We start from the raw sequence: 288,358 nt of genomic DNA, 5'->3' as shown, positions 1-288,358 counted from the left end.
TACAGGTAAACGGTTTCTTTAATTATCTAGAAAGTTGTTATATAAAGAGAAATGCCACTTTTGTTATTTCTACTGACATTTTAAAGTACTTAGTGATCCCCAAGTTTGGACCAAATCAATCCTATTTGGAGAAGATTACTATTTATACTGTCATTCTTTGCAAAGCCTTTACAGAAAGAGAATAGACTACAGAATATTATTTATAAAAACAAAATTGCTCCACAAGATGGTTGGCAGTTAAAGTCTTCTGGTTCACCTTGTTACTCTTAATCAAGAAGCATGTTATTAATCCAGAGCTGTCTATAGCTGTGTTGTCTGGGTAGCAAATAGCAGATGACAACTGAAGATACTATTCAGCTAATCCTAGTTCTTCTAAGGTTTTTTTCAAACTGCCTTGAAAAAAAACGTAGGTAAGTAGGGAATCTTAAAATCTAACAATGGTTGACAGACTGCTTCAAATTCGGTTAAATTCTGCTAAATTTTGAATGCACAGCAAACCTAAGAATTTATAGGGATTTTTCACTTATGTAGATAACAGGTAAGTTGACAAATATGGTATCTCCTATTCAATTGCTTAAAGAATTGTTATCCTTATAATTTCCATTTAAATTTTTCTTTAAATAAACATGTAAATCCATGGACATTAATGGACAGCCTGCTGGCTCAGGTTGGCCTGACACTGGGCTCAAGTGATCTTCCTATCTCTGCCTCCCAAGTAGCTGGGACTGTAGGTGTGTATCACCACAGCTCACTTTGTTTTTATCCTTGAAAATTGCAATGACACTCTATTTTGTTATATAACTTATTCCATTGGAGTACTATTAGATCCAAAACAATTCAAAGGGCAGACAGTGAAGGAACAGTTCTCAGGCCAAAACATGAAGTGATCTGAAACTGAAAGATCAGTTTATGGGATAAATAAATAAAGGAACATAAGTAACAACAACAACAACAAAAATCCCCAGCTAAGACTTAAGACTGTAGGGCTAAACTGGTAATTGTCAGAGATAATTGTGGGCAGGTCAGAACTGTAGAACTGTACCTGGCACCAAGAACTACGGATTAGTAACTAGGTAACTGGAGTCCAAAGGTAGGAAATGCAGTTACGCTGGTTACAAACACACCCATAGAAAACCTTTAAATTCCTCAAGGACATATCTTCATCTTATGCATTCATTCAATACTGAATATATCTGTATATGCCAGACAATACATTAAACATGAGAATCTACAATGAGCAATACAGACAAAGGTTACTAACTCCAGGTGGTTTATATTTTAGTTGGGGTAGGGAATAGACAAAAAACACATAACTAAAATATATAATGCATCAGTAGAAATAAGTCTACAGAGAAAATGTGAGTGAAAAATACTGGAGTGAAGGTAGAGGCACAATTTTAAAGGAAAATAATATAGAAACAGACAAGTGTGTGGTTTAGCAGTACTTACCTAGCATGTCAGTTCTGGGTTCCATCCTAATATAGAAAAACCAAGCAAAACAAAACTCAGAGGAAACAAGAACAAGGAAGCCATGAGGTATCTAGGATAGACCATTTAGGACACAATTGGAATAATCTATGAAGAAAGATCCATAGCTCACATAGGCTGGGGTGGGAGAGGAGTCAGAAGTATCTGGAACTTGGACACATTTTGAAAGTAAAGCCATCAAGATGTATCTTGAATTGTGAGGAAGAGAGCAAAGACAGCACCAGCATTTTTGGGCTGAACAACTAGTAAAATGGAGAAACTGCTTACGGACCTGGGGAAGATTGTGGAAGGGGTGATAATTTTCTTTGTATACTTGTAGCCTGGGACAAAGCCAGACACATTGCAATGTTCCATGAGTGATGATAATCTAATCTGAATCTAGTTTCTGTGTATTTGGGCCAAGAGTTGTTCTAGATACAAGAACGACTTGTTAGAGTTTCTATACTAAAAGTTTGTTTCAGACTCTAGGGAAGTTAAAACCAGTGGTATGCTGGGGCTAGCTTGCACAAGAGACAGTTGCTAAAATTTCAGGATATTGCAAGGTATTAAACACAAAATTAAATTATATTACCTTACAGTTAGTAAATTATACTAAAAATAAAAGCAAAATTACTGAAAACTCATTTCTTCCTATTTCCTTACATTTTCTATCATCTAGGCTCTAAGGTTACTTACATGCATTGTATCTACATAGTAGAAACACTACATAATGGTGCTCTATTGAACTTCCCTTCCCAACTGTGTTCAGCTATGTTACATCAGTAGCTTTAACTGACTGTGGTGTAAGTACTTACAATACAGAAATAGGTAGATGCTAAGAATGATGGCTTTCTATTCCACGTCCCAGGGCTAGTTACATGTATGTGAGGATTTAGTGTGGTAGGAAATTGGCAAACTGTATATGTGCATACACGCACATGTCTCTATATATGTACAAGCCCTGCATTCAGAATATTATTGTGTGTGTGTGTGTGTGTGTGTGTGTGTGTGTGTGTGTGTGTGTGTGTGTAGGAGGGCTTCTTGGTTGAGGTTAGCAAGGGTAGGGGACTAAAGAAAATAGTAGGAGTGGGATGTGCAAGGAATCCACGTAGATGACTAAATTAGGTATTGCCAAGAGAAATAAGCATCCACTTTCAGAATTTAACGGGACCAAATTATACTGTTAACAGGGCAGATGAGCAACTTTGGGCTGTTTCTTTCCACATTTGAGATTGCAGAGGGTGAGGAGAAAACAGGAACTGATCAATGCCAGGGAGACTTTCCTGTTTGATGTAGAAAACAAAAAAAAAAAAAAGGAACATCAAAGATTCTAAAGACATGACTATACCTGTAAGACAACTAGAAAAAAATAGTACAGTTTATTGTTTTTATTTTAGAAAGAAGGAAGCTGGAGCCCAAAGTAATATCAATTGTTGAGGAGAACAGAATGAATGAGTCATTCTGTTTGACTAGGAAAAAGTAGGAAGTTTAACATCCTGGCTACCTTAAGATAGACAATAGTGAAAAAAATACAAAAAACACACTCAGTGATCCAGGTTTGCAAAATTAAAAGTATGTGTATTCTGGGCACTGGTGGCTCATGCTTATAATCCTAGCTACTTAGGCAGCTTAGATACAAGTATCCTGGTTGGAAGCCAGCCCAGGCAGGAAAGTCTGAGACTCTTATCTCCAATTAAACACACACACACACACACACACACACACACACACACACACACAGTGGCTGGAATGGTAGAGTGTTAGTTCAAGTCCCAGGACTAACAGCAAAAAAAGTATGTGTATTTCTGAGCATGGTGATGCACCTCTGTAATCCCAGCACTTGCGAGGTTGAGGGAGGAGGATGAGTGTGAGGCCAACCTGGGTTATATAGGAACATGTAGGCCCTACCTCAGAAATGAATAAACAAACACAAAATAATATGTCAACTATAAACATGGCAATTAAAGCAAGGAAAAGTAAAAAAGGACTGTGAGAAAAAAAATTCATCCTTAATCCTGAATTTCCCCTACCAAGACTATATTTTTTCCCTTTTACTTGGATATAATCATTCTCCATATTCCATTCCATTCTCCCTTTCTGGCTTTCTATTTCAAAGTTACCATTTTTTTTTTAACCTATGATATTATCCACAGCTCAGAAAACTTCTTCATATTGAATAGAAAGAATCATTTAGTTTGAGCATTAGTGTTATTTCCTCCGAGATAGTTATACATATGAGAATATAGAACTATTGAGTCAGAGGGTAAAGATTTATCAAGACTAGCGATGTAACACAGGACCTGCTTGTAAAACCTTTGTTTTGTTTTGTTTGGTCATGCAGGGATCCAACCAAGGGCCTCTTACAAGCCAGGCACGATCTCTACCACTGACCTCCACCCTCAGGTTCCTTCCTTATTTTATATGATGATTTCAAATATTTCCTAATATACTCCTAAGTGAAAACGGATATTTTATTGTCTTAGTCTACATTGATTTAATTACTAACAAAACAGTTTTCCCTACATGTTTGTTCACTAGGTTATGTCACGTGCCTCTCTCTGCCATGTGCCTCTTTGAGGCTTACTGCAACATTATCAAAAACAAAGGGCTGGGAATGTGTCTTAGTGGTAGAACTACTCACCTTGCATGCATGAAGCCCTAGGTTTGACTCCTCAGCACCACATACACAGAAAAAGCCAGAAGTGGTGCTGTGACTCAAATGGTAGAGTGCTAGCCTTGAGCAAAAAAATGAAGCCAGGGACAGTGCTCAGGTCCTGAGTCCAAGCCCCAGGATTTGCAAAAACAAAAACAAAGACAAAAAAAAACAAAACCAAAAGAACCTTCTGTAAGCTCTTTACATAAAAAAGATATTCTCACTGTATAGTTTCTCCAGAGATTTGATTTTTCCATTCTGTTCTTAGATATTTATTTTGATTTCTTTATAAAAAAAAAAAAAAAGCTTTATTTCCTCTTGTAAGTTTTGTGGGTTTTTTTTTTTTTTTTTTTTTTTTTGGCCAGTCCTGGGCCTTGGACTCAGGGCCTGAGCACTGTCCCTGGCTTCTTCCCGCTCAAGGCTAGCACTCTGCCACTTGAGCCACAGCGCCGCTTCTGGCCGTTTTCTGTATATGTGGTGCTGGGGAATCGAACCTAGGGCCTCGTGTATCCGAGGCAGGCACTCTTGCCACTAGGCTATATCCCCAGCCCCTCCTCTTGTAAGTTTTAAAAGTAATCATCTTCCTGAGTTTATTGCATGTTCCGTTACATATTCTAGTACATGGTTTATTTTCTTTTGATTTTTCCCTTGATATTTAGTTCATCTGGAATTTATTTTGGATATATAGCAAGAAGTAATAACTTAAAGTATTTTCCAAGATTGTAGGTATTTTGTTTTGTTTTGTTTTGTTTTTAATTTTTGCCAGTCCTGAAGCTTGAACTCAGGGCCTGGGCACTGCCCCTGAGCCTCTTTTGTTCAAGGCTAGCACTCTACCACTTGAGCCACAGTGACACTTCTAGTTTTTCTGTGTGTGTGGTACTGAGGAACCAAACCCAGGGCTTCATGCATGCTAGGCAAGCACTCTACCACTAAGCCACATTCCTAGCCCTTGTTTTATTTTTTTAGATAGAGTCTTGGTATATAATCTAGGCTGGCCTAGAACTCACAGTCCTCCTGCTTCAGTTTCCTAAAGTTTAAGCATATAGGCAGGTGTCACCATGCCTCGACTAAGTAGACATTTTGGAATGGTCATTCCTTTCCTTTCTGTATGAAATATATTAAATTCACACAGTTGTATACAATTTGTACACTACTTTTGCTTGTATTTTTCTATATAATGAAATATTTTTATATTCAATTGGTTTAGTCCTTTTTTGTAATTAGTTTTCTTCCTCCCTTCCATTATTTGAATTCTGATTCTCCCAGATTGTTTTAAAATCATAATACACAATACAAAGATTTAATAGCAATTATAATCCTTTGTTTCTCAATAAAACCATAAAACCATAATTATTTCTCCAATATTAACACTTCTCTTAACAATTATTAGTTAGGTTCACAATAAGGAAAGAAGTACTTGAAGTTGATTGTGCTATAGAATTCTGTGGTATTGTGTCTCAGAGGCTGAGAGAAAAGGATTTTTTTTTAAGATTTAAAAGCAAGAAAACAGCGATACAAAGTTCTCCCTGGGAAGCTGTTTTATTATTTGGAAGAAGAAAGATTCCTCTTTGAAACAAATAAATACAAAGAATGTGAAACCTAAAGTGATTGGAAATATAAATTTAACATGCCCTTGAGTATATTGTATATTTTTCAGTAAATCTTTCATAATGTTCCTAAAGCTTTAGCTAAAGCATTGTAAACAGTTTAACAGCAAAACTGATAATACTACTTATTCTATTTAATTTTTTTTTTTTTTTTTTTTGGTCAGCCCAGGGCCTTGGACTCAGGGCCTGACCACTGGCACTGTCCCTGGCTTCCTTTTGCTCAAGGCTAGCATTCTGCCACTTGAGCCACAGCACCACTTCCGGCCATTTTCTATATATGTGGTGCTGGGGAATTGAACCCAGGGCTTCATGTATATGAGGCAAGCACTCTTGCCACTAGGCCATATTCCCCAGCCCTGTTCCTGAGCTTTTTCACTCAAGGCTAGTGCTTTACCACTTTGAGCCACAGCTCCACTTCTGGTTTTCAGATGGTTAATTAGAGATAAAAGTCTCTTGTCTGGGCTGGCTTTGAGCCATGATCCTCAGATCTCAGCCTTCTGAGTAGCTAGGATTACAGGCATGGGCCACTAGCTCCCGACTTAAGTTATTTTTCACATACATTAGTTTACCTAGCAATCACTGAGAACCTCTTAGAAGGGAAGAAAGAGATTTTCTTTCTCAAATTTTTTTCCTCAAAAATGATAAAAATTCTGTGTGTGTGCCAGTAGTGTGGTTTGAACTCAGAACCCACACAATGTCCCTTAGCTTTTTTGCTTAAGGCTAGCTGCTAGTACCACTTGAGCCCTGCTTCCAACTTCATGGTGATTAATTGGAGATAAGAGTCTCAGGGATTGTCCTGCCTGGGCTGGCTTCCTACCAGTCTTCAGATCCTAGCTACCCAGCTTCCTAAGTAGCCAGGATTCCAAAAAAAATGACAAGATTCTTAAAAACTATATAGAAATAGATTTTGTATAGTACATGATAAATATTTCTTTTTTTAATTTAATTTATTTATTAATTGAACACAAATTTTTTGACAAGGTGTTGTGCAAAAAGGGTACAGTTACAAAAATAGGGAACGATTCACAAATTTGCATGTGTCATCCTTGCGCAGGGGCCATACTAATCTTCTCTGTATTATTCCAATTTTAGTATATGTGCTGCCGAAGCGAACATGATAAATATTTCTTGATACATAAAATGAAAATTAAAGTTCATCATTAAACATGGATTGTTAAGCTTTTGTGATGTTAGATGTAGGTCTCTACTGTCATCTCTCTAGAAGTCAAAAAATGGCAGAAGTGATCAATTTAAAGCATTTTCTTATGATCCAGTGGCAAATTGGATTAAGTCTCATCCACAATTTTACTAACAATGACTAACTCACTTTATTAAGGAACAAAGGTTAATGCTCTATAATCAAGGAACTGGACTTGCCCAGTATCAGCAGAGCTCTTCGTGAATGGAAAGCATAAAGGATACTGGGAACTTGAAAAGAACAACTTTGTGGTCCCCACATCACATTTTCAAAATGATTCTATCAGAGTGTTGGTTTCCATTATAATTGGCTTTCATTTTCTATAAAAAGTCTATCATATTGGAAACGAATATAAAGATCATTCAATAGTAACTATTTACATGTTCCTATTTGTAATCTAATGTAATCTAACAAGTTTTGTGTGTGTGTGTGTGTGTGTGTTCTGTTTTGTGGGAATGATCCATTACCAGGGCTTGCATATTGCTTGGCTTTTTTGCTCAGGGTTGGTGCTCTACCACTGGAGCCTCGGCTCCACTTCCAGCTCTTTGATGGTTAATTGGAGAGAAGAGTCTCACAGACTTTCCTGCAGGGGCTGGCTTCAAACTACAATCCTTCTCAGCCTCCTGAGTAGTTAGAATTATAGATGGGAGCCACCAGCACCTGACTATAATTTATTAAGTGTTTTGAGATACAAACTCATCTTCTCATCTTGTTTTAATAATCTCCCTACCCCACTGATAAAACATTTTCTGTTTCTGATTTGTCAAATTACTTTAAATTGAATACTTACGCATTTCTAGATCCTCAATTTCCTGTTTCAGAGTCTTACTTTGTTACCTTAGCAAAGCATAAATGTCTTTGGTGCAACTGTGTTTGCTCAAGTAACTGACAGGCCACACCCTGGTAATTAGAGACTTAGTTGCCATTCAGCAAATGGTTTAGTCATCACCAAAATATGAGCTGCAGGCACTTATGCAAACATTGTTTTCAATCCATCTGGAAACAAAGAAATTTATCAAACATTTTGTGTTTCCATCATTTCTATGAAATTAACATGCTTAAACTTTCCTAAGAAAGATCTATCTCATAGTTACAAAGATAATATTTTCTATTTTCAAAGGCTTATAAAAGTTTGCTTTCTCTTCACTCACCCCAACTAACAATCTCCAAATGTTCAATGTTAAACATGGAAAATTTAGAAGAAAAATCTCAGGGAGGATGCTAAGAAGTCAGTCAATGTTAAGATTGACTTTCGTTTCAGAAAAACAACAGAAGTAGCTAAGTAAACTATGCTTAATGTAAAGAATGGAATACTAGTCTTTAAAACACAATAATGTAGGGCTGGGGATATGGCCTAGTGGTAGAGTGCTTGTCTTGCATACATGAAACCCTGGTTCAATTCCTCAGCAACACACACACACACACACACACACACACACACACACACACACACACACACACACACACACACACACACACACAGAGGCAGAAGTGGTGCGGTGGCTCAAGTGGTAGAGTGCTAACCTTGATCTGAAGAGCTTAGGGACAGTGCCCAGGCCCAGAGTTCAAGCCCCTCAACTGATCAAACAACAACAAAACTAATGGTTCATTAGGTTTCAGTTTGATGGACAAATATTTGACCCCGTTTGGGGATAAAATGCAACTGGGACAAAGGCCTACATGGCAAAAGAAAAAAAAAAAAAGAAAAGGCATAATTCACCTTTCTGGTTCCCAACCAGGGCGGCAGGTTCCAAGTCAGGCACATGCCTTGGCCAGACTCAAAAGCAAAAGGCAAGGATGAAAGGGGTCCAACCAGAGAGACACTTATATCCATTCTGAAAGGCCTTCTTCAGGGAGCAACCACTGCTTGCTTAACAAATCAACCCAAAGGAGACTAAAGATCAAATATGTAGCAAGAACAGGAATTTCCTTGTGGAATGACAAGGGAGATCACTTCCCACTTGGGAAGTCTGCTAATTCCTTTCTTTCTTTCTTTCTTTCTTTCTTTCTTTCTTTCTTTCTTTCTTTCTTTCTTTCTTTCTTTCTTTCTTTCTTTTTCTTTTCTTTTCTTTCCTTCCTTCCTTCCTTCCTTCCTTCCTTCTTTCTTTCTTTCTTTCCTTTCCTTCCTTCCTTCCTTCCTTCCTTCTTTCTTTCTTTCTTTCTTTTTCTCTCTCTCTCTCCCTCTCTCCCTCCCTCCCTTCCTTCCTTCCTTCCGCTCTTCAGCTCAAGGCTAGTGCTCTACCACTTGAGCCACAACACCATTTCCTCTTCCTTTCTTCCTTCTTTCCTTTCTCCTTTCCTTTCCTTTTCTTTCCTTCCTTTCTTGTCAGTAGTGGGGCTTGAACTCAGGGTCTGGGCACTGTCCCTGAGCTTTTTTTGCTCATGGCTAGCACTGTATCACTTTGAGCCACAGCTGCACTTCCAGTTTTTAGGTGGTTAATTGGAGCTAAGAGTTTCACAAACTTTCCTGTTTGGGCTAGCTTCTAATGGTCATCCTCCTCAGATTTCAGCCTCTTGAGTAGCCAGGATTACAGGCATGAGCCACCAGAGCCTGGCCATTCTTATTCTTTAAAGGGCAGAGGAAAGGACCTGTAAATCCCTTAGACTGTATCAAGTTCATGATTAGTTGGCCCTGTTGTTTTAGGCATGAGATACAACATATAGTAATAGTATGTGGAAAAGCGGGAAAGTGAAAAAAAAATGAAGGGGCTAGAATCTAACTAGTCCCTTTGAGGGCCACACCGCTTAATAAGTAGAAGACCTCCCACCAAGTCTCACATCTTAAAGGTTCTGTCATCTCCCAATACTGCCACAGGCTGGAGAGCCAAGCCTGTACCATGAGAACCTTTGCCATAGCAAGATAACAAGATATTTATGACTCACAAATTGATGGAAGAAGACTAAAACCTCATGACCTCAGGTGTTTAAGATAAGAAAAAAAGAATTTTTGTTTGTATATATGGGAGGACATAGACCAAAAAGATAGTGCCTGGGTGGTAAGCTCCACATAAATATACATTTTTTTGCAAGTTGGGCACATTAGCTAATACCTGTAATCCTAGCTATTTGAGAGGCCAACATCAGGACAATCATGGTTCAAGGCCAATCCTGGGCAAAATGTTCTCAAGACCCCCATCTCAATCAATAAGGCATGGTGACTCACATCTGTCATTTTTAGCTACATAGGAAATATAAACAGAATTTTAGTCCATACTGGCTCAGGCATAAAATCAAGACGCTACTGGAAAAATAGCTAAACCAAAAAGAGCTGGGATGGTTGCTCAAGTGGTAGACTGCCTGCCTAGTAAGTATCAGCCTGGAGATCAAATCTCAGTATCACATACAAAATAAGCCCTATAATTTTCTTCATGCTTTTCATTTTCTGATTTTTGCATTTTCTGATTATTTTTGTATTTGACGTTTATGTTTTTTAAAAAGAATAAATACGAGTTGTGGTATTTAAAGACAAAATTCCCTCCTATCCCCTCCTTATCCTTCCATTTTTCTTGCCTCTGATTGACTTGCTCAGGTTCTAGCTTTATGGTGAGAAAGATACCTGCTCCTTTCTCTAGATTCTAATTAAAGCATACCCACCTTTTACTCCAGCACATACAGTCTTCCTTAGTAGTTCTAGCAGGAAAGTCATAGGGTAATCTGTCTTGACTTGTATTAGAAAACAATGTGATACAAACAAGTGGGAGATGATAGGTGGGAAATGAAATTTTCTGACGGGTCATGGTCACAAACTATCCCCTGTGGTCAAGAAAGAGAGAATCCAAACTGAGTTGGTTGCTGCAATAGTTTGGGTCTTGAATAGTCCCAAAGGCCCATGGATTAAAGCCTTGGTCCCTGGTGTGGTGCATTTAAGAGGTGGTAGAGCCTGTAATAGGTGGGGCTTTGCGGGGAGGTCCTCAGGTATTAGGGTGTGCCCTTGAAGACATAGGACCTTGGTGTCTTTTTTCTTTTTTTCTTTTTCTTTTTTTCTTTTCTTTTTTTGCCAGTCCTGAGGCTTGAACTCAGGACCTGGGAACTTTTCCTGGGCTTTGTTTGTGGTGGTTTGGTTTTGTTGGGGGGGGGGCAGTCATGGGGCTTGAACTCAGGGCCTAAGCACTGTCCCTGGCTTCTTTTTGATGAAGGCTAGAACCCTCCAACTTGAGCCCCACTTCTGGCTTTTTCTGTTTATGTGGTGCTTCATGCATGCAAGGCAAATACTTTACAACTAAGACATATTCCCAGCCTCCTGGTATCTTTCAATCCCTTTCTCTCTTTCTTTTGTCTCCTGACTGTCTCATGAGCAAGTTTGCTTTGCTACAGGCTTTTTACCAGGATATACTCAGAACTGATCACTGGAATACCAAAACTGTGATCACAAATAAACCTTTTTTTCACCGTAAGTTGAATATTTATGATATTTTACTATAGAAACAGAATGCGGATCAACATGTTATCTAAAGTCAGCAAGAGGAGATATATCACCTGAAGAAGGAAGAAGTGATGCTAGAAAGACTAAAATAACAAATATAGCTGATTCAATGTTCATTCCAGACTCTCACAATAGTGAGTTCTTTTTTTTTTTTAATAGTGAGTTCTAAAAGGCATTCACACAAGGTTTTTCCAGTATTTGGGAACTAGAAGTCACTATTGAATATCTATTAATTCAACACATATCCCCCAAGTATCTACTTTGTGCCAGTAGCCTCTTTTCTACTGGGAGGAGCAATGAAGAAACAAAAATATCCCTATATTCATGGATCCTACTTGATTAGAGATTAACAATCATTCTAAAAAAAGTGAGTCTAGAATTGTCCTCTGGCTGTAAATTAAAGCAAAGGGAAATGTGATTTAGCTTTCATAGAATTCTTTTTCATTTGTCTGTGAGCACCATAGTAAAACCTTACTTTCATCGAAAGAAACCAAGCTGAAATGAGTTATGAGATTTCCAGACAAGTGAAAAGAGTACAGGATTCTGTGCCTTGATATTCATGGGAAATTGCATTATCTAGATATACCTGAAGATGTTCTGCAGCTTCTTCAAGTTTTAAACTATATTATCTAACTTGCCCTTATGCTGACATTGGGCAAAACAATTCTTGCAGTGTATATTTAATTTCAAGCAAAAAATAAAAATAAACATTCCCATCCCCCCAGTGGAACCAGGGTTTATTTCCATTTAGAAATAAAATCAATCTGTTGATCAAATACTTCAGGTCACATCCACTTGTGAATGTCTTTTTTTTTTGGTCTTTTTTTCCCTTTATTGTCAAAGTGAATTACAGAGGGGTTACAGTTTCATATGTAAGGCAGTGAGTACATTTCTTTTTTTTTATTAAACTTTTTTCTTTATTGTCAAAGTGTGGTACAGAGGAGTTACAGATTTATGTAAGGCAGTGAGTACATTTCTTGTTCAACTTGATACCTCCTCCCTCCTCCCCTTTTCTCTCTCCCCCCAAGAGTTGTGCAGTTGATTTACACCAAATGGTTTTGTAAGTATTGCTTTTGGCATGGTTTGTCTTTTTGTCCTTTGTCTCTCAATTTTGACATTCCCTTTCCCTTCCCCAGTTCTAATACACGTATAAACAGTATCTAGGGTATTCGAATGAGATATAGTGGTAGTGGGGTTACAACCATAGGAAGGGAATGCAAGAGAAACAAAACTAAACAAAACAATCCAACAAAGAAAGAAGAAAAAAAATTAAAATAAAATAAAAAGGTACGGTTTTACATGGCATGTTGATAATAATTACAACAGTGGCATAACTCTTGTTTCTGTAACATGGAGTTCATTTCACTTGGCATCATCTTATGTGATCATATGGGTGTAGCTATTGGGCCATTTTGATCTTCTACCATGACTAGCCTAATCATGTACTAGCTATTCCCTATGAGGGACACCATAGGGTTTATATTTCTTTGGGTCTGGGTCACTTCACTTAATATGATTTTTTTCAAGTCCTTCCATTTTCTTACGAATGGAGCAGTGTCATTCCCTCTGATGGAGGCATAGAATTCCATTGTGTATATGTACCACATTTTCCTGATCCACTCATCTACTGAGGGGCATCTAGGTTGGTTCCATGCTTTAGCAATGACAAGTTGGGCTGCGATGAACATAGTTGTGCTGGTGGCTTTAGTATGGTCTTGCTTGTAGTCTTTTGGGTAGATGCCCAAAAGTGGCACTGCTGGGTCATAGGGGAGCTCTATGTTTAGCCTTCTTAGGAACCTCCACACTGCTTTCCAGAGGGGCTGAACAAGTTTGCATTCTCACCAACAATGTAGTAGGGTTCCCTTTGGGCCACATCCTCCCCAGCATTTGTTATTATCAGACTTCCTGATAATGGACATTCTTACTGGGGTGAGGTGGAATCTCAATGTTGTTTTGATTTGCATTTCTTTTATGGCCAGTGATGTTGAGCACTTTTTCATGTGACTCTTGGCCAATCTCATTTCCTCTTCAGAGAAGTTTCTTTTTAGGTCTTTAGCCCATTTGTTGAGAGGGATGTTGGTTCTTTGATTATTTGTTTTGGACAAATTTAATTTTTTTAGTTCTGTGTATATTTTAGATATCAGGCCTTTGTCCATTATATGGCTGGCAAATATCTTTTCCCAATCTGTGGGCTTTCTGTTTATCTTGGAAGCTATGTCCTTTGCCCTGCAGAAGCTCTGCAGTTTGATACAGTCCCACTTGTCCAACCTTTCCTTGATTTGTTATGTTTCTGGGCCTTTGTTGAGGAAGATTCTTCCAGTGCCAAGGAGTCCTAGAGTTTCTCCTATTCCTTCTTGTAGTGTTTTCAGGGTATTTGGTTTTATTTCTAGGTCTTTGATCCATTTGGAATTGATTTTGGTGCAGGGTGATAAATAGGGATCTAATTTTAGTTTGTTACAGATGTTGACCAGTTTTGCCAGTACCACTTGTTGAAGAGGCTGTCTTTGTTCCAACCTATATTTTTAGCTCCTTTGCCAAAGATTAGGTAGCCATAGGTCTGTGGGTTAATTTTTGGGTCTTCAGTTCTGTTCCATTAATCCTCGGGTCTGTTCTTGTGCCAGTACCAAGCTGTTTTTATTACTATAGCTTTGTAATGCAACTTAAAGTTTTGATATTCCTCCTGCACTGTTCTTTCTACTTAGGATTGTTTAGCTATTCAGGTTTTATTTTTTTAATTTTTATTGTCAAACTGATGTACAGAGAGGTTACAGTTTCATACGTTAGGCATGGGATACATTTCTTGTACTGTTTGATACCTCCTCCCTATTTGAGTTTTTTATTTTATTATTCCATATGAATTTCTGAATTGCTTCCTCTATTTCATTGAAGAATGATGTCAGGATATTGATAGATATTGCATTGAATTTATAGATAGCTTTTGGTAAGATTGCCATTTTCACAATGTTAATCTTCCCAATCCAGGAGCATGGGATGTTTTTCCATTTTTTCAGTTCTTCCTTAATTCCCTTTTTCAGGTTTTTAAAGTTCTCTTCATAGAGTTTTTTCACTTCTTTGGTTAAGGTTATTCCTAGGTATTTTATGTTTTTTGAGTCTACTGCAAAAGGTGCTGCTTTTCTGATTTCAGCCTCGCTCTTCTAGTTGTTGGCATATATAAAAGCCATTGGTTTTTGAGGATTTATTTTATATCCTGCTACTTTGCCAAAGTTTTGGATCAGCTCTATTAGCTTGGGAGTAGAGTCTATGGGGTTCTTTAGGTCTAGGATCATGTCATCTGCAAAGAGAGAAAGTTTAACTTCATCTTTTCCTATTTGGATCCCCTTTATGTTTTCTTCTTGCCTAATTGCTCTGGCTAGGAATTCTAGTACTATGTTGAAGAGGAGAGGAGAGAGCGGACATCTTTGTCTTGCTCCTGATTTTAAAGGGAATGGCTTTAGCTTTTCACCATTTAGTATTATGCTCACTGTTGGTTTGTCATGGACAGCCTTTATTATATTCAGGAATGTTCCCTGGAATCCCAGTTTTTCCAGGGCTTTTATCATAAATGGGTGCTGGATTTGTCAAAAGCCTTTTCTGCATCTAGGGATATAACCATGTGATTCTTTGCCTTGCTCCTGTTGATGTGGTGGATTACTTAACTGACTTGTGAATATTGAACCAAGTTTGCATCTCTGGAATAAATCCAGTTTGATTATAGTGTATGATTTTTTTGATGACTTGTTGAAGTCGGTTGGCCAGAATTTTGTTGAGAAGCTTTGGATCGATGTTCATCAAGGAAATGGGTCTATAGTTCTCTTTCCTTGATGAGTCCCTGTCTGGTTTTGGAATTAGCATTATACTAGCATCGTAGAATGTGTTTGGTAGTGAGCGTTTACTCTCTATTTCATTGAAGAGTTTGAGGAGTGTTGGTGTGGGATCTGTTTTGAAGGCCCAGTAGAATTCCGCTGTGAATCCATTTGGACCTGGGCTTTTCTTGGAGGGGAGATCTCTTATTGCAGTTTCAATTTCATTGATGGTCTGTTCAGTAGATTTAAATCTTCTTGATTGAATTTGGGCATATCAATTTTTGTTAGGAATTTGTCCATTTCTTCTGGGTTCTCAAATTTGTTGGCATATAGGTTTGCAAAATAGTCCCTTATTATGTTCTGGATCTTTGTTGTTTCTGTGGTGATGTTACCTGTTTTGTCTCTGATCTTGTTTATCTGGGTGTGCTGTCTTCATTTTTTGGTCAGGTTTGCTAGAGGTCTGTCTATCTTGTTAATTTTTTCAAAGAACCAAATATTCGTTTTGTTGATTCTTTCTATGGTTTTTTAAAATTCTAAGTCATTTAATTCTGATTTGATTTTAATTATTTGCTTCTGCCTATTGGCTTGGGGTTTGGCTTGTTGTTCTCCTTCAAGGAGCTTTGGGTGCTTTGTTAAATTGTTGAATTGAGATTTCTCCAATTTGTTGATATAGGTGCTCAGAGCTATAAATTTTCCTCTGAGTACTGCCTTTGCTTTGTCCCAGAGGAGCTGATAATTTGTGTGTTCGTCTTGGTTTAATTCCATAAACATTTGAAATTCTGTTCTGATTTCCATGATGATCTATTGGTGGTTCAGCAATGTATTGTTGAATCTTCATGAGTTGTGGGGTTTTCTTTGGTGGCCTTTGGCGTTGAGCTCTAGTTTTGTCCTGTTGTAGTCTGATAGAATGCAAGGAATGATTTCAACGTTTCTGAATTTGTGCAGGTTTGCTTTGTGCCCTAGCATGTGATCTATTTTGGAGAATGTCCCATGTGCTGCTGAGAAGAATGTATATTCTGGTGTTGCTGGATGGAATATTTTGTAGATGTAGGTTAAATCTAGATGGTCTATGCAGTTGTTTAGTTCTGAGGTTTCTTTGCTCCATTTTTGGTGTGTTGATCTGTCCAGAGGTGAGAGTGGTGTGTTAAAGTCTCCGACAATCAATGTGTTTGAATCTATGAGAGTTTTTAGAGTCAGTAGTGTTTGTTTGATGAAGTTGGGAGCTCCTGTATTTGGTGTATAGATGTTTAGGATGGTTATGTCCTCCTGTAGGAGACATTCCTTTATTAGTATGTAGTAACCTTCTTTGTCTCTTTTTATTGTTTTTAGATTGAAGTCAGTTTTATTTGATACTAAGATCGCAACACCGGCCTGTTTGCGGGGGCTGTTAGCTTGATAGATTTTATTCCAGCCTTTCACTTTTAGAATATGTTTGCTTTTTCTGGCAAGGTGTGTCTTTTGGAGGCAGCAAAAAGATGGATCTTGTTTTTTTATCCAACTTGTCAATCTATGTCATTTAATTGGAGAGTTAAGTCCATTAATATTGCGAGTTAGGATTGAGAGGTGATTGCGTGTTCCTTTTATTCTATCTGTCTTTGTAGGAGCCGTGTCTTCCCTTTTTGCTCTTCTAATCTGGAGTTTTACTTATGAATGCTTTCCCTATCTGGATCATGATCTTGGTGGTTTTCAATGTGGAGGATATCTTTGAGGATATTCTGTAGTGCTGGTTTGGTGGAGATACATTGGTTCAATTTTTCCTTGCCATGGAAGACTTTTATTTGATCTTCAGCCATGAATAAGAGTTTAGCTGGATACAAATTCTTGGTTGATAGTTACTTTTCTTTAGGATGTGGCATACATCATTTCAAGCTCACCTTGCTTTCATGGTGTCCACTGAGAAATCTGGGGTAATTCTGATTGGTTTTCCTTTATTTGTGATTGTTCTCTTTCCCTAGTGGCTTTAAGAATTCTTTCTTTTTGGGGCTGGGGATATGGCCTAGTGGCAAGAGTGCTTGCCTCATATACATGAGGCCCTGGGTTCAATTCCCCAGCACCACATATACAGAAAATGGCCAGAAGTGGCGCTGTGGCTCAAGTGGTAGAGTGCTAGCCTTGAGCAAAAAGAAGCCAGGGACAGTGCTCAGGCCCTGAGTCCAAGCCCCAGGACTGGCCAAAAAAAAAAAAGAATTCTTTCTTTGGCCTCTACTGATCCTGTTTTGATTTCAGTGTGTCATTGTGAAGTCCTTATCTGATCTGGTCTGTTTGGGGTCCTAAATGCTTCTTGTATCTGGATGGGCCTATTCTTCTGGATGTTTGGGAAGTTCTCAGCTAATATTCTGAAAATAAACATTTTTTTACGGGTTGGGAATGTGGTTTAGTGGTAGAGTGCTTGCTTAGCATACATGAAACCCTGGGTTTGATTCCTTGGTACCACATAAACAGAAAAAGCCGGAATTGGTGCTGTGGCTCAAGAAGTAGAGTGTTAGCCTTGAGCAAAAGAAGCTCAGGGGCAGGACCTAAGCCCTGAGTCCAAGCCCCAGAAATGGAAAAAAAAGATATGGAAATGAAATTCTCACTTTCAGCCAAATATTATAGTATTAGTAAGGCAGCACATATAAATTCATCATGCTGAGATTTTTTCAGATGAAGTTAAATTTGTAACAAAAATCAATTAAATAGCTATAAACAATAACAAATAATCTTCCTGCATTTGTTTTATAAAAAAATTGTGTTGAAGTTTGAGTTATGTTTGGCAAGTATCAACATTCCTGACCTAGTGTACTTTCAATGAGTCCTAGAGTAAGCTATCCATCTGTCATCAAGTAATTTTCAGCCTTTTATATAGTGAATGAAAAATATAAATGCCTAGAATTCATTAGTTCCCACACTCAGAGACAGTGCCAACTTTAGGAGTTATTCTAACTTAATACTCTTTAGATGTCTTTGGAGTATTTTGTGAAGTTCTGTTTCCTTGGATATACCATTTCTCTCCCAGACATCACAGTTTGACAACATAGCTTGAAATTTGCTCCTGTCCAATTCTCAAATTCGATTACTTTGTAGGTAAAGGGACAACCCAACATCATTTAATGGCAAGTAGATACTTACCTCTGAACTGCACATTTCATTCCCTCCATATTAAATTTCAAGTTGCAGCTTAACAGCTGTTTAAAACCCATTCAGGGGGTTGGAGGTGCAACTCAGAGCCTGGAGCTCAATCCTCTGCAAAAACTAGTAACAATAACAACAACAATAAGCACAACAAAAAACTGCTTCAAGGACTGGGAATGTAGCTCAGTAGTATAGCCCATCCTTAGCATGTGTGAAGTCTTGGGTTCAATCCCCAGCACTAGGCAAACAAAATCTACTTCAAGGGCCATTTCTAAGAGTAAAGTTGTTAGTTGTTCCTCCGGGGGATTTGGATATCATTTACTATAGAAATAGTGATGTATATAAACTAATAACAAAAAAATGTTCATCTCATCCAGAAGCACCACACTCATTTCTGATGCAGTAATGTAACTACCTAAAACCAAAGGGCAAAAGAAACATATGAAATACATGGAGTAATGTCAACATCAGGAAGAAAACAGCAGGAGGGTCTAAAGAGAGAACAATTTTCTTGCCAAGAGCAGATCAAATGTTAATAGGTTTTTTGAGAGCAAGCCTTGTCATAGAATAACAATTGTTTGTTAACCAGGGGTTTTACATTGCTACTCTCATATAATTGTATAAAGTAGGAATTGGTCACAAGAAGAAAAATATGATCAAAGGGGAAACAAGGGAACCAATATGAAGAAAATAAAGTAATTCAGGTCTAGCAGGTCTAGGGTTTCAATCTTTGTATCACTTGAAAATTCATATGTTGAAAATATTTGAAGTAAGTCAACATCAAGAAGAAAACAGCAGGAGGGGCTAAAGAGAGAACAATCTTTCTGCCAAGAGTAGATTAAATGTAAATACCATTGTGCTGGTATTTAAGGTAATTAAGATTAGGTAAACTCCAGAGAACTCTCAACAGGGTTCTCAATACGCTCTTATAAAGAATTCTAAAGCTGGGGCTGGGAATATGGCCTAGTGGAAAGAGTGCTTGCCTCATATACATGAAGCCCTGAGTTTAATTCCTCAGTACCACATATATAGAAAAGGCCAGAAATGGCACTGTGGCTCAAGTGGCAGAGTACTAGCCTTGAGCAAAAAGAAGCCAGGGACAGTGCTTAAGCCCTGAGTTCAAAAGCCCCAGGACTGGCAAAAAAAAAAAAAAAATTCTAAAGCTGAATGCTGGTAGCTCACATCTATATTCCTAGGTACTCTGGAGGCTGAGATCTGAGAATCACAATTCAAAGCCAGCACAGACAGATAAATCCCAGAGACTCTTATCTTCAGTTAACTAACAAGAAGCCAGGAGGGGAGTTCTGGCTCAAGTATTAGCGTTCCAGTTTTGAGTTAAAAAGCCAAGTAAAAGCACAAGGCCCTAACATTAAGCTCCATTACTGGTATATTCATACATACATGCATGCATACATACATGTGAATGTGTATGTACACATACACACATATGTGTATGCGTGCATATATATGTATATGTATGTATACACACATATACACACATATGTATATATGGAGAGAGAAAAAGAAATGGATATATGGGTTCTCTGGTAACACTCCATGTTTCAAGCAGATGAAAAGAGTGGACTTTAGTAGAAGTCAATATACATCTAATGTAGGTTTCCACTTAAGTTCTGAATATTAAAACCTTTTTCAATTTAAAATTTCACCACTCAGAACTTTGGGTAGAACATATTCCCATGCTACTTAATTTCCATGCATATATTAGAAGGTTCAAAAAAATCCCTGAATCAAGAAAAAGGGAAAGAATTTTTTTGGTAATAACTTTCAGGATATATATATATATATATATATATATATATATATATACTTACTTTGGTAACTTCTAAAGGTATATATACAAGGACATTTCTAGAAAATACTGTATGAATAATTTTTGACTAATAGTTAATGGCTACATTTTCTGTGGTAGCTGAGATATCAAGATACTTAGAGCTTACCTAAACAATGATACTGCTACTGTGTTCCCCAGTGGTGTAGTTGAGTCTTGGTGTGTTGATGCAAAGATATTAGTTTAACAGAGCCCATGCAGCTGCAAGGATCTACACAGAGCTTTAGAGCCACCAGGAGAGCTTGTTAAAGCAGATCTCCTCATTCTAGAGATGCTGACTCAGGAGGTGGAGGGTAAATGAAGTCAGTTGAGCTCCCTCACCATAACTTCTCCAGGGCACTGAGGCTTCACTTTCCAAGGACTATGATTCAGCTGGCCCAGCATATTCATATAACCTTGAGTCATGTACGCATTTGATAACTTAGGTAGCCTTGAGGCCATACTTGGCCAGATGAAGCTTTTTCCTTGTGGGAATAAAAACACACACCACTGGAAGACAAGGGCCTATGTACTGAGTGCTGCTGATAATACATCTGTGACCAGGAAAGACTGTGAATAAAGCATAACTGCCATTCCATACTGTGCCTGGCATTGTCTTTTGTCTCCTCAAAGCAGAGAGCCATTATTATAGCAGGTGTGTGATGGTATGGGGAAATGAGCATTTCAGATTAGTGTGTGTGTGTGTGTGTGTGTGTGTGTGTGTGTACTAGGGTTTGAACTCAAGGACTGGATGCTGTGCTAAGCTTTTCTGTTCAAGGCTAGCACTCTACTTCTTGACCTATAACTCCATTTCTGGCTTTTGGGTGGCTAATTGGACATGAGTCTCACCAACTTTCCTGCCCCCACTGGCTTCATACCTCAGTCATTATATCTCAGCCTCTTGAATAGCTAGGATTACAGGCATGAGACATTGGCACATATCTCCAATTAACCACCAGAAAACTGGAAGTGGCACTGTGGCTCAAAGTGACAGAGTACTAGCCTTGAGCAAGAGGTCAAAGACAGTGCCTAAGCCCCAAGTTCAAGCCCCATCATACACACACACACACACAAAGCTAAAAGTTCACAAATTCTGAACTGCCTGTGAGTGCAAGTGTGTGGGGGGTGGGGGAAGGGGTAAGTCCTGTTGCTTGAACTCAGGTCCTGGATACTGTCCTTAAGCTTTTTTGCCACAGCTCCACTTCTGGCTTTTTTAGTAGTTAATGGGAGGTAAGAATCTCTTAAACTTTTTTCTGCCTGGGCTGGCTTCCAATCACAATCTTCAGATGTCAACCTCCTGAGTAGCTAGGATTACAGGGATGAGCCACTGTCGCCAGGCTCAAATTCTGAGCTTTTTTTCCCCATCCATTTCTGTGTGCATCTTATGGCTACAAAAAGTAGACTCTGGGAAAATAGAAACTGGCTGCAATCTTGGAGGGTGCGACGTGTGCTAATTCATGCTAATGTCTAAAATCACTAGTGGCTCTCAGATTTAGTATACATCAGAAACATAACCACCTGGGAGCATTTGTTTGAAAGACAAATTCACATTCCTTTTCTTAACTTTTAAATACTCTTGAAAATTCCACTGTAGACAGTGTTTTAAGACACTGCCTGCATGAGAGGTTTTGACTTAAGGTTCTGTATTTTTAATAAGCTTCCATGTATTGCTAATGTTGCTGATGCATTTATTATTCTGTCGGTAGCAAGACCAGAACCATTAGGAATACAAAAAGTTGATGCCATGTTCATGTCAAGAATCTACTTCCATTTATGATCATGAGCTTTAGGAGACTATTAATAGACTCTGTAGTAGACAGTGATTTTTCCTTAAGATCTTTGCCACTATGTGGGTAAATGTAGATACTGATTTTTCTTGTCTCCAATTTAACTCCAGAAAGCCAGAAGTGGAGCTATGCCTCAAGTGGTAGAGTGCTAGCCTTGAGTAATAATAGTGCCCAGTCCTTGAGTTTAAGCCCTAGTATCAGCACCAAAAATAAATGAATAAACAAAATATCCCTTCAGAGGTGAAAAAGTTCAAAAATGTGGTCCATAAATGTGAGAATTTTTGAGCCAGCCACTGGTGGCTCAAACCTGTAATCCTAGCTTCTCAGAAGGCTGAGATCTGAGGATCACGGTTCAAAAGCAGCCTGGCTAATCTTTTACAATATTATCCTTCATTCCTGCCCTCTGTTTTGCCTAATATTCTTTTTTTTTTTTTTTTTTTTTTTTGGCCAGTCCTGGGCCTTGAACTCAGGGCCTGAGCACCATCCCTGGCTTCTTCCCGCTCAAGGCTAGCACTCTGCCACCTGAGCCACAGCGCCCCTTCTGGCCGTTTTCCATATATGTGGTGCTGGGGAATCCAACCGAGAGCTTCATGTGTAGGAGGCAAGCACTCTTGCCACTAGGTCATATTCCCAGCCTCCTAATATTCTTGAGTTTAAAGCATAAGAAGAGAAGATTCTTCCAAAAAGATAGGTCTGGGAGTCTAGAACTCTTTGTCAGCCTATTTGTCAATTTGCAACTCACCCTTCACCTTCAGATATGCCAGTGTCTCCTCTAAAGCTTTGTAGTTCTGCAGTGTACTCAGCTTGTCTCTTTTGGCAAGACAGATGTCAGTTTCTCTTTCTCTGATTTCTGCCAAGTTGCCTACTTTTCCATCTTTTTGGCATCATCTTGGACTTTTTCCTTTCCATTTCTATTCATCTCTGTTATCAGAACCTTTTGATTCTACGCCCTAAATGTCCACAAAACTCACCATCCATCCTTTGGCTCTTATGGTCATTGTCTCTTTGCTGTTATAGCTAATCTGCTGGCTCTAATTGATGTTTAGTTCTACTGCTTTATCTATTTCCATCTCCCCAAATTTTCTTTTAAAAACTTAGTTCTGATTTTTCCCATTTTCTTATTTAAAAAAAAATTAAGGGCTTCCAGTAACTTACTAGAACAAATGGAAAATTCTTCATACATGACTACCCATACAGCCTGGACTCTGAATACCTTTAATAGTCACATTTCTTGCCACCATCCTCAGTGTTGTCCTTTAGTTATATAACCAATTACTTGTCATTCTGACATATCTTAAGGATGTTTTAGAACTTCTTTCCTCTTTTTTTTTCCAGTCCTGGGGCTTGAACTCAGGGCCTGGGTATTGTCCCTAAGCTGTTTGCTCAAGGCTAGTGCTCTACCACTTGAGCCACAGTTGCATTTCTGGCCTTTTGGTGGTTAATTGTAGAGAGTCTCATGGACTTTCCTGCCCTGTCTGGCTTCAAACCATGATCCATAGATCTCAGCCTCCTGAGTTGCTAGGACTACAGGCATGAGCCACCAGCACCCAACACACTCTTTTCCTCTTCTTAAATATCCTTTCTTTTTCTTCTTTCTCACAATGTATTACCTACTCATCCAAGCTCAGGTCAAGCATCACCTACAATACTCCTTTCCAATCTCTAAAGCAAATAATCATTCCTTCTTCTACATTTTCAGAGCTCTTCTCAAAAACATCTATGAGAGTTTTTTAAAATTATATTATGGTTGTGAGTGTCTATTTCTTATCTATATAACCTCTTTCCTCACTCCCCACTCAGGGTACAGTACTATAACTAGAACACAGCAAAAGAGAGCTCTTCGATATTGAATAAATATTTGTTGAAGAAATAAAGGCAACACATGAGAAACCCTAGGGTACATCTAATAGAGTTCCTGCCCCCAGGATTTCCTTAAGTCCTAATTATAAGAGTTTACACTAACACATATTTTCAGGCACGTGTGTCCACATCCTTAATTGTGACTAATGACAAGGAAGGCATGCAATCTGAGTGAAGCCAGGCAAGATTATAATCTCTCTGCAGTCCTGACTACAAAGCATCTTAAAACAAGCTAAAATGTAGTCCGCAGAAAGCAGGAATTTTTATTATTTATTGTGGCGTCCTTAGGGTTTCGTACATAGTAAGTAGTTATATTAGTATGGGTACCCACAGGAAACAGATGGCACACCCAAAACAGCATCTTTTGAAGAGAGACCATTTATGAAGGTATTGGGGAACCACAAATAACAGTGAAGTAATACAGGGCTTACAACAGTGAAAATGTGTTACCAGTGCCCTGGGCATAAAGGAAGCAGTTTCATAGAACAGGCTGTCCTGCCTTGAGATTAATGACCTCCATCACAGCCACCTGACTCCTGGAAGGACCACCCTAAGAGGGTAACCTCAGTCCAAATGACAGTATCCAAATATGTAGAAAAACTCAGACTTACATTAATGTGCAATCTAATTTAGAATGAAGATCAAGCAGCAAGAGTCTCTAAGCCAAAGCTGTCAATGGTGTGACATGCTTGCCACCATTCTTCCTTCTGCATTCCCTAACCTAGCCTCCAAGACAGATTTTTGTTTTTTAATATAATCCTCTTACCTTTTCACCCATAAAATTCTCTACCATGCTTCTCAACACAGTATGCCAAAGAATAACAACAGTAAATCATTGCTGTGGTTTCTTTGTCTGTTTTTGTATTTATCCTGGGTCTCATTATGTAATCCAGGCTGGCCTCAAACTCATCATCCTCCTGCCTCAGCCTCTCACATAGTTGGAATATGGTCAAGTGTGACCAAGCCTGACTTGGTTTTTCTAGTTTGAAGTAATCCTCTTGTCATCACCACCATAATGTTGGGTTTGATCCCAGAGAGAAGAGACTACCAAATGCTATACTATACTTTTTTGTTCCAGACAGTCAGGCTAGGATTCAAGTTAGGATTCTGATCCCAGAGGAAGAAATTAAAAAAAAATGTGACTCAGTAAAGTAAAAATTCTGGTCCCCTATTCAAATAGTGGAATTGATGGAAAGATAAAGCAAAGTTTCTCTCTCTCTCTCTCTCGCTCGCTTTCTTTTTCTCACCCCCCAAACACACGCACACACATGCATGCACACAGACATGCACACACATATACTTGGTTTTGTTTTGAGACAGGGCCTCACTAGGTAGCCGAGGAAAAAAGCCTCAAATTCGAGATCCTCTTGCCTTTGCTTCCTGAGAATACTTGGATTACAGGTGTGTACAACCATATTTATATAGAATATATTTAACAGAGCAAGATTGATTTCAAATCTGTTCTGGTGGAAATGATGTTTTAATATATTATTAGGCATAGTGTGGATTGACTCTGATATTTAGCTTGGGAAACACAGCAAATACCAGGTGACTGAGTGGAATTGAAGCCATGTCAAATCTGTGACATATTTGAAGCAGAAATTAAATAAAATACACAAGGTTTGGGGATGTATCTTAGTGTGAGAGTGTTTTCATAACATGTATGAGGCCCTAGGTTCAATCCCTGGCATTTTTCATTCTACAGTTTTAAAGCACACACATCCTACCACCACCATAACAACAATAGCAACAACACCAACAACAGGTAAAAACTATTTCTGACTTAATGATGGCGCGGCTTTTAAAAAAATGTATGATGGCACAAAAGCATATCTGTACAACCAGTCTGTTTTTCACTTTCAGTACGGTACATGAGCTTTTCGATACTTTACTGAAAAGTAGGCTCTGTTTTAGATGTTTTTTTTTCCCCATCTCTGGGCTAATGTTAATTGTTTAGAGTACATTTAGGGTAGGCTAAGATGTTCAATGCTAGGTATATTAAATACTTTTTGGATTTTGGACATTTTCAAGTCAAGTTAAGGAGCAACAAATAATTTAGGGTCCTAAAAAGAAATAAATGGCAAATGGAAATTAGAATAAGTTGAAGAGAGACTGATTACAAGTGTATGAATAGGGTGTAGGAGAATCATGGTGATATGGAGAAACTCTGCCTGGGCAGCAAGAGACCTGTTACCATAAGTAGACTTGAAGGAATGAGATAGAAAGGGAGCTTGGGAAGGAGAAGTTGTACAGAGTGAACCATTCTTGGAAGGAGAGATGGCTTTTAGGTGAGGGATTTAGCTGCCTGAAGTGATCAGCTAGGGAGAGGGCCAAGGAAAAGAAATACTCTGACTTCATTCTGTTGGTATGATCCATCCAGGCCAGGCTTCCAGAAAAAAAGCATTGGAAAGAGGGGGATCTGATGTGCATATTGAAGATATTTGGGGCATAGAAACATTAAAAATCAATGAAACAATGAGTAAAAGGAGAACAGAGTAGCCTCGTAGAGAGAAAAGGTGCTATGTAAGAGAAAGAGAACATGCTAGTTAAAAGAGACTGAAATGGTAGCTCCTTCCTAGACTAGCCTCAGATCCTGTGCCAGTTTTTGTCTCAGTGGAACTTTATGATAGACACTCTTTCTTTAAAACAGTCTAAGTAATTCATTTCTTGTAACCCTGAAAGCTTAAGAAAATGCTTTGTACAAATGAGAATAGTTTATTCCTTTTGGAAATCCTGCAAACAAAGATATTTGAGATAGGTAGGCCACTTACTGAAATGAATTATAACACTCTCCTCTGCTTTTTGTGAAGTACCCAAATTTAAAAATAAAGGTGCCAGGGTCCTGAAAGCCACCTACTGACAAAATTGAGAAATTATAAAACTGCCCTAATTAAATGGGCTCTCTTGGATTATGGAAAACAGGTTATTCTTTAAAAAAAAAAAAGTCCCAGGCCATTCTGTAGAAAATTGAAATGATAACACACTTTTTTTCCTTAAATGAATTCTCCCTCCACTTGCGTGTGTGTGTGTGTATGCAGGCGTGCATGCACACACTCATGTGAGTGTGAGTACTGGGGCTTGAACTCAGAGCCTGGATGCTGTCCCTTAGCTTTTTTGCTCAAGGCTAGCACTCCACCACTTGAGCCACAGCTCCACTCTGGCTTTTTGAGGGTACTTCATTGGAGATAGAGTACGATGGAGTTTTCGGCCTTGACTGGCTTCCAACCTAGATCCTCATATCTCAGCCTCTTGAGTTGCTAGGATTAGAAGCATGAGCCACCAATGGCCCCGTCCCAGAGCTCCCTCAGCTCCCTCAGTTTGTTTTCATTGTGATAGAGATTGAACCCAAGGCCTTATACATGCTAGTAAGCGCTCAACCACTGAGCCATATCCCCAGCATCCCCAGCTCTTTTTATATTTGAAGTGTGCAAGTTGATCAGTTTTGACATAAGTAATCATGTCCACCAATTGAAATAACATTTCCATCTGTTCCAAGTTTGTTTGTACTACTTTACAATTCCTAGCTCTACTTAGACACCTGGGCAACCAGAGATTTACTTTTAGTCCACTATAGATTAGTTTACATTTCCTAGAGTTTTATATAAGTGGACCAAACAATATGTATTTTTTCTTTGTTTTTTCACTCAGTATAATTATTCTGTGATTAATCTATATTGTAATACATTTTAATAGATGAGCAGTAATCCTTGAAAGGCACACCTCAATTTGTTCATGCACATATAAATGGACATTTTGTTTATTTCCAGTTATGGCTAATATAATACTTAACTGTCAATTCTAAGATGGAAACAGGAATGACATTGTTCTGGATGACTTGGAGATGTTAGAAGCACTTGCTTCAGTATATGGAAATTAAAGCATTACATCTAGACTCAAAAAATCTGGGTCAGTCATTTCATTTTACTGCTATAGAACTTGGGGCCAATAGTTTAATTGTTTTGCCAGTCCTGGGGCTTGAACTCAGGGTCTAGGCACTGTCTCTGAGCTTTTGCTCAAGGCTAGCATGCTACCATTTGAGCCATTTCTGGCTTTTCCACTTATGTGGTGCTGAGGAATCAAACCCAAGGCTTCATGCGTGCTAGGCAAGCACTCTACCACTAAGCTACATTCCTAGCCAAGGCCAATAATTTTAAATTTGCTGAGACTTGATTCCCTTATCTGTAAAAGAATGTTAATGGCTGCTTCTCTTTATTGTAGCACTATTCACAATAATCAAGATATTGAATCCAGGAAGGTGTTCATCGACTCATGAGTAAAGAAGGTAAATGAATACTATTCAGCTATAAAAAAGAATGAAGTCCTGCCAGGCCAATGGCTCACACCTAAAATCCTAGCTACCCAAGAGGCTGAGAATTGCCATTGGAAGCCAGCCTGGACAAGTCCATGAGACACTTATCTCCAATTAACCACCAAAAAGCTGGAAGTAGAACAGTGGCTTAAGTGGTAGAGAGCTAACCTTGAGCACAAAAGCTTGGGGATAGTGCCCTGAGTTCAAGTCCAGGACCGAGAATGAAGTCCTATTTTTTGCACGTGTGCCAATAACCGAGACTTAAACCCAGGGCCTAGGAGCTGTTCAAGGCTAGAGCTCTACCACTTGAGCCACATATCTACTTCTGGATTTTTACTGATTAATTGGAGATCAGAATGTCGTGGACTTTTCTTCCCTAGGCTGGGTTGGAATTGCCATCCTCAGATCTCAGCCTCCTGAGAAGATAGGATTACTGGCATCAGTCACTGGAGCCTGGTTGAAATCCTATTATTTTTAACCAAATAGATGGAACTAGAGGACATAATCTCACATGAAAGAAGCCAGACACAGAAAGATACTGTATATCATCACTCATTTGTGGGAGCTAAAAAAAAACCAACTCATCAAAGAATGGATGAATAGAGGTCACTAGAGACTAGGAAGTATAGGGACAAGAGGGGATGTGAGAGGATAGATAAGGTTAGATCACAGGGATCAGTTCTGGTGTTGTATAGCACAGTAACATAATTAAAGCCCACTATTCATGATATGTTTCAAAATAACTAGAAGAGCCCAGAAGTTCTGATAAATATTTAAGATGGCAATGCTAATTATCTTGATTTGATCATTACACAAACTATACATACACCAAATTATCATACTGTATCCCATAATATGTTCATATAGTTATGTGCCAATTTAAAAAATACTTCCTAGGATTTCTGTGAGCATTAAATAAGAAAATTCATGAATGGAGAAGAGCTTACTGAGAAATTAGTCAGCTTGGACTGCCATCAAGAACACCATTGCTGGGTGGCTTCATCAATAGAAATCTCTTTTCACAGTTTTACAGGCTTGAAAGTTCAAGAACAGAATGTCAGCCTTATCGGGGTCTCAAGAGGGCTTACAGATACTGCTTCCTGTGTCTGCCTATGGCAGAGAAAAGGTAAGCATGCTTGCTCACTGTTGCCTCTTTTTTATAAGGGCACTAATCCCATTATCAGGACCCCAGCTTCAAGACTTTCTCTAAACCTAACCACCTCTGAAAGGCCCAACTGTTTTTTTTAGTAGTTGTACAAAGGGGTTTTTAGTTCAGTTCAACAAGTCAGATTGACTATAATGCATCTTGATCAATGTCACCCCTTCCATCATTCTCCCCTATCTTTCCCAATCCCACCTATATACTCAAATTATGTAATTTCATTTTTACATATGTAAAATGAACATAATGAATGCCTGTATTTGTTCTCCTTTCCTCTCTCTATTCATCTGTGCCTGCCTTGACAAAATGTTTCAGCTTCCTGGTATTTATTTGTAATTGGGTATTATGACTTCAACATATGAATTTGATGGTGGTGAGAGCACAATTCAGTCCATGCTGGAACACTCTATTTTTTCTAGGCCTACTTACAGACCTCTATAATGAGGCCTAAATAATACTTTCAAATATCATGGCTCTAAGAAAATGTATAAAATACAAATTGGCTAGGGGTGTGTAGCTCAGTGGTAGAGTACTTACTTAGCCTATATAAGGCTCTAGGTTCAATCCCCAGCACAAAAAGGAAGAGAAGAAGGAAGGGAAAGAGGGAGGGATACAGGGAGGAAGGGGGGAAAAAGTTGGCATATGTCTCTTTCTTAAGGGCAAGTGCTCCTTCTTTTCCTCTGTTTTCATATACCCAAGTAAGCTATTATTATGTAAATTTTTCATGAATACTTATTAAGATAACAGTAAGTACTTGTGTGGTGTTCTATAGGTTATAATAGATTTTCAATACATTTTCTCATACCAGCTCAGAGCATTTTCTACTTTGGCTTACTGCCTGCCACTATTCTTGACAGGATTTAGGTGGGTGCATTGGCCTCCAGTTAATACTACATATAGCATCTTTGCAGGATAAAAGACCAAAGTTTATTTTTAGGAAACCAAAACAGTTGGTGGCATTTTGATATTTACACTGTAATATATGCTTTTTCAGAGAACTTCAGGCTATTTGAAAGTTACAGGATATAGCATGAGTGTTTCCTTTCCAAAACTTTGACTATTACTTTCCAAAACTTTAACCATTACTTTCCTTTCTCCTATGTACACTTCTGAGCAAAATAAGAATTTGAATTTGTTATACTTCCTATCAAGTACAAGTAATTTCTTTCTCACATATTGTTTCTGATTTAATCAGTATACTAAATAGTGCCTGAAAATTATTCCCTACTTTCCATTTTCTCCTTTTCTGACCGTACACAAGACAGTTTGAAATCTGTTGCAAATGTATAATCGCTAACAGCTGATTGTATATCTATTTTGAATTTTTGTCTAAATAGAAAACTCAAGTTCATTTTCTTTTACACTAATTTTTTCCTTTCCTAACCACCCCAGGAGAGGATATTTTTCTGTAGATAAACAGAACAAAAAATGGTCGGAGATCCTTCTTAGGTAATCAATCCTGTTACTTACTGCTTAATCTTAAATTAGATGTTACCTCACAGGATCTAAATTGGGTCCTTTTTCTGGTTAGCACTTGACAAAGGCATGCACACTGACATGGGACAACCTGGACTATGTACACTTTACAATTAAAACTCCAGATCTAACTATGTTAAGTTTTTCAATATAAAAACAATTACCTGCTGGGAATGTGGCTCAGTGGTAGAGTGCTTGCCTAGCATGCATGAAGTCCTCAGTATCACATAAACAGAAAAATCCAGAAGTGGTTCTGTGGCTCAAGTGGTAGAGTGCTAGCCTTGAGCAAAAGAAGTCAGAGACAGTGCCTAGGGCCTGAGTTCAAGTCCCAGAACAGGCAAAAAAGAACTACTAATTTATAAAGAAGGACTTAAAGTGTCTGGCTCCTTCTCTAAGAAAAATTAATGTAAGGACCCCACGGCTCACACCTGTAATCAATCCTAGCTCCTCAGGATGCTGAGATCTGAGGATCTTGGTTCAAAGCTAGCCAGGGAAGAAAAGTTTGTGAGATTCTTATCTCTTATTAACCATCACAAAGCCAGAAGAGGAGCTGTGCCTCAAGTGTAGAATGCCACCCCTGAGCAAAAAAGCTAAGGGACAATGCCCAGGCCCTGGGTTTAAGCCCCAATACCAGCACCAAACCAAACCAAACCAAAGAAAAATCCATTAGGATTTTTTGTTTCTCTATTCACCTTTCTATTTGTTAGATTCCGTATTTTATGGAGAGTTTGAGTTTGTAACAAAATTTATAGTACATTAGATTTTTCTCAAAATCTAAAAATTTTTGGTTAGTTGAATATGAAGAGTCCAGTTAAATACTAATAGTATAAAACTCCATATGAATAGCTAGTAGAATTTTATCTGTTCATAATTAAGTAAAATTTTGTGCAATGCTAGAGATAAAGTCCAGGGCCTTACCCATGTTAGGCAATCACTCTGCCACTCAGCCACACACCCTCAGCCCACTGAAAGCATTTTATGTGAACTAGGTAATATACATGCCTTATTACAGAGATTGGTAACAATCCTACAATACTTTAGCCGATGACATTTTAAACGTGTAAACTAAAGCAGATACAGTAGGGAAAAATACAACAAAGACTGGAGGAAAAAGAGATAAGAAAAAGCGAAATGTAATTTAAACCAAACATGGTGACACACACCTGGAATCCCAACTACTTGGGAGGCAGAGCTATCTCTAATTACAGTCAATAAGTGTTGAAGGTTCACAGATGAAAAAATGAAGATACCTTTATTTTATACCTCCTAGTTTAAATTTTGTACTCATGTGCATATATTACTTTTATAATTAAAAAATAAATATTCATCATAGGACTGAAAACTCAGCCTCATCTGTTCCTTTAATACAACTTAATTAGAGCAAGTATTTTAGCTCTAATTGTCTACCTCAAAACTGATTCGGGAAGGCAGCTTCCCAAGAGATATGGCTCTACTTGAATTCCTATTGAAAATAAAGCCTTGTATAGATTGTGGAGTTATATTCATAATTCTTCACTAAAAAGCTAAAAGAAGTGAACTAGCCAGGAATGGTGGCACATACCTATATTCTTAAAACTTGGAAGGCTGAGGCACGAGGCTCACAAGTTCAATTCTCACCTAGCAAGAGATGGTCTTAAAATAAAGAAATACATAAAATTTAAAAATAAAGTAGATGCTTCCTAGCTTATGATGGTAAAAGCAAAGCCCTTATCAAGTAGTGCTAGTGTTAGCCCAATAGCCTCCTCTCTCATAGTTCACTATGCTCTTTCTGTAAGCAACACGAGGCCCATCTAGTAAATAACTAGCCTCTACCTCCCTTTACCTTTAGGAGCAGCTATAACCATATACAGCAGGAAGATACCCTAAAACCTCTCAGGTCATATAGGTCACCTGAGATAGCACTCCTTTGGGACAGTTAAAACCATATAAGGCAGCAAAGATCTCCCAAGCCTCATAGGTTATAAAGGTCACCTAATAGAATAGCTGGTACTTCTCATTTCTCTCTTGTGAGAAGGGGTCTTGCTGGTCCCTTTGCTGGCAATAAGCCTTTCCTTTGTTCTTGTATCCGGATGTCTGCGGTGGTCTTCTGGCAAAGTCTAATTTACCCTAACAGCTAGTCCTTTGGAAAATGAATATTTAATGCTTGTGTAGAGAAATAGAATATGCAAGGGATGGAGTCTCTAAATGTATATAGTTAGTTTTGCTGACTGAAGACTTTTGCTTAGAAACTAAGTTTTGAAGAAGCTGTAACCCTAGAACAGTGTTTTGCACATAATGAGCATTTAGTAATTTTCTATTGAATTCAGAGAGGAATTCAGAATAATAGATAATGACTCTAATAATGGGCCCATCCCAATGAATTCCAAGTCATTAAAATTGAGGGGGAAAAAAGAGTGGAGGAGAAGCTATAAAACCTGTTCAATTGAATGTGAAACTCTCTAACATATAAATGCTTAAAGTGCTTACTTAATGTTCTTTGTTTTTTGTGGGTTTTTTTTGTGGGGGAGGGTAGTACTGGAATTTGAACTCAGGGCTCATGCTTGTTAGACAAGCACTCTACCAATTTGAATTATGTCCCTAGCCCTTTCTTCTTTAGTTTGTTTTTACATAGGGCCAGCCTATCATGCTTTTCTCCTCTAGGCTGACCTCTACTGCCATCCTTCTACTTCTTGCTTCCCAAGTAGCTTGAGATCACGGGTGTGAACCACCATACCTGGCTCTTGTTTTCTTTTATTTCTATAACACTTCCTTTCGACACAGTCTGGCTAGGATCCTGATTATCCTGTAAACATATTTCCCAAACATGAGGATGGGAACTCAAGCCCAATGAAGTATGGCACATCTATAAGGTATAACACCATGCCTACCTTGGATACAAGAGTCATAACTTTATGTTGGTATGGGTTCTTATATAGGTGACCCAAGGAAACCTTTATAAAGATTTATAGATTACAGATATTATGAACAAGAGATTTGAGTTGAAGCAAAGTTGCCCTAGAATTTAATTGCATTCATTTGGATTGCCTGACTAGCAACCTTGAGACAAAGCTGAAGTGCAAGTAGTAAAGCTGGGAGAGAAAGGAAATGGAGGAGTAAGGTAGTTAAAGGGTATCAAGGCAGCTACTAACAAAAGACAAGACTGAACTACTCATCAGCTTTCAGAAGGGCTTTTGATTTTAATTTTATTTTTTTTAATGTATTATTTCTTGTGCACCCAAGTTTGCTGAGTACAATTCACATCCACTCAGTTTCACCAACTACATTTGATACTTGTTACTATTCTAGATCTTTATGATCCTGGATCACATTTCAGAGTTTCCAATCAAATTTATGGGAAAATATTTAAATTTATGTGCTATTTATGTGCTTCATTTTCACTTTGGGTATTCCTTATTATTTTTACATTATAAAATATATCAATCACAGAAAATTACATGACTGACACTTGTAAATTCATCAAGCAGATATTTACCAAATTTGCTTCCATTAAGCAAATAAAAAATTTTGGTTATGGAAAAATTCTACCTTTCATCTATTTTTCTTTTTCTCTCATAATTTATCATAACTTTTCTTCAAGGTATATATGATCTTTCCATTTTTTTTCTATTTCTATCTTTTCATGTTTTTTTTCTATTTCTATCTTTTCTTCTACTCATTGATAACATAGTACTTTTGTTTCTAAACGTTACATAACTGATATATTGTAAAATAAAAATTAAGTTTATAATACAGTAAATTTTAAAATTGTTTTCATAGATTTACTTTTATTATTATTATAAGGTTCTCAAGGAAGGAAACCCACCACATAGTTCAAGCAGAGAAGAGTTTATTGGGGGAAGAACAAACTGCCAACCCACACAAGATGGAGACACAGAGAGACAGAGGGGAAAGAAGATGAGAAAAAGAGAGAAAAGGAAAGAGCAGGAGAGAGTAAGAGAAAAAGGAAAGAGAAAGAGAGAAAAGGGATGAGAGTGAGGACTTGTGTTGAGCCAAATTATATACGGAAAGGTGGGAGGTATGGCCAGGTGGATTAGATGTGATCTCAGAGAAGGGAGATAACTGCCTCCGGATGTGCCAGTATATCTAGGTAATGCAGGTACTGGGCGAAGACTTAAACAAGTGGGGAACATCTGCATGGAGCCCTCCCGGGTGGATCTCATAGTTTTATTTAATGCTTTTCTGCTTGTAGAGATCAGTGGATTTTAATATTCAGTATTTTTTAAATGTTACAATTCAGGGTCAGGATCAGTGATTTGGGCCTATAATCCTAGGTAGTCAGGAGGTAGAGATAGTAGGATCATGGTTTGAGGCCAGCTTGGACAAAAAAGATTAGACCCTTATCTCAACAAATAAGCAGTGGTGGTTCACCTATGAACAGACATAAATAGGAAGATTGCCTTAGCCCAGCCCTGGACTAAAAAAAAAGAAAAAAAAAAGGGTAAGACCCAACCAAAAAATAACTAAAACAAAGTAGGGCTAGAAGAATGGATCAAGTGGTAGACTGCCTACTTAGCAAGCTCAGGGCCCTGAGTTCAAGAATCAGTACTGCTAGTAAATAAATGCTGCAGAAAGTTTTCCATCTTCATTTACTTTAAAACATTTCATATATATACATATATGTATACATATATACATATAAATATATATGAGATAAAGACTTCAAAAATGTAATCTTGATGCTATAATCAAACCTAATTAACACTAATTTCTATATGTTATTTAATCCCTCATCCATCTTGAAATTTTGTCTTTTTACAATTGATTGTTTTCAGATCAGAACTCCGACAAGGTCAATATTATATATTTGGTTGATACATGTCTTAAATCTATTACAACTCCTCTGTTCCCACCTCTTGATGTCATTTCTTTAAGACTGAATTGTTCATAAAAATCCAACATTTTGGGTTTCAGTGAGTGGATCCTTGTTGTATTTATGTAAATACAGTATCTATTCAATGTTATTCCTATAAACTAGCAATTTTATCTAAATGCTTGATTAGATTCAAATTCAAATGCTTGGTAGATTCGAGTTCACTCCTTTTTCTATGAATACTTCTTAGGCAGTTGTATTTACTTCCTACTGAATTACTTCAAGTGAAACATAATACCTAGTAACTTTATTACTACATTTTATTTTTAGAAGAGTTTTAGATTTCCAGAAAAACTGAGAAGATGACACAAACTTTCTGAATTATTGTATGTCTTGCTGTTCTTTTGACTGACATCTTGCATTAATATGGTATAGTGTTACAACTATTGAGTCACTACTTATACATTATTGTAAGTTAACATCCATAGTTCATATAGTTTTCCTTCATTTTTCCTAATGTCTTTGTTCTAAGATCTTAGCCAGGAGACCAAAACTGTCTTAGTTTTACTGGTATTAATTTTGACCAGTGGTTTCAGTATTTTCAGGCAGATGGTTCAATACTAATTTCTTCTTTAAAAAGTTCTCTTAAATAGTTTCAGCACCAATCAGTAATCCCTGCCTTGGCTCATTATTTCACTAGGAGTTGCAGAGTCATGATTTTTAAAATCAATTATTTCTTTGGCAATTATTTGCTATAATTGTCCTGCAATGATTTTTGCTTTTTCAGCTATTTGCTTTCTTTGAAATAATACACAATTTATCTTGCAGATTTTAATAGTTCTAAATGTTAATGATTCTAATATACTTGTAGGGTATGTATAGAAATTCCAATTGCTTTTAGCTTTTAAAATTATTTTCACAATAGTACAGAGAAATGTTTTTATTGCTAATCAAAAGGTATGGCTTTCTTTTTTGACACTGTAAGTACGTTTGGCTTTTTGCTCTATCTTCTGATTTATAGCAAAGCAAACAAAACAAAACACCCAGGGCTGGGACATGCATGAAGCCCTGGGTTCGATTCCTCAGCACCACATAAACAGAAAAATCCGGAGGTGGTGCTGTGGCTAAAGTGGCAGAGTGCTAGCCTTGAGCAAAATGAAGCCAGGGACAGTGTTCAGGGCCTGAGTTTAAGCTCCAGGACTGCCCCCCCCAAAAAAAAACAAAACAGATTGGAAATTACCAAAGTAATGACAAAATATTTTGTATGCTTTGTATGCTGACAAGACAGTTGGCAGCCCTAGATAGCTTAGATACACAGTGATTATAGGAAAGAACAAATTCAGACTATAGAGTTGGGATTTTTATGCTTACCCCATCCTCAATATGCAGGGAGAAAAGAGACATTGAAAGTTAAATTCATTACTAACCTGGACACTGGTGGCTCATATTTACAACCATACCTACTCAGGAGGCTGAGATCTGATTAAGAGTCAAAGCCAGCTTGGGCAGAGAGTCAAAGCCAGCTTGGGCAGGAAAGTCTGTGAGACTCTTATCTCCAATTAACCACCAGAAAGTCAAAAGTGGAGCTGTGGCTCAACTGGTAGAAAGCCAGCCTACAGTAGAATAAAAGATAAGTTCAAGATCCCCCCCATCCTGCCCCATTGATCACTGATGGCTAGTGATTTAACCAGTCATATCTGTGTAATGAGACTCTCCAAACAACTGGCTGTGGGCAGCTTTTGCATAGCAGAACATATAGAAGTTCCTGGAGAATGGCACCAAGCTCCCTGCCATTGACCCATAGCCTTACCATGTGCATCAACCCATCTGTGTATCCTTTGTAATATCCTTTGCAGTAAGTCAGGAGATGTGTTTTCTTAGTCCTTTGAGCCACTGGGAGCAAATTAAAAGCTCAGGGTGGTTTAGGAATTCCAATTTTAGCTGCTTAGCCCAAAGCTCCCAGTAAGACATCTGGGGCTTGTGACAGGCATCTGAAATAGGGGACAGGCTTGTGGGACTGAAGCCTTAACCTGTGGAATCAAATGCTATCCCTAGGATCCCATTATCCCAGATAATGTCACTATTGACTTAGAGAACACTCAGTGTTTGCCTGCTGAACTATGTGGGAGAATTGCTTTAGGGAATTGCATAGGGATTTAGAGATTGCACCGGGAAAAATCCATACAAATCTGGGGTCACAGAAGTGTCCTGTGTTGATTGTGCTGTTTTGAGAGCAATGACAGATAAGGTATGTTTGTTTGGTTTTCCATCTCTCATTAAGTAATACCTGTCAATTATGCAGACTGCCCCAAAGCATGGTGTTGAAAAGCAAATTATTTTTTGAAAGGCTAATGATTAAGTTCCTAAAAAGAAAGCTATTATTCTATATTTATGTGAGCCAAAAATTTTCAAAAGCAATTAACTGACATTAATAACTAACTCTCATAGATTAAAGAATTGTTCGCAGCCAGGTGTTGGTGGTTCATGCCTATGATCCTAGCTACTCAGGAGGCTGAGATCTGAGGACTGCAGTTCAAAGCTAGCCCAGAAGAGAAAGTCTGTGAGAGACCCTTATCTCAAATTAACAATTAGAAAAACCAGAAAACCAGAACTGGTACTGTTGCTCATAGTGGTAGAGGGCTAGCTTTGGGCAGAAGTGCTCAGGGACAACACTCAGGCCCTGAGTTCAAGCCCCATGACTGGCAAGAATAAATAAATAAATGAAAATTCATTATAATAAAAATACAGTAAAAAAATAAATAAAAATTAAAAATTCATTGTAATAAATAGTATTTGTGATCAGTTTGTGTGATTTATTTATTTATTTATTTTTGTTAAATTTTTATTGTCAAACAGGTACAGAGATGTCACACTTTCATACGTTAGGCATTGGATACATTTCTTGTACTGTTTGTTACCTCCTCCCTCATTCCCCCTCCCCCTCCCTCTTTCCCTTCCCCCCGAGTTGTTCAGTTCATTTATACCAAACAGTTTTGCAAGTATTGCTTTTGTAGTCGTGTTTTTTTTTTTTAACCCTGTGTCTCTTGATTTTGGTATTCCCTTTCTATTTCCTAGTTCTAATACCAGTATACATGGTTTCCAATGTACTCAGATAAGATACACAGGTAGTACAGGTACAACCATAGGAAGGGGATACAAGAGGATCATCAATAATAGAAGCTACGGTTTCACAACAAATGTTGAAAGTAATTACAACAGTGATATGGCATTCGTTTCCATAACATGGAGTTCATTTCACTTAGCATCATCTTATGTGTTCATAAGGGCTACTGGGCTGTTGTGATCCTCTGCTGTGACTAGCCTAAACCTGTGCTAATTATTCCCTATGAGGGAGACCATAGAGTCCATGTTTCTTTGGGTCTGGCTCACTTCACTTAGTATAATTTTTTCCAAGTCCTTCCATTTCCTTACGAATGGGGCAATGTCATTCTTTCTGATAGAGGCATAAAATTCCATTGTGTATATGTACCACATTTTCCTGATCCATTCATCTACTGAGGGGCATCTGGGTTGGTTCCAAATTCTAGCTATGACAAATTATGCTGCGATGAACATTGTTGTGCTGGTGACTTTAGTGTGTTCTTGTTTGTGGTCTTTTGGGTAGATGCCCAAAAATGGGGCTTCTGGGTCATAGGCTAGCTCTATGTTTAGCCTTCTGAGGGATCTCCATACCACTTTCCAGAGTGGCTGAACCAGTTTACATTCCCACCAACAATGAAGTAGGGCTCCCTTTTGGCCACATCCCCTCCAACATTTGTTATTGTTAGTTTTCTTGATATAGGACATTCTTACTGGGGTGAGATGGAATCTCAATGTTGTTTTGATTTGCATTTCTTTTATGGCCAGTGATGTAGAGCACTTTTTCATATGTCTCTTGGCCATTCTCTTTTCTTCATCAGAAAAGTCTCTTTTTAAGTCTTTAGCCCACTTGTTGAGAGGGCTATTGGTTCTTTGCGGTTTTGTATTGGAGGAATGTAATTTTTTTAGTTCTGCATATATTTTAGATATGAGGCCTTTGTCCGTTGTATGGCCGGTAAAGATCTTTTCCCAATCTGTGGGCTTTCTGTCCTTTGCCTTGCAGAAGCTCTGCAGTTCATGTGATTTAATAACAAGAACTAAAGTAGTTTGTGCTGAGGAATGGAGACCCAGATAGTTAAAGAAAGTCATCTGAAGAAAATAACTTTACTACACAGGTCTAGTAAAGAGAATTTATCATCTTTTTTACAAAAATAAAACCTTTCGGTTGTTTCTCTCCTCCCCACCATTCACAAGTGTAGAACATTTTAATTTTTAGTTTAAAAATTCATCTCAAAACCTACCTAGCTTTACATTATCCTGCCCCTCCTATCTATAGCCATTGTAGGTTTGATGTAATCAACTTATGCTTTTCTTCCCCAAATTTTAATCATAAAAACACACATTTCCAATGACTAACTCTCTGGCTGGGGACTGTGGCAACTTGTTCAATAAACTCTCTTATTTTAGAGATCTCTTGGTCTCAAGAGTTTGCATTTCAGGGGCTGGTAATGTGGCTTAGTGGTAGAATGCTTGCCCAGCATGCAGGAAGCCCTGGGTTTGATTCCTCAGCACCACAAAAACAGAAAAAGCCAGAAGTGGTGCTGTGGCTCAAGAGGTAGAGTGCTAAGCTTGAGCAAAAAGAAGCCAGGGACAGTACTCAGGCCCTGAGTCCAAGTCCCAGGTCTGGCAAAAAAAATGTAAAGTTTGCATTTCATATTAGAAAATTTAGTAATCTATCAAAAATTGCTTCTGGGGCTGGGGATATGGCCTAGTGGCAAGAGTGCCTGCCTCAGATACACGAGGCCCTAGGTTTGATTCCCCAGCACCACATATACAGAAAACGGCCAGAAGCGGCGCTGTAGCTCAAGCGGCAGAGTGCTAGCCTTGAGCGGGAAGAAGCCAGGGACAGTGCTCAGGCCCTGAGTCCAAGGCCCAGGACTGGCAAAAAAAAAAAAAAAAAAAAAAATGCTTCTGATACAGTGGTCTCTTGGGATCTACTTAACAAACTATTCTTCAATTTACTACTTTCTTAATTTTGTTTAAATATCACTACTGAAATTGTTTAGAAGAAGGCAGACTTTTTTCCCCCTGCTACCAATACTGAAAAATTGTAACATGGATCAGGTCTTCGTCTTCATGGTCTTAAAGAATGAATCTACAGACACAGGAGAAGTAAAATAGTAAAGACTTATTGAAGGAAACAATAAGTTCTCCCACCAGACAGGAGGGGTTCTCAGGGAGGGCACCGCCTGGTACACACTATGTAGAGGTCAATAAGGTGTCTCCAGGAGAGAGCTATGGGGCTCTTAAGATCAATGGACATCCTATGGACCATATCAGTGCCCAAACCCAATCTGAGGGTCCACACAGCCTGCATTAGCTCTTCATGCATCAGTTAGCCCCACTTCCCATTCTAGTATATCCTTTTGGGGTCCAATCAGTCTGTTTTTCATGTGCAAGTCTTCCCTAGCCAATGGGCCCTGGAGTCTGAATGTACAACTGCTCAAGGCTATGGTAAGGATTGCAGAACCTCTATGGGATATGACCTTTGCCCTGGTTGCCTAGCCAGGCTCTTTTTCTGCTCTGACTTCCATGACATATGTAGAATATGGACCAATGCAAAACCAGAGGTTTCTCCAGGATATGGATTTGGCAAGTCAGATACTGATGATAGACTTGGAATTTACAATTGACTCATTTCTTCACCAATGGTTTGTTATGATCAGAATCATTTTATCAAGTGTATATTTAGACTTCAATCTGTATATTTTTAATTTCTTGTTATAGCTAGAATGGCAGGCTCATTCCACCACAATAGTGACTTTTGAGATGGAGTCTCTTGAGCTTTTCTGCCTGGGGCTTCCTTGGAACAATTCTGGAATTGCAATCCTTTTGATCTCAGCCTCTCATGAAGCTAAGATGATAGGCATGTGACATCCTGCCCAACTATGGATTAAGAAGGGATCTTGCTAAACTCTCCTGTCTAGAGTGGTCTCAAGCTTCAATCTTCCCATTCTCAGCCTCCCATATGCATGAGACATTAGTGGCCAGACACTTTTGTTGTTGTTGTTGTTTTTGAGATAGTGTCTCACTATGTTGCCTAGGTTGGCTTGGAACTTGCAATCCTTCTGCTACAGCCTTCCAACTAGCTGGGACTATAATCATGTGCCACATGTTGGATTTCTTTAATGTCTTCAGATGAACCTAATTCAAGGTACAGAATTTACTAGATGAGAAATTTCATGGGTATTAGTATAAAAAACCAGACATGGAATTTCTTTGATATTTAGGGTCATTTTTATGACTATGGTTTTCAATTTTTATAGTAATTAATTGTGAATGTAACAGCAGAGTAGAAAGAAGGTCAACATTGGAGTCTTTTTTTAAACAGGAATACTTTTTTTTTTAACTTCTCTGTCACATAGCAAAATCATGAACTACTTCAAATGCCTATCTGTTTTCAGGAAGGATATCATAAACTATATGTCTCAATCCTTCAGCCTCAGCCTCCAGAGCTGGGATTACAGGTGTGTTTCACCATGCCTGGCTCAATTTGCTTATTGTGTGTGTTGGTTTGGGGGCTCGAACTTGGGGCTTTGTACTCTTTCTCAGCTTTTTCAACCAAGGATGGTACTCTATCACTTGAGCCATACTTCTACTTCTAGCTTTTTTCTGGTTAATTGGAGATTAGTCTCTCAAATTTGCCTGCTCAGGCTGGCTTTGAACCCTGATCCTCAGATCACACCTAACCTCAACTGCAATGTTTTTCCAAACCTGGCTTATTTCACTTAATATGATGATCTTCAGTTCCATCAGTTTGTTTTCCTGCAAACAATATGAGTTGATTCTACTTTTTGGCTGAATAATACTTTATTGATGTTGTTATTGGTAGTGGTGGTACTGGTGGTGCTGGTGGTGGTAGTGTATGTGTTTATCTAACATTTTCCCTTGATGAAACCTTGTCTGATTTCATATCTTGGCTACTGTGAATACTGCTGTGATGAACATAGGTGTGAAGGTATCTCTAATGTAGGTACAACTTTGGTTCCTTTGGAGATATATATGTGTATGTGTATATATACACATATATATATATAAACGTACATAGATCATGTAATATAACCACATCATCATGTAGTTCTACTTGTAGTTTTCCCTCATTTCTTTATTGTTAGCATGATGTTACAGTTTCATATGTAAGGCAGTGAGTACATTTCTTATCCAACTTGTTACCTCCTCCCTTACTAGTAGTTTTTTGAGGAGCTTCCATATTGATTGCCATAGTAGTTGTGCTAATTTATATATTCACTAACAGTGTATAAAGGTTCCTCTGTGTGTGTGTGTGTGTGTGTGTGTGTGTGTGTGTGTGTCACAGGGCTTGAACTCAGGACCCGGGCATTGTCTCTGACCTCTAGTGCTCAAGACTAGTATCTAGTGCTTGAGTCACAGCTTAACTTCCTGCTTTTTAGTAGTCAAATAGAGATAATAGTTTCACAGACTTTCCTGCCCAAACTGGCTTTGAACTGCTATCCTCAGACATCAGTCTCCTGAGTAGCTAGGATTTACAGGCATGAGCCATCGTGCCTAGTAAGAATTCTTTGACCTAACATCCTCATTAACACTTGCTATTTTCAGTCTCTTCTATCTGCACACCCTTCACTGGGGCTTGAACTCAGGGCCTCACACTCTCGCTTAGCTTTTTCTCCTCAACGATGGCATTCTACTACATGAGCCACATCTCCATTTCAGGCTTTTTTTTTTTTGGCCAGTCCTGGGCCTTGGACTCAGGGCCTGAGCACTGTCCCTGGCTTCTTCCCGCTCAAGGCTAGCACTATGCCACTTGAGCCACAGCGCCTCTTCTGGCCGTTTTCTGTATATGTGGTGCTGGGGAATCAACCTAGGGCCTCGTGTATCCGAGGCAGGCACTCTTGCCACTCTTGCCACTAGGCTATATCCCCAGCCCCATTTCAGGCTTTTTGATAGTTCATTGAAGGTAAGATTCTCATGGATTTTTCTACCCTGGCTGGCTTCCAACTTTAATCCTCAGATCTTAGCTTCCTGGGTAGCTAGGATTACAGATGCAAGCCATCAGCCTCCTCCTCTTTATGCTATAGTCATTTTTTTCCTTCAGATAGGTGATTTTGGCAGATTAATCCACTGATTGACTTCACCTATGGCCTGAGGCACAAGCACAACTACTGCTTAGCTTAGTTCAGATTAGGTTTCACTAACTTGTCTTGGCTGGCTACAAACTGTCATCCTCCCAACATCTTTTACACTACTTAAACTTCTCAACAAAGCTGTCTCCAACTATCCCCATCTCCCATTCATGTAACCCCAGGGTCCCTGACCTGTGACTGTTCCTTGTTTAGAGGTCCCCAGAGTAGCACATTCTCAAATAATGGACCTCCCTCTCAAGACGGCACCTGGTTATAATGCTCTTACATAGGGGAGTGATGCAACAGACTTCTTCCCTGGTGTTAGTCTATACATACACAAGTACCTGCAACCCAGTCAAGGTTTCTCCTAATCTAGGACCAGCACTGCCTAAACTCTCCAGGCTTATATGGGTTTTTACAACTTCAGGCTCACCTCCCTCGGAAGCTAGGGTTGGAGATGTGGACTGTATCTTACTTTTTGTTTTAGGTTATCTTTCTCTTTTTCTGTGTTTTTGATCTGTCCTGTCATCTTTTCCTTCATTCCTTCAGAATATAGTCTTTCTTTTACTTCCCTGAAGCTTCCATAGAGTCCCATAGTGGAGGCTTCTAACCTTCAAACATACCGTAGAACATGAGTGATTTTTAATGAGATACTACATTTGAAGAGATTCTAGAAAGAACAGAGAAAACAGTCATGAGAAAAATCATAAATCACGATTTTTTTTAGAACCAAAAGACAAGTGCCTGCATAAAGACTTGTGGAGTAGCCAGCAAATTAAACAAGAATAAAGTTCACATATCATGTGCTTGAGAGAAAAAAAAGAAACCTTTAAGAACTTTCAGAGGGGGGAAAAAAAGCTTAAAAAAGTCAAGAACCAAAATATGTAATATTTCATGAGGTCACTGAAAGATAAGAAACAGCAGTGCACTGTCTTAAAAATCTTGAAGAAAAAGTATTTCTAGTCTAGATTTCTATACCAAATCATAACATTGACTTAACTGAAGACAATTTTAGACATAGGAGATCTCAGAAACTTCCTATTATTTCTTAAAAGGCTACCACTAGAAAATAAAGAATAAGAAAAAAAGAAATGCTCATTTGATAACAAGGAAAGAAGCAAGAACAGGAAGACAAGGAATCCAGATACTAAGGAGATACATGAGAGAGGGGTGAAAGGAATTCCCAAATTGACAGTGAAGGCAAGTTTATAGATAACAGCTATACAGAACGACAAAATAAACAATCTGATAAACAAAAATCATGCAGACTGAAATAAAAGATGGGGGCTCCAAGAGGGACAAAAAAATTGAAAACAAAAACCCTTCTGATGAGTTTGGACATTTTAAGAGAAAGTGTATTTCTTCACAATAAATATTTTGGATACCTTTTTTGAAACATTAATATACAGCTACTTGGGGCTGTGAATGTGGCTTAGTGGTAGAGTGCTTGCCTTGCATACATGAAGCTCTGGGCTCCATTCCTCAGCACCACATAAACAGAAAAGGCCAGAAGTGGCTCTGTGACTCAAGTGGTAGAGTGCTAGGCTTGAGGGGAAAAAAAAGAAACCAGGGACAGTGCTCAGGCCCTGAGTCCAAGCCCCAGGACTGGCAAATAGATAGATAGATAGATAGACAGACAGATAGATAGACAGATAGATAGATAGATAGATATCTACTTTCACAGAACCTTCATTCTAGCAGAAGATAATAAATAAACAAGTTGTATAACGTATTAGTGGCCAATGAAAGCTATTTTTAAAAAGAAGAAAATTAACTTAGGGATGTTAGAATAAATTTTGTGTATGTGTGCTAGTCCTGGGGCTTGAACTCAAGGCCTAGGCACTGTCCCTTAGCTTCTGTGATCAAGGCTAGTGCTCTAACACTTGAGCAACAGCTCCACTTTCAGCTTCTTTTTTTTTTTTTTTTTTTGGCCAGTCCTGGGCCTTGGACTCAGGGCCTGAGCACTGTCCCTGGCTTCTTCCCGCTCAAGGCTAGCACTCCGCCACTTGAGCCACAGCGCCGCTTCTGGCCGTTTTCTGTATATGTGGTGCTGGGGAATCGAACCTAGGGCCTCGTGTATCCGAGGCAGGCACTCTTGCCACTAGGCTATATCCCCAGCCCACACTTTCAGCTTCTTGATGGTTAGTTGGAGATAAAAGTCTCATCAACTTTCCTGACCACACAGGCTTTGAAACAAGGTCCTCAGACTCAGCCTCCTGAGTAGCTAGGATTGCTGGTGCCCAGTAGGAATACTTTTTTTTTTTTTTTGGTAAGTAAGGAAAAAGGGTAAAGTTTACAATTTTAAATAAAATGGTTGGTATAGTCCTTATTGTCAGATTTTACTAAGACGAGATAAATCAGAATCAGTCTTGTGGTTATGTTGGCTGAATATTGAAGGACAAGGGAGAAGGGTGAGAGGTAAGGGACGGAAGCAGCAGGAGATGAGGTTAGAAAGAACAGGATGGGAGGATATGTGAGATCCTATAGGATCCTATAGATAGTATAATAACTACTTTTATGCTGAGGAAAAGTGAGAGTTTCTATAGCAGTGAAGTAATTGGCTTACATTTTAAAAGGACCACTTGTTGCCATCTGAGAATAGACTACAGGCAGATAATGGTGAAAGAGGAAAAAAAGAAGGCAAATGTTTTGCCTAATAAGGAAGCAATTATTCCAGTAACTCAGACCAGAGATGTGGTAGTCTTGGACAACAGTGACATAGCTGTTGAGAAGCTGAAGGAATCATTCATGATAGATACAGAGAAGTCTAGGCAAAATAAGTAAACCGAGAACCAATTACTAGTGGAAAGAAAACAGAAAATAATATAAGAAAAGGTAACCATGGCAATGTCTAGGACTCGATATGAATAACATTTACACAGTAATAAGCATGTAAACACAAAAGCTAACAATAAAATATTATCAAGTGGCTATACTGTTAGAGTGTATGGTGAAAGCGTGGCCAATTTATTTATCACAAAGAATTCCTATACGTCATTAAAAAAATTTCGATCCACTAAGAAAATGTGCAGAGGTTATAAGCAGACAGTTTAGGGAAAAAGAAAACCAATGGGTCTTACACCTATTACAAGGAGTTGCGTTTTCCTCAAAACTAAAAACAAACTGAAAGGAAAACTCAAACTACATTGAGATGTGATATTTTATCTGATTAGGTATTTATTCTATAGACCTATATAGAGGAAAACTGATACATGTTCAAGGTTATTCTGCAGATTATTTATAAGCGCAAAGACTAAAAACAACATAAACATTTAATTACATAAATCAGGTGACTGAGTAGTTAAAGGCATATATAAGCACATACATAAATATGCATACAACAGGATATTATGTTACTACATAGCAATATATAAAACTAAGGGAACAAGCTGTGCTTATAGGGGCTCATATCTATAATCCTAGCTATTCAGGGAGCAGAGATGGGGTGGACTGCAATTTGAGGCGACCTAAGCAAAAATTTGCCAGACCTCATCTCAACCAATAAAAAGCTTGGTGTGGTGGTACGTGCTTGTCATGTCACTTACATGGCAAGTATAAATAGACGGATCAAGGATAAATAGAAGGATCACGCATAAGGTGAAACCTATTTGAAAAATAGCAAAAGCAAAATGGGCTAGGAGGCATAACTCAAGTGGTAAAAGCACCTCCTAACAAGTAGGAGTCCCAGAGTTCAAACCCCAGCAATGCCTAAACAAACAAAAATACAATTACATTAAAAAATAGTCCCCAAAATGTCCAGGTGCTGTTGGCTCACACCTGTAATTCTAGTCACTCAGAGGCTGAGATCCAGAGGATTGTAGTTTTAAGCCAGTCTGGGTAGAAACATCTGAGATTCTATTTTCAAAATAACTGGCAAAGAAGCCAGGCAGGCTAGAGATGTGGCTCAAGTGTTAGCATGCCAGTCAAGCAAGCAAACTGAGCAATGATGACATTTTAACTTTAAACCCTAGAACAGGTAAAAAAAAAAAAGACAAAACAACAAAAAACTAAGGAAGTCATTTATATGAAAAGATCTTCAATACCAGGCATAATGGTAACATGCCTGTAATTCCAGCACTCAGGAGGATGAGGCAGGAGGATAGTGAGTTACAGATCAATATGGTCTACACAGTGGTCAGCTTGAGCTACAGAGGAAGACCTTGTCTCAAATATCAGATAAAACCTCTACAAACTTCCAAGAGTGTATGTATGCACTCATGTGCATATATGTTTATATGAATGAAAGATGAAGAAAAACAAATGCCACTGGTTGCTCATGAGTAGATTTGGGTGTCTCAAAGACAAAGATGGAAAATTTTTGTACATCTTGTATTTTCTGAGTTTAAACCATTATATAACAAATAACAAACCGTGTTATATAACAAATATGTCATATACTGATTAAACATTTTTTTACTAGTTGAATTATTTGACTTTTAAACAAATACATACAAAAATATATACAAAAGTACATATGCAGAACTTTAATAAAATAAAAACAAGGACATAATTGTTAAATAAGAAACAAAAAACAATATTGTATAGAATTAAATCCTTTTTTGTGTGTGTACCAGTCCTGAGGCTTGAACTCAGAGCTGGAGCACTGTCCTTAAGCTTCTTTTGCTCAAGGCTAGCACTCTACCACTTGAGTCACAGTGCCACTTCTAGCCTTTTCTGTTTATGTGGTATTGAGGAATCGAACCCAGAGCTTTATGCATACTAGGCACACACTTTACCACTGAGCCACATTCCCAGCCACTCTTCTCCACTGGAGAACAATACATTGATTTCATGTATTAAGACAATATTTATTATATTTTTTAAACTTTTTTTTTTTTTTTTTTTTTTGGCCAGTCCTGGGCCTTGGACTCAGGGCCTGAGCACTGTTCCTGGCTTCCTTTTTGCTCAAGGCTAGCACTCTGCCACTTGAGCCACAGCGCCACTTCTGGCCATTTTCTGTATATGTGGTGCTGGGGAATAGAACCCAGGGCTTCATGTATACAAGGCAAGCTCTTTTGCCACTAGGCCATATCCCCAGCCCCAAACTTTTTCTTTTTTTAACCTTCAAGTTATCTGGAAATTAACTCAATTAGTTAATCTCATAAAACATCTAGAATCACTGGGTATCAGTGGGCTCACACCAGTAATCCTCGCTACTCAGGATTGCAGTTTGAAGCCATCTGGGACAGAAAAGTCCACAAGACCTTTAATGAACCAGCAAAAAGCCAGAAGCAGAGTTGTGATTCAAGTGATAGATCACCACTCCTGGAGCTTGAACTCAGGGCCTGGGCACTGTCCCTGAGCTATTAGCAGTAGAGTACTTGCCTAGCATGCATGAAGCCCTGGGTTCAATTCCTCAGTACCACATAAACAGAAAAAGTTAGAAGTGGCACTGTGGCTCAAGTAGTAGAGTGCTAGCCTTGAGCAAAAGAAGCTTAGGGAAGTGCCCCAGCTCTGAGTTCAAGCCCCAGGATGGGGGAAGAGAGAGAGAGAGAGAGAGAGAGAGAGAGAGAGAGAGAGAGAGAGAGAGAGAGAGAGAGAGAGAGAGAGAATATTTAAGGTATGGGAAATGCAAGGTGCTAGTGGCTCGTTCCTGTAATCCTAGCTAATCAGGAGGCTGAGATCTAAGGATCAAGGTTTGAAGCCAGCCCTGACAAATCCAGGAGACTATCTCCCATTAATCAGCAAAATACCCAAGTGGAGATGTGGCTCAAAGGGTAGAGAGTCAGCCTTGAATGAAAACAAAACACAACTAAACAATAACATGAGGCTCTGAGCTCAAGCCCCAATATAAGAAAAAAAATAAAAGAATATGGAGTGATATTAATATATTATGTGCAAGTAAGATGTCATTCAATTTAAGAGATTTAAGTATCCACAGATTTTTGTGCATGAGAGTGGTCCTAACAAAGTATTCTCTCACAGATACTAAGTAAGGGAAGATACCCAACGGCAGAAACAAAGTTTATATATTCATATACTGCAGGCATTCAAAATATGTGTGTGAAAACGATTTTTACTTAAAATGCTATTGGCCACCAGAGGACCAATATTATTAATTTGTTCAGGAGGTATAAAACCTGGTTAGTCATCAAATACATTTCAAAAATGGAGAACCACCTTGCCCAGCAGCCTGAAAAACAACACTGAATTAGTGGATTAATTTCTAATGTAGCTGCATTGGGTTATAACTGAATTCTAACTCTATGCTCTTACACAAAGAAGGATGTTCACTCTTATGAGATTGGCCTACTCTGTAAATTATCTCTATAGTGTTCACTTTTCCACTAAATATTTTATTTGATAAAATGATTAAACAGAAATTATAATAGCAGTGAACATCTACAGAATTTAAAACTATAGTATGAACTATAAGCTTTACTAGAAACTATAACTATAAACTTGTATGACTATTTTCTTTATAAAATACTCTTATTTGCCTTTACCTCGAGTGCAGTTTGTTTGCAGCTACTTCATGTGTAAGAGTGTAACATTTAATACAGAAAAGAAAATCAGGTTTTTTCTATTGTCAGACATTAAAGAGATTTGTAAAAGTGTAAAATCATTCTACTCTCTTTTTAAAAAGCAAACTTCGTAAAAATGTTAAGTCAACATAAAACAGATTATTTTAGTAAATATTAGTGTTAAGTAAATAGTAACAATTATTTTTTTTTTAAAAGTCTAGGCTGGGGGCTGGGGATATAGCCTAGTGGCAAGAGTGCCTGCCTCGGATACACGAGGCCCTAGGTTCGATTCCCCAGCACCACATATACAGAAAACGGCCAGAAGCGGCGCTGTGGCTCAAGTGGCAGAGTGCTAGCCTTGAGCGGGAAGAAGCCAGGGACAGTGCTCAGGCCCTGAGTCCAAGCCCCAGGACTGGCCAAAAAAAAAAAAAGTCTAGGCTGGGAATATAGCCTAGTGGCAAGAGTGCTCGCCTTGTATACATGAAGCCCTGGGTTCCATTCCCCAGCACCACATAGGTCAGAAGTAGAGCTGTGCCTCAAGTAGCAGAGGGCTAGCCTTGAGCAAAAAGAAGCCAGGGACAGTGCTCAGGCCCTGAGTCCACGGCCCGGACTGGCAAAAAAAAAAAAAATGTCTAGCCAAGTGCTGGTGGCTCACACCTGTAATCCTAACTACTCAGGAGGCTGAGATCTGAGGACTGAAGTTCAAAGCCAGCTTGGACAAAAAAGTCCATGAGATTTTTATCTCTAATTAATCACTAAGAAAGCCAGAAGTAGAACTGTGGCTCAAGTGGCAGAGCACTAGCCTTGAGTGAAAAATCTCAAGAATAGTGCCAACGCCCTGATTTCAAACTCCAGGACCAGTGTGTGCATGTACACAGACAAATACACACATTTTAATATCTAATATGGCAAATATTGGTAGATATCACACATAAACAAGTGTTTTTGGAGCCCTTAGCAAAAATTTAAGCACATGATTTATGTTTAAACACGTTATTTAATAAATACTTCAGCTGGTTTAGCGTGTATGTAAGTGTCTGTGTGTGTGTGTGTGTGTGTGTATGTGTGTGTGTCCCTGTGCTGGGACACAAACTCAGTCAGAGACTGGGTGTTACCCTGTAGGTGGGTTTTTTGTTTTATTTTGTTTTTGTCCCTTAGTTTTTTGCTCAAGACTGACCTTTTCCATCTGAGCCACACCTCTACTTCTGGCTTTTTTTTTTCCTGGTCAATTGGGATAAGAATCTAATGGAGTTTTCCTTTCTAGACTAGCTTTGAACAGGTATCCTCAGATCTCTGCCTCCTAAGTAGCTAAGATTACAAGTGTGTGTCAAAAGTGACAAGCGGGTATGGTTTTATATGGGCAATACAAAGACTACAATAGGATTTCACAAATTCTTTTTTTTTTTTTTTTTTGGCCAGTCCTGGGGCTTGGACTCAGGGCCTGAGCACTGTCCCTGGCTTCTTTTTGCTCAAGGCTAGCACTCTGCCACTTGAGCCACAGCACCACCTCTGGCCTTTTCTATATATGTGGTGCTGAGGAAGCGAACCCAGGGCTTCATGTATTGGAGGCAAGCACTCTTGCCACTAGGCCATATTCCCAACCCCTCACCAATTCTTTTTTTTTTGGCCAGTCCTGGGCCTTGGACTCAGGGCCGGAGCACCGTCCCTGGCTTCTTCCCGCTCAAGGCTAGCACTCTGCCACTTGAGCCACAGCGCCGCTTCTGGCCGTTTTCTGTATATGTGGTGCTGGGGAATCGAACCTAGGGCCTCGTGTATCTGAGGCAGGCACTCCTGCCACTAGGCTATATCCCCAGCCCTCACCAATTCTTAAAAATGGATTTTTGTGTAAATTTTTTTTGTGTGTGTGTGTGTTTGAACTCAGGGTCTCTTAATCTTACTTGACTTTTATCTGAAGCCACAGTTCCACTTCCACCTTTTTGCTGGTTAATTGGAGATAAGAGTTACATGGACTTTCTTGCCCAGGCTGGCTTTGAACCATGATCCTCAGATCTCAGATCCCCTACTATCTAGGATTATAGGTGAGACCCCAAGTGCTCAGCAATTTTCATCTAGATTTGTATATTGACAGTTATCCTGATGACCTTCAGATCAGTTGCACCACTTACTGTATCACCAAGGGGACTCAAATTGTGCACCCCACTCCTGCAGATAAAAGAAACGGTCTCCATCCCATAAGCTAGCTAGAAACACTGGGTTTCATGTAAAGTGACAGTACACCAAACACAATAATTTGTTATCTGAGGTTACTGGGGAAGAACCAGAGAAGATAGTTGATCTCCTTCACCCCTTTCCTCTTCTTCTCTCCCCTCTTTCTCTTTCCTCCTCGCTCCTCTTTTCTCCTGTTTTTTTCCCTTCCCTTCCCTTCCTCCTCCACTCCTTATCCTCTCCCTCTCTCCCTCCCTCCCTCCCTCCCTTCCTCCCTCCCGCTCTCCCTCCCTCTCTCTCCCTCCCTCTATCCTCTCTTCCTCTCCCCCTTCTCCTTTTCTCCCTCTTCTGGTGATCCTCCTGCCTGGGCCTTGTAACTAGCTGGGGTTAGAAGTGTGCACCACTGCATCCAGTTTGCTTTTATTTTAGTTCTCTAGTATGCTCTCTGTCTTTTCATTTCACTTTCATAGCATAAGAGGATTCTTCCTCGTCTAACTTGATTAGAAACCCTTTCATGAGGCACTGGGTGGCCCATGCTTGTAATCCTAGCTACTCAGGAGGCTGAGATCTGAGGGCAGGAGAAAGTCTATGAGACTCTTATCTCTAATTAGAAGTGATGCTGTGACTCAAGTGGTAAGGTGCTAGCCTTGAGCAAAAAGAATTTCAGGGGCAACACCCAAGCCCTGAGTTCAAACCCCAGGACCGGCAAGAAAAGAAAGAAAGAAAGAAACCCTTCCATGAGGAAAGCAGGTTATTAGTCGTTTAGGGACTCAACTCTGCTTTATAAGGTTAGTGTGCAAATAAAACACTTGAAAACCCCATAGAGTAAAGGTAGTGGAGAGGTTTCCAAACCCATATAAGACTCAAGTTTATGAAGTAGAGAAATGAAGCTTGTACCTAAAGGCAGTTGAAAAGAAACCTTTCTTGCCTCACTGTGGTCCAGTTTTCTTTTCACGGACTGACTCCTTTTTACTTGGCCAGCACGAAACACGTTCCAAGTGGCAGACACGACGCATTCCTTAAGAAATGCTCACACCTCCTGTGGAAGAGGCAGACAGGAGCCTGACTAAGGGCTTCAGGCAGCGCGCCGGCCTTCCCACCTAAAGGCAAGGGGGCGTGTTGGGGCGTGGTCACGGGCGGAGCCAATCTGCTTCTCCGCCCATCCCCACTCCTTTTCCTCAGCTTCCACGCCCTAGTCTTTTCACCGCGATCCCGGCAGGCCTAGCGGGGAGGGAGGAGTCACGTGATGATGGGCGGAGCACGTAGAGGCTGGTCCGGACTGACTCTGTGGTTGTGGTTGTCTGAGGCGAGTGGCGTTGACGGAGTTGCTGTCTAAGCTGGAGCCGGCGGGTGAGTGTAGATTGAGCTTTGTGAAGGGAAATCCATTGAGGGGAACCGAAGAGGGACAGCTCGGGCACCTGCCCTTGAGGCCGGCCACTCGGGTGGCCGCGTGAGGTAGTTGTCTCTCGCGGATTCCCTCAGCTTGGGGTGCTGCCCGCGTCCCGCCCTCCTCCCCCCTTCTGGATCCCGGGTCGCTCAATCAAGTCCCAAGAAAACTTCTCCACCCGCGTCCGGGACACTGATAGTCCAGATCGCGTCTCCAGGATCCCGACGGCGTGGGCTGAAGTGGCTGGGGGATTTTACAATGACACCTAAGATAAACAGGTAGACTCATGATCCCGTCGGAAAAGAAATGGAAAATCACCCGGCACCTCAAGGAGCAAAACCAAGGGGGGGACGGGCAGGCAGGCCACTTGGGCGGTTCAGCTTTGATCCTTGCCCAGGGCCTTTGCGTTCTCATTCTCTTTCCATCTGCCCGTCTTCTGGCCAGCCCCCCCCCCCCCCCTTGCCCAGTCTGAAGTTTTTCTTCCTATCTTGGTTTTGAGAATGTTGGGAAAAGAGTTTGAAGAGAGACTGTTTTTAAAGTTGTCATCTCTTAAGATCCTGGGGTTTATAGGTTTTTAATATAATTTATCGTTATTATTAAGGTGTTATAGAGAGGGGTTACCATTTCATAAGTCAGATAATGAGTACATCTCTTTTCTTTATTGCACAACGTCACGCCTTCACTTTTCCCCAGTTTCCCCTTCCTATCCTGCCCACAAGTTGCATACTTCATTTTTCACTGTCCACATAGTGTATACTGAATAGCGTGATTGCATTTATTCACCTTTCCTCACTGCCTTTCTGTGCCCCTTCTTTCCCTTTAAAGAAAAAACACCTCAAAGCAAAAACAAACCGACAAGCAACAACAACAAAACAAACACATTGGGTTTCTAATTTCTTCGTCTTTTTACATACCTGAAAAATATTGTAAGCAAATACACTTATAGTAGAATACTTGTTCTCCTTGGAAAGAGAGAACATAAATGAACATTCTGTTCATATATAAATAGATATTTTGGCACACTTTTTTTTTTTTTGCCAGTCCTGGGGCTTGGATTCAGGGCCTGAGCACTGTCCCTGGCTTCTTTTTGCTCAAGGCTAGCACTCTGCCACTTGAGCCACAGCGCTGCTTCTGGCCGTTTTCTGTATATGTGGTGCTGGGGAATTGAACCCAGGGCCTCATGTATACGAAGCAAGCACTCTTGCCACTAGGCCATATCCCCAGCCCTTGGCACACTTTTTGGTCTCTTTGAAATGGCTTTGTGTTACAGCATCCTTTCAGGTCTGGTGAGAAAGTGGTGCCTGAACTATATGACAAATTGATAAAATTTGAGACAAAAGTGTTAGCTAGGATGGTCAACTTGCTGTTTTGCTGGTATGGACAAGGTTAATGAGTTTGTTGAATATTGCCTTTCCCTAAGAATTTTGGAACCTACTGCCACTTATCTGTGAGAAGATGACTCTGACCTTCACCTACTCTGTTTAGTTTTATTTTGTGACAAGGTCTCATGTGTAGCCCAGGCTAATGAACCTCCTGCTTCAGCCACCCTAGTGCCAAGATTACAGGCATGAGCCACCTGGTCAGCTCACCACTCTTGTCACCACTTTTAATAATGTTTGGTTATCTCTTCCACTGAATGACATCACTCTGGGGCTGGGAATGTGGCCTAGTGGTAGAGTGCTTGCCTAGCATGCATGAAACCCTGGGTTTGATTCCTCAGCACCACATATACAGAAAAAGCCAGAAGTGGTGCTATGGCTCAAGTGGTAGAGTGCTATCCTTGAGCAAAAAGAAGCCAAGGACAGTGCTCAGGCTCTGAGTTCAAGCCCCATGACTGGCAAAAAATAAGTAAATAAATAAATAAATGACATCACTCTGACCACTTATTTATGTCAAAAAAGTGTCAGTGATACCTAAATGTACTTACTGAGAGTCATAAAATACAAAATAGTAACAGAAAATGAAAAGTTAAGAATGTTTGCAGTGTGGGCCTAGTGGCAAGAGTGCTTGCCTCGTATACATGAAGCCCTGGGTTCGATTCCCCAGCACCACATATATAGAAAATGGCCAGAGGTGGCGCTGTGGCTCAAGTGGCAGAGTGCTAGCCTTGAGCAAAAAGAAGCCAGAGACAGTGCTTAGGCCCTGAGTCCAAGGCCCACTACTGGCCAAAAAAGAAAAAAAGAAAGAATGTTTGCAATGTGGCTTACTCCTGAGTCCTAGCAACCCAGGAGGTTGAGATCTGAGGATCAAGGTTCAAAGCCAGGCCAGTCTGTGAGACTCTTATCTCCAATTAACCACCAAAAATCCAGAAATAGCGCTGTGGCTCAAGTGGTAGAGGGCTAGCCTTGATCTGAAGAGCTCAGGGGCAGTACCCAGGTCCAGAGTTCAAGCCCCGTGCCTGAAAAAAAAATAAAAAGAAAAAGAATGTTTGCCTGGAGAGAGAAAAGGGAAAAGTGATAGCAATGAATGAAAGCTAATCAAAGCAAGAGAATAAAAACACTTGTTGCCTTCTTATGTTCTCTTTAATATATATACTACATTCAATAGATTTTTCTCTATTTTTTGAGACAGGTGTCCAGGGTGGCCTCGAATTCCTGAGCTCCACCAGTCCTCCTGTCTCAGCTTCCTGAGTAGTGGGGACTGTAAATAGGTGGATTCCACTGTTCCCAGCTTTATTTAGTACCCTATATAGTCTCAAAGGATGCATATTGAAATGGACTAACATATATTTAAGACAAAATATCTAATGGTATATAATTTCAATGTTATATAAATATAGCTGAAATATCTAACTGACAAAACTCTGTAAGATCTTATATTGTTTAGTGTTGCAGAATTAATGTAATTGATATAGTGGTGAAGCCTTTTTTAAACATAACTTTTCTACTTTAGTTTTACATTTTGAGCAATTTTATTTTACAATGACTGCACATTTGTTAAATATTAACCATTTTTCATATAGAGTTGTTTACTGTATACCATTTATATATGAGAACCATTTTTCTTCTTTTTAGTGGTTTAGTACTAGGGTTTAGACTCAGGGCCTCACACTTGGTAGCACTTGAGCCACACCTCCAGCACCAAGAACAAATTATTATTATTATTATTATTATTATTATTATTATTTTGCCAGTCCTGGGTCTTGAACTCTGGGCTTGGGCACTGTCCCTGAGCTTCTTTTGCTCAAGGCTGCCACTCTACCACTTGAGCCGCAGCACTACTTCTGGCTTTTTCTGTTTATATGGTATTAAGGAATCAAACCCAGGGCTTCATGCATGCTAGGCAAGCACTCTACAAATAAGCCATATTCCCTGCCCCAAGAACCAATTATTTTAAAAAAGGTTTACTGGTCTGAAAATATGGCCTAGTGAGAGAGTGCTTGTCTCTCATACATGAAGCCCTGGGTTTGATTCCTCAGTACCACGTATATAGAAAAAGCCAGAAGTGGTGCTGTGGCTCAAGTGGTAGAGTGCTAACATTGAGCAAAAAGAAGCCAGGGACAGTGCTCAGGCCCTGAGTCCAAGCCCCAGGACTGGCAAAAAAAAAAACCAAAAAACCCCAAAAGGGTTTACTACTCAGAACTCTTCTGCCCTCATCCCCTGACTAAATAAAAATAACTTTATTTTGTGTCAATGAAAAAAGGTGATATTTATTTATTTATATACCTACCTATTGTGGTCCTGGAGTTTGAACTCCTGCTTGCTACCACTAGAACCATATTTTCATTTCTAGTTTGTGACTTAGCTTTTAAAAACATCATTTGTTAACTTATGAAACCTCAAATTAAATTCTTTGATTGCATATGTGTTTTGTAAATATTTTTTTGGTGCTGGTACTGGGGCTTAACCATAGGGGCCTGGCATTCTTGCTTAATTTTTTTGCTCAAGTTTAGTACTCTTATCACTTGAGCCACACTTCCACTTTTGCTTACATGTATTTATATGATTATTACATGTATAGTGCCTTTGCTCTAGAGTATTCAGGTTTTACAATGTAAGATGTGTTGTATATTTGGCTAGTTGGTCCACATTGATTATAGTTTTTGTTAATTTTTTTGTTTCTGTTTTTGTTTGGGGCTGAGAACTTAACCCCAAATGCTAACTAGACATAGTTCTATAGCTTTGGATCCAATGACTATTAGTATTTTTACTGTGGATGAACTTGGCTAAGTAACTGCAGCTTATACACAGTAAATAAAATGTTTTAAATATTTAAAAATGTCATTAAGAAGATTAAATGCTTGATTCTTCTCATTATTCTATGTTTAAAGTCTCATTATAGAAACTACTTCATTTTGAACATTATGTGAAAAATAAATTACTGTAACTATCACTACTTGCCATCACTGGATATTAACTTTAAAACTAATTACCATTAACATCTGGTTTTATATCCTTATGCATTATTCTGATAATTCATGATATTAGAAGAAGAAATATAATTAAAACAACAATTTACTTCTCTGTCATGGTTTTGATCGAAAGAAATGTCAGCAGCTCAAGTAAATGGGCATTTGAACTTTAATTGCTAACATTGGTAACACAGGCTTCAGTTTAGGTAGTTCCAAGTTCTAAATTCCACCCCTATCACTTGTTAAACTCAGAAAGGTATGTAATAGATGTGAACTTGAGTTTGTTCCTTTTGCAAAATGGAAATGGTAATGCATCACAAAAGTTCTTATGAAAAGTAAGTTAACTAGTATATGCCTAGTATCTGGAATGTAGAAGGTTCTCACTGAATGTAATTGTCAGCAATAACAACTACAGAACTGAGCTTGCTGGCTCATATTTATAATATTGGCTCTTTGGGAAAACAGAAGAATTGAAGTTCAAGGCCAGCCTGGCAAAAAAACAAGACCTCTATGTCAATTAGCAAACCAGGTGTGTTGGCATATGCCCCAAATCACAGCTACATGAATGGTTGGAAGATTGAAGTCTGAGGCCGGCAGGACAATAATGTAAGACCCTATCCAAAAGATAAGTAAAGCACAAGGGCTGAGAATTTGGCTCAAATAGTAGATAGAGCACCTGCCTAGCAAATGTTGACACACTGAGTTCACATCCTGCTAACCACAAAATCATAACAGTATATATAGAATTGTGTCTTATATGATTTTATTTCCCCAATTTCAGAATGTTTAATTCCAACAAACTTAAAAGATATGTTTTTTAAATATATAGGTGTCTGAGAAATTAAGTAGATTGTTTTTCAGCTTATCTTGATTTTAGCAGATTTTATACTTCTATGTTGTATATCTGTTCATAAACTAAAGGATTTTGTTGAACTATATAATTTTAGTTGAGTACCCAAGTAGTGGAAGAATGCCTTGTCTTATTATTATCACTTTAGGCCTGGAAATTATACTGAGGGAATCCTAAACTCAGTAAGGTTTAGTTCTAAATGGAAGGTAACATGGTTTCTTCACTATAAACTGGTTGAGCATTTGGAATGTTCAAGTCCATATTCATGGTGATTTTTGGTAATAAAAGTGATAAAAATGAACTGAGGACCTTGAACCTGACTAAGTGGCCAATCTGTCATCGGGTCCATACCCTGTTTTCTTATCCTTAAAGATAAATTCAGGATCTTCTCCTATAAAGAAGTAGTAAAGCTTTGAGACTAGTGGTAGAGCATCAGCTGTGAACAAAAAAGCATGAGGCCTGGAAATCAACCCCCAATACCAACACATTAAGACAAAACAAAAGTTTCATGACATAAAATTTACCAATACCCATTAGAATGACATTTTGAAAACACTCTTCTATATTCTCAAGAAGCTAGAAAAAAGATTGAACATATTAAATGGACAAAATTAAAAAGACATTAAACCCACGGAATTGGAAACAATGTCTTAGGTGGATTGATTAATAGCAGGTTAGACATCAGAGAAGAAAAACTGACAGTACTTATGGCTCACTCCTGCAATTCTAGTTACTAAGAAAGCTGAAATTGGGAGGATCATGATTTGAAGGCGAGTCTCAGCAAAAAATTCTAAAGACCTGAGTTCAAATTCTAGTACCGACCACCAAGGGGGGGAAAAAGCAGAACTAAAGCAAGGCTCGTGAAGTATACAAAATAATCTGCAGAAATCTTACCAAAAATACTTATTAGACTCTGATCAAACCTTTTCATGTAAGTTCTTTGTGAAAAAAAGTGAAAGCAACAGAGAAGTAACTTAAACTATCCCCTTAGGAAGTACTCAGACCCAAAATGTATGAAATGCTGCAATATAATTACTGTCTCCAGAAACTCCTTTTGTGGTATGTGAAGGGGACACTCAGCTCTGGGCACTTCTTCCGCCGGCAGGAGGAGCAGGAAGCATATCCCAGGGGGGTAGAGCCACAAAACCGCCTGCCCCGAGCCCCCCTTACGTTTAAGGCAGGACACAGGAGATTCATCTTGGTCTTTTTCTTTATTCCTGGAGAGAACAAAGATCGTACCTCAAGAGAGAGAGCTCTTGGGTTCTGGTGAACAATATCTTAGGTCTTTAGCAGGTATCTAAATTGGGCTTGGTTCCCCAATCGGGAAAACACATCCAAAGCCCTTTCCCACGCTAATAAGCGGGTCAGGACCTTGCCATGACCCAGTAAGGGGGTCCTTCCATTGGACTTGCACCTTTAAATAAGGTGTCTGATCTGACCAATGCCTCTGAAAGGCTGTCAGAGGTTGGTCTTTGGAGAAATTTAAAATATTTAATGTAATCATGGCTGTCCTTAATTGGTCATGAGGGCTGCCCCCCCTTTCTGTTTTAATAATTGGTCCTTTAGGGTCTTGTTATGCCTCTCAATTATGGCCTGACCTCTCGGGTTATATGGTATTCCAGTAGTATGTTTAATATTCCACATTTGAAAAAATTTCTGTAATGGTTTGCTTATAAAGCAAGGTCCATTATCGGTCTTTACCTGTAAGAGCAGCCTCCTTTCTTAGTATAGTCCGGTCTGCTCCAGTGTCAATTAAACATCGGAACCTTTTCCCTGCTATAACGATTTCTATTCTTGGCCTAATTCCTGGGACTATTGGGACTGTCCAGTGGGCCCTAGGCTGGTCACTAGGCTGGCCGCTAGACTGGTTGCCTCCTTTGGGTGACGGGGCTGGAGGGCGCCCCACTACCAGTTTAAAGGCTTCCCCCCAGCATCAAATCTGGATTTGCAATGCCTTCACCAATGAAATTCCTTCTTGCACCGGGGGCAAGGTGTTTTAGGCAGCACCTTAGCCTGGCCTGAGGGTTGTCCTCGTGAGGCACCAGATTTCACGGGGCCTGAAGGACACTCCCTCTTAAAGTGGCCCTGGCCGCCACACCCATGACAGAGCCCCCTGTTTGCCTCGCTACGCCCATGACAGAGCCCCCTGTTTGTCTCACTATGCCCACAACAGGGCCCCTTGTCTGCCTTGCTGGTGAGGGCAGGGACGGATACCTCAGTAAGTGAAGCATCAACAGCTGTGTCCGGTGGACCTGAGTGCTGACATCCCGGCAAGCAAATACCCAGCTTTCCATAGATCTCCCCTTTATTCCCGCACAAGCTAATCTGCAGTGTGGGGTCGTTCCGTTCCACACCAGGGCCCTGACAAGCTGGTTTAGCTGGGACCCAGGAGCCTTCTCCAGGAGACCTCTCTCCACCTGGTTGATAAAGGCAGCAAGGCCCTCTGTAGCCTTTTGAGTAATTCCTATTATCGGGACTTCCAGGGCCCCCTCCCTAAGCTTTTCCATGCCGGGAATCCCACGGCCCATACCTGCTCCCAGTAGAGGGCAGGAAAAGCAGCCTGTTGGAGGTCTGTAGCATGCGGATCAGTAGATCCAAATAACATGTCAAAAGTTATGGGAATTGGGGGGTCGGCAGCTTGATTTCTTTCAGCCTGAGCATAGCAGCCATGTCTAAAAGAGGAACACCAGTCTATGTACATTGTGCTAGAAAACAGGGTCTGGGCTAAGCTCCTCCACTTCTGGGTGGTGGAAAATCGATGAGCCAGGCCACGGAGGAGGGTATCCGCCCAGGGGGTATTCGGGCCCCTCCCCTTGAGGACTGCCTTTCTAAGTTCTCTCAAGTCCTTGGCTTCCCAGGATTGCCACTGGGTTGGGATGCATCCTGGGTCAATATCTGCTGGGGAGCCCATGCTCAGTGAATGAGCGCCGCAGCGGATGCAGAGATTTTTTTTTTAATTATTATTATCAAACTGAATTACAGAGAGGTTACAGTTTCATACATTAGGCATTGGATACATTTCTTGTACTGTTTGTTACCTCGTCCCTCATTCCCCCCTCTCCCCTCCCCCTTTCCCTCCCCCCTCCCCCCATGAGTTGTTCAGTTGTTCGTTCATTTTCACCAAACAATTCGTAAGTATTGCTTTTGTAGTTTTTTTTTTTACCCTGTGTCTCTTGATTTTGGTATTCCCTTCCAATATCCTGGTTCTAATACCAGTATACCCAGTTTCCAATATACTCAGATAAGATACAGAGATAGTGTGACTATACCATTTTTATATTCCTATCAAGCATGTCCTTGCCAGCACTTACTTTCAGCGTTTTTTCTGTTTATTTGTTTTAAATAATAGTGTTCTAGTGGATATGAGTGTATTTTATATTTTATTTATGTGTGTATATATAAATACACATATATACATATACACACATATATAAATATATATTCTTTTAAAAATAGTATTTCATTAGTATTCTAAGCTGTCCTCAAACTTGTCAATCTTCCTGCCTCTGCCTTCTCAGTGCTGGCATTACAGGCATGTGCCATCACACTCAGCCAGTATAATTTAGCATACAAGAAAATGAATGTTGTGAGAAGGTGAGGGACGGTTGCATATACAGTAACTTGTAGATTAAGAGAGAGAAAACAATAGGTAATACATAATATTTGAATGGAATTAGATTTGAAAAATCAGCTAACAATTTTTTTGGAGGGGTTGAATATTCCTGGCTTTAGAAGCTATTAGGAAATTTGTATCTTCCCTTCAAGTAAGTTTGATAATGATCATATGTAGGAAAACATTATCAAGCCCTTTAAGGGTATTCTGATGTCTGTAAGGTTTGGTTTTTGTTTGTTTGTTTGTTTGTTTGCCAGTCCTGGGGCTTGAACTCAGGGCCTGAGCACTGTTCTTGGCTTCTTTTTGCTCAAGGCTAGCACTCTCTCTGCTGAGCCACAGTGCTACTTCCGGCTTTTTCTGTTTATGTGATGCTGAGGAATTGAATCCAGGGCTTCATGCATGTTAGGCAAGTACTCTACCACTAAGCCACATTCCCAGCCCTGTAAGTTTTTTAATATGTGTCCAGCATGATAAAAACAATTTAATAGAGAAATGTGGTGAAAGTTCATTTTTCAATCTAGATAATGTACATATGGTATTTATAGTAGTTTTCTTTGAAATTTCTGTTTAGCAGTTTTAAAATAAGCCATAAAGTTTTGATCTAATCTCTCCTGAAAAGAGGCCATTTAAAAAATTGGTGCTTTTTAAGCAGTACAGAGGTTCCACAAAAGACTAAACATAGAGATCCCCTATGACCCAGCAGTGCCCTGGATGTTTACCCAAAAGACCACAAACAAGGCCACACTAAAGCTACCAGCACAACAGTGTTCATTGCAGCATTATTTACCGTAGCTAAGATATGGAATCAACCCAGATGCCCCTCAGTAAATGAATGTATCAAGAAAATCTGATGTATATACACAATGGAATTCTGTGCTTCCATCAGAAAGAATGACATTGCCCCATTTGTAGGGACATGGGAAGACATGAAAAAAAATTATATTAAGCCAAGCAAGCCAGACCCAAAGAAACACAGGCTGCATAGGTTCCCTCATTTGTAATAACTAGAATATTTATAGGATATTTTTAGCAGAGGATTATAAGAGCTCAATAGCTATGTGCATATGTTTATATAAAATGATGCTAATTGAAGAAATGGAAATGAAGGTTTCTCCCCCTTTTTGTGTACTATTTGCAGTTATTTCTTTTTTGTTCCTTTGGTTTATTTCCTGTTGTTACTGTTTTTTATTTCTGTATGCTTTATCTTGTATGTAAGTTTATCTGATTTAGGAAAGGAAAGAGGAATCATAGAAATGGTAAGACAAAGGGTGAACCTGGTGAGTAATACTCACCAGGTACTATGTTGGAAGTGAACTTTACAAGTTGGGGGAAAGGGGAGTGGGGGGAGGGGGGAACAGGTGAAAATGAAGGAGGGGATAACACTGTTCAAAAAGCAATGTGCAAAAAAAAACAAAAGGAATATGCTCATGACCTTACCTATGTATCTGTAACCCCTCTGTACATCGCTTTTACAATAAAATTAGAAAAGAAAAAAATTCTACTTTTTCAATACTGTGCAAATAAAAATGAGTTTTAGTACCATATATACAAATGTGGCAAATTAATTCAACTTTTCATGAGTACAATGAGTTTAAGTGCTCAGTTTGCTTTTGTTTTTATTTACTTTAATCCTTAACATAGTTTATTTCTTCTTTAAATAATTAATCTTTATTAGTTTTCTGTATCTGAAATTAGTCTATGATTTAAAAAGAATTTGTTTTGGGGGTTGGTTGTTTTTTTTTTGTGTGTGTGTGTTTTTTTTTTTTTTTTTTTTTTGTCATCTTGACCAGAGGACTAGGCATGCTTTGTGCTCATCCAGCATTTGAAGAAACAATTAACTATCCAAGCTGTGGCAAGGCTCTCTTACCATTTTGCTAGCTTGAAGGTTTTCAATTCATGCTCTATTAAAAAAAATTGCTCCTATCATTAACAATTTCTTTCTTTCTTGACTCTATATTTTCTTGAGGCTAAGATTGAAGTCTCTGGTTTATTCCCAAGTACTGTGTATTCCACACTAAGATTAATGAAGTGTTATTTATTTGTGTAGAAAATCTGGGACTTCACTGTATGAAAATAAACATTCTTTTAAAATTGTGGGTTACAGTTACGTAAATCAGGTAAAGAGTACATTTTTTCCAAAGGCTCAATAGCTATGTGTATATGACCAAATAAAATGATCTTTATTGGGGACTGAGAATATTTCTTAGTGGTAGAGTGTTTGCCTTGCATGCATGAAGCCCTGGGTTTGATTCCTTGGCACCACATAAACAGAAAAATTCAGAAGTGGTACTGTGGCTCAAGTGGCAGAGTGCTAGCCTTGAGCAAAAAGAAGCCAGGGACAGTGCTCAGGCCTTAAGTCCAAGCCCCAGGACTGGCAAAAAATTTTAAAAAATAAATAAAATGATGTTTATTGAAATTAACTCCAAAAAATAATGACTTTTAAAAAAGACTATATTTCTTTTTTGTCAATATCACCCCTTCAGGGCTGGGGATATAGCCTAGTGGCAAGAGTGCCTGCCTCGGATACACGAGGCCCTAGGTTCGATTCCCCAGCACCACATATACAGAAAAAACGGCCAGAAGCGGCGCTGTGGCTCACGTGGCAGAGTGCTAGCCTTGAGCGGGAAGAAGCCAGGGACAGTGCTCAGGCCCTGAGTCCAAGGCCCGGGACTGGCCAAAAAAAAAACAACAAAAAAAACAAATATCACCCCTTCATAAAACATTCTAACCTCATAAATCTAGGCAGTTTGTTATTTGTTGAAGCTTATTTGCTAGTTGCTTTCCTCAATATTAGACACACTCATATTGATTTCTGGAGCATAGGGTGATGGCAGTCAAGGAGTTACTAGATCTGGTTTTTTCTCACTTTGTTAGTAACTAGCTTTGGTACTCTTGAGGGAGTCATCTAAGGTATCATCCTCCTTAGCCTGTTTCCTTTCCAATATTATAATATATGATTATTTTTCCTTATATATTTAATCAATGTTTGAGTATATTGGAGCATACTAAATCCCTTGTCAAAACTATCTCTTAATGGTTTTGTTAATTATGCCCACATCCTTATAAACAGCCCATTTATTAAATTCTCTTTAATTATACTATATATGTTTAATTATACTATATATGTTAGTAATTTATGTCCTTTTATAATTTTAAATTTCAGATCAATGATAAATCAATTACTGTATTCCCGACAATAAGCTTTGGAGACCAGATTGGCAGGGTTTTTTTCTCCTTTGTTACATTGTAGCAAAATCTACATAATACTAAATTGATATTTTGACCACTTTAAGTATACAGTTCAATGGCATTAGCACTTTTACCATTTTGTGTGCCTATTGCCACTGCCCATTTTCAGAACCTTTTCATCATCCCAAACATAAACTTTGTACCCATTAAACAATAACTTCCCTTTTCTCCTCCTCATCATCTTCGGTAACAACTACTTCACTTTCTGTCTCTTAGGAATTTGACTATTTTAGGCACTTCTTGTGAATGGAATTAACGTATTTTTTTCATTTTATTTTATTTTTTGCCTGTCCTGTGACTGAATTCTAGGCCTGGATGCTGTCCTTAAGCTTTTGTGCTCAAGGCTAGCACTCTACCACAGCTCCACTTCCATCCTTTTTTTTTTTTTTTGTAGTTTAGTGGAGAGAAGAGTCTCACAGACTTTCATATCCTGGCTGGCTTCAAACCATAATCCTCAGATTTCGGCCTCCTGAGTAGCTAAGATTATAGGTGTAAGCCACCAATGCCCAGCAAATTACTATTTTGTCTTTTAACTATAGTGTCCTCAAGTTTATCTATGTTGTAGCATATGCCACAATTTCTTTTTTTTTTCGTAGCTGAATAATATTCATTTTATACACACTCTACATTTTGTTTATCCTTTTGTTGATGAATATTGGATTGTTTCCATTTTTTGGCTATTTTGAATAACACTGCCATGAACATTACTGTTCAAGTATCTGCCTAAGTAGTGCTTGCTTTTTATTCTTTGATGTGTATGCCTAGGAGTGGAATTGCAGGGTCACATGATAATCCTGCCTTAACCTGAGGTTTGCACTACCATGCCCAGCAAGCTGCATCCTCTTAATGTTACCTTCTCCCTCCAAAAGTATTTATTTACAATTTGCTTCATATTTGACAGTGTGCTTAGCTTTTTACAAATATTATCATACCTAATACTCATCATGGCCATTTGCCATAACTCTTATTATCCTTGTTTTTTGCAAGCACAAAATTGCTAAGTCAGGAACCAAACAGTTCTAACTTAGTACAAAATTAATGACCTGAAGTGGGCAAGTTAATTACAAGTTAGTATCTAGAACAAATTAATTACTTAAATAAGATACTTAACTTTGTGGGACTCATTAAAAGAAAATAGAACAAAATATATGAAAGCACATACTTTTCTATATATTCAGTCTATTCTAAGTTTGCTTTAATTAAGTCCCATAGTTTTAAACAACATCATCTAGTAAGCAAGAGAAATTGTTTCTAAAAGTGCCTGATCAGATGCTGTGTGCTAGTGGCTCATGCCTGTAATCCTTGCTACTCAGAAGCCTGAGATCTGATATCCCAGGCAGAAAAGTCTGTGAGACTCTTATCTCCAATTAATCACATTTTTAAAAAGCTGGATGTGGAGATGTGGCTCAAGTAGTAGAGCACTAGCTTTGAGCATGCATACTCAGGGATAGCACCCAGACCCTGAGTTCAAGCCCAGGAATGGCACACACACACACACACACACACACACACACACACACACACACACACAGTGCCTGATCAGAATGAAGTGTGCTTGTAGTTCCAGCTTCTCAGGAGACAAGGGTGGTAGGACCATTTAAGTTCAAAGAATAGGAGTAGGTAGTTCAAGAGCAACACCTTTTCTCAACAAACAAAAACAAAAGGTAAGAAAAAAAAAGATAGGCATATGTCCTGGGAAATATCCAAGATTGCTATCAGTCAGACAAGTTTGTTTCTAAAGAGAACATATAGACAAATTATTCTAAGAATATATATTTAAAAAATTCACTGAAGCTGGATGCTAGTGGCTCACACCTATAATCCTAGCTACTCAAGAGGCTGAGTTCTGAGATTCACAGTTTGAAGTCAGCCTAGGGAAAAAAGTCCATGAAGACTGTTATCTCCACTTAACTACCACAAAACCAGAAGTGGCATTTTGTTTCAAAGTGGTAGAGCACTTGCCTTGAGTGAAAATGCTTAGGGACAGAGCACAGGCCCTGAGTTCAAGCCCTACAGCCCACAATACAAAAGAAGATTCACTGAAATTGTTATTTTTATAGTAAGAGATTTCTTTTTACTCTCTCTCTCTCTCTCTCTCTCTCTCTCTCTCTCTCTCTCTCTCTTTCTCTTCTTATAGATTAGCCTGCACTAGCATGGTGAGTTATATGCCATTAGCTCAACAATTGAGTTGTAACATGGAGTTGTCATGTCTTACTTGTACCTCATCCTTCCTGTCTGAAAATGGAACAGTAAGGAAGTATTCCTAAGAGTACTTACAAGTATAGTGTTCTCAGCAAGTGCATGGTGCCATTCTTATTCAGTATGGATCCCTCATTATGTCTTTACTTAGTGTTTTTAATGCCATAGTAAGCTTTAGAGCTTTTAATTTAATGGAAAAGCTCTTAGTTTCCCAACTCTGCTCAATGGTGCATGTAATGTATTACGGTTGATCAATATTTCGTGTTTTGTTTATTTCCTAAGACTCTACCTTTTGTACATCAGACTCAGCTCTTTGAAGAGTTTGACTTTAGTCAACCAACCAATGGAACTATTTCCAGGTTTTTGAGATATCAGCAATCTATTCCCCCCCCCCCACCTTTTTTTGTGTGCCAGTCCTGGGCCTTGGACTCAGGGCCTGAGCACTGTCCCTGGCTTCTCTTTGCTCAAGGCAGCACTCTGCCACTTGAGCCACAGTGCCACTTCTGGCCATTTTCTATATATGTGGTGCTGAGGAATCGAACCCAGGAGTTCATGTATATGAGGCAAGCACTCTTGCCACTAGGCCATATTCCCAGCCCCTATTCCCTTTTACTATATGAATATGTCATGGTCTGTGTATCCATTAACCTCCTGGCAAACCTTTATATTGTTTCCATTTTTCTTATATTTTAAAAAAGTATTATTGAGGATTGAATGTACAGTCTAGCACTTAGAAGACAGATGCCATGTGTCCAGTTTATGTTTTACACGTTCTCTTGGGCCTTAGGCCCAAGTTGGCATCCTCTTATTTGTGTTCCCCAGATGACAAACATGCACCACTACACCCAGCCATTGTGCTTTCCTTATAGTTGGGATGACAGGTAACCAGCCTGGGATGTCACTACTCTAGCCACTGGTTGAGATAGATGCTCCAGAATTTCTTTTTTCCCCCCAGACTGTCCTTGAACCTCAATCCACAGATTTCTGCCTCCCAAGTTAGGATTACAGGTGTTAGCCACTGCATCTGACCATATTTCTTATCTTATAGATGCTATGCACACTCGTGTATGTTTTTGTACATTATATATGTAAATTTCTCAAAATGTTCAACAAATTGAGATGCTGTCAAAGTACTTTCTAAGTGGTTATATATTTTACTTTTCATCAGCAGTGTATGACAGGGCTCATTGCTCCAAATCCTTGTCAAGACTTGATATGTTCCTACTTTCAATTTTTGCCTTTCAAGTGGTTGTGTATTGATATCTTATTTTTTCAATCATTGGTAGGTGGTTATTTTTAAACTTAGTTTATTTTGGAATACTCATCACACAATAAATGCACAGTCCCTATTTGGTGAGTTTCAATGTATTCTGTATTACCAGTTCTTTTGTCGTTCTCTATAATGTATCCTATACAAATTAAGTTGTTTAGATTATTTTTTCTTCTTTCTAATAATTACAGGATAGCATTTTCAAACCACATGTACTTTAAAGTCTCTTCCTTTGGAGCCTTTTCTCTCATCTACCCAAACACTTTTCAAAAGTATTTTCAGACTTATTGTGAACTTAGTTTTCCCTATGGTAATTTTATTTATTTATTTATTTTGTTTTTGTTTGTTGTGTTTGTTTGTTTTTTGCCAGTCCTGGGGCTTGGACTCAGGACCTGAGCACTGTCCCTGGCTTCTTTTTGCTCAAGGCTAACACTCGACCACTTGAGCCACAGTGCCACTTCTGGCCGTTTTCCTATATATGTGGTACTGAGGAATCGAACCTAGGGCTTCATGTATAAAAGGCAAGCACTCTTGCCACTAGGCCATATTCCCAGCCCCCCTATGGTAATTTTAAATCAATCTTAGACCCTATTGGCACTTTTCTTCTTTGTGACTTTTCATAGTCTGTCTTTTCTTACAACATAGCCTATAGTAGAGGTGGGTCATGAGAAATCATGCATTGAAGTTTTTTTCTTTTTAATTTTCTTCAAGTTATATTTTAGGTGTGATTTTTTATACACTATTATTTTTCTCTTGTTTTCTATATTATTATTATTGGTAGGTGATTATTTTTAAACTTAGTTTATTTTGGAGTACTTGTCACACAATAAATGTATAATTGCTGTTTGGTGAGTTTCAATATATTCTGTATTACCCGTTCTTTTGTCATTATCTATAATATATACTATACAAATTAATATCTATGTATCTATCTATAATATATCCTATACAAACTAATATGTCCTATTCAAATTATCCTCAGCTAATCCTGATATTTTAAAATCATATATAATATACAGATATGCACATATATACATATGTCATAGCAAACCTCAGCCTAATAAACTTCATGTTTTGACTTGATAATAAATATTAAGGTTAAGGGGGGCTGTGGATATGGCCTAGTAGCAAGAATGCTTGCCTCATATATTTCAATTCCCCAGCACCACATATACAGAAAACAGCCAGAAGTGGTACTGTGGCTCAAGTGGCAGAGTGCTAGCCTTGAGCAAAAAGAAGCCAGGGACAGTGCTCAGGCCCTAAGTTTAAGGCCCAGGACTAGCAAAATAAATAAATAAATAAATAAACAAATAAATAAATAAATAAATAAGGTTAAGCTGGGTGCAGGTGTGTGCTACTGTAATCCTATCTACTGAGGAGGCTGAGCTCTAAGGATCACAATTCAAAGCCAGCTCAGGAAGGAAAGTCTGTGAGACTAATTAATCTCCAATTAACTACCAAAAGCCAGAAATAGACATGTGGCTCTAGTGGAAGAGCACTCGCCTGAACACAAAAGCTCAGAGATAGTGTCCAGGCTCTGAGTTCTAGCCTCAGGACCAATATAACAATAACACCACCACTAAATAGTTAATATTCTGAAAGAGGTTTAGGATTTTCCAGGTTGATATTTATTAGACTGAAAAAAGTACTTCAACAAATACCTTAAATGAAATTTTGCTTTGTGTTAAAATTTTGTTAATGCTAGTTTTGCTGAAAATAATAATAATGTGATCACAAAATGTTTGAGGCCTGATAAAGACTTGAAATTGAAATGTATCTTAGTTTTAGATTTAAAAAAAATGAACATAAGTCAAAGATGTTGAGGAAAATGAAGAGCAAAAAAAAAAATGAGTTTTTATCAGTGCTTCTGGAGTATTTCTCTTCCTTCATTTTTATTCACCCTAACTTTAGGGCTTATGTAAACAACACTTTCTTGGCACTAATTTGCTTTGCAGTAATGTCTAAACTTTCCTTACTTGATAGCTATATTTTTTTATCTCCCTCCCCCCCCGTGGCACTGAGAGTATTTATCAACTATAAAACTGAGATCTGAGGATTGAAGTTCATAGCCAGCCTAGGCTTTTTGACACTTTTATCTCCAGTTAACCATTAGAAAATCAGAAGCACTAGCCTTGAGCAAAAGATCCGGGACAATGTCCAGGCCTTGAGTTCAAGACTCATCACGGACAAAAAACAAAACAAAACAGAGGGGCTGGGAATATGGCCTAGTGGCAAGAGTGCTTGCCTCCTACACATGAAGCTCTCAGTTCAATTCCCCAGCACCACATATATGGAAAACGGCCAGAAGGGGCGCTGTGGCTCAGGTAGCAGAGTGCTAGCCTTGAGCGGGAAGAAGCCAGGGAAGGTGCTCAGGCCCTGAGTCCAAGGCCCAGGACTGGCCAAAAAAAAACCAAAAAAACAGAAAAAGCTCTGTGACAAACTGTTTTGCAAGGTGAGTTGAAAATTGCCTTAAAACTGACTTTTATGGAAATTTTAAATACTAAATGTATACTAAGACAGGTGTGGTAACACACACAGGAAACTTAAGGCAGGAAAAAGGAAAAGCATATGTCAAAGTCAGACTGAACTGAAACCCTGTATCTAAAACAAATCAGTAAATAAATATCATGATCTGGACACATTAGTACATCCTGGAGGTTTCAGAAAGTTATTTTGTTCATCATTGTTTCTTGGATGATTTATTTACATTTTAAATTGACTTATTTCTTTGGTTGATTTATATTCTCTCCTCCTTATCACATTTCAGAATGGGAAATTATTACTCTTTACATCTTCCTTCAAGAAATATAAGTTTAGTGGTTGGGAGTTAGCTCAGTGGCAAAATGCTTGCCTTGCAAGTGCAACATCCTGGGTTTGATCCCCAGTACCAAAAAAAGAGACCCCCCCCCAAAAAAAAAGTTTCAAATTTTATTACCTCAAAAAATAACTCTGTGTGTGTGTGAGAACATGTGCACATGCATACACATGTGTGTAGGAAAGTATAGAAAAGTGACCCATGAATGTGCTGACCTGGTTTCCAGTAGAATCCTTTAGCAAGAATATGTACAGATGTTCTATGTAAAAACCTAACAATTCCATGAGATGACTCATGTTCCTATAATTATCTGTTTTCTCTATTATAGAGACCTATATGTATTAAATTAACTTTACATTTTCATCCAGATCATCTGAAATCGTTTTCTCTGCTATTTAGGAAAATACTTAGAGCAGGCTTAGCTGAAGTGTGAGCTTTCCTCATTTATTGTCAGTAATGTTGCTTTGAGCTAGGAAAACACATCTTTTCTGTATGTGAACATTAATCTTTACTATTTTTTGGCAGTTATGCTGGTATCTTCAGTGCAGAACTTCCAGTCTGATTTATTTTATCCAAAAGAAGTATATAAAAATATTTTAAATAGGATTTGTCATCATTTAAGTCAACATAGTGCTACATTTTGAGCAGTGTCATAGTAATGCAGTAAAATTTTTATTTATGGGTAGGGCGGTGGCTCAAGCGATGGACCATTTATCTAGCACACATAAGGTCAAGTTCAAACTCTGGTACTGGAAAATAATTTTTATTACGGAAATATTGCAGTGAAATCCTTGTGTACAGCTAATGAAAAAGATAAAGGATTTTATTTATGGTATCTTTCCATTCTTCAGATAATTCTCTATGTGTCTTATCATCTAGTGATAAAACGACCTAAACAGCACTTTCTGTCAAACTCTTTTGTAAAGAAGGCTTAGTTTTTTCCTACTTTAAGTAGTTAAATTTTCTTTATTGAAGCATTTCCTGAGCACTTTGAACTTTCCAACCTAGTGCAATTGAATTCCAACCTATACATTTTCTAACCTATACATTTTTTTCCTGACTTGCACAATGGTAGTTTTTTTTTATCTCCACTACCAAATTATAAGGTATTTGTAGGTAGAGATCATGTCTTACTCATCTCCATGCCAGTTGTAGTGTCCTTATAATATCTTACTCGGTATATAGCTAATGACTCGAATGACGTAATGGAGATTAGACATTTAAGATAATGTGAAATTTACTTAAGTTGATGAAGCTAATGTAGAGTGTTATCTCATCTGTAACCATTTAGGATGGTCTTGTTTCTCCCAACATACAAAACACTTACATTTTGTTTTTCTGAAATGAACTCTTAAAACCAGACAAAGCTTAGAAATAGTCACCCTATGATTTCTAGAATACAGTGTCTGAAGAAAGCTTCCACTCATCACATTGCTGGCCAATAGTAGCTAGGAGTAGTTACTATCTAGTATAATTGTAGTAAGACTTGTTATTACTGTTGGTAATAACTGCATATGCATTGACTATGAGACACTTTAAGCTTAGGTTCATAATCCCCTTGGGCTATATATAAAATGACTTTTAAAATATATCATAGTAAGGGTACACTGTTAATTCTACAGGAATTCAGAAGAAGAAATCAAAATAGAATTTTTTGAGACAAAGTAGCCCAAGATAGTCCTAAATTTCTTATTGTTCAGTTTTATTAGTTCTCGTTTTTTTTTTTTTTTTTGGCCAGTCCTGGGCCTTGGACTCAGGGCCTGAGCACTGTCCCTGGCTTCTTCCCGCTCAAGGCTAGCACTCTGCCACTTGAGCCACAGCGCTGCTTCTGGCCGTTTTTCTGTATATGTGGTGCTGGGGAATCGAACCTAGGGCCTCGTGTATCCGAGGCAGGCACTCTTGCCACTAGGCTATATTGTTTCTTAAGGCAGCATCTTGCTCTATAGCCCAGGCTGACTTCAAGCTCTTCATCCTCCTGTTTCAGCCTCTCTAGTGCTGAGATTACAGGCATGTTCTAGTTTAACAGTGGTAATTATGTTGTTATATGAGATAAGACTTAAAAAGGGCTGATCCAAGAAACAGTATAGAAAAGTAATAATGTTCCTTAGATTCCATATCTTAGGCTTATATTTAGAAACAGTGGTAAAAACCAAGCCAGAAATTTGACTGTAATAATTTTCAGACTAATAGTTTGGGTTTTGTTGTTGCTTCTTTTTTGTAATAATTTGAACCCAGAGCCTTGTACTCTGGCTGATGCTCTACCACTTGAGCCACACCTCCAGCCCAGTCTTTTGCTGGTTATTTTTGGAGATGAATAGTTCTTAATATCTTGCCGTTTTAAACTATGATACAAATAGATATATCAATAAATTATCAGAAGGGGTGTTTGGGGGCCAACTTTTGCAGTTTATGCAAGTAATTTTGATGGATGCTACCAAATTTCCCTTTAGAGATTGTATCAATTAACATTTCATTCATACTGACATTCTGTAACATTGCCGAGTGTGTTTTCAAATCAGCGAAATTGTACTGGTTTGAAAACAATGTCTTAGTGTAGGTTTATTGGTTTTGACTTTGCAGTGTTGGAGATACGGCCTGTGCATGCTAGGCAGGTGCTCTACCACTGAGCTCTACCTCCAGCCCCTCTCAGCATAGTGTTAATTTGGATTCTCCCATTATGAGTGAGAATAACTATCCTTTCCTAGTTTTCAGACACATTTTACTTTCTCCAACTGACTTTCTATGTCTCAGCTTTCTATTGGTTTATGATGTTTTTTAAAATTTGCTTATTAATTAACCAAAAATTTTTTGACAAGGTGTTATGCAAAAAGGGTACAGTGACATAGTAGGGCAGTGTGTACATTTCTTGTGATATCTTACACCCTGTTTCTCTTTCCCTTCCCTAGGTCAGGTAGACATATATACAATACCCAATGTACCAAGAACATATACAGTAGCCACGTGGCCTACGCCCAAGAAAATTCACCTAGGGCTTTAAATGTAATGTCGACATTAGACAATATGTCGACCGTAGTCTTATATGAACGTACATACATAGCTTTTGAGCTGTTGTATTCCACTGAGAGGTCAATTTTTGACCTTTATATGTTGAGCAGTTGTGTGGTTTTAGTTACATAATGTTGGGTCGCTGACCCAATCCTGTGGGAAATACCATTTGACAAGCAGTTTTTGGTTTCACAGACCTGGTCTCTACTGTCTCTCTGTCACCCCATCTTAACAGTCATATATCAGGGAGATCATGCACCTTTGTTTTCTGTGTTCTAGGCTTGTCTCGCTCAACATTATTTGTTCAAGTTCTGACCATTTCCCTGCGAATAACAATATTTCACCATTCCTAATCGCTATGTAGTATTCCATTGTGTATAGGTACCATATTTTTTGGATCCATTCATCTGTGGAGGGGCATCTGGGTTGATTCCATATTTTGGCTATTGTGAATTGTGCAGTGATAAACGTGGAAGTGCAAATGTCTTTTTGATATCTTGGGCCTGCTGTTCCGGATAGATGCCTAGGAGTGGTATGGCTGGGTTATAGGGTAGGTCTATATTGAGCTTTTTGAGAAACCTCCATACTGATCTCCAAAGTGGTTGTACTAATTTGTACTCCCACCAACAATGAAGAAGGGTTCCTCTTTCCCCGCACCCCCTCCAGCATTTGGTGTTGCCTAAGTTCAGAGTATAGGCCATTCTAACTGGAGTGAGGTGGTATCTCAGGTTGTTTTTATTTGCATTTCCTTTACTGCCAGGGATGTTGAACATTTCCTCATATGTTTCTTTGCCATTTTTATCTCTTCTCTTGTGAAGTCTCTCTTTAGCTCCTTTGCCCATTTCCTAATTGGTTTATTGGGCTTGGAGGGGCTTAGTTTTTTGAGTTCTCTGTAGATGACAGATATTAGGCCTTTGTCTGTTTCTGTGCTGGTAAAGATCCTTTCCCATATAGTTGGCTGTCTTTCTATTTTGGTGGCTATCTCCTTAGCTGTGCAGAAACTTTTGATTTTGTAGTAGTCCCATTTGTCGAGTCTCTCCCCTATTTGTTGTGCCCCTGGGGCTATATTCAGGAAGTTCCTTCCTGTGCCTATAAGTTCTAGTGTCTTTCCTACTCTGTCCTTCAGTAGTTTCAAGGATTCAGGTCTGATATTGAGGTCTTTGATCCATTTTGAGTAGATCTTGGTGCATGGTGATAGGCTTGGGTCTACTTTGAGTTTTCTGCATATGGCTGCCCAGTTCTCCCAGCACCAGTAATTGAAGAGGCTGTGTTTATTCCATTGTATGTCTTTAGCTCCTTTGTCGAATATCAGCTGACTGTGAGAGTGTGGTTTTATTTCTGGATCTTCAATTCTGATCCATTGGTCGTCCAGTCTGTTTTTATACCAGTACTAGGCTGTTTTTGTTATGATGGCCCTATAGTAGAGCTTGAAGTCTGGTATTGTGATACCTCCTGCACTGCTTTTTTTCCCCTAGAATTGCTTTGGCTATTCTAGGTCTTTTGCTGTTCCATATGAATTTATGGATTGCTTTCTCTATTTCAGTGAAGAATGTAACTGGGATTTTGATAGGGATTGTATTGAATTTGTTTAACAATTTGGGCAATATAGCCATTTTCACTATGTTGATTCTGCCTACCCATGAGTATGGGAGGTCTTTCCATCTCCTTGTGTCTTCTTTGATTTCCCTTATTAGATTTTTATAGTTCTCATTAAATAGGTCCGTCACATCCTTGGTTAGGTTGATCCCTAGGTACTTTATTCTTTTTTTGGCTACTGTAAATGGAATTGTTTCCATAATTTCCTTTTCTGCTTGTGCATTGCTGGTGTACAGAAAAGCTGCTGACTTTTGTGGATTGATTTTGTATCATGCTACTTTGCCAGAATGGTTTATTAGATGTAGGAGTTTGGGGACTGAGTTTTTTGGGTCCTTCAGATATAAGATCATGTCGTCTGCGAATAGGGATAGTTTGATTTCTTCCTTGCCGATGCGGATCCCTTTGATGTCCTCCTCTTGCCTTATTGCTATGGCTAGGGATTCCAGCACTATGTTGAAAAGAAGTGGGGAGAGTGGGCATCCTTGTCTTGTTCCTGAGTTTAGGGGGAATGATTTAAGTTTCTCTCCATTTAATATGATGTTAGCAGTTGGTCTGTTGTAAATGGCTTTTATTGTTTTGAGGAATGTTACATCTATTCCTGTTCTCTTCAGAGCTTTTAATAAGTATGGATGTTGTATTTTGTCAAATGCTTTTTGGGCATCGACTGAGATAACAATGTGATTCTTGATTTTAGTTCTGTTTATGTGGTGAATTATGTTGATTGATTTACGGATGTTGAACCATCCTTGTGACTGTGGGATGAAGCCTACTTGGTCATGATGTATAATTTTCTTGATCAGTTTCTGGATCCTGTTAGCTAATATTTTATCGAGGAGCTTTGTGTCTGTGTTCATTAGTGATATTGGTCTGTAGTTCTCTTTTTTTTGTTGGGTCTTTGCCTGGTTTGGGAATGAGTATGATATTAGCTTCATAGAATGAGTTTGGGATTTTTCCCTCTGTTTATATTTCGCAGAAGAGTTTGAGGAGTATTGGTATTAGTTCCTCACTAAAGGTTTTATAGAATTCGTTGGTGAATCCATCTGGGCCTGGGCTTTTCTTTGTTGGGAGGTTCTTGATTACCCCCTGTATCTCGCTGTAAGTTATTGGTTTGTTTAGTTGATTTATTTCTTCTTGGTTCAGTTTGGGCAGTTTATACTTCTCTAAGAATTGATCCATTTTTGTAAAATTATTGTTTTTTAGTGAGTAGAGGTTCTAGAAATAGTTCCTTATGATTGTTTGAATATCGTGTTTACTTGTGTAATTTTTCCGGTGGAGTCCCTGATTTTACGTATATGAGTCTCTTCTCTTCTTTTTTTTGTAAGTCTTGCGAGGGGTCTGTCAATTTTATTTATTTTCTCAAAGAACCAGCTTTTAGTCTTATTTATTTGTTGAATGGTCTTTCTATTTTCAATCAGATTTATCTCTTCTTTAATCTTTGTGATCTCTCTCCTCCTAATCATTTTAGGTTCTATCATTTCTTGTTTCTCCAGTTGTTTTAGTTTCATCATGAGGTTATTCACCTGCTCTGCTTCCATTCTTTTAATGTGAGTGCTGAGGGCCATGATCTTGCCCCTCAGTACTGCCTTAGCTGTGTCCCATAGTTTTCTTAATGATGTATTTTCATTGTCATTGTGGCTTATGAATTTGTTGATTTCATCTTTAATTTGGTCTGTGGCCCAAATGTTGTATAACAGTGTGGGGTTTAGCCTCCAACGATGTGTATAGCCTCTGTGGTAACCCTTGTTATTGAGGGTTACCTTTAATCCACTGTGGTTAGATATAATGCATGGGATGACGTCAATACTTTTGTATTTGCTGAGGTTCTTTGTGTGGGCTATGACATGGTCTATTTTGGAGTATGATCCATGGGCTGCTGAGAAGAAGGTGTATTGGGTCTTTGTAGGATGGAAGATTCTGTATAGGTCTGTCAGATCCATTTAGGATATGGTGTTACTTAGGTCCTCAGCTCCCTTGCTAATCCTCTGGGTGTTGGATCTGTCTCTTGGAGAGAGTGGGGTATTAAAGTCACCCACTATGATTGTGTTTGGGTCTATCTTGTGCTGTAGTTCTGTGAGAATTTGCTTGACATATGTATGGCCTCTTTTTTCGATGAGTATACATTTATCACTGTAATGTCTTGATTCTGGATTTTTCCTTGTATTAAAATTTAGTGATCTTCTTTGTCTTTTTGAGTTGATTTTAATGAGAAGTCCAGCTTGTCTGAGATCAGGATGGCTACTCCTGCCATTTTGGTAGGTGCGTTTGCTTGGAAGATCTTGCTCCATCCTTTCATTTGGAGCCTGTTTTTATCCCTTCCTGTAAGGTGGGTCTCTTGTAGACAACAGATGGCAACTTTTTGTTTGCGGATCCATTCTGCCAGTCTGCTCCTCTTTATTGGAGAGTTTATACCGTTTATATTCAAAGAGATCAAGGATATGAGTGTTTTTTCTCCTTCCATTGTCTTGTTGGGCTGTTTTTCCTCTTTTTTTTTTTTTCTTGTCTTTAGTGAGCTGCTCTTTCTGTTGGGCTCTGGCTATTGTAGTTTCTTTCTGTTTCTGTCTGTGTGTCCTGTACAATTTCTGTTGGGTGGAATTCCCCTCTTAGAATTCGCTGTAGGGCTGTTTTTTTATTCACATACTCCCTTAGATCCTCTTTGCTATGGAAAGATCTGGTTTTCCCCTCAAATATGAATTCCAGATTCGCTGGATATTTTATTCTAGGTTGGCACTTGTTGGCCTGTAGAACTTGGATGGTGTTCTTCCATTCTCTTCATGCATGGTAGGTTTGTGTGGAGAGGGCTGCTGTTATTCGGATCCTCTTCCCTTTGTAATAGATTTCTTTCTTCGCTTTGGCTGAATTCAAAATTTGCTCTTTATTCCTTAAATCTGAAGTCTTGAATATTATGTGCCTTGGCGTGGCTTTTCTGGGGTCTGGTCTGCCAGGTGTCCTATAGGCTTCGGTTACCTGGATGGGGTCCCTTGTGAGATTGGGGAAGTTTTATGCAATAACTTTATTGAAAATATGTTGAATCCCTCTGCTCTGGTATTCAGCTCCTTCTTCTATTCCAATTATGTGCAGATTATATCTTTTGTCTTTGTCCACTAGCTCCTGGATTAATCTGCCCTGGAGCTTTACCATTTCTTGGAGTGTGGTAATTTTCTGGTTCTTATCAGCTGCATCATTGTCCAAGAGAGAGATTCTGGATTCAATATGGTCAATTCTTTGTGCTGTGGATTCAGTTGCGGAGTTTATGGATGTCAGAGAGCTATTTATGGTTACCAGATCAGCTCTGATCGTGGAAATTTCTTCCTTTAAAGAGTTGTATTTTAAATCTATTTTTTCATGCATTTCACTTCTCAGGATTTTAAGGTCTTCTTTAATGGAGATTTTCACTGTATCCATTTTTGCTTCCATTTCTTTCTTGGCTTCCTGGATGTCCTTCGAGACTTCCACTCTAAACTCCTGGAATTGTTTTCTGATTTCGTTTCTGAGACTTTCCATCATTTCTGCTAACATAGCCTCAGCTGATTTTATATTCTCCATCTTCTCTTCAGTCGTGCTGCTTTTTGGAGCTGGCGAATTGGCTTGCCCTTTGATGAACTGTGTTATATTTCTTTGTGATTTGCGCATCTGGAGATCTGTGGGTAGCTTCCCTGGTTTGGCTTTGTGCTGGTTCCCACTGGTCTGTCAGTGGGAGACTTGTGTCCTGGCTCTGGGTTTGAGTTTGGCTGTTGAACCTTGCTGCCCAATGGGTGAGCGTGACCTACTTGGTTGTTGCCAGGGTGGTCACCCTCCCTGAACTTGGGGGTGGGTAGGTTCTGTGTCTTTCTCTGCTGATAGTGTCCTGCCGCTGTGTTGTGCTGACCCTAGCATGCCCCTGGTGGGGGTTTGCTGGTCGCTGATTCAGCGTGGCGTGGAGGCTTTTCTCCTATTTGGTTCTTTTTTCCCCCCACTCTGTATCTTGGTCAGAGGAGCTCACCTCTCAGGTGGTTTGTCCTCCTGTGTGGATTACTCCGGGGCCGGTGTTGTTGAGGGGCGGCCCACCCACTTATGCAAAATGCTCCAAACTGAGTGGGTGCTGCCGCTTGGGGGGCTCTGCCCTCTTGTGCAGGTGCACCTATCAGAGCAGGCACTGCCGCCGGGGGGGGGGTGCCCTGCCCACCTGTGCGGGGTATGCCTACCAGAGCGGGCCCGGGTTGTTCGGGTGTGCTTGTGCCCTCCCGCGAGTTTGCTGTGGGGGGTAGTATGTATGGGCCCCAGTGGAATCAAGTGTCCGGGCGCGGGTTAGCGTCCACAGACTGCGCCTCCGCTGCCAGGGGTGTGTCTGATCGGACCCAGGTGTCCTTGCTGGGCTGGTATTGCCCACCAACGCGCCTGTGGCTTTTGTTGAAAAAGTCCGCAAGGCCCAGGTGCCTCAGGTGGGGCTTCCAATGCCTGCTGGTCCCTGTCCCCTGTTGGGAAGGGGGGTGGGGCCGGTGAGGCAGGTTCAGGCTCCTCTGCTGCCTTGGCGCTGCTCCGCCCCTCCCCTGCTAGCTCCTGTGTCCTCCTGGAGTCTGAAGGGAGCTTTTACGGCCTGATTTGGGGGTTCTTTGTTCCCTCGGGGTGGAGAGGGGGAGGGAGGGAGTTCTAGCTTTTTGTAGGGTTTGGGTCTCTGATAGCTGGTTTCCCGTTGTGGGAGGGGGTAATGGGGAACTTACTGGTCCTGGATTGTGTGTGTGTGTCTCGCGCTGCTGTTGGCCCTTCAGGGGTGGGGTGCTGGGTGGTCATTTGGTGGTGGCGGCCCGGGCTCCTGCTCGGCTCCCCCACCGCTCACGTCCGATCCCCGCCATGCGGTCCCGAACTTCCCCTCGCCGCTGCCGTCTGTCTCAATCGGTCCGCATTTCCCTGGGTTCCGTGGAGTCCTGCTGTCTGGACTCCGCGCTCCTGGCATGACTTTTCGGCAGTCAGTTTGCCGGCCCCGGTCCCCTTTCCCAGCCTGGCCCTGTTCGGGCCAGGGTCGGCGGGTGGGGGAAGGGTACCCCGGAGATTTTCCGGCTCTGTGCAGGTTATAGACTCTTCTTTTTTTGTTCTTTTTCATTTCCTGCGTTTCTCTATTGCTTCTGGCTGCTGGTTTTGCTGGGTTCTTGATGGGGTGTTGGGTGCTGGAGTTCCCAGCACGCTATTCAATTGGAGCGAGTTGGGGTGCCTCCCTACTGTGGCGGCGCAATCTTCCTCCTCGGTTTATGATGTTTTACTAACACTGTTTTGATTAAAATTTTTTTTAATACTTGTATTACCTTATGTTACATTATTATTGACCTTTCTACAGTTGAACATTTTATGTCTTTGTGTTTTATTTTTTGTAGTGGTGGGGATTGAACCTAGAGACCCTTTTGCATGCTAGCCAAGCACTCTACTACTGATCTTTACCCTTTGATTTCCTTTTAGAATGTGTGGTTGTTTATGTGTGGTGGTTTAACAGATGTTAAAACATTTTTTCTATTTAGATTATTTATTTGGGAGTCAGAAATGCTAAGATCCACGTAAGATTTTTGTACTAAGTTACTGAGTAAATCACTTAATTCCTTCGTCTTTAAAATAAATATGTTAAGTGATTTCTTACTTCTGTGACTCTGAGATTTACCAAAAGCAATAAGCTTAATAGCCTTTTTTTTTTTTTTTTGGCCAGTCCTGGGCCTTGGACTCAGGGCCTGAGCACTGTCCCTGGCTTCTTCCCGCTCAAGGCTAGCACTCTGCTACCTGAGCCACAGCGCCCCTTCTGGCCGTTTTCCACATATGTGGTGCTGGGGAATCGAACCGAGAGCTTCATGTGTAGGAGGCAAGCACTCTTGCCACTAGGCCATATTCCCAGCCCTTAATAGCCTTAATATAGCTTTTGAAGTACAGCAGTGATATACTGTTACACGGTTCTAACAATCTTGTTCTAGAAGTTTCTTTTTTGATAGATGATGCTTTTCTTCCATAACAAAATTATCTTTCAGTTGCCTCCCTTGATATTTCTTAGAGTACTTTTTAATCTTTTTGCACAAACATGGAAGATATTTTTTAAGAGTCATGCCTTATGGTAGGGGTGAGGGACATCAAGCATGGCAGTATATTAGGAAAAACAAATGCATTGCCTTTTACTTAATTTAACACATGCCATTAAATATGCATATTACTCTTCATTACTGCATAACTGCTGCAGATTGGCCTATTCAGTTTTTTCCGGACTGTTGGAAAGCTGATCTCCTTAAATCTGTTTCTCATCAAAACTCAACCAGTTACACTTTTTTTCACCACAGAGCTAGGATTAAATTATAATGGAGTCTTTCTTAGTGGATTTTTATTTACTTGGCATTTATGAAAATTCTACTAGCTAATATATTTACACATATCTTTTGATGTATTCTTTAGGGAATGAGATTAAAGGCAGTATTGAAATGAGGAAAAGACACATTTCAGTTTCAGCATCAAAATTTAAATGGAATGATACTAAAACGCAGAACTTCTAAGGTTTAATATTCCCTAGTGCCATAACACAGAGAAATGGTTTTTTAAAACTAACCAATCTTGAATACAAGATTTGATCTTAGTCTTTCTCCCCATGAAACAGATTACATTTTGTTATTGTATTTTCTACCAGCAAAAACAAAACATGAGAGCAGTAAAGAGATAAAAGAAACATTGAACTCATTTGAACAGATTTTTTTTTTTTACATGACATTGGGGTCAAATTCAGGTCCTTGTACTTATGAGGCACTGCTCTACCTCTGAGCTGTATATTTCCAGCACTAGCTAGACAGTGCTTTCATTTGAGGGGAAGATAAATTTCCTTTATGCACACAGCTGCCCAGGAGTAAAGTTGATACTGGATCTTAGGTTACTGTATTCATACTTGGTCCTTTTAAGTTTCAACCATACTGCTTAGTGTTATCATTATTATTTTAATCTCTTTCCCCCTTTTATTTTCCACATCTCCTGTTCTTTACATATTGATATATATTAGGTACTGGAGTCTGATTGTTTTCCTGGGAATTTTCTTGTTTGGCTCTATTTTGGGTTTCTACACTTACCTAAACTAATCTAAGCATTCATCAGCATCCAATACCAAAGATTTATGATCTTTAAAAAAATTGTTATTGTAGAGTTGATATAAAGAGGGGATACAGTTATATGAATCAGGTAGTCATGAGTACAATCCTTTTTGAATCTTCCATTGTTCTCTACCAGATTTTCCCTTTCATCCCCATCCAAGATACACAGTTCTTAGGTTTATGGCCTTCTGGTTGTACTCATCATGTCTTGGTTACCTCTTTTCCTATGCTTCTTTGCAGTTTATTCACTACACTGCTAATGAGTTGCTATTATTTGTTTGTTTGGGTTTTTTTTTTTTTTTGCCAGTCCTGGGGCTTGAACTCAAGGCCTGAGCACTATCCCTGGCTTCCTTTTGCTCAAGGCTACTAGCACTCTGCCACTAGAGCCCCAGCACCACTTCTGGCCTTTTCTATATATGTGGTGCTGAGGAATCGAACCCAGTGCTTTATGCATATGAGGCAAGCACTTTTGCCACTAGGCCATATTCCCAGCCCTGAATTGCTATTTTTTAAGCAATATTTGTGTCCTTCTGAGTAGCTAGGATTACAAGTGTGAGCCACTGGCTCCAGGCTTCACTCTGATCTTTTGTCCCAGTCACCCCTAATTTGGCAGTTAGTGTTTATTGCTTTTTGATTGTACTCCAGGTGTATATTAAGTATTCTGTGTGTATTGTCTCAATCCTCAACCATCCTAATGTGTGTGTGTGTGTGTGTGTGTGTGTGTGTGTGTGTGTGTGTGTGTAACTGGAGAAGAAAAAAAACAATATTTTTGCCATGTTCTTGGAGCCTAGGGCTCTTGCTCAGCCTTTTCACTCACAGCTATCACTCTACCATTTGAACCATACCTTCCACTCTGGCTTTTTTTCTGACCAATTGGAGAGAAGAATCTAAATGAATTGGTCTGCCTGGACTAGCTTCGAATGGAGACCCTCAGATCCAGCTTTCTAAGTAGCTAGGATTATAGGTATGAGACTTTTTTTTTTTTTTTTTTTTTTTTTTTTTTTTTTGCCAGTCCTGGGCCTTGGACTCAGGGCCTGAGCACTGTCCCTGGCTTCTTCTTGCTCAAGGCTAGCACTCTGCCACTTGAGCCACAGTGCCACTTCTGGCCATTTTCTGTATATATGTGGTGCTGGGGAATCGAACCCAGGGCCTCATGTATACGAGGCAAGCACTCTTGCCACTAGGCCATGTCCCCAGCCCGGTATGAGACTTTTTTGGTGCCAGTACCAGGGAACTCAGAGCCTGGGTTCTGTCTCTGAGTTTTGTTTTGTAGGTTGTGGGGCTTGAACTCAGGGTATCTCTGGGCTTTTACAGAAGAAATTCTTTCTTGGTGTCTGTGTCAGTCCTGGAAGTAGTGGCTGTTTCCCACATCTGCTATTTCTTTACTTCCTGAGTGGTTGTTATTCCCTGTTCAAGTTATCATGTGGTTTATGTCATTTTACTTTGACATATTGGGTTTTGTAAGAAGCCTTGCTAATAAATTGTTCTGAAGATTAAGTAGGATACTGTGTGCAGTGATGATTCACAAACACAATGTCTGCCACAGACCAAGCACTTAAGCAATGTCTGTTGATACCACCATACTACTACCACCACTCACCCAGTAAGAGTGACATTTCTACTGTTTTTCCACAGGATGTTTCGTCTTAACTCCTTCTCTGCATTGGCAGAACTGGCTGTGGGATCTCGGTGGTACCATGGGGCATCACAGCCCACCCAGACTAAGCGAAGATTAATGATGGTGGCTTTCCTGGGAGCTTCTGCAGTAACTGCAAGTACTGGCCTCTTGTGGAAGAGGTGAGTGTTTTCTGACCATCCTGTTCCAGTGTGTGCTTTCAGGGTTTTTTTGATATTAGAAAATGGATTTCAGGTGGCTGGGGATATGGCCTAGTGGCAAGAGTGCTCGCCTCGTATGCATGAAGCCCTGGGTTCGATTCCCTAGCACCACATATACAGAAAACGGCCAGAAGCGGCACTGTGGCTCAAGTGGCAGAGTGCTAGCCTTGAGCAAAAAGAAGCCAGGGACAGTGCTCAGGCTGAGTCCAAGGCCCAGGACTGGCAAAAAAAACAAAAAAAAAGAAAGAAAAAAGAAAATGGATTTCAGGTTTATTCTATTAGTTGCCCAAATCATTTGGCATTAATAATATTGTCCTTTATTTTCCTGTCTGTAAAATCAGGATAATAATTGTCTCTATGTTATAACAGTGTTATGAATAGTAAATGAGTTATTACTTCTTAATTGCTTAGAACAGTACCTAACGTATAGCTTTATAAAATATGTAACTTATTTGGTACTTATTGTTTGACATATAGTAAGCTGTCGATGCATATTATATATTGGGTGTATAAGAAGGGCAGGTGATGTATGGAAATGAGAGAGTATGAGTATGTTGGTAGAAAAGACTAGCTTTAAAAAAAAAATGGGGGCTGGGGATATAGCCTAGCAGCAAGAGTGCCTGCCTCGGATACACGAGGCCCTAGGTTCGATTCCCCAGCACCACATATACAGAAAACGGCCAGAAGCGGTACTGTGGCTCAAGTGGCAGAGTGCTAGCCTTGAGCGGGAAGAAGCCAGGGACAGTGCTCAGGCCCTGAGTCCAAGGCCCAGGACTGGCAAAAAAAAAAAAAAAAAAAATGGGGCCATGACACAAAAGACCTTCTATACTGCTAAACTCTGATTTCAATCCTCAGTGCCACTAGGGAGCAAAAAACCTCAGTAGTTTAGTTACATATAATTTATATATATATATATATATATAGTATATAAACTATAGATATGTAGATTGTTTCTGTTAAGCTTAGAAAAATAATTTAGAGGTAGATGTGTATATTTTGTCTTAAATAGGATCTCTCTATGCTCTCCAGAATGCCTTCTAGCTTGTCATCCTTCTGCCTTAGCTTTCCATGTGCTGGGATTAAAGGCATAATCAGCTGGTGTGCCACCACAACCAACAAGAGAAATAATTTATATAATTGGGGGGGGGATCGTGGGGCTTGAACTCGGGGTTTGAGTGCCATCCCTGCGCCTCTTTGTGCTCAAGGTTAGTGCTCTACCATTTTGAACCACAGTGCCACTTCCAGTTTTTGAGTGGTTAATTGGAGATTAGGGTCTCATGGGGACTTTTGTGCTTTAGCTGGCTTTGACCCTCTATCCTCAGATTTCAGCCTTCTGAGTAGCTAGGATTATAGGCGTGAGCTTAAATTTATGAAGATTTGTTTTATATGCCCAAATGTTTTATATCTTGATGCATCTTATATGTACATTTTAAACATGTATATAGCCTGCTATTATTTGATGGAGTGTTTTAAAAATTAATTAGGTTAAATTGGCTAACCGTGGTTCATGTCTTCTTTATCCTTACTGATTATTTACTTGTTCTATCAACTACTGTAATTGTAGCTCTTGATTTGTCTGTTTATCCTTTCAGTACTACAAGTTTCATTATGGTTTTATTTTGTAAATTTAATTTTATTGTTAAGGTGATATACAGAGGGGTTACAGTTATATGCATAATGTAGTAAGAACATTTCTTGTCAAACTTGTTGCCCACTCCTTCATTTTTCTCCCACTTTCATTCCCCCCAAATCCTCCCTAAGTTGTACAATTAATTTCCAACATATTGTCTTGTGAGAATCACTGTTGTATTGACTCACCCTTTGTCCTTTGTCTCATCATTTTGTTTATTTATTTATTTATTGCCTGTACTGGGCCTTGAACTCAGGGCCTGAGCACTGTCCCTGGCTTCTTTTTTGCTCAAGGCTAGCACTCTGCCACTTGAGCCACAGTGCCACTTCTGGCCATTTTTTATATGTGTGGTGCTGAGGAATTGAACTCACAGATTTTGATTTTCCTCTTCCCTTCCCTAATTTAGATAAATGTATATGCAGTACCTGGGGTACCAAAATCAAATACAATGATAACGGGATAAACCATAGGAAAGAAAATCAAAAGGAAAAATTTCACATAGTACATTAAAAATAACAACAATGAAAAACTACTTGTTTCCATATCTTGGAATTTATTTCATTTAACATCATTTTATATGATCATATGTACATAACTGTTTGATCATCTGCTAGTACTATCCTAGACATATACTACTTATTACCAATGAGGGAAACCATGGAATCTGCTTTGGGTCTGGCTCACTTCATGTAATATGATTTTTTTCCACGTCTTTCCATTTCCTTATGAATGGGGCAATGTCATTCTTTCTGGTGGAAGCATAGAAGTCCATTGGGTATATATACATCATATTTTCATGATTCATTCATCTACTGAGGGGCATCTGGGTTGATTCATATCTTAGCTATGGTAAATAATGCTGCAATGAACATGGTTGTGCTGGTAGCTTTAGTATGACCTTGCTTGTGATCCTTTGGGTAAATGGCCAGAAGTAGGTCATAGGAGAGCTCTATGTTTAGTCTTTTGAGGAACCTCCATACCTCTTTCCAGAGTGTTTGAACAAGTTTACACTCCTACCAACAGTGTAGCAGCGTTCCTTTTTGGCCACATCCCCACCAACATCTGTTACTAGTTTTTTATTCCCCAAGCAAATGAACACATTTATTTCTCTTAAGTGAGTACCATATCAAGAACAGTAAGGAATAAGTAATTAAAATAAATGAAGAACAGAAAAATGGTTACAGCTCCTGAGTAAGAAGACCATAAATTTATTTTATATTTCACATGATTCAGTCCAGTATTGTATGTTTATTTGAAACATGAGCTGAATTAATTCAGCTAGGACTTAATTAATTAAACTGGGACTTTTTTCTGTTTCCCAAGCTGATGTTGGAACCATATCTACATTCTGCCTTCCTCTCTAGCCTCAGTTTTTGAGTCAAATCTTCTTGCCAGGATAGTAGTTTATGTCATAACTTAGCCTCCTGAGTTGCTAGGACTACATGCATGAGCCACCACAACCTGCTTATGCTTTCTTTATTGTATTAAGAGACATATATTATATAACATATAACATATTATACAACATATAATTAAAAAGACATTATCCTTTTGAATCTTGGGAAATTCTTACTAAATGAAAATACTAGCTTTTTTATGAGTTCTGGATTTAAATACATGTTGAGACAAACCTGCAAACATGTAAATCAAAATCTCATAAGCAAATAGCTTTCAAATTTGTTTTTAAAAAATAGCTATTTTAATCATTTTTAAGTATATACTTCAGTCATGTCAGATATATTTACATTATTGTGAAACAGATCTCCAAAACTTCCTCATCTTACAAAAATGAAATGCTATACTAAATGACATACTAAAAACTACTATGGTTTCTCTCTCATCCATTTCCAGAACTTTCTTCACCTCCCTAAACTGGATCTCTTTAACCTATTAAATAATAACTCCCCAATCCCATCTCCACACCCCTGGCAGCCAGTATTCTACTTTCTGTTTCTATTAATTTAATTACTCCAGGTAACTCATGAAAGTGGAATCATGTAGTGTCTGCCTCTTTTTTTTTGGCCAGTCCTGGGGCTTGGACTCAGGGCCTGAGCACTGTCCCTGGCTTCTTTTTGCTCAAGGCTAGCATTCTACCACTTGAGCCACAGCGCCACTTCTGGCCATTTTCTGTATATGTGGTGCTGGGGAATTGAACCCAGGGCCTCATGTATACGAGGCAAGCACTCTTGCCACTAGGCCATATCCTCAGCCTGTCTGCCTCTTTTTGTGACTGGCTTATTTCACTTAACATCCTCATTCAAATCCTTACTGTTTATCCATTATAGCCTGTAAAAAGGTTTCTTTTCTCTTTTTTTTTTTTTTTTGTCAGTAGTGGGGCTTGAACTTAGGGCATGGGTGCTCAAGGCTCCCACTTTATCACTTTGAGCCACAGTGCCACTTCTGGTTTTCTAGTTGTTAATTGGAGTTGGTGATAAGAGTCTCACAGACTTTTCTGCCTGAGCTGGGTTTGAAGCATGATTGTTAGATCTCTGCCTTCTGAGTAACTAGGTTTACAGGGATGAGTTACCACCATCAGGCAAGATTTCCTTTCTTTTTAAGCCAGAATAATATTCCATTTTGAGTATATATCATAGTGTTTATACATTCATCCACTAATGAATACTTAGGTTGCTTCCATGTTTTAGCTATCATGAATGAACCTGTGTATACGAATATCTTGTCAAGACCCTGCTTTCAGTTCTTTTGGATATATGGCCAGAAATAGTGTTAAGTAGTATATTTCTCTCTCTCTCTCTCTCTCTCTCTCTCTCTCTCTCTCTGTGTGTGTGTGTGTGTGTGTGTGTGTGTGTGTGTGTGTGTGTGTGTGTGTGTGTTGTAGAGCTTGAACTCGGGGCCTGGGCTCTGTCCCTGAGCTTTTTCACTCAAGGCTAGTACTTTACCACTATGATCCATAGTTCTACTTCTAGTTTTCTGGTATGGTTAATTGGAGATAAGTCTCATGTACTTTCTGCCCAGCCTGTCTTCAAACCATGATCCTCAGATCTCAGCCTCCTGAGTAGCTGGGATTAACATGTGAGCCACCAGCTCTGGGCCCATATTTTTTAGGAACTTCTTCATGAAGAATTTTTACCTTTTTGGGAAAATAGTAGGGTTTGAATTTAGGGCCTTGTACTTAGTTGGCTGCCATGACACCGCTGAACCATGCCTCTAGCATTTCATGTAGAATTTTTTGACAGATTTTTATTGTAATTGGTCCTACTGAGTTGTTTCTGTGAGTGCTTATTTGGTTAATATGATGGATGTTTAATCTAAATTTCTCTTTTGCATATTCAGGGCTCATGCAGAGTCTCCATCATATGTAAACAATCTAAAGACTGACATGGGTGATAAAGGGAAGAATAAAGATGAAGGGGAAGTTTGTAACCAAGAAAAAAAGGCTTCAGACAATGGTGTTGAGCCATATTCAGAAGAGAAAAAGAAGAAACGTTCTGGATTCAGAGACAGAAAAGTATGAAACAAAATCTTACATGCTAATAAAAACTATATCCTAATGTAGAATGCAGTTGATTCTCCTTTAGTATGTATTTCAAATGTTTGGTTCATATATACTCACCTCATTTTCCAACATGTTCTAGAATTCAGCAAAGTTTACAAGATTCCCTTCTCAGCCCATAGCTGGGGATGGTGGTACACGCCTGTCATCCTGAATTACATGGGAGACAGATTTGGAGGATCATAGTTTTAGGCCAGTACACAGAAAAGTTCTCATGACTCCCTCTCAATGGAAAGAACGTTGGTGTGGTACCATGTGCATCTGTCATCTTAGTTGTGACAGGAAATGAGAAATAGATTACTCATTCAGGAACAGGCCTGAGCTTGGAAGTAAGATCTTATCTCAAAAATAACCAGCTCAAAAAAGTCTGTAGGTGTGGCTCAGTGGTAGAGCCCCTGCTGAACCTCAAACCCCAATACTGCCAAGAAGAAAGAAAGAAAGAGAGAGACAGATAGACAGACAGACAGAAATAGAAAGAGGGAAGGAAGGAGTGAAAGAACACTTAATATCTACTTACTTTTTTGTATGATGAATGTTCAGAATTCATTGTGATTGAAATGAATTCTGTGATATTAGAATATCTCCAAATCTTTTAAAATTTATTAATCATATTTAAGAAAGGGAATGTGAAAATGACGTGTGTAATTTGTGTGCAAGGATGGGAGGGGAAAACTGAGGGAAAGGAAAAGATAGGGAGACTTTCAAAAAAGAAATGTACTGGGGCTGGGGATATAGTCTAGTGGCAAGAGTGCCTGCCTCGGATACATGAGGCCCTAGATTCGATTCCCCAGCACCACATATACAGAAAACGGCCAGAAGCGGCGCTGTGGCTCAAGTGGCAGAGTGCTAGCCTTGAGCGGGAAGAAGCCAGGGACAGTGCTCAGGCCCTGAGTCCAAGGCCCAGGACTGGCCAAAAAAAAAAAAAAAAAAAAGAAATGTACTTATTACCTGATTTATGAAATGGTAGCATCTCTGCATAACACCTTAATAATAACAATAAAATTATAAAAAAGAGATACTATCATTGAATTATTTGGTTATAACTACTATTGGGCTCTTATTGGTGCAACTCACATAAGAAACAATGCCTGAATTTGATCTTATTAGGTCCAGTTACTTTATTGAAGATAATTTCTTTTTTTTTTTTTTTTTTTTTTTTTTTGGCCAGTCCTGGGGTTTGGACTCAGGGCCTGAGCACTATCCCTGGCTTCTTTTTGCTCAAGGCTAGAACTCTACCACTTGAGCCACAGCGCCACTTCTGGCCATTTTCTGTATATGTGGTGCTAGGGAATCGAACCCAGGACCTCATGTATATGAGGCAGGCACTCTCGCCACTAGGCCATATCCCCAGCCCTGAAGATAATTTCTTAACATCAAGTGGTGGGGGGCATAAGAGAGCAGTATAGGGAAAGAATATGATGAAAGTGCAGAAATATCCCAACAAAGGCCATTTGTATAATTAATATATGCTAATTTTAAAAGCAAAAACACAAAAACATTACATAATTCCCAAGACAGTTCAATAAAGTAATTGAAGAACTATTACAATTCCTTTAATAAATCTGTTAAATTCCAAAGTTCTTCAACAACCTATCCCCACTTTTATTCCTTGTTGTCAGAGATGCTATCTCCTGAACTCTGTATAATAGAATTGTGTTTATTTAACTTAGTTGTTATCAGAAGGCAGTTCTATCCCAGTTGATACAGAATGCTCACTGAGATTTATACTATGAATAGTTATATCCTAAATTCTACCAATATAGGGGTACATCAAATCTGCTTTTCTTGACTTACTGTTTCAAAATGAAACTTTAAAAGTCACATAAAACCACTGGCTTATATTAACAGTTTAGAAGACTATGTGTATAGTAGCCCAAGTTATGGTTAAATTAATAACATTCAGCAACATCATCCAATGACTTAAGATAATCAAATAATCTGATTTTTAATATTAAAATCCTTCACTTTTGTGCTTGCTCCATTATGCATGATTAACTTAACTTTTCAGTTCACAAAGCCCTTCCTTGACAGTAGTTACAACTTAGATGTATGCCTTAAGTAGTCCAAACTCTCTTTTTTGTTGTTCAGTGGCAGAACAGGAATACAAATGACCTAAAGAAAGGTATTTCTTGGGTAGCCAATATTACCCAGCAGACAGTTAGTTGTAGTCTAATTAGAATTAGTATTTGATAGATTGATAGCCAAGTCTCAAGGCTTTAAGGAGGTGGAAAAAGTTCCTTACTGTGCTGCATTCTCAATCTTTTGATAGTCTCCTCTGAAATCTGCTCAAAATTCTATAAAGATTAACAATGAATTCTTATCTTATAGAGTTAAAAATTAGCAATCCCTTCCCAGTTGTTAAAAGAGGAATGAAGAGGGGAAGAGGGAGGGAAATGTGGACAAGAATCCAATGTATATCCTACAAAATTAAGAAGAATGAGGGAAGGAATGTGTAGGGGAAGGATGAGTGAGGATGTTGAAGGGATGACATCAATCAAGATATATTGTATTCATAAACTGCTTTGTTATATAACTTCTTACATACCTTTTTATAAAGCACATCTGCAAGTAGAATTAAGACCCATTATTGAATAGCTGATGTCAATGACCTCAAAGTAACATCTAACCAGAATTGTTAAAAAAAAAAAATAGCTGTGTTATTGTGGCGAATTTGAAACATCAAAAAATTTTCACATTTTCCACATATATATGTATATATGTATGTATGTATATACACATGTATATCACTATTTATTATTGACTGTCTCAACATGTTAAATTCAGATATGAGAGAAATTCATTGCAACAAAATATTATGTGACTGGCACAGTTTTTTGTGTGCCAGAAGATCGAATGTGCTCTCATTAACATAGTACACATTTAGTTTAAAATGTATGACATACTTGATTTTGTGCCTCTTTGAACATTTGCTCGTGTGTTCCCAACTGTTTCTAAATATGCTGTATGTAAAGGATCACTAACAATTTGCTTAATTCTATAATTTAAAGTCTATTGCCTTGGACCTGTTAGTAATTGAATTTCCATGACATATAATTCTGTTTTTTTATGTCATCATTAACTACTGAGACCTATGGAATCTGATCTGTTTTCTTTTAGGATCCAGGAAATTTTTTTTTTTTTTTTTTTGGCCAGTCCTGGGCCTTGGACTCAGGGCCTGAGCACTGTCCCTGGCTTCTTCCCGCTTAAGGCTAGCACTCTGCCACCTGAGCCACAGCGCCCCTTCTGGCCGTTTTCCATATATGTGGTGCTGGGGAATTGAACTGAGAGCTTCAGGTGTAGGAGGCAAGCACTCTTGCCACTAGGCCATATTCCCAGCCCAAGGGTCCAGGAAATTTCATAGAAGTAAGAACTATAAAGTTAGGCCCACCCGTTTTTAATTTTTTTTTGAGGGGGAAGGTTGAATTTTTGTCATTGTTTGGTTTTAGTCTCTGTTTTTTGTTGTTTTTTTTTGAGACTGAGACCTGATACGTATCCCAAACTGGCCTGGAAATCATTATATAGCCCAGACTAGTGACAATACTTAAGGTCCTCTTGCCCATGCCTCCTAAGTGCTAAGACTACAGGCATACACCACTATATATGGCCAGTTAATTTCTTTAAAAAGAAATGGGTATTTAAACAGTTAGAATGGCATTGTGTATGACATTGTACTGTTACTTTTAAATTCGCTTAATGACATCTTTCAATTTTACTAATTTTCAGCTCTTTAAAAAAGTGACAAAACTCTTTAAAAAAGAATGTAAATAAAAGGTACATGAACATTACTTCATCTGGAGTATGAGTGGTATATCACAAGGGCAAAATTTAAAAAAATTAAATTTTTATTTGTAATATAAAATCCAATTATGAGAAATATATAAGATTTTCTCAAACAGGATGAGGAATTTAGCATGTGAGACTTGGCAAACACTGATGAATAGATTATATGAGTATTATGTATTATATTATTATGTAACACTCTAAATTTCTAATTTTAGGTAATGGAATATGAGAATAGGATTCGAGCCTATTCAACACCAGACAAAATCTTCCGATACTTTGCTACCTTGAAAGTAATCAATGAGCCTGGTGAAACAGAAGTGTTTATGACTCCACAAGACTTTGTGAGATCCATAACACCCAATGAAAAACAACCAGAACGTAGGTGCTAAAGTGAAAAATAAGATTGAAATTTATTTTGTTATAGACTGCCTTCTTTCTTTCCTTTCTTCCCTTCCTGCCTTCCTGCCTTCCTGCCTTCCTCCCTTCCTGCCTCCCTGCCTTCTTTCTTTCTCAGTACTGGGGTTTGCACATGGCTTCACCTTTGCTAGGTTGACACATGACTGCTTGAGTCATGCCTTCAGCCCCTTTTGCTCCAATTGTATTTGAGATAGAGTCTTGCTTTTTGCTCAGACCTGCCTAGGCCATAGTCCTCTTACTTATGCTTCCCATTATAGGTGGGGTGACAAGAGCATGCTACCACACCCAGCTAAGATGGGGTCTTGAGAACTTTTTGCCCAGGCAGCCTTGAACTTCAGTCCTCCCAATCTGACCCAGGCTTTGAACTTGCTGTGCAGAAGTACTATACTGCTGAGCTGCTTCTCCAACTCCATTTTTTAAAAATTATTGGACATTTCATTACATAAACAGAAGAGATATTAAATGTCTAATATGGCATGTATAGTTCTGATTTTTATTAAAAAAACAATAATCATGAGGGGAAATTCTGTTATATTAAAATAAGATTTAATGGGAAATTGGCTTCATTTTCATTTGCTCATTAATAGGAATTCACACAACTGTTGATGCAGCAAAAGTTAAGCATATAATATTTCTGTAGGAGTTGAAATATAAAAGTGAGGCTGGACATATTTTTATAGTTTGAATTTTATCACCAGTTGGCTAGTCTGAAGCCAGTAGTTCATATTTCAGCTTTGTTTTTATCATGACTTCACACATATTGTATCCCAGGATACCCAGCAGATCTAAATTTGTAAGTTTTAGTTTTAGAACTGTTCAAAAATAATCATGAAGTACAGACTGCATAAAGCCCTAAAATAAAGTTTTAAAATGATTTTCAGAGTGAAAAGTTAAGAATACTTCTGTACTGAATACGAAATATATATATGTATGTATGTATATACATACATATGTACACATATATCTTCCTCATAGTTAAGTAGGAATTCAGTCAAAAGGGGAAAATATTTTGTGTGGCTTGTGTCTGCCTCATCTCTTTTTTTGTGAGAGAGAGAGAGAGAGAGTGTGTGTGTGTGTGTGTGTGTGTGTGTGTGTGTGTGTGTGTGAGAGAGAGAGAGAGAGAGAGAGAGATTTCCATCCCTGGGTTTAGTGAGTCAGTCAGATGCTTCAGCTCTGGGTTTTGAGTGTCTCTTGCAATTGTCACAACCAGTTCTGCACAGCCAGGCAATGATTTAGGTAGCCAGTTAGTTGCATGGGGAGTTTTCAAAGTTCCAAATAGAAAAACATAAGCTTTGGTTAGAACAAAGCGTACCCTATTATAAAGAGGATCTCTATTTCCTTTCCATGGTATCTAACTGGCTGAGCCTTTCATGTTGATGTGATTTCATCTATATGGGAAAAAGAGGAAAGTGTGAAAAGAGGAAAGAGAGATCTTGCTGTGATTTACAATGACCCTTCATACCTTCAAAGATTATCTTACCTGGAGTGCTAGTACTTTTACTTTGTGACCCGAGTTTTACACTTGGTTATATAGTACAATAAATGTATTTTTTAAACATTTTGCAGGAGTATATTCTCCATTTACCTTCTATGTTATACTTGTACTTTAATCCCCTATAGTGCTATTTTTTTAATCAAGTAAGAAATGTCCAACTGTAGCTAACTGCTCATTTCTGTACAACCCATGGGCTGAGAATGATTTATATATTTTTAAATGAATAGAGGGAAATCACAAGCCTGTGAAAATGATGTGAGCTCCAAATTTCAGTGTTTATAAAAACTTTTGTGGACACAGCCACACTCATTCACTTATGTGTGACAGCTTTTAAGCTCTGAGAAGATAGTAGAGTAGTTGTAACAGTGACCATGATTACTCCATAAATCTGAAATTTTTACTACCTTCTCTCCTGGGAGAAGTTTACTGATCCTTAATTTTGTGGGACTTAAACTTGATTTGTATTTACATGGATTTGTGAGTCATGACAGTCTTTTTTTTTTTTCCAAAAATGAAGGTACCATGTATTATTTTGGGCTTTTATACATGGGTTCTGAAATATAAGCACCTTCAAAACTACTTTTTTACTCATCAACTGAACTGCCCTTAAATAGAAGCAGCAAACTATTTATGTTTTTAAGGACAGATGGTGATGGTACATACCTATAATTCCATCTACTTGAGAAACAGAGATTGAGAAAAATCAGTTTCAGGCCAACGCATAGAAAAAGTTAGTGAGACCTCCATTTCAGCAAACAAGACAGATGTGGTGGTACATACAATAATGCTAGCTGTGCAGGAAACATAGGTAGTTTCTGTCTTCCATATGCTGATTTCAGTCCACTTACTGTGTCACTTATTGAGAGGAGTATTTTTTTTACTTTAAGTGTAGATTTGCCTAATCCTCCTTTTAGTTCTATCTGACTTGATTGATATGTTTTGGAACTTCCTTAACAGTGGCACGTAGTTCAAGATTACTGTCATTTCTTGCATCTTTGATGTATTGACCTTTTCTATTTACATAATTAACCTTTTTATCCCTGCTGACATTCTTATGTTCTAAAGTCTTTATAGCCTCATATTTTGTAGCTACTTTTTTAATTTTAATTTTTTAAATTTTTCCTGGGGCTTTGACTCAGAGTCCAAGCACTGTCCCTGGCTTCTTTTTGCTGAAGGCTAGCACTCTACCTCTTGAGCCACAGTGTCACTTCCAGCTTTTTCTGTTTATGTGGTGCTGAGGAATCAAACCCAGGGCTTCATGCATGCTAGGCAAGCATTCTACCACTAAGCCACATTCACAGCCCCAAGCCACTCTTTTTTTTTTTTTTTTTAATAGGTTTTCATTATGTAGCCCAGGCTGGTCACACATTCTCTATCCACTTGCCACAGCTTGCCAAGTGCTGGGAATACAACTATGTATCACCATGTCTGGCTTTTCTCTGTCTTGAGTAGCTTTTTCATGACATATCGTTTTCTATTCTGTTACTTTTAGCCTATTTATAAAATTATATTTTAAATAGGTTTTTATGGACAGGATGTAGTGAGATCTTGTTTTTTCCCTCCTTTTTTTTTTTTTTTTTTTTTTTTTTTTGCCAGTCCTGGGCTTGGACTCAGGGCCTGAGCACTGTCCCTGGATTCTTTTTGCTCAAGGCTAGCACTCTACCACTTGAGCCACAGCACCACTTCTGGCTGTTTTCTATATATGTGGTGCTGGGGAATCGAACCCAGGGCTACATATATATGAGGCAAGCACTCTTGACACTAGGCCATATTCCCAGCCCCCCTTGTTTTTTAATCTAAATGGTAGTATCTACTTTGTAGTTAATGCTTTTATTTATATTTTATATAATCGTTGATATCTTTTGATTTAGAGCTACCATTTTCTTCTTTTCCCCCCTTTTAATGTTCTTCCTTCCTCTTCCTGCCTTCTTTTTGCAATATTTGAATATCTTAAGTATATTTCATTTTATTTTTTTTAATTTTTAAAGTTTTCTTTTTGCATATCCTGGGACATAGACTCTGGGCTTGGGTACTGTTCCTGAGCTTCTTTTGCTCAAGGCTAGCACTTGACCACTTGAGCCACAGTGCCACTTCCAGCTTTTTCAGAGTAGTTTATTGGAAATAAGAATCTCACAGACTTTCCTGCCAAGGTTAGCTCTGAACTGTGATCCTCATATTCCCATCCTCCTGGGTAGCTAGGATAACAGGTATGAGTCACCAGCACCTGGCATTTGCTTCATTTTAATTTAATATTTTTAGACATCTGATTGTAGTCTAGTATTTATTCTATCTTAAAGGCCTAAGAATTTTTTTTTGTTTTCTAGGAAGCTTGAATATTTTTTGTCTTTATTCTGAAATTTCACAAGCTTTCACTGGATATAGTAAGTCTACGTTCGTCTTGCTTGAAAAGACCTTCCTTTTTTTTTTTGCCCATCCAGGGGCTTGAACTCAACACCTGGGCCCTGTCCCTGAGCTTCTTTTGCTCAAGTCTAGCACTCTTCCACTTGAGCCACAGCACCACTTCCTGCTTTTTCTGTGTATGTGGTACTGAGCAATTGAACCCAGGGCCTCATGCATGCTAGGCAAGCGTGCTACCACTAAGCAACCTTCCCAATCCCAAGACCTTCCACTTGTGTCTCTCTTCAATTCTAAAATAAAAAGGTTTACTTATTTTTAAAATTTATTTCCTACTTGTGAATGGGAAAAGATCCTGTAGGGGCTGGGAATATGGCCTAGTGGCAAGAGTGCTTGCCTCATATACATGAAGCCCTAGGTTTGATTCCTCAGCACCACATATGTAGAAAATGGCCAGAAGTGGTACTGTGGCTCAAGTGGCAGAGTGCTAGCCTTAAGCAAAAGAAGGCTGGGACAGTGCTCAGGCCCTGAATCCAAGGCCCAGGACTAACCAAAAAAAAAAACAAAAAAAGATCCTGTAATATATTAAACTTCTAGGATTAATCACTGCTTTTCTTTATTTTTTTCTACTTTTTTCATTTCCATCCTGCTGTCTCTTTTATAGGAAGTAGTATGAGAAGCTGCCTTATCCTCTTCTTTTACTCTTCATTAAAGAAGCCAGCTAGTTCTAAGTGTTAATGGCTTTCCTGTTTTCTGTTTTTTCTCTGTTCTTTTTATCATAGAAACTTTTTCTTTTTCTTTTTTTTTTTAACTGCTGCCTTGTTAAATGTTATGAGGCTTCAAATTGGAATCGTTTTCTTTTTAAAAAATTTTCTTGTCTTTTTCAGCTTACCTGTTTTCTTCTGTAGTCATTAGTTTGGTTTGCTCAGGTCAGGCCTTTAGATAAAGTGTATTTAAGATCAGGACAAAGTGTAATCAAATGTACAAGAAAAAATGCAAATCTTCTCTCCTGGGAGCAATACTAACCAGATTATAATACTGTGGTCACTGTATTCATGCTTGAGCTAGCACATATGTAGTGAGAATGGGGGGAAAAAAGAGCATAAAGTGGAAAAAAAAAGCAGAATTAGGAACTCATTTCTGCTTTCTCCCTTCTCCAAACACTTCTTTTTTTTTTTTCTCAAATTTTTATTATCAAACTGACGTACAGAGAGGTTACAGTATCATACGTTGGGCATTGGATACATTTCTTGTACTGTTTGTTGCCTTGTCCCTCATGCCCCCCTCCCTCCCCCCTTTCCCTCCTCCCCCCTGTTGTTCAGTTCACTTACACCAAATAGTTTTGCAAGTATTGCTTTTGTAGTTATTTCTCTTTTTTTACCCTGTGTCTCTCGAATTTGGTATTCCCTTTGAATTTCCTACTTCCAATACCAGTAAACACGGTTTCCAATATACTCAGATAAGATTACAGAGATAGTGTAGGTACAAACATAGGAAGGTGATACAAAACAACACTTCTTACTGAACTAGTTATGTATTTCCTTGTAAGAGCAATTATTCTATCTATGTCTTTATAACAAACTGTATTATTAGGGGAGAGGGACAACTGAGAATAGAACCCAGGGTCTTACACTGGATAGGCAAGCACTCTTGTTACTTAGCTACATCCCCAGCCTTCTTTTTTTTTTTTTTTTTGCCAGTCCTGGGCCTTGGACTCAGGGCCTGAGCACTGTCCCTGGCTTCTTTTTGCTCAAGGCTAGCACTCTGCCACTTGAGCCACAGCGCCACTTCTGGCCGTTTTCTATATATGTGGTGCTGGGGAATTGAACCCAGGGCCTCATGTATACGAGGCAAGCACTCTTGCCACTAGGCCATATCCCCAGCTCCATCCCCAGCCTTCTTGACAAAATTGTGGTTCTTCAAAATGGAGATTTTCTGTTTATTTTTTTTTTTGTGAACATTTATTGATCAAGCACTGTTCTAAGTGCTAGAGATAAAGCAGTATACAAAGAAAAAAAGTCCCTGTCCTCAAAGGCACTTAATTAGTAAATATATTTAGGTCATTCACAGTGGTCAGAATTCGAAGCCTGATATTCCCAAATAAATATTTATTACTTAACCCAACTTTTAAAGGCACTGGTAAGTTCATGCCTGTAACCCTAGCTACTAATGAGGTTGAGAGCTGAGGATCATGGTTCAAAGCTAACCAGGTTAGGAAAGTCCATGAGACTCTTATTTCCAATTAACAAGCAAAAGCCCAGAAGTAGAAATATGACTCAAGTAGTAGAGCATCAACCTTTAAGTGAGAAAGCCAAGTGAAAGCAAGATACCCTTAATTCAAACTCTAGTAGAAAAAATTTTAAAGCAATCTTTATATAGTATTAAGATGGCCTGTTTGTGTCTATTTAGATGTGCTGTTATAAAAGTTCTTTTGGTATTTGCTACTTTCTTTCAACCTGGTACAAAAAAATTATTGCATTCAGACTGAAGTACTGTTCACCTTACCTCAAGTAGAGGTAATGTCATGGTGTTAGAACTTAGACTCTGAGTCTGAGAGTGGGGCAAAATGTTTATTCCTGTGTCCTTTGCATAAGTTGTGGCTACATTATCTAGTACATTTAATTAAATGATTAGAAACAATGCTGGGAGCTAGCATTTTATATGTTTCACTGGATTTATAATGTGACTAATTTTTTTTTCTTTTTCAGACTTGGGATTAGATCAATATATAGTAAAACGCTTTGATGGAAAGGTGAGCAAACTATGAAAAATACATATTCTGTTGTTTACTAAGATTTTCAAATTCCTCTAGAGCTATATGTGAGAGATATCAGGATATCTGGTTAGCTTATTTAAAAAAAACAAACATGCTTAGGGTAGAAGATCTGTTCCTTCTTCAAATGCCCCCATGGAAAGACGTTAGCAGAAGTCCTTTTATATATCACTATGTGGTAACTTCCATGGGTTCAGCCCTATATGTTAAGGTTTAATTCAGTGCTTGTTGACTTTTAAATATTAATTCAATAGTCACCATAATATGCTGTTATTATTGATATATATATAGTATTTATAAAAAGTTTAACTGTGCTTCCAACTTTGTAAATAAAAGTACCTCAGTTTATTATGTTAAGATGGCATTATACAAGAGTTAGAGTTAGAAGCCATATTAGGGCTGGGGATATGGCCTAGTGGCAAGAGTGATTGCCTTGTATACATGACACCCTAGGTTCAATTCCCCAGCACCACATATACAGAAAATGGCCAAAAGTGACGCTGTGGTTCAAGTGGCAGAGTACTAGCCTTGAGCGAGAAAAGAAGCCAGGGACAGTGCTCAGGCCCTGAGTCCAAGCCCCAGGACTGGAAAAAAAAAAAAAAAGAAGAAGCTCAGGGACAGTGCCCAGGCCTGGAATTCAAGCCCCAGGACTGGAAAAAAAAGAAAAAGTCATATTAGTGTAGAAACATTAAATTTTTGCCATTTATACATGGATAACTGTATTAAATATATAAGATCTTATCTACATGGATTTTATTACAAACACTAGTATTCTTTAAATAATAAAATGGTAAAATACCTACCTGATTTTACCTTCCTCAATTTTGTTTTGTTTTTTTTTGTCTGTTGTGGGGCTTGAACTCTGGGCCTGGGCGCTGTTCCTGAGCTCTTCAGCTCAAAGCTAGTGCTCTGCCACTTGAGCCACAGCGCCACTTTCAATTTCTTGGTGGTTAATTGAAGATAAGAATGTCACAGACTGCCGTGCCCAGGATGGCTTTGTACCGTGGTCCTCAGATCTCAGCCTCCTGAGTAGCTAGAATTACAGGCGTGAGCTACCAGCGCCGACCTTCCTCAAATTTGTTGAATGTATTTGGCAATAATCTTATCTTATTAATAATTTTAATCTTAATGTCTTTGTCTTGGTCTTAATATGTAATTTTATGATGATCCTTATAAGTACTTTTGTAATAATCCTGAATAATAGTCCAAATTTTCAATTCCAATAACTATGAGGAATATTTTAAGCTTTTTTTTTATATTTTAAGCTTTCACTTCTCTATTTTGTACCTGAGTAAATAATATTAGTCATTCTTAGGTATAAAAAAATGAAACTTTCAGTTATCTCAAAAAGCTGTCAGTTAAACGTATTTTTCCCTTTCAGGGTAAATCCTCCAAAAAAATTTTTTTACATGGGGTCAGAAAGAAAAGGAGAGGGAAAGGGAAGGAAAGGGTCAAAGTGGAAGAAAGCACATCATAAACAAGAAGGAGCTCCAAGTGGCTCTCTGCAAGACATAAAGAGAAAGCAATCAGAAGGAAAGTCTTGGAGTGGCTGGGAAAGGCAGTAACTTGGGATGATTAGGCTGGGTGGAGTCAACGGTAATAGGAACTGATTTGCAGGAATGTGCCAGTTACCACAGCTACACAAAACTGTATTCCCTGGTAATGGGAAGCAGTACATTTTAATTTTGCACAATGAAAAGAATGAATGACTGTCTTCAAATTTGAGCAATCTCAGCCAAGTCTACCTACCTAAAAAGTACCTTATCCATAAGGAGGCACAGTGCCTAAACTGCTTCTGTCAATAGATATGCTCTTTTTAGTGTCCCATATGTTAAAAGAAAGGGCATTGAACTACAAGTTAGGAGATCAGGATTTAGAGACCTAGCTCTGTTGTGGGACAGCCATATTTTCTCTCTGATCTTGGTTTGTGCTTTATGCATCTGGGAGATGTTACTGCGGGCCCTGATGTAAGGGTCAGGTTTCAGAGTATCTGGCATCTCAGAGCTTACCTGTCTTTGTGTCCCTCAGAGTCCCTCATAGCTTAAAACACAGGAGGTAGCCAATAAATATTTGATAACTTGTCATTTAAAAAGTCTACCTGTCTATACTGTGTTCCTTGGTAACATGATCCATAAGTCAATAATATATTAAGGTCAGTTTAACAAATAACTTTTTTAGACATTTAAGGAATATAGAACAGCAAGAGAATTTAGACCTCGTTTGTTATACATATGTATCTCTAAAAACATGCAAAGAAGTTGAATACATGCAGGCTGAGCAGCAGATTTGCTACATTGTGAGAGGAATTTCCCTGAAGCTTTCCCAAATATGAACCCCCTGTGATAACTCATGTGTCAAATACATTGGGTTTTTTTTTCCTGATGATGTGACTCAGTAACTATTTCCATTTAATGCTAAAAATTTGTAGAGCTTCATCTTTTTTTTTTCTCATTTGTAGTAAGTTGATGAGCTCCATGTTTCTTACCACTAACATTTTTATTTTATATTGCCACTGATTTCTATGAATTAACAAAAGTAAAGTACAATAAAACATCCAAGTATTTAAGTACCACCTTGCTGTAAAAAAATGGCAGTGCTTCTGTGTTTGGGAAGTAGGCATTGCATCTTTTTTTTTTTTCACAGAAGCTTAAAATTTGGAAATTACAAAAGGAAGAGAAAGTTTGGAGATTAGAGTAAGGAAGGCAAGATTTAGAAATATCAGCGTGTAATATGTGAAATATGACTTTGTGGTTCCAGAGAAACAGGTTGTGGTAAAGAAGAATAGTAGTCTCATATTAGAAAGTATAGGATTGAGCCAGTCACCTAGAGCCAGCTAGCTCAGTCCCAAGCATTGGGGGGCGGTCCAGTGCCCCATTCATTTACCTTATGATGGGCATCTTGAATCATTTAGCCAGGATCTTTATTAAGATTCTATATTGATTTCCATTGAATACATTTTTGAGGTGTTGTTTTAGAGTTAAGCTTCTTTAATAAGATTTTTTATGTCATACTTACCTCTGATATATATCTTTGTAAACTTTTATCTGATATGAAATTTAAGAAAATACTTTCTGTTGAGAATATGGCCTAGTGGTAGAGTGCCTCGTATACATGAAGTCCTGGGTTCAATTCCTCAGCACCACATATATAGAAAAAGCCAGAAGTGGCCCTGTGGCTCAAATGGTAGAGTGCTAGCCTTGAGCAAAAAGAAGCCAGGGATAGTGCTCAAGCCCTAAGTTCAATCCCCCAGGACTGGCCAAAAAAAAAAAAAAAAAGAAAAGAAAATACTTTCTATCTGCCTCTAAAATGTTGTAGAATCAAGAGTGCAAAATGTAGTGTCTTGTTTAAAAGTCTTTCTAGAATTTCCCTTTGTCTCTTCCTTACTTCCTGTGTGCCCAGTTCCAAAAACTAGGAACCCATAATAAGTGGCAAACCACATAACATTTTATTTTAGAGAAAGAAAATGTGAAGTATACAGATAATAATAACTGAACTTAGAAATAAGGATGTTAAATTCTCTACTTGTTCCATATAACATGAGCATCAATTGGCATTTTGGAAAGTGCTATGTATTTCTTTTTTATTGAAGCCATCACTCTTAAAGTGAGCATTGTCATGTGTATTTGAAAAAATTGGATTTCTATTGATTATAATCAGACTAGTATATTCTTGCTTTTAAAAACAAAATGATGTATTTTCTCTCTCAAGTAGGGATTCTCTGCAAATGTAGCATTTGAATGGATTTGCTCATTATAATCAATCTTAGATGAACAAAAGCTTAGAATGTAATTAAATTACCATAGTGAACTGAAATGCTAATTTAGCATTACAGGAAAACCTTTGTGCTGAGTATGTCACTCTGGTAGAATAAGTGCTTAGCATGGGGGAGACCCTGGGTTCAATCCCCAGTACCCTCTCAAAAAATGTCAATTCTTTGAGCCTTGCTATAATAATTTTCCTTTTTTTTCCTTAGTCACAGGATTTTCCCATCTGTTTTTCAACTCTTACGTCATTTAAATTGCTTTCAAATTGCTTTTCTTAATTTTCTCTCTATACCAACTTTAGTTCCTTATTCACATCATGTCCCCTTTTTAAAAAATACAGCTTTGGTGTCTGGTATGTTTTTCAAAGCACTCTTAACATCTCAATATTTGACAGCTCTGTATATAGTAGATGTTGTAAAGCATGCTGAATTGGATATAGGAAATACAACCTTGTGGGTACATGTAGCATAATAGAAGATTAGAAGAGTGTGGACTTTAAGGTAATCGTGTTTTCATTCAAATGTGGGCTCTGCTGCATGTCTTATGGTAATCTTGGGCAAGAGAATAGTTAACCTCAAGTGTCAATTACCTTTTCAGTAAAATTTGAGATAGTAGGTAAAGCATCCACAAATTGTAGCTATTTTGCATGGCCATGAGCCATTACTCAGCTTATGAAAGGTATTATCTGCTATTACATGTATTGTCTTCTTTCTTGGTTCATATATTACAGAACAGCATATGCTGTACATAATCATTGTCTTTCATGGTCTTTCCTTTCCAGTTCAATCAGTTTGTTCTGATTGAAAAATCTCCTTGTGCTCGCTCTGCAATGAGCAATTTGCCTGAGTTAAATAGCTAGTTCATTAACCAAAGAGAGACCTCTGGTTGGATTTCTCCTATCTGAACTGACCTGCATTCACAGCAATTCATCTCACGCCTGTACAGGGAAATCCTTTCAGCCTCTGTCACATCAATCTCAACTGAAGACTTTTAGCCTCTAATAGCACCTATTTTTCAGTCAAGAACTTTTGTAAATTATGGTAAGATTAGGTCATTATTTTTCACAGCCACCAAAATTTATTTATTGAAAAAAATCTTTAAAATTGTTTGCTATTTGGTAAGGTATTTTGGAGTGATACCCTGCTAAAATAACTAACCTAAACTACTTCCTCAAATGCCAGCCTGCGTGAAGACTGGTCATCAATGCCCGTGTTGACAGCACTTTACTTAATTTTGGAGGATTTCTGTTTTCAAGTAGTCACTCTGAACTCTTTAAGTAGTTGTTAATCCTCTGAACTCATCCAAATTTGGTTTCTTATAGATTAATGTGAGTAGCAAAGCAACCAATTTGCCATAAAGCTGAAAAACATTATACCATAAAATCATGAGACAGTGACAGGAAACATTAAAGAAATGCTTTGACTACCCATTTAAAAAATGAAATGTTATCTTTTCATTATGAAATGTAATTGTTCGTGCATTTTCTTTTTATAGAGATACAAAGCTTTTTAAATACATGTTTTCATGTTGGAGAAATTAGGAATCGTGTTGTTGGAATATTTTCTCTTATTGTGACTAATAGGTAATGTCTGAAACATTTGTATGTGTTCCTTGTTTTTTATTTACAGGTGTTCTGTGATATTACAGATTTTAATTATTCCTTCATATGCAATGTTTGTGATATATATATATTTGATTTGGAAGTTTTTAGTCATATAATCAAACTGTCCATTTTTTTTCTTGTTCTCATCTTCTGATCAGGATTTCTGGCAGGTACTGACTCGGCAGCATGTGCTTTAAGTTCATTAGTGCTCTGGAATCATAGTGGTGCTTCAGAGGCAAAAGTTCAGTGCATGCTCGTGTCCTTCCCTGCTCTCTTCAGAGTGATCCAGTTCTTGTCATTTTAAATTAACTTAGGTTATCTCTAATATGACAGTTCAAGCACTACACAAGTCCTTGAGAATATAGAACTCTGCATAATTGAGAAGAAACTTTTTAAACATTAGGTGTTAGACAAGAATCAAGAAACTTAGTTTTTTTTCACTGTATTATATCAGAAATTAATAAATTGGGTGATTTGAATAACCTTATCTATTTAGGATTTCATATTTACTTACATAATAATAGGACAACAATTACTTAAAGTTAACATATCTGGCTGAGCACCAGTTTTCAGGCCTGTAATCTAAGATACTCAGGAGACTCAGATCTGAGGATTACAGTTTGAATCCATCCTTGTTAGGAAAGTCCATGAGACTCTTCTCTCCAATTAACCACCAAAAAGACCAGAAATGGAGCTGTGATTCAAGTGCTAGAGCACCAGTCTTGAACAAAAATGTTACAAGCCAGTGCCCTGTGTTCAATACCTAATACTGGCAGACACACAAAAAATATTAACAGATCTTTTCTGTTTTGAAATTCCTTCCATAACACAGACAGACAGGCAGTTACTTAGTTGAACATCTCTGAGTAAAATGGCTTAGGAGGAAATAGATGGAATATTAAAAAGACTTCATCTTTTTTCCCTTTTAAGCTAATCAAAGACTTTAGCTTGGAAAAGCAAAAACAAACACACAGAGAAAGCCATGGATAGAATATGTAATTACAGACTGGCCTGGGAAATTTTGAAGGGCATTCCTAACAAGTACTTGTAAAATCAATCTTTAGAGGCTTGGACTCTTTCATTATAGTTTATAAATTATTTAAACTTATTCATTTAAAAATTACCCTTGCATTTTTATAGTTGGCAGTCAATAAAAATATAAATTAAACTGAATTAGAAACATCTTTCAGCTTGAAATAATTAATGAAGACTAGAGGGTGATAATTTTTACAGTACATTTTTCTAAGTTCTTTTGTTTAGAGGGCTTTGGGGGGCAATATTGGGATATTGATTCAGTGCTTCACACTTACTAAGTAGGTACTCCACCATCTGAGCCACTCAGCCAGCCCTTTTTTTCATTGATTATTTTCTCAAGATAGGGTCTTGCTTTTATTTGAGCTGGTCTGGACCAAGATTATTTTATATGTTCCCCCATGTAAATATGATGACATGCACAGGCCACCACTTCTAGCCATTGGTTGAGATGGAGTTTCACATTTTTCCTAGGCTGGCTTTGAACTATGATACTGAGATCTTTGCTTCCCAAGCAGGTAGGATTATAGTATAGGCTTGAGCCACTATCCCCAGCTTAAGCCCTAAGCACTTTTATTTTTTAAATGGGCTGTATTTTTTAGTTCCTATACCAAGCCCCAAACTAGTTACCATATTATTGGTGGAATAAATTATCTTTTAAACACCTTTATCATTGACTGTGTTTTGAAACCATCTAACTTACTTTTACAATTAAGTCAAAATAATTTATTGGTTATGCTACTACCAATATCTCAAATCCAAGAGATTCTATTTCAGAATAGCTATGGCACAAAGGATATAGCAGTACTAATAAGAGTAAATCATGACTGGGGATATAGCTTTATAGTAGAGCACTCTTACATAAGCCAAGCCTTGGGGTCTATCCCTTGCACCACAAACAAGGAAGGAGAGAGAGGAAGGGAGGGGAGGGGATAAAAGAGGAAAGGAGGGGAGAATAAAGAGGAAGCAGGGAGGAAGGGAAGGAGAGAGGGAAGGAAAGAAGGGAGGGAGGGAGGGAGGGAAGGAAGGAAGGAAGGAAGGAAGGAAGGAAGGAAGGAAGGAAGGAAGGAAGGAAAGGAAGGAAGGAAAGGAAGGAAGGACAATGCTTAAAGACAGCCACTTTCAATTCTCTGTTTTAGGACTACAGGAAGCACATAAAAACTCTTACTGTTCTTTAATGACTTAAGACCGGAAGAGTTTAAAATGACTTGCCTTCTATAGGAATCCTCACTAGAGAATAGAGGGAATTGTTAAGTGCTAGCTAGGAAGTCTGAAATTTTCAGCATTGAGTAACCAACCACTATAGCTAATAAAGTACCAACATTTTTTAAGGTTTCACTATTGAAAGTAATATTTTTGTTTGCTCAGAGATTCAAAATCAAGTTTCGTGTTGCTTTCTTTGACAGCATATCTACCAAACTTTGAATGATACAGATTAGTACCAAAGCCCCTGTGCAAGGAGACACATAAATTTGTGAAGTATTCAATATTGTTATAGCATCAGTCTTCTGCACTTGTTACGGTTTTTGGAATCAATAAAAACTAATTAAATATAGTACATAGAATTAAGTAATAGAGTTAGATATTAAAGATTTTTGAAATCTGATTTTACTGTATTATTAATGATAGCTTGTGAATAATTTTTATAGTAAAATAATTTTTTTCTTAGAATAGGTAGTAAGGGGATTGTTTATATATCTGTCAGGTTTTATAAATACTACTCACTTGGGTGATACTGGTGTCACTCCCTTAAGCACCCAAAGGCCAACAAGCAGTTACTCCGTAGAAGAGGCCTTTCATGCTTGCTTCTGTGGAAGACTTCTTTGCATGCTAAGTTTCTGTTGCCTGTGGAAAGGCCAGAATCAAAGGCCTGGTAGCATACAGTGCTGTTCTTCAGATGCAGCTCATGACTGATTCTAGATATCCATTCTGTTGCTGTGAGGAGTACCCACAATGTCTCTTTCCAGTCTCTCGAGTTCCACCACTACTAAAGTCTGCTCATTAACTTATATATGTTTTATTATTCAAGTTGACAAAAGAACTGACAATGAAAAAACTAAATGCTTCAAAGGAGAGTGTCATTTACTTGGTTACCCCAAATATACAGATCCCTATTAAGATATTTTGAAATACATTTTATTTTAAATCACATTGTATTTAAATTTGAGATCAACTAACCCCATTTAAGTGATCATTGTTGATTTAAAAGCATAAACATGATTGACCATTTCATTTCTGACATTTCATGTTTAGCTTTTTCATCATAAAGCAGTTTGAAATTTACTTTGGCCTAAGAGGACTTTATTCCAGACTAACTTCCTCTTTCTTATACTTAACACACTTTAGCATGTTTTACGGTCATATAAATAAATAAGGTTCTATAAGAACTATCCCAGTAAAGAAATCTTCATACCCTGAACATCTGTTGATGGGGAAACTAAACTTATTTGAATAAAAAGCTCTTCTAATTACATAGTAATTCATATTAGGAAAGTAGAATATTAAAGAACCTATTTTTGAAGTGATGTGCATTTTGAAAATGATTGAAATATGGCTTTGAATTTACAAAAGCATGAAACAATTTCTACTTAAATTAGCTGATAAAGGATAATATTGTACAATAGTTAATACATTTTGTTTCAAAAAATACTTCATTCTTACAGACATTTCAGAAATTATAAACAATATAGATACCCTGTTTCCCTGTACAGTTCATAGAATGTAACATGGGTCCTGCAGTCAATTTTAGATTGTCGTGCCACTTAAGAACTTTGTCTGGAAGTGCAACTGTTGCTCAAGTGGTAAAGCACTAGCCTTGAGCAAAAATGCTCAGGGATGGCAACCAAGCCCTGAGTTCAAGCCCCAGGACCAACACCAAAAACAACCCACCAAAAAAACCTTTGTCATCTTGGGCTTCATAATTTACTTATCTTAACCAGAGTTTCTTACCTGTAAAATGCAGGTAATAGTGCCCCTTACTTTATAGAGTTGCAGTAAGGACTTAACAAGATAATGAAAAAACAAAGTAGTATGGTACTTGGCATAGAATATCCAAAGTATAATTTTTGTACTCTTGATGTGTCTTTAATGGTTAGTGGTATTCAATGGATACCTATAAATGTTTGGTTTCAGAACTGATTTTTAAACTCTTTATCTCATGAATTTTCTTGGCAGATGATAGTTACTAAGTATAGTATAAATCAAGGGTGTGATCCTCATTCAAGGTGAACCATTTTTTTACTCTATTTTTTTCCAAGTGGGAAAAGTGAAATTATTATACTGATTTATAAACTTGTACTTGAAATTATTTTAATTAAAGGATAGGGAAGCCTACATGTTTAAAACCAAGATTGCTAACTAGGCAGTGGTAGCTCATGCCTATAATCCTAGCTACTCAGCTGCTAAAGAGGCTGAGATCTAAGGATTGAAGTTCAGAGCCAGATAGGACAGACAAATCCAAGAGACTGTTATCTCCAGTTAACCAGTAGAAATCCAGAAGTGGAGGTATGGCTCAAGTGACAAAGCATCAGCCTTGAGCAGAAAAAGCCAAGAGGGGAAAGAAAAAATAATAATAAACTCTACTGCTGAGTCAGGACTATTTTTCTTTAGCATTGATTTATTTGAGGGGGCAAAATTCAGAATGAAATCTTAGATTTAGTTAAGAAATAATCAGTAATGATGACCCAGAAATGATTTGAAACAAATGTACAGGTATACTGTAGTAGAACATAGCAGGTGTGATTTTATCTTTCTAGAAATTTTGTAATACTTTATCAGATACAAGAGATTTAAGATAAATCATTTCAATAAAGTTATATCATTTCTCTGAAATTAATTTCATTTCAGTGGATATTTTTGAATTTTTATTACTGCCTTAGTCACATCATCTATTTTTTAAACATCTTCATTTGTTTCATTTTCTCTGAAGCTACTAGTTAATGAAATAAGAAAACATTTGTATTCTAGGTATTTAGAATTGTCTCAGCACTAAGGTGGTTAGAATTGGGACTGAAAAGAGAATTGCTTACTGGCAGAGTGAGATTTACACTATCTTAAGCATTCACCTTCCTCAGTTTGTTGCACATCAATTTATGTGAAAAGCTTGGAAGAAAACATGAACCAAAAGGAGAAATAATAAACTTCTGAATTGAAAATATCTCAATTTAATTTTTATCTGACATACGCCCAAATTCTATCTTTTCTGCAAGGTTTGGGATGGGGAACAAGAGTAACATTTTAACTGTGCAACATATTCTGTTTGATTCGGAATAATGTGATTGTTTAAGATTGATATTGTACCAAAGCTTTGGCATCTATGCACCAACTAGATAATGAAGTATGAGCATTAACTGCATGGGAAAATTGATGGTTTTTTTCTAACTTTTTCCTCCCCTCCTTGCCTTAACCCTATTTGTCATTTGGAAATGATATACTAAATTTCATTTTCCAGAAGCATATTACTATTGTAATATGAGATTATATATTTAAATACAATCTCAAATGCTATGTAGGGGGTTCAAATATATTTCGGCATAGAGAGATAGTAAAATTTTTGCAGTACTGGAGACTGGACCAAAAGTCTTATACATGATAAGGCAAGCACTCTAACACTTATCCATATCATCATCACTTTTTGTATTTTATTTTGAGGCAATCCCAGTCAATTATTCAGGCTAGCCTCAGACTCTCTGTCCTCCTATCTCAAACTGCCAAGTAGCTAGGACTACAAGCCTGTTCCACCCCACCTGGAAGGAGACATTAATATTAAAATAATTACAAATGCTCAGATTAAAATAATCTGAAGTCCTCAGCTTTGTAAAGGGCATCTTACTTTGAATAATAATGCTGTGTTCTTTATCAGATTTTCTGAAGATCAGATATTTTGAGTTTCTAGAGATATACACATTTATTTTGCAGTCTGGTGACTTGTGTTAGAAAGTTTATTTCAAGACTTTAGAAAAGAAAATCTTTTTTTAATTTTTTTCTATTTTGTGGTTCTATTTTAATTAATTTTTTACATGTTTGTTTTATCTTTGTTTTGTTTTTTTGCCAGTCCTGGGGCCTGGACTCAGAGCCTGAGCACTGTCCCTGGCTTCTTTTTGCTCAAGGCTAGCACTCTACCTCTTGAGCCACAGCACCACTTCTGGCCTTTTTGTATATACGTGGTGCTGAGGAATTGAACCCAGGGCTTCATGTATACGAGGCAAGCACTCTTGCCACTAAGCCATATTCCCAGCACCAGAAAAGTAAATCGTAAATGGAAGAAATAATGAGATTAAGTTCTTATCCTTCACCTCACTATATATAAAATTCACTTAAGATGGATCACAGACCTAAATGTAAAATATGTAAATATAGGCTTCTAAAAGAAAGTAGAAGAGAATATTTTTATGGATTAGAAATTGATAATAATTTATTAGGCAGCATACTGAAAGAATTACTCATTAAAGAAAAGTTGATTAATTGGGCTTCACGAAAATAAAAGAAAAAAATTAGGATTGCCAACATAAATTGTAAGTCACAGACTCACAGAAAATATTTTAATACATATTTCTGTATTTGTTTTCTATTGTTGAATAAGTTCAACAGTTTCTTAAAATAGTAATAATCATTTTATATTTCTCTGCCTTCTGTCAATCAAAAAGTTGGGAACAATCTGAGGCTTTCATGACATTACAGTTAGGTGTTGGCTAGAACCTTTGTCACCCAGCTTAACTGAGTATGGTTCACCACAAGGAACTTTCACCCACTAAATGGCTCACTAAAATGTCTGGTAAGGGTTGGGAATATGGCCTAGTGGTAAAGTGCTCACCTCATAAAATGTCTGGTAAGATAGTACCACCTGGTGATAGAAGGCCTCATGATCCTCCCTCCATAGTTTCTTCAGCAGGCTTGCTTGATTGAGTATTTTGTTCAAATGGCTGCTGACTTAATCCCAGCAAAGCAAAGTGCCTTTAATAACCAGGCCTCGAATGTCACACATCATGTAGCTCTATTGGTCAAACAGACAAACCTGGATTCGGTGTGGGAGGAGTCAGGATTTATAAGGATATGACTACCAACTGACAAAATTCATTTGAATCATCTTGAACTCAGACTACCATACTAACTAAGGTTCATATTAAGACTATAGGAGCTACTGTAGATTTAAACAAAATAACAGACCAATTAAAAGTAGGCAAAAGTCCTAAACAGGTACTTCCTAAAGAAATATGTACAACACTGCTAGACACTGGTGGCTCACACCTGTAATCCTAGCTAAGTCCTGCGAATCACAGTTTGGAACTAGCCCAAGCAGATAAACCTGAGAGACTCTTATCTCCAGTTACCAGCAAAAAGTCAGAAGTGGAGGTGTGGCTCAAGTGGTAGAGTACCAGCTGTGAATGAAAAAAAAAGAAAAAGAAAGCTTAATGCTCTGAGTTCAAGCCCCAGTACTAGCAGGAAAGACAAAAAAAAACCAACAAACAATATATGATATGTACATATACCTACACACACACACACACACACACACACACACAATTTAACTTAGTATTTGGGAAATGAAAACTACAATGAGATACTAAAAATGCCTACTTAAGTGGGTAAGAAGAAAAAGACTTAAATCACAAAAGTTGGCAGTGATGTGAAACGCCCAGAATCCACCAATCCACATGTAAAAAATGATACAATAACCTTGAGGAAAGTGATTATAGTAAGAAACTGCAAAGTATGAGAGTTTATCAGTAGGGAAAAATAAATTGTGGTAGTCTTTCTGTATATTATATACAGTATTTTATACAAAATAGAAATAGCAATACTTAGTGCATTAATGTTTTCATTTTACTATTGAGCAGTATAATAAAGTACTACTTAGCAATAAAAAGTAGTCAATTGATTATTAGAGACTGAATTATGTCAAAGTATAAAATGGTCATTAAATTTACGTGCACTTCTGAACTATTATTCCACATTTTTGTTTTTTTTTAAAGGATGGTGGTCATAAAGGAACCATTAGAGTGATGAATATAGATCACTCCATTATATATGTTTCAGAATTTACTGAATTGCACATTGACTTGGGCATCATGCTACATGTAAATTTTACTTAAAATGGTAACAGATGTTTAGCTCCAGATATGTTTGTTTTCTGCAGAGATGATTATGAGATCCCTCTTTTATATATTCTAAGCTTGAACACATTAGCAAATATTTTGAAGACAATGGGAACCAACTAACCTATTGCTGGAGAAAGAAGTAACAATGGATAAAGAATATGACTAAATTTTAACCTAGAATGGAATTAGAGGTATCAATATAAATAGATATATGTGGATCTAGTCTAGGAAACATGAGACTAATTCAAAATAAGGGATAGTCTAAATATAATGTACCAGCACATTTTAAAGTTGTCAAGACCGAAAAATGCATTAAATATGTTAGAGTAGGAAGCTTTGAAACTCCATTTTTCCTAGACTAATGATTATGCTGACACAAACTGTCAATCAACTTTTTGCATTCTCTACAATCTAATGAAAGACTTAAAATAACTCCAGTTTATGTGTATATGTATGTATATATGTATATATGTGTATATATACACATATATACATATATATGGTAGCAACACATCTGATTTCCATTTACCATGTCATAATATACAAAATGCCTATTTTTGAAGAAGAATTGTACCTGTATAGAAATAATAAAGTATGGCCCAGTCACAGGAAAAAAATTAAAGTATTCTTGAAGGAGTACAGACATTTTATGTACCACCCAAATACTTTAAATCAACCCTTTATAGCCAAACAGCTAAATGAAACAAGGAGAATCACATATGAGCTAACAGAAAAATCAATAAAGAAGACAATGTGGTATTGAAATAAAGAGAGGTATATAAATAGTAAGATACAGTTGAGAACCCAGAAATAAACCACACATTTATAATAAATAGATTTTCAACAAGTGGACCAAGCCTAATCAGTGTGAAAACATTGTCTCTTCATCAAATGCTGTGGGGTTCCTAGAACATCTATATACAGTAGAATATTTTTGAGCCTTCTACCTCACATAAAAATTAACTCACAATGGGTCAATAACTTAGAAGCTAGTATTGTATAACTTATAGAGTAAAAGATAGCTATGACTTTGGATTTAGTGGTTGGAACATTAGATACAACATGAAAATCATAAGCAATAAAAGAAAAGTAGATAACTTGGACTGCACCAATACTGAAAGCTTTTGTGAAGCATGAAACATTATCAAGAAAGTAGAAAGCCAACAGAGAGACAAGAAGAAAATATTTGGAAGTCATATAGATAGTAAAAAAAATCTAGTATCCAGAATATGTCAAAGAGTTACAACTCAACAAAATGACAGCCAATGCAAAACTGGGCAAAAGACTTAAATAGACACTTTAGATAGCCACCAAGCACCTGTTAGACAGGAGGGAAATGTAAATCAAAACCATAATGAGATACAATTTCATAACCATAGTAGCTATATTGTAAAAGAAAAAAATCAGGTACTTGTAAGAATGTGGCTTAGTTGGTGCCCTTTTCCTTTGCTAGTGGGAATGTAAATGATGAAACCACCATCAAAAAAGTTTGAATATTATTCCAAAACTTAAATGTGGAGCTGCCATATAATGGAGCAATTTCTACTCTTCCATTCTGAAAATAATTGAAAACAGGTATTCAAAGTTATTTGTACATGAATGTGTATACTAGCACTATACACAGTAGCCAAAAAAGCAGAAATCATTTAAATGTCCTTCAACATATAAAAGACTAAACAAATATAATACAATGTTATTTGGAAATAGAAATTAGGTACTGACTTATGATATAACATAAGCCTAGAAAACATTAAGTAATAGAAGCCAGACACAAAGTACTCATATTGTATGGTTCAGTAGGCAAAATGGTGAATTGTCAATTTTACCAACAAATTATTACCAACAAAATGTTACCAGTAGTCTAATCCTAGCTACTCAGGAAACTGAGATCTGAGGATTGTGGTTCGAAGCCAGCTGGGGCAGGAAACTCTGAGACTCTTATCTCCAATAAACTACTCAAAAAAGCCAGAAGTGGTCCTGTGCCTCAAGTGGTAGAGCACTTACCTTGAGCAAAAGAAGCTCAGGGACAGCACCCAGGCCGAGTTCAAGCCCCAGGACCAGAAAAAAAAAGTTAGCAGTCAAAAGGAAAAAAATAAAGAGCAAGGAAAAGCTGTCCCAGATTAATGGAATCTAAAAAGACATGACAACTAGCCACACTTTTAAAAATACATTCTGAATTTGGGTGGGGTAGCTATAAAAGAAATTATTGGAGCAATTGACTGTAAATAGACTAGATAATGGCTATGAATTTTCCTAGTTTTAGTAGATTTATACTATGACATTTAAGACAATGTCTTTGTTCACAGGAAGCATAGGCTGAAGTATTTAGGTGTAAAAAGCATGACATCTCCAGGTTACTCTCAAAGTGGTGTAAAGAAAAAAATGTATCTGGACAAAATGATAAAGCAAATAAGGTGGTTTATTAGTGAATCTGGATGAAACATATATGCTAGTTCCTTAAACTACCCTTTCATCTACATGTTTGGAATTATATCAGAATTTAAAATTAGCAACAAAATTAGATTTTTTTGTTATATTCTGGGCAGCTCTGTGTTCTAAATGTTGTTAGAAAAAGTAGTGTTAGGTTAGTTATCCTTTACCTCATTTCACTCTGTCTGATGGCTTTTTTCCCTTCTGGCTCTCAATATACTATTTATTTTAATTATGTATAGCAGTCTCTCCTTGAGATTATTATATTACTGATTACTTGGCTTCTATATACATTTATAGCTTTAGTAATGGTAAGTCTTTGGTGACCTATTCTCACTTCATGTATTTTTTTCCCTGTTTAATTTTGCAGCATCTTGGATAATATAAAAACATGTAACTGTTTCTTTTATTTTGAGGAATTTGGATATTAACTTTCTAGTGAGTAATTTACTTCCTAGTTCTTTTGGTCTGAAATTTTATGCTTAATCACTTGGTAGGAAAGTGTGGTGTATATTTTAACCTTAATTAGAGTATTTTTGGGCTGTGTGCTCGCTCTTTATTTTCAGATCAAAAGAACAATCTCTGTTACACAGGACCATATTTTCAGTCAGCCACCATCAAAGTCAGAGAAGCCCTTTCTTAAATCACATCAGCCCATCAAAACCTAATTTAGTTTTGTTGGCATTCACTTGTGGATTTCTACCAGTTTGTGGTTACTTATGAACAAGCCAGTACCCTACAGAAGTTATTTTGAATGAGTTTATTAAGATCATACAAACTGACTTCATGAAGATTTGTATGGTGCTTGTGTTTTCAATTAGTTAACTAGTGTTCTTTCCTTTGTGGTGTATGATGGGATCTCCACTAGACAGAGGTAACCTATTGGATAGTTGTGTGCCTGGATGCTGGTGTAGTGGTGTTTGTGGATTTCATTTTCATGATACTCCTCCCCAAGTTATGCCTGCAGTGCTGCCTCTTATTTTGTGCTTGCATGAGATTATTACTTTGATTGCGCTTTGTTGGTTTGATTCTTAAAGTTCTTTTTTTTCCACATTTTGGTATTCAGAATTTAAAAAAATGCCTTTGGTTGGTTCAGAACTTAAAGAAATTTTTCCCAAGTGCACTTTTGGTGGATCCTTTTCAGCTTTTGAACATCTGCTGCATTATCACTAAGCTTCTGCTTTGGTTAGGAATTCAGAAAAAGGATAGGTTTGGTTAAACAAAACAGGGAGAAACCACTTATTAGACAAGCTATTACTGACGCTAATAGCTCATTTCATGATTTAGAGGTTAAAGAAATGGAATATGTGTTTAGAGTAAAAGCCAAATTTTAGTAGAGAGTGTCATTAAATAGATCCACAGTAAATATAATCAAATTTTGTCTAAACCTCATGTCTACACATGTGTGCATGTCTGATTTAGCATTATCTGTCAGAGATGCTATTTACTCTACATACTATTCTATATTCCAAAATTGAGATTCTTAGTCTTAGGATTATAAAACAAATATTAAAATTAGTGTGTCAGAAATTTGAATTAGAATGTCAGAAAATTGAGCATTTGTTTGGACCTTGGAAGTATTTCTTTGCCTCTTCATTTGTGATCACTTGCAATGTAATTTTTCTTGGGCAGTTAGTACTGATTTCTTTTTAGTTTTTTGTTTTTGTTTTTGGTAATACTGTGTAACTCTTCAGAAAAAGGTGGATTGTTTTTAAAACTGAAAAAACAAAACCATGTCTAAAAGTTCAGTGGCAGGGGTTATAAAATTCAAATTACTTTCTAATGTTCTTATTAAACCAGTGTTTATAAGAAAAAAGTTTGATTTTTGGAATTTTCATGATCTAAAATCTGTAAAGGATCCATTGATTTTGAATGGCCATCAGAGAAATGCTTAGGGTAAACCTCATAAACCTGTGAGATAATTGGTAATTCATTTCTTACTATTTATATTCTAATTTTGCAATATCTTTTTTTTTATCTTTTGGTGGGACTTATTACATTTAATAGAAAATTTCCCAGGAACGAGAAAAGTTTGCTGATGAAGGCAGTATATTTTATACCCTTGGAGAATGTGGACTCATATCCTTTTCAGACTACATTTTCCTTACAACAGTTCTTTCCAGTAAGTATGAATGTTTCCATTTATTTGTTTATAAGAAACATACAGGACTATAAAAAGTTACCTTGATTATGTGAAAAAGTAACACATATTGATAGTGTCAGAAAATTATGTTTTAGGAAATTTCATTTTTAAAAACTTTCTGGAGCTGGGAATATGGCCCTAGTGGTAGAGTGCTTGTCTCGTATACATGAAGCCGTGGGAAAAAGCCAGAAGTGGCGCTGTGGCTCAAGTAGTAAACTGCTAGCCTTGAGCAAAAAGAAGCCAGGCCCTGAGTTCAAGCACCAGAATTGGGAAGAAAAAAAAAACACAAACAAACAGGAAAAAACAACTTTCTGTAATTCACATGTGGAATCACCAAAAAGGAAAAAATAAATGTAACGTATCATGTAAAGTTTATTTAAAAAAAACTGCAAAGTTATAGGTACCCTTAACTGTCAGATGGTCTGTATTCTGTCAGAAAGAATTGTGTATTGTCTACTCCTGTAGCCTTCAGTCATGTCACTGCTTCTCCACTAAGACACATTTTGGTTCCCCCAGCCCTTCCACTAAAGAAGAAAACTGGCTTATTTGTCATTATGGTTAAAGTTTATTTCTGAATCTTGAGGGAATACTTCTGGACACACAAAACTCCAAGTTGACTCCTACAACCCAGAGAAGTTTTTTTAAAGTTAATTTAGAATGTGCAATTATGGGAGGAGCACTTTTATATTTTAACTGTGCAGGATTACCAAACAATCTGTTCATAACTCTGTGCAGTGTTTATTAAAATATACGTAAAGCGAATCAAAGAGTTTAGATTGGTGTGTTTAAACTAAGTGATTTCTGGAGGGCTCTTTCTAGCTAAGATAAGACCTATAAAACAAACACCCATGGGGCTGGGAATATGGCCTAGTGGCAAGAGTGCTTAGTTTACATGAAGCCCTGGGTTCAATTCCTCAGCACCACATATATAGAAAACGGCCAGAAGTGGCACTGTGGCTCAAGTGGCAGAGTGCTAGCCTTGAGCAAAAAGAAGCCAGGGACAGTGCTCAGGCCCTGAATTCAAGGCCCAGGACTGGCAAAAACAAAACAAAACACCCAATCATTTGCAAAGATAAAACTAACTATAAAGACAGATGTCATACATGGTTCCTGCCTAGACTCTGCTACTTTCATCCTTCTTTCCTTCTGTTTAATGGTTGACAGGGAAAAGAACAAATAGGGCACCCAGTGTCTAGATGAGGTGGGCTAGTAGATCTACCAATATAAGTATGCACTGGTTAGCCATGACAATCCAAATAGTAAAAATAAAAGCATATTTATGACTTCAGATTGTGTTATTAAAATTAGCATGGTGCCAATTTTCTGTCCTGCCATTCATTGTATATGGCAGCAAAACTGAAGGGGAGAAATGATTGTTGTACACATTCTGAATTACTTTGCATGGCCTAATTTTGAGATGGTCTCATTCTAACTGGTGTAAGAATCTTGACTTTTCTACATTTGAAACATCAAATAAAAATTGGAACGTGAAAAAAATTAGCATGGTGTAGCACATGTTTTCAAAATTGATTTCACCTGACATCCCAGACCCACTATATCTTACCTTTGTGATTTTGGAAGAGCCGATTCATTTGTTCTTATTTTATCTGATGTCAATGTGGAGATTTCAGCAATACCAAATCCAAATGATTTGAGGAGTGAGATTATGAACATGGGTCTAGTTTAGTGCCTAGTGTTCAGTAAGTATATCTCTCTTTGATTTTATTCTTACTATCATATCACAAAATTTTTCTTCCTATCTTATTTTTAAAGCAATAGCCAGAATTGGTACAGATTTTTTTTTCTGGTCATAGGGCTTGAACTCAGAGCTCTACCACTTGAGCCACAGCTCCACTTCCAGCTTTTATGGTAGCTAATTGAAGATCAGAGTCTCACAGACTTTTCTGCCTGGCTGACTTCAAACCATAATCTTCAGATCTTAGCCTTTTGAGTAGCCTAAATTATTGGCATGAGCCACTAGCACCTGGCCAGAATTGGCAGGGTTGGTTTCTTTTTTGTTGGTTTGTTTTTACCATTATGACTTCAGATAGACTTTACATTGAATGATATGATGCAGCTTTGATGAAACCAACTTGGAAAATTGAATAATATGAACTATGGAGGTGGTCCTAGTAAATGTTTGTTGAGCTGAAATGAGATTTTAACTTATCTACTGCTTAGTCCTATTATTTTCATGTTTTACTAAGTGTCAGAAGGAGCCCAGAACAGAACCCTCAGAATAACACATTATGTAACTCCCTTAACCACTTTTTCTCTTCTGGAACTCTAATGATAATTTTTTCTGTATTTTTAGTCTGATAATATTTTTATCTTTATTTTACAAATGAGGAAACTGAGGCATATAAAGGGTTCCAGAATTTACCCCTAATCCCCCAGTGATTAAATAGGTAATTTGGAATTTGGATCCAGACTGACCCCAGCATCTGGCTGCCTGTGGCTTGGCTTTACTGCTATGCTCACATTTCAACAGTGACAGCCATAACTTTGCTGTCTGCTTGTTCTCTCAGGCTGAGCTATGAAAAGACTGGTCAGAAATAATCCTGTAGATAACAAGCTGTTCATGCATCCTTGCAATTTGATTGCACACTGTGTTGTCCACTTTACCTAACAAGTCACAGGGGAAAATATTCCACAGAAATTACACTGACATCAGCTCTTGTCCATGCTCAAATTGCTACTCAGATGACAGAAAATGAGACATTTGGTGCTTCTCTTTCCTTGTGGGTAAACAAAAAATCATTACAGTCTCAATAGAGCAAATGGTTTCCAAGTTATCATATGAGAAAGCAAGCAATTCCTTAAGCTTCAAAAGCTTTGCTAGCAAGTGGTTTAGGACTAGGGAAATGTATTAGCATGTTTTTTCACCTGTGAAGCCCTAAGGGCCACAGAAAACCAGCTAGAACAGTACAGAGGACCTTATCTAGATGATGCATGACTGTAGAGTCTGACTAGTTATTCTCATTGAAAGTTATGGGCTCCATAGTACTAAAGAAATTATCATCATTTTGAATAACACGAACTGTCTGCCCTAATGGATTGAAACTTGGAGTCCAAAATACCTTAACTCTACTAGTTATCTAAAATAATATTCAACAATTATATATAGCAAATCATTTCTTTTCTTTCTCAATTTACTTTTTCTAAAAAATAAAATTAAGAAAACTGCTTTTCTAAAAAAATCATGTTACGCAGTATAGTTTGTCCCATTAAATAGAGTTAAATTTCACTTCTTTGGTTTGATTTTTCTAAATAAGATTTACTTGCATCCAGAATAACAACCAATTCAGATATTTAGAAATATCTAACAACAAATGGCATGGATTTCTCACTCTTCTCTGTACATGATTTGGATATAAGGTCTTCCTTGGTCAACCTAACATTTTAAACATTTTTTATTCTGCCTTACATACATGCATCCATACACATTCTTCAGAAACTCTCTTCATGCTGTTTTTTTTTTACCTTGGCATTTAACATTGTTTATTATTTTATGTAATTGACTCCTTTATTTTACTTATTATCCATTTCCAACCTAGACTATAAATTGCACAATGCAGTCACAAGTTTGTAATGATATCCACTACAATCATATTTATTGTCCTTCAAGTATTTGTTGTGTCAGGGAAATAGAACAAGAAGATAAAGTATGTTGGCTTTTTTAGTCCTGTCCTCTGCCAAAAAAAGTTTTGCAAGCATAGGACTTGACTTTTTTGAGAACCTAAATGCAAAATGGTCCTTGTAGATGTTTTGTCTTCAGTCTGTATTGACGACAATAGAGAGAAAGAAATCTGAGTTTTAATTAATGTAGTTCAAAACAAGCTTGGTTTCGTAATATAATTCAGATTTTGTAAATTTTTGTTCTCCCCATGTTCTAATTCACAAATTCTATTGTTTGTACCTCATTTTTCTGATCATCTTTGATAGATTAAATTGAATCATTGTCAGCATGATCATCTGTGTCAGAATATTAAATATTTACTAGATAACTACTCATTAATAAACTTAGATTTATTCTAGGCAAGATGAAGAAATGGCTAGTTATTAGTATCAAATAATTTCCAAAGATCCTCTGATCCTTAAAGAAGGTTAATAAGAAACGAAAGAATATGGTTATTAATGGCTTAATTCTCTGCACTAACCACAACATTAGCCAATGGTCTTAAATCTTTTAATAGAAGGCAGAGTTCTCCCTCCATAACCAAATATAGAAAATGTTTATCACTATTTATCTAAAACGATGAATATTATTTATTGATTTGGATCATTCTTACTAAGTCACTACATGAGGACATTATAACTTAAAGTTTGGATCTTGTCCATTGGAATATTATGGATATGTTTTATGTTTTATTGCTATATGCATTCTAGCTAAAATTGTTAGGTCTGTGGTCTAATAGCATGAAACAATTTTAGAAGAGGAGATTGAGAGGCAAAAATAAAACACTTGTAAAAGTTAATTATTAACCATCTTCCTGTGTTTTTACTATTAATCTTTGAAAAGCCATAAGAAATGCCAAAAGCAAAAACAAAGAACCTGATGGCATGTTCAATATTTAGGGCTTTGAAGTTTAAAAATATCGAGCACAATTCATTGTATTTTGATTTTGACTACTTTAGATTTCACACAATAGTGGAAATTCTGGATTAAATCTGTTTTCAATATAGCTGAATTTGGCTTAGTGAAACTTAAATCACTGGGCTCTATCTTCCTCACAAATGTACAAGCCTATTGAGAAATTAGAACTGCACACAAGTAAAATTAGGTAATATTTTATTTCTTGACAAACTATAGTGAAAAGCAGATCAGAAAACATGTGGTGACTTGGGAAGAATGGTGCTTATTAGTAATACTCCATCTGATATTACAGATGAAAATAAGTTACAGATGAAATAAGCTTCTCAGGTTGTGTGATCTGCTGAAAACTATAAGCACACCCCAACAAATTTAAGGCAGTTTTAAATCAGTCTTCCTGATATATCACAGTTGAGGAAGTTATAGAGAAAATTAAGTTTACTCTTATAATTTTTATGTCTCAGAAATGTCTGTTATTGCTAAATTGAAATTATCAAGAGTAAGACAATGAAGATGAAGGTTAATCTTTTCCTCGGTGATATTTTAGCCTGCAATATTGCTTAGAATTTGAAAAATACTAATATTTTACATAATGAAGTGTATCTCAAAAGGATCTCAATGTTTACCAGTAACTTCCTTCTCTAGCATAACCTGTTTCTTTGGTTAATTCTTGGTCTTGTGATACTGTAACTTCTGTCACAGCAACAGCAATGTGTTTACATATATCAAGTATTTATTGATGATATTTCAATTCTTTTGAAGCCAGATATAACTTGAGAAAATTTCAGTAGCCTTAGCTGTTATAAAAAAAAAAAGTTGAAATTTACATCTTTGCATCAACAATGACCCAAGCTGTTTAGTTCAGATGAGTGAGAAACAATTCTTTTGAATAGAAAAAAGCTACCCATCTAACTCCATACCCTGGTTACAGTGTTGAATGGCCCTTAATGTGCTTGAGCCATACATATTCCCTCCTTTATTATCCTCCAGCAGATTGTAGACACTTGTCCCTGATCACAGTTCCTTACAACTCTCTATCTTTTGTCCCAGTCCTCCATAGGCCCTACCCTGCCCTGTTTTCATTCTGCAGATAGTTGGACTGGCTGTGCAGGTATTTAGCCCTTAATGATTGGTTATATTTGAAGACCTTTGCTTATGGTCTCTGACCATGTTTTTTTACCATTTGCTCTTAGAAACTGATCTAGAATCAAATATATTGGCCCCTTCCTTAAATCCCACGACTTTATAGTGTTTGGTTATGCTTAGAGTTTATCATGTGTCACCTACTTGCTTCTGGAACAAGTTTTGAAAATGCTTATCCCTTGTACTGGGGATTTGAAGGATGTACAAAAGGATCAAGGCAAGAAATGGTGGTTGTTATTGGATAGCTTCCCTCATTTCTGCCTGTTCTAGAGACAGTAACCAGCACAGTATCTGGTACATAGTAACTATTCCATAGATATTTGCTGACTAAATAAAATAAATATCTAAGGATTTTCTCAATGGCTGCTTAGTGTACTTTCTAAAAAGATTGATTACTCAAAGCACTTTCAGCATCCTGGTTAATATTTAAAAGTGCTTAAAATATAATAGTTTTGTTATACATGTATATATGTATATAGACATGATGAAAGCTAGAAAATATTTTATAATAACCAAATTTTTCTACTTAGACATTAAACTGGAAAACAAATCGTTTTGGGGTCGACTGCCAAGCCTAATCACATGTAAAGAGGGTCCTTCAAATTAGCATAGGTTCCTGTGTGAATCTTGGGATTGAATCTTAGGATAAGCAGTTGTTTGCCTTATGTGATCTCTGGTTATTGGAATGAAGATAAGCTTTGTTTTTTTTGTTGTTGTTTTAATTTTTTATTATTATTCTTATTTGTTTTTATTGTAAAGGTGATGTACAGAGGTATTACAGTTACGTAAGCTGGGGAATGAGTACATTTCTTTTTGAAGTATCACTTCTCCTCCTTTTCTCCCACCCAACTCACTTCCCCTACAAGTTGTATAGTTCATTTTCAATATAGTGTCTAGTGAGTATCACTGCTGAATTAGTTCTCCCCTTGTCCTACCATTTCTTTACTTCCTCTTACCCTCCCTCAAACAGATAAACTTACATACAACAGATAAGCATTGTTTAGAACTATGAAGATAGAGATGGGGTTCTGTCCCACAGACATATGTAGCCCAGACATAAAATAGCAGTGAATTTGTTCTGCTGTATATTTGTATGGTACAACATAACCTTGATACAAGGAAAGAGACAGCACTAGTTTGCCTTGTAGAATCTCTTTCCCCAGAACACAGAATATCCAGGTTTGTTTACATCACTGACACTGAATGCTCTTCCTGTGGTACAGCTGTCAAGTAATGTTGTGAGGAAGACCAATTTAAGTGAAAGACTGATTCTGGCAGCTCTCCAAAAGTCAGCTCGTAAATGAGGCTGAGATAAAGCTCTAAATTAGGCTGTGTACTGTAAAATAGAAACCAGCCATTTCTTTTCTTCACATGTGAAATTGTAAGTTGTTATTATTTGTTTGAGTCAGAATTAGCATATATTTCTAGAGAAAGTTCATTGGAAGAAAAGCATTTGTGAGAAGGATAAAGTACTTGTGTGGCTGAAGTGTGGCTGAGGGAATTCCAAAACAAGTCTCATGATCTTTTTATGAAGTTTAAAACTCAAGTTCTTAACATGTACTGTTTCTTACTACTTAGAAGAACCTCACCAATTTTCATTAAATAAATGAATAAGAAATAAGGATTTTCAAATATAAGAAAGACTGAATCAATATAAATTTTAAGTCTGTTCTGAGAAAGCATTAAATTTCTATGTGTTTTCCCTTAATGTTCAGAATTTGGTAGAGTAGAAACATGAGTCTTCTGACTAAAACCTTCCAAGTTAGTGCAATTAGGAACCACAACTTACTCCTATTTTAAGGGGTCCTGAATACCAGTGACTGACTGTAGACTAGCAAATACCAGAACACAGGTTTGTCTAGGAAGTACACAAACATGGCCGTATGTTGCATCTTGGGCAGCTTTTTCCTAGGCCTATCCTAAACTTAATCTAGCCTAGAGTTGGGTTCTGTTCCCAAAACTAGTTGAGGTAAAGTCTTTTCTAAATGTAGACCATTCCCAGAGGTCTAAAAGACACCAGAAAACTGGGGTAAAGATTAATCAGCACGCGTAAGGCCCTGTTTTCAGTTACAGTTATATCAGAGCTACAACAACACACGCACACATACACATACACAATATTGATGACCTTTTTAAAATGGCAAATTGTTCCCCCTTCTCTCATCTGACTACCAAATCCATGGTGGTCCCAAAACCACTTGTACAGCAGGATTAACTATTTGAATTGGTGAGAGCATAAATTATTGTCACCACCTTTCTAGTATCTTGATGGTATTGAGCATGGAATCTTGATGGTAGAGTGCCAAACATGAGCAAGGCTCTGGGTTCAGTCTCCCTATGCCTTAGAGGTGTTAAAAAGCACATGAAAAGACCTTCTTGCTAAAGGAAAGAAGGTGATATATAAGTGATCAAGCTACGAATCTGGAAAAGTTCATTTCAACCTTCTGGGACAAGTGGTTCTCAATGTATTTAGTTGCAGAGGACTAACTCCTGAGAAATAATATGATTAGTTTTGGACAGCACTGAAAACCAGCACTGAGACTGAGTCCTCTGTGCTGTATTCTCTTCCATATTTCCCCACAAACTCATAGAGCAACAGGCTTTCTGACCAGGGTAGCAATGTTATCACAGTGTGGTCAGCCAAATGCTGCCAGTCACTGCTGTTCTTACCATCAAGGCTGCTTCTCACGTAAAACGTGGATAGGTGTAAGATGTTACCGCTATGTTCTTGAGACGATAATAGGACCATCTGAAATGTTCAGGGGCTCAAAGCTGAAGGTAGTTTAGCTGTGAAGACTAGTTGGAAAGGAGGAAAGCAGAAAGAGGTCACACAGTGGGTAAAATCCTCCCTAAGCATGAGTGCCGTAGCAAACCTGTAAAACGGGGCATTTTCTTGCTCTAGCTCCATATCTGCAGTGTTAACTTAGATCTCTGGGCTGGAGATTGCCATGGAAACCAGCAAGCCAATTTCTGTTTCTGTCTCTGGGCTCTCCTAGCTTCTTTTTTTTTTTGGCCAGTCCTGGGCCTTGGACTCAGGGCCTGAGCACTGTCCCTGGCTTCTTCCTGCTCAAGGCTAGCACTCTGCCACTTGAGCCACAGCGCCGCTTCTGGCCGTTTTCTGTATATGTGGTGCTGGGGAATCGAACCTAGAGCCTCGTGTATCCGAGGCAGGCACTCTTGCCACTAGGCTATATCCCCAGCCCCTCTCCTAGCTTCTTTACCTTCAGTTCCATCACTATCTGTAGACGCCAGAGCCTGGGAATCTCTAGACCACACAGGGTATCTTGAATCCTGTCAGAGGGGAAGTTTCCTGGGGCCATGAGTATGGTGAGCTTCTTGTGCAGTTTAGAGAGTGGATCTGGGTGTGCTGATACGGGCCTATATATAATCCCAGCACTTGGGAGGCTGAAGAAACAGAAGGAAGCTCAAGGCCCATGTAGGCTATTAAGCCAACATATCTTAAAATGAACAGAAAATGAAGACTCCAGTGTCCAGGGTTTTCAGCCTCCCGGGCTCTCCTGTCCTGCAGGAGAGACAGGAAAACACGCCCCACCCTGACGGGCCAAGAAGAGGAAAGGGCCAACAAACTGCCACCCCAGCCCCTTTAGTCGTAGGACACACAGACAGTCCGGGAGCCAGTTAGCGCTAAGACTCGTTTAATGGCGGCAATAAGTTGTTCTTTTACATGGGTCGGAGGGCGGCGGAAGGGGTGGGGTACGTGCACCTACGTAGGGGCTGTGATTTGATGCCTGAGCTGTCCATCAGGGTGGAACTCTGAGGGACCTCCCTAAGGGATGGCCTATATCTATGTCTTGGCCCCCAGGACCGCCTCTGGGTTCACGACCAGCAGCCATCTTGGCTCACACGAGGTCTGAGGCGAGAGGCGGGGCTGGTTAGAGCCTTCCAGTTCTGGAGCCGGAGAAAGCAGGTGGGGCTAACAGCCACGTGGCCCCAGGGCTGGAGAAGAGGCAGGCCTGCTAGGACTGCCTCTTAAAGCTGCAGGCCGGTGCCCCACACTCCATTACTTTTTAAGTCTTCACATTAAAAACAGAAGGCCCCAGATACCTGAGTCTAGGAAACATAGATGAATTGCTTCCACTTTTCTTTCTTTGTACATTTCAACAGATCTCCCTCTTTATCAATATGGTCTTCTTCAGCTTCTGGGAGGGACCCAAATGTGCCCTTGATGTGCTGCAGTTTAGGAGCACCCTCCTGAAGAAGCAGCTCTCCCTTCTGTTCAACTCTTAACTAAGTCAGCAGTAGAGGTGGGCCTAGAGGCTGTTCCAGGGACCCAGCTGAACAAAATGACTTAAGCACTTGTGCAGGATGGTCTCTGGCCTTGAAAATCTAGTGTAGATCAGACATCTTGATCAAGGTAAGATTGCAAGTAGTGAACTCAACCATTACATAGTTTCCACTCGAAGTTCCCAAGCAGATCTTGAACACTAGTTCATGAGGCAACAAATCCACAGTAGGTGTCCTCAGCACTGGGGCTATGCACAGCAGAATGTGCCAGTAGCCCAGCAGTTACTCTCCAAGGGCCAGGAGGGCTCAACTGGACCACTCTGTTGCCCTGCAGCAGCCTTCTTTGCCTGACTATAGCTGCAGATGACAGCCACAGAATCCTCTGAGAAAGACAGTGTGTCTGTCCACCATGTTCATCCTCCTTTGAAGCTCTTAGACCACTCCTTTCATGGTTATCTCCTTCAGAGGCTGCCTCCAGAGTATTAAGCAATATCAGGATAATACAAAGTCTACATTACTAATCATCTGGGTGATGTGGCTTGTTGTAACTGCCTCTCTTCCTCAAGGTTTGGAAGGCTGTGGCCCCTGGGAGAAACATCCCTAAATGCAGTTGATCTAAAACTCCTGCATTGGCCCTGGAGCCCAGCTATGCTCCATGCATCACTAACAATATAGGAGGCAAAAGCAAACCTTGACCAGAAGGTGCCAACCTAGCAAAATTCCCCTAGCCAACAGCTCTGACTGCTAAACAGCATAGTGAGACTACAGCTGAACTCAGCTGAGTTCCCAAATGGGACCACTGTCTTTGATTTCATGGCTGAAAGGCTCTGGTGGCTCTCCAGATAGCTGTCCTCTTTCTGTTTGGTTTCAGAATAAGGGAAAAGGACACAAATTGTGTTCTGGATAGAAGAAAATCTGAAGTGCTATTCAGGGAATCAGCCAAGGAGATAGGCCTTTGAAGTCCTAGAAGGACTGCAACCCTACATGCATACCAAGCAACAGCAGCAGCCATGCTTATGGCCTCACTGCCACCAACAGAGCCCTCCCACTGGTCCTTTCCAGCACAGATGAAACATTTGAGAAATACGTGTGTGCGTGTGCACACGCGCACACACACAAACACACACACACACACACACACACTGATTTTAAAAATCAGACTTAACAAGCCAGCCTGGGTCAATGAAAACAAAATTGGTCTACTATTGCTTAAGTGTGTTTAAGATGATTCTTAGATATTTTCATTTTGTATAGCATTCTTTTAAAGCCTAATCATCCCAAGGCAATACTATACTACAACTACAACAAATTGGACCATGGAAACTCCTCCTTTACATATACACACTGCAAAGGAACAATTTTCTCTATACTTTCCCCACCATCATACTTTAAAGCATTCAGAAAAGTTGTGGGACATTTTTTAAGTGCAATATTGTGCATTCTGTAGAAGGAAAGACACCAGGACCTCATATCAGTGCTGGTCCATTCTGCTAAAAATGCAGTCTTGTCCTAGGTTGATTATACTCAGGATATTGCATTTATGGGAGACGCTGACCATTAAAAATTCCCTAGAAGTGAGCTGTTAGAATGTTGAAAAGCTTGAGGCAAATCTTGAGAAACCTTGATAAAGGGATAATGCTTTATATTTACTCAGTGATCCAACATACAGGGGAGGATGCATATTGGTTGTTTGTTTTTTCACTTTTCAAAAAAATTAAACACAACAGCTTGCAAGAGCTGCATTGAGTTGATTTGGCTCTGTATGAGAAACTTAATAATATGGTCAACAATGCTTAGGCCTCAGAAGTAGTGACTTCTATCTCTGATAATCAAGTTGGGACTCGATAATCTAACAAATTCAATTGAAAGGTTGGTCCTTGTGTAGAAAATTATAGTCTAAATTTTTTTTATAACTCAGAATTCTCTGCTACAACGTATTAATTACCTCACTGTATTCTATTGCCTCATTTTAAAACAGGAATGAAATTGGTAGGGATTCTTTTATTATTATATTTTTATATTTAAGTAGTTGTACAAAGGAGTTGCCGTTCAACAAATCAGTTTGAATGAATGCAGTGCATCTTGATCAGTGCCACCCTTTTCATCATTCTTCTCCACCCCTTCCAATCTTCCCTCTAGGAATTCTTTCTTTGAAGATTCAAGCTAACAGTAAATAAGAAACCTGTTTAGACTTTTTTTTTTGTCCAGTCCTGGGGCTTGAATTTGGGACCTGGGCACTGCCCCTGGCTTCTTTTTGCTCAAAGCTAGCACTCTACCTCTTGAGCCACAGTGCTACTTCTGGCTTTTTCTGTGTATGTGGTGCTGAGGAATTGAACCCAGGGTTTTCTGCATGTTAGGCAAGCACTCTACTGCTAAGCCACATTCCCAGCCCCAGCATTATCCAAAAAGAAATATACTGGGCTGGGAATATGGCATAATGGTAGCGTGCTTGCCTCATATGCATGAATCCCTGAGTTCGATTCCTCAGTACCACATATATAGAAAAAGCTGGAAGTGGCTGGGAATATGGCCTAGTGGCAAGAGCGCTTGCCTCCTACACATGAAGCTCTCGGTTCGATTCCCCAGCACCACATATATGGAAAACGGCCAGAAGGGACGCTGTGGCTCAGGTGGCAGAGTGCTAGCCTTAAGCGGGAAGAAGCCAGGGACAGTGCTCAGGCCCTGAGTCCAAGGCCCAGGATTGGCAAAAAAAAAAAAAAAAAGAAAGAAAAAGCTGGAAGTGGCACTGCGGCTCAAGTGGTCGAGTGCTAGCCTTGAGCAAAAAGAAGCCAGGGACAGTGCTCAGGCCCCAGGACTGGCAAAAAACAAACAAACAAAAGAAATATACTCATTACATGACTTATATAACTATAACCCCTCTGTATATCACCTTTATAATAACAATAAAAGGGAAAAAGAAAAAAGAATATAATCTATTCACTTTTCAGCAATCCATCAGTATTACCAAAAATGAATTTAAGGTGGCACATTACTCATTGTGTTTTGAAGAAAGCCAGAATTCAAGCCCTTGTCCTGCACATTTTCTATTAAAGAACAGTAGGTGAAAGAGCTATGAAGTCTCAAGACAGCAATGTTGTTGCTGTCTGGTTGACTTGCTACACACAGAAAAGAATCATTTTTTCTTATTATCAAAGCAAAGTAGAAATGTTTGTGCTTCAGGAGATCTGAAGTTGTTGTTACTGTTGCTATCATTATTGTTAGTGGCAGAACAATGTTATAAAAATGGATTGTAATACAGAATAGACCTAATGTTGCTTCACATCCTAAAAGCAAAGATTGTCATGGAAATTTTAATCAGTTTCAACATATGGTAAGACCATTTTGGAAATCATGTAGAAAGCAGATTATACTATTTTTAGTAGGGTTTCCCCCTCACTGTTTGCTTTATAAGCAGCCTAGGATTCAAAAGAATTCTTCTCTCAGAACCTTTCTATGGAAACAGGTCATGAGTTAGCATAGCCCTAGAACACTTTAAGCTTTCTGTAACAGCTAGATTAAAAGAAAAATGCTGTGGAGTCTACATTTAAAGGAAAGCAAGGAAGTTTCAAAGAGAATTGCCTGAGCATTTTCTATAGAGCATATCTCACTGAAGGCAGGTGATGGGAGCTTCGCCAGAGATCAGCAAATTGAACAGGCTGAGGGGATTCCTCTTGGAAAGACCTTCCAGAGCACAGTGGTGATGCCCAGAGGAGAATGTGCAAGGCTGCTGGCCCAGCTTGCCTCGATAGTGACCACAGCAAGAAAGCACAGCCTCTGGATTTGTCCTCACATATACTTTAATAAATGCTCAGAGCAGCTCCACATACAGCTCTGTGCTCAGTGTGCAAGAAACTAAGCAAGGATAGAAAGACAGAGGAAATGTTGGATGTTTTATTAGTAAAATTAACTCAGCTTTAGTTGTAGAAGGAAATATAATCATGATTTGATAGGAAATTTCAGTCATATAAATGATCTCTGCACATGCCTTTGTGTGCAGCAAGGGCAGTAAGAATACAAAGTACTGAGAAAGCTAAACTTTTAAGCACTTAGTAACCTTTGTAATCAAGGGAGATAGTGAATGCAAATGCTTCTGTATTTAGTTGCTTGGCTCTCATTTTTCCAATTTCTGTTCATTTGGACTGCATTCCTCTTGATACTGGAAATCCACCTCCTTTGTCACTATTTCATTTCCTTTCCTTGTACCTTAAATTTCATCATTCTTACTCATCTCACCTGCACTCACCTTTTCTCACCCTTTAGTTTTCATTGAGCAGCTTCATTTCAGGCTCTTCCCAGCTAACCATGTAATATGCCAGCCGCTTCCAGCCTTAATCTTCTACCCTCTGCTCCATGTTTCCACCTAACTGAGTGGACCCTCCAGATCAAGCAGATCCCATCTGAACTGGTTTTATTACATCAAGCCTTTATACCTGTTTTATTTCTTGGTAAATGACATCCAAGCTACCTAGTAGTCAAAGCCAGTCACGCTGTCAGCACTTCTCACTGTCAACACATCACACCTAACTCATCATTAAGTTATGTAATTTCTGCCTTAAAGTATTTCAAATTTGTTCCCTCCTCTCCATTATCACTGCCATCTCTTTATATATTCTGCCTTTGCCACAATCTCAGATATCAACAAAGATTGGACAAATTACATATAAGAGCAAAGTGGCCAAGTGTGAAACAATAGAGAAGAATTGGAAAGTGCACTCATATCCAAAGAGGTCGATATTCAGAATTATTCTCAGTGCATTAAACTTGGTTATACTAAATGGAGACCCATAATGACACTGGTCTCTCAGATGCATTTGTCATATTCAGAATTATTCTCAGTGCATTAGACTTGGTTATACTAAATGGAGACCCATAATGACACTGGTCTCTCAGATGCATTTGTCCTATCTCTTTGAAAATACATTAGTGATTGTTTGATACCAAATATCTCAAGATGAGCAACTTGGTGGTACTGGCATATGAATAGGCCTAAGGACCAATGAAATAGAATTGAAGACCCAGAAATAAACCCACAGCCATATGGCCATGTAATCTTTGATAAGGGAGCCAACAACACTAGATAGAAGAAAGACAGGCTCTTCAACAAATGGTGCTGGCAGAGTGGCTGTACATGTGTAGAAAACTGCAGTTAGATCCTTATATATCACCCTGAACCAGAATCAATTCCAAATGGATCAAAGACTTCAATGTAAAATCAGATACCCTGAAAATATTACAGGAAGTGACAGGGAAACACTAGGGCTCCTTGGCACAAGTCAAAACTTCCTAAATAAAGATCCATAATAAACACAACAAATCAAAGAAAGACTGGATAGATGGATTGCATTAAACTGCAGAGCTTCTGCATGGCAAAGAACATAGCTAGCAAGATAAAAAGATCACAGATTAGGAGAAGATCTTCACTAGCTATACAACAGACAAGGGCCTCATATCTAAAATATACTTAGAGGGCTGGGGATATAGACTAGTGGCAAGCGTGCCTGCCTCGGATACACGAGGCCCTAGGTTCGATTCCCCAGCACCACATATACAGAAAACGGCCAGAAGCGGCGCTGTGGCTCAAGTGGCAGAGTGCTAGCCTTGAGCGGGAAGAAGCCAGGGACAGTGCTCAGGCCCTGAGTCCAAGGCCCAGGACTGGCCAAAAAAATAAATAAATAAATAAATAAAATAAAATATACTTAGAGCTCAAAAAATTAAACTCCCCCAAAAACAAATCCTCAAAGAAACAACCACCAATTAATAAGTGGACTAAAGACTTAAAGAAAGCCTTTGCTGAAGAGAAAATAAGAATGGCCAGTAGTTACATGAAGAAATGTTCTCTGACCATAAGAGAAATTCAAATCAAAACTACATTGAGATTCTACCTCATCCTAGTTAGAATGGCCATTATCAAGAAAACAGTAACAGATGCTGGCAGGGATGGTGCCAAAAGGAAACACTACTACATTGTTGGTGGGAATATATAAACTTGTTCAACCACTCTGGAAAACAGTATGGAGATTCCTCGAAATACTAAACATAGAGCTTCCCTGTGACCCAGAAATCCCACTCCTGGGCATTTATCCAAATGACTACAAACAAGGCCACACTAAAGCTACCAGCACAGTTGTGTTCATTGCAGCTTTATTTGCCGTAGCTAAGATATGGAATCAACCCAGATACCTCTCAATAGATGAATGGATCAAGAAAGTCTGGTATATATACACAATGGAATTCAATGCTTCCATAGAAATGACATTGTCCCATTTAGGAAGAAATGGAAAGACTTGGAAAAAATCAAATTACGTGAAGTAAGCCATACCCAAAAAAAACATAGGCTCCATGGTTTCCCTCATTTGTAATTATTATGATATGTCTAGAATAGTCCTAGGAGATGATCACAATAGCTCAATAGTTATGTATATATGACCATATAAAATTATGATAAAATGAACTCCAAGATATGGAAACAAGAGGTTTATTTTTTAGTGCACTGTTTGCAGTTATTTCTTTCATGTTTTTCCTTTGGTTTATTCCCTGTTGTCACTTTTTTAATTAAACTTTTTTCTTTATTGTCAAAGTGTGGTACAGAGGGATTACAGATTCATATGTAAGGCAGGGAGTACATTTCTTGTTCAACTTGTTACCTCCTCCCTCATTTCTCCCCTCCCCCTTCCCCTCTCCCCCCAAGAGTTGTGCAGTTGGTTTACACCAAATGGTTTTGTAAGTATTGCTTTTGGAATGGTTTGTCTTTTTGTCCTTTGTCTCTCGATTTTGATATTCCCTTTCCCTTCCCCAGTTCTAATACCCGTATAAACAGTATCGGGGTACTCAAATGATACAGTGATGGTGGGGGTGGGGGTGGGGTACAACCATAGGAAGGGAATACAAGAGAAACAAAACTAAACAATACAATCAAACAAATAAACACTGTTGTCACTTTCTTATGGTACCCTTTGTCTTCTATATAAGTTTATCTGATATGGGGAAGGGAAGGGGAATCAGAGAAACAATGGGAGAAAAGACAAAGGGTGAATCTATACCACAGCATACTCACAAGACACTATGTTGGAAATGAACTTTACAACTTGGAGCAGGGAGGAAAAACAGGAGAAAATGAGGGAATGGGTAACACTGTTCAAAAAGAAATGTACTGATTACTTATGTAACTGTAATCCCTCTGTACATCACCTTCACTATAAAATGAAGTTTAAAAAATATTTTTTTTAAAAAGATGAGCAGCTTGGAACACTGATGCAAGTACTGAGTCATGTTTTGGTTTTGTTGTTTTGATTTTTAGATCAAAACATATCAGCCCAAGAAGTATGTGTCTGTCCTGATAAGAACTTCTGAATTCATATCAAAGCAATGATGCATAATGTGACATTTGCAGACTTTGGAGTCAGTGTTGATCCCAGTTCAACTTCCAGTTCTGCTATATATTAGCTGTGCAATCTTGAGCTAAATGGTATTAGGATATGTAAAACACTTGCTTTGGCTAAAAGAAAACAGCTTGAACTCCTGGAAGAACAATTTGTATAGAATTCCTAACTGTACTTAAAATGGAGAGACTAGAGAAAACAAAGCTAACATGATGTAAACGTAAGACAAAAACTTAGACTATCAGTTGGATGCTGGAAGCTTATTTTCTGACTTGGATGGTATATTTTAGAGTTAAATCGTTATTTTTCTTAAATGATTTATTTTTGGCTAATACTTTCTAAGTATTTTTTCTCCCCCCCCCCACCTCTGTTTTCCTTTTTTTCCTTGCAGCTCCTCAAAGAAATTTTGAAATTGCCTTCAAGATGTTTGACTTGAATGGAGATGGAGAAGTAGACATGGAGGAGTTTGAACAGGTAAGTTGTAGTTGCAGATTCTTTCAATATTTAAAACACATTTTCATGTGCCTTAAAGTTAATAAAGGGTTTAATAAAGTAACCTCAGCTCTGCTTCTTTTAGATCCAAAAAGCAATGGTAGATTTATATATGACATTATGATTGTCTAATCAAATTGGTAATGACTATTGTGTGTAGAAAATGTTTTGCTCTAGAAACATTGGTATGCTTATCTTTCATTCTCATAAAAACCCTGTGAATACAAGAACTATTGGTTCACACTCTACATGAAGAAACTAAGAACCAGGGTGTTTGAATACATGGCTTAGGCAGACATAGCTATTAAATTATAGACTGGAAAAGAACTTGGAAGCTTCTGCTCTTTCTCCTTCATTACACTGTGTGTTGAAAGATTACCCACTTAGTTAGGAGCCTATAAGGATTTTGAATTTGAAAAAATGGATCACCAATGAGATAAAATTATTTTGCAGATTAATAGTTTGGACTATTGTAAAATACCATATTTTAATGGCTTAACATAGTAAGTTTGTTTTACTACTTACATAAACCCCAAAATGGGTGATTTATATACAGTTCTCCAAGCACTGATTTAGGGATACAGGCTCTTTATGTATTATGACCCTGTAAGCATCATATGGTTTCCAGGTAGAAACAGCATGGAGAATTATAGTTGGATAGTTTTTATGGGCCAGGTCTGAAGTAGCACATCTGATTTGCACTGGCACGCTTCTAGGTACTGTTTAGTTCTATGGCTGTACAAAAATCATAAAGTAAATGAGCTAGGCAGTCCGCCAGTCTCTGACACAGCATCCTTAAAAAGTAGAGACTGGGGATATAGCTCAATAATAGAGTTCTTGCCTAGCCTGCACTAGGCCTTGGGCCCTAGACTTGATACTTAGCACTTCCAGAATAAAAAATAAAATAATTCCTACCTGGGGGAGGGAGGTATGAGGGAGGAGGTAACAAACAGTACAAGAAATATATCCAATACCTAACTATGAAACTGTAACCGCTCTGTATATAAGTTTGACAATAAAAATTTAAAAAAATAATAATTCTTACTTGTTTTGGTAGCACTAAGGTTTGAACTCAGGACCTCATACTAGGAACTACAAATTAAGGCATATACCCTTCCCTTTTTGCTTTAGTTGTGTTTCCTAATAGAGTCTTGAGTTTATGCCAAGAAGAGCCTAGACTGTACTTCTTCTATTTATTCCTCTTGTGTGGCTAGAGTGACAGGTGCATATCAATATCTGAAGAGTCTGTAGTGAGAAGAATATAATTTTTTCAAGTTTACTGAGACATAGAAGATATTAGTGTGAGCCTAATCATTGTCCTAGTTGTGTGAAAGAGATTGTTTGTCTCCCCAAAACAACTGCTTACTCTTTTCTGAAGAGATTTCCTAAGAGGATCCTAACTATGAAAGTAGGTTATCTGTGCTAGAATCCTGGTTCTTCACCTTGAGCAGGTCATCCAACTCTGTGTGCCCCCATCTCCTCCTCCCTAAAATGAGGCCTTTAATAATGGGACTAACTTGGCAAGATTATTGTATGTGTTAAAAAGAGATAATGGGTCAGGAATGTGGCTTAGTGGTAGAGTGTTTGCCTAGCATGCATGGGGTCCTGGGTTCAATTCCTTGGTACCACATAAATAAAAGGAGATAATGGTTGTTCAAACATAGTCTACAATGGTTATTATTATTTTCCATGCTTCTTTCCTCTAATGCTTTCCTGGTTGGGGATTTGATTCTGTTTTAGGTTCAGAGTATCATTCGTTCCCAGACCAGTATGGGTATGCGCCACCGAGATCGCCCTACTACTGGTAATACCCTGAAGTCTGGCTTATGTTCAGCCCTCACAACTTACTTTTTTGGAGCCGATCTCAAGGGGAAATTGACCATCAAAAACTTCCTCGAATTTCAGCGTAAACTTCAGCATGATGTTCTGAAGCTAGAGGTAGGTACTTCTTGGTCTGCAGGAGGTCCATGACATGTGCACACCTCCACTTGGTTAGGAGTGCCGACATTATAGACATCCTTTCAGTTTAAATCCAGCTGTGGTAACTGATTGATTTGAACCTGAGCAGTTGGTAATCTGTACCAACAGCAGGTAAGAAAATTATATATTCTGTGAAAACTGTCAAGGAGTAATGTGACTCTGGAATTAAAAATCCAAAGTGTTAAGATTGTAAATCTTCATTGTCTTTGGATACTCTCTAGAGGAGAAAATACAGGGGTCAGAATAGTTCTTGCTCTGGACATACATTCCCAGTTTTATATCTCTGTACAATGAGCACCAGAAGCTAGATATGAGAGGGAATAATAAACAATACTTTCTAAGTTTGTAAAAAGTAGTAACAGCTGGAAACACAAAATGTCAATTAAAAAAAGGATGTGCCCAGAGTTACAAAGATGTCTTGCTGTTTGGAAACGTACTATCTTAATTTTCCACTCAAACTTTAAATAATTATTCAATCAGTCTGAAGATATCACCCAAAACATTAATGATTTTTGAAATGTGTATTTGTGAAATTAAGTATGTTTTAGATTGATTGGTTATTGAGTCTGTTCAAAACACTATATGCCTTCTATATTAACTTTCATCTGGAAACAAAAATAATTATTAGTTTTTTGAGTATTTTGAAAATTCCACCACATGACTGTTTCTGAACCTCTTTCTTTTCCCAACATTTGTTCTACCTTAATTTTGTTGGGAATTTCTAAACATTCAATACTCTACCTAAAAATATGTGGAAATACTGGAGTCACTGGTTCATTTTTATTGTCTATGTTACTTCTTTACTGTCCCATTTCCCTGAGATTCCAGACAGGATTTCTAGCTTTTCCACCCATCCAATTCAACTGAAGCAGTTTGAAAAATTGCAACTGAGTTCCAGTTATCCATAAGAATGCTGCTTGAAAGCCAGGCACTCACTGGTATCTCACTCATGTAATCCTAGCTACTCAGGAGGCTGAGATCTGAGGATCACAGTTCAAGGCTATCCTAGGCAGGAAAGTCCGTGAGACTCTTATCTACAATAAATTACTCAAAAACCAGAAGTGGAGCTGTGGCTTAAACTGGTAGAGTGCTAGCCACGAGCAATAGAGCTCAAGGACAGCACCCCGGCCCTGAGTTCAAGCCCCATGCCCCACCCCCCCCCAAAAAAAAGAATGCTCCTTGATATTCATAATCTGGGAAAAGCTAGAAGGATGAATAATAGCAAACTTGGAAATGTGCCTTTATACTTGTTTTTTGAAAATTATGTAATTAATATTCATAGAATTTACCTCAAAAATAAAGTTATGGATTTCTATGATTCAGCAAAGCTTCCTGTAATTAGTGGCAAAAACTGTACCCATAGTAAAAGGTCAATAAACTTTACTACATGGAAAAGCTCTACAGATTCTCTACCCTTAATTGCCTTAGCTCTGCTGGAGAGATACTTTTCCTGTGTTATGTGCAGCACTAAGCCATCCTGAGGAAATGTGACTAAGTGCTTCCATGTCAGAGTTTTTCTTCGCTGCATGCAGTCTAGCAATTCACTGAAAAAACTTCAACAATAATTGAAGCAAAATACCTATCTTCTCAGCTCTCATTTAACCAGAAAATTAAATTAATCACACCTCAGTTGACATTTTACATTCATTTGATTATACATACAAAGTTCTGTCTTCAGTACTGTGGGTTTTGCCAATAATCTTACCTCATCAAACTTGCAGATGATGTAATTCAAAATAGAACTTCACAGAATGGAGGAAAATAATGCATTTTAGAAATTACTTTAAGAATTAGTCTTCTAGAACTTGGAAATGTTAATGTGTAGAAGTTGAATATCACTACTCAAAGTATTTGTAACCAAAAGTGGTTTTGGACTTCAAATTTTTTATTTTGGAATATTTGCAGGTATATAATAAGATATTTTAGGGAGGAGGCCCAGTCTAAACACAAAATTAATTTTTATATACCAAATATATATATATCCTGAGCCTTTTTTGTTTTTTGTCAGTCATGGGGCTTGAACTCAGGCCTGGGCACTGTCCCTGAGGTCTTCTGCTCAAGACTAGTGCTCTACCATTTTGAGTCACAGCTCCACTTCCAGTTTTCTGGTACTTAATTGGAAATCAAAGTCTCATGGACTTTTTCTTGCCCAGGCTGGCTTTGAACCATGATCCTCAAATCTCAGCCTTCCGGAAACTAGGATTACAGTCATAAGCCACTGGCTCCTGACTTGAGCTTAATTTTATACAGTACTTTTAGTTCACTGTGACCCATCAATTGAGATCAGATTTAGAGGTTTCCACTGTGGTGTCAAAGCAAATACTTATTAGGCCATAATTTTATTTTATTTGCTGTTTTATATTGAATTGGTTTTTGGTGTTTTATTTTGTTTGCCAGTCAGGGCCTGGGCACTCCCCCTGAGCTTCTTTTGCTCAAGGCTAGCACTCTACCACTTGAGCCACAGCACCACCTCTGGCCTTTTCTGTATATGTGGTACTGAGGAATTGAATCCAAGGCTTCATTCATGCTAGGCAAGCACTCTACTGCTAAGCCACATTCCTAGCATGCATTGAATATTTTTATATAATACAAAATATACTAGAGAGGCTACAACTATGGGAAAGTGTATGAGAGGAAGAGAGAGAGATGTTTATACCTTTGTGAAGCTTCTATTCTTATTGGAATACTTGATTATATTCCTCAGAATATAGAAGAAAGAAGTAACTTCATATTCTTTTTTTTTTTTTTTTTTTGGCCAGTCCTGGGCCTTGGACTCAGGGCCTGAGCACTGTCCCTGGCTTCTTCCCGCTCAAGGCTAGCACTCTGCCACGTGAGCCACAGCGCCGCTTCTGGCCGTTTTTTCTGTATATGTGGTGCTGGGGAATCGAACCTAGGGCCTCGTGTATCCGAGGCAGGCATTCTTGCCACTAGGCTATATCCCCAGCCCCTTCATATTCATTTTAATGTGTCAGTTTGTTTTAAACTATGTCATATACTAGATCTCTAGTAAGTATAATCAGACAGTTTTTTAAAAACAAAATCTAGGAATGTGAATTACTTGTTATTTATAATTACATTTTAAAACAGAATATATTACATAAAATGTTGTTTGAAGCTAGGTGCTGGTGGCTCCCACCTGTAAATCCTAGCTACTCAGGAGGCTGAGATCTGAGGATCATGGTTCAAAGCCAGCCCAGGCATGAAAGCCCATTAGACTCTTATTTCCAAATAACCAGTAAAAAGCTAAAAATGGAGCTGTTGCTCAAATGATGGAGCATTCACCTTGAGCAAAAAATCTCAGGGGCAGTATCCAGGCCCTGAGTTCAAGTCCCAGGACTGGCACATGTGCATGCACACACACACACAAACGTTGTTTAGAGTGTAACACACCAAGTTGGGTTGTACTTGGTACTTGTAATAAACTTTGAAGGATAATTCAGGGTCAATACAAAGAAGTGAACAGATGCCAGTCTCCCCACAACCTGAAGCACAGTAGAAGTCTAGAGAGAAAGTATAGGTTTGTACTGTACTCCCCTTAGTTGCAATAGAACTCTATGTTCGCTAATGTCTCATGTGGATTGCCAGTGGGGTTAGAAATGATAGAGAAGATGAGGGAATTCATGCATGTGTCTGTGCATACATATAGCAGCAGCCCTTCCTAAAATACTTATTCTAGAAAGGTCTCGTATGTTTAAATTGATTAAGGATTATTTGTACATTTCTGGTCAAACTGATCCTGCCTACCATTTAGCAGTTCCTCATATGAGAAGACCAGAAGACTTTTGTGAAAGAATGAAAGAATTTTGTATCTCTAAATAGTGATTGTTAATGGTCATTATTATCCTAAATCCACTCAATGGTGTGGGTCCAGTGGGTAAAGGATTGTCCATAGTTTCCCAAATTAACAGCTTCATCCATCAGTCCTGAATATTCCCAACTGGATTTACATTCCTTTGAGAAAGTGTGGATAACAGAAAGCATTGTTTGGTGCTAATAAGCCTTTGTTATTATTATTTTTTTGCCAGTCCTGGGCTTGAACTCAGGGCCTGAGCACTGTCCCTGGCTTCTTTTTGCTCAAGGCTAGCACTCGGCCACTTGAGCCACAGTGCCACTTCTGGCCGTTTTCTATATATGTGGTGCTGGGAATCGAACCCAGGGCTTCACATATACAAGGCAAGCACTCTTGCCACTAGGCCATATTTCCAGACCCTTTGCTAAAATTTAATTCCACCCCATACTGTTTATGTGACATTTGATGCATTGGTTAGACTATTGGGGCTTTGTAAATTAGAGCCATGGCTAAATGAGATAATGTTTTGTTATGGTCTGAATGATATCCCTCCAAAATGCCTCAGCATATGATGTACTCTGTTTGGAAAAAAGGGCCTTGAACCTAGTGATAAATTTAGAAGGAGGCCATTAGAGTGAGCCCTAATCCAGTCTTTCTTCTCATTAAGAAGAAGACGGGGCTGGGATTACGGCCTAGTGGTAGAGTGCTTGCCCTCGTATACATGAAGCCCTGGGTTCGATTCCTCAGCACCACATATACAGAAAAAACCAGAAGTAGCACTGTGGCTCAAGTGGTAGAGTGCTAGCCTTGAGCAAAAAGAAGCCAGGGACAGTGCTCAGGCCCTGAGTTCAAGCCCCAGGACTGGCAAAAAAAAAAAAAAAGAAGAAGAAGAAGATAGGAGACTATGCACAGACAGGCAATCCCATGGAGAAGCACTCCAAGGGTAGCCACCTGCAGGAAACTGACCCTGTAACACCTGGTTCTTGGACATTGAGCCTCCAGAATTATGAGAAAATACATTTCTGTAATTTAAGCCACCCACTTGAGGAATTTGTCATGATAGCCCTATCACACTAAAGCAAAATACTTGAATAAATATTTTCACTTTGTTTTATATGCATGCCCCCTCTGCCATGATATTAGACATCTAGTAGACACCCACACAGGTCATCTCAGCTAAGTGACTGAAAGGCCTTACTTTAATTTTGAAATCATTTTTTGAGAGAACATCTGGAAAATGGCAGTAATTTTTGTTTTTATGGAACAGTTTTAATTTCACTTCTGAAGGTTTGGGTGATTTCTCCCTTCACTGAATATCAAATATAAAATCATCAAGGCCAAGAGGAAAATAGAAATGATTAATGGGATCTTAATAACTTTCATATGGGTTTTATAATTCCATCATTCCTTCTTTCTTACTCTTTTTATTTCATTTCTTATCTACTTTAACATTTAAGATCAAGGAGATTTATTATTCCATTTAGTTCATTGTTTCTATCTTGTTCTCTGCATAGTCGCTTTGAAAGTAAAGAGAATGCATTGATCCATCAAACTTAACTTCCAGAAAGATGGGGAAGAAGAAAACATCTTGAGTGTCTGCTGTGGTGCAGGCACTTTACAAATGTTACATACCTTCTGGTTTTCTTTCTCACAATGCTGTCAGTGTAATGGAACTAGGTTCATGTTACAGGTATGGGAACTGAAATTCAAAGTTGTAAAAGTCACTCTACTATTATGGCAGAGCCAGTATTCCACCCTCAGGTCTGTTCCACACTTCCCTAGGACTGAACTGTTTTGTTCTTTACCTGATTCATTGTTCACTTTTAGTCTGAAATGAGTTTTCTGTGCTTGATTATTTAGAAACTGAAAAAAAGTTGTTTTTAATTTAAGGAACAGAAAAATGGCCAAATTTCTTACATCCAGAATCTGTCTTCTCTAGTACCACTTTACTCCAGCTTTTTTTGTCATTTATAACTGAAAAGAAAGGCCTTATAGTTTAATGTTTATTGTACCAAAACTAGCCAATAAATTCCATATAATCATTAATATGCTGATTTTTAATGTTTCGGTTTGAGGTTTTTGTTTTTGTTTTGCCTGTCCTGGGGCTTGAACTCAGGCCCTGAGTGCTGTCCCTGAGATTCTTTTTGCTCAAGGCTAGCACTCTAATACTTGAGCCTCTTATCTCCAATAAACTACTCAAAAAACGCTGGAAGTGGCACTGTGACTCAAGTGGTAGAGCACTCACCTTGAGTACAGAGAGGCTCAGGGACATTGCCTAGGCCCTGAGTTCAAGCCCCAGGACTGGCAAAAAAAAAAAAAAAAAAGAATACAAAATTGGTTTATAAATCTCATGAGGTTATTAAGAATTCCTTCTAAGGCTACCAAGAACAACTGAATTGAGTTCCTTGGAAATAGGTGCCAAGTTTAGTTCCAATTAATATATTCATTGACTTCTTGAAGATTATAACAAGGAAGATGTCAGTCAAAATGAAAGGTAATAGAAAATTCTTTGAAAATTATGGTTAATTTTAATTTGGGGTAAGATTTAAAAAAAGCTGTCATGTCAAAGAAAAGTAGAAACTAATTTATACAAAAGGGAAGAGTCTAACTCGAACATGTACAACAAAGAACCTGGGAAATAAGTTGAAGTCCATAAACAGTCACAATCACATTGTCACATTGTAAGTAGGCATGCGTATCAATTACCTGAAAGTAAATTAGACCCAATTCGAAGAGTAACAAAGATTGTCTTATAGTACTAGTGTTCAAAAGAAATATTGAAATTAACTATTTGCTCAATCAAGAAGAATAAAAGGCAGATGCAAAGAACAATGCTAATTATTATCAACAGCAATAAGAGTAGAGCAAAAGAATAAGAGTTATAAAATAGTTCATTTAAGCTAGGTGCTGGTGACTTATACCAGTAAAGCCTAGCTACTCAGAATGCTGAGCTTTGAGGATCGCAGTTTAAAGCCAGCCTGGGCAGGAAGTCTGTGATACTCTTACCACCAATGAACTTCCAAAAAGTCAGAAGTGGAGCTGTGGTTCAAATGGTAGAGCATTACCCTTGAGCAAAATAAAAGAAAGAAAGAAAAGAAAAAAAGCTCCCGGACAGCACCCAGGCCCTGAATTCAAGCCCCAGAAAACATGAGAGAGACAGAAACAAAGAGAGAGAGAATTAGTTTTCTTTTTTATGCTGGGTATTAGATCCAAATCCTGGCACATACAATGAAAGTGCTCTATCCCCAGCCCAAGAGAGGGTTAACTTAAGTAAAATATTAAAGGGGAGATTTTCCCCCCAGTACTGAGAAGGACCCAAGACCTTGCATGTGCATAGGTAAGCACACTATCCCTTCAGCTATTCCTCCAGTTCTTTTTTTAATTTTATTTTTAATTTGGTTGTACTCTGATCTAAACTCTGAGCTTCACACACCTGCTAGCCATGTATTCTACTGCTTGAGATATATCTCCAGCCCTTTTTGCTCTCATTATTTTTTGCTGTGGTCCAGCCACAGCACAAGCAGGGGTTCTGAGGGGCAACGGGGTGATGATGAAGGAGACGGAGAGAAGGCTCATGGCACAATTCTGTTTATTCCATCAAAAGCCTTAGCTATACAAACTTATATTTGTCACATGCTTGCATAATGTTGGCCTAGGACCTACTGTGCCAAAAAATGCAGACAGCATGCATCCTTCCTCATTCTATTTCAATCAGTCCTTGTCCACCATGCTCCCTCAGATAAGCCCCTGGGCCCAGAAGCTGAAAGAAACACTTCCCCAAACAAAAGGGCAAGTACTTGCAGCCCCGAGGGTTGGAATATATGGTGGTGGAGCCTTTGCTCGAACCTTGCCAGCTCCTGGCACCTCAGGGTCTGCAACAATTTTTGAGCTAGAGTCTTGTTTAAACTGAGGCTGGCACGGACCTCAATCCTCCTATTTATCCTATCCACCATAGCTGGGATGGCGGGTATGAACCATCATGCTTAGCTTTTTCTGTTAAGATGGGGTCTCATAAACTGTTTTTCCACACTGGCCTACACCACAATTCTCCCAGTCTCCTCCTCCTGCATATGTGACATGAAAGATGTGTGCCACATTGGTTGAGATGGGGGGCAGGAGAGTCTCACAAACTTTTTGCCTGAGCTGGCCTCAAACCACAATCCTCTTACCTCTGCCTTTGAAGTAAGTAGGATTACAGGTGTGTGCCACCATACCCATTAAAGAGCACTTTAAAAAGAAAAAAAATTGTAACTATAACTGGTTATTTTAAATGCCAAAGGAAATTCTAGAATCGCCTACTCTTTACTCCATCAAGCTGGTATCTTTAAATCTGTGTTGGCCTGATGTAGAGCACTATAATACCCTTGATGAAAGGACAGGCCTCAGCTCCTTTCCTGGTGAAATGATTATGGAAAAGGAGATTAGAAGCAAGAAGACACTGCTAGTACTAGAAAACTCAAGAACCCTTGTAGCTCTGTTTTATTTCATTTGTTTTATTTCCTGAGAAAATGACTATTCTGTAAATTCAGTGATGAGAATTGACTCTAAATTAAATCCAAGAAACAAAATGAAATGTTCATTGGGATTTCCTTTGGTTTTATTCTGCTGTTTTGGCATCTAGAAAGCAGAATGCGGATAGTAATAAAGTCGACACTTTCTTTGTACCATTTCTAGGTGTTTTTAACTTGAACTTCCTAGAAACCAGTAGAAAAGGTTATTAAAGGTTACTTCCCTCTTCGTATAACCTTAACAATCTAAGTATGTTAAAAGAAAAAAAACTAGTATAGTAACAATTTCTTGCTAGTAAAGTACAACTTTCAAATTTGGTTACTAGGTGCCCGAGGCTCACTCTGTAATCCTTAGCTACTAAGGAAGCTGAGACCTGAGGACTGTGATTCAAGGCCAGTTGGGGCAGGAAAGTCCATGAAACTCTTATCTCCAGTACACTAACAAAAAATCCAGAAGTAGAGCTGTAGCTCAAGTGGTAGAGTGCTAGCCTTGAGCAAAAGAAACTCAGCATCAGCACCCAGGCCCCGAGTTGAAACCTCATGACTGGTATACACATACACACTAAAGATATTAGCACTTCTAAATCTAACCTTTTAGATTAATCATTAAAGTACCCCAAACTGTTCAAGACTGATAGTTTTAATTTTCAGACAACTTTGCATTTCCAAAGTCAATCCTAGATTAGTGATATCTTTGATCCCTGACAATTTTCAAGGGTTTCCTGTCACCCAATATCTTTAATGTTACATTCTTAGCCCATTTTAAACTAGCCACATAAAAAGGAGCTTATAAATAAATCATGAAGATTTGATCTTTCTCCAGGGAACACTTTTCCTGAATCTATCATTCAAATAGTCTTAGCAGTCCTATTTCAGTAGAACACAAGGTGCTTCTCAGCTTATGAATGAGCTCTGTGATGATGTTTAAGAAGTTCACAGACCATTTATTTGGAATTCAGAATAGAGGGATGTTTAAATTTTTCAGCCCAGACTAGAGAATATTCAGTTTACAATAGAATTGCACTGCAGCACAGAGAAAGTAGTTTAAAGGAAGGTGATTCCACATGCACAGGTCATTGTTGAACCTCTGCGAGCTCGTGATCTCTTGCTGCAGCAGTCCACAGGTATAAATCTAGCAGTCTCAAGCATTTTACAAAAATCTGAGTGTACACTGCAGAGTGAAAAATACTAGCTCACTCTCTTAAGTATTTTACATAAGCCAGCCACTCTTCTAAATGCGTTGTGTACATTCTCACTGATGTCACAGTGCTGTGTGAGGTTGGTATTCCTATTATCCATAGTTAACAAGTAAGGAAACTGAGGCACAGTGAGGTTGAACTGCTTGCCCACAGTCTCCTACACATACTAAAGGACTGAAATTTGACTCCTGGCAATCTGACACCTAATTTACCCAAGCTTTCCAGGAACTGTGTTAAGTATTCAGGATACCAAAATGAACAAAACATTGTTCTCCCCTGAGCTTACACAGGTAAGGTGAATGCAGCAGAAATTCTCAAACAGTGTTATAGGTAAAACACAGTGACAGAGGTTAAGTGCCTGGTGCCACGATTTACAAGCTAAGACTGCAAAATCAGTCTGAGAAGTATAAGGGTGGGAGATTGCTCTGGGGCGATTTACAAGCTAAGACTGCAAAATCAGTCTGGGAAGTAAGAGGGTGGGAGATTGCTCAGGGGCATTTCCCCAGCATTGGCATTGTGTGACTCAGCCCTAACTATGGAATTCATTCTAAAGAACCAATTTTCATTTGTTCTTTGTTCCAGTATAGAAAGGATGAGAAGAAGCAAGGGAGCACTGAGGAACCCTGGGACTGAAGCCAGGAGAGAGTGATAGAGAAAATGACCTTTCTTATTAAGTTTGTCCCAGACTAGCCTGGAACGGATATATCTTCCAGATGTTCTCATGTTAATAAACAAACACTGTGCCCTCAAGACTAGCTCTATGGAGGGATCATTTAAAAAAAAAAAAAAAAGGTACAAATTTGTGGTGGTACATACCTGTAATCCCAGGAAGACCATGAGTTCAAGGGCAGCCTGGGCCACATAGCAAGACCCTATCTCAAAAAAATTAAAATTAAAGAAAAGAATAGGAGGCTTAATATCTATCTGAGTCTTTTTATTTTTGTCCCATTTTAGCTGCAGGTGACTTTCAGAATTATAGTCCTGTGGACTATAATCTTTAAAGAGATTTAAAAAAAAAAAAAAAGCTTTAACCTCTAGTCTGCTGGAAAGCCTTAGAGGAGTCGCAGATGTCTAGACAATGTTGTAGGAACCACTGCCAGCTTTGAAGTAATTTGTGAATAAATAATGCATTATATACAGCCTGTTGAATTTCATGCTCTGAGCAAATGTCACTTTAGAGGGTCATATATTACATCCTCTGAATTCAGTTAATAGCACAGGATTATTTGTCAAGTGTCTCTCATTTCTCATTGTTTTCCTTGTTGAATGCTTTTCACCTCCACACCCACACTCTCCCTTGTTTGTTTTGGATTAATCTACTACACCATTAGCCAGAATGTTTTTTCTCATAAAACTTCGACTAATGAAATATAAACTACCTCAATTATTTCTTAGCACTAGAGAGAGAACAGACTTCTCTGAAAAAAAAACACAGAAGAAAATAAAAATGCATTCTAGAATAAAAGAATAAATTCAGCCAGGTGTTGGTGGTTCACACCTGTAATCCTAGCTTCTCAGTAAGCTGAGATCTGAGGATCAAGGCTCAAAGGCAGCCCAGGAAGGAAAGTCTGTAAGACTACAAAAAAAACCTGGAAATGACACTGTGGCTCAAAGTAGTAGAGCACTAGCCTTGAGCACAAAAGTTCTTGAATTCAAGCCTCAGGACCTGCACCCAAAAAAATGGAGGAAGACACAAAGATGATGCTTCTTAAGAAACAAAGACAAGAGGCAGCAACCAGGTCATGAAGCACTTTTATGCTAAGCTGCAGGCTTTGAGCACTTTATCTTCAAGGCCATGGATCCACTGTAAGATTTGAACAAGGAAGTAATTAATATAAGCAGATTTAGATTTTCAGAAATAGATTCTGGCAACATTGATCAGACCAGCAAAGAAAGAATACCTACTATATAGTTATTCTATTTATCCATGGAGAAAATAATAAGGTAGTTTTAGGAAGTAAGAGAAGAGAGGAGAATTCCATAAAGAAATCTCATAAATCTTAACTAAAAGGTGCTTTAGGGTTTGGCTGGTACAAGAGAGAAGAGTTCCAGCTAATGATGTTCATTGAGATCAAGAATGTAGAAGTAGGTTTGCAGAGAGAAAAGGGCTGGATCCTGTTTGGGGCATTTTTGAATCTGAAGTATTATGGGGTATCTCAGTAGTTGTTTCTGGAAATGGTTGGAGAGTTGAATTTGGTTTTCAGGCTAGTGATATAATTGGGGATACAGATTTGTATTAGGATGCAGTAGGAATTGATGAGCTTACTCAGAAAATGCATTTATCTAGAGAAAAAAGAAAGCCAAGAACAAAATAATGACCTTACATTTATGTTGTTCATAATAGATAAGAGGAGCCCCAGGATGGTGGGTCTCCACCAGGTCACTGGGAAGGCCTCACACAAGAGTCAAAGAATAAGGAAAATTGACAGCACTCCTGAGAATTTTAAAGAGGCATTGTTTGCAATTTGTCACATCCCTAACAGCTTTCCCTGGCCCTATTTAAAATTAGTGCTTTTTCCTATCCAAAGGTTCATGAGGCATTGAACTGTCTGAATTGCTCACTTTTTAAATCTTCTAGACCACGTTTAACGTGGAGTAGGTACATAATAAATATTATGAATATTTATAGAATATTCTATTAAGAGTAACCAAAATTCATGTGCCAGTGGCTCATGCCTATAATACTTGCTCCTTGATAAACTAAACCAGAAGAACCACAATTCCAGGCCAGTCAGACAGAAAAGTCCATGAAACTCCATCTCAATGGAAAGAAGCTAGACATGGTTGTACACATCTATTGTTCTATTCAGAACAGGAAACCTAAAGTAGACAGATTATAGTCCAGGAATCTAGGTAGGAAGCAAGACCCTGTCTCAAAAAGTATAGCACAAAAAAGGGGGGCTGGAGGTGTGGCTCAGAGTACCTACCTGGCCACAAAGTGGCCCTGAGTTCAAACCCCAGTATGACCAAAAATAATATAACCAGTATATAATATGGTTATTTGTAATTATTTGGTGGTACTGGAGTTTGCTAAGCAGGTAACTCTATCACTTCGACCATTCCATTCATCCTTTCTATGTTGGTTTTGTATATGTGTATGTATATGTCAGTACTGGGGCTTGAACTCAGGACCTGGGTACTTTTTGAGCTTTTTTACTCAAGGCTAGTAGTGTTCCACTACTTGAGCCACAGCTCCACTTCTGGCTTTGGTGCTTAATTGGAGATAAGAATCTCATAGACTTTCCTGCCCTGGCTGGTTTTGGACCACAAGCCTTAAGTCTCAGACTCCTGACTTGCTAGGATTGCAAACTTAAGCCACTGGCACTTGGCTTTGGCAATTTTTTTTTTAGATAGAGTCTCATTTTATACCTAAGCCAGCCTGGATTGCAATATTCTTTTTTTATGCTCACTGACATATTTGGGGTGACAAGTGAATGGCATCACACCCAGCCATTCATTGAGATGGAGTCTTGTAAACTGCTTTTGGCCCAGTCTGGCTTCTAAATGTAATCCCCCAATCTCTCCCTCCCAAGTAGATGGAATTACAGGCTTGAGCCACTGCTCCCAGCTTGTATTTTTTTTATGGGACTATATTCAAATTTTTCTGCCACCTCAGGAGCCTTTTGGTTTGTTTTGTACAATTGCAATAATAGCTACCTCAAAAGGATCTTGAGGTAAAAAGGGACTCAAGCATAATCCGTGACATGCAGACTTGTACTCACTCATTCATTTGTGATATGCTCCACAGAGCACCTTCCCAAAGACTACTGCTGCCTCCTGCATTTTCATTATTGTTATTACAAAAGGAAACAAGACAAACAACTACAAAAGCAATACTTGCAAAACTGTTTGGTGTAAATGAACTGAACAACTCATGGTGGGGGGGAGGAAAGGAGGACAGGGGAGGGGGGAATGAGGGACGAGGTAACAAACAGTACAAGAAATGTATCCAATGCCTAATGTATGAAACTGTAACCTCTCCGTAATTCAGTTTGATAATAAAATATATATATATATATATATATATATATAAAAGAATATACACACTTAAAAAAAAAAAGAAAACAAGTAGAATCCATGACCTTACTTCCTGGCATCTCTGTCCATTCTTAATGGTCTTTGCAGCTTTGTAGCCTTTAATGTTTGGAAAAACTTCCAGAAAATTACCAACTTCACAGTCATTAGGTTGATTAGATTTTTAATCCCAAGTCAGCAATTTTCAACTAGAAAATAAGGTATACTGAATTCATTGTGCTGGAAGATATCCATCACTGAGATATGAGGATAATATTTTCCATGTACTTATATTATGATGCATGATATTAGAAATTAAGGAAGAGCCAAGTGCAATGGCATGTGTCTATAGTTCCAGCTCCTTAGTAGACCAAAACAGGAGAATCAATTGAACTCCAGAATGTGCAACACTATAAGACCCCCCCATCTTTTTTGTTTGTTTGTTTGTTTGTTTGTCAGTCATGGGGCTTGAACTCGGCCTGGGCACTGTCCCTGAGCTATTCAGCTCAAGGCTAGCACTCTACCTCTTTGAGCCACAACACCACTTCCAGTTTTCTGGTGTTTATTAGAGATAAGAGTCTCACATATTTTCCTGCCCAAGCTAGCTTTGAACTGCAATCCTCAGATCTCAGCCTCCTGAGTAGCTAGGATTACAGGCATGAGCCACCAGCTCCGGCAAGACCCCATCTTTAAAACAGATAAATAAGCAAGTGAATAAATAAGAAGTTGAGGCAGAAACTGAAGTTTTTTTCCTTGAATACAGGATTCGGATTTGTTACTTTCTCTTTATTGGTTATGAAAAGAACTGTCAATACAAAATGTTGCTGCCATCATTGCTAGGGATATTAATATGCCTATTTCAATATAGAAATGATTCTTAGATTCTGTGCAATTAAGGCTGGCAAAGAGAATTCTGCAAGCATCTTAATTACTATATTGAAATTCTCTTACCCACTTGTGATTTTTTTGGCAGTGATGATAATTATTGTGCACTCCCATTTTTCATTGTTTTTTTTTTCTTGTGCCAGTACTAGGGCCTTAGCTTTTTCCACTCAAGGTTGATGCTCTACCGCGTGAGCCAAAGTTCCACTTCTGACTGTTTTTGGTGGTTAGTTGGAGATAAGAGACTTATGGACTTTCCTGCCTGGGCTAGCTTTGAACTTTGAAATTCAGATGTTAGCCTCCTAAATAGGTAGGATTGTAGCCACCAGTGTATACACACACTCATAAACTGTTACTTAGGGTGAGTTAAAGTTAACAGGGTTAATATAATTTAATAGCTGTTCTTGTCCAAGGAGATATAGCTGAGGCTGTGACCCAGCTCTGGCATTGGTACTAACATCAGTAGATATCCCTATTCAGGCTCTAGTGTTTTTTTTCTTGTCGGAAGTATAGCAGCCTCAAGCTCCTCTCTTCTAAAGCTAAGCAATACAATTCTGTATTCATTAAATACTAAGAAATTACCCTGATTAACCTCAAGTCAGTGACTTACAGCATGTCTAACTAGAAAAATAGATGTGCTGAAATCATTGCACTGGAAGGTATCAGTCTATTGTTTTTCAGCTTGAAACAACCAATACACCACATCATTTCTAAAGAATAGGAATCCAGCCAGCCTCGTTGAGTGGTTCAAACTGACTGTGGTAAGATTGTAATCAAGATGTCAGTCCACTATGTAGTCCACTGGAAACTCCACTAGTCTGGAGGCTCCTCTAAAACTTACTGTGTGGCTGTAGGCAGGAAGCTGTAGGCTTCAGTTGCTCATTCTATAGACCTCTTTCTAGGGCTCTCATGACATTACTACCAGTTTCGTATGACAGCCATCACTTCTGGTATTCTTTTGGTAACATGAAACAATACTGGACCATTGTGGGAGGAGACTAGGCAAGGATGTGAATATTAATAGGTAAACATTGGTGGTTATCCCTAGGATACAAGACTTCCCTTAGGAGAGCTGTGCAAAGACCAGCATCAATGATAAGCTGATGGTGATTTTATTTTAGATGCTTCATTGCCTTTCTGTACCAGCTGCACTGCTACTCAGAGTTGCAGGCTTCTTAGTTGAATCGGGGGAACAGAGGTATATTCCCCACCCTGTCCCTGCTGGAAGATGCTGGCCTCTCAGGAAGAGTTCTATACTTACTGTATACATCATAGTTTCTTTCTCCCTGGGTCACCAGATACCCAGCTATATGGGTTAATAATCCAACAGCCCAAGTGTCCTAGGTCCAGCCACTCCCTTCTTCAGAGAACTTGGTTCTCATAGGGAGCTTTTGAATTGACCCAAAAGGTGCTTCTAAGTGTCTAGAATTTGGATTTTTTAGGAATATTATACTATGCCTTGTGGTTTATTGCTGCCATTAGTGGCAGAAGTATTGGACATTTTAAACAAATGTCATTTTACAACCAAAACAATATGGAGTGTTAGGTTTCCAAGTGTGTAATTTGTTCCCCCAAATTGAGAAAAATGTCAAGACTTTGAAATTTACCCCTTATGAAAGTACCTTGTAGGTTCCATGGTGTAATGGTTAGCACGCTGGACTCTGAAAGTATCTTGTAAATTTTCTGTAATATTTTATATTATAGGGCATTCCTACTGTGACACATTGATCATGTATTTAAAACCCAGTAGATATCTTTTTAACTCCAAACTTAAGGATTTGTGTTCTTCTGAGGGACAGAACATGGTAACTTACAAAAACATTTGAATAAGGTATAATTTAGTGACTGAAATTATTTATTTATTTTGGTCTTATGAACTTTAACATTTAAGCACAAACTAGCTACTGATTAATCAGACCCCTAAATAATTTTAAATTACTCATTTAGATGTATACTCTTACCTTACCCATCCATAATTCTAACTAAAGAAACTACCTAAACTACTGCTCATCAAGAACTCCCCTGTTGGCTTCCACTGAAGAAAATTTTTCATAAAGCTCAGCAATTCTCATTAAGAAAATGTGTATATGGCTGAGATCATTTTTAAAGTTGGATCTAAAGTAATGCTGGGGCTCTTCCAGTGCTCAGGAAATTATACTTGTCGGTTTACTGATCATGTCATATACCTCAAAGAGCTCATGAGTATTCTTTTCTCTACCAAAGAGGCTAATTAAAACTCTTCTAATATATCTCCAAGCTTGTATTAAAGAGTGCTTGTTCTAACTGTGGATCTGAAGTAGGTTTTATAGTTCACATTTAACATATATCTTAATGATGCGACAGGGTTAAGATAGCTGGGGGAACCATCTCTTTGGTTTTCCTCACCTGTGAGTGTGCACAGTCTCAAATGTGTTGTGAATGTGGTTTGTACTCAATTTCTGCCAGAGAAATAATAAATGCGTGGGTTGCTTGATCCAACAAATATACAAGGTCCGTTTATTTGAATATGCAGTCGTTAACTCACCAAAGCTAATCAGATTGTCCATACACTTTATATCAACTGTACTCAGGAGCCTACTCTACCTACTGAAACATATTTCATTTCAATCTGGCCTAATGGTACATAGACTTCCAGTCCCCTCTAAACATGCTTTTAGAGGTCAGTCACAAAAAGCCCCCTTCCCATGCAGGTTTTTCTGCAGTCACCAGCTCCATCTGTTAGAGGACTTGAGATGGCAGCTCTGAAAGCAGAGGAAAAGGTGCCTGATTTTAGTAAATGAATACTGCTAGGCTATAATTAGTATATGCCAAAACCTAGTTGCAAGATAGCTTTAAATATTTGAAATATCTGCCTCTGTCTGCCAATGTTAGCTGGTAAATATGTGACAGGAGACCATGCCATTTTCCTCATAGTTACCATGGTGGCATAATTTTAGTGTATTTAATTGGTTGGCTCTGATCTGAAGTACCGATTAACTTCCTCTCTGCCTCCAGACAGAAAAACAGTGTGTCATAACTTTGGCCTTGTGTTTCTGTGGCATTCTTCTTAGTATTGCAAGGTCAGAGCTGCCTTGTATACTCTCAAGATGGTTGTAGACTTGTTAGAGGCTTCCAGCTGCAGCCAGAGGGGAAAAGGTGGGTATGTAAATCATAGTACAGAGATGGAATTAAGAAAGGCCAGCTGATCATAACTTCATCTGTGTTAGCTACTCTTCAGATGGAATGCCCTGTTCAGTAGGGGAATCACTGCTATCTTAGGGCTTGGGACATAAAGGGAACAGCTTCTTTACTAGTCCCTTGTGGTGGTGGTTCACATTAATGCATCAGCAACTACAAGTCAAATCCCCAAGAAAAGAAGAAATCCAACGCAAATGAAGGATTGAAAAAAAGGATTTCAAACCTGTAAACATTCTGCTAATTTGACTTTGTTTCAGGAAAATCTAGGGTTAGCAGTGACAAGACCAAGCAACCATATAGTCTTTCAGGTAATTGGAATTAAATTCTGGCAAATATGTATAACAAAAACAAAACTATCTTCCATCATACCCACTCCCACAATCACTGTCAAAAACATCATCCCTGACCCCTTCTCTACCACCTTCCTAGTCTAACTCCCCTGGACCACTTCGTGGCTTCCTAACACATCTCTCCATCATCACTCTTACCTCTCCTAGAATAAAGACTAGAACCCAATCAGATACTCCATGTATCATGTCATCTGCCTCCTCATTCATCTCATACCAGTCACCCCTCTACCCAAAGGCCTTTGCACTACCTTTGATTGCCTGGAACACTTTTCTGTTCTTTCTTTCCTTTATCTCCCTTCCTCTTTCTTTTTCCCTCAGAGCTCAGTTAAAGTCCACTTCATCTTGGGAGCTTTTCCTGCTTTACCATCTCTCCACTTCACATTGGATCACATGCTTATCACATGTTTCCAAAGCACCCTGAACTTTTTCTCTAACCACCTAATTATCTAATTGTTAAATGACCATCTCCAAACAGTCCATGAGAACTTTTGAGAAGGTTCTGGGTTCACCATATTTCCTTAGTGCCTCCTGGCATAGAAACCATCACAAATCAGGTGCTCAGGGAATAGTACTGAATTAATGAGTATCTCACAAGATGTGGATGAAAGCCTCATATGGATACACATCTGTGTGCATACATACTTCCTCTCTAGCTCTCTCTGTATTATATATTGTATTAGGCATCTTTGAGAGTTTCAGCCCAGCTTACAATTCCCTCTATTCCAAGGATTTGTCCACTCTATCTCTCAAACACAGATGTGGGCTTCTGAAGGCTATATTTTCCCTTTTGTGACCTATTCTACCCTTCCTTTCCTTAAATGGACCAGGATTGGACACCCAACACAGTTTAAGCCAATCACATCTCTCTGTAGGAAATTTGGAATTGGGAGTAGGGACAGTTGGTCTTTCTTGGTACTTGTACTATAATGTATAGACTCTAGAACACAAAGGTAACCGCTTTCTGTTCACTGTTCAGACCCAAGAAGCACAGCATGAAAAGGCTAACAGAGAACATTGACCAAAGCAGCTTCACAAAAATGGGAGTGCTAGTCAGGTGCTGGTGGCTCCCATCTGTAATTCTAACTACTTGGGAGACTGACTTCTAAGGATCACAGTTCAAAGTCCAGGCAGGAAAGTTCATGAGACTCTTATCTAGAATTAACCACCAGAAAACCAGAGTGGAGCTGTGGCTCAAAGTGGTGGAGCACTAGCTTTGAGCCCAAAAGCTCAGGGATAGTGCCCTGACCCTGAGTGCAAGCTCTGTGACCAACAAGAAAAAAAAAAGCGGGGGTGGGGGGCACTGCCATCTTTTTTGTCCTGCCTTTTACTCCTTTTGACATCAATAGACTGCCTTCCTTTCCTGGAGTCTCTTTTTTTGCTAAAGCTAGCTTGTTTCTTTTTATTATGTGAAACACACACACACACACACTCAATATGGCTAGAAAAACTAGAAATGATAACCTCTAAACATTTATGGAAGAAGATTCTGGTCACAGAACCCACATAGATTATAAACAGTCTTCCAATGACTTTTAAATGCCCAACAAACAAATAACAGTTAAGAAAATCTTAATTGGATTGGTGACAGGAAGGACGGAAGGAAGGAAGGAAGGAAGGAAGGAAGGAAGGAAGGAAGGAAGGAAGGAAGGAAGGAAGGAAGGAAGGAAGGAAGGAAGGAAGGAAAGAAAAAAAGGGGGGGCCTTCAGTACAGGAGAATTTCACATGACATGTCTCCATGATTTCTGCTTGGTATTCTGAAGAACTTTGTTGGCCAGCCAGGGACAGTGGAACCTAGAATAAACTCATGAGTTACAAAATACAAAAGAAATCCTGCACATTCTTTCTGGCTTCAGGAAAGGGCTATGACTTTCTATATTTTCCTAGTGTCCAGAGAAAAAATACATTTTGTTTTTTGTTTTCTGAGATAGAGCCTTCCTATATATGATCTAGACTGGACTCAAATCCACCATCCCCCTGCCTTTGCCTACCAAGTGCTGAAATTATAGATATGTTTCACCACATCTACCTTTTTTCTTTCTTTTTTTTTTGGGGGGGGGCAGTCCTGGGCCTTGGACTCAGGGCCTGAACACTGTCCCTGGCTTCTTCCCGCTCAAGGCTAGCACTCTGCCACCTGAGCCACAGCGTACCTGCTTGCCGTTTTCCATATATGTGGTGCTGGGGAATCGAACCGAGAGCTTCATGTGTAGGAGGCAAGCGCTCTTGCCACTAGGCCATATTCCCAGCCCCCCTTTTTTCTTTCTTAATGAAAGACAGTTAATAATCCTAAGGCAGTCTGGACCACACTCTGCTTTCACCCGTATGTTTAGACTATTTCTTCTAACTTCATGTACTAAAACTTGAATAAACCATGTTTCTGATTGTCAGGTTCCTCATCTTTCTTGCATTTGTCCTTATGCCTTGTCAGTTAACTTTATCTGAATATTAGTTTCTGTGTATTGTCCTTTACTATTTTATGTTTTAAAACATTAGCAGTTTCCAATGGAATGTTGAATATATTAAAAAAATATGGGGGCTGGGGATATGGCCTAGTGGCAAGAGTGCTTGCCTCGTATACATGAGGCCCTGGGTTCGATTCCCCAGCACCACATATACAGAAAATGGCCGGAAGGGGCGCTGTGGCTCAAGTGGCAGAGTGCTAGCCTTGAGCAAGAAGAAGCCAGGGACGGTGCTCAGGCCCTGAGTCCAAGCCCCAGGACTAGCCAAAAAAAAAAAAAAATATGAACTACTTCCATAATAGCCAATGCTAAGGAGAATAGGTTCATTTCCTAGGCAATGGCTTTCTTTTTTTTTTTTTTTTTTTTTTGGCCAGTCCTGGGCCTTGGACTCAGGGCCTGAGCACTGTCCCTGGCTTCTTCCCGCTCAAGGCTAGCACTCTGCCACTTGAGCCACAGCGCCGCTTCTGGCCGTTTTCTGTATATGTGGTGCTGGGGAATCGAACCTAGGGCCTCGAGTATCCGAGGCAGGCACTCTTGCCACTAGGCTATATCCCCAGCCCCTAGGCAATGGCTTTCTGAATGATCAGAATTAAATGGTAAGATTAAGTCAATCTAGGCTGTGAAAAAGACCCTAGGTTCAATCCCTTACTACCACCAAAACAAACAATCAAAAAAGATAAAGCCAATCTAAGAAGGGACCCATCATTGAAAGGTGTGAGAGCAACTGGGATTTATTTGTGCTCTGGAAACTAAAGAATAGAATATGTTGTTAGTTTTATAGTGTCCTCAGACTATAGGTTTTATCTGTGTAGGCAGAAATTTTAAAAATTGAAAATTAACATTTAGCATACCTTAAATGCACAAAACCATATATAACCTTAACTGTTTTATTGTTCTAAAATAATAGATCTCTGCTTCTCTCTGTTAGCTCTCCATCTTTTGTAGTGCATACAAACTTATCATGATGGATTCCTTGAACATGGCCATTTTTCTAAACCACTACAATTGATTTTTCATGCCTTAGATCTGTAAAAATGTTCCTGTAGAAAACTTCAAGCAAGGGCTGGGAATATGGCCTAGTGGCAAGAATGCTTGACTCGAAAACTTCAAGCAATAACTATTTTTTATGATGCTGACTCCTCCTTGAGTATAAGTTATTATTTCTCAGCAACATATATACTCATATGATATACAGTCAGCTTTTTATCATGAGCTTGTCAAATAACTCATTTTTAGAAACAATATTATGCAATTTTGTAATAGCTATAATCAGTTTTGTATAACCAGTAGCATATATCCACATAGAGTAACTAAAAAAGCACAGACTGTGTTACAGGTGCTGTCTTGTTATCTCTCCAAATCTTAGGTCCTTATTATGTAAGTGGAAGCAAAAGTTATGCCTGTGTAAAGGAAGGTCTGTGTAAATTATTCTCCTCACTCTGTTCATTTGTTTCCCATTCAGAGTGATGGTGGTTGTGGCTCGCATCTGTAATTCTAGCTGCTCAGTGGCTGAGATCTGAGGATTGCAGTTTGAAGCAAGCCTGGGAAGAAAAGTCTGGGAGACTCTTGTCTCAAATTAACCAGCAAAAAGAAATCATAAATGGAGGCAGGGCCCAAGTGGTAGTGGTAGAGTGCCAACCTTGAGACACAAAGATAAGCAAGAGTACAAGGCCCTGAGTTCAAGCCCCAGTACTGGCAAAAAAAAAAATTCTTTCCAGTAAAAATATTTAGTTAGCATCTTAAGATTAAGAGCAACTTGAAGGTGGGCACTGATGTCTCACACCAGTAATTCTAGCTGCTCAGAAGGCTGAGATCTGAGGATTGCAGTTCAAAGCCAACCCCAGGAAGCAAAGTCCATGAGACTGTTATCTCCAGTTAACCACCAGAAAACAGAGGGGTTACAGTTACATGAGTCAAGTAATGAGTGCAATTCCTTTTGAATGAACTCTGAGTTTCTTTTTGAATCTGAATCATAAATAACTGTTTCCCATCACTATGTTGTTCTTAATCCACCAAGGGCCTTGGTGATAGAGCATGTGTGAAAGAATACTCCACTGTTGTCTGGAACATTCTTCCAAGTCACTGACATCCATTCTACAAGCTTTGACAATCTTATACAGGAAGTGACAACAATGTCACAACTGCTACCCAGCCAATAATATTATTTTTGTCAATTGTGGGGCTTGAACTCAGGACCTAGGCACTATCCTTGAATGCCACTTCTGGTTTTTGAGTGAGTGGTTTATTGGAGACAAGAGTCTCATGGGGACTTTTCTGCCTGGCTGTCTTCTAATCATGATCCTTAGATCTCAACCTCCTGAGTAGCTAGGATTACAAGTGTGAGTCACTGTGTCTAGCTGGCCAACAATAATTTTAAGAAGCCTATTAACTCCAGAGATAGTAAAAAATGTGGAAAAAACTATATGTATATATGTAAATGCGTCTTCTCATTGTTTCACATGCATTATCTAGCTTAAACTTTACTCTAAGCCCATGGAGGTAGTACTATTTTACTACTGTACTACTACTACTATTATCATACCCTTTTATTTATTTATTTTTTTTGGCCAGTCCTGGGCCTTGGACTCAGAGCCTGAGCACCTTCTCTGGCTTCTTCCCGCTCAAGGCCAGCACTCCGCCACCTGAGCCACAGCGCCCCTTCTGGCCATTTTCCATATATGTGGTGCTGGGGAATGGAATTGAGAGCTTCATGTGTAGGAGGCAAGCACTCTTGCCACTAGGCCATATTCCCAGCCCGTATCATACCCTTTTTATAGATGAGGTGACCAAGACTTGGAAAGTTTAAATAGATTGCTTGGAAGCATTGGTATATGGCCAAGGAAACAATGAAACTCAAGGACTGTTCTTGGGGGGCTAAGAATATGGCTTAGTGGTAGGGTGCTTGCCCAGCATGCATGGAGCCCAGGGTTTGATTCCTCAGCACCACATACACAGAAAAAGCCGGAAGTGGCAATGTGTCTCAAGAGATAGAGCAAAAAGAAAGCTAGGGACAGTGCTCAGACCCTGAGTCCAAGCCCCAGGACTAGCAAAAAAAAAAAAACAAAAAACTGTTCTTGCCATTGTAATATAGTTGCATTACCACCATCCATAAATACCTTTGATGTGGATTGTGGATGCAAGAAAAACATCCCAATCTTTTCAGAGAGCCAGAGGGTATATAGTGCTACATAAAGAATTTCCCAGAGGTTACTGACTGAAGACTTAAATAAAAGGACTCCCACAAATACCTTCAACAAAGTCTAGATCATCTGATTTGGATTTCTAATTTAGCTGAGTGGGCTCCTCTGTTTTGATCAAAATATTCTCATTTTCCTAATGGGCTACTGTGTGGCTCTGATTATTTTTCAGACATCTATCTTGTCTTGAGCTTTGTCAAAATTGATGGCATGGTAGAGTTTTCTAATAGCAACTGACAGAAAAAGGCGAACTTTACTGATGGATTGGGAGGGGGTGGGTTCACTTTAATGAATAAATGTACCTGCCACTCACCTCATTTATCATTCCAGCATGGTTTCAGACTCTGAGTACAAATTGTTTAGGCCTGCAAAGTCTGGCATTGCCTATCCTGCCTACAACCAACCTCCTCTATGCTTGTAATTTACGTAGCTGTTTTCATTGTTTCTTTTCATCTTGCTAGATGTGAGCTGAATATTGCTGAGGAATTTTACATATAACTGGACTCAGCAAAAGCAAGTGGTGCTCCATGGCAAGCAGAGCCCACAACTAATTATCTTTTTGAAACTTTAGGAGCAACTTAAGAATCTCCCCCCTCCCCTGGGAGTAATTATCAGTTCTAAAGAAGTGGTACCATTTCCTTTTAGGTATACAAGTCTTTAACCTGGAGGATGTATCTTTTATACTTATTAGATAATAAATCCAGAAATGATAGGTGACTTTTATAATGAGGCACTCAGTCAATTAACCAAAATTATTGAACAGAAGCTCTGTAGCCCAGCTCTCTGGACAAACAACACAAGGAATAGACTGTTCTTCAAAAAATATATCATGTAGCCAGGCGCCAGTGGCTCACACCTGTAATCCTAGCTGCTCAGGAGGCTGAGATCTGAGGATCTCAGTTTGAAGCCAGCCCAGGCAGAAAAGTCCCCATGAGACTCTAATCTCTAATTAAACACTCAGAAACTGGAAGTGGTGCTGTGGCTCAAAGTGGTAGAGCACTAGCCTTGAGCAAAAGAGCTCAGGGAGTCCCCAGGACCAACTTTTATATATGAAAGTATATAATGTAGCTGGATATGGTGGTACATGCTTGTAATCCCAGCACTACAGAGGTAGAGGGTAGAGGACAAAGAATTTGAGGCCAGCTTGGCTACTTGGCAAGATTGAAGGCAACCTAAGCTACATGGAGAGACCCTGTCTCAGAATGAATGAATGAATGAAGAAAGAAAGAAAAGAAAAGGAAAAGAAAACATTTTTAATCATGTTATAAAAGATGCAGGAACTCTTAAAAATAAAGCATAATAAAATGCAAAGCATACTCCTTTGTTGAATTTAGACCATACCTACTGGAACAGCTCAGAAAACTCCACAAGATTTAGTATGTTTTGGAATCATCAGTAGGGCCATAAAGGGAAGTTAAGTTCAGGGAAGGACAAGGTTTGTACAAGTAGATGAAAAGGGGCAACATCTCAGACAGGGCAAATGACATAAAGAAAAATGACTCAAGTGCTTAGCATAAAACAAGTCTTCCTCTAGACTCGGGAGTTGTTCCAAGTCCTGTCACAGCTGATGAACACCTCCTTGGAACACAGAGTGCTTAAAATGGATTGGGTTTTCCTTGCTCTGAAAGATATGTGGGTTTGAACTCAGGGCCTCATGTACTGCTTGAACTATTCCTCCAGCTCTGTGCTTGCATTTTGTTGCTATGAAAGACATTAGGCACACGATTAGCACAGTTCGTGGAATTTTACACAGTTTTAGTACATTTGTGGCTAATTTGCATCATGGAACCCACTAAAAATATTTACTCCTTGCTTCTGTTAGAACATGTTTTGATATTCTAATTATTTTTCCATCCAGACTTAGAGAGTTTTCTGTTATTCAGTAATAATGACAGATGAAGAAGTCTTTGCTTTTGTCTCTAAGATTGCTTCTTAAAGCTATTTGACTTCTTTGGGTGGGTTTTTTTGATGAGTGTGTGTGTGTGTGTATGTGCGTGCGCACGCACATGCATGGATACACGCACACACATGCGCAAGGGCATGCCCAGATGTGCACTCAGGACCTGGGCGCTGTCCCTAAGTAATTTTGCTCAAGGCTTGTGCTCTACCAGTTGAGCCACAGATCCACTTTCAGGTTTTTTGGTGGTTAATTGGTGATATGAGTCTCACAGACTTTCCTGCCCCAGCTGGCTTTGAACCTTAGTCCTCACATCTCAGCTTCCTAAATAGCTAGGATTATAAGCATGAGCTACTGGCACCAGGCTCCAGGTTTTATTTCTTTTTTTTTTTAACTCACGGCCTGGGCTCTGTGCCTGAGCTCTTTTGCTCAAGTCTAGAGCTCTACCACTTTGAGGCACAGTGTCACTCTTAATTTTTTTATGGTTAATTGGAGATAAGAATCTCAAGGACTTTTCTGCCCAAGCAGGCTTTGAACCACAATCCTCAGATCTCAGCCTCCTAAGTAAATAGGATTACAGGCATGAGCCACCGCACTCGGCTCTTCAGTTTTCTTTTTTTAAGGTCTCACTGTTTAGCTGGCCTAGAACTCCTACTACACCGTCCCATGTGCTAGGATTATAGATGTGCCCTACCACTTCCAGCTATTTTTCTTTTTCTTTATTCAGTCATTTACAGTGATGAAGTAGTCAATTATGGACTACCAAGTGAAACATCAAGTAATGCACAAAGTAAATTTCCAACTTTTGTGTGAATGTTGACAAGCTGTGAGAAATGCTAGGACAAATGCAATGTGGAAATCTGCTGTAATTTAACCTACACCGAATATCCCAGAGCTCTCTCTACAGAAAGGTAGGGGCTAAAGCAAAGCAAATGGGCGCTCAGGTAAGAGAAAATAGCAGTTTGCTTTCTTATTTCAATTAGTCCTTGGTTCTTCCCTCCCATAATTGGAGTTTATACTTATTTTCCAACAGTCTTTCTGTTTCCAAAACTCTTGTGATCTCACATAAAAAGAAAAGTGTCCTTGAACTCTGAATAATATTGGGCCTCTCATATCCCACAAGAATAGATTATCCAAGGCTAGGGCTTTTTCATGTTACTCAAAGCAGAAATGAGAGATAGATCTACTTACTAAGAGTTATCTTAAAGGAAAAATAGCTTGAAATTTTTAATAATTTTATGTGGAAACATTAACTTCATTGATTGGAATATTAAACAGTAGTTAATTTCTTCAGAGTTTAAAGCTTCATCTTTACTCAAGGTCTTAAGGAAATATAAAAATCATATAATGCAAAGTGCTGTTTAGATTAGGATCTGGTTCAAAACCAGCCTAGGAACAAAGTCCATGAGACTGTTTTCTCCAATTAACTACTGAAAAGCTAGAAGTAGAAGTGTGGCTCAAGTAGTAAAGAACCAGCCTTGAGTGAAAAAGTCAAGTAAGGGGGCTAGGGATATAGCCTAGCGGCAAGAGTGCCTGCCTCGGATACACGAGGCCCTAGGTTCGATTCCCCAGCACCACATATACAGAAAACGGCCAGAAGCGGCGCTGTGGCTCAAGTGGCAGAGTGCTAGCCTTGAGCGGGAAGAAGCCAGGGACAGTGCTCAGGCCCTGAGTCCAAGGCCCAGGACTGGCAAAAAAAAAAAAAAAAGTCAAGTAAGAGCACAATACCTTGAGTTTAAGCCCAAGTACCAACACAAAAAGAAAAGAAAGATTGCAGAATATATTCAGTATGATGTGTTTATAAAAAGCAAGCAAAGTAAAGTTTAAAGAAGAAAGTAAGAAAAATGTAAGAGGGCTGGGACTATCGCTTAGTGGTGGAGTGCTTACATGAAGAGGGAACCCTGGGTCCAAGCCCCAAGACTGCCAAAAATAAGGTCAGTATAAATAATAAAAATAGTTTCCTCTTCTTTTTAGAGGCAGAGTACAAACTTGAATTTAAGCATTCCAGGACTAGCATTTTTTAAAAATTAAAAAAAAGGAGTTGGGGGGGGTGATGATTCATAATTCCTTTAAAATAAGAAAGAATTGATGGGCACTGGTCGCTCATGCATATAATCCTACCTATTCAAGAGGCTGAGATCTGGGGCTGGGAATATGGCCTAGTGGTAAAGTGCTTGCCTCGTATACATGAAGCCCTGGGTTCTATTTCTCAGCACCACATATGTAGAAAAAAGCCAGAAGTGGCGCTGTGGCTCAAGAAGTAGAGCAAAAAGAAGCCAGGGGACAGTGCTCAGGCCCTGAGTCCACGCCCCAGGTCTGGCAACAAAAACAAAACAAACAAGAGGCTGAGATCTGAGGATTGTGGTTCAAAGCCAGTACAGGCAGGAAAGTCCATGAGGCTCTTATTCTCTAATTAATCACAGAAAAAGCCACAAGTGCTATGGCTTAAGTGGTAGAGCACTATCCTAGAACAAAAGGAACCCAGGCATAGTGCCTAGGCCCTGAGTTCAAAACCCACAATTGACAAAAAAAAAAAAGAGGGCTGGGAATGTGGCTTAGCGGTAGAGTGCTTGCCTCGCATGCTTAAGCCTAAGGTTCGATTCCTCAGCACCACATAAATAGAAAAATCTGGAAGTGGCGCTGTGGTCCAAGAGGTAGAGTGTTAGCCTTGAGGAAGAAGAAACCAGGGACAGTGCTCAAGCCCCGAGTCAGAGCCCCAAGACTGGCAAAACAAAAACAACAAAGAATAAGAAAGAATCAACTGTTCTGATACTGATACCAAAGAGAATTTTTTCCCCAGATTAACTGTGTGAACAACTTATTTAACCTCTGTTTACATTCTATTGTCTATAAAATAGAACAATAGTGCCTATTGTGTAATATTGTAAAAATTATATAAGCTTAGTTATTGGAACAGTACCTGTCAGAGTGTAAACACTCAAATATGTTCCTAGTTAACCATAACAAATGGCATTCTTAAGTCTATCATTACAGTGTTGTAGAACTATGTATTATTACAAGATAAATACAGAGATATTCTTTGCCTCAGGTAGGAAATCTACCCAACAATAGGGCAAAAGTGTTTTGAGTTAGTGTTCTATGGTTTTGTCTATGTTTTGTTCAATACATAGTTATTGAACTCCTGTGTTAGGCCAAGTAGGGTACAGGACTTATTAAGTTGGTGCTCTACTATAAACAACTTCATCTTAAAATCTTTACATGTTACATTATAAGCAATATTTTTATACTTTTTTCTGCCCTTTAGCATTCCATAAGCAAAAACTAGACAAAGCAATCATGAAAAGAAGGATGTGAAATAGTAATTGAACTTAATTAATACTATGAACAGAATAATCAATAGAGACTGTGACCTTCCTGGGAGATAGTACCATGGTGGTGAAGACATTAATTGTGAAACTAAAAAGGGAGAACGTACTAATTCCTGCATTTATTAAATGTTAATGACATCTGTTTACATGTACCATCTTATAAACTATGCATGTGCTATCTCTTTTAATCTCCTTCTTTTGGTAAGGAGATTTTTGAAGCTTTTAAAATGGTATGCCTAAAGCCACAGCCAGCAAGTTCAGGTTAATCTAGAATTTGGATGCAATCCTGCTGATTCTTGCTGATTCTAAAACACATATTCGTAGGCACTTCAATATATCACTTTCTGTGGCATGAAATCAAAATTTATCCATCACTCAAACCTTTTGTTCCAGATCTAAAATACTGTTTACTCAATACCCACAGTCAACTCTCTGATTATCCTGTAGTAAGTTCGTGTTCAAATTATCATCTTCCTGTTTACTGAGTGATTAACCTTTTCTACCTAACTATAGGATTGGGACTCATAATTTAGTTAATTGATTTGACCAGTAGCCTGAATTTAAAAAAATAAATAACTCAGTCTCACTATATTGTCTAGGCTAATCTCAAACTGTTGGCTTAAGTGCTCTACCCACTCCAGCCTCCTAAGGAGCTAGGACTACAGGCATTTACCACCATACCCAACTAGAACAATTTTTATATGGAAGAAAACTTTAGGATAAAGTCTAGCCACTTAAGTTGGGGGATGTAGTTTAATGGCAGAACACTTAACCTAGCATACACAATTCCATCCCTGCATTCCATCCCCAGCACCACAAAGAAAAAAATAGAAAATCTAGAAAAGTCTAGAAAAAAAATAGAAAAGTCTAGAGCTGTAGTTGTCTAGTCCAAGTCTCTAATTGATTATTTTGGCTCTAGCTGAGGTCACTGAACTATGTTGCCTCTATTCCAATTTGTAGATGTTCTTCTTCAACTTGTTGACAGTGAAGATTCTTCTTATATTTAGAGATCAGGAAAATTAAGGCTTCTGGCAGTGTGGGCTTTCTGGTGTCCCCATCCAATTGCAGAAACACAGATTTCAGTTCAAACTATGAATACCTTTGTCATGCTCACTAGATAGATTTATAGTAACCAATGCTGCCTGTGGTTGTTTTTCCTTTGGATTATCCTGACAGTAGCAAATGTGGCATTGGTAAAATCTCAAAGGCCAGCTGCATGCCAGTGGCTCATGCCTGTAATCCTAGCTACTCAGGAGACTGAGATCTGAGGATCGCAGTTCAAAGCCAGCCCAGGCAGGAAAGTCCGTGAGACTCTTGTCTCCAATTAACCACCACGAAACCAAAAGTTGTGCTGTGGCTCAAGTTGTAGAGCAAGAGCTTGAGCTGAAGAGCTCAGGGACAGTGCCCAGAGTTCAAGCCCCACAACCGACTGACAAAAGAACGAAAGAAAAAGAAAGAAAGAAAGAAAGAAAGAAAGAAAGAAAGAAAGAAAGAAAGAAAGAAAGAAAGGAAGGAAGGAAGGAAGGAAGGAAGGAAGGAAGGAAGGAAGGAAGGAAGGAAGGAAGGAAGGAAGGAAGGAAAGAAGAGACAAGAAAAGAATCTCAAAGGCCATGTACTACCAGGTTGAAAGACAGATATGTATAGCTCAGTGGCCTGAGATTGCCAGGCTATCTTTAATCATGCAGTGCAGAAACTAGAACAAACTTATCAATAAATTTATCATTCTGAGGGGATGGAATGTGGCTTAATGGTAGCGTGCTTACCTAGCATGCATGAAGCCTTGGGTTGTATTCCTCCATACCACATGAACAGAAAAGTCCGGAAGTGGTGCTGTGGCTCAAGTGTTAGAGTGCTAGCTTTGAGCAAAAGAAACTCAATAATAGTCCCCAGGCCCTGAATTCAAGCCCTAGGACTGACAAAAAGGAAGGAACGAAGGAACAAAGGAATGAAGGAAGGGGAGGAAAGGAAAGGAAAGGGAGAGAGGAAGGAAGGGAGGGAGGGAGGGAAAAGAAAAAAATTATCATTCTGAAATATTTGTATAAGGCAAGGATTTCCTCTAGGAAACAAAGTCTCATGAATGGAAACTGTATGAAAGAGAACAAGATTGAAGTAGGTCTGCATTAACTCCAAAAGTCTTTAATAAATGATGACTCTTGGGCTAGAGGGGTGGCTCAAGTGGTACGGTGCCTACCTAGCAAGGGCCTAGGCCTTGAGTTCAAATCCCAGTTCCATTTTAAAAAATTTTTAATAAAAAATAATTACCTCCTTACAAATATTGATTTCTTTATCTTTTTACTATTTTTACTAGATAAGTGTAGACCATCTGTCTTTGCAAAAGGCCATGCCTTCTCTTGACAAGGGGCAAGGGTGGGAATTGGAGGTGCAGTATGGAGAGAAAGCCAAGAAAAACCTTACAAGGCAATTTTTTGGCTTCTGTTTCTTGGCCCTTCTTTGCCTGCTGTGCAGCCCTCCTGGGGATCACCAAAGAGACAGCAGCTTGTATGCATTTGAGAAAGTGGAAGTGGCTGCAGAAGGGAATGCTAAGCCTAGCACTATTTCATCTTTCATTTTAACACATAAAAGTGGTGCAGATGGCAGGGGTTGGGGGGAGCGGTGCTGGAATGCACATGTTCTTTGCCATAGGATCAAATAGAGTGGGATTTTTTTCATTGTTATTGAGGGAGAACATAAGAGGTGGCAACACAAATGGAGCCTACATTTGACTAAGTTAAATGCAATCCAAAGATTCAAATTGCTTCCAGATGGACTGTTAGAAGTTGCATTGTGATAAATTGATAATGACCTGTGCCTTTCCTCAAAGGCCTCAGGGATTTATTGTATCCATACAGCCCTGAGAGTGCATCCACAAAATTGTCAAGGTTTAAGATACACCCTTGACCCCTCCAACCATGTCATGTCTAGTTGTTGCCTTTGAAATGTAACCATAATAAAGGTCCTTGAGATACTACCTGCACAATTCCCCAGCTTAGTGTAATAAGTCTCAGCTTAAAAATACTGAATCAATAGGATATTTGTTCCAATCTGCTTCCATTAGCAGTTTGATGTGTGAAACAAGTCTCCATGTGAGCCCATGTCAGCCATGTTTAGAAACTGGTTGGACCATAAATCCATGATAGAGTTTTTTCCTAGTATACCCAAAGCCCTGGGTTCCATCCACTTCCTGCAAAGAAGAACCTCAGAAAACAGACAGTCTTGCTTCAGAAGATGCTATCAACCTAAACAGAAAGGTACTGTCCCAAGTGCACTTACAGAGCTGAAGGAGTAAGCTTTGAAGTGGGCCATACTACATGGGCAAGGCGAATTTTATCATTTTTAAGTCTTTTCTGTTCTAGTTACTTAAAAATCATAGTACTAGGGGCTGGAACTCTGGCTTAATGATAGAGTGCTTGCCTAGCATGCATGAAGCCCTGGGTTCAATTCCTCAGTACCATATAAACAGAAAAACCCAGAAATGGTGCAGTGGTTCAAGTGGTAGAGTGCTAGCCTTGAACAAAAAGAAGCTCAGGGACAGTTCCCAGGCCCTAAGTGCAAACCCCAGGACTGGCAAAAAAAAAAAAAATTATAGTACTAGGGAGGCTGAAACAGCAAGATTGCAAGTTTGAGGCCTACCTGGAGCACAAAGTAAGACTATGTGTCAAGAAAAAAATTAGTTAATAATAAAAACCATTATCAGTGCTAATCTGAGCATTGGAATTGTTACTTGGGATCCCTCCACTGGAATTACAGTGTTAAGAGGTGAAGTCTTTCCACTAGGGAGAAGGGAGAATAAGGCCCTTTGAGAGCCGCAGTTGCTGCCAATTTTCTGTACAAAAAACATTTCTTTTTTTTTTTTTTTTTTTTTTTGCCAGTCCTGGGCCTTGGACTCGGGGCCTGAGCACTGTCCCTGGCTTCCTTTTGCTCAAGGCTAGCACTCTGCCACTTGAGCCACAGCGCCACTTCTGGCCGTTTTCTGTATATGTGGTGCTGGGGAATCGAACCCAGGGCCTCATGTATACGAGGCAAGCTCTCTTGCCACTAGGCCATATCCCCAGCCCCCAAAAAGCATTTCTTACTCTAATTTATCTTATGAGATAGGGCTGAAAACTCACCTAACACAAACATATGTGATTGTCTCACCTCTGAAATTCTCCAGATAAGGAGAAAATGAGCTCTTTAAATGTTTAAACCTAGCCTGCAAAGCAGAGGCTACTGCCTATAAAGGAATTACGGAACTTCCAATTTTTGCCCACATATCAGATTTCACTGAAAAACATGATTTAAACATTGAAGAAAATGTGCCCACTTGCAAAATTTTGTCAGACCTCTGTTTTGTTTCAGGATGGCAAATTGAGTCATCAATCAGAATAAAATTGAATCCTGAAAATGTTTGGCATTGTCAAAAATTAATCAGTTCTATAGAAGTGATGATGTGACAGATATGAAATATTGAGTCATTGAGTTGAAAAGGAGGTTTTTACTTGGTATTGATGATGTTGATTTCTTTACAAATAGCTTTGCTGCTCAGTTACAGATAAGCCCCATGGCTGTATTAGTTTACCCAAAACAACCTAGTGCTATCCCACAGGGTCCATGTTTATTTCTGCTTTGAAACAGGAAATGGTATGATATTTGAGAGGTAGTCTTTGCACCTAGACAAGGCCAAGTTGAGCCCCAGCTCAGTCAAATGTAGTTGCATGTTCCTTCAGTATTCTGATCTGCAAAGTTGAGGTAATAACTGCTCCATAGAACTGTCAGGGATTAGATGAAAGGGTGCAGAGGTCTTACCTGGCTCAAGGTGTGTGCTTAGTAAATGGTTACCATTATTACAGTATAGTTCTTGTGTCTTGTGTCTCATCAGTGAAGAAATAAGATGTATGCCAACTTATTAAGCCAACTGAGGAAGTGAGAATTGAGAGAATTTATTCTTGACTATGTACTTTACTATTTTATGTCTCATGTGTAAATCTTCTCCCTATACCAAATTCAGGTGAGATTCCTTAGGACAGAAACATAATTTTCTCATTTCAGTGACAATACAAGTACTAGGCAACTAGGAGACTCTCTGGATATGACCTTACTTAGCACAATCTTACATATGCATACGCTTTCCATGAAAACAAGATTAGGCTGCTGTATAGGTATCTGAAAGTTTCCCTGTAACTGCCATTTCATCTTCAAATCATTCTGCATTCTAGTTGATTACTGAACCCACATTTAGCCATTGTATTGTTCCTATGTTCACAGGTATTATTAGCATTGCAGCTAGGAATGAGATAGCTTTCTTGTCCTATTATTAAATGAAAATCTTGATTTCTGACATCATGAACATTAACTACTGGCCCTTTATTAACTTTTCCATTTGCTTTTTGCCAGTCCTGGGCCTTGAACTCAGGGCCTGAGCACTATCCCTGGCTTCTTTTTTTTTTTTTTCCTCAAGGCTAGCACTCAGCCACTTGAGCCACAGTGCCACTTCTGGCCGTTTTTTATATATGTGGTGCTGAAGAATCAAACCCAGGGCGTCATGTATACAAGGCAAGCACTCTTGCCACTAGGCCATTTTCCCAGCCCCTCCATTTGCATTTTTATTTACTGATTTTCCAGTAACTTTGAGGTTAACACATTTAATGAGGACATCTTACACTTTATGCATTTTTTCTAAACTCTATTGATTTCCTAACATCTGATTGTCATTTTGAGGAAAACTTGAAAATACATTACTCTTATCAAAAACTCCAGAATCATATATAGATAAAAACACATCTATAAGAACTCAATATGTAATTGAGTTCCTTGTAGGCATAATTAAGTTTGTAACAGTTACATTTTTAGTTCTAAGAAGCAGGGCCATGGTTGATCTTAGAGAGTGTTTATTACTAATAGTGACATGCATTTATGTGGAGCTTTAAACTGGGTTTATCCTCACCAGGATGCTTCTGATCTGTGAGAGGTACAAGAGGCTATAGAAGTTCTTTTTCTGCTGTTATTATTCTGATGTTATTGTATTATTAGTACATGTTATTACAGAGTAATATATTTTATGGTAATAGTTTCATACATATGCACAAGCAGTTCTGTTTTTTCCATGAGTAGACTGGAGCCCAGAGAACTTGTACTTAGAGAACTTCTCTAAGTCTGGGAGAAAAATCTTGATCTATTTCTTAGCTTTTTGAGTTCTTGCTACAACTGGTAATTTACAAATACAGCCCCAGCCATCCACTATTTTCTGCCATCAAACACAACTGATTGTTCCACATAGCATGTCAAAATTCTTCCCATGTAACTCAAGACCATTCTTACTGTTTTCTTCACAGTTTGAACGCCATGATCCTGTGGATGGGAGAATTACTGAGAGGCAGTTTGGCGGCATGCTGCTGGCCTACAGTGGAGTGCAATCCAAGAAGCTGACCGCCATGCAGAAGCAGCTCAAGAAACACTTCAAAGATGGCAAGGTAGGTCTCTTTGCTGGAAAAGGGAAAGATGTGTGTGTCATAAAACAAAGATTACAGCTAATGAATCTCTCCATCCTAAAGGAACAAAAATCATGAGCAATGGTCAAGGAAGAAGAGAGGGAGAGCAGAAGAGCCCTCAGTTTCTTTTTTAGGCAAAAGGTAGCACCATGCACTAAGATTGAAAATTCCAAGAAAGGCTAGTTTGAATGGGAAGATAAATAATTGAGTTATGAATGTCTTGAATTTAAAATACCTGTTCATTGTCCAAGTAGTAATGATGATATTCAGTCTACCTCAGAGGTCTCCTGTATTTAGGATCATCAAATACATGGTTATAGTTAGCACCATAAGAACAGACTTCCCAAGGATAATATTATATAGAAGAAAAAAATCTGTGTGCCAATGACAAAATTTATTAGAACACCAATATCTAAACAACATGTAAAAAACCTAGAAGAATTAGAGAAATGCCTAAAGAGAGTAGTAAAATCAAAGCCAAGGAAGAAGAATGGAGAGCTGAGGATTCTACAGTGTCCCATGTAACAGAAGGTCCAGTTAGGTAAAGATGAACACACCTACATGGGAGCCAGTGGCTCAGGTCTGTAATCTGAGCTACTCAGGAGGCTGAGATCTGACGATGATGGTTTGAAGCCAGCCCAGGCTGAAAAATTCCCATGAGACTCTTATCTCCAGAAAACTGGAAGTAGCACTGTGGCTTAAGTAGGTAGAACCTTAACCTTGAGCAAAAGAACTCAGTGACTACATTTAGGCCCTGAGTTCATGGCCCACAACTGAAGAAGGAAAGAAAGAAAAAAAATGAACACATTTGTTGGCTTTGGTGAAATAGTAGTAACTGGTGAGCTATAGAAGAACTGCTTAGCATAATGGTCCAGTTAGAAGACAGTAAATGAAAGTAGAAAAGAAATGAGAGAGAGGCTGGGAATATGGCCTAGTGGCAAGAATGCTTGCCTCCTATACATGAAGCCCTAGGTTCTATTACTCAGCACCACGCTGTGGCTCAAGTTGGCAGAATGCTAGCATTGAGCAGAAAGAAGCCAGGGACAGTGCTTAGGCTCTGAGTTCAAGCCCCAGGACTGGCAAAAAAAAAAAAAAAAGAAAGAAAGAAGAGAGAGAGAAAGTATGGAAGTAAGAAGAGACAGGTCTAGGAAGAGGAAAATCACTTGTATAAAAAATCTATGAGGTGATTTATTAGTTTATTCTGGCCACTATAATAAAACACTACACACTGAGTGGTTTTAACAACAGAAATTTACTTTCTCATAGTTCTGGAGACTGTCTCCACAGGGCTTTCCTCATGCAGGGGGAGACAGAGTGTTGTTGTTTTTTCTTATAAGGAAATGAATCCTATGATATTAGAGGACCCTCCCTTATGACCTCACTTAATTTCATTATTTCCTTTGAGGCTCTGTCTCCAAATACAGTCACACGTGAATATGGAGAGTTGAGATGGGGCCACAAACTTTCAGCCCACATTGGAAAGGTCAACATGTGAGAAACTGAACAGAGACTAGCGTGGTTCAAACATACTGAACAATGAGGAGAATGCCTGAGAAGTCAGAGAGAGAGAGAGAGAGAGAGAGAGAGAGAGAGAGAGAGAGAGAGGACCAGGACACAGTTGTCATAGGTACAAAAGGAGTGTAGACTTCATTTACAGTAACATAAGAAGCTACTAAACAGCTGAGAAGTAAAATGATACAGTTGTGGATATATTTGAAGAAATAACCCTGTGTAGTGTATTGTTACACACCTAGAATCCTGCCTTCCAAATACTTTATGGAAAACAGTTTGAGAAGGAGCAAGTGTTGGAGCAACACACTGACAGTAACATTTGTAGAAAATTTAGGAAGAGATGAGGACAAATCTAGAGCAGCCCTGAGCTTGAGGACAATGGATTTGTGGATGTTCCAATCACCACTGCTCTCTAACATCCTTCAATTCCCACTGCACCTGGTGAGTCTGGCCAGTTGATAGGGTGAACTAACTGAAGCAGAGACCTGACTTCCAAAATCACACACACACACACACACACACACACACACACACACACACACACACACACACACACTGGGCTAGATTGACACCCAGATCTTCTCATTTCCAGCCTTATCTCCTTCTCACTGGCCATGAGCTGGCACTAAAAATATTCTATGAGAGATTGCCAAGGTAGTGTGACATGGTAGACATGAGCCTTTTGGAAGTCTTGAGTCTTCCCCTTTGCTGGAAGCATAGTGTTTGCATTAGGAATTAGGAAACCATCCTTTTTTTTTTTTTTTTGCCAGTCCTGGGGCTTGGACTCAGGGCCTGAGCACTGTCCCTGGCTTCTTTTTTGCTCAAGGCTAGCACTCTGCCACTTGAGCCACAGCGCCGCTTCTGGCCGTTTTCTGTATATGTGGTGCTGGGGAATCGAACCTAGGGCCTCGTGTATCCGAGACAGGCACTCTTGCCACTAGGCTATATCCCCAGCCCAGAAACCATCCTTTTTGTTGACACATTTTTTTTAGTCTTGTTTTGAGGAGGCTCCTGTGGTCATTAACAACAAATTATTTGACCCTATTGGCTCCAAAATTGAGAAGTTTATCCTAAATGCTTGCCATAAAGACCATTCTAGCTTTAAAACAAAAAAAAAAGTAAGTGAACATAAGGAATAGGATAGCTAGCATTTGTCCCAGTTTTCTTAGTGTTAATGTAAGAAGTTCTGCATAAGTAGTATTTGCCACTGTTGTTGCCAGAAAGCACTGCTCAGCCATGTTTTCCTCCTTGTCTTGGATGTTGAGAGGCTGAAAGGATCGCTGCCCCGTGCTGTGGACTGCAATCAAGCACAGGCTAGCCTCCAAAAGAAAATGCCAGCTGCTTCCAGCTCAGCCCAGCCTGTTCCTGCAGCACCTGTTCTCTGGGTTGTGGGGAAACCTTGTCATAAACGGAAAGTGAGGGAGAATATTATTCCTCTCCCAGAGACCGCTCCTACACCATCCATCCCCCAGATTGCATTTGTGGAAATAGTAACTTCAGAAAATTGATTATAAGTATTAGGTGGTTTTTTTCGCTACCTTGCAGGAAGCACCGGACTTGAATTAGGAAACACTCCTCTCTATTGACATATGGTTTTACTCTGCTTTTTTGGAAGGGGTTGTTGACTGTTTGCTTTTGTGCTGGAATTCAACCCTCATACATACTAAAACAATTGTTGTACCACTAAGCTGTATCTCCAGCCTGACCAGATTTACTTTTAAAGGTTGGCCCAAGACATTGATGTGACCTTAAATTAACTATCTGTCATGATAGGCAATTCATATTTTATGATGAATTCATAGTTAAAAGTAATAAATTGAGTTAAAGTCATCTCCCTTGAAGGCATAGTGACTTAGCTTTGGCAAGGGTTAATTTTGGACCTGAAGACCTTGCAAAAGAGCTTCGCAATGAAAGGACAAATTCTGTGAAATTGGAAGCCTGCAGTGCTAAATTACTTCTCGCCAGAATTTCTACCCTACTTAGCTAGGAGATTAAGATTGATTGTCCTTTCCTGTTGATTAAATAGTTGTGAACACAGCAATTAACTAAAATGAGAGTTAATAAAGGGCCTTTCTCCTCAGGTTACCAGTCCATCTCTCTAGAACCATTTTCCTTTCAGAGGGAATCACCATTTGCTTTCTAATTGCTTCTTTTATTCCACTTTGGACTTGTTAACATGAATGTGTAAGTTTTCATTTGGCACTATCAAACCAGACCAGAAAGACTGAAGGGCCTAGTGGTATAGTAAATAAATATTTGCATATAACCTAATGGCCTTGCAATGCATCACAGCTCTCTCTCTCTCTCTCTCTCTCTCTCTCTCTTTCTCTCTCTCTTTCTGTCCTTTCTGTCTCTCTCCCTTCTTCCTCCTCCCCCCCTTCTCTCCTTTGTTTGTTTGTTTTGGACTTTCTGTCAGCCTTGTTAGGTACCATTGTTCCTTTGAGAATATAGAGACAGAGAAAAAGAAATCAGTGGTCCCCCAGAGCCTTGACTAAAATGCAAGGCAGGTTCCTATTCCAGGTCCTGTCATTTCCATAGCAAAATGTTCTTTCTCTAATCACACCTTTCTCTGAAGCAGTGTTTCTCAACATAGGATCACTAGGGGAATTTTAAAGAAATGTGGTTGCCAGGACCTTCTTTAAACCAATTAAATCAGAAGCTCCATGGGCAGATGCAGGTATATGTTTCTCAAAGGCTCCACAGATTCATTTACCTCAGCCTTTCCTGTTTCCTAGCCCTCACGATTCTACATGTGCCAGAGAAGAGAGTCTATTTCAGAGTTTAGTAAGATGAATTCATTATCACTAGTTCTACAACGATGAGCCTGCTAGCTTACTACTGACTGCTACCTACTACATACTTAGTACTTCTTATGTGCTGAACATTTTTCCTGTCTTCTCCCTAGTTGCCACAAGACTCCTGTTTAACAGATCAAGTAAGGTTTACTCCTATAAGCCTTAGTTATTTATCAGGATCATACATTGTCTTACAAAGTAACACCAGGATCCAGAGCCAGGAAGGTCTATCTTCTAGAATCTTCTATCATCTTTCCACTAATCTTGTGTATTGTTGTTCCTTATTCCTCATGACTTGAAAAAGCACAGGTTTTAGGGGGAAATAAGAAGCCAGTGTCACCAGGGTCCAGCCTGCAGTTCTAAGGGAAATAGCTGAAAAACCAAGTTATGGAAGAGATGGTAGAAGACTGATTCTTGGGGATTTATCCAGGAGGCAACAGGAAATCACTGATATTTTGTCAGCAGGAGAGATGAATATATGAAGAAAATGATGTTTTAGGAACATGAGCTAGAATTGTAGAAATATAAGTAGTAAAAAGGGTGCAATTTTCCCTGCTGCCAGGCTGCAATTGAAGAGAAGTCTGGGGCTTACCATAGGAAGATGTTTTATGAAGCATCTCCATAAAGAGGATAGATGATAAGATAGGTGAGAGGTATGTTATATAAGGAAGAAGGAAGAAAGCTATTTTATCTTTTCAATGGGCCATAGAGGAAACTTGGGCAATTGGATTGACTGCTGGCAGATGAATTTGCTATGAGTGATTTAAAAGCCAGGGCAAGGGCCTCATTCATTATGCTGTGTTTGCAGTCATCCTTGGCCTGCCAGCACCATCTCCAGAGGAAGCCACATTTCCCTCATCACTATTCTCATCTTCACTAACTGCATTTTAGTTTTTAAAACAACTGTATTGAGGTATAATTTGACTACCATAAAAGTCTATCCATTCTAAGTATACAATCCAATTATTCTTACTAACTTACATTATGTGATTACTGCCATCCAGTTTTCAAATATATCCATTACCACAGAATGATCCTCACCCCCACCCCCTGCTAATTTTTGGCAAGTCCTCATTTCTGCTCTAGCCCCAGACAAATATAAATTGGCTTTCTGTCACTATATATTTCCCTTTTCTGAGTCTGTCATATAATATTGAAGTCTTTTATATATGGCTTCTTTTATTTGGCATAATGTTTTTAAGGGTTATCCATGTTGATATTTATATTAATCATTCATTACTCTTTTGAGTAAAAAATAGATTGCACTGGTTAGATACACTACTTTTTTATTCATTCACCAGTCACTTAACAATAGAATTGTTTAATTGGGCTATTATGAGTAATACTGCTATGAGTATTTACACACAAGTCTTTACAATGACCTTTCTCCTAAGATTCCTAGGAGCCTAGTGCCAGTGGCTCATGACTGTAATCCTAGCTACTCAGGAAGCTGAGATCTGAGAACTGAGGTTTGAAGCCAGCCTGGGCAGGAAAGTCTGTGTGAATCTATCTCCACTTAACCACCCCCCCCCCCCAAAAAAATAAATAAACCAAAAGTGGAACTGTGGCTCAAGTGATAGAGCACCAGCCTTGAGCAAAAAAGCTAAGGGATATACCCAGGCCCTGAATTCAAGCCCTAATGTTGGCAGGAAGAAAAAGAGAGAGAGGAGTGAAATAGCTGACTCGTATGTTATATTTATGTTTTATTTTGTTTATTTTCTTTTGACAATATTGGAGTTTTTCATCTCATGGTATTTTTGCCTTCTAGGCTGACATTCTACCACTTGAGCCACATTGCTAGCCCTTTGTGCATTAGTTATTTTCAAGTCAGCTCTCAAACTGGGTGGTCCTCAGACCATTCTCCTAAGAGGCCATACCATTTTACTTTTCCACATCCGTACCAACACAAGCTGTTGTCTGTTTTTTGTATGTCGTTCTAATATTGTGATTTTCATGTGCATTTTCCTGTGACTAATGGTGCTGAGCCTCAGTTTATATGCTCATTCATTCTATATCTTGTTTGGTAAAATGTTTATTCAAATATTTTTAAATTGTATTGATCACTTATATATGTATGTATGTATGTATGTATGTATGTATGTATGTATGTATGTATGTATTTGCCAGTTTAGGGGCTTGGGACTCAGGGTCTGGACACTATCCCTGAGCTTCTTTTGCCTAAGGCTAGCACTTTACCATTTGAACCACAGTGCCACTTCCAGCACTTTTTGTTTATGTGGTGCTGAGGACTCAAACCCAGGGCTTCATGCATGCTAGGCAAGCACTACCCCTAAGCCACATTCCAAGCCCTTATTCAAATATTTTAATTAACAAATTAATTAATTGCATTAATAGTAATAACTAATTACATGACTGAGGTCTGAGCCTAGGGCTTCATGCATGTTAAGCAAGTGTTCTACCGCTGACCTACATCCCCTACCCTTTTAATTATATTTTGTTTTTGAGACAAGGTCTCAATGCTAACTTTGCTCAGGCTTGCCTAGACCTCAAGATCCTCCTACTTCTATCTCCCAAGTTGCTAAGATTAACGCATGCTCCACTACATCTTCCTCTGTGTGTGTGTGCGCGCGTGTGTGCGTGCATGTGTGTGTGTGTGTGTGTGTGTGTGTGTGTGTGAGTTCGACTTGAACTCAGGGCCTGGGCACTGTCCCTGAGCTTCTTTGGCTCAAGGCTATCAGTCTATCACTTGAGCCATAGTGCCACTTCCAGCCTTTTCCAAGTAGTTCACTGGAGATAAGAATCTCGCAAACTTTCCTGCCCAGGCTGGCATTTCAGTTCAAACCACATGCCAATAGACTCAGAAATTACAGCTTATAGTCTGAATGGCCCAATTTACAGCAACATATACTTTTAGTTTCCCTTTTAACATCCACAGAGCTCTAGGGATAATCTTACTCTAGTTTTATTCTTAGACATCTCTGGGTTTTTTACTAAAATGATTACCAAGAAAAAATGTTTCATACTTCTCTCTAAGAAGACTATCTAAGCCAGGCACCAGAGGTTCTCACCTATCATCCATGCTACTCAGGAGGCTGAGAGCTAAAGATTGTGGTTCAAGGCCAGCAGGGGCAGAAAAGTCCATGAGACTCTTATAGCCATTAACTATCCCAAATAATCCAGAAGTGGAGCTCTCAAGTGGTAGAGTGCTAGCCTTGAGCACAAGAAGCCCAGGGAAATCACCCAAGCCCTGAGTTCAAGCCCCATGACTAACACACACAAATACATACACACATACGAAGGCCATCTAAAATTCTAAGCCCCATAAAACCATCACCATGTCTAGTGCAACTTTATTCCTCACTGTTCTTGGCATAGTACCAAGTGGTTAGTAAGTACTCAATAAATATTCTTCATTGTATCTATATAATAAAAACAAAGTGTTATCCATAATAACAAAAACAGCCTGGTACTGGCACAAAAACAGACCCAAGGATCAATGGAATAGGGTAGAAGACCCAGAAATAAAACCACATCTTACAGTCAGCTGATATTTGACAAAGGAGCCAAAGTCATACAATGGAAAACTATTTTCAACTACAGGTGCTGGGAAAACTGGGCAGCCACATGCAGAAAACTCAAAGGGAACCCTAGCCTGTCACCATGCACTAACATCAACTCAAAATGGATTAAAGACCTCAACATCAGACCTGAAACTCTGACTCTACTGCAGGACAGTAGGAGAGACACTAGAACTTATAGGCATAGGCAGGAACTTCCTGAACAAAGTTCCAAGGGCACAACAGGTTAGAGAGAGACTTGACAAATGGGACTACATTAATATAAAAAGTTCCTGCACAGCTAAAGACATAGCTACTAAGCTAGAAAGACAGCCAACCAATTGGAAAAAGATTTTCACCAGCATTGCAACAAACAAAGGCCCAATATCCATCATATACAGAGAGCTCAAGAAACTAATTATTCCCAAGCCTAATAAACCAATCAATAAATGGGCAAGTGAACTAAAGAGAGACTTCATAGGAGAAGAAAAAAATGGCAAAGAAACACATGAGGAAATGTTCAACATCCCTGGCAGTAAAGGAAATACAAATAAAAACAACACTGAGATTACCACCTTCCCCCAGTTAGAATGGCCTATACTCTGAACTCAGGCAACAACAAATGCTGGAGTGGATGCCGAGAAAGAGGAACCCTATTGCACTGCTGGTGGGAATGTAAACTGGTATAACCATTCTGGAGAGCTGTCTGGAGGTTCCTCAAAAAAAAAAAAAAACATAGATATACCCTTGATCCAGTCATACCGCTCCTAAGCATATACCCAGAGCAACAGGATCCAGGATACGACAAGGACACCTGCACCTCCATGTTCATTGCTGCACTGTTCACAATAGCCAAGAAATGGAAACAACCCACATGCCCCACTGCAGATGAATGGATCCAAAAAATGTGGTACCTGTATACAATGGAATTCTACACATGTTGAGTGAGACAAGCCAAGAACAGAGATACAAAGGAAGCATGATCTCCTTGATATGCAGGTGTTGGAATTAAATAACAAAGAGACATGAGAAAGCAAACAGGACCCAAGATATCAATCACAGTGAGACCAGGAAAGGTTAGTCTTGGGAGAAAGACATCAAAAAGTAAAATCCAAACACTACTTCATATGTTCCTAAGATAACATCCAGACTGAAAAGAACTCCAAAGATAAGGAAGCAGAGGACTTCTTTTTTTTTTTTTTGGCCAGTCCTGGGCCTTGGACTCAGGGCCTGAGCACTGTCCCTGGCTTCCTTTTTGCTCAAGGCTAGCACTCTGCCACTTGAGCCACAGCGCCACTTCTGGCCGTTTTCTGTATATGTGGTGCTGGGGAATCAAACCCAGGGCCTCATGTATACGAGGCAAGCTCTCTTGCCACTAGGCCATATCCCCAGCCCCTAGCAGAGGACTTCTTAATTAGTCTTATAGTATTTAGAGGACCTTATATTCTTTACCCTCACATATGGTGTATACACATACCCATCTGAGGGAAGCTGGGAGGAGGGCACAGAATGAGTGGAAAATGAGTGGAAAAAAAAACACAGTAGAGGGGGCCCAATAGCTGTAATGGATATTGATGAAAGCAAACTAAACAACTCAAAGGCATTGCAGGAAGGGAAGAAATGAGAGACAAAGAAGGAACAGATTACACTAAGCAAAAGGAAAGAAATGTACATATCATCTGATCTGGAATTAATTGTTTTATTGTTAATAATCATACAATTCATAAGCATTGTAGACTAGAATGACAATGTCCATCACTGGGAAGGTTAAGAAAAATGATGAAGGGGGGACGAGTTGGGGGGGGAGGGAAGGTAGGAGAAAAATGAGGAAAGGGAGTAAGAAGTATGACAAGATAAGGTACATGTATCCATGTACCTTAAGTATCTAAGTGTAACCCTTCTGTACATCATCATGACAATAAAAATTAGGAATGATATGGAAAAAGTGTTAGATATTTGGATTTAATAGTGAAGTAATATGATTTGTATTCACTGTTTTCCCAGGCCATGAAATGAATAACCATTCTGTTCAGCTGTTTCTCTCTCCTCCCTCCCTCTCCCCCCTCCTCTCTCTCTCTCTCTCTCTCTCTCTCTCTCTCTCCCCCCTTAGATAATTGCAGGGTAACCATTCTTGTCTTTAAGTGTAGCATTTAATGTTTCACAAAAAAAAACAAAACAACCTAGCAAACATTAGAGATTTGTTTTCAGAATAGGAAATATTTTTCTACCATATTCTTTCTGTTTTAAGAATTTTATGAGTGTCTGTGTATGCACACACATGCAAACATGCATGCACACAAGAGTGCATGTATGTGTTTTTGTGTTATGTGTTTTTGTGTTTTGTATATGCTGGTCCTGGGATTTGAACTTGGTCTAGAAACTGTCCCTGAGCATTTTTTTTCTCAAGGCTAGCACTTTACCACTTGAGCCACAGCTCCACTTCTGCCTTGTTGGTGGTTAATTGGAGTTAAGAGTCTTACAAACTTCTGGCTTCAAACAATGATCCTCAGATCTCAGCCTCCTGAGCAGCTAGGATTACATTCATGAGCCACCAGTGCCCAGGAATGCTATTTAAATATATATATCACTCTACCTCTTGAGCCAAGCCTCTAGTTCTGGTTTTTACTGGTTAATTGGAAATAAGAGTCTTTTGGATGTGTCTGCCCAGACCATCTTAGAGCTGAGATCTTTAAATCTGAGTAGCTAGGATTATAGGCATAGGCTACCAATTCATTAATAACTTTTAAATTGAGGTAATGAACAGCTTTTTTTGCGCTTGGGTTTTGCTAAGCCATCCTTTGTATATCACTGACTTTAGTGACTTTCTAATTGGCTTAAGCTTCAGAAAGCTTAGCTGGCCTAAAAACAGACTATTAAAATGGAAGTCCTGACTCCAATGTTACTTCTTCAGACATATAGCAGATAAGCAGCTTCAGCCTACTTAGGACATGCCATGAATAGTGTGATGATTTAAAAAGCACAGTTAAAAATATTTTCATGAAAAATAGCCAGCCATCACTGCAAGCAGCTTTGTGTTGAAATGTACATATTGAAGGGAAGCAATTAGCCAGTTTGCTTTTCTCAAGATAATGTTCTAAAATTTTATTCTCCTGTAATGTACAAATTTGACTAGTTTATTCAGTCTGTTCTAGATACAAGCACTAATTCCTGACTTACAGACATAAAGATTGGTACCTAATTTTTGCATTTCAGTTGTTTTACTACAGCCCTTGCCTTATCATCTCTTTCAGGGTCTGACATTTCAGGAAGTGGAAAATTTCTTTACTTTCCTAAAGAACATTAATGATGTGGATACTGCCCTGAGCTTTTACCATATGGCTGGAGCATCTCTTGATAAAGGTAATGAAACCCAAAAGTTCTTTCTTGAAGATATAAACATTGAATCTGTAATCTGATTCAGTGACTACCTTTCTTTAAAATGTCAGTTTCTATCTGGGAATGTGGCTTGCCTAGCAGGCATGAAGCCTTGGGTTCGATTCCTCCCTACCACATAAACAGAAAATGCTGGAAGTGGCACTGTGGCTCAACTGGTAAAGTGCTAGTCTTAGGCAAAAGGAGCTCAGGGATAGTGTCCAGACCCTGAGTTCAAGCCCCCAAACTGGCAAAAAATAATAATAATTAATGAATAACTTAAACATTAGTTTTTCTTAGCATTATCTTGTGATTTGTCTTGTTGGCATCATATGAGCCTTCCACTTCATTCCAGCAGCTCTGCCTCACTGTGTTAAGGTATTGTCAGGGCACCTGCCCATTTTGTAGTGATTAGCTTGGAAATAGGCATCAATACAAAGGCCAAGTGCAGGGAACTACAGAACTTAGAGCCAGAGCCAGGGTGTATATAATGTAAGCTAAGGACAGTCTGCAATTATGTCTTTGAACAAAAGGAATGGTTTGCTTTACCTCTTTGGTTAAATATTTTTAAGATAAAGTCATATGTTAGGGGTATTGCTTGTTGTCCATGTACTTGCTTTGCATGTATGAGACTCTGAATTTGATCCCCACCACTGCAAAAATAAAGCAAGAAATAAGGATAAAATCATGACTCTGAGAATGGTGCCCCCTGATGGCTTACTTGATATAAATTCATTTTTAATTTCCATACATGAGAGAATCAAGGGATTTAAAGCAATTTTCTTCCCCAGAATTTTAAGATAAAAATTTCAAACATTCAGAATGGTTGAGAGAATTATTTAAAGAGCACCTGTATCTAGTTCCATTAACATCTTGTAGTATTTGCTATATTCTATACTGTACATGTCTTTGGCCTAGTAGTTATCAACCTATTTTATTTGTGATGCATTCAGATTTGTAGCCATAAGCGTTCTTCACTACTAAGTTCTTTATGATAGTAATATTGTTAACTGAAGTTTGAATGTGCTTAAAGTTCCTTCTTGGGGGCTGGGAATATGGCCTAGTGGTAAAGTGCTCACCTCGTATACATGAAGCCCTGGGTTCGATTCCTCAGCACCACATATATAGAAAAAGCCAGCAGTGGCGCTGTGGCTCAAGTGGTAGAGTGCTAGCCTTGAGCAAAAAGAAGCCAGGGACAGTACTCAGGCCTTGAGTTCAAGCCTCAGGCCTGGCAAAAAACTAAACTAAACTAAAGTTCCTTCTTGCCACTCTAGTTTCTGTCCCTACTCACCAATAAGCAGCCTTTATTCTGTGTCTGTGTCTGTGTCTATACACATACACATATACATGTGTATAAAGTCTTGGATCATATTCACCTCTGCCTTTACCCTCTCCATTAACCTTACCACCTCTCACTGCTTCCTACCCCCACGCAGTCTTCATTTTACTTTCCCATCATTCATTTGCTAAGATTTACATTCAACATATAAGAGAGATCATGTGCTATTTGTCTTTCTTTCTTTTTTTTTGCCAGTCCTGGGCTTGGACTCAGGGCCTGAGCACTCTCCCTGGCTTCTTTTTGCTCAAGGCTAGCACTCTGCCACTGGAGTCACAGCGCCACTTCTGGCCATTTTCTGTATATGTGGTGCTGGGGAATCGAACCCAGGGCTTCAAGTATACGAGGCAAGCGCTCTTGCCACTAGGCCATATCCCCAGCCCTATTTGTCTTTCTTAGTCTGGGTTATTTTACTATATATCATGATCTCTAGTTCCAGCCATTTTCTTGCAAATGACATAATTTCATTCTTCTTTGTGGCTGAATAATTGTATATACATACCATATTTTCAGTTGATGGGCACCTGGGCTGATTTCGTGATTTGGCTGCTTAAGCATAGATGCACAGGTATCTCAATTATATGATGACTTACATTCCTTCAGGTATATCCCAGCAGTAGCATGGCAGGATCATATGGTAGGTCTATCTTTGTTTTCTTTGAAGAGCCTCGATGCCAATTTCCATAGTAGTTGCACTATATTACATTCCTGCCAAGAGTAGATGAGAGTCCTATTTCCCACATCCTCATTTGCTGCTGTATTCTTGATGACGATTCAGACAGGTGAGATGGAATCTCATTGTGTTCTCCCCTCTTTAAACATTTAGACTTGATGTCTGCTTTATCTTCTTCCATATGAAACAGATAAAGCTATCAGTACTGTTAACAGTTCATATACTGGGCTGTGTATAGAAGAACTAGTGTATGCTCAGCTATCGTTTCTAAGTCCTTTTCCTGTACCACCTGTTCCTGTCATTTGAAGATTCTCCTTCTACTCAAGTCCTAGGCCTTGATTTTAGGCCTCCATGTTCCTGACAGTCACACTAGTGACTCTTCTATAGCAGGCCACTACTCCTCTCCTCACAAAACTGTGGGGTTTCACAGCTGAGATGAATCTTATGTTATAAACATGCTCTCCAAGAGTCACTAGAGTCACAAAGATAGACATGAAAATAAAGAATTGTGGTAGCAAGGCAAATTTTACTTCTGCAGAAGGGTGTACCATCCGCCAGGAATCTGTCAAATAAGCACACAGAGCAGGCAGGCTGCTCCCCTTTTTATTCCTAACACAGCAGGCTCTGTCCCTCTGCTCAGATTGGTTGAGTTTAGGTTCATAATCTCCAGATTGGCTAGTTTGAATAGAGTTAAGATGTATTTACATAAGGTGACCATTAAAAGACTTTGGAAGATTAACAGTAAGCAACTAATCTCAGAATATACCTACCCCCTCTGCTATTTCTTGAACAGTCTGGGGAGTGTCTTCTGAAATGTGTCTTAATTCCATCTTAGAAAAACCAGTTAAGACAAAAGCTTACATTTCAAAAATCCTTCCTTATCCCAAAAGTTCTTCTTTTTCATTTCTGTACTTGCTAATAATATCTTAGCAAAATAATCAAGAGCTGAGCTACCTGGACAAAGTAAGAATTTTTAAGCAATCCACCATCTACTTTGATAGCAAAGACATTTTTTCTCATACTTAGCAGAAGTGAAAGGTACACTGGTTAAGAGTGTAGGCTCTGGGGGATATAGCCTAGTGGCGAGAGCGCTTGCCTCATATACATGAAGCCCTGGGTTCGATTCCCCAGCTCCACATATACAGAAAATGGCCAGAAGTGGCGCTGTGACTCAAGTGGCAGAGTGCTAGCCCTGAGCAAAAAGAAGCCAGGGACAGTGCTCAGGCCCCTGAGTCCAAGCCCCAGGACTGGCAAAAAAAAAAAAAGAGTGTAGGCTCTGAAGTCATACTGCCCAGGCTTACATCTTGGCTCCATCATTTACTAGCTGGGTAGCTTTGGCAATTCCTGAATTTATTTTCAATGTTTTTATAAAAAAGAAAAAATACCTACCTCATAGGGTTGTTGTGAGAATAAATCCACATAAAGCTCTTAGCCTTGTGCCTGTTGTTTGGTGAACATTTAATAAATGGCAGCTACTTGGAGTTGATCATAGAAAGAGAATGGGGTGTGGGTCACCCATTTACTGAGCCAAAAGCACAGGTTCTCACTGGGCACAGAGTTCCACCTCAGAATACTCATGGTCAGGCAGGGGCAAAAGTTGAGTTTGAGTATACAAACAGTTCCAGCTTGATGAGGCAAGTGCTGATTAACCATAGAAGGATCTAGAAGCTTACAGGTGGCCCTAACATATGCTGCTGGAAGCAGAAAAGAGTAGATAGAGCAGGGGTACCGAAAGGAGTCCTTTTTGTCTGGTTTCTCAATTTTAGTTTCTCTCAATCTTAGCTGCCTTTATTTTTTCCAAAAGGTTAGGACCTTCAAATTGGCAGCTTTTAGAGGCCCTGGAACTCTCTCTTCCTTGGCTAGTGTAAAGCCTGCAAACGAGTCTTTAGACATAATTTAGCACTGCTTCCCAAACAGCATTAGGAAGAACACACTATACTGCAATATGGTAATGGTTCTTCTGAGAGTTTTAGAAGAAAAATGTTCTATGGTTCAATAAAGTTTGGAAAATACCAAACTGTAGAATTTCTTCCTTGCAGCACTGTTCCTGCCAGCTTTTAATCTGCTAATGTGTATTGTTAATCTCCAAAAGAGGGCTATAATTCACGAACTCAATTTTCTTCTATTGTTTTTGTCATACTAGCATTTAAACTCAAAGCCTCATACTTGGTAGAAAGTGATGAACCACTGTAAGCCCCGGTCCTTGCTTCTAGCACCTTTACAAAGTTAACATGCCCCTGAACAGTGTGAGAGACCCAGATAGCTAGCATGACCCAGTCCTAAAATTGAACGTTTCATTGGAGTTTAGTTTCTGCATGGTCCATGACAACTCAGAGTGAAGTGTCTGTAGGGAATTCTGACCACTGAAAGCAACAATTTTTCTCCATGAAAAAGTACGTTTTCACTCTTTTGTCATCTTTAGGTCATGAGGAACCAGTTCTATTGCTCATTAATATGCATGCTGGGCATAACATTCAATCTATTACTTCTCATGAGCTGTCTGAATTATTTACATAGTCTGCTGAAGAAGGTAATGAGAAATTGAACATGACTTCTTTCTCAATGGCTTCCTATGATGAACTAATTAAAAATCATTTGAGCTGTAGCTCAAGAATGAGCTATGGCCTATAAATCTCAGAATAGTCCTATTTCTGCCAGGAGAATCAAAGCTTCAGGAAAGCCCCAATTCACAACACCTCAGGATATCATAAATTTGGTAAAATCATGGATTGTTATATCTCTCAGGTACTTTGAACTATAATACTATTTAGGCCCCAGCCAAATTCTCCTTAGATCGAACATTCTAATTTGTCATATAAGTGTCTGTAATTCTATCAGTCCTGGGGCTTGAACTCAGGGCCTGGGCACTGTCCCTGAGATTCTTTTGCTCAAGGCTAGCAATCTACCATTTGAGACACAATGCCACTTCTGGCTTTTTCTGTGTATATGGCACTGAAGAATCAAACCCAGGGCTTCATGCATGCTAGGCAAGCACTAAGCCACATTCCCAACCCATGTCTGTAATTCTTTACAATTAATATATATACATATATAGCTTACTTTATTGTCTGATAGGTCAAGAGAATAAACAGTAAAAGCATTAACATGACTCCTGAAGGATGTTCTTGGCAACTGAAATTATTCTTAGTTTTTTTTTTATTGTTTTGTTTTGTTTTGTTTTTTGCCAGTCCTGGGCCTTGGACTCAGGGCCTGAGCACTGTTCCTAGCTTCTTTTCACTCAAGGCTAGCACTCTGCCACTTGAGCCACAGCGCCACTTCTGGCCGTTTTCTGTATATGTGGTGCTGGGGAATTGAACCCAGGGCTTCATGTATATGAGGCAAGCACTCTTGCCACTAGGCCATATCCCCAGCCCCTCTTTGTTTTGTTTTTTTTTAACTATCAAATTTTAACTCTGTGTGTGTGTGTGTGTGTGTGTGTGTGTGTTGCTTGAACTCAAGACCTGAATGCTGTCCCTTAGGTCACAATGCTGTGCTTTATGTCTGTTCTTTCTCTTAATCCTTAAGACCTGGAAGATAAGTGGTAGTGTGCCTATTTTCTAGTCCCAAAGTCTATAGATTTTCCATGTGTCATTTTGCCCCTTAGCGTATTTCAAGATTAGAGTCTAGAAGTCCTTGCTGAAGCATGATCCAGGAAGCATAGCAGATCCACCATTTGGATTGCCTTTAACTAGGAGTCAGTCAATCTTAGAGTCAAAATGATGTCCAATTGGTAAGCTGTAGTGTTTTGGAGGGAATGCCCTTCTGAGTCTAGAATATGATATTGTCCCCTGCAGCTCTCTGTTCTGTTTGGGAGCAGTTTCTCCAGCTTAGCCACCCTCTGGCATCTGTAATGCTTACTTTATAGTGACAGAGCCTAGGAGTGGCCTGTTCTAGATGCATGCATGTCTCATGGAGGAACATCTCACACACATCTGTGTTCTTTTCTTTCTAACTTGATCACTTTTCCACATCTCAAAACACAAAAACCTAAAGTCACTTAAGTAAAGTCATGTCACAAGGATAGTTTGTACTAAGTGGTCAGTTTAGCAACACTGAAGTGTTGGCTCCAGATGCGGACTCTTCAGCCTCCAAAGATCCAGATGTTCTAGTGTGTCTGTGGTTTGTGATACTTGTAGAAGCTGTTCTAACATCCAGTGCTTTTCCACCATAACCTTGAATTGAGCCCTTGTTACTAATTAGTCATCTTGAGAAAACCTTTTAAATTCTCAAAACCTTAGTGTTTTTTTAGCTTATAGAATGATATTAGAACATTTGTTTCAAGGCTACTGTGAAAGTCAAGAGTTACATTAACTTGGCATTATAACAGTACCCAGATATCTGTCTCATTTTCATTCTTACCTTATTATAGAGCTAATAGACAAGAAAAACCATCCCAATATGATAACTAAGTTAAAAGAAAAAATTAAAATAGAAAAGAGGGTGAGATGTAGAGCTTAATGGTAGACAATTTGCTTAACATTAGAGAAGGTTCTGGATTGTAGGCATGGCTCAGTTGGTAGATGTCGGGACCTGGACGATCCCTTTCTCCCCGATCTCCCGGGGAAAATGCTTGAACCCCAAAATCTATGAAAGAGCACTCGGCCTTGCCTTCCGCCGGCAGAAGGCCAAGGCGTACTCTCGTGGACTTGTGCTAAATTGAGGAAAAGTTGCTGAAGCCTCCCCTCCCCCCAGTCCCCTCACATGTTACCAGGAGTGGGGGGGGGGGGGGGAAGGAGGCATCAGGGAAACGCAGTGATGGTGGGATGCGTCTCAGCCCCCAGAGGGCAGGCCAGAGAAATTTATTACGATGACAAAGTGGAAGGGGAAGGACTTGGGGTGACTGACTGATTGGCTGACTGGGCTGCCCCTCAAGTGATGTCCTGGAACTTCCTTTGTGGGCACGTGTTCACCTCCCGAGGGGCAGGGGGCTTCTTTTCCGGTTGAGGTCGAAAGGTGGGAGGGGCTCCCTCCCACACTGTCCCAGGGCTGGGGGAAGGGCAGCGTCTCACTCTTGGCACCCTTCCTCCACCAAGGCCAAAACAGTCCCCAACAGGTAGAGGGCTAGCCAATGAATGAAAGCAGCAGGTATTGAGTTTGAGTCCCAATCTTGGACAAGAAAAAGTGAAAGAGAGGAAAGAAAGAAGAAAGGAAAAAAGGAAAGAATGAAAAAAAGAAAAGAAAGGAAGGAAGGAGAAGGGAAGGGAAGGAGAAAGCCCTTGGTTTTGATTTGCCAACAGCACAAAAAAGAATTAAAAATTTTTTAGAGAGCACTCTCTGCTGGCAGAGTGGCCCAAGTGGTAGAGTATGTGCCTAGCAAGTGCAAGGCCCTGATTCAAACCCTACTACCACCAAAACAATCAAATAAAAATAAGATCATGCTTGGAGCAGATGAGACCTACTTTTATTCTGAGACAGTCTATAGTCACTTCAGATTCTAACTAGCCAAGGAGTTCTACATTGTAATTATTAGGGATTAGAAGCTTTTAGCTTCTCCTGAGTTTCATCATTATATAGACATGAACCATGTTTGCTATATCTTGGTATTCTATTCAGATGCAAGACAATTCTTTGCACACATTAAATGTTCAGTCAATGTGTAACAAGTAAGTAAAAGAATTCTAAGCAAGGTCAGATCCTGGAAAGCATAGTGAAATGTTCTAATAAAAGCTTAGGATGAGCCATCAGTGGTGACTCATACCTGTTATCCCAGCACTCATAGGCTGAGGCAGGAAGTTCATGAGTTACACACCAGCCCGAACTACCTTACAAGTTCCAGGCCAGAACTACCTAAGGAAATCTTGTCTTAAGGGATGAGCTTATGATGAGGGAGATAGCACTAAACTTCTATGTCGTTAACATCCTTTGACAACTTGAGCAGTTCACAACTGCTCTGACTCCTGGGTTGGAGTTATATTAAGTATCTCCAAGGGTTCTTCCAACTTTAATGTTCTACAACTGCAATTAAATCAATTTTTATTGAATATAGTAATGTTCTAAGGGGCATATTATAGCCCAAAGTTATGTCCATATCTATGTGAAAATGAACTAACTTATAATTTATCAGACATATTGGAAGTCTGAGGGAAAGCTGTTCAGTTTCCAATAGAAAAATGGCAGCTTTAATCAACTTCCTCGTTAGGAAATTTAAAACTTAATTAGACCTAACTAGTGCCTCTGTAAGGTCTAATTTGTGCAGTTTAGTATTATTAGCTGCATAAGAATGTAAAAGGTACCTAAAAATGAGGATAGCTATATATAAAGTGTGATGTGAGGAGGACATTCCCAATCATAAATACCTTCCCCACTGGACAGCTCTTGGCTTTCTATTAATGCATAACCCATGGCTGCAAACCCCCATTCCTGTGAGGACTGCATCCCCATGCTGGATTCTCTGCTCAGGATCTTAGGTAGAAATCAAGATTCCAACAGGGCTACATTCTCAGCTGGAGGTCAGAATCTGTAAGCTCATTCCTGTCCTTGGCAGAATTCAGTTCCTTTCCATTGTAGGACTGAGTCTCCTTTCTCTGCTGGCTAGCGATTCTCCACAGGCCACAGCAGGTCCGCGCCATACCTGCTCTCACAGCCTGAGCTCCTTTCTTCAAAGCCAGCAGGAGGATCCCTCTTGTAATCCTCAGATTAAGTTTCTAGTAACCTAATTGCAAGCATGATGCCCTATATGTGTAAAAGGCCTTCCCACACTAAGCAGAGGGATTTGTATAACATGTTGGGGAACACCTCAGAATTTTGCTCACCATACCAGCCCTAACTCCAGCAGTCTCTACATTTAGTTTCATTCTTTAAGGACTCCTCTCCTGAAGATATGGATATTTTTTAACTAATTTAAGCCATCATGTCATTTTAAATGAAATGGCAGTCATAAAACTTAAGGGCTGAAAGAGAGCTTAAAAATGATGTGTCTAAAGCCTAGAACACAGAAAACAAAGGGGCATGATCTCCCTGATATATGACTGTTAACAAAGGGAGATGGAGAGACAGTAGAGACCAAGTCTGTGAACACTGTATATGTGCTTGATACATTGTATACTGCATATGGGTCTACCTGACCTAGACAAGGGATGGGAAAACAGGTTGTAAGATATCACAAGAAATGTACACAATGCCCTACTATGTAACTGCACCCTCTTTGCACAGCACCTTGTAAAAAAAAAAAAAATTTATGTTCAATTGATAATAAAAAAAAAAAATAATAAGACTAAGGAACAGCAAAAAAAAAAAAAAAAAAAAAAAATGATGTGTCTAAACTCCTACTTCATTGTTTTTAACCTGCATGAAGGAAAGTGACTTACTCAGATCATCACTAGTATGATATGAAACAGATAAAATTTAGGTTTGGGTGAGTTTCAAACCAGTTTAGTTCATGGCACCCACTGCTACCAAAAGGACCCTGAGTATTAGAGAGGAGATGCAGTGCTGCAATGAGACTCAGAAGCAGAGGGACATCCAAAGCAAGAATCAAGACAGAGCATGAAGATAGAAAAGGAATGCTGGCTGGGAATGTGGCTTAGTGGTAGAGTGCTTGCCTAGCATGCATGAAGCCCTGGGTTCGATTCCTGAGCACCATATAAACAGAAAAGGCTGGAAGTGGCACTGTGGCTCAAGTGGTAGAGTGCTAGCCTTGAGCAAAAGAAGTTCAGGGTCAGTGCCCAAGCCCTGAGTTCAAGCCCCAGGACTGGCAAAAAGAAAAAAGAAAAAAAATGGAATGCCACCTAGATGTGTGGGGAAGAAATTATGAAGGAAAAAAGTGTTTTATTTTATCAATCCCTTCAAAATTTGTGGGAGGAAGTCCCTGTACTGCAGTTCATCATTGCATTTTTGTAAAAACATTTATATGTGAAGAGGAGTGTTGGCCAGGATTCCATTCATTTAAAACAAAGTCATCAATTTTTAAAGCAAAATTATTCACAGTGTAGGCAAGGAAGCTCAAAATCTGAAATAAATGTTTGCTTTATGAGGCATTTTCTATGCAGAGACCTGGCTTATTTTCCCCAGTTTAAAGTCACTTAGCATTCTGAAGATTGATTCTGGCGTAACAACATCAGTTTGAATACATTGTGATTTAGTAAAATTATATAAGCGCCCAAGGAGTGGGGAAAGCTGCCTTGGGGATTCATAATTACCACTGGGAGAGAAAGGAGGGGGAGGGTGGCTAAACCGCCAGAAATACTCACATAAATAGCAACATTACATCCCACTGAGAAAAGAATGGTGACAAGAATTACATCAATACTAGACATGTTATAAAGATTAGTGTTTATAAAGGTCTAATAAGATACTTGTTAAGGTGAACAGTCTTTTGTGTAATTTAACCTCAGTTTTAATATATCAGCTGTTCCCAGTTCAACCAGCAGAGACTTGGACTCCACTGGAGGACAACCACAGATCTCCAGGGAAGTCATTTTATAATTAGCTTGAGGTTAGAATTAGAGAACAACTTGCTTATTAATACATGACCATACATCTTGTTAGTGGACCTCTCACTCTGAAGCTGATAAAGGAAGCTGTTCATGTGCTCAGATGAGATTATTTCTTAGTCATTGTGCTAACTAAACAAACTTGTATACCATCTTTATGGGAAAAGAAAGAAGCAAAGAACAAATGTATACCCATATCCATAGAAATTTCCAAAGGAAATTGAGGTATTGGCTGCCTCTGGACTGGGGCACAGGCTGGGAGAAAGACTTCTCTTTTGTGACATTTGAATTGTGAAACAAGTGGAAGTATTACCTAATCAAAAATAATTTTCTACTTGGGTATGTTGACAAAGCCTGTAAACCCAGCACTCAGGAAGCAAAGACAAGAGGCTTTAGACCTCAAGGCCAGCCTAATTTATGTAGCAAGATCTTGTCTCAAAAAGAAAAAAAAGGGGGCTGGGGATTTAGCCTAGTGGCAAGAGTGCCTGCCTCGGATACACGAGGCCCTAGGTTCGATTCCCCAGCACCACATATACAGAAAACGGCCAGAAGCGGCGCTGTGGCTCAAGTAGCAGAGTGCTAGCCTTGAGCGGGAAGAAGCCAGGGACAGTGCTCAGGCCCTGAGTCCAAGGCCCAGGACTGGCCAAAAAAAAAAAAAAAAAAGAAAGAAATCCCCTAGGAGATGGGGTGCCACACGCCTTTAGAATCAATCCCCAACACCAAAAACAAACAAAATAAAATAAAAATTTCCTAAAATAAGGAGAATGAATATTCAAAGAGTGGAAAGGGGGAAAATAACTTAATATGGCAAATTAAAAAGCTGGGTATAGAGACAGGAGATTATAATCCTAGATAGTCTGGGGTGGAAGGCAGGAGGATCACCTGAGCCAAGGACTTCAAAGCCAGAATAGGCAACATTATGAGACTAGTCTCCAGAAAAGAACTGGCTTGTTCTAAAGATTTGCTTGCAGAGACTGGACTGGCCCCTCTGCGTCTTATGTTCCAGCTCTTGAGTCAGGCTTTTGCACCTTTCAGCTTTCCATACTGTATTCAGATTGACTACTCTACCCCACCACATCCACATCACCTACTACCCACATACACAAATTAGAGCAGTCCTTTAGAATTCAGATCTAAATTTTACCTCTGAGCCAGCCATCGGTACCTAATTCATGCCTATAATTCCAGTTACACAGGAGGCTGAGATCCAGAAAATGGTAATTCGAGGCCAACTCCTGGCAGAAAAGTCCAAGAGACTCCAGCTCCAAAATAACCAGCAAAAAGTCAGGCTGGAGAGGTAGCTCAAGTGCTAGAGCACCAGCTAATCAAGTATGCTAAGTTCAAACCCTAGTAACAGAAGGGAAAAAAAAACAAACATGAGAACAATTCTGTGTAGAATAAGAAATTGTTACCATCTTCATTACTAGTATACTGCTCTGGGCTCCTTTAATTGCTGGTTCTCCTAAATGCTGTTCCTTCTCCAAAATCTAGTTGGATATTTGCCAAAATATCCTAAAAGAAGATGCAGAAAAAGAAAGGACAAATGCTCTTCAAGGAAAAATTCTCCCCATCTCTAAACTAAGACATCTGAATCAAACCCTTTCCGAGGCTGAAATAAAATGACTTCCCTCACTTAACCATGGCACTCACAAGCCAGCTTTTGATTTTCTTCACAGCAGTCCAGAAAGAGAGGATTGATCACATGGCCACACAGCTACAGACTGTCAGCCCAATGTGTCAGATCACCTTACCAAACACCTTTTCATTAGGAAGGAAAAGGCAGTTCCTAACTAGGTCATGATGCTCCAAGGTTGTGTCTGTACATCAGACCCCGCTTTGGGGAAAAGCTCCGAAGGCCACCTTTGACACATGTACTTTTCATCCAGTTAATGTTTCATATGCCTTTTAAGTTGTCCCTGAAATTGTCAGTGTGAGTTCCAAAGGAACGAATGCTAAGTGTCTTCCACTGTCCAGAACAGTCAGAGCTGGGGTCAAACTATAGCACTAACTCCTCACAACTCCCAGTTATTCAGTTATTCATCACTGACCAAAAACACTTGAGGATTCCCCAATTTGCTTTTCTTTCATCTGAATTCTCTCTTTGGAGATAACAGAGTCATGAAGAAGCTAGTTTTGTCTACACAAGAAGTCAAATAGACCTACCTAAGGTTATAGGGAAAGAGCATTGGGCTAGCTCTGTTACCTACTTGTTCTGTAACTCCAAGTGAGTCACTCCACTTCCCTGCATTTCATATTGCCTTTCATGCTTCCTTTGGTTCTAAGATTATCTAGTTCTATGTGGACATTTGGGTTCTGATATTTTCAGTTCAACTATTGTTACTAGTTTTATGGAATGTAGCTTCTGATATTATATTATGCAAACTCAGTATTTGTTTCTTTCCACTGCTAAATTGTCTACTCATGGACTATAAATGCCAGTAAATTGAGGACCTGGCACAATTCGGATTTTGCCTGGACTTTTCAAAAAGCCAGATGGCATCAGATTTTTGAGTGCCAATTGTGCCTGCTTCTACAAATTCTGATCTAATAGAAATCACCCAATCTGATGTCAGCTGATTGTTCAGACAGATTTGTACAAAAGGAAGAGTCTTTCTTTTTCATGGTGTCTTCATGCTTCATGTAGACATCTTTCAAATTAGGAAATAAAATCTAAACCATCAATCAGTTGGCATTCTGGAAAAAACAGTTTTTCCTCCTCTCTCATACCACAATAATCACCACATAAGGTTTATGAGTCTGGACATGATTATTTATATTACATGGTAATCCCAAAACTCAGAAGGCAAAGGCAGGATGCTCAAGAGTTCTACATCAGTCTGGATTACATAGTGATTTCAGGTCAGTCTGGGCTGTATAGTGAAACCTTGACTCTAAAAAATTATTAAAAAGGGGCTGGGGATATAGCCTAGTGGCAAGAGTGCCTGCCTCGGATACACGAGGCCCTAGGTTCGATTCCCCAGCACCACATATACAGAAAACGGCCAGAAGCGGCGCTGTGGCTCAAGTGGCAGAGTGCTAGCCTTGAGCGGGAAGAAGCCAGGGACAGTGCTCAGGCCCTGAGTCCAAGGCCCAGGACTGGCCAAAAAAAAAAAAAAAAAAAAAAAAATTATTAAAAAGAAACAAAAAACAAAACAACAACAAAAAAAAAAAAAACAGGCATTGATGGCTCATGCTTGTAATCCTACCTACTCAGAAGGCTAAGATCTAAGGATCATAGTTCAAAGCCAGCCCAGGCAGGAAAGTCCATGCGACTCTTATCTCCAGTTAACTACTAAAAATCCAGAAATGGTGCTGTGGCTCAAAGTGGTAGAGCAGTAGCCATGAACAAAAACAAGCTTAGGGACAGTGCCCAGGCCCTGAGTTCAAGCCCCAAGACTGGAAGAGACTTATGTTTACTAGTTTATTATGAAAATATATTTCAAAGGACACAAAAGAAGAGAGATGCAGGGAGAGACTTGAGAGAAGGAGTTCAGAGCTTCTTCGCCTCTTGTGGGTCAGCACCCTCCAGTACCTCCACATGGCCAGCATTCTGCAAGCTTACCATACTCTGTGCTTTGGGGGTTTGTGAAGGCTTTGTTACATAGGCAGTATTGATTGATTGATTTCATTTATTTATTCATTCATTGACATCTGTACCCTACTTAATTTTTAGCACCTTTCTCCTCCCCAGAGGTTAGAGGGTGGGACTAAAATGTACAGTCAGGCTTGGTCTTTCCTGTAACCCACATTCATCCTGAAGCTACCAGCCATCTTCTTAAGATTCAAAATGATACCTCACTTGAGAGATTCCAAGGATATTAGGAGTAGTAGGCCCAGAAACTGGGAAGAAGACCAACTATGTTTCACAATATCATAGTCAAATAAGAGAGGCCAAAATTCCAGACCAACAACTGCCTTGCATAGGAAAGCTGAGATCTGAAGGGGAAATTTTTCCAGCTTGCTGTGATTTAATTATGGCTTTGTGATTCAGAGAAGGTGGAAACAATATGAATGAGCCAGCTCCCCGGCCCAGCTGTCAAGCACTTTCTTGTAATCTGCTCTTCATCCCACTTGTCCTAGGAGCTCCCAGTTTGACAGCTCACCAGCTACTTAGTTTCCTCCCGCTCTGATTCATACCCTGGGGGCTGTCTGAGGCTCTCTGAGGCCCTGTGAAAGGGCACCCAGCAGAGGTAGTTACCATCATCCCAGGGTTTGAGTCATAATGACTTAGGAGCCCTGGTCTTCTTTGCTATAGTCCACAAACCAGCAGCGCCCTCTCTATGCCAAGATGGGACACCATCTGTGGCTGTTCAGTGAGAAGATAGTATTTGTAATGAGTTCTTGCTGCAACCTCCAGAGGTCCCTGTTCTATAACCACTTAATACCAGCTGGGTGAGCTTACTAGAAACCATCAAGAGCTCTCACTGCCCTCCTTGAATGTGGCTTAATGGTTCATTTACAGCAAAGAACACTGTCTTCATGGGAAAAGGGATAAATGCTGTGGGAACTCTGCATGGAATGAGTGCAGTAGGAGAGAGAATAGGAAGATAATCCCAGGTTATAGCAGTTAAAGCAGAAGGTAGCTATGTACAGAGATGGGAATGGAATAATGGCAGGGATTACAGATATTGTCATCATGCCTGGTCCTATGTTTTTTTTTAAATATGATGTCAACATCATTGAAAACTTCTGAGCAGTTTAGCATCCACTCAGAGAAAGCAAACCAGCAGTCTTTTTGCTGTACTAATTCAGTATCTTTTCTCTTTCAGTGACCATGCAGCAGGTGGCCAGGACAGTAGCCAAAGTGGAACTCTCAGACCACGTGTGTGATGTGGTGTTTGCGCTCTTTGACTGTGACGGTGAGTGGCTCTCTGGAATCAGGAGAGGACACTGAGCAGCCTGGCCTTTCTAGACATGGCTTCCAATGGAGCCTCACAGGCAGCAACAGTGCACTAGCCATGCCTCCCAGAGGCTGGCCCACACCTCATGAGATGGAGAAACAGAACACAGGGTTTGTGTTCTCCGCTTCTGGCAATTCCAGTTTGCCTGTGGTCTACATTAATGGCCATAGGACCTCAAAAATGATAACAGAGGGGTTGAAGGTGTGGCTCAGGTGCTAGCACACCAGCCAACAAGCAAAAGCACCAGATACGGAGTTTAAGCTTCAGTTGCAGCAGAAAAAAAAAAAAGGAAAAGAAAACAGAGAAAATTTGCAGGATTGCTTAAATCTGTGTTTTCCCACAATCCTAATTGTAGCCCAAATAAGTATAATCTCCTTTGGAAAAAAAAATGAAATACAAATGTTAAACCCAACCTGTCGCTTAGTAGAGAAAGGACACTCAGGTATTGAAATGTCACTAGAAAGGAGGAACCTATCTCCTTATACAGAATATAGTATATGTAAGGTCCTGTGGCAGATGTGGAGAATCAGATAGACTAAGAAGGTCTCACCCAGCTAGGCATAGTACACGCACAAATCAGGTTCCCCAAAGCATCAGGAACTGGCCAGTAAAGGGGAGTGGAGGTGGAAGAAGCCTCCCTCCTAGGGAGCAGAGTAATTAAAGGAGGGCCATGAGTGCAGACCTGCAGGCTGGCTTTGCTGGCCATGCCTCCAGCCCTGGGTCCAAGTCCTTTGCTATTAGAATTCCCTGCTGGTTCCTTTGTGCCCACAGCATCCTGTTTGCCATGCTGATGCCATAATTTGTCTCTCCCACAACCTGCAAGTATTTCAAGTATTTCAAAACACAAAGTCTGCTTATTTCTTTATTTTCAGTACTGAGCACAGGACCTGACAGATACTATATTCTCATTCATCTTTTGTCATACTACACAGCACTGTCACTGAGTTCCATTTGGAAATGTTGAGAAAGAAGTGAACTAGGTCATCCTGGGCCATGAGAATCCAGTTGGGCTGTGAGAGCGTGCAGGACCCACATGGTGTGAACAGTGGCATTTTCTCAGTGGCTTTGTTCCAAGGCCTCCACTTACGCTGTTGTGTTTGTCTCTTCCACTAGGCAATGGAGAGCTGAGCAATAAGGAATTTGTTTCTATCATGAAGCAACGGTTGATGAGAGGCCTAGAGAAGCCCAAAGACATGGGCTTCACTCGCCTCATGCAGGCCATGTGGAAATGTGCACAGGAAACTGCCTGGGACTTTGCATTGCCCAAATAATGGCCCAAAACTTCAAAAGGGTGCCACCTGCACCCCAAACATCCTGGCTCCTCCAGAGCAGCCTCTGCATAGACCTTCATGCTGCTGCTTTTGGGACCAGTGCTCCCTTCCTTCTGGGAGTGACCTCAGGGTTCCACAGCTTCCCCTCACCTCCCTTCTCCTGGCCCAGAGCTCTGCTAGGCCCCTTCAGTACACTATCTTAAGGAATCTCCCACACCTGCCAGCCCTGGGAAAAAGCCAGCTCTCAGATCACTTCTGCCATGGATTTAGATGAGCAAGAACATCCCTTATTCTTCCTCCTGCTACTGTTTTTAAGCAGCGAGTTGGGAGAATCTCTGTCAGACAAGAAGTCTGTGATGAATGATAATGAAGATGACCCCGGCGCCCTGAGCTGGCAGGAAGCCTGGCCTGAGGAAGGATCTGTGTGAGACGCAGGCGGGCTCTGATACTCCCAGAAGGCCTTGTGCTCCGTGGGAACAGAGTAGAAATTAAAATTTAAGTAGCTGCTTCATGACCCTCTCTGCTCCCTTCTTTTCCTCAAAGGCACCCCAAGACGCCTCCATCCAGACTGTTAATGAGCAGCCATGGCTGAGTTGTGGTTCCATGCAGGTGCCACCCCACCCCCTCCCACCATGGCCTCCACAGTGGAGGCCTGCCTCCGCCTGTCCTAAACATGTGGAAAATATCACTATAATTATAACAGTTTTCATTAAGCCCCCAAAGGTTCCCGTCTTCTTTATTTTCGAATCCTCTGAGCCCTTCTCGTCTTTTCGCCTGGGTTTCAGAGTCACTAGCAGCAGTTTGTCTGATGACATCACAAGGGTGTTTAGGGGTCCATAGTGGCACTGACCCTGCACAGTTTGCCTAATGTGTCATTCATAGTCATGGCACAACAGTCCTTGATTATTCATACCCCATGATAAGGAACTAGGGGGAGTGGAGTGTATGAAGAATCATCTGTTATTGGGGACCTAAATTTTAGAAACCATAGCAACCATGTCTGATGAACCCAGCTCTGCCACTCACTCAGGGTGGCACTGAACAAGTCATTTCCCATCTGTTCCCTCATGTGTTAAATGACAAATCGGTTGAGCTACATGGGCTCTAAGGTTCCTCAGGTTCCGCCTGTGCTTCAGATCTCTAGAATTCCTGAAGCCTCCAGAACCTCCAGGTTAATTCTCCCTGTCATGGCTGCCATAACAATGATCACACTCAAAACCCAGGGCTGGGCTCTGAAGGTGGGGTAGGGAGTGGTTGGCAGCCAAAGAGATGCAGAGGACTTTTATCTAGTCCTGTGGCTGCCCAAGGAAGAGTCTGGTCCTGGCATTTCTTCCACAACCATTTAGCAGCCTCATTTCTAATGTCCTTCCTGGGACATTAGACTCTCCAAAGGGTCTGCTGCTCTCCCTTCTCGTCTATCTTCCCTCTTTTTTCTGGATCCAAGTATGGACTTTGCCCAGGATCATTGTCCTTGGTCTGGGGCATTAGCACAGTATTAGCAGAGTATTTCTTGTTTACTGCAGCATCCCCAAATCACTCTCTGTCACCTTCTCCCTCCAGCCCGAAAGAGATGTCCCACTCCTAGCCTCTGTGGGACATCTCAGGAAGGGCTACTAGGCTTCCTTGGTCTTGGGTTCAGCATGCCCAAAGACAAGCAGGGAAAACACAGAGATTGCTACTCAGGAAAAAGAGGCTTAAGAAAGTGCCCAACCTAGTTTAGTTCTGGTTGAGCAAATTGTCTAGATAACAGAGATGTTTACACAGTGACTACTACCAGACTAGGAAGAAGCAACAGCACCTTGAGAGCCAGGAGCCCAGGCTTGGAGCTAGAACATTCTGCAAGTTTTCACACAGCCCAAGCCAGAGGGGGGTTAGGGTTATGTGTCGGAGGGAAGTCAGCTTCTTACAGGCCTCCAGTGCCACCTGCTGGCAAGAAATCTTAGTGCAGTGATGCGCACTGGTGTGGATGCTGGGAGGGGAGGGGACTGGAGTCCATTCCTGAGAATAGGACTTTCCAGAGAGCCACCGTGGAGCAGGGCAGAAGGAACCATGAACAGAGGCACTATGGATATGGCTATAAATGAAAAAAAACACACCCCACTTTTGAAGAGGGCACCAGTGGCTCACACTTGTAATCCTAGCTACTCAGGAGACTGAGATCTGAGGATTGCAGTTTGAAGCCAGCCTGGATAGAAAAGTTCCTATGAGACTTATCTCCCATTAACCAGCAAAAAGCTGGAAGTAGAGGCATGGCTCAAGCAGTACAGCAAAAGAAGCTGAGAACCCAAGGCCCTGCATTCAAGTCCCAATACCTGCACCAAAAATAAAAGGAAGAAGAAAGGAAGAAGAAAAAGAGAGGGGAGGGGATGGGGCTGGAGGTATAGCTTAGTGACGAATTGAGCATGTGTGAGGTCCTAGGCTCAACCCCTCCCCCAGCAAAAGAAGAAAAGACTTGTGGGTCACAACTGAATGGAAAGAAAGGAAACCTGTGTACTTATAGAAGATAAGCTCATGATAAGCTATGCAGGGGGGGAATAATAATAATACAACCCAAAGAAATAGCAGCGATGGTGGAGCACGTGTAAGATCTTTTTTTGCACTTGCCACATAACTCCAGGAATCTTCATATGGTCGATATGTGTTCTACCTTAGTGCCACACCTAACACCCAGTATTAGGAATTGGGGATGAATACTGGGGATTAAAGTCAGATCCTTGTACTTGCTCCTTGTACTCTATACTTGAACACCTCCAGTCTCTTTTTGCATGGTTTTGGTGTGTGTGTGTGTGTGTGTGTGTGTGTGTGTGTGTGTGTGTGTGTGTGTGTGTGTTATTGTCAGTCATGGGGCTGGAACTTGGGTTCTATCCCTGAACTCTTTTACCCAATGCTAGTCCTCTACCACTTTGAGCCACGGCTCTACTTCCTGTTTTCTGGTGGTTAATTGTAGACAAGAGCCACATGGACTTTCCTGCCCAGGCTAGCTTTGAACCAGTCCTCAGATCCCAGCCTCCTAAGTAGCTAGGATTATAAATGCGAGACACCTGCATCCAGTGCATGTATTATTTTCAAGATAGGGTCTTTCTTTATGCCCAGGCAGGTCTGAGCTATGATCTTGTACTTGTCCATGTCACTGGAGATGATAGGTATACACCACCACACACAGCCATTGGTTGAATGAAGTCTTGAATTTTTATGCCTGGGTTGGCCTGGAACCACGATCTCCAGAGCTTTATCTCCCTAATAGCTAACACTGCATGCTTAAGCGACCTTGCCTGGATAGAAATTTTTAAATACATGTAATTACAGATATGATGGCAGTTTAAAAAGTAAAAATCTTGGTGCCAGTGGCTCATGTCTAATTCTAGCTACTCAGGAAGCTGAGATCTGAAGATCATTGTTCAGAGCCAGCAGGGCAGATAAGGGACTCCCTCTGCAGTTAAGCACCAAAAAGCTGGAGGAAGCGCTATGGCTCAAGCTTTAGAGCACTGACCTTGAGCAAAAAAGCTAAGGGATAGCACTCAGGCCTTAGTTCAAGCCCCATTAGAAGGAAGCAATAATAAGTATTGGGCTGAGTTGTCAGGCTCTTGGCTTAGGCCATAAGGCAAGGTCTCCATGTTGGAGCTAGAGACAGAATGTGGCAAAGGATGTCAGCTATGCAGGAAGAAAGCGTTTCTAACCCTACACACAGCTAACAACTCCTCTCTTGAACCCCTGTGGAGCTTACACAGTCCCACTGGGAGACTCACCACATGTCTTGTAGTTCTTCTCGTTCCTTTCTTCCTTAGTAGACCAAGCTCTGGGTTCTGTCATGCTTTGTGCATCTCAATCCCTACAGCACCTCCTGGTGCCTAACACAGGACAGACACATGCCTGCAAAAGCAGCTCCCTCACTTCACAGAGGAGATAGGGTTTAAACTGAGGTCTAAAGAATGACTTTTGCTTAGATAGACTAAAAGATAATCAAAGAGGACAGGCTGATAGATAGGTGAGATGAGAGATATCTTGGTAGAGATGGAGAGAGATGGTAGAAGATAAAAGCTTGTTATGGTAGATTGAGCATTCTGTCTATCCAGTGGAAAGAGACATGGAGGCTGACAGCCAGTTAATGCAAGGCTGGATTTAGTCTAGAAGCAAAATTAAACACTTGAGATTCACAGGCTGGTTCACTTTTCCAGTGATGCTTGGGTAACTGTGAAGGAGATAAGTAAAGATTTGTGTCTCCTCTGTGTAGATACTACATGCCAGCTAGTCAAGTTAGAAGCTTCTAGATTTTTCCCTTAGGCCAGAATCATGACAATCAGGAGAAAGTATAATTTCAGGTCATCTCTGGTACTCCAGTTTCATTTTAAGCAAAACCTTTAGACCATTAGGATTAATATGAACTGTGCTGGGTGTGGCTCTATTCTTAGACTTTGGACTGAAAGGGATCCATAAAAATCAAATTAGCCTCAAAAACTAAGATACCTCATGGGACTAAGGTCTCTAGGAAAGGTATGAGTGATGACACAAAGACTGGTTCAGTCTTCAGGCTCAGTTCATTGTTCACTGTTCATTCAGAACCAAAATTCTGGATAGAAACATCTTAGATAGGAGCGGGGGTTATGATTCAGCTGGTAGAGCTCCTGCTCTATGCAGGAGGCTCTGGGTCCCCAGTACCTCAAAAAAAGAAGAGAAGGAAGGAAAGAGGAAGGGAGGGGAGAGGGGAAGAGGGAAAAGACAAAGGAGAGGGAAGCAAGGAAGGAAGGAGAGGGAGGGCGGAAGGGACAAATTGCATGGCTCAGGCAAGATAATGTTGTGCCAAGTCGCAAGACCACCACCAAGAAGACCACCGAGACTCAGACATTCCGAAATGCAAAAGCAAGGCAAGGCTTTATTTAAGCGAGCTGCAACTCGGGCCTCGTCCTACCCACCGACACAGCGGAGGTTAGGAGGGAGCCCCGAGCTGTGATTACACAGGGCTTATAAAGGCAAAGAACAAGGTTACAACAATCAGGTGTTCAAGCAAGCAAGATTAGGACACAGGTACAAATCTGATTGGCTCAGGGTTCGATTCTAAAATGGGGCTCACGTGGTAAAATGGGGTTCACGTGGTAAAGTGGGGCCTGACTTCAAAGTCTGGCACTTCAATAAGGCACAAAGGGCTCCCTCGCAAGGACCAAAAATCACTCACCATGCACACTCAGCCACCTCTCCAGATCCTCGCAGATCCAGACCTGCTCAGAACTGACTACAGATTCAAACTTCAGGTAAGACTTTGTCATTTCATATGCATTTCAGGAAAAGAGAGGATAACTCACCAGCCAGTGGCTGAGCAATCACAATCCAGTTCCTTAACACATGGAATTTACAGACTCTTTCCCACTTGAGTGAGTACCTTTGTCACTGACAAGTACCTATGGTCAGCAGAAGAGAGGCCCTATTACACTCAGAAAATGGAAGAAACCTCATGATACTTAGCAGGAGAAGGGAAGATGAACATTGTAGTCCTAAATCAACCAGCCTCAGAGAGGCTATCCAAAAAGGACCCAATATTTATCATTAACAGATTAGTAGCCTACCAATCTATAGAGGCCTTAACTTTACTGGATTAAGGAGGTACAGATTTCTTTATTACTAAGAGTCCTAAGGGTTGGTGTTGGGAAGAGGAAATGGGAGGCCTTGACCTTGATTCTTAATGCCCTGAGACAATGAAACTATCTGAAGAGAATGTCCTCACGCCCTCACTTCCACACCTCCCAGCCAGCCTGACACGTATCTACACACACTGCCTTGCTTCCTGAAAAGCAACACATGTCCATGTGGCTAAGGCCAATGTCTCCCTTGCACCTTCAATCTCTCCCCTCCTCCCGACTCTTCTAATTGTTTCCTTTCCTGCTTGCATTACCAAAAGGTCTTACCTATGTAATTCCTATCACAAAACACCCCATCTTAAAAGAACAACAAACTCCGCAGGAACCCATATTCCTTCTCCTACCAATCCACTTCATCCTCCTTTAACCCTCACCCTCTTGAATACATCCCTGACTTTTACTAGCCACTAAAAGCAGTTATGTCAGTGTCACCAAGGCCCTACATACTGCCACATTCATGAGCCATTTCTAGGTTCTCCTACCACTTGGCCCCTCCATAGCATTTGATAAACTTCTTTCTCCTCCTAGAAACATCTGCTTCACTTAACTTGAGATAACTTGTTTTCTTGCTTCATAAGCCACTACTTAACATTCAACTTTCCTAGAGTCTCCTCTCCTAGACTTCTAAAGACAGCAGTGCTGAAAGGCTCCAAAATCAGAATCTACTCTTCTTTGGCTATATTCATTTCTGTGGTGCTTCTAGTTCCACAGCTTTATTTTTTTTTATTATTTTTTTTATTTTGGCCAGTCCTGGGCCTTGAACTCAGGGCCTGAGCACTGTCCCTGGCTTCCTTTTGCTCAAGGCTAGCACTCTGCCACTTGAGCCACAGCGCCACTTCTGGCCATTTTCTATATATGTGGTGCTGGGGAATCGAACCCAGGGCTTCATGTATACAGCAAGCACTCTTGCCACTAGGCCATATTCCCAGCCCCAGTTCCACAGCTTTAAGTAGCATGTATGTAGTCCCACATTTATATGTGTAGCTCCAACTTCTTTTTTTTTTTAATTTCCAATGCAAGGGATACAACAGATTTTCACAAGCTAATGTGACTTGGGGAGCAAGAAAATCCTGTTTAAGCACAGTTTAAAGTGACAAATGAGGTGGGGTTTTTTTTGGGGGGGGGGCAGTCCTGGGGCTTGGACTCAGGGCCTGAGCACTGTCCCTGGCTTCTTTTTGCTCAAGGCTAGCACTCTGCCACTTGAGCCACAGCGCCACTTCTGGCCGTTTTCTGTATATGTGGTGCTGGGGAATTGAACCCAGGGCCTCATGTATGCGAGGCAAGCACTCTTAACACTTACCAGCACCAACAAATGAGTTTCATTAGTCAGTTTACAACTGCCTTGCCCCAGGCTACCCCAGAACGAGGAGCAGTTACAGCCTCCAGAGGGCCAGTTTCTTTCCTTTCTTCCTTTCCACAGGCTTCTGTCCACAGGCCTCTCAACAGGCCTCTCCCCTCTCCTGGGCTTTTCACATGGCTCTCCGCAGAGGTCCTCAGCTCTGCAGGCCGCTCTGGCCTCTGTTCTCTGCATGCCTGTACTTGGGCCTCCCCATGCCACTTGTCCAGACTCCAGCATCTCCTCTACACAGGCCCAACCTTGGGCCTTCCCACAACACAGGCCCCGGACTCGGGCCTCTTCTGTCCGCAGGCCTGGGCTCCCCTCAGGCCTGAGGGGAACGGGGCACTGCTCAGCTGCACAAGGAACCTCCCGAGGCCTTGCTTTCTCACGTGTCACCTCCTCTTTTCCAGAAATCCTGCCCTCTTATAATCCCCCAGCCTGGGAGGGGGGGGGGCGGGAGGGGGCGGTCCCCTCAACAAGGAGCAGGATCTCCTTTTCCACTCCTCAATGGGGCGTGGTAATGATGACAATGTGGGGCGGGGCTTCCTGGCCCCCCAGGTTATTACACTACCAGTGAGTTACATCCTCAGTTTTCCAACTTCTTCTCAAAGTCCTGCATTATACAACTTCCTAAAACATATCTCCACTTGATTCTAAAAAATATGACAAACTTAACACTCCCTAAACCAAGCAACGATTTCTTTCATAATCTTTATAACCCCAGCCTTAGTTCGCAAAAATATGTTCTTCAAGTTAGGCAGGCCAAAAAAATTGAGAACTGAGTCTGCTCTTTTTCTCACACATCGCATCAGCCAAGGCAATTTGACTGTATCTTCAAAATATGTCCAGAACATAACTATTTCTCACCATCTCCACCCCTATCCTTATCCAGGTTACCATTCATTTTCAACTGAATTATATAGTAGCTTCTAACTCATCTTGGCTTCTTGTAAGCAGCCTCTTGCCAACAAACAATAACTTGTTTGGCTTATTGTAGTGGCCTCATGTGAAAGACCAAGTCATGTAAGGATTGAGGAATGGCCAACGGATTTGACCGCGGAGAAGTGATTGGCAACCTTGATGTGATTGCTGTCATTGGAGTGATAGCTGAAAGAACTGGATACCAATTGAACCTCTCTGTCACGGACTGTTTCATGCTCTCCCCAGTGTTTTCTCCTCCTTGATTTGGTAATAATTCACCACAAAAACCACCATTTCCTAACCTTTGCATTTGCTCTTCCTTCTACCAGGATCGCCCTTCCTCTAGACAGTCGTTTGTACCTATCTCTCCGGAATTCAGATACCTGTGAAAATGAGCTTCCAAGAAATATATGGGCTGGGGATATAGCCTAGTGGCAAGAGTGCCTGCCTCGGATACACGAGGCCCTAGGTTCGATTCCCCAGCACCACATATACAGAAAACGGCCAGAAGCGGCGCTGTGGCTCAAGTGGCGGAGTGCTAGCCTTGAGCGGGAAGAAGCCAGGGACAGTGCTCAGGCCCTGAGTCCAAGGCCCAGGACTGGCCAAAAAAAAAAAAAAGAAATATAAGACTCCAGTGGTGTAGCACCATCATGTAACCTGCCTGACAAACAGAGGGTAAACAAAGTATTTGTCCAGTGAATAAATAAGTTACCTTCGTCTCGAGCGTTATTACCAAAAAAAAAAAGGTGCGCGCATACTCTTAAGCCTCCAGAGCTAACACCTTGGGCTCTAGGACTAAGCCTAAACCCAACGTCCCTTTCTTAGAAGACATACGGTACCGCTTCCGCCCCCGGCTCCACTCGCTCAAATCTCTAGAAAGGAGGAGGCGGGGGCCTATGTCATCATTGTGCGCCGGCCGGCCCCGCGACGCGCCGGCAGCTGGCGCAGCCCTTCGCTCGCCCGGCCTCCCCCTCCCTGGTTCTGCGCTCGGGTTCCGCCATGGAATCCAACAAGGATGAAGCCGAGCGCTGTATCAGCATCGCCCTTAAGGCCATTCAGAGCAACCAGCCCGATCGGGCGCTCCGCTTCTTGGAGAAGGCACAGCGGCTGTACCCGACGCCGCGTGTTCGCGGTGAGTGTGAGGAGCCGGAGAGACGGAGGGGACATTAGAACTGATGGGGGGAACTCGGGAACGGACCGACGGGAGCAGTTGGGGGAGGGGGAGGGGTGGCGAGGCGCGGTTACGCCTGCGCAGTAGGAGCGCGCGCTGGCTACTGGGAGGTGTAGTCTCTCAGTCCCGTGCCGCTGCAGCATGCTAGATATCTGAAGACGTGGGGGGGTCTCAATAGCTGCTTTCGAGTTGCTGGCCGTGCCCTCTGGAATATGAGGTTTCCTAGAATGAGTTGTACTGGCAAGCTGGGCGAAAGGAACTCACCTGAAAGGGAAACCGAACTACTTTTCCCAAGAGGCCGTTCTGTGGCCCAGGGCCAGTTGCCGGCCTGGGAAATATTATAGTTCAGGAAAATAAACATAACTAGTGAGGGGGAGAATGGCTTTTACAGGGGAAAACACTTCCAACCTTCGGGCGCCCCGAAAAGACACCCTCACATCTTCACTCACTCCAGACCAGGGCCCAGAAACAAGTCCGCCACCCTGGACGGCCTGTCCCGAGACCCTGCTCCTCACTCCCTCCTGCACTGTCTTCGCTGCGGAAAGACCCCGGGGTGCTGAGGGGCCTGGGAGCAAGGCTTCCGAGCCAGGGAGAGATCCACTATTCGTTCCTACTCTCTACCCAGGATCCCCACCTTTTTCTTTCTTTTTTTCTTTTGTGCCCGGTTCTGGGGCTTGAACTCGGGGCCTGGGCGCTGCCCTTGAGCTTCCCATCACCCCCCTTGCGATAAAAGTCTCACAAACTTTGCTGAGGAGCCGACTTCCAACCTCAATCATCAGATCTCAGCCTCCTGAGTAGATAGGATTTGGGGCATGAGCCACTGGCCCAGGGCTCCTTTTTGGTGGTGGTGGTTATTTTGTTTTTAGGTGTTTTTTTTCTTTCTTGCTTGCTTTATTTTGTGTTCTAGGGCTGGAACTCAGGGCCAGGGCGCTGTCCCAGAGCTTTTATCCTCAAGGCTGGTATTTTACCTCTTGAGCCACAAGTCCATTTCCAGCTTTTTGGTGGTTAATTGGAGATAAGAGTCTAATGAACTTTCCTTCCTGGGCTGGCTTCAACTACAAGCATGTGATCTTAGTCTCCTGAGTAGCTAGGATTACAGGCATGAGCCACCCAGCTTCTTCACTTTTTTTTTTTTTTGCCAGTCCTGGACCTTGAACTCGGGGCCTGAGCACTGCCCCTGGCTTCTTTTGGCCCAAGGCTAGCACCCTGCCACTTGAGCCACAGTGCTACATCTGGCTGTTTTCTATATAGGTGGTGCTGGGGAATTGAACCCTGGGCTTCATGTATATGAGGAAAGCACTCTTGCCACTAGGCCATATTCCCAACCCTCTTCACTTTTTTTTTTTTTTTTGAGAAGTTGTTCTAAATACAAGTTGGAAAGGAGAAAGGCACAGAGCTGCCTGTGATTACCACTTGGTAAACTGATATTAACCAGCACTGAAAATTAGAAGATCTAGATCTCATCATGAATGTTACCATGTGACCTTTCTGAGATTGGGTTTCCTTATATGGAAGATTAGGGAGTTGATGCAGATAATGTGAAAAACAAGAATACTCTGCTGGGTCTGGTGGGGCACAACAGTAACCCCATTACTTGAGAGGCTGAGGCAGGAGGATGGTGATTTCAAGATTTGCATTGTCTACTACATAAGGAGACCCTATCTCAAAAAAAAAAAAAAGGTTGGGCACTGGTGGCTTACACCTGTAATACTTGCTACTCAGGAGGCTGAGGACTGTGGTTCAAAGCCAGCCCAGACAGGAAATCAATGAGACTTGATATCCAGTTAATCACCAAAAAGCCAAGAGTGGAGCTGTGGCTAGCCTTGAGCTGAAAAATATCAGGAACAACACCCAAGCCCTGAATTCAAACTCAGGACCAAGTAAGAGGGTGGGGGGAAGAATCCTCCCAGGGCTCTTCAATATGAAAAGCTTTTTTGCATGCATTTTGTCACTCATCTTGCTTTGTCTAAGTGGCAGAGCAAGATCATTATCTTTGTTCAGTAGATGAGGAAACATCTCAGCAACAAGGGACTTGCTCTAGCTAGCAATTGGAAAGCTATAAACCTAAAAGAATGAAATAGAGCAACAGTCAGCCTCCTCACCTTACCTGCCTATGTTATGAAATGGAGAAAGGAGGATGCTGGCAGAAGAAGCTGCCTGGATGCCTGAACTTTCCTCCCTCCTAACGCTGCAGGTTGATCTTTGGCCTGTTTGCCTCCTCTTGGAGAGGCTCACAGTCTGTATTTGCCAGGACTCCTGAGATAACCTGCCCAAGATTCGAAATAAATCACTCAGTAAGTGAGGAGCACAGTGGGGTGCAGGCTCTCCGGCTGCCAGGATTCTCTCTGACTGCTTCTGCCAGAGAACTGAAGAGCAGGCAGTCCGGAAAGAATGCAGTGGCAGGGACTGTGGGTACGGCAGTTCAGGAGCCTGGCCAGGTGTCCTCTCGGGCTCAGGCACTAGAATTGGCTCAGACACTAGTTTCACCTGGTGGATATTTGCCATATTTGTTCTCTTCTGGAAAGGCTGTGGGCTTCATCTGCATAAACCTGCAGCCTTGCACTGAGCTCTCAAGGACCAGGGGCTAGTTAAGGTCTAGAATAGGGAAAATTATAGGAAAATATTAGGTGGTTATCTGTGCTGGATACTTTGGGTTTGAATACATTCCAGTGCTTATTTAATATATTGTTGTTGTGGCTTTGTTTGCAAAGTCTGGGCTGGGTGCTATATCAAGAATGGCAAAATGTGATAGATACCTCACCTCAGAGAGGCAGGCTTTCTGGAAAAAAAAAAAATTGGAGAGCACAAGATAATAACCTAACAAGAACTTAACATAGTGTTAGATGTTGAGGGTTTAAGATTGAAGATGAAAAATCCAGTCCTTACCATCTAGGGTTCTTGGGGAGAAGTGTTGGAGATAGGAGTTACCTGAGCAATCCATTACAAGCTCTGTAGTGCACATTGTAGCTAGAGCACGCAAATAATGATATCTCACAGAGGGGAAGCTTGTTCAGTGTGTAAGTTGAGAGTATTTGAGCTGAGGCAGTATTTAGAGGAAAGCATGCTGGGAAAGGTGAGAAGCTGAAAGCTGTAAGGGGGTTTAGAGGGCATCACTTGTAAAGAGATTGAAAACCAGCAAGGTAGGAATTTATGTAAAGGATTCAGATTAGAGAATAAAATGTGGCTAGATTATGTACTACTTTTCTACCATATCAAGCTGTTTTCACTTTATTCGGTAGTAAGGAAACAATTTGTTTTGTTTTGAAGGCAGGTGGTGGTGTTATTAAGGATCCATCTCAGGGCCTCACACTTGCCAAGTGCTGTGCCACCAAGCTATACCTTCCACTAAAGTTTTTCATGACAAGAATAAGATAAGGGTAATATATTATCTTCAAAGAAAGTAGCATGGGGCATGGCATGCTGGCACAGGCCTGTAATCTGAGAATTCAGAAGATGAAGGCAAGAGGATCAGGAGTTCAAGACCCACCTTTTATATATTAAGGCCCTCCTCCCACCCTCAAAATAGGAAAAAAGGATAGTGAGAGTGGCTGGGAATATGGCCTAGTCGCAACAGTGCTTTCCTCCTATACATGAAGCCCTGGGTTCGATTCCCCAGCACCACATATACAGAAAATGGCCAGAAGTGGCGCTATGGCTCAAGTGGTAGAGTGCTAGCCTTGAGCAAAAAGAAGCCAGGGACAGTGCTCAGGCCCTGAGTCCAAGGCCTAGGACTGGCAAGAAAAAAAAAAAAAAAAAAAAAAGGCATAGTGAGAAGGTGGAAAGGGGAAAAAGACTCAAGGCACAACATCTGTTGGAGCCAGGCAAAGGTGGCTTATGCCTGTAGTCCTTCCTACTCATGAGGCTGAGATCTGAGGTTCACAGTTCAAAGCCAGCCAAGGCAGGAAAGTCCTTGAGGCTTTTTTTATTTCCAGTTAACAAATAAAAAACAAAAAGCAGAAGTGGAACTGTGGTTCAAGTAGTAGAGCACTCACCTGGAGCAAAAGTGCTCTGGGACAACACTGTGGCCCTGAGTTTTAGCCTCAGAACTAGCACAGAATCTGTTGAGAGACTCCGGATACTTGAAGAGGCCGGCAGAGTGGCCATATAGATAAGGAGTGGAGGCACCAAGCCTTTGGGTGATGCTGAGAAGTAGATGACATGCTGGGGAATTGGAATCAAAACCCATGTGGTGGGAAGAAACTTGAGCAGAGCTGGGGTGGAACAATGTGGGCAGAGTGGGAGGTGCCGCCAGGATATTCCAGGGGAGTTGTCAGTTTACAGCTCAGGAGAAAGCTTGGGCTCCAGATAAAAGTCTGGTATCACCAGTTTGATAGAGCTTTCTGGAGTTGAATACAACTAAGTTCACTGTGGGAAAGGGCAGAGCATGGAGAAAGGGTTGCTTGGGTCACAGCGGGGGCCTTACCTGCTCTTACCTTCTCCAGTTAGCAGAGGCAAGGAGCTGCTGGACAAGATGGAGCAACAGTAGGAAAGAGGCAGTCCCAGGAGAGGGCAGCAGCTGTGGCCGTGAGAGGTGTGCCACGGAGGTGGTGAGCAGCTGTCAGATGCCACACATGCCACGTGGGAAAACAACGGGTGGAGAAAAATAGAAGGGCAGTGATCAAGAGCATGAGTAGAGGCAGACCTTGGAGAGAGGGGTCAATGCAGGAAGGCTCCGGACAATCTTTAAAGGTTTAGGACCCTACTTTGTTTCTGTTCTCAGTGGGAAGGATGTGAGGGAACTCCAGCTGCGGAAGTTCGGAGAAAGAGAGAGAGACAGAGAGAGAGACTGAGGACAGGACAGTTGCATTGTGCATTAGTAGCCAGACCCTAAGCTGAGAGTCACAGAGCAGGGAGTCATGGGGTGGGTCAGCTCTAGGAATTTCTGTCTGGCATCTGGTTGTCTGGTAGTTGTTGGCTTTGCCTGAGGCTTTTCAAAAATGCCTGAGGAAGCCCTGCTCTAGTAGCTCACTTCTGTAATCCTAGCTACCCAGGAGACTGGGATCTGAGGATTATAGTTCAAAGCCAGCTTACACAGGAAAGGAAGAGAGACTCATGTCTAATTAACCACCAAAAAAAGAGAAAAAGCAGAAGTGGAGTTGTGGCTCAAGTGGTAGAGCTCTAGCCTTGAGCAAAAAAGCTCAGAGTCAGCACCCAGGTACTATGGCTCATGCCTCTAATATCAGCTGCTCAGGAGGTTGATATCTGTGAATCACAGCTTAAAGCTTGCACTGACAGGGCTGGGGATATGGCCTAGTAGCAACAGTGCTTACCTTGTATACATGAAGCCCTGGGTTCGATTCCCCAGCACCATGTATACCGAAAATGGCCGGAAGTGGCACTGTGGCTCAAGTGGCAGAGTGCTAGCATTGAGCAAAAAGAAGCCAGGGACAGTGCTCAGGCCCTGAGTCCAAGGCCCAGGACTGGCCAAAAAAAAAAAAAAAGCTTGCACTGACAGACAAATCTGAGTGACATACCTCTTAATTCACCAGCACAAAGGTCAGAGTTAAGCCTTGTTTTAAAAAGCCAAGGGAGAACATGGCTCTCTGAGTTCAAGCCCCAGTACAGGCACCCTCAAAAAGGTGGAAAGTACCAGTTTTTCTTCAAGGAGCCCATGACAACATCTGTAGATTTCAATTTCCCCAGCATACAACGAGTATTGGCCCAGATCATATTAAATGGACCTTGCAGCTTAAGCTGCCTACGGTTCTGTAGTAAGTCAGAAGCTAGGAATGCCAGCTCAACAAGGGAGAACTGGTTGCTGAGGAGTCTTGGCATTTTAGAGTGTGGGTGTGTGGGACTGTCCGTTTGTGATAGACACAATCTGTACTGTGCACTCAGACCTTCCATTCACTTGTAGTTGAATCTCCGTTCAATCCTAAGAGCTGCATCTAGGGACAGACTGTGTCTTCACCAAGGCATCAGATAATTTGGTTAGAGGAGAGAGCTGGGTAGCAGAGGAGCCAGAATTGTCTGTCTCCTATTTCACTGGTTTTCCCCACTGTAACCTCTCCCTCACTTGCAGGTACATAGATCAGGAAACTCAGCTCCTTGCCTAATAGCGAGGAACAAGTAACTCTTGGTATTTGTTAGAGTAGACACGGGCCAAGTCCTGTATATGATAACACTCCTTCACACACACAGCCCCTAGGAAGAAGGGACACTTTTGCCTGAGAACCTGTTAACTAATGCAGGATGACTGGCTAGTAAGGGACAGAGAGGTCTGAACCAGCCAAGCACTATGGCTGTCCAGGCTGGGATTGGGAAGAGGCAGCCTCCCCCACTTCCACCTCTACTGTCATCTCTCCCATCGAAGCTCTGTTCTCTGATTCCACATTCTTTTAGTCTTTGTTTATTATTAAATAGTTATACAAAGAGGTTACGATCCTATAAGTATATGTGTCTTGTTTAATGTCAACCCTTCCATCGCTCTCCTCCATTTTCCCCTCCCTTCTGTACCCTCAAGTTATATAGTTCAGTTTTTATATAATGTACATCAAAGATAATGACTGTGTCTGCTCACTCTTGCTCCCTCCATCCATGTGCCTCTAACCTTTTTTAATTTAATTTTATTTTTTGCCAGTCCTGGGGCTTGGACTCAGGGCCTGAGCACTGTCCCTGGCTTCCTTTTGCTCAAGGCTAGCATTCTACCACTTGAGCCATAGCGCCATTCTGGCTTTTTCTGTTTATATAGTGCTGAGGAATCAAACCCAGGGCTTCATGCATGCTAGGCAAGTACTCTACCACTAAGCCACCTTCCCAGCCCCAAAATGTTTATTTTTTAAGAGGCAGGGTCTCACTGTGTACCCAAGCTAGCCTTGAACTCTTGCTCAAGTGGTCCTCCTGCCTCAGTCTATGAGTAGCTGGGACTATAAACACAATCCACAATACCCAGTTAAGTTACCAGGAAGAGGCAGGGCCAGGGTTAGTGTGTTACCTGACACTTTTGTGTTACTGCCTATCAGCCAGCGTCATAGGGATATTATGGTGGGTCGGGATATGGGGATGGAGGGGAGCATCACATCCTATGGGCCTGGCACAGAAGAGAAACAGAAACCAGAAATCTCAGCTTTCTAATTCAAGAAGGAGCCTCTGTGACCTAGAGCACACTCATTCCCTTCTGAACTCTCCTTTTGAATGAAATTAGAGTAGCTGCCCTATGTAGCTCCCTCAAAATATTTCTAGAATCTTCCCTGAGAGATTCTGGAGGCAGCCAATGTGTCTAAGTAGCTTTGCATGATTATGTTACTTTTAGGGTGACTCAGCGTAGAGCACTGGGAACTTCGAGAATGGGGGAAAGGTTTTTAACTTCTTTAAAAACTCTCAGAGTGCTGGGGATATGGCCTAGTGGCAAGAGTGCTCGCCTCATATACATGAAGCCCTGGGTTCAATTCCCCAGCACCACATATACAGAAAACGGCCAGAAGTGGCGCTGTGGCTCAAGTGGCGGGATGCTAGCCTTGAGCAAAAAGAAGCCAGGAGGGCTGGGGATATAGCCTAGTGGCAAGAGTGCCTGCCTCGGATACACGAGGCCCTAGGTTCGATTCCCCAGCACCACATATACAGAAAACGGCCAGAAGCGGCGCTGTGGCTCAAGTGGCAGGGTGCTAACCTTGAGCAGGAAGAAGCGAGGGACAGTGCTCAGGCCCTGAGTCCAAGGCCCAGGACTGGCCAAAAAAAAAAAAAAAAATAGAAGCCAGGGACAGTGCTCAGGCCCTGAGTCCAAGCCCCAGGACTGGCCAAACAAACAAACAAATAAGTAAGTAAGTAAATAAGTAAATAAATAAAAAAAAACTCTCAGAAACTAGAAAAGCATCTCCCCCCCATACACGCACACACACACACAAACACGCACACACACACACACACACACACACACACACACACACACACACACACACACACACACACACATACCTCATTCTGATATGGACCAGGATTTCTTAGTTCCTTTCTTTACTATCCACTGGGTACCCAGCATTGGTGACATCAAACACAGATACTCCACTTGCTGAGACTGGGCCTGAGCCACTAGCCAGCTCCGCCCCCAGGCCCCCAGCCTGAGGGTTCCCCACCCCCACTGCCAGCCACTACTGCGGCCAGATCCTCAGCGCAGGCCGTGTTGTAGCTTTGTCTTCTGAATGTGCGCGTGCACGTTTTGTCCTCATACCACCATTAGGTGGCAAGCTGTGAGTTCAATCTGGGCCTTTATTGCTTCTTCTAGATGTGGAATGACTTTGCTAGCGAGAGATTTCCCGTAAACCCAAGTAGTCTGGGGTAGCAGCAGAGTTAACAGTAGGAACCCTGAGCCCGACAGGCAGGGGTTTGAGTGTACCTCTTCCACTTGGGCAGCGTCTGCCACAACACCTTCTTCCTGTGGGGAAATGACAGTACACGAGAGTGTTGTGACGCGCCGCCTGACACGGTGTGGCTCCGGGAATGGATGTTACTAGCCAGACAGAGTGGCTCATGCCTGTAATTCCAGCACTCAGGCCGACCTGGGCTATATATAGCAAGACCCTGTTTCAACAGAAAAGTTATTACTACTACGCCTCCTGGTGCTCTCCTGCACAACAAGCTCATGTTTGAGTTGCCCAGCTGCTGATAGGATGAGATGACATGAACTTGCTACTCTTGGGCAGCCCTGGCTCAGGGCACCATGCTGTTCACAGCAAGTCCTGTTCTACTTCTGGGGTGAGGCCAGGTGTGCTGTGGTGGGGAGTGTGACCCCACAATCAGCATGGTGCCCATGGGTGCCACAGCCCCTAGAGTGGAAGCTGGCCCCCATCTGGGTGAGGCTGCCATCCTTGCCCTGCACAGAGGTGTCTTGGGGTCTGCTTGGGTGCTGCCTGGTTTCCTGGGAGCCTGTCCACAGCTTTGGGATTTACTACCTAGGGCATCGGGGCCTGACATGATTGGCAAGCATACGAGGCTTTTGCCAGGAATGTGGGCCCCTCCTCACTGAGTCAGCAGAAACAAAGGATTTGGATTTGAGTGACCCTGTCTAAGGGTGACCATGAATGCTGCACGTAGACCCCAAATACTGAAGTAGGATGCGTTTTGACAAGACCAGCCACTTAGAAATTGTACCAATTTTTCTTGACTCTTAGAGGACAGTCTTTTTTTTTTTTTTTTTTTTTTCCCAGTCCTGAGGCTTGGACTCAGGGCCTGAGCACTGTCCCTGGCTTCTTTTTTTTTTTTTTTTTTTTTTTTTTGCTCAAGGCTAGCACTCTACCACTTGAGCCACAGCACCACTTCTGGCCTTTTTAAAATATATATGTGGTGCTGAGGAATCGAACCCAGAGTTTCATGGGTATGAGGTAAGCACTCTACCACTAGGCCATATTCCCAGCCCCCTAGAGGGCCATCTTATCTCCCCCATTCCTCTTCACTGCTAGGCAAAGGACCCCAGGAATTGTCTCTAGTCCCACTGAAACAGGGGGACCTGCTGAGCAGTGGCCCACTACAGAAGACTCTGCTAGCTCAGCAGCAGAGCATATCCACTGAGCACACTGCTAATAAACAGCACAGTTTAAAAATAGTAATAATAAAACCAGGAAACTTTAAAATTAACTTACTGTTAGCTTAGTATTTGTTTTGTGCTAATAATATGAAAGCAGTTTAAAGACCAGAGATTAAAATAAAAAGCAATGAGGCATGGCTGTAGGCCACGTGGCTACTGTATATGTTCTTGGTACATTGTGTATTGTATATATGTCTACCTGACCTAGGGAAGGGAAAGAAAAACAGGGTGTAAGATATCACAAGAAATGTACACACTGCCCTACTATGTAACTGTACCCTTTTTGCACAACACCTTGCCAAAAAATTTGTGTTTAATAAATTAAAAAAAGCAATGAGGCAGTCAGTGCAAGGGACTGAATATTTTAGATATTCAAAATATGGCACAGGGTAGAGAGCAAAGTGTACAGATTTGAATAAATTAAGGAGAAAAATAGATTCATAAAAGAAAATACCATGGTAAAGCCAGACAAATATATTGAAAGAAATAAAATAGAATTAGATGCACTCTAATACTGTAGGGTCTATTAATAAACCCCAGTATGTTTTTTGAAGACTTATCAAAATTCTGCTTGAATTTATAATTGTACATATATAAAAATTATCTAACAAGGCAGTTACTTCAGACCCATGGAATCCGTGGATTTTTTTTTTTTTTTGGTCAGTTGTAGGGCTTGAACTCAGGGCCTAGGTGCTGTTCCTGACCTTTTGTGTTCAAGGCTAGCACTCTACCACTTTGAGCCACAGCTCCACTTCTGGTTTTCTGGTGGTTAGTTGGTGATTAAGAGTCGCCCAGCAACAACAAATGCTGGAGGGGGTGCGGGGAAAGAGGAACCCTTCTCCATTGTTGGTGGGAGTGCAAATTAGTACAACCACTTTGGAGAACAGTATGGAGGTTCCTCAAAAAGCTCAATATAGACCTACCCTATGACCCAGCCATTCCACTCCTAGGCATCTATCCTAAACAGCAAACCCCAAGATATCAAAAAGACATTTGTACTTCCATGTTTATTGCGGCACAATTCACAATAGCCAAAATATGGAAACAACCCAGATGCCCCTCCACAGACGAATGGATCCAAAAAATATGGTACTTATACACAATGGAATACTACATAGCGATTAGGAATGGTGAAATATTGTTATTTGCAGGGAAATGGTCAGAACTTGAACAAATAATGTTGAGCGAGACAAGCCTAGAACACAGAAAACAAAGGGGCATGATCTCCCTGATATATGACTGTTAACAAAGGGAGACGGAGAGACAGTAGAGACCAAGTCTGTGAATACTGTATATGTACATATATTGTATATATGTCTACCTGCCCTAGAGAAGGGATAGAAAAACAGGACGTAAGATATCACAAGAAATGTACACACTGCCCTACTATGTAACTGTACCCTTTTTGCACAACACCTTGTCAAAAAATTTGTGTTCAATTAATAAATAAATTTTTAAAAAAAGAGTCGCCCAGACTTCCCTGTCCAGTCTGGCTTTGAAACATGATCCTCAGATCTCCAGCCACCTAAGTAGCTACAATTACAGGTATGAACCACTAGAGTCCAGCTTGGATTCTGTGGCTCTTATTAACAAAATTAATACTGTTGATATAAAAACATATCATCTTCCTATTCCTGAGACCATGGCTCCTAAGAGCAGGCAACCTGTTCACAGGCACCCACTGGCCCAGGCCAGAGAAGGGGAGAGTGGTCTTCCTGGGAAGGACAGGGGGGTGCAGTGGGCCTGGTGTCCCCAAGGCCAAGGCAGGCAACCTTGTTAACAGGCACTTTTATGCTTTGTTTCCTTGCCTTACACAGCTCTGATTGAGTCCCTCAACCAGAAACCACAGGCTGCCGGTGACCAAACCCAACCCACAGACACTACCCACGAGACCCACAGGAAAGCAGGTGGGACTGACGCCCCCTCAGCCAACGGTGAGGCTGGAGGAGGAGAGAGCACCAAAGGCTACACTGCAGAGCAGGTGGCGGCTGTGAAAAGGTAGAAAGCCAGGTGGCCCGCAAGTCCGGGGAGGTACAGGGACGGTTTCCTCAGCACAGCCTCCCTTGAGTCTGCCCATGCAGGATCCTAAGAGGGTGGTAGAGGCTGGAGGAGGTACAGCCTTATTTCCCACAAGGCCCTGGGCTAAAGTGTGGAAACAAGGCCTTGGTGGGAGGCCTGCCCTCAGCAGAGGCTGCAGACTCTAATACTCATCAGCCAGTGGCAGCCTGCCACAGGCCTTTCACAGCTCCAGACAGAGATGCAGCCTGGTCTCCCCCTGCATGTTCCCCCTAGCCCACACCCCCATGCCAGCAAAGGCTTTCTCAGAGGCAGAGACTGAGGCAGGCCCTGCCCTGAGCAGCTCACTACCGGACTACCTTCAGTAGTTCCTCTGGGGTCATGCACACCTCTGAGGTCAGCCCAGAGGTGGCTAGGTATGACTGTAGTCTGCCATACACCACACTAGTGTTAAACTAGTTAAGACCAACAGTTGTAAATGCTAGAAGCTGACATATAAAAGGCATGTGAAGGCCTAGAGATGGCCAAGAACCAGAGGCTCTCAAGGGACCCAGAAAGAAGTGATGGAGGAGAGCCAGGGTTCCTTTGGGGCCCTGTGCTTGGGGTGAACAGACCTCTGCCACCTCTGGCCTTTGTGCCATCCACTCAAGACTCATATTGCCAGGGGAGCACAGCTGGCTGAGCCCATGGATGACAGACCTTGGCCATCCTTCCAAGGTGGCCTCCAGTGAGAGCAATTGGCGCAAGGGAAATGGATGCCTGGCAGCCGGCCGTTACTCCTTAAGACCCTGAAGATAGCCTTGGTGTTTCCAGTGGGCCAGCCCTGCTCCCCAGCCCCTGGACTTCCCTGAAGCCAGACAGCTGACTCCGAGATGATGTCATCCACTCCCTGCTGCTCCCCGAGCTGCCTGTAACACACCTTATACCCCACGGCCCTGGACCCACGTAGGCCACCCCTACCATGCTCTTCTCCTTCCCCCAGGGTCAAGCAATGTAAAGATTACTACGAGATCCTGGGGGTGAGCCGAGGAGCCTCAGATGAGGACCTGAAGAAGGCCTACCGCAAACTGGCCCTCAAATTCCACCCAGACAAGAACCATGCACCTGGCGCCACTGAAGCTTTCAAAGGTAAGTGGGCCCCAGGACCCCAGCTCCTGCCCTTGGGGCGCAGGGCTAAAAGAGCTTTCCCAGGAAGTAGAAGGAGGTGGTCTCAGACCTGAGTCCACAGGCTCCCAGCTGCTTTCTAAGGAAGATGATCTTACTGGCTGCCTCTAGCCATGTGAACTCTGTCAAAGCTCAAATAGTGCCACTCCTGCCTCCCTTTCTTATTCCCAGAGATTACAGGAGGAGAGCTGAGGCAAGAGTTCTCGAAGCTTCTCCATGGTCACACAGTGCCTGAGAAGGGCAGGCCCAGCCAGCTCCTCCCTAGTAAGACCTGCAGTGGGGCATGGCAGTCTCTCTGCTTCAGGGCCTATTGATTGTGGACTAGATATGTAATTTCTTTTTATTTATTATTATTTATATCTGAAGCTGAATAAGTTATATAATGCAAAGAGGTCCATTTTGGCTCTTGGTTCTAGTCTAAGGTAAAGGCTTATTTATTTGTTTATGGTCGTAGGGCTTGAACTCAGGGCCTGGGCACTATCCCTAAGCTTTTTTTGCTCAAGACTAGCACTCTACCACTTTGAGTCAGAGCACCTCTTCCAGTTTTATGGTTGTTAGTTGGAGACACAAGTCTCACAGACTTTCCTGCCTGGGCTGGCTTTGAACTATGATCCTTAGACCTCATTCTCCTGAGTAGCTAGGATTACAGGTGTGAGCCACCAGCACCTGACTGCTTTAGTTATTTTTTGGTTAGGGTCTCATGTTTTTGTCAATGCTGGTCTCAAACCACAATCCTCCCACCTAGCTAGGATTACAAGCATGAGCTATCATGCCCACCCTTATCCTTTATTCATTAGATTCTTATTTAACCTATCTAGCACACATGTGCACCAACTGCTGGTCCTGTGTTGCTGGACACTGCAATTTGTCATTCCCTCATTTCCACCTCATCTCCCTCTGGGGATAGCAAGGTAATAGGTCTCAGCTAGACTGGGCTCCATGCTGTGTAGCACTGGGACCATGACCATGGCCCAGTGGGGAGCCTACAGCCAAGCCCCCTGAGACCTGGTGCTCTCTCTCCCAGGAGCCTGACCAGAGGGAGAAGGAGAATGGAGTAGAGAGGCAGGATGGCATAGGTAATGTTCACCCTCACCTGTCCTGCAGCCAGCATGCACAGCAAGGACTGAGAGGATACAGCTGGCTTTTGGGCCTTGTCTGATGGGAAAGGGAAGAGGAAGAGGGCTCCGTCTCCTTCCCAGGGGCCGCAGGCTTTGAAGCAGATCCTCAGGCCATCTCCATGATTGAAGAGCACCTTGACAAGAAGGAGCCAAGAGGCTGGGTGCTGGCCCAGAGCTGGGGATCCTGGGGATTTACTGATCTCCTTCCCAGGGAGGTTTAGTAAGGAGGCCCTGAGCCTGTAGGAAACAGCAGCTGGGACCTTGGAGCCCAGTGAGAGCACTCACCTGGCTACACCATTAGCCCAGAAAAGTCTCAACTAGAACCCAGGGATTTGGCCCTTCCCAGAGTCCCAGCCGCCTTGTGGTTTACAAGGGCCTCATGCATTGTTCAGCCTGGGTCACATGTGAACTTCAAGATTATGTTACCCTCTCTCCATGGGCACCTGCAAGAGAGAACAGTGAAGAAAGAGGGTTTGGTGATTTTCATGTTGTCAGCAAGAAAGCTTGAAGTAAGCTGGACATCAGTGGCTCACATGTCTAATCCTAGCTTACTCAGGAGGCATAACTCTGAGGATCATGGTTCAGAGCCATCCCAGGAAGACAAATCCAAGAGATTTTATCCCAATGAACTGGCAAAAAGCCAGAACCAGAGGCATGGTTCAATGGTAGAATACCAATCATGATCGAAAAAGCTGAGCAAGAGTACAGGGACTGGATTTCAAGCTCCAGTACCAGTACAATAGAAAAGAAAAACAAAACTTGAAGCAACATAGTCCCTGCATTCAGGCACGCCACCTCCCATAATATCCCATCACAGAGGCAGGAGGTTCACAAGTTTGAATCCAGCCTGGGCTATATAGCAAGACTCTACCTCTCCCCCCTCACTCCTCCCCACTGCCCCCCCCCAAAAAAACTCCTGGGTTTGAGTTCTGCCTCTGCAACCTCAGCTGTGTGGTTTTGGGCAATTTTCACATGGGTAAGATGGAGATGGGGCTGCTGTTAGGAGCAATTGAGATATGCCCACAGGAAAGACAGCACAGGGAGCCTGTGTTTGCTCTCTAGCAGGCCCAGGCGGCCCAGACTCACTTAGGTGTCTTCCTGCATACCCCCTCCCAATACATGTCCAACAGACAACTTCTCACTGGCCCCAAGGACTCCTGTGCCCCAGAGGACCACCTAACTTCTGAATCAACCTCACCCGCACCTGTACCCACATCCGCACCCACACCCCGCCTCCTTGGCCTGACCTTTACATTCTTTTCAGCCATCGGGACAGCCTATGCGGTTCTCAGCAACCCGGAGAAAAGGAAACAGTATGACCAGTTTGGTGATGACAAGAGCCAGGCAGCCCGGCATGGCCATGGGCATGGGGACTTCCACCGGGGCTTCGAGGCTGACATCTCCCCCGAAGACCTCTTCAACATGTTCTTTGGTGGTGGCTTCCCTTCTAGTAAGTCTCCTTCCCTCCCCACTGCCAAATCTTCCAGGAGGTGACATGGAGCAGGGGAGAGGATGCCAGCCTCCTCTTTCCCAGCAGCCCTGGCCCCTGACCAGTTCCTCTGACCCTCAGGTAACGTCCATGTCTACAGCAATGGGCGCATGCGCTACACCTATCAGCAAAGGCAGGACCGCAGGGAGAACCAGGGTGACGTGAGTGGCGAAGGTGGGGGGTGGGGAGGGTGGAGGAGTGGGAGAAGGGCACAGGGGCTGGAGGAGGGAGATCTAGCACCTGCAGCTTATCCTGGGATCCACAACTCTCAGCCAAAGAGCCAGCCATTCCACTGAGTGACACCAGAGGGAGCCATGCTCCATATGCCCGCTGTGATTTCATGGCCTCCATTGGGAACTGTCAATGCAGAGGCTTTTCCACCTACAGACGCTTTTGAGTGTGAATAGCTTCTGTATGAAATTATGTTTTCAAAGTAATAGTTGTTAAATTTCATGAAAAAAAAACTAGGAAGGATGTACAAAATTTACTAGACAATGCTTCAAACACATTTTATATTCCATAGATTAACAAATAGCCAGCTGGCTAAAAATACTGAAGACAATAGCAGAGCATTCAAAATTCTGCCAATCTTCAGTGTCTCCTTTTGTTCTGATGGTTTTTGTTGTTGTTTTTGGGGGGGACTGATGGTTCTAGGACTTGAATACAGAACTTTAAGCCTGCAGAATAAGCCCTACCACTTGAATCACGCCCCTAGTCCTTTTTGCTTTGGTTATTTTTCAAGTAGGGTTTTGCTTTTTGCCCTGGGAAAGCCTTGCATCAAGATCCTCCTATCTGCCTCCCAAGTACCTAGCATTATAGGTATGTCCCATCATACCTAACTTGTTTGTTGAAATAAGGGGGTGGAGCTGCTATCTTTTTGTCCCAGCTAATGTCAAATCTTGATCTTCCCAGTCTCTGCCTTCCAAGAAGCTGGAATTACAGGTGTGAGCCACTGTGCCTGGATCATTTAAGACAAAAAAATCTTTATATCTGACATAGAAAAGTCTCTATAAACCCAAATCATTACACAGTAAATTCATTTTTATTTTTAGTGGGTTTTGTTTTGTTTTGTCAGTCCTGGGGCTTGAACTCAGGGCCTAGGTGCTGTCCCTGAGCTCTTCAGCTCAAGGCTAGCCCTCTACTCCTTGAGCCACAGCGCCACTTCTGGCTTTTTCTGTTTATGTGGTGTGAAGGAATCCAACCTGGGGCTTCATGCATGCTAGGCAAGCCCTCTACCACTAAGCCACACTCCCAGCCCTATTTTTAGTGTTTTTGTTTGCTTGTTTGTTTTGTGGTGCAGGGCATCGAACCCAAAGCTTCACACATCCTAGGGAAGCCCTCTGCTACTGAACTATATCCTCAGTCCTCTCACTGATATATATATATATATATATATATATATATATATATATATATACACACACACACACACACACATATAGTGTCAGTACTGGGGCTTGAACTCAAGGCCAGGGTGCTCTCCCTTAGTTTCGTCACTCAAGGCTAGTGCTCTACTGTGTGAGCCACAGCCCCACTTCAGCTTTTTGGTGGTTAATTGGAGAAAAGAATCTCACAGACTTTACTGGTTGGGCTGGCTTCAAAACTAGATCCTCAGATCTGAGCCTCCTGAATTACAGGTGTGAGCCACTGACACTCTGGCAACCTTATTTGGTAATTTTTTTTAATTGGCAATATAATTTTGTGTTCAGAATTCAAGAATGTGAGTATGGTAAAAATTTCCCTCCTGTCCACCTTCTGTTCTCGTGGGGCAGCCACTTTTACTGATGAGTTGATCATCTCCATACTTTACTCCCTCCATTGGCTATTTCGTTTTTATCAGGAAAAGCTGGCAGGTGAAGGAACTTCTTCTGTACTTGGGGAACTGAGGGGCAGTGAACTGGGGAGGGAAAGGGAAAATATGATGTCATGGCCACCATCTTCATTGTCCTAGCAGATCTGGTGGCGATTGTAGCCAGTTGGGTGATGATGGCTCTTCCTTCCAGGGCGGGCTAGGGGTATTTGTACAACTGATGCCTATCCTCATCCTGATCCTTGTGTCAGCTCTCAGCCAACTCATGGTCTCCAGCCCACCCTACAGCCTGAGCCCGAGACCGTGAGTACCTGCGCTGGGGGCGGGGCCATGGTGGTGCAGGGGATTCTTAACCGTATTAGGGTCTTCCTTCCCAGCCTGGTCTAGCCAGCTCTCCACCGCCATGTGGAAAGCTGACATAGAGAGGTTTGGGGTGTGGCTCAGCCATTAGAACATTTGACTAGTACCTGCAAGGCCCTGGGTTCCATGGTGAATGGGGGAGAAAGCTAACCTAGAATCAAGAAATACACTCTGTTGAGCTAATAATTAGCCTCTTAATTTTTAACTCCTCTAAGAACACAGATCAAGAGGTTAAACTAGGGACTGGGAATATGGTCTAGTGGTAGAGTGCTTGCCTCATATACATGAAGCCCTGGCTTCGATTCCTCAGCACCACATACATAGGAAAAGCCAGAAGTGGTGCTGTGGCTCAAGTGGTAGAGTGCTAGCCTTGAGCAGAAAAAAGCCAGGGACAGTGCTCAGGCCCTGAGTCCCAAGCCCCAGCACTGGCCAAAAAAAAAAAAAAAAAGAGGTTAAACTAGGTTTGAAACCCACTTTAATGCATATCTTCCTCTCCCCCCGCCCCCCGCCCCAGTTCTGGGGTTAGAACCTAGGGCCATGTATGCAGCACTCACTGGAGCCACAACCAGTAGCCTCTTACATTTTTGAGGCTCACACCCTCCTAAGAAAATGCAGTGGCAGCTATAGATCACTTTCCTGGGACAGTACACATGATTTCAGAGGTCCAGGGACTCCCTCCCCTCCCCATCTTTATCTGCTGACTCTGGAGGACTCTCTGCTCTTAAAATGCAGTTAGATCGCTGGGTGGCTTTGTAAGTCAGGTTCTCACTAAGAAGCTGTGTCCCTACACAGGGCATAGAACCTTGGCTTCCTCTATGAAGTAGGAATAATAACAGCCACCTGCTTGTAAAAATTAGTAACATAAAAACGTCTGGCTTATTAGAAAAATCTCAACTGTAGATATTGAGTGAATATTTGGCCTTGACTGCCAGTACTGAACTTGAACAAGTTAGTTGACTTTTTAAGGTGTTGGCACACCTCAATTACCAGCACCGGGTGTAATACCGGTTCCATAGTAGGTGCTCAGCTTCTGTAGCAGAAGCCCTCTGCTCCTGTTGGGGCCCTGCAGTCTCACTCTCGGCCAGCAGGGGGAAGATGTGGCTCACTGGCCCCAATGCAGCAGCTCAAGCTCTCTGTGGGCAGATGCCAGCCTCTCTCCCTGCAGCTGCAGCGATGAGGGGCAGCAGTGAGGCAGGGATGTCCTTTCTGGTGCATTGACTCCTGTTAGGTGTTGAGACTCTTTCTGCATCCACAGATCGTGCCATCAGCACTGGAAGGATGCAGCTCTTTGGAGTCCTGGTCATTTTGTTCCTCTTTGTTTTTTATTGTGGTTGTTTGCTCTTTTTGTTGGTTTTCTGGTGGGATTAAGGTTGACTTCAGGGGTCTGTGAATGCTAAACAGGCATTCTACCATTGAGCTACACCCCTGGCCCTGTCATTTTGTCCCTAAGGCTGTCAGTGAGACCAGGAGCTTCTAGAGCGGAAGCAGGCCTTTAGCATCAGTGGGCTTAGGAGCTAAATGGGGGATTGGAGGCAGGAGAGGCACACTCCTGTCCTGAGTCCCAGCTTCCTACACAAAGGAAAGGGGGTTCTCCCCAAAGGCTCCCAGATCAGCCAAATGGTAAGGAGAGAGCCTAGAGGTTGGCTTGACCTAGGCAGGGTCACTTGGGCAGCAGGGACGCTTGCCTTCTCTGCAGAGCTTCATTCAGGAAGCGTGCAAGTTCCCACTGCAGTATGGGAATGAAACAGCCATTCCTGAAGCCTATGTGACACCCTGCACCCTGGGGCCTGTCACCTAGCTTCCCAGGACCTGCGGGCCTTGGGACCCAGGCTTACTTCATACCTGTCTATTTGTGCCAGGCCGGTGGGCCACGTCCACAAGCGAGTCACTGAGCACCTGGGCGTGGTCTACTATGTGGCAGACACCTTCTCCGAGGCACACACGGGCTCCAGCCTCAAAGCGGTTGAGCGGAACGTGGAGGACGACTACATCGCCAACCTCCGCAACAACTGCTGGAAGGAGAAGCAGCAGAGTGAGCAGGGTGGGGGAAGACAGGGCTGAAATGGGAAGGAAAAGCCCTCCGTGCTTTGTGGGCCAGCACCTGGCACCGCCCTCTGCTGGCCACAACCTGCACTCCACTCCTGTGCTCCCCTGGGGCTAGGCATCCAGAGCTGCCTGGGTGGTGCTTTCCTCTAGGTTCTCCTAGCCGGTCATTTTGGCTGCAAGGGTAAGTGAGTAAAGACAGACAGGACATGCTGGCACCTACTGTGTGCCTGAACTGTCTGTGGGGCCCTGGGGAGGTCTCACCAGGATGAAAGGCCCCTCCCACATTCTATGGAGGACCCTAGTTCTCATGGCTCCAGGGACTTTCCCCCCTACCCCCCACCTGCAGAAGCCAGCCTTCCTCCTCCCCCTGCAGGCCCCAGCAGGCCTGTGGAGGTGCTGGGTGCTGAGCGAGCCCCTTTCCTTTGCAGAGGAAGGCTTGCTGTACCGGGCCCGCTACTTCGGTGACACAGACATGTACCACAGAGCACAGAAGATGGGCACCCCAAGCTGCAGCCGGCTGTCAGAGGTGCAAGCCTCCCTGCATGGATAGTCCTGGGCCAGCCACACCACCCAGGTCCAAGTATGAGCTGGGGCTGCCTCTGCACTGAAGCTTGGCAGCTTTGGCCCTGATCATGAGGCAGAGAAGGGAAGGGGAGGAAATCGGTGGTCATGATAGAGTCTTGTCCCCAGCCTGACAGCCTCCAGAGACAGGGTGCAGATATGTCCCCCTCCCCCGAAGTTGAGGTCTGGTAACCCTCTCTTCACCTTCCCATGCTATTCTGCTCTGCTCCCTTCCACAGCTCCAGGACTGTGGATGCCCAGAACCTGATAGATAAGGAGCCCAGGGCCACTTGTGGCTCTTTAGTCCAATCTAGCCACCAAGTCACCACAGCACTCCCCCAGCACGGCTGACTACTGCCTGTGCCACCCCCCACACTGCCCACCTGATACCAGGAGGGACCTTGTGGAAGCAGGTGGGCCGGGAGCTCCCCTCCCCCTGTCCTTGCAGACAGGAGGAAATGGAACTAGATGAATGGGGGGCCCAATGTGCTGCCACTCCCACCCCGCCTCGGTCTGAGGCAGCTCATTGCTGCGGCACCTGGCAGCCTGGAAGCCACAGGCATCCGGCCCCGCCCCAACACGGCAACTGTGGTCTGCAGAAGGGAACAGAAGGTTGGGAGTTCAGGGTCAAAGGCAGCCACTCAGCATAGAAGGGTGGGACAGCATGAAAGTGGCTGCTCGCCAGTGCCCCATTTCCTCCCCTGTGTGTGGAGAGCGGGTTCTGTTCCAGTGCCCCAGACAGCCTGGACCAAGCCCTGAGGAAGACGGGCAGAGCCAGGAGAAGTTCTCTGTCTTGGTGGCTTGCTGGCCCCTCCTTGCCCGTGTCCCAGGCAGGGTTCCAGCTGCAGATCGGTCTGAGGCCATTCACTAATGGCTCTGGGGAAAATGACCCCAGAAGGTTGAGCTGGGCAGGGCACAGCACATGACAGCTGCTTGTTTGTGTGGCTAAACGAGGTCCTAGTGGTGACTGCCTGGCTAACTGGTACACTCTCCTCCCCAGACTATGAAATCCCTGGAGAATTTTTGGTGACACGCACTGAGCCAAGGTGACAGACTGTATATTTAAAGAAAGACATACAAAGAAAAAAATTAAAATGGAATTGGAGGCCGAACGCCGCACAACTGCCCTCTCTCTCACCCAGTAAATACAGAAAGCTCTTAGGACAGACAGAAAGCCTGCCACAGGGCTGCCTCCCTCCCTCCCAGGGCTGCCAGAGGCTCCACGTTGCTCGCTCCTAGGATACAGAAACCATGGCAACGAAAGTAGAATGTAAAAGTTGCAGCGAATGTCTGTAGGAAGGACTGGGGGGAGGGGGTTATCCAGCCTCCCCCCCTTCCCGGGAGTCACCAGCAAGTCACCTTGAAGAAGAAGCCAGGCAGAAGCGCTGGCCAAGGAGAGAGGAGGAAGGAACTTGTAACTTACAGATGCATGTATATGTATATATATCTATTTATATGTAAATAGGCATATATAAAGATATATATATGTATATAGTCTTTAAACTATGCAGGGATTGGGCTAAGTTCTGTGTTTTAAAAAAATGAGGCCTGTTTGAGGAAGCCTGATCCTTCAAAAGTTGCACAGTAGCCATGATTGCCAGTGTGTGTTTTTCGTGTTCCCCCCCCCACACACACACCCCGCCCCCACCAATCCCCAGCTGTTTCTTGGCAGCAGTAATCATGGTGGTATTAATCCATAGGAAGCTTCTGAAGGTAGCCAGACTTGCAGTTACACTGGAGAGGAGCAGGTGTGGGGGGGGCCCTAAGGGCAGGTACCTGGTCAGTATTGAGCCATGTAGACACCCCAGGCAGAGCCTACTCAAGCTGCCTCCTCCTTGGCCACCTCAGGTGGGCTTTGCCCTGTTGTCTAGTAGCCAGACCCCTGCTTACAGCACCTCAGGGCCCGGCTCAGTCTAGCCACCTCCCCACCCGAGTCCCTAAGTGGGTTTTGCCTTATAGGTGCCCCCAGGGCACAGTTCTGTAGTTGCCACTGGTTTTTCCTAAGTCAGGCACCAAGGAATCCAGAAGGTTCTTCCTCCAAGAGTCAGCCCAGGATCCCAGGACCTCAGGACCACAGTCGACTTGTGATGAAGTCAGTGCCTGTGGGCACCTCTGCCTTCTCCCTCCAAGGATGGGACTCCGCCAGACCTCCGTCCCTGGACAATGGACACGGCAGGATGGCTTTCTCACCCTCCCTACCAATGAGGATTTTTTTTTTTTCTCTTGCTCAAAACAGCAGCTGCTGCCAAGGGCAGGAGGGAGGTTTTATTTATTCCCATGTCCGTGTTTATACAGGGCCTTTTGGACTTGCCGTGTTCCTGTGGCAGTGGGTGTGGCGTGGCGCCCACTGTCTTCCAGAGCCTTACTCCCCTAGCTGCCAGCCTCCAGGTGGTCACTGTCCTCCCAGAGTTTCTCTTGGCTTTTTTTTTTTTTTTTTTTTTTTTAGATTCCCCCAACAAATAGGATTCTTGCTGAGAGGAAGTTTGGTAAGGAAATGTCAAATCTGATTTGGAAACGTTGCACCCTGCAGTGAGGCACTGTGGCTGGAGAGATCATGAGAACTGGACAGAACAGGCCAGAGAGACCCCCCCTTGCTGGCTTAGCACTGTCCCCACACTACAACTGTCCAGTCTTGGTAGCTGTCCCTAGATGGGCTGAGCCACGTGCAATAAGAACATAGATCCTTAAGGATCCCCTGAGAAGTTGTATTTCTTGAATTAGAATTCTGAAATTGTACATCTATAAATATATGTTTATTATGTGATTGACCTTTGTGGGTCTGCATTGAGCAGGGGACTGAGGGGAGAGGGGACTATCTGACTATCTGTTGGTGGATTGCCTGCTGGGACCAAAACTTGAATTCAGGGCCTCTTGCTCAGCTTTTATACATTCTTGCTTTCTCTCCTTCACCCATCTCGCAGCCCCGCATCCACTTCTAGGTCTTCAGTTGTTATTTGGAGGTAAATTCTGACTACCCAGGCTGGTTCAGAACCACAGATCTCAGCATCCTGAGTAGCTAGGATTTCAGGCATGAGCCACCAATGCTCAGCAACTGAGTTCTTAGTGGCAAGTCTGACTCCATTCAGACAAGGGACTGGGGTTGCAGGACCTGGTGCCCCTGACAACAGTCCTAGGTGAGCGCCTGGGCCACCACCACCACCTTCTGGCCTGTTCCTGCCGCGTGTGTGTGTGTGTGTGTGTGTGTGTGTCTGTGTGTCTGTGTCTGTGTGTGTGTCTGTGTGTCTGTGTGTGTGTGTCCTGCAGGTGCCTTCCACGGAGGGGAAGGGGGGTTAGAAAAGTTAAAACTGAGGCAGCCCAAAAGGCTCCTGTGAATGAGCAGCAAATCTGCCTGGGCCTCCCAGAGACAGGACGGGCAGCCCTGACTGGTGGGCCCAGGCCCCTCCCGCCACTACACCAGCCAAAGACAGGCGGGCTGCCCGGTGGTGCCACCAGAGCCCAGAGCTCATTGGCTGGCCCCAGCCAGGGTCACTACAGCCTGCCCTCCTCTTCGAGCTGCCACTTGTTAGCTGCAGTTGGCAGAAGCGTTGCCAGGTGTCTCCCCCAGTCCCCCCTCCCCACACAGCTCAGGGAGCCAGAAGGGGTGGGGCGCTGCCTGGCCTCAGCAGAAAGGAGCTTTGACAAACAGGCCCCGCCCACTGTCAGGTGACCAAACAAGCCTCGGTCCACCCAGGCTCCTGGGACCTGCCCGCCCCGAGCAGGGGAAGGAGCTTCCAGCTCCAAGAAGCACCTAGCCAGCTAGGGCAGGTACACAGGGCTGGTTCTGGAACCAGCCAGAATCCACCACTTCACCCCACATGAGACCACTTCCCAGAAGAGGAAATGAGTTAGGGGAGTGACCCCCAGGGTCTTCAAGAACCCTGGGGTGGGGGGGTTCCTCTAGCAAAACTGGTTTCTGCAAAGACAACCCAAATTTACTGTTTCAGGTGATCAAAGCTATTCAGCCAAATAGAGCGGAGTGCGTGGGCACTGAGCCCAGTCATGGACAAGGGTGCAAAGGCCACACAAAGGAAAGTGGGTCATTGGGCATTGCTGCCCATTCAAGCAGGTTTCTACTGGCTGTACACACAGCCAGCGTCACCCTCAGGAGGCAGCACCGCATTCGGGGTTGCTTTCTGCACCAGCCCTAAGTCCCAGCTGCCTTGTTTGTGTTCCTTTCTGGCTTGGCCATGTACCAACTGGAAGACCTTGAGCATGTTTAACTTCCCTCCCTCCATCTGCCTCTCAGTTCTCACCTGCAAAATGGAACACACAAACACCCTCGGAAGGTAGTGTGAAAGTTTCAATTGTTATTTGGCCTGTTGGCAACGATCGGCACTGGGTATGAATTCCCAGTCCAAACAGTGAAATGGCTGCATTGACCAGAACACAACCCAGAGGGCAGGAGAGGTTGAGATCTGCCAGCCACAACTCTGGCTTGGGGGTCCTGGGTAAAGATACTGGCACTGGTGAAGGGAAGGGGGTCCCTGGAAGAGGGGGCAGTGTGAGTGGAGGCTGGAGGTGGGGGGTACAGAGTGAACACAGAGGGGCTGGGTCCCCAGTCACTACGCTGGTTCGACCCAGGCCTCCTGTCCCTTCCACAGTCCAGTGGCTAGGAAACAATGGTCAAGACGCCAGGTTGAACAGAAGCAGGAGGATGGGCTGAGTAAGGTTTCTCCAAGACTTGGAGTTTTATTTGTAGAAGGGTGTCTTTTTGCTACACCCTGCCTCCTCCACCCCACTCATCTAAACACAGTGCAGTGTAGGGGAATTAGGGCCACCTGTCAGCACTCAGGTACTGGCTGGCCTTTCCTTATGGAGGGGCAGGTGCAGCTCCCTGGGGAGTTGGCACAGGAAAGTTCAAAGGTTGGGTTGAGGGAGGGGTGCTCTGGCAGCCCCACTGCCTCCACTGGGGTGGTCTCATCTTTCTGTTGGATGTGGATAAGGAGGCCCAAGAGCCGGGTGCCCAGGCCACACAGTAGGGTGCTAGGGGTCTCTGTTGACAAATGGGGAAGGTAAGGTCACAGGATGGGAGCCAAGTCTCAGCTCCTGACAGAGTGCCACCCCCAAATACCATCCTCACCAGGTCACCCCTAGTGAGGTTCTAGTCTCAGCTCCATGTAGCCTGCAAGGCCTTCAGATCTGACTCCACTGCTCGCTGGAGACTCTTCTACCTTCCCTGCCTCTTGCCCAGCTCCCCCTGCCCCAGGTCTACCTGATCCCCTTCACCCAGAAGCACTCAGGCCCCTACAGCCTTCAGGACCCTGGCCCTTTGGGGCCCTATCTGTGTGGTTCTCTAACACTTCCCCCCACTTCCCTTCCTGGATGGGAGGAGGCAGGGTCACGTTGCAGGTCTCTTTCAGGGCTGCAGCTGGGCCCTGGCCACCGCGGGCCATCCAGAGAGAAACAAAGCTGAAGGACAGAAGGCCTGTCGGCAGCAAGACACCCATCTAGATGTCTCTTGCCAGCTGTCCAGCTTCTCAGCCTTGCCATCTCTTCTGCCAGGGTCACCTGTGAGCCACTTTGCAGCCATAACTCTGCACTCAGGACTAGACCTGCGAGTTCTCAGACACAGAGCTGTCAGATGCCCATGTAGGGAGAAAGGACTGGGTTGTGGGGGGGGGGTCTTTTCCTTTACCTCTTCTTCACTTCCTAGGGCAACCCGAGACTCCTCTCCCAGAGAGGAAGTGTGCCAAGGCCAATGTGGGAATCACAATGGTCACGGGGGGGGGGGGGAGAGGGCGGGAAATGACTGGGCACTCAGGGCTGTGCCAGGCAGCACCACTCACTTCTGGAATCAGACACAGATCTCTCCCCAGCTGCCCCAGAGCTACCCGGGCCACAGCAACCCCTGCTGGCTGCAGGACCATGGCCTCGCATGCTGAAACTAGCACCCGGACCCCCAAATGTTGCATCTAGCCATGTGTTAGAAAACCCAGCAGCAGCTGTAATCCTAGCTACTCAGGAGGCTGAGATCTGACAATTGCAGTTTGAAGCCATCCCAGGCAGGAAAGTCCATGAGACTCTGATCTCCAATAGAAAAAAACCAACAAAAAAACAGAAGTAGATCTGTGGCTCAAAGTAGTAGAATACTAGCCTTGAGCAAAAAAGCTTGGGGACAGAGCCCAGGCCCTGAGTTCAAGCCCCATGGCTGACAGAAAGAAAACCCAGCAGCAGTTATGTCTATGGGTTTCAGGCTGCAAACCCAGGCCATCAAGGCTGAGAGGTTTGGGGGCCTCTGGCTCCCTCTGGCCCCTTCTTGGCCCTGAAGCACTAAGCACAAAGTCTCGCAACAGATCAGGGTTCCAGCCCCAGATCTGTATTTGTGAAATGGTATAACAATTGTTACCATCATTCCACGGACCTCCCTGGCCAGTCATTACAGCTGCCCGCCTGAGTTTAGAGGTGTTGAGGCTGCGCTGGCCTGGGCTGCTAACCAGATTCAAGCCAAATGGGGAGGGGGCATGAGGGGCGTCCCAGACCCAGCCTCACCCCAGGAGCTGAGCCCAGCCTGAACCAGCTCACTGTTCACTGCTTGCAGGCGGGCAGGGTGGGATCCCAGCCTGGAGGATCAAGTTGCATGACCTACATCTGCCAATATTATTAGCTCTGGAGCCGGGCGGCTGGAACACAATTCGAGGAACTGTTGACTTGGCTTTGTTTCCAGCCCAGCAGCTAAGAGGGACACATGGAGGTGGGGGCAGGGGCCTCTGGTTCCTCCCAGCTCCCTAGTGAGAGAAGACTACGTGAAGATTGCAGTAGCTGAGGGCACTGCTGATGTCAGTGAAGACACAGGGGGCCGCCCTGACCTCAGGCCACCTGGCTCAGCTGCCTGGCCCTGTGGCAAAAGACTCACCACTAAGACCAGGCCCGCCCCCCCCCCCCCCCGGCCCCGTGCCTAACCTCCCCTATGCCTTGTTGGGGTGAGGGCAAGTGGAGCAACCTTCCTTCACACCCACCTCAGCCAAAGGTGGGCAGTGCAGCTCTTTCCCACCTCCAGCCCAGGTTCGCTGTTGCGTGGAGGACTATGGTTCCAGAAGTCCCTGAAAAGGACAAGGGTCCGCCGGCCCTCAGAACTCTACCTGTCTAATAAGGTTCCAGGGACTGGCTGGGCTGCTGTGGGCTCACACCTGTCATCCTAACTAGTCAGGAGGCTGAGATCAGAGGATCACAGTTTTAAGTGAGCCGAGGCACAAAAGTCCAAGACGGTCTTGACTATCTCCGAGGCTCCAAGGAATGGAAGAAAGCTAGTCTGGAGGCATAGCTCAAGTAGTAGAGTGCAAGTCTTGAGTGGAAAAAGCCCAGCCCTTTGGATTTCAAGCCCCTGTACTGGCACAAACACACAACAAAGACTGCACTTAGTATGAAAAATTCTCAAATGAGGTGGGCTTAGTGCATTTTTTAAAAGGTGGGGGCAGGAGATCAGGGGCTGAGGATGTGGCTTAGCCTTGCATGCATGAAGCCTCAGGTTCAATTCCTCAGTACCACATAAACAGGAAAAGCCAGAAGTGGAGCTGTGGCTCAAGTGATAGAATGCTAGCCTTGAGCAAAAGAAGCTTAGGGCCAGTTCTCAGACCTGAGTCAAAGCCCCAAGACTGGCAAAAAAAAAAAACAGGAATCGGACAGGTGCCAGTGGCTCAGGCCTCATGCCTATAATCCTAGCTACTCAGGAAGCTGAGATCAGGGTTCAACGCCATCCCTGCAGGAAAGTCCATGAGACTCTTATCTACAATAAACTACTCAGAAAAAGTCAGAAGTCGTGCTGTGGTAGCACCCAGGCCCTGAGTTCAAACTCCAGGCCTGTCAAAACAAACAAGGACCTAACCTAGCCCTACAGTGTTACTAAATGAGGAAACTGAGGGCAGAAAAAAAGTGATTGGCTACACCACCACAGCCTCAGTGTCCCAGGGAAGGCAGCCCAGGTCCTGGTCTGGGATGGATGCCCCTCTTCCTGACCCAGAGCAGGTACACTGAGGCACAGAGTATAAGCACACCTGAGATTTAGCTTACCAAATGCAAACCCTGGGCTCTTGTCAGCATTTCTTGCCTCTCCCTGGCTCCGGCCCTGTTTGTTGTGGGCATTGCCCTCCAACGCCTCCACCCCACCCCCATCCCAGTTTCTGCTGCCCCTTCTGCACAACCTGTGCTTGATAGTCATGCCCTTTCCCTCATTGTCTTTAGCGAGGACAGCCACCCTCCCCAACGTGTCTTCACGGATCTCCCGGACAGCCCAGAACTCCAGTCCTTCCACCACCAAGCCTAGTCCCCGCCCTGCAGAGAGGAGCAGCGCAGGCCCCTAGCTGCTGAGGACCCAGGCCAGGCCCTTGGGAACCTGGTCCTCCAGGCCATGACTAGGTAAGACCAGGTGAGGAACCAAGGCAGGATCCCCACGCCTACCCTTCTTTAGGACACAATCAGCTCAGCAAGCACCAGGGGCATCCGCTGTCCAGGTTGGCCCAGGACATCCCATTGGCCCTGAAAGTCTCAGGTCTCCAGAAACTTCTCAGAACTGGACAGTGGGCCAGCTGCTCACCTCCCAGGTCATTGTGCCTCCTCTTCCCCACTGGACAGGGGCCTTCTGGCTCCTGTGGGACACAACAAAGATGCAACCTGGGTTCTCACTGCCCATGACCCAAGTCCTGCAGACCCCTGAGGGGGTGAGAGAGGCCCCCCAGCCTGTGGGAGGCCAGCCCTGCCCTGGGCGCCAGGAGGTCATTGGCAGAGGGACCCCAAAGAGGCCCACAGAGGCCCTGAGCCTATGCCAGCCCAAGTTTATTTTTAGTCCAGGGGAGGGCATTTTGAGGTAACCTCAAGTGGGGCCACCCTGTGCCTAGAGCCAAGCAGAGCCTGCCTGGGGCCCAAAGAGGCAGGCTGCCTCTACCTGTCCGGGTGTGGGCTGAGTCACTTCCTCCCTCAGCTGGTACGAGGCTGGGAGGGGCACCTAAAAATAGCAGGGCCATACAAGGAAGATGCCCAAATTGCTTCTCACTCCTCACCACGCCGACACCACTGGGACCCCCACAGAGACCACCTGGCTCCCGCTAAGGAGGACCAGGACCCTGAGACCCCAGCCCTCCTCTCCCGAGGCTGGTCTGAGCCCCGATGTGGAAGAGGCCTGGGGAAGGTTGGAGTGTGATTCAGAGGCTTGGCCTCTCCCAGCTGGACGCCCCCTCTTGCAGCATCTCCATACCTCATTCCTCCCTTCCACCTACCCTCCCCCCCCCCACACGTTCACAGCCCTAACCACTCACATGATCTCAGCGGGGGGTGAGGGGAGGCATTTCCCAAGTCAAGGCTCCCTGTATGCTTGCTTGAGACCCTGCAAAAGAGACAAGGAGGCCATGCCCCACCCCCACCCCTGAGCTCGGGGACCGCTCAGGAAAGGACAAGAAAACACCCGGAGCAGGAACAAGAGGGAGGCAGGCACGGCCATCCACAGCCAGATAGACCTGGGTTCAAATCCTGCTACTGCCCTTTCCCAGCCATGACAAGTGACCGACCCTCTCCATGCCTGAGTTTACTGTCTCTCTAGAAGATGCTATTGCATCACACAACAGTGTATACCAAGTCCCCAAGCAAGCATTGGAGCTTGAGGTGTGCAGCCAGAAACCTTGCAGGAAAAAACCCAGACATTAAGGCTCAGTGCTCCTCGCAGGCCCCCGTGGGACAGGCCAGGGCGTGGGCAGTGGGGAAAGGGGCTAAGTTTTACAGCAGTCATGACTACTGTTACAAACTCTTCTTGTTTTGTCATTGTTATTTTTGGCAGTACTGGAATTGGAACTCTGGGTCTTGTACTGACTAGGCAGCTACTCCATCACTTGAGCCATGCCCTAAAAAATCTGTTGTTGTTGTTATAAAGGTGATGCACAGAAGGGTTACAGTTACATAAATCAGGTAAAGAGTACATTTCTTTTTGGACAATGTCATCCCTTCCCTCGCTCTCTCCCACTTTCCCCTTCCTGTCCCCACCCACAAGTTGTATAGTTCATTTTTAACATCATGTTCAGTGAATACCACGACTGCATTGTGCACCCTTTGTCCCTCCATTTCTGTGCCCCCTCTTACCCTGCCAAAGACAGAAAAATGAACAAAGAGACAAGAAGAAAACAAAAGCAGCAGCAGCAACAACAAATCTCTTCCTCAGCCCTTTTTTACTTAATTTTTTTTTTCAGGTGGTCTTTCATGTTTTTGTCCAGGGCTAATCTCAGACCTTGATCTTCCTGCCTAAAGCTACTAGCATAGCTGGGATGGGAGGCACCCAACTTAGTTGCTGAAATGGGGTCTCTCACTAAGCTTTCACCTGGGCTGACAACTCCAACTGTGATCCTTCTAATCTCTGCCTACTGAGGGCTGGGATTACAGGCATGAGCCACTGTGCCCATCCTTACAACCATTTTTCCAATAGACATTACAATGCCCATTTTATATGTGAAGTGGAAGCCCAAGACATGGATAAATCACAGCAAGGAAGTGATAGGAACCGGTCACGGGTCCAGATCTGAGTGTGACCCCCTAGTGCATGCAATGGTACAGATGTGGTGTCTAGGATTGGTTGAGTGTGTGCTGTTCTCTGACTCACTCAGCCAGAATCCCTTAACACCCTTGACACCTGGCCCAGGGAACTATGAAATGTACTAAGCTTTTGCTTGGGGGCCCTTCCTCCTATCCCATCTCCCTCACTCAGAGCCCCAGCCCTTGGTTCTCCCTCTGAGTTAACCACCTTTACCTTATATGACAGCCCAGTGGGAGACTGCCCCACACTTGACAGATCAGAACCAGGCAGATCTGGGGAGTCACCCACCTGCTCAAGGTGTAGGAGCTGGGGGTCCGAAAGGAGTCAGGCCAAGCACTGATGGCTCACATCTGTAATCCTAGCTACTCTGGAGGATCTAAGGATCATGATTCAAAGCCACCCTAGGTAGGAAAGCCTATGAGACTCTTTAATCTACAATTAACCACCAGAAAACTGTTAGTGGAGCTGTGGCTCAACATGGTAGAGCACTAGCCTTGAGCAAAAGAGCTCAGAGACAGCACCTGAGTTCAATCCTCAGGACCGACAAAAACAGAACAACAACAAAACCCAAAGGAGTCCAACGTCAGACTCCTTAGCTGAGGTTCTTGTCCCCCCCATATACACTGTGTGATGGGAATGAGCACTGGACATCCCCCTCCCCACCCCACCCACTCTCCAGCCATCGGGGAAATTGCCCGCACAGGGTTACAGGGAAAAAACCAAAGCTTGCATCAGCCAGACAGACAGCTCTAGTTGCTGGAGCCTCTGTCTTCAGTCTGCTTCCCGATCAGGCTCCTCGGCCTTCCCCACTGAGATCTGACTCACCCTCCCCCAGTGCCGGTAGGCTGGAGGGAGGTGGCAGGAAGGGACTTACTGCAGAGTCAGGGGCCAGACCTGGCAGCAGGCCAGGCCGGCAGGCTGCTTGTGAGGCCTGGGGAAGGTGCCTGGGGGCAACACGTGCAGTGAGGCAGCTGCAAAGCCTCACACACACATCAAGATCCGTGTCCCAGGAATGAATGAATGAATGAAGAGTGAATGAATGACTGAAGTTGCAGGCCCTGGATGAACAGATGAGATAGGTTAATGCAGAAAGAATGAATATGAGGGTGAGTGGCCAGTGGCTCACGCCTGTAAACCTCCATACTCAGGAGTCTGAGATCTGATGATCATGCTTCAAATCCAGACCAGGCAGAAAAGTCCTTGGGGCTCAATCCTCAATTAACCACCGGAAAAAGCCAGAAGTGGAGCTGTGGTTCAAGTGGTAGATGCTAGCCTTGGGCAAAAAAGGCTCAGGGACAATGTCCAGGCCCTGAGTTCAAGCCCCAGGAAAGGCACCAAAAAAGAAGAAAGAGAAGAGTAAAACAATGAAACAGGAAAGGAGAAAACACTAGAAACCCAATCTTGCCCCTCCTCACCCTGGACCCCAATGACACAATGACAGACAGAGCTGCAGGACTAAAATTCACAGGTCCCCATTCTGCCCTGCGCTGGGTGAGTCTAGTGACCACAGCCCTACTTAATCCTTACCCAAACCAAGGGATACTTTCCTCATCCTCATCAAAAGATTCCTGGTCTGGGGCTCAGAGAGGTTAGACGACTTCTCCAAAGACACACAGCTTGGCCCTGGTTCCAACAGGCATGAGACAGCAAATCCAGGGGCTGATTTAGGGACCTCGGGGCCTGGGCGCGCCCCGCGGCGCCCACACGGGGTGCTCAGGTGTGTCTGTGGGTTGGCGCCCAGTCCTGGGGTGTCTGTCAGCGCGGTGTGGGGGTGGATGGAAGGGTGCAGAGCAGAACAACGATGGCCCGGGGGCATGATAGGCCAGAGCGTCTAGGCTGCAGTGGGAGACACCCCCCCTCTTTTGGGGGGGCCCCCACCGTGCGCGCTTGGCCAAGGTCCAGGCCGGTGAAATGTGAAATCCTCTGGGTACCCGCAGTGCCGGCCGGCGTCCTGGCTGGAGTCCCGAGGGGCCTGGGGGCGGGGCTGGCTGCAGAGGGCGGGGTCCCCCCCAGGTGCCCCCCTCCGACGGGCGGGGCCGCACGTCGTCTCGATCGCCCCCGAGGCCACATCAGCGTTCCATGCCTGCCCGCACGGAGCTCACTCAGCGCCCGCTCCGCCCCGGGTCGCTCCAGGTCCCGGGTCCCCAGCCCCCCCCCCCCTCCCGTCCCGGGGCCAGGCTCAGCCCAGACTCCTTCCCCAGTGGCCCATTAATCCGGCGGCGGCCGCACCGGGCCGCAGACACCTTTGATGGCTGCCCTTTGCTCTGTCTGGGCCGCGCAGACAAACGAGGGAAATGGAGCAAAAGCCGGGCAGCGGGGCCGGAAACCCCGCGCCGCCCTGGTGCAAGCCATTGCTCGGCAGACTTAGGGGTGGCGGGTAGCGGGGGCCTCCTGGAAGAAGGTCTGGAATTGGGGTTCCCAGGACATCATGTACTCCCACCTCCCTCAACACACACACACACACACACACACACACACACACACACACACACACACAGAGAGACACATACACACACCTGCCCGGCCAGAGCACGGCATCAGGGAGGTGCTCCACAAAGCCTAAAGTGTGCGCTCGCCCTGCCTCTGGCGTGAGGAGGCTGCAGAGAGAAGGCCCGGGGCTGAAGGCTGACTTTTCCCGTTCTGCCTTTGCTGCATGGGCACCATTCCCTGGGGGGTTAGGCTAGGGGAAAGAACTTTCCATTTGAGGCTCAGACTTTGTGTGTGCCTCAGGGCTAGGTAGGCACTGTCCTTTAGCTTTTCCTTCAAGGCCGGTACTCTTCTTCTTGAGCCACATCTCTACTTCTGGCTTTCAGTGGTTAATTGGAACTAAGACTCTCACAGACTTTCCTGCCCAGGCTGGATTTCACCCTTGATCTTCACACCTCCACCTCCTAAGTGGCTGGGATTACAGGCACAAGCCCTGGGTACCTGGCAAGTTTTACTTGAGTTATCTTTCAGGTGGGGCCTCTGGAGGGTGATCCTCCTGTCTTCAGCCTCTAGGCCCATAAAGGTAACAGGTAGGAGCCACTGGGCCTGACTAGAGCAGAGATTTGTATTCTTCATGCTGGGAATGGAGCCCAGGGCCTCACACATGCTGGGCAAGCTCTCTACCACTCCCCTCCACTCCGGCACAGTACTGTCACCTACAAAATGGGCTTTAAAATCCTTGGCTAGGCACTCAAGGCTTGCTATCATTCTTGCCACCCTGCCTGACTTTCTATACCACCAGCTGGACAGGATATCACATGTCCCCAGACAAACTTCCCTGCCCTTGCTCCTGCTGTTCCCTCTGCCCACATGCTTTTCCCTACACTCTTTCGGTGGCTTCTTCTCATACTGATGGCCTCTTTAGTGTCCCCATCACACTGAGGTCCTCCCATGTACACAGCAGAGCCAGGCCCTGTGGCTCCTTCCCAGAGCTTCTGTCTGTCCCACCTTTCCCTCTTGGGCTCTGAGGACATCTTGGAATTGCAGGTTTGTCTCTGAACTGAAAAGTCAGTAGGGGAGGGGTGTGTTGAGCTCTCTCTGCCCAGACCCTACCAAGGTGCCCCAAGAGATGGGATGCATGATTGACTGGCAAAACCATGGTCCCCAATTGCGGACTGTGTTATAAACTGTGGCCCAGAGTTGGATGTCTACATCAGCCATGAACAATATTTGCCTGGCACTTGTGAGGCTCTGGGTTTCAGCATAGTACCAGAAAATCCTGGCGCAGCCATCCAGTGGAATACTGAGTAGCCATGACACAGATAAACACCCCCATGCAAAGCAATCCTGGCACCTTAGAAGTAAAAGAGTAGAGATGCCATGGGCTCACATGGAAAAGGAGAGGGCTGGGTGCAGCCTGGTGGCCGAGTGCTTGCCTGCCTGCATGCCTTCCTTAGCTAGCCTGGGTCCCATGCCAGCCCTGCAATCCACCCACCCACCTACCAGTCCATCACAGAAGACAAGGTACACTGCACATCTCCCACACCTGGAGAAAAGAAGGAGCTCTCTGCTGGCTGGAATCCCCTCGCCATGGGGGAGAGCACACATGGCACACTGCACACCTGGACTCCAAGCCCAGCACCCACAAGGAAAGCCCACTTCATTCATTCCCTGAGGAGTAGGACTGGGACATTTTCCTGACTGATGGTGCAGTGACACTTTGGTTAAAGCTGTCCTCATCCCGGCCTCCCCCCGTGCCTTCTCCGAGCCCTGCCTTGTGCCGGGGCCTCCGCTCTGGTGCCTAAGTTGTCCAGCCAGTGAAAGCAGCACTGATAAGGACATGAGGTGATAAGCTGACTCCAGGCAGCTCCTTCACCTGCCTGCTCAGGTGACTGCACAGTAATCCTGGGCTATCAGCAGAGCCAGTATGTGACCAGAGGCTTGGCCTAGTGTGAGGTTGGGCTGGGCTAGAGATAATGTCTGGGCTCGGGGTAGGCAAACAGGAGCTTTCCACTGCTCTTGGGGTGCCCAATGATGTGAGACATAAGCAAAGGGCCTATTCATTTGGTGTGTGTGTGTGTGTGTGTGTGTGTGTGTGTGTGTGTGTGTGTGTGTCCATGCCTTGCCTCATTACCGAGGCTTGAACTCAGGGCCTGGACACTGTCCCTTAGCTTTTTGGCACATAGTGCTCTGTCACTTGAGCCACAGCTCACAATCACACTTCCACTTTTTGTTGTTAGTGATGGTGTTGGTCGTGGGCTTGAACTCTTGTCCCTTAGCTCTTTTGCTCAAGGCTAGTGCACTACCATTCTGAGCCACAGTGCCACTTCCAGCTTTCTGGTGATTAATTAGAGATAAGAGTCTCACAGATTTTCCTGCACATGTCAGATTTGAAGTTGGACCGACAGACCTCAGCCTCCTGAGTAGCTAGGATGACAGGAATGAGCCAAAGGCACTCAGCTCACTTCCAGTTTTTTGCTGGTTAATTGGAGATCAAAGTGTCATAGGTTTTTCTGCCCAGGCTGGTTTCAAACTGAAGTGCTCAGAGCTCTGCCTCCTAAGTAGCAAGGTTACAAGCGTGAGCCCCCAACTCCCCTGATGAAAAGGCCTCTCCTTACCCTATCTGTCCCCCAACAGCTCCCACGCCCTGGAAGGACCAACTTGAGACCAGTGGTGAAGGGAGAGGAAGGAGCTTCCATTCCCCCCTGATTCTCATTATGGAGCTAAGAAGCAAACCTTTAGCCTGATTTGGAGTACTCTTGCCCCATTGCTCCTGCTGTGCCAGAACCTGTTTCCCTAGCTAGAAGATCACATCCTGGATGGACTTCCATCCTAAAATCCCTACTTCCTAGTAGCTCCGGGTTCTCACCTACCCTCTGTGGGACTCTAGACAACAGCCTTTGCCCCTCGGTGCCTCAGTTTCCCCCAGTGAATAAGCTGAGGCACAGAGTGTAATCAGAAACAATCCTAGCCAGATGCCAGTGACTCACACCTGTAATCCTAGCTATTCTGGAGGCTGAGATCAGAGGATCATGGTTTAAAGCCAGCCTAGGCAGGAAAGTCCGTGAGACTCCTATCTCTAATCAACCACCAAAATCCAGAAGTGGAGCATTTTACCACTTAATAGAATGCCAACCTTGAGCATAAGCTCTCAGGGATAGCATCCAGGCCCTGAGTTCAAGCCTCAGTATACAAACACACACACACACACACACACACACACACACACACACACACACAGAGCAACATTCCTGATCCCTGTGTTTGTTCTATGTTGAGATAGCAGCGCTGACTCTTCAAGCTATTGTGAGGATTAAACTGAGTAATGGATGTAATGCACCTGGGGCTTGGCTGTGTTACCTGTTTACATGTCTTACTGAAGACAAATAAGAGTTTCAGACCTGGGTTGCTGAGATGAAGAGGGAGGGGAGCTGGCCGTGTGGCTGAAGGGATGGGATGGAGGGCTGGGTTCAGGGAAGAGCAAGGCCAGCCCCTTCTAGACTGGCTTTCTTTCTCAACACACTAGCCTGGCAGTTGTCACGAGCCCAGGCACTGGGCAAAATGTCAGGCCTGCTGCAAAATACAGAGGAACTTTATCTGACCCCTGGCTCCTGTCCCAAGCAGAAATCCATTGGCTGAAACTTCCCGCAGCCAAGCTGGCGCAAGCCCGGAACTGGAGGAGAAAGGCGGGTGGGGATCGCTGCCTGAACTCTCCCTTCTCCCATTCACACAGCTTCACTAGTCACTGCTGTTCCTAGTTAAGAAGTAGTTATAAACCCCTCAGGCACATCCTGAGCCCCGGCTCTGCAGGGGAGGAAGAGAAAGACGTGGCTCCCCCACCCCCCAACTTAAGGAAGGCACCCACACATCAGAGATGGCCTCGTTCTGCATACCCTCTGGACTTATTTGCAGCAGACTTTGGGTCTTCTGGGTCCAGAACTCCCCAGAAAGAGCCCAAGACCATGGTAGCAGGCAGCCTCACCAGGCTGGAATCAGGCCGATTTGGAAAATCTCCCTCCCTCCCCCACATCCTCACCTTTGGCAGCTGCCACCCAGAGGGCTCAGCAAAGACTAGGAGTTCCCATGCCAGTCTCTACAAGTCTCTCTGTAGGTACTGCTTGAAAAGCCATTGTGTCAAAATTAGAGTCATTTCAGGGCTACCCCCTCCCCGAGCATGCATTGAAAATAGCTTGTGTCCTGGGTTTGGGCACTAAGGAACAGCAGCAAGGCTGGGCTGCAGGTCCGCGGTGGAGGGCCTGCCCAGCAGACCTGAGGGGACAGCAAGGCTGGGGTTGCAGCTCCGCGGTGGAGCTGAGGCACTGCAAGTAATCAATCATCCATCAACAGCTTGAGAATGGAAGGACCCAAAAGGAAGAAAAACTGTGTAGTTACGTAGCTTAGGTTCCATTTCCATGCATTGTCATTTTTCCTATTAAACAGGTAAGAACTTTACAGATTTAGATTATAATTTAAAAAAACAAAAAAGAATAGCTATCCAGAGGGCTGAGATCTGAGCATGACTGTTCAAAGTGATCTGGGCAAGAAAAGTCCACTAGACTGCTTACCTCTAATTAACCACCAAACAGCCAGAAGTGGAGCTCCTGGCTGAAGAGCTAGAGTGCTAGCCATGAACAAAAAGAGCTCAAGGACAACACCCAGGCTCTGAATTTAAGACCCAGGACCAGCACACACACACACACACACACATACACACACACACACAATTAAAAAAAAAACAAACACAGGTTGATGAACTGTACACGGTGACACTGACCTATAATCCCAGTATTTAGGGGGCTGAGGCAACAGGATTTTAAGTTCAAGGCCAGTCTGGGCTGCATAGTAAGACTCTGCCTCAAAAAAAAATCAGCTGGTACTTATAGTTCATGTCTGTGATTCTAACTACTCAGGAGGCTTAAATCTGAGGATCTTGGTTTAAAGCCAAGTGAGAATATGAGGCCCTGAGTTCAAGCCCCACTACTGTACACACACACACACACACACACACACACACACACACACACATACACACACAAAATCAGTCTGGTCAGTTTGCATATGAACTGGATATTATGGAGCTATTGTTAGTTTTCTCAAATATCAGAACTGTCATGTGATTACACAGGATGGTCTGTTCCTAGGAAATTCATACATTCATACTGTAGTATTTGACTTAAAAAACCAAAACAAACAAAAAACAGCTGGAGATTGAGCTCAAGGCTTCAGGCTTGCTGGGCTAGCACTTTTCTACCTGCTCTAGCACTTGTGCCCCCAACCCTTTGGCTGTTAGTGTTTCACGTGGGAGTCGCACTAAAACCCTTTTGCCTAGGCTGGTCTCAAACTTTGTTCCTTCTATCTCTCTCCCAAGTAGCTAGGATGACAAGTTTATACCACGAAACTTAGGCCCAACCAGAAATGTTTGGCTTCTTTCAGAATGGTTTACCAAGGAAAAGCTGGTGCAGAAAAGCGAATGTGGTGGAAGGTGGGTTGTTTTAAAGTAGGTGGAAGATAGCTAGACAGGCATTGTGCCACTCTTAGCTTTTCCTCTCGTCGTCCTGTGTGTGTGTGTGTGTGTGTGTGTGTGTGTGTGTGTGTGTGTGTGTTGGGGCTGGGACTTGAACTCTGGCCCTAGTGCTCTCCCTTGGCTTTTTCACTAAAGACTGGTGCTCCACCACTTGAGCCACACACCCCCTTTTCTGTTATTGCCTTCACATAGTTGTACAAAGGGCTTTTAATTGAACATATCCTTTCCTGTATATAATGCATCTTGATCAGAATCAGCCCTTCCATCATTCTCTACCCTGTCCCCAAATACACACCTACCCCATTTCCTATATGTTTGTAAACCTTCCAAGCAAAACAACTAGGAGAAATATTTAAATAGAATAATCTGTGATGAGGGTGTGGTTTCAATGGGAGATTAGCCTTTCCTATCCTACCAAAGGCCCTGGTTTCAACCCACAGCACCACAAAATAAAAATAAGCTATTCACTTGCTAAACAAACAATACAAAAATAACAGATCTAGCTAGGCCTTCCTCCTTGAGGATAGAAATAGTAGAAGCAAGATGGCCCAGGACTATGAAGTTGAACCTACCAAAGAGAACCTTCAGTGTGTGTGTGTGTATGTGTGTGTGTGTGTGTGTGTGTATGTGTGTAGGGGAGGTACTGGGGTTTGAACTCAGGCTCTTGAACTTACTTGGCTTACTTACTTGCTCTGCTGGCACTCTTAATGCTTGAGCCATTCCTCCAGAGCAGGTTTTTGCTGATTATCTTGAAGATATTCTTGGGGATTTTTCTGATTGGGCTGGTCTTTTTTTTTTTTTTTTTTTTTGCCAGTCCTGAGGCTTGAACTCATAACCAGAGCACTGTCCCTGGCTTCTTTGTGCTCAAGGCTAGCACTCTACCACTTGAGCCACAGCACCACTTCTGGCCTTTTCTATATATGTGGTACTGAGGAATCAAACCCAGGGCTTCATGTATGGGAGGCAAGCACTCTACCATATCCCCAGCTCCTGGGCTGGTCTTGAATCTCAGTCCTCTAGGTCTCAGCTGCCTGAGTAGCTACTGGTGTGCCTCAGAGGGAAGCACTTCTAAGGAGTTTATGAAGGAGGCTGAGTGTGGTGCTGCAATGCCTGTAATCTGAGCACTTGGGAGCCGTGAGGCAGGAGGATCATAAATTTTAAGCTTTCCTGGGTTACTTAGTGAGACCCTACAAATATATAAATACATAAATACTTTATAAACAAAGACCATAGCTGTTAGTTTAAGATCTTTTCAATTCATAACCACAAGAGAGCCATCTTAGAAATAGATTGTAACCCTTTCAACTCTTTGGCCTTATGTTGGGAGGCCCTGGGCTCAAGCCCTAGCACAAAAGGGGGAATAGGAGGTGGGGGGATGGGAGAGAAGGAAAGGGGAGGAGGGAGGAAAGGAGGAGGGGGTGTTGCTCAGTTCTATAGCACTGTTTAACATTCATAAGGCCCTGGGATTGATTTCTAGCACCAAAGAAGGAGGAAGAGGAGAAAGAAAGGAAGAAAGAGGGCTGGGAATATGGCCTAGTGGTAAAGTGTTCCTCGTATACATGAAGCCCTGGATTCGATTCCTCAGCACCACATATACAGAAAAAGCCAGATGTGGCGCTGTGGCTCAAGTGGTAGAGTGCTAGCCTTGAGCAAAATGAAGCCAGGGACAGTGCTCAGGCCCTGAGTCCAAGCCCCAGGTCTGGCAAGAAAAAAAAAAAAAGGAAGAAGGAAGGAAGGGAGAAGGAGGGAGGGAGAAAAGGAAAGGGGAAGAGGAAGGAAGGGGGGGAGGAGAGGAAGAGGGTAGAAAGGAGGGGGAGAAACAAATAAATAATAAACAAAGAAAGAGAGAAGGAAACAAGCAACCTTGGAGATCTATTATAAAATCCAGGACCTGAAATTCACGTACCCTGGAATTCACAAAGCACATTCCCCTCACCCCCTGTTTATCAGGATAAGGTGGTCACAACTTTTTATTACAGTTCTTATTGTTCAGTACCCCCCTCATACCTTGCATGTTGAACTCTCAATCTCCAGTGTCCTAAAATGTGATCCTATTTGGAAACAGGGTCATTGCAGAGGTAAAGCAAGACACATCTTGAGCTGTGACCTTAAAATAGGATTAATAGGGTGGACCTTAATCCAGTGTGATGGGTGTCCTTATAAGAAGGGAAATTTTGGGGCTGGGAATATAGCCTAGTGGTAGAGTGTTTGCCTTGTATACATGAAGCCCTGGGTTTGATCCTCAGCACCACATGTATAGAAAAGGCCAGAAGTGGTGCTGTGGCTTAAGTGGCAGAGAGCTAGCCTTGAGCAAAAAAAAACAGAAGCCAGTGTTCAGGCCCTGAGTTCAAGCCCCAGGACTGGCAAAAAAAAAAAAAAAAGGAAAAATGTGGGAGGCGGGAGGAAAAGGAGAAAGGGAGAGCGAGGTAGTGGGAAGAAGTGCAAAAGGGAGGAGAAGGGGAAGAGAAAAAGAGATCAAGATTGTTATCTCCTACAAAGCCAAACACCACCAGAGATGGCCAGAAAACCACAGAACAAGGCTGCCAGCATGATTTTGTCTTACAACCCTTGGAGGGAGCCCACTGACACCTTACTAGCCAGAAGTATGAGATGATACAATTCTGTTGTTTAAGACAACCAGCTTTGCAGCAATTTGTTAGGCTAGCCCTAGAAGATTAATGTGCACTGCGATGTGGACTATTGAAACCATGTCTAAGGTGTACTATTCAGCAATGTGCAAGGCATTCACACTGTTTTGCCATTGTTTTCCATTTTTTCCACTGGACCAAAGCCCAAGCCATGGTATGGGAGGGTTGAGAGTCCAACTTCCTCATCTGCCACTGCTCAGCTGAGCGCCCTGCTTCATCATGCATGCGTGAGGGGGCCAGGGAGGCTACTTCCTGCTCGAAAGCTATCATTTCCCATGTGTGAAGAATTATAGCAATCATGGCTCACAACTTACTGAGCAATTACATTGTTCCACAACTTTGCTAAAGGCTTTACGTGGATTATCTCTTTTAATAATAGCTTTATCAGGGAGGTATCATTAGTCCCATTTCATAGAAGGGAAATTGAGACTCAATGAGATGCACTGACTTGCTGGGAGCAGACAGTCCAGGAGTCTAAAGGAGGATATTAATGCTGCACTGACCTGTCTACTAGATCTTTTGGCTTTGGGGGAAGGAAAGAGCATGAACTACTGATCGGACTAGGGCAGTCTGTGTTTGTGTCCAATCAGTGGACATGCACAGACCCTATATCACAGGGCCATGCACAGACCCTATATCACAAGGCCAGCCCTGCCCTTTCTCACCCCAGAGAAGGTCTCTCAAGAATCCATGAATGCCAGATTCAAACCTGTCTATCCAGGTCATTCTGAAGGTGATCTGGGAAGATGGGAAGATAAAGCTTACCTTACTTGCTTGATTATGAATTTTGATACTCAGTAGTATGTGAAGCTTTATTTGTACTCTTGCCCAGAGGCCCAAAGGTTACAGGTGGTCAATTTACCATGGTTCCCCTAAGCCAACAGCCCTATTTCCAATGGCCTCCCACCAATGGCCAGGGCTTCAAAATCTCTCCATGTAGGAGAAGGAGGAAGAAACCAGAGCTCCTAACCACAGACCAGGCCAGGATCTGCCAACAAGTTCCCATAGGTCCCTCAAGGGGCTGGAAGTACATAGCCAAGGTCTGGAAGTGATATCCAACTCACCAAAATGGCCTGACTCAGTGTTCAACACTCCAGCACTGTTTCTGGGGAGCCCCACACCATTCTGTCCAACAGTTTTCTGTCTTTGGGTCACATTTGTTTTCCTCCCCTCTGCAGCCATTTCTCTGTTTCTGAGAATAGAAAATGCTAAAACATCTGGGTGCTGATGGATGGCTCACACTTGTCATCCTAGTTACTCAGGAGGCTGCAATATGAAGATAGAAGTTCGAAGCCAGCTCAGGCAGAAATGTCCACAAGACTCTTATCTCCAATTAACCACCAAAAGCTGGAAGTATGGGTGTGGCTCAAATGAGCACCAGCCTTCAGAAAAAACACTAAGGGACAGCATTGAGACTCTGATTTGAAGCCCCAGTATCAGCAAAAAAGAGAGAGGAAAAAAATGCTGGAGGGATTTCTAGCCAAGGACAAGGAAGTCACAATCTAGGAATAGCTACTGCAAGACAGGGTTCTGGGGGGCAGAGCCAGGAGCAAGGAGGGAACCTGGCCTCCAAGGAAAAGCTATGGAGCAGATAAATTAAGTTAAGTCACAGCAGAGTGTCCAGCTAGGAATAGTGCCTATGCCTGTGCCAATGCCTAAGGGAAGGGTGGTCACCAGGCAGGTGGGAGGATGGCTTGGGAGAGGCCCCCAGGTGTGGTTGAGATGGGCAGATTGCAGCTCTACTGCCAGGCCAAACTGGAAACACTGACTTGGGAACTGACCAAAGAGACAAAGGTGGCTGAGTGATGGGAATCTGCTTTGTTCTCATAACTCAGTATCACTCCCAGGGCTTGGCCTGCTGACTACCCTTCCTCCAGAGGATCTTCCTGAAATTCTCCAGGCCAGAATCTTAATCTAAATATGAAAATCCACTCCCTACCCTCTCAGGTGATAGGTGCCTGAGAGACAGGGCAGGAGACTTGCTCAAACAACAGGCTCCAGAGCCAGACATGTACCATAAATTCGTGAAACTCTGTGAACCCTCCAGGTACCTGGGACCCCGCTCCCCCCCCATGACCCCTACTTAAGTCTCTCCACCCCTGCCCCCATTATGCCATGCCTATGTCTCCTGTCTCTCCTCAGGTCACCATAAGTGTTCCTCTTCAACTTTCCATTAAAGTAGAGGTTGTTTTCTGCCCCTTCTTTATTCTAATATACCCTCATGACTCAGTTTCCAAACACTGAAAACTGGACTGAAAATACCCAGTTCAATTTCTCCCACAATCCCTTGCAGCTGTGGCCTGGGTGAATAGACTTCCTGAACACCTGCCTCACTGCAGGCCAGTCCGTCCTTGCAGCCATGTTCTTGGCATGGGAAGCAAACAGGATGTGCTTGGCTCATGGTCCCTGCAGCCAGGAAGGTGTGATGTGAGATAGAGTTGACAGCTGGGTGTGGGACAGGAGAACCAAGGGCCAAATTTCAGTGTGGACACTCTAGCCCTCACCAAATCACCCTTAAAGCTTGCATGACCAAATGAAAGCTCTTGCTTAAGCCCTCCTGGAGACTATAAAGCTCTCATGGAGGCTACATGTAATTATTACCTTCTGGAGGTAATTATTATTCCTACTGGACAATGAAGTATCTGATGCCCAGAGAAGTTAACTGCCTTGCCCAAGGTCACGCTGCAGTAAGGGATGGGTGGCTGGCCTGGTCCACAGGTGTGTGTGTCTCCACGACACGAGCACAGACTCCAGGATATGTGCACTTCTGCGATGGAGGCCTGAGTCCAGGCAGCAGGCACAGCTGCGTTGGCAGGAGTGGCTGCGAATGAGTGCGAGCACAGCTTTGACAGCGTGTGGGAGTGTGTTGACGGCAGGGTGTGGATGGCAGTGCCGTCGCCATGTGTGTTTCTGCTGGCAGCAGAATGTTCTGGTCTGTGTTGATAAACAACAGTTTGAACAAGGGAGAGAGGCAGGCGCAGGGACAAAAGAGGAGCTGGGGGGAGGGGCAGGCCAGGCAGGAGACAGGTGGCCATGGCCAGCCTGCAGCTCCTGGGATAGGACAAGCGGCCAGCGGGTGGCAGTGGTTCTTGTTTTCTCAGCTGACCTCCCAGGGCATGTAGGTCTGGGTGTGGATCCCTCAGCAAAGTACCCGATGCCCATAAACACAAAAACAGGAGTGAGGACACCCTGTGAGGAAGACCGTGTTCTTCGTGAGGTGTCAGTTGCATGTTTAATCAACACTGAAGCCAGTGCAAAGACATCAGGATTCTCAGGGCCAAGCAGATTCTTCAAAAGTCAGCTTCTTGGAAGAAACTACAGCCCAGTCAGGCTCCTGACTGCAACCTGAGCCATCTAATGGCCTGCCAGGCTCAAGGGCAGTGCTGGGAGGGGAGGAGAGAGGACTCAGTCCCACCTCATCACTCCTCCCACACACTCCCACTCCACCCCCTCCCCTAAGGGCCTCCCACCAGCACCCCCTCCCATTGTAGCTCCCCTTTGTAAGCTGAACTCTGGGCATCCTCCAAAGTATGCCTCCTCCTGGAAGCCCTCCAAGCCAGCTTGGGAGAGCCTCAAAATAGTGCTCCAGGACTCAACTGTTTTTACCTGCAGCACCCTTCACACACACCTCTCATCAGGTGGACTTTGCCTACATGGGTGCTGAAAAGGGCACAGTGAGGAGATTGGAGGAGCCAGGGAGCAGCTCCGTTGGGGCACACAGGGAACAAGATTTGGTGTACGCTAGGGGCTGAGTAAGGGGTATGTGACTGTTAGGTCAGAGATGAGAGAACAAGCATGCCCAGTCTGGAAAGGAGGGGGATAGCTGCTACACAGGAGCAGGAAGGTAGCCCTGCACAGACAGGCTAAGCTTCCTGAGTTCAAGGCCCTTTTAATAGACTGCCTGCCAAATGGACACCCGTGATTTCATGGCTGGAAGTCTAACTGCCTTCTGGGATGCTTGTTTGAGACAGAGTGGCCACTCCTGCTCCATTTTCCAACACAGGGCTGGAGGAAGGAAGCCTTGCCCAAGACAGATTGATGGAGGAGGTCAATGTGGCTCTTCCTGGGGTCTTCTACTGCAGCTTCCACCTTCTTGCCAGGCATGGGCCCCAGGATCCCCAGGGCTGGTTACCAGCCCCCAGCTTGTACAGCATCCAGGGCTCACTTGTTCACTAGAGTTTGCAGTTCCTGCTCACCCCCAAACTCTCCCAAGATAATCACAGATACTTCCAGCAGTGGCCTTGTTCAGGCCTGGCTGACAGTCTGCTTGCTCCCAATGCTGAAAAGCCACATACCTTGCTTCTCCTCAAGAGAGTCATGAGGAGACAGAGGCCTGCTTTCCCTCACATACCACAAGGAAGCTGACCTGGACCTCCATGGCTCACCAGGACCACTGTTATTGCTGCCTCTGTGTTATTGCTGCTTTGGGGGGTAGACTGTTGGATTCAGGGCATTAAGCTTCTTAGAAAAATAACTAGGGAAAAAACAAACATGTCTCATCATGCTTGCCCAGCAAGCCCAAGGTCCTGAGATCAAAACCCAGCACTATCAAATCAAACAACTGCAAGAGTATGGTGTGTTGGGCATTGGTGGCTAGCTAATTAGCTAGTAGCTAATCCTAACTACTCAGGAAGCTGTGATCTGAGAATTACAGTTCAAAGCCAGCCAGGGCAGGAAAGTTTGTAAGACTCTTATTTTTAATTAACTGCCAGAAAGCTGGAAGTGTAGCTGTGGCTCAAAATGGTAGAGAACTAGCCTTGAACAAAAGAGCTCAGGGACAAAACCCAGGACTTGAGTTCAAGCCCCACAACTGACAGACAAAAAATAAAGCTAGTGAGGCTGGGAATGTGGCTTAGTGGTAGAGTGCTTGCCTAGTGAGCGTGCATGAAGTTCTGGGTTTGATTCCTCAGCACCACATATGCAGAAAAAGCTGGAAGTGGCTCTGTGGCTCAAGCAGTAGAGTGCTAGCCTTGAGAAAAAAAGAAGCCAGTGCTCAGGTCCTGAGTCCAAGCTCCAGGACTCGCAAATAAAATAAAATAAAATAAAACTATTATAGTGCTCTTTGTTGATGGATAAACACTTTGACTTTCAAAACTGAAATAAATTCCAACTCTAGAGAGACAATTAAGTCAGCTCCTGTCTAGAAAAAAAATCCCCTAGAAAGGAGGGAAGAAATGCAGGTCTCCTGGCCCAGTGGTTGAGTTGCCCTTAAGTGATACCAGGAGAGCCAGGTAGTCTGGCCTTGAGACTTGGGGTGCAGAGCTCCAGAGAGAGGAAGGTAGGAGTGAAGGAATACTCCAGGTTCATAAAAGCTTCCCCCCACCCCCCATTCCCCAGCCTTCCCTGGCCATCTCCCTCTTAGGGCCCAGTGCTAAGACAAGGTTTCCTCAGTCTCTTTAAATTGAGGGCCTCAACCTGCCTTTCCTTGTGTAATAGTTGCTTTGGGGGCATGGCAAAGATAGCCACCTTCATGGCAGGATGTCCTAACCCACAGAGGCCTCCAAGGTCCCTTGGCCCATGCCCTTACCTCCGGGGGGCAAGCGTTTATCTTGTTTTGAGTACTTCAGAAGATGGGCACGCTACACCCTTCCTTGGGCACTCATTCTGATATCCAAACAGTTCTTGCCAGGAAGTCCTTCCTTGTATCTGATCAAAACTCCCTACACCATGACTTTCCATCCCCTGGCTCCATGGGCCTGGCTAGAGGTAGCCCTGTTAGCCCAGGTGCAGAGCCACCAGTGCCATAAATCAGTCGAAGCCCTGACTCCCAGTGTGACCCAGAATCATCTCAGCTGCCCTTCAGCTTAAAGAAGAAGCTCCTTTGTAAAAGGAGACCAGTGCAGCTCAGAAGCTCTCAGGGACTGAGAGGCTCAAACAAGACTAGGAATGTGCAGGAGAGGCCTAAAACCTGTCCTAATCTGAGGATGCCATCGTTATTGGTTTATTGATTTATTTTATTTTTTGCTGGTCCTGAGGCTTGAACTCAGGGTCTACACTCTGTCTTTGAGCCCCGTTGTGCTCAGGCTAGCACTCTACCACTTTGAGCCAAAGTGCTACTTCTGGTTTTCTAGTGGTAAATTGGAGAAAAGAGTCTCATGGACTTTCCTGCCTGGGGCTAGCTTTGAACCTTGACTCTCAGCCTGGCAAGAACAAATATTTTAAATTAAAATTGAAAAATGTGGGGGCTAGGGATATGGCCTAGTGGCAAGAGAGCTTGCCTCATATACATGAGGCCCTGGGTTCGATTCCCCAGCACCACATATACAGAAAACGGCCAGAAGTGGCGCTGTGGCTCAAGTGGCAGAGTGCTAGCCTTGAGCAAAAGGAAGCTAGGGACAGTGCTCAGGCCCTGAGTTCAAGGCACAGGACTGGCAAAAAAAAAAAAATTGAAAAATGTGTTAGAGAAAAATAAAGTGAACGCATCAAATATAGGGTTTCACCAATACTATTGCTTAGACAAAGACTGTATGGTAAAACAACTTAGCACTGTTTATAGAAAGCCGTAGATTGGGTAACTAATATTTGGGGTGGCACAAGGCTAGGGCAGAAATGATAAGAGTGGTTTGAGAGGAACTGGCTAGTGGGGTTGTAAAGATGAGAAGCAAGGGGCTGGCCCCCAAGAGTGGGCAAGAGTCAGTGAATTGGGGGAAGGGAACCAGCAGGCCAGTGTGGGGCAGGCAGGTCGGGTGGCTGAACAGGAGTCCTGTCTGCAGCCACGACCTTCTTCTGGTTCTGAGTCACTCTCTCTACTCCACAACTAGGCAACTGGCATCTCCAGCAAGGTTGGTGGACTGGCAGGGCTGACTTCCTGGCCCTACTCAGGATCTCTGAGGCTTGGTCTCCTCTGCCCACAGCTTTACTAGTCTGGAGGCAAATGAATGATCCTAAAGTCATACTGCAGGATGACCTGCAAGGTCATCCAGGGGTGGCTGTTGACCTGGCTCTGGAACTGAGCCAGTGACCATGAACTCCCCACTTCTCAACCTTCACTGGGGCACAGGAAGATAGAGGGAGTGTAAGAGGGCCTATCCTCCAGGAGCACAGAGCCTTGCCCTGGGAGCTCTCTCTGAGCTTTGATGCCCAAGGCACATACCCTACCACATGAGTCAGCTCCACTTTCAGCAATTTGCAGAGGGGGGAATGGGCATCAGAGATAAGAATTTTATAGACTTTCCTGCCCAGGCTGGCTTTGAACCACGTTCCTCAGATCTCAGCTTCCTGAGTAGCTAGGGTTACAGGTGTGAGCCACCAGCGTCTGCTGTGGTCTTGCCTTTCTTGGCCACTCCCACTATGACAGAGCTAAGCCCTAAACTCAATGGGGACTGGAGGAATTAGTTGCCCCATCCTGGGTGTCCTCAGGACCCCAGAACCAAGCATTTCTATTAGATGAAAAGAAGAGAAAGCCAGACACTATTAGCTCACACATGTAATCCTAGCTACTCAGGAGGCTGAGATCTGAGGATCACAGTTCAAAGCCAGCATGGACAGGAAAGTCTATAAGACTCTTATCTCCAATTAGCCATCAGAAAACTAAAAGTGGTTCTGGGGCTCAAGTGGTAGGATGCTAGCCTTAAGCTGAAGAGCTCAGGGTTAGTGCCTAGGCCCAGGGTTCAAGCCCCATACCTTAGCAAAAACAAAAACAAAAAACAAAGATAAGAAGACAAAGACAAGCTGTATTTTTGGGTTCCAGAAAGAGGCAGGGGCAGGGTCCTCTGGCCCCACTCACCATGCCAAACTAAACATGGGGTTCAGTAGCCTTAGCAATCCTGCATCTTCAGTAAGGATGAACAATTTCAGAATTGTGGCTTCTCTGGACAAACTACTATGCCATAAAATTAAAGGCCCCAAGAGCCTTGTGTGGGCTCCATGCCAGGCCCCAGAGCCTGAGGATGAGCTATTTCCCCAGACAGCCATCAGTTTCCTCATCTGTGAAATGGGGATGATGAACTTGATCCCCTTCCTCTGTCCTGGGAAGAGTATGAGGTTAATGAATGCCCCACACAGAACAACACCGGATGTGACCTAAGACCAAGTGAAGCTGCCTTAGGCAGTGGCCTTGGTGACCCCTGGATCATTCTTCCTGTTCAGGGCTACTGAGCACAGTATAAGACCCACAATTGAAACTCTTGGCTGCTCATCATGGTCCCCACCCTGCCCTAGGTAGGTCTTAGCTGGGTAAGCAACGACCTGCTAGGTATTACTACCGCCTCCCCAGCAGACCAAGTGTGATGACATGTGCCTGTAATCCCAGCTACTGTGGAGGCAGAGGCAGGAGGATTTTGAGTTTGAGGCCAGCCCAGGGAAAGTTAGTGACACTCTTCCTTACTCTGTGGTAGAAGGCTTATTTATCAAATCGAAGGGCCTGGGTTCATGCCTCAGTGTGCAGGGAAGGAAGGGTGTGTCAGGACAAGACAGGATGGCCCAAACTGAGGCCCTGTGCTCAGTGACACCCCCTTCTTTGAGGCAGACCCTCTTTCAGTCTTGGGCATTTGTCAATGATGTGAGTCCTACTCATCCCCCAAATTCTGATCCCCAGCCTATCCTGGGGTAGAGACGGGCCACAGTGTGTCCAGTCCTGGGAAGAGGGTGGGGAGGGAGAAAAAGGAAATTCAGTCACTCTGTTGCCATGGCAACCAACTGTAGCACACCCCACACACACACACCAGCTTCCTCATTGGATACTGAAGTTGAGATCCTGCTGCTGCTACCAGAAGGGACCAGGTGAAGGTAGACTGGTTGGGATCCAGTTTTGAAGGATTAGCAGGTGACCAGTCCCCCTCCTGGTGGGTCAGGAAAGCCCATGGGCACACAATGCCCTCCTCATGGCCACAATGGCTGTGATGCAGCTGTGATCCAGTCAGAAGAGCACAGCATCTCTAGGGGCATTTCTTGGGTGGACTGGGAGGATTGGTGGGGGGGGCGGGGGAGAGGAGGTAAGGAGGAGGAAGGAGAAGGGTGAGGGGAGAAGGGGAAGGCAGGGGAGGGTTTTCTTTCTGGCTGGCTCAGTGGGGCCTTTGCTGGGAGGTTCCCGAGGGCCGTGAAGGAAGTGGGGGGACAGGGAGAAGCAAAGGGGTGAAGGGAGTCCCACTGGCAAGAGATGGCTTAGTTGCAGAAGGTGGATGGAGGCTGGGCTTTGGGCATGGGTTTCTGCATATGTGCCTTTCCCTGTCTGTGCTCCTGAGGTGAAGTGTGCACCCCTGTAACTTTGTGAGTCTCCTATGCCTAACACAGTAGGACTTTGCTCTCTGTAATTCTCTCCACCCACCATAAATAGGGGGGTGCTCTGTCCATCCTGTTTGTTACAGAGATGTGGATGATGAGGCCCAAGGTGGCCACGTGAGAAAGGCCAAAGGAGAGCTCATCTCACAGGCAAGGGTGGGTGGTGCCATCTGAGGGAAGTGGGCAGGCGCCCCGCCCCCAGGCCTCCTGGCCTGTCTGGAAGGCAGGACTGTTTCAAGGGCTGGGACTTGTGTGACTTTCTTTAGGAGATCAGAAAGAGGCAGGGAACTTTCTGGACAAAGTGCATTTGTTGGCTGATAAGGAAAAAAGAAAGAAAGAAAGAAAGAAAGAGAGAGAGGGAGAGGGAGGGAAGGTGGGAGGGGGAAGAGGAGAGGGGAGAGGAGGGGAAAGGGAGGGGGAAGGGAAGGAAGGGACAGAAAGAGAGAGGAGAGAGAGAAAGAAAGAGGAAAGAGGAAGGAAGGAAGGAAGGGACGAAAGGAGGGAGGGAGGGGGGAAGGAAGGAAGGAAGGAAGGAAGGAAGGAAGGAAGGAAGGAAGGAAGGAAGGAAGGGCTGGGAATATGGCTTAGTGGTAGAGTGCTTGCCTCGAATACATGAAGCCCTGGGTTCAATTCCTCAGTACCACATAAACCGAAAAAATGGCACTGTGGCTCAAGGGGTAGAGTGCTAGCCTTGAGCAGAAGAAGCTCAGGGACAGTGCCCAGGACCTGAGTCCAAGCCCCTGGACTGGGGCTTTTGTCAATGATATGAGTCCTACTCGTCCCCCAAATTCTGATCCCCAGCATATCCTGAGGTAGAGACTGGCCACAGTGTGTCTAGTTCTGGGAAAGGAGAGGGGAGAAAAAAAAGAAAGAGAGAGAGAGAGCTGCCTGGGAGAGATGGGAAGGCAGGGAAGAGTGAGACTTCTTTCCCATTCAGGTTCTTTCAGGAAGCCCCATTTAAGAACTGACTCATGTTGCAGGGAGTCCCCATGACAGCACTTGCTATTCTCCTTGAGAGGGGGGCAATAAGAACGGGCCTCTGGGCTTGGCATTAAACTGGACCGGATCTCTGAGGCTTACATTGCTCGTCTATAAAATGAATTTGGCAGGACACAGAGACTCACACCTATAATCCTAGTTACTTAAGAGGCTGAGATCCGAGGATCACAGTTTGAAGCCAGCCTAGGCAGGAATATCTGTGAGATTCTGACTTCCAATTAACTGCCAAAAAGTTGGAAGTAGAGCTGTGGCTCAAGTGGTGGATCACTAGCTTTGAGAGAGGGGGGGAAAAAAAAAAAACCTAAGGGACAGGGGCTGAGAATGTGGCTTAGTGGTAGAGTGTTTGCCTAGTATACACGAAGCCCTGGGTTCAATTCCTCAGAACCACATAAACAGAAGAAAACAAAAGCCTGAAGTGGCACTGTGGTTCAAGTGGTGAAGTGCTAGCCTTGAGCAAAAGAAGCTCAGAGACAGAGCCCAGGCCCTGTGAGTTCAAGCCCTAGTACTGGTATATCATCATTGTTGTGGTTGTCATCATCATCATTTAAAAAATAAAATGGGTTTGATTAAACTATGGGAATTCTGAAAACTAGTCTTGAAGGCTGGGCACATAGCTCAGTCATAGAACACTTGCCTAGACCCACTTGTTTGGGGACCTGATGGCAAAACATAAATAAATAAAAAACAATCATGACACCTTTCAGGGGCATTCTTCGTGTTACCTGTAGTTGGATTAATTAGAGTGTCCAGTTTCCTGTAGGGAGTGCCTCCCCTCTAAACATTTCTGAGAACCCCATAAAGCTACTGGAAGAGATATCTGGCCGGAGGCCTGGGAGCTCAGCAGTCATTAGCAGATAGGAACAGAGCACCAAAGAGCTGATAACTTCAGAGCCCTTCCATCCACCTGTAATGTTAATGGCTAGACCTGGTCAGCCTTCTGAATCTTCTGGAATAACCCTTCCTTGCTCCTGAAAAAAGAAACCCATCTTTATCACTCCCATTTTGCAGATGAGGAAACTGAAGTTCAAAGGGGTTAAGAAAGTTTACTACGTGCATTTCAGACTGTGTCTGATGCAAATGACAGAAATCATGGTGACTCAAACTGGTTTGCGCTAAGAAGGGAACTCACTGGCTCAGGAAACGACAAACCCACAGCGTGACTTGCTCTGGAGACCCAAGGTCAACGTCAGAAAGACTCATGTCTAAAGGTGGAGCCAGGGAAGAGCTTGGGCAGTCTGGCTCTAAGCCCCACATCTGGATTTCCCCAGGCCCTTTTCATGCAGGAGTCAGCCTGGTCTCAGCGCCTAGGAGGGAAGCCGAGGTTTGGACTGGGAGACTCAGGCCCTGGGAAAACTTGCCAGTCCTCACCACATCCGGCCCCCTCCCTCCTCTGCCCTGGCTCCGCCTATTCTCTGGAGGGTCTTCAAGCCTTCTGATAGCTGAGCCTAGCTGCTGCCAGCTGTACCACAGAAGACTGCACTTCAGCTAGCTCTGCACAATCTTGGGGCCAGTTGCTTCCTGTTTCTCTAAGCAGAGGGGAGTGTCCTTGGGGACTGTGATTCTGTTCTCCTGTTCCCTGTGTGTGGTCCCTCTCACTGGGACCAGAAGTATTTGTGCAATAAACAGCACAGGCGTGCGTGTGTGTGTGTGTGTGTGTGTGTGTGTGTGACTGAAGTTTGAACTCAGGACCTCAGACTTGATTCGACCATTTACCCACACCTCCAATTCCTTATGTTTTATTTACCTTTCAGATAGGGTCTCATGCTTTTGCCTAGGGCCAGCCTTAGACTTAGATCCTTCTGGGTAGCTGGGATTACAGGCATGTACCACCAAGTCTGGCCCTTTGTGACTGATTTTTGAAGGACCGTAAGAAAGACCTTCCCTTATTAAATTAAAAAAAAATTCCAACATCACATGGTATTAAAATTTCTTTTTTTTCCTGTGAGACAGGTCTTCCTATGTAGCCCAGGCTGACCTGGAACTTACTACCCTCCGGTCTTGACCAGTACTGACCAGCCTTGGTCAGTACTTAGACACCAAGATTGCAAACCAGCCTCGAAGTCCAGCAAGCATAGTAGATCTTATCATCTAGTCACACTTTAGTGTGAAATAGATTACAGAATCCCCCTTGAGGGCAAGCTTTGTTATCAGGAACACCATTTACTGAGTGCCTACTGTGTCCCCTGCACTCATTGATTTTCTTTTCCTTAAAGGTGCTGGAAGAAATGTCCAGAAAACTGCACACACAGTCTTGTGTGTATTATCTCATTTAATTCTTAGAACTGTTGAGAGGGCTGGGGACATGAATCAAGTGGTAGTGAGCCTGTCTAGCAAGCCCAAAGCCCAGGGTTCATCCTCTAGTACAAACAAAAAAACAAAAACAAACTGGATGCTGGTAGCTCAGGCCTGTAATCCTAGCTAGCTACTCAGGTGGCTGAGATCTAAGGATTGGATCGTGGTTCAAAGCCAGAGCCAGTTCTGGCAGGAAAGTTTGTGAGACAAGTCTTATCTCCAATTACCCCCAAAAAGGGATCATAAGTATTCGTGGTTCAAGTAGTAACCTTGAACAAAATGTTAAGGAACTTCACCCAGGCTCTGAGTTCAAGCACACACATACATACACACACACACACACACACACACACACACACACACACACACACGAAAAGCGAAGCCAAACCATTATTATGTTATTATCATCCTGTCTTACACAGGAAACTGAGACCTGTGAGACTGTCTTGTCAAAGGTCTATAGCAGCCAGGCAAGGATATGAATGCAGAAAATCTGGTTCCAGGCTCTATCCTGCCTATCCACCAAGTTAACCACTAACAGTTCATTTCAGAGACGCATTCCTAGTCATCTTTTTTAAAAAATCTTTTATCTTTCTTTTCTCTCTTTTTTCTTTCCTCAAGGTTAGCCCTCTACCACTTGAGCCATATCTCCACTTCTGGCTTTTTGCTAGTTAATTGGAGATAAAACTCTCACGGGCAGGCTGGCTTCAAATCACAATCCTCAGATCTTAGCCTCTTGAGCAGCTAGGATTACAGGTGTGAGCCACCAGTGTCAGAGAAATGCAAGTGGAACCTACATATTATTGTTAATTATTATTATGGTTATCTGGAGATGGAGGTCTCACTATATTGCGTAGACTGGCCTCAGGTTCCTAGACTCAAGTGAACTTCCTGCCTCAGCCTCCTGAGCAGCTAGGACTCACCCAGGTCTTGAATCCTGTACCCTTCAAGCAAACACTCACTGTGTCCTTGAGGCTGAGCTATTCTGGAAGACACAGCAGTCAACAGGAGAGCTGTGGCCTCCCGAAGAAGCACCAAGTACATTAGGGAGTGACAGGGAGGAGAGGCTGGCAGGACAAAGTGACAGGAGCCACACTTGGGGAGTAGAGGATAGTGGGTCACCAGGGTGGCCTTGACAACACTGCACAGGGCTGAGGGCAGAGGAGTTGTGGTGGGGAAGGCAGAGGTCCTTGATCTTAGCTTCCTTGCCTCCAGTGGGATGCTGACTGCACAAGGCAATCAGAGCGCCACCTCCACACACCCCCTCCAAAGCACCCAGACTAAGCATGCTTTCAGCCCCTGCCACTCTGGGGCCATGCTCTGCCTGCCTGCCTCCCTGCCTGCCTGGAGTTTCAGCTCCGACAGTTTCCTTGTGTTGGGTCGTTTCCAGCCCCACCTACTTTCCTGGAGCCCAGCTCAGCCATCACTCTTGCCAGGTGTGTGCCAGTGTCACTCTGAGTAACTCCAGGGACAGGATGACCTCACCTCTTCTTGATTCAGTTTGAATCACCTTCTCTATTTCTGGAAGGTGGCTCTCAGCCATTCTGATCTCATGCCCGGGCACCTGGGCCTATGTGAGCAGCAGGTTGTCATCCGATTTGTCACCTCATTATGCTAACTCCTCCGATTGGCCAGCTCCACGTTATACAGAGTACATGGGGATCCCTGAGGGAACCCCAAGTGATTCTGATGAGCAGCTTTGAGGCATCTGTTCCAAAGACCTCAGTACTCCTTGTTCTGCTCTCTTATGTATGTATTTATTTATTTTGGGTGCCAATACTAGAGCTTGAACTCAGGGCCAGAGATGCTGTCCCTTAGCTTTTTCACTCAAGACTGGTGTTCTACCACTTGAGTCACAGCTCCGCTTCCAGGGTTTTGGTGGTTAGTTGGAGTTAAGAGTCTCACTGACTTTTTGGCCTGGACTGGCTTTGAACTGTGATCCTCAGAGCTCAGCCTCCTGAGCTAGGATTATAGGTGTGAGCTAACAGTGCCCAGTTTACCCTCTGATTTTTCTCTTTTTTTTTTTTTTTGGCCAGTCCTGAGCCTTAAACTCAAGGCCTGAGCACTGTCCCTGGCTTCTTTTTGCTCAAGGCTAGCACTCTGCCACTTGAGCCACAGCGCCACTTCTGGCCATTTTCTGTATATGTGGTGCTGGGGAATCGAACCCAGGGCCTCATGTATATGAGGCAGGCACTCTTGCCACTAGGCCATATCCCCAGCCCTACCCTCTGATTTTTCTTAAAGGACAAAATCAGTCCTTGGAAAAGCTAACTAATCACTCAGTTGATTTAAGCTGGGAAGCCTGTAGCCCTCATTAGGGTCTCACAACATTCTAATATTTGTTTCTACCTTCTGAAGGAGGAAACTGAGGATCGGAAAGGGAATTCTTTACCCCCATTGTTGAGGCTCCAACCGAGGGCTTCATGAATATTAGGCAAGCCCTCCACCACTGAGCCAAACACCCAGCTGCAAGGTGACTTCTGCTTGCTCAAGACTAGCATTCTACCACCTTGAGCCACAGCTCCACTTCCTGTATGGCCTGGCTATGAACCTTGATCCTCAGAGCTCAGCCTCCTGAGTTGCTAAAATTACAGGCTTGAGCCACCAGCGCCTGGCTTGGCAAAATATGTTCTTAAAATTACATTTCCTTAACTATATTCTAATGTAGCTACTGGAAAATTTAAATTACATACATGACTCACATATTTTTATTGGACAGTGCTGACCAAAGGTTAAACATATAGATTCAAACCCTGCTCTGCACTGATGATGTATACCTATAATCCTAGCTACTCAGGAGGCTGAGATGTGAGGATCATGATTTCCAAGCTAGCCTGGAGACTCTTATCTCCAATTAACCATCAAAACATCAGAAATGGAGGCACTAACATTGAATGAAAAAGCTAAGGGAGAGCACTCTGGCCCTGAATTCAAGCCCCAATACTGCAACAACAACAAAGATTGAAATCAAATCCCGTCTCTGTGTCTGTAAGCAACCTAATCTGCCTCTCTGGACCTCTTTCCTCACCTGTATGGTAGGTAGCCTCTCCCTAGTGGAATGGTTCAGAGGAAGAAATGAGTTAATGTTTGTAAAGCACATAGCCTAGTGTCTGGCATAGAATAGGTGCTCAGAAAAAAAAAGGCATATTATAGGCTTCTTTTCACCGTGGCACTCCACAGTGCAATTCAGTGAATGTCCACACTATTTCCCAAGCCTGCTGTGAGTGGGGCCCTGGGGATTTCGTGGAGAAGGAGCCCCCGTGGGGAATGTCTCCAGCCTTCCCACCCCGGGGGAGGGAGGCGGCCACTGAGCAGAGACACAGGCTAAGTCAGGTGTGTGCAGAAACAGAAGGTTGGGGATGCGCTGGAGGGTGACCGCCTTTGGAGGGCTCCCTGGAATGGGGGACTGTGCTCTGTAGTCCACCACCCACTTCACCCTCTTCCATTCCTTGCATACAACTCTCTCCTGGCCACCGGTCTGCCCCGGTGTTCATGGCAACCTTTGTGAAGCTGGTCCTCATGATCCCCTCCCACCCAGCTGCACTGGCATCTGCCCATGCCACGCTCCCACGTGCTGCTCCCTCACCTCCGCAGCTCTATTCTAGGAAGTGTCCCCGTGAGGGGGATTCTTCTAGACTGAAAAGCTCCTTCTGCATCCTCCTAGAGCCCAGCCCTCGCAGCTCTCCCTTCCCTTCGTCTTTCTAGGTCAGTCAGGCCTTCCTCAGCAAACTCACCCTTTTCCTTGGGCAGGGACTGAGCCACTCCTCCCAGCTCTGGGCTGGGCCATTCATCAAGACCTCTGGCTTGCCAGAGCCCCACTCTGGGGACACAGAGGCATGTCTGCCTGGGGAGAGTGGAAAATCCCTTGCTGGGGGAAGGGCTGTGGAAATTTCTCCTGAATGTTCTTCCTCCAGTCTTGGACTGGCCCCAGAAAGCAGTCAAGCATTTATTTGCCCAGTGACCTGCCAGGTGGCTCTATTCTTCCTCACCCCCCTACCCCCAGGCTTGGACCCCGGGAGGGGGATGGGATGGCTCTGGGGGAAAAGAAGCAGTCTCTGGTAGCTGCTGCGGCAGCCCTGCTCAAAGAATCTCTTATACATGTCCCTTGGCACCAATGGCTCACATCTGTTATCCTAGCTACTCAGGAGGCTGAGGTCTGAGGATCAGGGTTCAAAGCCAGCCTCAGCAGGAAAGTTCATGAGACACATATTTCCAATTAACCAGTAAAAAAAAAAAAAAAAAAAAAGTGGAGTGGATGTGTGGCTGGAGGGGTAAGAGCCTCAGCCTTGAGCAGAAAAAGCTAAAGGAGAGTACACTGGTCCTGAGTTCTTGTCTGAGTACTGGTGCTCATGTTCACACACATACTCATGCATGCACATGCACAAATACACACACACACACACACACACACACACACACACATTTCTCCTAGATGTTACCCAGGCCCACCTAGTAGAGTCAAAGATGAAGAAAGAAAGGGTAGCGGTGAAATCATACATGTCCTCTCACTCCCTGGTTTCTCATCTGTGGAATGGGAGGAATATACTAAAATACCTACTTCATAGGTATTTGGATGATAAGATCTAACTGGCTAAGCATTCCACAAATATGAATTATTTCTCCAAGCCTACTGCCTTTTGCCCAGGATTGAATGCATACTTTTTTCTTTCTTTCTTTCTTTTTTTTTTTTTGCCAGTCCTGGGGCTTGGAGTCAGGGCCTGAGCACTGTCCCTGGCTTTTTTTTGCTCAAGGCTAGCACTCTACCTCTTGAGCCACAGACTACTTCTGGGTTTTTCTATATATGTGGTGCTGAGGACTCGAACCCAGGCCTTAATGTATGCAAGGCAAGCACTCTACCACTAGGCCATATTCTCAGCCAATGAATGCATACTTTCTAGTCATGGTAGATTGTGCCCATAGCATAGCACTTCTTGTTGTAGTTGTTTTGAAATAAGGTCTTGCTGTGTTGCCCAGGTTGGCCTGGAATGTTAAAATGGTCCTTCTGCCTCAGCCTCCTGAGTAGCTGTTTTTCTTTCTCTTCTCCACAGCAAGGGATCAAACCCAAGGCCTTGCACATGTTAGCCAACACTCTACCATTGAGCTACAACCCCAGGACTTGATTTGTGTGTGTGTACATGTGTGTACTTGTACGTGTGCATGCATGCCAATCCTGGGTCTTGAACTCAGGTCCCTTAGCTTAAGGCTGGAGCTCTACAGTTGAACCACACCTCTACTTCCAGATTAACTGGAGATAGAAGTCTTACAGACTTTTCTGGCTGGACTAGTTTTGAACCTCAGTCCTCAGATCTCAGTCTCCCGAGTAGCTAGGATTACAAGAATGAGCCACCACTGTCTGATAAGATGATGACTTTTGAAACCATATCAAAGGAAAACAAGAGGACCCGAGGAAAGGGCTCCCCACGGAGTCACTAGTACAGGGTACTTGTCAGCACCAGTTCCATTGCTGTGCAGGCCCTGCCAACCCCTGGCAACTTCTACCCAAGGAGGACCACAGTTAGGTCTTCCTATCACCTCCTACTGTGCTTGTCATGTCAGGTCACTGAGGAACCACAAGTCTCCAGAGGTAAAGTGACTTGCCCCAGGTCATCTGCTGAGAGATGTCTGAACCAGGATTTGAACTCAGGTTTCACCAATTCTAGTGCATATGGCCTTAGCCGTTGAGACTACAGCCTCCTTACCCAGACCTCAGTCCTAAACAGACATGATGGCAAACAAGTGTTTCTACTCTTCTCTCTTTAGCCTAGGATGATACAGCCAACAGGAGAATTTGTGTGTGCGTATCAGTCCTGGGGCTTGAACTCAAGGCCTGGACACTGCCCCTTAGCTTTTTCCACTCAAAGCTGGCACTGTACCACCTGAGACATAGCTTCATGTTTAGTTTTTAGTGGTTAATTGGAGTAAGATTATGACGATTTTTTTCTGCCCCGTTTGGCTTTGAACTGTGACTCTCAGACCTCAGCTAGGATTACAGGCATGAGCCACCAGCACCAGCTTGTGTCCTCAGAGCCTAGATTGAGAGGATGCCTAGTGAACCATTCTATCTCAGGCCTCAGGGGAACTTAAGGGTACCCTACAGAGATGTCAGAGACCTGCTAGGATGTCAACACCATCATTGTGAAAGATGAAGGGTGGGGAGAGGCCAAAGAGAATCATGAAAGAGGGCTGCAATTTACTTTGGCCTTAAAGGAAGGTCAGGGTTTGCAAGCAAAACAGCAACTACATCCCTGGTGGAGGGCACTAGGCACAGAACCTGAGGCTACAAAAGTAAGCAGACAAATAAGGCAAGTGGTGTAGGGAGGGTAGGGGCCCATACCAGGGGTTTTGAAAGGCAGATGGTGGAATCTGGTAATAGGGAACTTACAGGTTCTAGAGCAGTGACCTGATGAGGTAGGAAATAGGAATAAAAATGAGAAAATACTATACAATGGAAAAAAATCCAACACTAATTTTGCAAGGCAAATGCAATAATTACTGAAAACATTTTCCTAAGTTGGATTTTATGTATATAGATAAGCTGTATTAGCTTTTAGGCATAGCAATAAAGGAACTCACTCCATCTTTTCTTATGAGCCCAATACCCAGGGCAAAGCTCTCTGCCACATCCCAGGAGGTATAAGGCCTAACTGGCTTAAACCTTGGCAGGTGTCTAGCCCTTTATTGTAAACCCAGACTATAAGGGCTCCCACTTGGATCCCCTTTTGTCCTGTGTGGGGAGATATTTGGGCCTTGTGGTGAAGAGAAAAGCCAGTGTGGTTTCAAGAGAGGGGGATCATTCTTAGTTGAGCCTTCTGGGGACCAGAGCCTCACTCAGGCCTCAGTCTCCCTCCAACAGGTATGCCACACACTCAGATCCCCTAGGGCTTAGAGAGAGGTCCCAGAGCCATCCCAGCTCAGGCCTCCAAACTTCAAGTTTCTCTGGAGACAGACCATTGTTTCCTTTGAGCCTGTTTGGGGACCAGGAACACAGGGTCACCAGCACCGGTGCAGGACTCAGCCCCTGGGAAAGCAGCCCCCAGATACAGCCTCCCACAGTCCCAAGGCCCATTGGGGCTGAGGACAGACAAAGTCAGTCTTTATCCAAGAAGAGGTCATTCAAGGGCCTGGGCCTTCCCCATCCACTCTCAAGGGGGCCCTTTGGTGGGTGTGCTAAAAGACAGGTGCAAGAACTTTCCAGAAACTGTGCTCTTGGCACCTTCTGTGAGCACCATGCCTTTGAAAATCTACCTCTAGCTCAACCCCAATTGATTTATTTTGGGGAATAGTTATACAGCTCTACCAAAGATGCGCACACGCATACTGGAACTTAAACTCAGCCTGGGTGCTGTCCCTTAGATTTTACTGCTTAAGTTTGTGCAGAGAAATGAATACATGTTGTATTATACTAGTGAAGCATTTATCTGTAAGGCTTATATGTAACCTTTGTTGTTTGTTTTTCCTATATTTTCATTAAAGTATCTTATGACTACTTAAGAAAAAAGATTTTACTACTTAAGGCTGGTGCTGTACCACTTGAATTCAACTCCACTTCTGGCTTTTTACTGCTTAATTGGAGATAAGCGTCTCATAGACTTTTCTGCCGAAGCTGGCTTCAAACCTCAAGCCTCAGATGTCAGCCTCCTGAGTAGAGATGTGGGTCTTCTACGCCATCTCAAAAATCAGGGCTATGAATGGAATCTGTGATGAAGATGCAGATTTCTAAGGCATTGCTCTCCACGTATCAGACAAATCTATCTTTTGTTGTGGTGGTGGGGTTTTTTGTTTCAGAGTTTCCCCCCCCCCCCAATACAAGGGTTTTAACTCAGGGCTTGGCACTCTCAATCATCTTTTCCCATTTTTTTCCACTCATAGCTGATGCTCTACCACTTGAGCCACATCCCCATTTCTGGCTTTTTGCTGGCTAATAGGAGACAAGAATCACACTGATTTGTCTGCTCTGGTTGGCTTCAAATCAGGATCCTTAGATCTCAGCTGGAGTGGCTAGAATTACTTGTCTGAGCCACCAGTGCCCTGAGAACTATCTGTTTTAACCAGGGCCCCAAGCAATCTGATTATGTCATCAAATGGAAGAACCACTGTTTTACAGTCTTGGGCAAACTGTATCTGTTTGAGACCAGGGAGGGAAGAAAAAAAGGGGGGAAAAAAAGAAGTAACAACTCTAGTTGTTATGGATGGACCTAAGAGTGGAGGGAGAGAGAAGCGTCCTCGGCCTTCTACTGATCTAATCCCAATCTTCTGGCCCCACTCCAACTTTTTTGATAAGGAAATTCAGCTTCTCCAACCCCAACCTTTGTGATAAGGAAGTCTTGGAGAGTCAGGGTCACCTGGGGCAGCCCTCCTACAATTTGCCTGGGCCCACTTCCACCCACAGGCCAGGCCAAGTCCCTCTGTGTCTAGGCTCTTTGTCTGGTGGGAAGCTTGGGCTAAACCTCTTTCAAACTCTTCCTTTTAAGCTTTTTTTTATGTCACAGCTCAAAATTATGAGTCCCATGACATGGACCAAACAGACTAGATTTTTCTCATAGCAAGAAAATCTCGGGTGCTGGTAGCTCATGCCAGAATCCTAGCTACTTGGGAGACCAAGATATGAGGATCACTGTTCAAAGCCACCCCAGGCAGACAAGTCAATAAATGTGTATCTCCAATTAACCAGCAAAAAGCTACAAGTGGCAGAATGTTAACTTTGAGTGAAAATATAAAGGACAATGGCCCTGAGTTCAAGGCCCAGTATCAATATAAAAAAAATCTAATCCTTGAAGGCCTAGTACCTAGGTTCAGGAGGCCCTTGTGCCTTCTAATCTATGAGGCCAGGTGAGCTCTCCCTACTGAGACTCTGGCTCTGAGGGAGGTCTGACTCATCTCTCACCTGGGGTGCTTTCCACATTCCCCTGGTAGCTCCAGGGGAGGCAAGGGAGCCAGAGTAATTGGCACGGATGGCAAGTCTACCTAACTGTTACTAGGCTGGCAGGCAGTCCTGGAAGGGCTAAGGGGCTAAGAACACACAGGTGGATCTCAGAGTCTGATGAAAACCCGACCTTCACTCCCAACATTCAATTCCCTCCTCCTCCTTTTCATTTCATGGCACATATGAGACCCAACTGTTTTAACAAACATGTTTATTAGAAAAGTAAAAAATATTGCATAGGACTTAATACTTGAACATCAAGTGTATTCATGAACAGTGAATATCTTCATGTAAACAGTTCTAGATGGAAGACCCAGGTGGCATTCCTGTGGAGAAGGGGGTCCAGCCCCCAAGCCCCACTCAGCCCCATCCCCTCATAGCTCCTCTCCCAATCCATGGCAGGGGATGATGGGTTGGACGCAGCTCCTAGGTGCTATTTTTTTTCTTCAAGTGTGGTGCTATTTTTTTTCTTCAAGTGTCAAAGATCGTAAGTGATCCCAACACCCACCCCTTCCTAACTCTTACATTCATGCGCCTGTAAGATCGCTGCCTACAACAGGTCAGTAGTGAAGCTCCCGTCCCCCAAACAGAAGATACAAAACAACCAACACACTTGGTCCCTTCAGACCATGAGATACACAAACCACCTGGGCCACCCTCCCAGCCTCCTGGTGGCTACCAGGAGCACACACCCCTTGCAGAGGCCAGCGCAGCCCAGCTGCCCTCCCTGCTCAGTTACGCCACTGTTGTAACTATCAGTAATAACAAAAAAAAAAATGATAAGGTACATGCTACATATACATCCAGCCAGAAGCTCCGGTGGCTCCAAAGCCTTTGTTTCATGCTACAGTACTAAGGGCATGTGCCCCAAACAGGGAGCCACCTGCAACCCAACCCAGCGCCAACTTCCTCGGAAACACTGTTCCCTGATCTCGATCCCAACTATCTCAACCTCGGCCCTTCAGGCGGCTGTTGTCAGTTTTCTAACACAGGCATCAGTCCCTCAAGTCCTGGCCTGCTGGTCTCCACCCACCCCAAAAGTTCCCTTCTCGGTGCCACGGGGGCAAGTGCGGCCCCCTGGGGCTGAAGTTCAACACTCCTCAATGAGTAGCTGCTCCGAGCTGTACAGCTTCTTCTTGATGACTCGGAAGCCGGTGCTCAGCGTGAGGGACTGGCTGAAGCCAGGGACGAAGGGAGAGTTGGCAGAGAACAGCCCCTGGATCTTGGGCCAGAGGCGAGAGTCCAGGCGCAGCACGAGGGTCAGCTGGAAGGTGGGTACCAGGCTGGGGTCGAGGGCCAGCTGGCCCACGCTGTGGCAGCTCTTGCCCTGCTCCACGCAGACGTCCAGCAGCGCCCCGCGCAGGCCGCACGGCTCGCTGTACGCCAGGCGCAGGAGCTCCTTGCCCACCTGGCTCACCAGCTGACCGGGCATCAGCAGGCGCGCGGGGCGCCGAGAGCCCAGGCGCGCCTGGGACAGGCTCTCCTGCAGCAGCTGCATGAGGCTGGCACACAGGTGCTCATCCTCGGGGTCGCTGAGCAGCTCGAAGTCGGGCAGGGACTCCCCGTCCAGGTATACGGAGTCTGGAAGGGAGAGCAGAGCACACGTGAGTTACTCCAATGAAGCCGCGCAAGGCGAGGGAGGTGCTGCTTTAATACGGAGGCAGAGCTCCGTCCCCACCGACTCTGTGCCTCAGTTTCCACTCCACAGTCGTACACTCTCCACTACAACTCCACTTCCCGCTCCAGCCCCGGGCAATTGGAGTCCGGCTAAGGTTAAGCAGCCACGGCGGCGGCGGCTTTGACCCCTTTCACCGTGCTGTCAGCGCACCCCCCCCCTCCAGCTCGAAGTCCCCCCTCCCCGCCCCGAGACAGGTCGGGTACCCGCCCACTGCTCACCTTCCTCCAGCCCGAAGCCGCTGTTACTACTGTCCAGAGACTCGCAGTCCGAGCTCTCCAGGCTCGCGCACCGGTCCAGCCCCTCATCTCGGGCCGTCGACCCCCAGGCGGAACGCGGCGGCCGATTTGGGGTGGGAGTTCGGGACGTGGCTGAAGAGGAGGAGGACGACGAAGAGAAGCGGTCCCAAAGGCTAGGCATGGCGAGGTCGGACGCCAGGACGTTGGTTGATGAGCTCAGGGTTGAGGGAGCGCAGAGGCCGCTGAAAGACAAGGAGAGGGACCCCGTCAGTCGGGGGAGGGGGATGCTGGGACCGGACAGCGAGCGCTAGGACCCCGTTGAGCCCGCGCCCAGACGAACACGTACAGAAGAGGACACTCACCAGCGACAGCGCGGTCAGCGAGAAGTGCGAGGACAAGTGAGTCCTGCCGCTCGAATGGGTTCGCGAGCCGGTGCCAACCACCGAGTGCTGCCCGGACCTGTCGCTTCTACCAGGCCGCACCTCCCCCCAAGCGCCGCTGCGATCCCTAGCAGCAGGGACCAGCAACCTATAAGGGCGAGCGCGGCGAGGCCACGCCTCCCTCCACACGGAGGACCAATCGAGACCCGGGAGTGTGGCCCACCCCGGCCAATGAGTTCCCGGCGCACGTTCGCAACGTTCTCTCCTGCCCGGTGACAGCAGCCTGGCCCCGCCCCCGCTGAACCCTAGAACGCTCCCGGCCGAACCCCGAGCCACGGCCACGCCCCCTTTCTGGAAGGGATCCGCGGCGGCTGCAGCTGCCAAGGTCCCTGAGGGCGCTCGCGGCAGGGGAGGATCAAGGAAAGACTTGTTTATTATAGGGTCGCGTTGCTGGGGTGGGGTGGGGGTGAGGATACAGCCCGTGACTTGAGCCCCGGGAAGATACTGAGGGAACTTGAGGGCTGGCAGGCTGGGAAAACAGGGACCCCGGCGTCTGGGAGCCCGGGCACAAGTGGGCGATCGAGTCGGACGCCTGTGAGGCCGCGGCACGGGAGGCGGACGGACGTTAACCTGGCCGGCCCTCGTGCACGAACCCCACGCTCTCCCGGCCTGGGGATATGGGGGTGGGGTCCAAGGACCGGGCAACCGCAGGCTCCGAGGTCCCCGAGCGCCTCGGTCCCACCTGCCAGTCCGCCCACACGGGGGTGGGGCTGGCCTCATGGGGAGCCCCCTCCTTCCTCTCCGTCTCCAACTGTCCCTAAGGAGAGGAATTGGGTAGTGAGTCCTAGCTGTGCTCACAGGCCCGGGCTTCCAGGGCCTGGTCCCAGGGCTGAGAACCAAGACCCAGCAGGCCGACACACTGACCCACCGGCCGGCCCCGGGGACGGACCGCAGCCAGGCCCAGCCAACCCCCCCCCCCCCCCCAGCCCGCTACGCTAAGGTCCGAGAGGCCGGGGCTCCCTCCGGGTCCTAGAGCTCCTTGTCTGTGCTTTGTGTAAAAAGAAAGAAAGGGGGAGGCGGGGAGGAGAGAAAGACCCAGAGTTCGTGCTAGGACCTAGGTCTCCAGAAAAGCCCGTGCGTGCAATGGCTGTCCCAGGTTTCATCATACAGGCGGGGCCACAGGAAACCTAAGCCTGGCAGCGATGCTCCAGGGCCGATAGTGCTTGTCCGGAGCTTTGCACGGACTCGACCTTAAAAGGTTTTATCAGTCTGGGACACACGGACCCTGATGGAAGAGGGAATCAAACTTACATCAGCCACGGACCCAAGAGTCAAACCAGCTCAAACTGGTGAGCCTCAGTGTGCGGTGATACATGACAGTTGCCAGAGAAGTCAGGCCATTGCCAGCTCGTTCTACTTCCTCCCCCACCCCCAGCATACTCCACTTATTACTATTTTTTAATAGAAAGCTCAACCCACAGACCATCCAGGCAGACCAACACTCCAAGCTCTGCCTTTCACTCTTATTTTACAGATGGGAGAGCCATTTATGGGGACACATTTATGAACAACAAAACAACAGACACACCAGGAGACTTGGATTAGGGAACATCTTAAAGACAATTGCTGAATAGCCTGTTGGATGCTGTGGCTTTTAAGGCCTAAGCAATGGCCTTCTCTTCCCTCCTGTAACTTCTGCCACTTGCTGGGAGCTTCAAAGACACCAAATATTGAGACAGTCAATGATGTGCTTGGAGGCTGGAGCAGGTGACATCCTCTTGGAATCATCCTTATGGGTGCAGAGAAAAACAGGGGTCTGAGTGTGAGTTTTCTTGCTGCCCTGAACCAGCTGGAAACTGAGTTGTTTTCTTCTTTCAAAAGAGGGGGGGCTCAAGTGGCAGAGTGCCTCTTTATCAAGTGCAAGGTCCTGAGTTCAAACTCTAGCAACACACACACACACACACACACACACACACACACACACACACACACACACACCGGTATTATACAGGGGTGCTGTTGGCTCCTGTCTGCAATCCTAGCTAGTCAAGAGGCTGAGATCTGAGGATAGTGGTTTAAAGTTAGTCCTGGCAAGGTCTATGAGACTCTTATCTCCAACTAACCACCAAAAAGCTGCAAGTGGTGTGATACGTTTAAACCATAGAGCCTTGAGCAAAAATTCTCAGAGACAACGCCCAGGCCCTGAGTTCAAGCTCAAGTACTGGTATGCATGCACACACACGCATATACACCTGTGTTGGGAATGAACCCCATGCTTCAGGGATGTGAGGTATGGTTCTGCCATGCCTCTGAGATACATCTCCAAGTCTTTCTTTCTCTTCTCTCTCTCTTTTTTTTTTCCTGAGAGAGAAAAAAAATCAGGAAATCATGGAGGACCTAAGAAAATTAGTTATTCACAAAGCAAAAGAACCCAGAGCCAGTTTGGAAGGTCAGTTTATCACTCATCCAGCAAACACCATTTTTTCATTCATTGTCTCTTTCCTTAATGAGACAGTTTCTCTAAAAGGGGAAAGGGCTATTCATCTGCACTGGGTTATTCTATTTCTGTTTAAAAGAAATCCATTAATGTTGTTTCTTTTTTTTTTTAAGTTATGAAGAAAGAAGTGGAGCCTTAAACCCCTAGCATGGTTTCCCAGATTAGAGGGTAAATCCCAGGATAAATTACCTTCTGTTAGGCTGGGGGGTGGTCTCCTGTGCTCCTGTGTGATGGCCCCTGTGATAGAAGAGGACAAGACTCTATCACTATCTGCCAGGAGAATCTTTAGATCTAGAAGGAGGGTCTCTCTCTCTCCCTCCCTCCCTCCCTCCCTACACTTCCTCCCTCCCTCCCTTCCCTTCCTCCCTCCTTTCCTTCTTCCCTTCCTTTTTTCTGTTTATGTGCTTATCCTGAGGCTTGAACTCAGGGCCTGGGCACTGTCACTGAGCTTTTTTGCTCAAAGCTAGTATTCTACTACTTGAGCTACATAGCTCCATTTCTGGCTTTTTTTGGTGGTTCATTGGAGATAAGAGTCTCCTTCCCAAGCTGGCTTTGAACCTCTACCCACAGATATCAGTCTCCTGAGTAGCTAGGATTACAGGTATGAGCTCTTCTTTCCCTCTCTTTCTTTTTCTTCCTTTCCTTCCCTCCCTCACTCCCTTTCTCCTTTCCCTCCTGGTACTCAAAGTTCTCACAGTGCCATTTCCACATATGTATACAATGTATCCTGATCCATCTCTCCCCTTCTATCACTCTCCCTTACCCTACTTCCCCTAGAAGAAAGAGGATTTCTTAACAGCCTCTCTGGGGAGCAGGTGGGAAGGTTTGTGGACCACCCTGTGCTGTAGAAAGTAGAATTCCTTCCTGCACTGAACACTGGCTCCCACACAAGGAGTCTTCCTGGGAGGGGGGCAGCTCCATCTCCTGGCTAAAGCCCTCTGAGAACCTATAATCTTCTACTCAGTGCCTCCCCTCCCCTCCCCCTCAGACTGCTTTCAGCCGGCTTGCCTGGACATGCTTCCACCAGCATCCCCAGCCCAACCTTTCACCCCTTAGGTGCCCTCCTCACACCATGTGCAAATCTCTTAGTAATACTTTCCAGCCAGATGCTGATGTCTCATGCTTGTAATCTTAGCTTCTCAAGAGGCTGAACTCTCAGGGCCACAGTTCAAAGTCAGCCCCAGCATACAAACCTAAGAGACGCTTACTCCCAATTAACCAGCAAAAAGCCAGGAATGGAGGTATGGCCTAAGTGGTAAAATGCCAGCCTTAAGTAGAAAAGAAAAATGAGAGCATAATGCCCTGAGTTCACACCCCAATCCTGGAGAGAGAGAGAGAGAGAGAGAGAGAGAGAGAGAGAGAGAGAGAGAGAGAGAGAGAGAGAGAGAGAGAGAGAGAGAGAGAGGAGAGAGACAGACAGAGACAGAGACAGAGAGAAAGAGAGAGACAGAGAGAGACAGAGAGAGATTGAGATTTTCTATTCCCCTGGACTGCTTGGTGATAGTGTTCTGTTCATATTGGGGATGAATGGCCAAACGTTTGGCTTTGTGAAACACAAAGGTTACTTTTCTAGAATTTCACATATCTACATCTTGATTCCAGGATCTAGCTGGGCCTATGGTATGGCCTTTCAGAGCCCCTCCATTCTGCTTTTTGTTTTTGTTTTTGTTTTTGGTAGATAGTGGGGCCTGAACTCAGGCCCTGGGTACTATCTCTGAGCTCAAGGTTAGCATTTCTACTACTTTGAGCCACAGCTCTGTTTTCAGTTTTTGAGTGGTTAATTGGAGATAAAAGTCTCACAGGGACTTTTCTGCCCGGGCTGTGATCCTCAGATCTCAGCCTCCTGAGTAGGTAGGATTACAAGCATGAATCACTGGCACCTGGCTTGCTGTATTATTATTTTTATTCTTTTTTTGCCAGTCCTGAGTCTTGAACTCAGGGCCTGAGCACTGTCCCTGGCTTCTTTTTGCTCAAGTCCAGCACTCCGCCACTTGAGCCACAATGCCACCTCTGGCTGTTTTCTATGTATGTGGTGCTGAGGAATCGAACCCAGGGCTTCATGTATATGAGGCAAGCACTTTTGCCACTAGGCCATATTCCCAGCCCCCCCGTATTATTATTTTTAATAGGCTGGTATTCTGCCAAGTAAGCCACACCACCACTTCTGCTTTTTGCTGGTTAATTGGAAATAAGAGTCTTGGGGAGTTTTCTGCCTCAACTGGCTTTGAACTGTGATCCTTAGTTCTCATTCTCCTAAATTTTACATGATTACAGGCAGGAGCCTGGCTTCTATGTTGTGTGAGGAGCCTTGGACCATTTCCCCTCCTCCTTGGCAACCTAGTTCTTGCAGCTGAATATAATCCAACCCCAGGAAGCTGGGGAGAGGTGATGTGGTGCAGAGGTCTGCTTTGCACAGCACATTTCAAAGTAACATCTTCCTTTTAAATTGCTGTAAAATACTTAAATCATCACCATCGTCATTATTATTTTGCAGGTACTGGGGATAAAATTCAGGGCCTTGCACGTGCTAGGCAAGCACTCTGTCACTGAACTACATCCTTCGGCCCTTTAATTAAAAAAAACAACAACCAACTTAATGCTGAGGACATGGCTCAATGGTAGGGTACTAGACTACAATGTTGGAGGATCAGGGTTTGATCGCTAGCATTGAAAAAATAATAAACCATTTCAAGGTGAACATTGAGAACCTTGTGCAACTACCTCCTCTGCTTGGTTTCAGAAACCTTTATCTCCCCAAAGGAGACCCTGTGCCACCAAGCAGACACTGTCCTCAAAACACCTCAGGTTTGCATCACTTGGTGGGAACACCACTTGCAGAGGTGTCACTCCTGTCAGATCTGCCGCCTGACATAGACACATGTGTAACACAGGCCCTGCATGGAGGTTGCCCTGGAAGGGAGACTGGCTGACCTCCGAGCAGGAGTGGGCTAGTGTCACGTACTGGGCAAGTTGGTGATCAAGCCCTCACATTTCATACAGTCTCTTTGGCTAGATCTCTGACCATGCAGAAACCCTGCCTCTTCCTGGGCTTCAGTGTTCCCGTGGGACCCACCGCAGCCTGTAATTTAAAGTCAGGAAGCACCCTGCCACCTGCCCCTCCCTATGCAGGCGGTGGTTCTTGTCCTGTGCGCTTGTTCCCAGGGCCTCAGTCTGGCAAGTTCACCTCAATCGGGTTTGAGAAGTTAAACCAGATCTTGAGGGTGGGGGTGTGATTCTGGGAGCCTCAGAATTCAAGATGGGAACCCCTGATGGCCAGCCTGCTTGCCTGCACTGCTGTGGTAGTAGTGCCTCCTCACTCCTCAGCCCTTTGAAAAGTTCTCTTGTGGGTAGGGGAGCCCGTGGCCTGATGAGCCAGTGCGTCAGGGTAGCGGGAGAGGGTGGAGTGGTGGCCGCAGGCAAAGATAAGAAAGCACTGGGCAAGAGTGTTCCCAGGACTTTCCTGGCTCTTTTACTTAAAACAACAACAAACAGCTTGGTCAAAATAACAAGCTTGTAAATGCACCTGGCTTACTAAGCAACTGAAAAGCTGTTGATGGGTTGGGGAAGGGGGGAGCTTCAAGTGGGACTTTGATTTTTTTCACTGGAGGGAGAGTTAAAGACTCAGTGGGAGTCTTTTTGCAAATGAAGCTGCTTTTTTTTTTTTTTTTAGAAAAAAGGAATACTAACAATACAATGTATTGCTGCCTTTCAAAGATGCTTTTAAAGTCTTTCTAATGATGCCCAGAGGAACAAAGACTATGCCAGTCTACAGACACCAAGGACCTAGGACACTGGTGCCCAGAGACAGTTTAGTAATCCTCAGCCAGGGGTGTGTGTATAGTGCAATAGCACAGTATGCTTACCATGCATAAGGTTCAATCCTCAGCACATGTGCACATATATGTGTGTGTGCCCACATATAACACACACACACACATACACGAATCTTTTGACAAGCTTGTGAAACGTAGAGGTTCTCATCTTAAATCCCATTCAAGTTGGATGTATCTAGGTGGGTTACTTGAGCACAAATTCTCTGTGCTCATCCTTAATAGGGACAGCTGCTGACCTCTTAGAAAAAAAAAGAAAAGGACAGCCTATTAAAGCCTCCCCGTGGGGGCAGGGTTTGTAAAGGATGGGTAAGGGCATACAGCTGCAGAGACAAGGCCCACACATGACAATGGTGAGCTCACAGATGGCCAATTCTGCTAGGGTCCTGAGTTTCACAAGAAGTCATTTCCTTTGGGGACAGGACAGAGGCAACAGAAACCCCACAAAGGATGGCTTGATAAACCCAGGCAGGCAAACAGATCTTGAAACTTGGTAGGGCAGATTTAAGATTCTGCCAGTCCCTGCTAATCCCAAAGGTAGTAAAGACACAGAGAGCAAACTCTAGTTTCCATGTGGTCCTCCAGGAGAAAGATGCCCTAGTTAGGGACCCAGGCAAACTTAGAACTCCAGGTGCTATCCCTTTTCTCCCTGCCCAGCTGGCTCTCTGCAAGGAATCCCGTCTTTCTACCAGCTGAATAGAACCGTCCTCCCATCCTGAGTCTGAACGTTAATAGGAAAGAAAACAATGGGACTAAGGGGAATGCTAGGCATTCCCTTCTCTACTTAGGACTGAAGCCTAGGCTAAAAGATTCCCAGCCTCCACCCCCCCCCCACCCCCCGGCGCCCTCCAGGGAAATAGCCCTACAGGTAAGAGGACTAGAGTCAGCTGCCCTGAGTTCAAGGCTTTCTGGCTGCTAAGGGTAACTGTAATTCTGCACTGTGGTGCCTCCTTAAGAAGTAGGATATGTCTTTAAACCCAATAATGTTATTACAAATAATGTAATTTTGCAATCTGTTGTATATTATAAATTCCACTATCAAACTCTAAATTGTTTACTACTTACTGGATCTCTTCTAAAAAAAATCTAATAAAAGATATACTGTATTTATCCTGGGGCTGCAGTGTTGAGATTTTTCATAACCTAGTTTTAAAACCTCAGAATCATAAAGGCCTTGGCAACTTCCACAAGGTTCACAGCAAAGGAAAAAGATATGACAAGTTCCACAGAACCGCTTTTCTAAAAATCCCAAGCCTAGAAAGAAGGGGGAAAAAAATCCCCAGGCTTGGCCTTGTAGGGGGTTCACAGTCTGGAGGAGGCTAGCTAGAGAAAGCAAAACACAAGTTCAGCCATTTCTGTAGTTGTTCTTCACTTCTGAGGGTTCTAATTGTAAAATATCAGAGGAAAGCAGGGGTAGGGTGGGCTTTGCTCTCAAGCAGGGTGGGTGAGAACTGGGTGTTACTGTAAAGGCAGCTGGAATGGAATCCAGCTCACCACCTGCTTACCACAGTAAATGGAACAGTTTACTTTCTTCTCTGCTTTCCCTTTCCTCTCCTCCCAGAGAAAAAAAGACTGACAAGCCCCGTCAATCTCTGGGTCTCCCAAGGGGGTGGTGTGAGGCTGTCTCAATGAAAGAGGTTCACCACAGACATTCACCTTCTCACCGGCAGGACTCTTGCTAGTACAATGCATCTTACTGTCTTTGACTGAGCGGGCAGGCCCAGGCAGAGCCTCCATATCCCTACAACAAGGAACTGAGCTGCCAGGGAAAGGGGCTTTAGGAGGTGCAGTTGGGCCTAACACAATTCTCTTAGGAACATTTTCCTAACTGTCCCCCTCGCTCTATTCCTCTGCCAAGCTTCTAACCTCACCCAGAAATGATTTTCTTTTTTGGTGCTGATATTGAAGCTTGAACTCAGGCTTGGGCTCTGTCGCTTAGCTTTTTTGCTCAAGGCTGCCACAGTTCACTACTAGCTTTTTGGTGGTGGTTAACTGGAGAGAAGAGTGTCATGAACTTTTCCTGCTCAATCTGGCTTTGAATCTTGATCCTCTGATCTCAGCCTCCTGAGTAGCTAGGATAACAGAAGTGAGCCACCTGGATTGCAAGCAGAAGTTTCTTCTCTCTCCCTCTTTTTCCTTCTCTATCTCCTTCCTTTCCTTCTTTGCACTCCTTCCTTTCCTTTCTTTTTGAAATTGCCAGTGGCCTCAGTAGCCAAAGGCTGGGGAAATCCAAACCTGTGTAAAAGATCAATCACCTAGGGTATGCATTCATTCTGAATCTTTCTTTGGCTATCAGGTCTTTGCCTGGCAACTTGCTACATCCTCACAAATATCTTTCACTCATATGATTTTAAAAACACATCCATATCAGTTCAGGATTCCCTCCCACCCCACCAATAATAGCAAGTAATTTTTCTGTAGGCAGGTCAAAGTTCATCAACTGTCACTTAAGTGAGAAAATGGAGAAGTTCAGATTGGTGCTGTGACTTATCTAAGCTCATACAGTTATTTCACAGGTTGGAACAATGACTCCACGGAGGCTCAGGCCCTAAATCCTAAGCCACCAATAGTTGGTTGTGAGCCAAAAGAGGCTGTTCAATCTGGAAAAGGGGGGTAGTATGTGTGTGGGGTGTGGAAGAGGTTAGACTTAACACCTGAAATCCTGTGGAAATGTCCACAAAGGAAACTTTCTCTGGGTTTGGCCTCGGTATTTTGTGATCAGCTTCTTCCAGAATTGCAGAATTGTGCAGGGCCCCACGGGGCTGGATGACTGAACTGGCCAGGCAGATTGACAAGGAGTTTCCCTTTAGCTAAATAAACACTCTTGGAAGTGACAGTGATTCTGTCACCACCTCCCCTCCCCCATAAGCCCTCCCCCCCCCCCCAGGATGCAGATGCCCCCAGGCAGGCCTGTCGCGGGAGAGGAGAGTCCTTCTTGGCTCCTGCTGTCCCATCTGTAACCCACCAAGCGACAGACTTTGTCTTAAGCACTCAGGAGACGGCTGCTGAATTTTGTATTGTGTTAAAAAAAATTTTTTTTTAAGGAAAAATGCAAAGCAACACAAAAACTTCTAGGTTCTGCTCTGACATCGGGTGCACCTAGGAGTTTAAACGACTCCCCTTGCAGTCTGCACAGCCAGCGTTGGACCAGCTGGTTTGGGGGTTGGGAAGACCCCCCCACCCCCCCCCCCCCGCCCCAACTGAGGTGCGGTGCGCTCTCCAGTGAGGGGGGGTTAGCGGAGGTGGCAGATGCTGAGCAACTGACTTGGGGAGCTGGGGAAGTGAGGGACGGTGCTCCCCACCGACCCCCTGCTAGGGGAAGGGCGGACGTGACTGGGAGAACGTGAGTGCGTGGGTGGGGGGGGAAGAATGGAGACCCAGTGGGCCAGGGAGGGTGGGGCTTCGCCCCGCCCACCCGGGAGAGGAGGGAGGCTCCGCCCCCCCCCCCCCCCCCGCCGGGCTCGCGGAGGTGCTGAGCTCAGCACTTTGGGTCGGCGACTGCGGGGTGGGGGTAGGGCGACGGGCCGGCGCGGTTCGGGAGTGGGCCGGGGAAGGGGGAAGGGACGGGGAGAAGCCACGGAGGCCCTCACACCCCTGAGGCTGCAACGATGGGGTCGGGTCGAGCTAACAAAGAGGTCTGTGTTGGGATGGGGGAGGCCTCTTGGGTTGCGTGCAAAACCCGAGGGGTGGAGGGAGAAAGCCTGCGAGTCGTCACCCTAAACCCTCAAGAACCCCACGTCAGAGAGGCCAAGCCTCTTCGCCCTCTGGCCCTCGGGTTTACTTGTTGGATGGGGTACAGGCCGGGAGCCTGGGCCTATTCCTGCAGGGCTGTAGTCCAGAAGCCCCTGCCCTCCCCTTTTTTCCAGCTAATGCAGGCTGTGACCATTTTTTTTTTTCCTTTCTTTTTTAATAAGGCAATCTTGAAAAGAGCAAGACAGATCAGCTTGGGAGGGGAAGCAAGCCAACCCTTTGTCCCCACCTGGCATAAATGGTTACCCAGGCTAAGTGGGCGGGTGGCTATTTTTGAGCTGACCTACATACCCATTTGCCTCTTTATCTTTTTATTATCACACACGGTTATTATGGGAGCTTTTCTTCAGGACTTGGTGCAGCCCGTGGTGTTTGCTAAGGCTTGCACAATGAGTTGTGCGGCCTCGGCCTCATTTCTCCCAGGAAGTTGTAAGCGTGTATGGGCATCCATAGTCCTGAAGAACGCACCCCAAGCAGGCCCCCAACCGTGAGGCTCCAGTTCCCAGAGCTGGCTAGCCTCAGAGAATGAGACTCAGATTTGACCACGGTGTTGCTGAATTGTGCAGAGGCTGAGCCTCAAGTTCTAGGCTTCTCTCCTTCCTGGACGACAGGGTGGCTTTTCTTTATAAAGGAGGGAGTGAGACACAGAGATTAAGTTGTGGGCAAAACTGGTTTACAATTTACTGCTTTGATTATAGCAGCTCCTCTTTAAAAAAAAAAAAAAAAAGCAGAAATGAGGAGAGCCTGCAACTTTGTTTATTTTACCTTTGTTCAGCCTCAGCCTCTGTGGGGCCTCCCTCTCCAAACCTTCTAATAGCTCCCCATGCCTTTAGAGCAGGTCTGGCTTCTTACCTCAGTCTGGTAAGCCTCCAGGGCAAGCCCTTGTCTATCTCCAGATTCATCTCGCTCCTGCAGCCCAGAAGGGGAAATCACATATGGTTCTAATTACGGCTGAAACGCTCTTAAATTTTCCATAAAGTACAGTATGCATCGCTTTGTGTATACAGCTTTGGACTGTAATATGCATGTAGATGTGCAAAGTATATACAGCCACATAAGGTACATCATAAAGAGAAGATAAACAAGTATCAGTATATAATTTACAGTATTTTTAAAATCACACTAAACAGTTTAGGCAGATGTAGACTTGGAATTGGGACTGGCAAAGGTTAACAATAGATTTCTACTCTCATTCCCCCTGCCCCAAGGAATGGGTGGCCCCTGGGGGCTGGGGGAGATGCCTGCACACATTAACCTGCTTTTCCACTTTCCACTTGAATTTTTCTTTCAATTCAGATACAACTGACTTTTCCTTCCCTGTCTCAGTTTTCTCCCTGCTTGCTTCTCTTCACACCAATTACAGCCAACCCTCTGTATCTGTGGATGCAATTCAATACCAATTTCAAGTTGAAAGTAGTTGGAAAAGAAAAATATCAGTACTGAACTGGTACGAAGTTACTTTTTATTATTTTTTCCATAAACAATACAGAAAAATAACTGTTTACATAGCATTGCAATGTGTTGTAAATAAGCTAGAGTCCATGAGTTATGTGCAAACATTGTGCTATTTTATGAAAAGGACTGTAACAATTGGTGGATTTGGGTATCTGCAGGGAGTCCTTGAAGAAGGGGGGGCTTAGCTTCTTTGCTCAAGGCTGTTGCTCTCCTACTTGAGATTCACCTCCACTTCCAGCCTGCCTGCCTGCCTTCCTTCCCTTTGGTAGTCAACTGGAGATAAAGAGTCTCACAGATTTTCCTGCCCATGTTAACCTCGAACTTCAATTC

General features: G+C 42.2%; 3 protein-coding genes and 2 non-coding genes across 7 annotated transcripts; 3 read left to right on the top strand and 2 right to left on the bottom strand.

Annotated features, from left to right (window-relative positions):
- Positions 1–6,734: 6,734 nt before the first annotated feature.
- Positions 6,735–6,841, bottom strand: LOC125347382. The gene has a single exon (XR_007210170.1). It is a non-coding gene; the product is annotated as a U6 spliceosomal RNA (small nuclear RNA).
- A 46,719-nt stretch (positions 6,842–53,560) lies between these two features.
- On the top strand, positions 53,561–203,325 carry Micu1 (mitochondrial calcium uptake 1). Its single transcript, XM_048338988.1, has 12 exons — positions 53,561–53,672; positions 85,370–85,531; positions 90,495–90,669; positions 94,713–94,875; positions 101,473–101,516; positions 119,471–119,585; positions 137,359–137,441; positions 139,200–139,397; positions 174,550–174,687; positions 185,782–185,890; positions 201,113–201,202; positions 202,358–203,325. The coding sequence occupies exons 2-12, from the start codon at positions 85,371–85,373 to the stop codon at positions 202,513–202,515; spliced, it is 1,434 nt and encodes a 477-aa protein (XP_048194945.1). The 5' UTR covers positions 53,561–53,672; position 85,370; the 3' UTR covers positions 202,516–203,325.
- Positions 109,327–109,430, top strand: LOC125347416. The gene has a single exon (XR_007210200.1). It is a non-coding gene; the product is annotated as a U6 spliceosomal RNA (small nuclear RNA).
- A 7,989-nt stretch (positions 203,326–211,314) lies between the features above and the next one.
- On the top strand, positions 211,315–233,166 carry Dnajb12 (DnaJ heat shock protein family (Hsp40) member B12). 3 transcript variants are annotated; one of them, XM_048338985.1, is made up of 9 exons: positions 211,315–211,537; positions 222,914–223,094; positions 224,095–224,240; positions 226,659–226,844; positions 226,965–227,044; positions 228,887–228,996; positions 230,913–231,085; positions 231,528–231,625; positions 232,661–233,166. In XM_048338985.1, the coding sequence occupies exons 1-9, from the start codon at positions 211,405–211,407 to the stop codon at positions 232,688–232,690; spliced, it is 1,137 nt and encodes a 378-aa protein (XP_048194942.1). In that variant the 5' UTR covers positions 211,315–211,404; the 3' UTR covers positions 232,691–233,166. The 3 variants fall into 3 exon arrangements, with proteins under 3 accessions (XP_048194942.1, XP_048194943.1, XP_048194944.1); XM_048338986.1 differs by having other exon boundaries at positions 231,528–231,679; XM_048338987.1 differs by having other exon boundaries at positions 211,322–211,537; positions 231,528–231,673.
- A 41,483-nt stretch (positions 233,167–274,649) lies between these two features.
- On the bottom strand, positions 274,650–276,616 carry Ddit4 (DNA damage inducible transcript 4). The gene is made up of 3 exons (XM_048338984.1): positions 276,479–276,616; positions 276,099–276,358; positions 274,650–275,783 (listed from the first exon to the last, which is right to left on the bottom strand). The coding sequence occupies exons 2-3, from the start codon at positions 276,295–276,297 to the stop codon at positions 275,293–275,295; spliced, it is 690 nt and encodes a 229-aa protein (XP_048194941.1). The 5' UTR covers positions 276,298–276,358; positions 276,479–276,616; the 3' UTR covers positions 274,650–275,292.
- Positions 276,617–288,358: the final 11,742 nt, after the last annotated feature.

The sequence above is a fragment of the Perognathus longimembris genome, chromosome 2 (genome assembly GCF_023159225.1).
Source record: "Perognathus longimembris pacificus isolate PPM17 chromosome 2, ASM2315922v1, whole genome shotgun sequence".
Lineage (NCBI taxonomy): Eukaryota > Metazoa > Chordata > Mammalia > Rodentia > Heteromyidae > Perognathus > Perognathus longimembris.
This window is presented reverse-complemented; position numbering and strand designations above follow the sequence as displayed.

Bases quoted from the DNA above. Each gene is read 5' to 3' on its own strand.
- Micu1 (XM_048338988.1), top strand. From the start codon at position 85,371: ATGTTTCGTCTTAACTCCTTCTCTGCATTGGCAGAACTGGCTGTGGGA. The intron at 85,532-90,494 runs GTGAGTGTTTTC...TTGCATATTCAG, and splicing joins ACTGGCCTCTTGTGGAAGAG to GGCTCATGCAGAGTCTCCAT. The intron at 119,586-137,358 runs GTAAGTATGAAT...TTTTCCTTGCAG, and splicing joins CCTTACAACAGTTCTTTCCA to CTCCTCAAAGAAATTTTGAA.
- Ddit4 (XM_048338984.1), bottom strand. From the start codon at position 276,297: ATGCCTAGCCTTTGGGACCGCTTCTCTTCGTCGTCCTCCTCCTCTTCA. The intron at 275,784-276,098 runs GTGAGCAGTGGG...TCTCCCTTCCAG, and splicing joins CGGCTTCGGGCTGGAGGAAG to ACTCCGTATACCTGGACGGG.
- Dnajb12 (XM_048338985.1), top strand. From the start codon at position 211,405: ATGGAATCCAACAAGGATGAAGCCGAGCGCTGTATCAGCATCGCCCTT. The intron at 227,045-228,886 runs GTGAGTGGCGAA...TCTTCCTTCCAG, and splicing joins GCAGGGAGAACCAGGGTGAC to GGCGGGCTAGGGGTATTTGT. The intron at 231,086-231,527 runs GTGAGCAGGGTG...TTTCCTTTGCAG, and splicing joins CTGGAAGGAGAAGCAGCAGA to AGGAAGGCTTGCTGTACCGG.